Here is a 215,336-nt window from a genome sequence, read left to right as displayed (position 1 = left end):
TTCCCAGAGCCAAAGGTGTCCTCTTCATTTTTTCACAATTTTTGCTTAAAAAATTACTGAAACGATCAATCAGAATATCTAACCAATTATTTTTCTGTTAATCGACTTAACGATTAATTGTTTGAGCTGTATAGAATAAAATAACACCGTCAACCCTGCTGCTGCAATAACCAAATACTGTGGATGCCCCAGTAGATGTGTAGGTCCTTGTTGCCATCTGGTGGTAAAGTTGACACTCGCGACGCCGATATGCTGATATGCTGACGCGTTATGATGATTACATAATCAGCCACTTGAGCTGCATGACTGTGCCTTTACTTTGTCACAGAATTTACACAACCACTGAAATGACAATCACAACACACGTACTTTCTAAGCCAAAAGAGTTTTGAAACACCCAAGAATTGAAAAACAACGCTCAGGTGAATATGAATGTAAAGGGCTTTTATTCCCAGATGGAGTTGGAGGCCACAACAGGGAGAGGGCAAGAAGCTTTCCTGGCAGACACTGTTATATTGATTGAAAAGCTCCTTTTATGGATTGCTCCACCACGTCTGGAGATCAAATCACATTAGTTTAATGTTAAAAGAAAATGTCCCTCTGTCTTCCCTTTGAGGGATTTGTGTGGTCCATTCCAGTATAATGAGTGAAGCATCAGAGAACAGAGAGTTCTCTCTGTCTGTGCTTCGCAATGCACTCATACACTTACCCTGCTAATGAAATTACTTTAAGCGTTAAGATTCATCATTATCAGTGGTGGACAGTAACTAAGTACATTTACTGTACTGTACGTGAGTATTTCCATTTCCTGTTATTTCTATTCATTTACATTTTAGAGAAAAATATTGTACTTTTTACTCTTCTAAATTTATTCGACAGCTAGAGTAACAATTTCCTTTCAAGACTGGAATTTTACATTTAAAAAAACATGCCAGACTAATGAAATACAGTGCCCTGTTAATTAAGACAGTGGTTCCCAACTCTTTTGGCTTGTGACCCCATCACATTTCAGATCTCTACGAGTTGTTAACAATTCCACCGAAAGTGATTGAACCTCAGATGATTTCACTGAGGTTACACAGGTCAAATTGTCAATTATTTAGATTGGTGTTGCATGTGTGTGTTGCATTGCAGAAGTTTGTTGTTTTTTTTTTACCTCAGGAATCATCTCACAACCCCTCCGATTTATCTTATGATCCTATGGAGGGGTCTGACCCGGAGGTTTGGAACTGCTGGACTAAACTGCCGAACTGTATATAAGAGACAAAACAGCTCAACCTCGACCAGCTACAACAATAAACTGTTGCCTATGCATTGATGCATCGACAATATAACAATGTCATTTAAGACAATATATATCGCAGAGGCCATTTTTCTGCAGAACAAGTATGATTGACATTTTTAGTAAATTTTGCTGATGATACTTATGTACTTTTTGAATGTAGTACTTTTACTAGTCATGGAGTATTTTCACATTATTGCACTGCTACTTTTACATTAGTAAAGGATCTGAATTTTTCCTCACACCACCGATTATTATGCAGGTCTTCTGTGAAGCAGGCTGACACGCGTCATGAGGGAACACCCACTAGATGGAGCTAATGTAGGCAGGGGAAGTAGGACGACGCTCTGTTGATTTCATTTTGGCCGGCCTTTGTGGCTTGTCAGAACGCAGAAATAGAACAGATAAACACATAAGGCAAAACTGCTGTAAAAATAGACGACTAGTGGTCAGTCGATGGCTTTGCTCTTATTGTGTTGCCCCATTTTTGGTGACATCAGACCTATTTTATCCTGTGATGGGGCTTATTGAGACATGTGACTCAAATGAGATAAAGCACTCAAAAAGCTTCCATCGTGTTTCTTGGCATAGGCACAGTTCAAAAAGCCATAAAACAGAAAAATAAACACGATTTCCTTCATTTATATTTACAATAAAGTTGCACTTGGCACTAAACCAAGTCAAGTGGTCCTTCCCAGCAGGAACTACACGTTGGATGTTTACACTAAAACAAAATATAACTGTCCTCTCTCTTTCCACCGTGTCCCTCCCTTGCTGAATTATTGTTGTTCCACTTTGCTTAGCAGTGGCTATGCAGCGCACCGGGGCATCAGCCAAAGGTGGAATCCCCTGGTGGCGTGTCTTGGACTGGATCCCCTTCGGAGGTTACACCACGTTGCTACTGCTACAGCAAACATTACACCCTGCCACAAAGTCTTGCACATGTGTGGGATTGTACTATTAGTGAACAAGAAGAGAAGCAGTATAATCTGATGTCAACTGCCCATCTCACGTGCGTCCATTGCTGCATTTAAAATGAAGATCAAGTGATACACATTATCAATATAATATTCCTTGACTAATCAGTGTATTTCCTAAATAAATAAGAAAGGTGACCAATACAATCTTCTCTGGCAAAGAAATTTAACTTAATTTTATTAAAATATTGAATAGACAACTTTCTCACCAAGTTCACAATAAAAGGCTTAACCTCCTGAAAGAGACATGATAAACAAATACAAATTAGTTTCCAAATCATTTTAAATATTTAAGACAACCGCCAAATGTCCAGCTCATAACAACCTACCCATGGAAGGACTGATGAGAATGTGTAGGTATCTACAGATCAGTTTACTCAGAGCTATGAAACCATTGTGTAGACTGCTGAAACATAACCATTGCTTTTGCTAAAATGTGCAAAGTTTTCCATCATCACTCGTGCTCGCTGTCTGAAAGGCTATAATTCCTCCAAAAAGACCCAAAAAATAAAGACAATAAAAAGAAGTCAAAGACAACAACAACAACAACAACAAAAAAGACAACAATTTCCCATATCTACTTCATTATCATTTAAGACAATGTAAAATCAACTACTACTGTGCAACTAAATGGACTACATCCAACGGCATTGTTTGTGATAACAAGAGGAAATGAAGTTGTGCAAGATCTTAGTCCAGGCTTTGTTTCCTCTTAAGGCAGGTAAGCTTTAAAGGTCCTCTTCATCAGACACCAGGGCAACCAAATAGAAGGGTGTGCTTCACATCACAGAACCCAAATCAAGAGAGACACATCCGTCTTTCTCTTGAGCTTCCTTCAATGTCTGTTCATCGCTGTCTTAGGTAGGTGTGCGTGCATGTATTTACAAATTTTACCAAATGCATTGCCGCCATAGAGCCTCTGCATACTTCTTAATACGTGCAGTGATAAGCAAGGCACCACCTCCATGCATCTTTTGCCAACCTTTTCATGTGTACATCCCACTGCCATCCATCACCACTCACTCTTCCATAGTTACTGTCAGATGTACTTCTCTCTGCACTTCCCTCCCTCCTCTTTTCCCTACATATTTTATTGATTAACATGGGTTTATGTATGATTGCATGTACATTTTTAGGTACATATGTGCATTTGTATGTAGAGATTTTGGTTGTACTGAGCATTTGGACTATTTGGGATATTTCAGAGAGGGAGAGGATGGCAAGTGTAACAAGAGGAGGAGGAGGGGCAGTGCTGTCTGAGTCTCTAGAAAACAGGGAGTCTGGTGGAGGTCAGAGTACAGGCATTGATATCCTCAGTGTGAGAGGCTCTGTGCAGGGACGGTTCTGAGGCACTGCGGTTTATCTTAGGGAGGGCATGCTGGAGAAGTTCAATGGAGGACAAGATCTAAAAAAAATGCATAAATGAGAAGAAAATTAGAAGATTAGTTAAACAAAGCACTCCTCATTCAGCTTGATGTCTACAATCACCAAGAGAAGTAGTTCACCTGTGGGAAGAGCGGCCTTTCTTCCTTGGACTTCTTGATGCAGTCAGCCACCAGCCTTTTCATGGCTTTGGGGCAGTTCTTGTAGAGCTTACTGAGGTCTGGGGACAAATAGCCTCTTCCCACCATGAAGATAATCTGGGGGGGGGGGGGTCACAAAGAACAGATGAGACCGAGGGAGTGTGTCTAAAATATTTTAGAGTTGAACTATTGGTCCAAGTCAGTGTGACAGTAGGAGACACCTGATCAATCCAAAATCAGCAGTCCACCTCAGAGATACTTTATAAATATGGCCAGTGAGTCTAAGGTGACAGGCATCTAAAACACTGCAGCTATTGTGAAGGTATGAGTGCATGATGCTGCAGACAAAGGATGGTAGGAGTACTCTATGTGCTTGCCAGGTCAGCTGAGTACAAAGTCGTTCTACAGTATCAAGGAGACTAGGGGTACAACAGTTGATCAAACAGCACCTATGAGCACACTTTGTACAGCAGCTTTAGCCTGATTTGAATACAGATCGTAAACTGAAATGAACAAGGAGCCAGACACGATCTAGATAAGGTCTTGCAGCCTGTGCGAGGACGAAAAACCACAGACCACATATGCGCGCACCCATGCACCCCTTTTCTCACACACGTACAGGGTTGTGTTACGGGGTCTAAAATTAGGCCAGTGGCTCCAGGGCACCCGCCTCTGTTCCATGGTGGGCCTTAAGCCAGCTCCACAACCCCCTTCAGACAGCAACACAGTGTCTTTCCACCACCTTCTGGCCTGGGATTGCAGCCTTGCACTGGGATACAGGCGAGGACCAGAGCTTAGACATGTGCCTCATTTGTGGGGTTACAGCTCTGTCTGACATGACCAAATCTAAGAAGATAGCAAATTCTTGCAAGCCTCCAGTTTGTTATAAATTTATTTTGGAAGACAAAACAACTACAGAGTTTGTGGAGGACAAAAATCGGTGAGTCTCATTATATCCTCTTAATATCACTTGCATGAAATGCATTTCCACTGACCTGCCCGACATACAGTATGCCATGTGTAAATGATGAGACTTTACCTGATCTCTATTTGCTATCTGGGAGTATGGGAGCTCTCCCGTCATGAGCTCAAAGAGAACAATTCCATAGGAATAGACATCAGACTGGAAGCTGTAGGGATTGTTATCTTGCATCCGGATAACCTCAGGAGCCTGTGGACATACGAAAAAAGAAAAAGAAAAACATAAGCACAAGGGAGGACATATTCTAGTTTATTTTCTTTATTTTGTCTGTTTATGATGTTTCACATCTCAAGTCTCTCAATGTAGTTGTCTTATTTCTGTAGTGAAATTTAAGCTATGTTACTGACCATCCAGAGAATGGATCCAGAAGGCTGCTCTACCTGATGGGAGCCGCTCCACCTGGCCTTCACTGTAGCAAGACCAAAGTCCCCGATTTTTACTGTTAGCCCTTCATGCAAGAAGATGTCTACACCACTGTCAAGGAATTTACAGCTAAAACATGCTTAAGAAACTTATTATACATTGAGTGCTTTTAACTCCATCTTCCATGCAGTGCAAGTACACACTCTAGAACAGTTGATAAAAAGGATACTGTTGGACTTCATATCGCGATGAATGATGTTCTTTGCATGCAGATAGCTGAAAATGAGATAGAAATTAGATGAGCTATCATTTTGTTTTTTGTTTTTTTCATTTATTGGTAAAATTACATACTTTAGGACTTACTCCATGCCCTGAGCTGTCTGCCTGGCGATGTCTATGAGCTGGATCATCTTGAAGTTCGTCTCCAGGACGTGAATATGTTTGTAGAGGCTGCTGCCCTCACACCACTGGGTCACAATGGCCAGGTTGTCCTTCGTCATGTAGCCCATGAACAACAGGATGTTGACATGTCGTGTTTTCCTGCAACAGAGGCAGTGGGGAACAGGAAATCACTAAAACAAAGATAAGATAAAAGTTTATGTTGAAGATGATTCACCAAGCACTTTGCAAGTGTCAAAAAAGCTGAAAACGCCAGCTTTTAGATGGCTAAAACTGTATTTCTTACCTCAAGACAGCCACCTCATTTCTGAATGCCTGGAACTGCTCTGGTGTGGGGTCAGTCACCTTTAAAATCTTCACAGCTACATCGCCTACAACAAAAATGCTCTCCTCAGCTACACATAAAATCTACTGTAAGCTCATATGAAAAGCAATGCTGCACGCACACTTATCATCTGCAATTAACTTATTTCAAAGTCTTAAGTGTAGTTTGAGAATGTGAAAGTGTTGGTAGTTACACCTGAAAGTGCCCTGCCCCATGTGAAATGCATTCCTACCATGCCATTTCCCTTTGTATACAGTTCCAAAGGATCCTGAACCGATGCGGGAGTGCAGATAAACCTCGCTGGCCTCAATCTCCCAGTAGTAACTAGAGTCTCGCTTGTCCCGAGGCCTCTGTGTGAGCAGAAATCAAAAAGGCACAACTGATGTGAGAGACACAAATTAAATGGAAGCGGTTATCAAAAGCCAATATTCTCTAGGGTAGATTGCACAAAGTGGCCAGCAAATATTTAGAATTTCGATATACAATAAACAAGACATAGAACTTACAATTTTATTTTTCTCCTGTGTGTTGAAGGACGGGACCCTCTCTCGCTGGGCAGGTGCCGGGGCTTTGGACTGGGACTGAGACCACCCTGTAGGGCTCTGACTGGGAGAACTCCCCGCTTCAGGGATACAAAAAGGATGAGAAGCAAGGGATTCAGGATGGAAGACTTTGGCTGTGTCCACAATCATTTACTATACACTGTACTGGGAATTCTATGTAGAGGACTATACAGTGTGTCAGATGGCAAAACCAAAATATCGACACTACTCATGTCATCTAAATTTGCAACATTTTCATTGTCGGTGCAATGCATAATGGCAGTAAGTGCTCATTTAGTGACCATCAACTGTACATGACTTTTTAGGATACAACTAAGAGGGATATAATAATTCTAGACATTCGGGCATGCACTACAAAAAGGCAAACACACTATGCAATAGACTATATGGTGATTATGGAAAAATTAGGGTCACAACCTTTTACTTTGTCCCAGTTCTCCCCTTTCACGCTTTGCTTTGTATCATTCTCAACCTCTAAAATCAGAGCTATAATTGGCAACGGTAAAATAAATCTCCGACAGGGATGTCACATTTGATGATGCACAAGTGCAGAACTAACCATTGGAATGGAAAAAATGTATAAAGATTGTGAAAAAAGTCTCCGTAGAGCCTTTTTTCTTGTTTAATGGCCTATTACATCCAGCTTAATCTCACATTATTACCCTCTACTGTTTAGCTATTTTCTGATGACTATTAAATGTCATGGGTAGACCTCAGTGTCCAATGCTGTGATGAGAAATTTCTATTTTGGAGGGGGAGGAGAATAGCTACAATCAATTCACAAAGAGAAGTTTGAATTTGAAAACCACTCTATTTTAAATTCAATCACAATCAAAGGGGGAGATTTGTGTCAAGGATGAAAGGAGAAGGTGTGATGCAGCACAAAAGTGCATGACATGAAGCTAACGAAATACAGAGCAAGCACTTACCCGAGTCATGATCACGCATTGCATCCTAGAGAGACCAAAAAAAAAAAAAAAAAAAAAAAAAAAAAAGTTCTTTCAGCTTGTTCAGACAGTGAACAAAATGCTGTGCTGTCACTTGTGGTTTTACTTCAATACTAAGATGTGAATGCAGATAGCCCGTTTGCAAGGCATGCCATTCAGACTGCACACAGACACTCTGCTTTCTAACCTTTTCTGGACTCTCAGGTGAGGCCTCAACAAAAGACTGGGAGAAGTGCACAATACCTACTTTCCTCTTCAGCCAGAATCTATGGCACCAGGAGCTGGGGGAGGTATTCAGGCATTCTAGCTACTCCCCAACAGGGTACAATACAACAGGCCAGTGAGGACAGGAGGGAAAGGGACACAGTAAAGCAAAGTGAGGAAGGAACAATGACAAGAGTGATGCTCAGGTTTCTACCTGACCAGAATATACGGGAAATATTCTATAAAGCATGCAACAATGTGAGCTGATTATGCAAGAACACTGGCAGTGAAAAAGCAGAAACTAGAACTGAACAGGGGGAAGTCAAGTGTCACACATTTTAAAATCGCTAAAATAAGATGCCACAAAACAGGCTCAACCCTGCCCAGGTGGATTACTTAACAGAGAAGTAGATAAAGAGATAAAAAAAAAAAGCAAGGCGAGGATAGTTGGAATGCCTGAGATGTACGTTAGAGGGCAAGATCACTCTCAAGCAGGAGATATTTTAGGAGTGGCTGCCTGAACCTACAGGAGTACCCAAGGGGCCGGTATGGTGTGTAGTTACCTCAATCATGCTGCTGTCTACAGGCAGGGTAGTGCTAACCATGTGGACGTTGGGTGTGGAAGTGGAGCGCTGCCTCTGGGAGAGACCGCCGCCTGTGGGTGGGTAGGGCGTGGTGTAGTTGAAGGCATGAGGGGTGGAATATCGGTGGGCTGAGCTGTAGTGGCGATCAGGCATCACATATTAAGACTGAGCAGCTATCATTTGCTTAGATCTTGTGTCACTGCTTTAAAAGGGCACACACCACTGACATTTAACAAAAAACAGATGCTGTATTCTGTAACTTCTTTAAAACTGGGCTGCTGTGGGTGTGGTGGTGATGGTTGGTGCAGGGGCTTTCTGGTTTCATTTCTGTCATTTTTCTCTCACTTTTCCCATTCAAGAATCATTTATTTACATGGTGCCACCAACAAACTCTTACCACACATACAAACTTAATTTGAAGCATGCTATATGTTGAAAAAAAAAAAAAAAAAACCAACCATAAAGCAAAACTGAAAAATAGCACTAAGAGGAAGTCGTTATAGGTTAATTTTATTGTGGCCTTCCCCTTACCCCGTTTTTGGCTAACGTCACACTGCAGAGTTATTGTGCCCTAGATGTTTGCCAAGATCAGTATTGGCTCGACTGAAGAGTACAAAGCTCACCAGCCAAATATGTTAATCTCCAAACAATCCAAATATTGGTCTGACTTGAGATGTTCACTTTTACGAGCACAAAATCTAATTTTAACAAGTTAAAATATTCAAAATAACAAGAACTGTGCCTGGCGCCAATAAGTAAAACTTTCAGCTTTAAATTTAGTCAAAGGTCTTGGTACATGTCCTTTTAGTGGACTAGTACCTGCACTGTGCTGTAGCTGCTGGTTACAATGGGAACAGTGGAACTCCAGCTGAATGACGTATGTAAACAGAGATCATATGACATCACACTTATGACCATGGAGTGCACTCCTCGAGAACAATCCCCCTTTTGGCAACACAAAACTATGTTTCAAAACTTGAGATTGCTCTGCATGGAACAGCTTGATACTTTGTGAGTGCTGATTTGGCATCTCAGAGTGCTTTTTAACGATTTTAAGGGCTCCTGAAACAACAGGCTCTTTTTCACACCTCTCATTACATCCGCCCTTGAACTGGTAAGCCCCCATAAAGCTGAGGACCTCATTAAAAACAGGATTTAATTCAATTAAGATTAATGTACTCAGCCCAAGCCATTCTAGTTTGTGGTTCCCAGATGGTGGAACAAGCTACCAAATGCTATCAGAGCAAGGGCGACCCTCTCTATCTTAAAGAATCTCTTAAAGACTCATCTCTTCCGAGAGCACCTACTCTCCAAACACCTCTAACACCCTAACATGCCTAACTAGCACTTACCGTGCACTTCTTTACCTGATCTCCTTGCACTTTGTCTTATTGAACAGATTTAGTACTTAGTGCTTAATCCAAGGTCTGCTTCTGTACTGAAGCTTGAGTGTTATCCCTCACTTCTAAGCCACTTTGGATAAAAGCGTCAGCCAAATGAGTAAATGTATATGTAATGTATAACTACAGCTGTTATGCAGCCAAGCATGACGAAAAAAAGAAAATGACAATGGTCGTGAGTATCTAAAGCTGCAAATGCATCTCGAAATTCCTATGTACAATATGCTCATCCAACACCTAAAATTCATTAGCCAGCAATCCACAAAAACTAAAGACTTAAAAAAAGATACATTCAGCCAAAATATTTTACTTCCTGCTTTTACCATGGGTTGTTGGTCCAAGGAGCAACCTGATCATTAGGTCCCAATACCCAACCATAGATCGTGTAATTTATATTTTGTGGTCATTTTTATGCTATGTTGTCACAATGTTGTCTTATTTGTGCATGTATCCATCATTTGCATCTGAGGTGTGTGTGTGTGTGTGTGTGTGTGTGTGTGTGTGTGTGTGTGTGTGTGTGGGGGGTAATAATTAAAAAAATAAAATCATTAAAATAAAAGCAATAGGAGGGTATCTCATGGACAGATCATGGATAAAAACTTTGCTTCACCTTGGAAACCGTGTTAGGGATTCTCTCATTCGCCGGGATGTCAGCGGTGGCAGTGACGGGGCACCACTCTCACCAGGTGTTGGACACAGCCTGAAAACAAATAAAAAGTAGACAGTTTATAGCTGATAGTATATGGTGCATCAGAGTGTGTGGATGCTTAATCATATACCATCTGTAACGTTTAAAAAGTACTGTCATAGAATGTAGTGGCAAGTTATCGATGGCCTTTTGACATCAGGCTTTCATTTCAACCTGAACACACTTACAGGAGTTGTCTGATATTGCTCCAGTCCACACACATCGTGGGCACTTTGGTGCTACAATGCTCATGGAATTTGTAGCCGCATGTTTGGCAACGGAAGCCATTCAAAAGAAACTTCTGGCAAATATCGCAGAATGCCAGCTTCAGATATGTTTTCCGAACCTGAGAATGACAGAAAAAAAAAAAAAAAATGGCATTTACTTCTTTAGCAGTGACACGTTGAGCCTTGACGATATTGTAAATGCTTCAGGTACTCACAAAATTATGCGTCGTCAAAGGAACATGATCTAAAACCTCCACCAGCAGCTCTTCCCCAATCAGAGAGGTGGAGTCAGTATTCCAATCCATCCGTAATTTTTTACTGTTACAAAAACAGACAAAATATTTACATGAAGGGAAATTAAAGGAAACAATATAACTGAAGCAAGTAAGAATGTGATCTGTACAAACTCTTATCTTATTTCTCTGGTTTTAAACCCACAACAGTCCTGAGCTCACCTCCTCTGTCCTGGATGTAGTCTGAAGACGGCACAGCACTGAGGCTGCAGACCTCGCACCTTTAATGCTTTAATCAGGCAATTGTGCAGAGTCATACCTGGTCGCACGTTTACCTGAGGAACAACAAAAAAACCCCAACATGAATTCATCTCTTGCCTGCCAGGATGTAAGCAGCTCTATATGCCTTTAGATAACTGTGTACCAATGCGGTATTTCTGAGTATTTCTGAGGCCTTGTTGGAAGTCTGGAAATCTTCTACTTGCAGTGGAAATCAACTCACCACAGTGCGTTGCTGGTTTGGGAGGTAGACTCGGATAGTGCTGCTAGTCTTGGAGTCGGGCATCTTGCTGTCATCTGAGGAGCGACGCTGGCAGGGAAAGCCTTGCACCATGGTAGGTGAAAGGCACGGGCCCTCAAATGCAGAGTCCTTCATTCCGAAGCCGTTGCTCAGAGTCTTCCACGCTCCCTGGAGGTGCTCCATTAGTAAAGCCAAGTGCTCTCAATGGTCTGAAAAAAACAAAAAAAAACAAAAAACACACGCACGCATGCATGCACGAACGCACGCACACACACACTTATTAGTACTCAGAATGTTTGAAAGCAAACATCACCAACTGACTTAATGACTTCACTTAATTAATATTACATTAGCTCTCTTTCTTCTTTGTAAGGATATTGGTGGTGTGCAGACTCGGTGCCAAAGTGTAAGTGAAATACAATGTAAATGTTTTCCAACATTAAAAAAAGTCATTAAGTCCACTCAACCATTAAATTTTTGAGGGCATGTAAGTGTTTAAATTGATTCTCCGAAATCTATCTTTGGAGTATCAAACACTATGCCCTGAAGTGGCTTCAAATCTTTTTAACTGAGAAAGCAGCTGTGCTTGGGTTGAGTGCATGTCAGTTACAATAGATTCCAATAGTGTCAGGTTTTCACAGCAGAGAAGAATAAAGCGAAACAAAGATAGATTTGGGTTAATGGTATTGAGGATTTATTGGATGTGTTCTCCAAACATAATCTCACTACAACTACAACCCTCTTGGATGATTGCATGTTTAGGGCCATTTCCAGTGAAGAGAACATCTACATTCTGACCTGTTTAGCGATCTAATGTGCTTATTAAACTAGCTGTTTATAGAATGCCAAATGTGAAGGTTTTTGACATAAAAGTGGCATCTACTGTGACAACTTTCCTTTCTTTTCAATTTGAGAGGGAGCAGCAGAGCACTGTAGACAAATTAATTCACTCAAACAGAGAGAATCTAGGGCAAACATAGAGGTAAGTTGTTTTATTTACAGTATATTCTTTCATCAGACTCTGTCTTCTGCACAGTCAGACAGCGGACAGTTAAAACTTACCAGCTAATAACATACAGTAGAGGACAAAAAAAAAAAAAAAAAAAACCCCACAAAGTGTAATTAAATAAAAAAATAGAGGAAAAGAATAACTTAAAAATACCGGTAAACCAAACTAAATATAATATAAAAATTTTAAATATAATATAAATATAAAACATATATATAGACGGACAGACAGACACACACACAGAAGTTTCACTAATTCTCCTGCAAAAATTTTTAATTATCTCTGGTGTGTCTTGTTCAAATAGCTGCTGACACTAAAGAGATGATTACTGCATTTAGTGGTTAGCTGTCACAGCAGACATACCAGTATGTCACTACAACACAAAAGTAGGAACTTGGAGGACTGTGGGTCTTCCAACCGTCCCACCGGGCTGCAGAAATTGTGTTCAAAACAAAAGCTGTGATCCATCCAGAAAAGGGTATCAACAGAAAGAATGTCAAGTCCAGAATAATTAGACTTTTACTCCCATCTGCTTGGATCTGTTCTGCGTAAATGGTCAGTCTACATAACACGTTAAGCTTTGAAACCCCACGGGAAGTGCTGCATCCACATAAGAGTTTCTGTGACTTGACTGAAGTCTTCAAAGTCAGAAATGTAGGGGAGATCAATGTCAGCAGGTTAGCATATTTTGGCAGAGTTAGGTTAAGAGACTCATTGAGCTGACTTTGAACGCCTTCCCAATTAAATCAAACTAATTACCGAAATGACTACAAGACAGGACTACTACTGAAATGTGTGCACGATTGTGACAAGTACAGAAGCTATTGGTACCTACGTATGTTTTATGAAGGCCTGGCAGATCCAGATATAAAACTGTGGAATTGCCTGTAGGCCCTCAGAGGCCAGCTATATCGTTAAACTTCAATGCACAGCTCTATTCACCTTCCATTCAAATTTCACTTGCTCAAACGATACATTTTTTCGGTCGTGTGCCTTACGGAGAAGCGGCTGAACAGTTGTAGCTAGCATTTCAAACGTAATTCAAGGAGTAGCAATGCTAGGAGCCCGTAACCTGTATATGCTTACCAAGAGGAGTTAGAAAAGTTGTGCTCCGCCATAACTTCAGGAAAAACTGGCGTCGGTGACATCATCATATTTGCAACGCATTCAAAGAAAAGAGGAAAAAGTCGAATTCGCCAAAAAACCCCGAAACAGTATCAAAAAAGCTTGTAACCGGTAAATGCAGCAGTATTGTAAGACGTCGAGGTCATAGGCCGGTCTCTTTTACGAGCCACTTAAAATAATAGGAGGAAAAGTTTTATCTCCCAGTCGTGGTAAGTAGGAAAAAATCCGTCGGACCCTCAAAGTGACACGACGAGGGATACTCTTTAAGTCCCGTGAAGCACTTTCAAATTAAAACTCACATGAGATCCTCGGTAATGCCTCGCTTTTCAAATCAATATTTATGTTGTTCCTGAGAAGGCGAAGAGGTTTGAGCTGGTGTCGTTCGTGCGTCCGCCTGACGCCAGTGATTGAAACAGGACCTTGCAGTCATAACAAGAGTTGCAAGCATCACTCACACTGCGCAACTATAGCACAAATTTAAGCCCTCCCACCTCGGTGTTACTGTTGTTTTTTTCTCATAACAAAAAAAAAAATCCACAGTAGATTTGTAAAAATGTCAGGTTCTTAATATATGGTAACATTTTTACAAATATACTACATTTAGTCTATTTCTGTGGTTTATTGCACCCTTGAGACTGCAGTCCGAGGACCTCAAACTGCCAATGATTATCTTTTCGCAAAGGCTGATGCTTATGAAACATTATTATAGTTTTTAATTCGCCGTCGTTAAAGTAGTGATTGCTACAGTATTTTTTGAAAAGAAAAAGAAAAAACCAAAGGCCCACTACCGGTTTGGAGTAGAGGAGAAAACCATTATTAACTGTAAGTGCACCATCGTCTGGAGAAAAGGGAGCAGCACAACATGGAAGCCTTCGTAAATCATTTTGAAGCCTCCCCGATATTCATGACAGCAGTGTTACATTTTAGACAACTGGTCAAAAAGGCAATTAAGAGTCAACTCGTGGTATGGCATGTAGGCTATAGTCAGAAATAAAAAGTTTCACATGAAGTCGAGATGGTTTTTTTTTAATTGACAGAAATGCATCATCCTTTAGTTTAAATGGATTTGAAACGTTTCTAAACGTCGGAACGGGCTCAAACACCAGCTTCTTCTCTTCCAAACCGGCCCGGGAAGCAGTGCCGTCGTGAAACCGTACCCTCCACACTCACCATGTGTTCACCATCTCTGTAGCATCCCAGTCCGGGTCCCCCGAGGTAACCCCAATCACAGAGGGCTCACGAGGTCCCCTTTTCAACGAGCTGGGGTTGACACCATCCGAGAGTAAAACGGCCTCACAAAACACCCTGGTCAATATGTCTTGACGGGTTCAGCATGCATTGTTTCCATGAGGCAGCAGCAACAGCAGACGATTTCAGCCAGAAATCCGGTTCTCTAGCCCTGTTTAGCAGCAAGTCTCCCCGTGTAACTTTACGGCTTAGTCTCTAAATGGCCTCTGACAGATATCCCATCTAGCAAATAGCAGAAATACCAAATACTGTTTCTGTGAAGATGAGGGCAGGGCTTTGTCATTGTTGGGCGCTTTAAGGTGCTCCGGCCCTTCATGCAGCAGTGCCGCCGCGTATCAGTCAGCACGGGATATTACGGCGGTGGACGTCTCGACCGGTTCAAAGCTACGCGGCGGAGGCTGCTGTATTTCCCCCCTGGCTTTGCATTCAAGGCTGCGAGACAGAACATGGAGACCGCGGGAGAAATGAAATCGCCGTCCCAGGGCTTCAGAGCCCGAGCCACCTTAAGACTGTGACGAACGGTCCTTTCTCACTTATTGATCTGATTGGGCACTCAGGCCGGATAGCTGAGGTCCTCGCAGCTCCCGTGGACTCTTGCCCCTGTCGGTCCCGCTGTATTCAGAATGTGATGCAATACAGCCTCGTTAAAAAAGCAGGGTCTGCATCAGGGTTATACAGTGACATGTTTGTGAAGTCACTCGTTTTGAAAAAACATACACACCGCAGTTTGATTGTTTTGACCACTGATGATTTTAGGCCTCTTTACACTCTCAGTTCAATTCCAGATTCTTTCAGTGACTCTCAGGATTTAGATTAAAGTTTGCACATACATTTTCTGCAGGTCTGTTTTATTAGTCTAGCTTCTGGGGCAAAAGACTACATAGATTAAAACTGTCACTCCACGTGTGTTTAAGAAGTGCAAAATGGATTTTAAAAAAATACTCTACACTTTCTTAAGTATATCCTTTTTATTGATATATTTTTCCATCAGACTCCATCACCATTATCAATGACTATGACCCAATAGGTTAAAATATTTTTTTCATAATTTTAATGTTGCTCATTGCTCAAAAAATTCTGATGTATTTTAGTTTTTTTCACTCAGACTGCAAATATGCTTTTTACCTCAAATTAAGTGTAACAGTGACAGTAATGGAGGTGTAATTTGCTGAGAACCACATACACAAATCTCTATACAGATTATTCCACTAATCCTACTAACAAAGGTGCTTCTGAGACAATTTAATTAAATAAAACTGGCTGAAATTGGTTGTTAGAGAGATCAGAGAGGTTACTACACACATCATATTGCTCACAAAAACCTATACCTTTATACGCAAATTTTCTGAATCTCAATGAATTGCCATGAATAAATTGAGGTTACGCATCAATTAATAATGATCACATGGAAACATTCCATAATTCCTATTAAAATTTTAACATTAACATATTATGCACCGTATCTATCTTGTGGCTCATATATATCCCTTTTTTAATTTTTGGAAAGTATTTGTAGTAGTCTTTGTAGTAGTAGAAGAACTACCGGTTGTAATGTGAATATCTTGCTATTAATGCGGCAATAATAGTGGTTAAAAAGAAAGACGGTAAAATAAGGTCAGTCGCTTTAGGGAAAAAGGATCATTCCATAACCATGATTGGCTGATTCATAGAGGCGGTGTCCAGACATTCTCGTGTTTGATTGGCCATTTTCGGAGTATGTGGCCAATGACTACGCAGGTTTTTACTGAATGACAATTCAGGAACTCCTGGTCACACCGCATGTAGCGCAAAGAAGGAGGCGTAAACACTGACATAGCTAGGTAGCCAGCAAGGTAAGCAATAAAACGGGATTAAAATTTATTTAGTCTGTAGATATTGTATATCTGCAAACTTTGAGACTATGTCATGTTAAAATTAATTATAGCGGAAAATGGGACGTTTGGTCGGTTTTCTTTTGTGAAAACGCACTGGTTTTGTTTGGTCTCGCTATTGGAGCATCGGGTTCTCAGTCCGGCCTGGTAACGTTAGCTCGTCACAACGACTTTGGTGTGTGCGCCCTGCGCGGGAAATTTTGTTTTTACGGTATATTCACTTGAATACCCGTCAGAAACCATCTACGGTGAACCTTTATCGCTGTAAGTGTCGGATTCAAACTTTCTTTCTGGAGGAAGAAAATCGATCGTCGACTGAACCGTGCTTCTTGATCGCGATCGTGAGGTGGTGTGCTAGCATGTGCTAGCTAGCAGTACGAGTGTCTCGCGAGTACGCAGAAAATTCAACGTGACTAGGCCAACGTTAGCGTAGCTTCAACCTTTGGCATTTGATTCTATTTGGCAAGCGCAAAAACAGGTCGGAATCCTGTTTGGTTTATTTACGCAGCGTAGATGGCCCTTAAACGGTTTAAAACGAGCTGAGTTATCTTAATCTTGGTTAGATTTGGGGCTCGCTGTTTTAGCAGATGTTAAATCAACATAACACGAAGCGATGTGACTGCCCTCTGGAATTAGCTTTCCGAGTTAGCATAGAATCCACGGCATGCTTTCATGGCCATTTCTGGGGTAGTCAGCGGCGTGGAGCGCGATATTATAGAGTCATGGAAGATAAGCTAAGTCCAGCTGTCCGTAGTTTTAGGTGAAAGGCTCCGGTGGAAGCGAGTTCTCATGTGGCTACAGGAGAGACTTTTATTATTTCAGCAGCTAGTCAGCGATTCACTATTTTGTAAGCTGTAAATTGAGGCCCGGCGGACATTAGGATGACCATTACACGATTTAGAAGCAACAAGTTAGCCCTGGCAATCTTATACCAAATTCAGTTAAACCTAGCTGCCGCGTGTTGTCATCCTACGGCCTCTTTTGGGCACTCATTGCAAGGACCTTGATTTACTCATTAACTCACATTCTTCCTGACTTGATGTCTTTAGCACCTTCAGCAAACAGAAGTTTGGCCTATGGCGATCACAACATGATTCCATTGACGAAATCGTGTAAGTTAGATTAGTAAGTAGTCGTAGTCCAATGGGCGATTGTTATAGACTCCACAGCTGAAAAATGTCCCCCCCCCCCATTGTTTGATTGTAGATTAGATCCCCCGGTAGTCATTATGCTAGACTGACTCTTGCAGTGCTGATGTGTTAGTTGTGTATTGTAATTTGACTCAAACATGGAGAAAACTGTGCTAAAAATCATTGGAGACAGAATATTTTTCTAAAATGGTACACAAGTGACAAATTGAAAGCCCTGGACAAGCATGGTTATTTGATTACATCGGTGATCGGGTCATTCTCGATGACACCATGTGTACACTGGCTGCACCACAAAAACCTCGCGGCGCACCAGCTGTTCGTTTACCGGTTTGCGCTGGTGTAAACAGCTGCATCCATTAAAACGTCAGATTAGTTGATCAACAGGCTTTCACACCAAATATGACAAATACTATAATGTGTATGCGGCAGAGCCAAAGCGCATTATGTCAGTGTGTTTGTAACTAGTCTAAACAGATTTAGTTTTCCAACGAAAAGAACAGCGTGCCATGTTAATGTTTTTAGATTTTAACATCATGCTAAGCAGTTTAATTGTTCGAGAGGCCACTTGCCAAGCTTCATTTGAATCAGAATGCTGAATATGAAAACATAAACCACGATCCCTCAGTAATTGCTTGTGACAAGTATGATTAAGCAGTTAAATTTGCCATCAACAAAACACTTTTTGTCTGCCAGAATGCCCATGCATGCAGCTCATGTCTAGCGGAGGTTCAGAGCTCATTTAAGTCAGCACAAAACCTTTTGGGAAATGAAGATGGTGCATGCCAAGCTAATACCCACATTTCTCGTTGAAAAGGATTGACTTCCCTTTTGTCTTTGGTGTGAAATCCCGGTAAGATGGGCAGCTGGAAAACAGCTGAAATGTGTCCAGTGTACACGGTGTGTGAGTTCAGAAGAGAAAGGAGAGGCTTTATTTTAAACTGAATTTTGTTTACTGATATGTGTTAATGTTTTTCTTTAGGTAATGGAGATGAGCAGCAACAGCGAGTGCTTTGGATGTGGCCGCTCTGGGCATTGGATCAAGCATTGCCCTAATGCCAGCGGTGCACGTGGACGCGGCAGGGGTCGGGGACGAGGCAAGGGTACTATATACTATGCAGACCACACCCAGTACAAGATAATTGTTACAAAATACTTGGGCTGCACATTATTCTATTTTTAAGTGCACTTTATATATGTCGTGCGCTTGTACCTATGGTTTTGGGATAACAGATTGGTCTCAGCACAGCATGCCTACTGTAACATATTCGTTTTGAGGGGAGACACTTTGGGGAATTAAAGCCATAAATTTAAACCCTGTAGACTTCTTTGAATCTTTCACTACAATTTGTCTGTTTCATTACAGAGCTTTTCTGCTATCGTTGTGGAGACCAAGGACACATGGCCAGGGACTGTGACCAAACTGAGGATGGTGTGTATTCCAATTCTTCTTTTTCTAGTTCATTTCTACTTAGTTGGTGTGAAGTGGTATTTGATAACAACACAATTACAGAAGTAATTACAATATTTTAATTTCAGTGCTACACAGATCATCATATCAGTAATATTTAATGATTTAACAACCAAATGGTCTTTTCTTAAACTATCAGTAAAACATTTTTGATAGTGTTTTGCGTTTCATTTTTTTCCTTTATAGCATGCTACAACTGCCACAGGAGTGGCCACATTTCCCGGGACTGCAAGGAGCCCAAAAAGGAGAGGGAGCAGCTCTGCTACACCTGCGGCAAAGCTGGTCACATGGCCCGTGACTGTGACCATGCCAACGAGCAAAAGTGCTACTCCTGCGGTGGGTTTGGCCACATCCAGAAACTTTGCGATAAGGTGAAATGTTACAGGTGAGTGTGAACTTGTAGTCCTTTTTTTGCTATCGCAGTGTTGTAGCCATAGTAGTTTTCGAAAATGTCTTAAATTAGTGCCTTTTTAGACCCCTGTCCTTTGTTTATAATCCTAAAGTAGACTTACTGCGTTACTTATTGAGCTTTCACTTTTGAGTCAGTTAACCTTAATTGTCTCTCTCCGAGGAAACTAACATCTTTTGTCTCCCCTAGGTGTGGCGAGATTGGTCACGTTGCTGTGCATTGCAGTAAAGCCAGCGAGACTAACTGCTACAACTGCGGAAAGGCAGGCCACCTGGCAAAAGAGTGCACCATTGAAGCCACCGCATAATCAGTGCCCTCTGTTGCCCCTCCTTTTTTCAGATTGATGGTTGGTTGTATTATTTTCTCTGAATCCTCTTCACTGGCCAAAGGTTGGCTAACAGAGGCTAGTCCCAGGCCAGTGAGCCTCTCGACATGTAATACAATGAAAGGGGTGAAAAAAATATCTTTCTGCATTCAATACAAAAATGTTTTAGTTTGGTAGCGGTGTTATGTATAATGCTTTGTTAAAGAACCCCCCTTTCCAAGCCACTGGTGATCAGAGATGAGTAAATGGGACTTAACATGTGGGAATCTATAGGACCTCTGAGCTTGTGGAAGTGAGTCTCAGTAAAATGAGATAGAAGAAGGGAGTAAGTAGAAACCGAACTTCCATGTATGGTTATTTTGGTTTGTTTTAGTGGGATATGAGTTGGCCAAGAGAGTATGACATGGAAACAGTTCATAACATGATGCATTTCAGCCCTACAAGCAGCTACGAGGGCGATAACAAACTACATGTTATATTGCTAAGATATAAAAATTTTGGAGGTATTAAAAGAAACACGTTCTTTTATAGAAATCTGTTTACAACTTAAATATCACTTGGTAGTCCAAGGTAGACATTTCCTTTTAAAATGGCTTTGGATTTTTTTTTTTTTTATTATTATTTTTTTTACCTTGGCAAAATTTAACATCAATAACAGTTGTCAGAACAGCAGAATTAGGAGTTATTTGGGAATGAAAAATGTTTTCACAGAAATCAAAATGTTATTTTTCTACAATATCACTTAGACTACTGTATAAATACCATTTGCTTGTACTCAGTTTTTAAGTCGGAAGGAAAGTGCAACTGAAGTCCTAGAAAATAGAAATGTAATTTTAAACTATCAATAAAGCTGGAGGAGCACGGGGAGGACATTTTGTCTGATTTGAGTGAAATTTCCTTTTACAGGTTTTTTTTTTTTTTTTTTCTGCTCTCAAGTCCTCTGTCCATATTGTAAAGGTGTCAAGTCTGAGCTACGGCTTACCTAACACACACGCCTGTATAATAGGCCCTATGAGCCTTCAAGGAAGTCCAAATGCAAGAAATTCTGACAGATATATACACCTAGGTAGCCTGACTGTAAACAAAGTGGACCTTGCTTTTTTATTTTTTTTGGTCCACAACAATTTCGTTTTCTGGTGTTTGTGCTTTGTTGCGGTGTCGTGGCAGGACATCCGCAGAAATACATCCCTAAAAATCGAGCCAAATTTTCCCCGACGCGGGCGTCCGTTATCTTGGCGCAACCGCACTTTTCTGTGCGGGCTTTAGAGAGGAGGACTTTTAATTTACGGCGAGCTGGGTAAAACCGGAAAAGGCCGTTCTGCTGTCTCCTTGACAGAAAGGCTACGGCTTGCCTGTCACATTCCTTCTGGTTTCTCGCAGCAAATTTAGCCACCCTGAACTAGGACAAGATGGGCAGACCCAAAGCAGTTCAGTGTTCTAAAGATAAAAGTCGAGGAGTAGGACGGAGAGCTACGTCTGGAGGTCCGTCAGGATCCATGTTGTGCCTCGTGCTGCAAATGAGCGACCCATCGTGGAATGAATATATATATATAATCACAGAACACTGTAGTGATAAGAAACAGTGTGGATCAGGGTAATGGTGATCGATGGTCTCGTACAATGTCCGCTGCGCCGTCCTGGGATCCGCAGCGGTGCTTGTGCGTGCGGGGGAAACGGCAAGCTCCACCTCGGTGTCTAAAATGGCAGCGGGGGTTGCGGTGCAGATGCAGCTCCACGGCTCCATCCGGCAGCGACGCGGCAGGAGACCCTCCTACTCCTCATATTTCGTCATCGGGTCTCGCCCAGTCAAATTATAGTCGCGAAAATATCGGGGGGAGAGAAAAAAAAAGAAAAAAGGAAAAGAAAAATCAAGCCGAGCAGCCAGCACGGCCGGAGCGAGCCGGCTCATGCCTCATGCGGGGTTTTGATTCAAATTTAAAAAAAAAACAATCTTTTTAACCCGGTGATAAGTAAAGGAGATGAAGGGACTCCTGCCGTTTTACCGGGGCTTGTACACCCTGAGTAACCGTCAAGCCAGACGAAAAACTGGGATTGTCGGTTCTCGGTGCGGGTTTTGCGGAATTCAGTCTAACAGCAAGGTACGGTTCGAGCTGTTGCTGCGCCTCGGTTCGGGCAAACAATACATTGGCGACACGTCGATACTCTGTCGTCGTTTCGGACTTTTGTTACAATGTATCGCGTCGACGTTGCGTCCAATGTCGCATGCCACTTTGTCAGATGTGGATGCGCCGACGGGGGTGAAACAACAGGGGATCCGACATCAGGGACAAGAGCAGATGTAGCTTACTGTGTTTTCCCTCATGAGAAAAACAAAAAACAAAAAAAAACAATCGCCGATACACCGTGTTCCCAGTTTGTTGTGGGAGCCCCAGTTACAGGGAAAAAAGCATTGAGGAAAAAGCACTAAAAAAAGCTCTTTTACAATATCTGTTTGGATAGCTGCAAGATTATTTGTAATATACTAACATTGTAACCAAATGCCCCCATGTACTGCTGTGTCACCATAGCATTCCCACTATGGATTCTCTAATGTTATTAGAAATCCACGGTCATGTGTGGAAACAATGTTAACAGACATTACACATACTATAAAGTAAACTTAATTCATTGAACATGACAAATGATCATTTGGAATTCCTCGTCCGTGGGAATGAGTCATTCGATTGTGTGCATGGTCACAAATTCTGTTTGCTCCTCTTTCATCATCGTCCACATGAAAGCCCGTTAGTTATTTAGTGAATCATCATTTCGCCCTAATTGAGATCTTTTTGACCAGGCATGTTTCAAATCAGTCATCATCCTTTATCAACACTGCGCTGCGTATTTTTTCCACATGTAAAAAGAAAACTGTGCTCTTCGATTTTTTCTTGCATGCAGTTTAGCTGATTAACCCGTGCCCGTCCTTCCCTTCCACAGCCACAGCCACAGCCCAGCTTTGGGCTGTTGTTTGACATTGATGGCGTACTGGTCCGGGGAAGGATGCCAATCCCTGCTGCAAAAAAAGCATTTGAGAAGTTGGTTGACTCTCGGGGACAATTTGTGGTGCCGGTTGTTTTTGTCACGAATGCAGGGAACTGCCTCAGACAAACTAAAGCAGACCAGCTCTCTCACATCCTAGGAGTACCTGTGAGTAATCAAACTGTTGGGGGCACTATAGCAGATTTATGATTGTTCTATGTAGACTGAATAAAACATGCACTTCTTTCTGGGTTGATCTGGAGTACCCGGTCACCTCTGCTATTAACCTCTCCTAACACTTGATCTGTTTGCAGATTACACAAGATCAAGTCATTATGTCCCATAGTCCCCTGAGGATGTTCAAGAAGTTCCACGACAAGTGTGTGCTGGTGTCAGGACAAGGACCAGTCCTGGAAATTGCTAAAAAGTATCCTGGATTCTTGTTTCGTTAGGTTTTCCATGCACGATTTATTGAAAGTTGTCCTTAAATAATGCTCTCTATTTCACCTTAACACGCTGTCTCTAGTTTGGGCTTTAAGAATGTTGTCAGTATCGATATGTTGAGGGAATCATACCCTTTGCTGGACATGGTGGATCACAACAGGAGACCAAAACTGCCGGTGAGATATTGAAATTTGGGGTAGTAATTAGATGGCTTTAGTCATATTCAACGGCACATGTTTAGTTTGCTTTCTTTCATTTCAGTCCAATCCTGTTGGCAACCTTCCTAAGGTCGAAGGTAAGAACATGTACCTCTCATTTCGTAGCTGTCAGTCTCTTAGTTACTCACCAACATCTGTTCCGTTGATGATTAACCTTTTTCCTGCGTAATTCCACACGCAGCCGTGGTTCTGTTCGGGGAGCCAATTCGATGGGAGACCAACCTGCAGCTGATAATTGACATTCTGTTGACCAATGGTAACCTCGGCAGTGTTCACCAAACCCAAAGGATGCCTCACCTCCCTCTACTCGCCTGCAACATGGACCTCATGTGGATGGCTGAGGCGCATTCTCCACGGTAACCTTTAGAAATAAGTGCTGTCGCCGAAAAAATTTTGAAAGATTTTCTTTTATTGACATTAGCAACTAAAGCACAGTCTTGGAAGCTGCCAAGTGAACGAGCCGATAGATCTTTCTGTCTTCCACTATCTCATTTTGTCTCAGGTTTGGCCATGGGACATTTCTCGTGTGCCTAGAGAACATCTATAAGAAGATAACAGGTAAAGACCTGAAGTATGAGGCTCTCATGGGAAAACCCAGTGAGATGACCTACCACTTTGCAGAATACCTCATCAGAAGCCAGACCATGCAACGGCGATGGAAACTTCCCATCACTTCCCTTTATGCTATAGGGTAAGACACCAGGTTTCTCTCTGTCTTGCAAATGTGGTTGACAGCATGTGGGATACACTAAGGAAATGATAAGACTTGCATCATGATTACAATTCACTTTTGACGGAGTCTAATGACAGTGCACATATAAGTAATGAAAAGTGGCGGAGAGCACGAACAAGTGCTGCAGACTAAAATGGAGGTAACCTTATTGAGATGTTGCTCAATAATTTCGTGAGAAAATGCATGGGGAAAAAAAAAAAAGAACTCCTCCCTTTCAGCTGCCCAAAAGTGTGTCAGTAAAGATGTCACACTTTCCTTTCAGTACTAGCGTGTTTCACTTCAACTTTTTTATCCCAATTGTTGCTGTTGTGCTGGTACAGTTGTTTGCGTGGCGGCTCTGTGTAACTGCTTTAATTGCTCCCGCCGTGGGTGGGGCAGCATAGAGCAGCAGAAAATAAAAAACGTTCTTGCACTGAGTAATCTCTTCCCTTCTGCCTTCTCAGGGATAACCTCATGACTGACATCTATGGCGCCAATCTGTACAACCGCTACCTGGAGGAGAGAGTTGCCAGAAAGAACCCCAAAGCCATTGCTAAGATGGTGGCCGTCACAGGATCCACCACTGCAGTGCCCCAGGAGGAGGAGACTGACAACCTGTGGGAGAGCGAGCTAGCGCTCCCCTCTGCAACTTCCTGTAAGTCTATCCTAGTCTGCACAGGGGTCTACAGCCCCAACTCAGCGGTGCCGTCTGATGCAAACCACTGCATCAAGGAGACTGTGTTTCATGGGCACCGGGACTTCAGATTCGACCCCGCGCTGGTGGAACCAGGGCACATTGTGCAGGATGTGTCAGAGGCTGTTGATCTAATCTTTGAGCAGGAGAAGTTTGTGCCTCAATAGAGTTTTGAGCTAACAGGTTTTGTGTGATTATGGAGGTCCTAGTAGAGGAGGTATGGAACGTTAAACTGGGTGTACTATTTAATGCATAAACCTGTAGGAGCCTAACACTGTGGAAACTGTTTAACCTCCTGACAGGGCATTGACAAATTATGGGTCATCTTTCAACATTGAGACAAACCTTAGAAAAAAATAATCATGTAACTTACTGTCAACTCCTCTTTTATATTGTTTTTGTGACAGTCTTTAATTACCTGTTTTTCGTTAAGGAAAAGTGTAAGAACTGCCTTATTTGACCTTACTCAGTATTTTTTTAGATGATAGTAATGTTTTAGATTATTACAAATCCTGAAATCATCCTATATTTATTACAAGAATTTACCAGTGTTTTTAACAAGCATATACAGGTAACATTTTACCTTTATTCTCAAGGTGACGTTTTATTAATGCATTTTTAGTCATTTGTTTACCCATTTATCCTGGAAAATCTATGCATGAATATAAGAGTAATACTGTAAAATCAACTGTTTGATGTGCAATATTGTCCTCTAATAGTACCGTCCGTCTGCATTATGTCTAGTTCTGAGAGCCTTGACCAGTATTTGCACAGATCAGAGACTTTCATCTTTGTTAAATGTTACCATATTTTCCTGCCATAACCTGTTTATTATAATGTAGAAATTTTAATTCCAAAAGTAAAAGCTAACTAAACATTTATCTGGATACAAGTACAATGCCAATCAGTAGCTCATACCGCCCCATGTGTGACCATTTGTAGTAACTCAATCACTGTAAATACCTTAACTTAAGAAAATATAAGGAACAGTTACAAATCTTTTGCAAACTGTTTGTGCGTTTTTGTTTTTCTTTCAACCAGAAATTATCCACAACTTATCGGAAAAGACGAGATAGCTCAGTCTTTTTGTAAGAGCACGATTTAAGAGCCCCGTAGGTCTGACAGATGAGTTGTAAGAAAAGTATAATGCATAGACTGACGAATATCTAGACATTTCCAATTAGGTCTCAGTCATTTTTCCAACACCCAGTGTGCAGCCTCCTTCTGTGTTTGCGCTTCGGTGAGCGCAAAGAGTCAGCCTTGAATCCTGTATGTCTCTCAACTATGTACAGAGTAAAGGTGGACGTCTTGGCTAGTCTTACACTCCACAGAAGCAGAAAAAGGATGCAGCACAGCATCACTCCTATCACAGTGTCGTAAGTCCCGTCCGTACCGCTTGGCAGGGCACAGGAGGAAAAGTAGTCATTGCTGAGTTCAGTGATGGCTTTCTGAGCCACAGAGCTTGGACTGGCGCAGGCGGGCTCCTTTAAAACAATAGCTCTGTTTTTAAGCAACCAGTTCCTCAGGTATTGGATCCTGCAGTCACAGTGGAAAGGGTTCCCAGATAGTGAGACCTTTTTCAGACCAACCATTCTGTCAAACAGGCCTGAAGACACTGATGTGAGCCGATTATCCTGCACATGGAGCTCTGTGATGTCTGAGGGCAGAGGAGGCAGCTCCATGAGGTTTAAAGAGCTGCAGTTTGCTTGCAGACCAGCAAAAGGGACGGCCGAACATAGGCACAGTTGATCAGTATTATGTGCACTTGATGTGGCCAAGAGGAGGAAGACAGCTAACCTTAAACCAGGGAGCATCCTGCAGGATCAAGAAAAAGTTATTCCCTATTTGCCTTGTAATTTCCAGTTTACATAATAATGGGAAATTATTACAAAACATGGCGGATGATTCAGAGAATGCTTACAGTGCAGCACTCAGCAGCTCTTATATTGTATTCTAAAATTACAATACGATATTACGTAAATGTCCTAATACACAGCTTGTACATAAAGCTGTGTATTAGGACAAGATTAACATTAAGCAATAAACGAAAACACCCCATCTCTGGCGCTTGCCCTAAATGAAATGTTCCTGAGCAGCCTGAAGCTGTAATAAAGATAAGTGTTGAGTGAAAAGGCCAAAGTTAAATCCACATCAAATTGTTTAAAAAAAAAAAAAAAACCAACCTCCTGGAGTCAAGCCAATTTAGACGCTACTACTTGTGGTGCCAGTCATCCTTGAAATTTCATTATGCATTCACTGTTGTCCTGTTGTCTTGTCCAGTGTTGCTTAAGAGTATTTCCAAAGTTCTCCTGACCGCAATGTGCCCGTTTTGTAACGGATGTGTTAGAATAATCACACACCCAAATGCAGACCCACTTCAGTGTGAGGATCGCGCCAGTTACACTGCACAATGATGGCGCATTTCACACGAAGGAAATCCATCTGCTTACAGGAGATAAGAGTTTATCTATTAAAAACAGTGGCAGAGGCTATCTCAAGCTCTCCCACGCAGTGTTTATTAGTGACATCCACTGCAGTGCTGAGGGCACAGGGGGGTACAAAATACAGCTGAGAGCATGTACAGCTTTATGTGGATTTGAATGTACCTATGAGATATTTTGGCAGCCAAATACTGAATGAGCTTGAAAAGGTTTCTTAATGGAAATTTTGAGCTACAAAGCAGACTGGACAGATACTGAAGCTGAATATCAGCAAAAGGAAAAAAAAAGAAAAAAAGGCACACTTCCACAGCTTCAGAGAAGTGGTTTAAAGCTGAAAGGTAAGTGTATGAGCACATGGTGAGCCATGAAGGAACTGAGTAGCAGACACTGTTTTTACCCATAGGTGGTGTAAGGGCACAGATTTTCCTTTTCATTTTATAGCACACCCTCTAGTGGAAGTGCTGCAGCACTAGTGGAAAGTATTGTTGGAGCCCCGACATGGAAGATATGAGAACCTAAAGATAAGGCACTAATGTGAAATGCGTTATATTAAAAAAGGGATTAAAGCTATTTCACTTGCCTTTGAGTCACAGTGACAGGTGACTCAGTGCTCAATGAAATCAAATACTGTGCACTGAATAGTAAAATACTTAACACTGGAGAGCAAAAACAACACATGCGTACCATAAGTCATATATTTGTTTATTTTGCGTTCTCAACATTGTCACAGTTGAAGTTTTACAATAACTGGGGTCTTACTGACTCACTACTCACTGTACAAACAGAATGCACATATAAATGAGGCCATTCTTGTCTTTTCCTTTTTTAAAAATGTGTCTCACGCCACAGTGAACAGCTTGCAGCAGGATGTGTGTACGTTTGTCCATGTGTACAGTATGTGTGTGTGTGTGTGTGTGTGTGGGTTGCATGTATGAAAAGAGAGCTGGATTTAAATGGCAGCGAACTTTCTAACAGTCTTGTTTTTTTTTTTTATATTTCTACAGCAAATGTCAGTTAACGATAGCTGGAGGCTGAGACAATCGATATGTTCATATATTACCCCTCACATAGATCTATGAGGTGATGTATATACATCCTGATCTTGACTGCAGATATCAGAATAGAGTACTGATCATATACACATTATGTACAGCTCCTTTAACTCCCATCTTGGTCCCTTTACAGTTTCATAAAGTTAAACCCTCCTACCACATAGTTCATCAGTTTACACATCAAAATCCCATATTTACATGATGAAAGCCCTAAGCAACGGAAGTGCAATGTTCTTTTTGTTTGTAATTTACACACTGGCTTTGTTGATGAAATGCATGCTGAGCTTTAATTACTACCAGCCTAACGTGGAATTACAAGAACACATTAACATCAGGAAAATCCAAATTAGTCAAAACCAAAACAGAAGTCAAAATTTACAGGCTGATTTTTTTTTCTTTTTTTCTTTTTTCTTCCAATCAGCTCACAGTGAATAGGACACATGATGCATCAGATCCATGCAGTGCATTGTTGGGGTAATTTCTCACAAAGAATGACTGTAGACATTTTAAGCACTACAACACACACTAAAATAAACAGACTCCTCGGTTTTACAACATCCCAAGATTTCAGAATTATAGTAAAAATATGGAACCAATGGAAAGACACATTCAACTGATCATTAATGTCCCATACGTGATATGTCTGCCATCTGAACTTCGTTAGTTCACATGAGGAGAAATGTGTTAGAATAAACCTGACTTATGGCAATGGTTTTCTTTGTGAATGTTAAAATACATTTACAACCTGAATATTGGGACGAACAGATTACTGTCACTAATTTACACACTAGAATAGACTCTTATTTGTAGAATGTAGAAAGTTATACTTTACATATACCCAGTTCCTTTGTTCAGTTTGCATTTTGTATAACTGCATTTCCTGAAAAACATGAAAGTGTTCTTTCATATGTGCTTATCCAGCAAAATATTTCTGTTCAGCCCAAAGAGAAGCATATTCCATTTATTAAAATATATACACACATTCCTCTTTCCACTGTGAACTGTATAAGTATTTATATATTCTTAAATGAAAAAAGGTATTTTTTTTCACCTGAATCTCGTCCTGGACAACATGATAACAGACTTACTTCCACTCTCTGTACAAGTCTGCATTTTCTGAACATGATTGCACTTAAACTTGCCATGGTAACACTGATTTGTTATACAATGTGCAGAGGATAGCCTCACATCAATAACATTACATGCAAAAGAATCGCTTACTAGACATTCCACTGAAGTCCAAGTCTGTTCCTCACGTATGACCATGAGGACAGCCAAACTTTAATTTACTGAAAGACTCTGACAGGGGTCAAAAACAAAAATAAATAAATAATGACGCAACATGAAAAATGCACAAATTGGAGGGACACCTTGCTAGTTCTTAATGTACAAAATCAGTACAAAGATATTGCACACATGATAGAAAAAAGATGAAAAAAAATATGTCACTATGTAAGAACTGATTTAATTACTCACCAAACCTTTTTGATGAATAAAAAAAAAATACTAAACAAGGCAAAAGAAGATTTGAAAAGTATTTCTGTTTTTTTTTAAGGGTCAAGAGAGCAGCTGTTGTATATGCCAAAGGCAGAAGACTTAACATGTTCAACACGTTCTGTGTGTCCATCTGTAACAAGAGCTGAGCCTCCCAACGTGTATTCAGAATGTCTTTTCCCTCTTGATCTTCATTACTTATTACAGTTTAAGCAGCCACAGTATGAGAACTAAACTGAGATTAAAACAACCAATGAGCCCAATTTATCATTGGTGAGAGTTGACAGGAAGTCTGCTTTGACGCCTCAAGCTGTGACAGCACAGCATTTCGAGGCCCATATGCAACAGCTGCCATCCAGAGGCTCCCTCTAATCCATTTGAAAGGCAAAAATTCCAGAATAGATTATAGGCTGGACTGAATGGGAGTTCACTCCTTTCAGATCTACTTCCCGTTACCACAGAGTCAGTATAATACTGATAAATTCATTTTTGCTGATAATAATAATTGTAAGTATCATCTTACAAATAACTTTACGCACAATATACTGTACATGAAGTCTTGACTAAATAGATTATGCATTAATAATTGGCACATTTATTTATGAGAGCTAGGAGACAACACATATAGCTGTCATCTACACTAAATACAGCACTAGAACTACTATGACTGATATGGTCGACTCAATTGTTTACCTGTCCTTTGATTTCAGTTAGTGTGAAATGATTATAACTAGGTTCTTAACTACATGTAGGCTCTACGGGAGGCAACAACAAATAGCATTCATATGATGGTAGGATCTGCAAACCTAAGAGTTGAAAGTTGACTTCCGAGAGGCTGTGCACAAGAAAATATGCCATCACTGTGACAGAGAAAACAGTCAGCCAGGTTCTCATCTCAGGTCGTCTTTCCTCCTGATTATGTGAGGGTGAGACAGGCTATTGAGGGATTGAAGCAGTTGGGGAGCGACTTGAGGAGAAAATACATTTTCTCCTCAGCCGTCGCGGCCGGGCGTTGTATGTGGAAAACAAAGAGCATCTTCCTGTACAGACCCCCCCCCAAAAAAACCCTGACGGGGCCAAGCCCATGATCAGGCAAACTAGTAAAGGCCCCTAGTGGAAGATTTGAGTCAGGTTTCCATCCTGCATATTAGCTGGACCTGGAGGTGAAAAAGGTGACTGCGTGTGATTGGTTTCCATCACAGCAGCGGTAAAACACAGTGGACAGGCCATAGAGTTATGCTGTCAGTCCCTTTGGTGTAAGCAATTGTCCCTCCTTCATTAAGTTCTCTCCACGCTTCTCCTCTCTGTGTTAGGAGCATCACACTACGGTGCTGATACCACTGTGTTTGGGTTTGGGTCCGCCAGGTGCCGGACCCGCCTGCTGACTGTGGTGGTGAGTAGCATTCTGGGTGTGTGAGCTGTGATGGGAATGCTGGCTGTAATGGCTGTGCTGTGAATGGGGGTGTTGGTGTGCATGTGAGGCGTAGGCTGGGTGCTGGTGGTACTGCGTGTGGGGAGGGGGGTGGTAGTGATGGTGGTGGTGGTAAGGCGGTGGGTTCTGTGGGACTTGGCAGTACTGCGGATGGTGACCTTGGAGCTGGGCCTGCACTGCATGTGCCGCCTGTGCTGTGTGATGTAGGTTGGTTGGATGGGGCTTGTGGGATATGAGGGTGGGGTGACCGGCTTGAGGGTAAGGGGGGTGGCTCTGGGATGGCGGTTTGCCTCGCTTGCTGCCAAACAGCGATCCGAGGATGGAAGTCGATGCTGAGTTAGGGATGGAGGGATGGCTGCGGGGTGCGCCCTCACGTGGCGTGGTGGCTCTCCGGCGTGTGTGTGGACTGCTAATGATGGACCCCTGCAGGATGGAAAAAAGGTAACAGCATGTCCGTCAGACACTGTGCAAGTGCTACTGTACAACAGCTACTAAACTACAGCTGCAAGGCACCAGCATGGTGATTTCACAGTTGTCTTAGTTCAGATAAACAAGTAGCAAAATGTTATAGGGCATGCAAATGAGAAACTAAAAATGGTTTCATGATAGGCAGCAGCAACACTAAGAATATTTCAGCTTGGGCAAACACTTCATGATGAAGGGAGCCTATGTTCAAAGGAGCTGACTGTTCTGAAACAGTAAATCTGTAACAAAAGTAATTACAGAAATACCATAGAAATGTAAATAAGGACAATAACAAGGGCAGAAAAGACAACATTTCACCTTCATTGCAGTCAGTATGCCAAACCCTCCAAGAGTCACACATGCAACATGTTATAATCAATGGAGGAATTGTTTCCACATGCAGAGGATGTGACAGGCAAACTCATCATCCACAGATTAGCATTCAACTAGAAGTCAAAATGCAGGAGGAACTAAGCTCTGGTGTGCAGACTTCACAGCAGGCCTGGACTCTTTCCCCCATGTTCTGCTTCAACACTACTCACTATCCAGGAATGAATTCTCCTAAAAAGGCTTTTCCTTTGGCACATGCTTCATCTAAGACTGGAGAAAGACCATATAACGACTTTGAAAGCAGAATGAAATTTTCAGGGTCCCAGACTTCAACCCGGTACATGAACTCACGGACAAATGAAATGAGTGAAAGATGAATGAATGAAATCCACATCTTTGTAAGTTCTTGTGAAACCCATCAGTAGACCATTGACTATGAAGGCTACGTTCCTCCGTGAACCTGACAACATTTACCAGAAGTTGTGAATAAGAGGAAAAAAACAAAAGACCCGGACAGGGATAGGGGCTGCAGGAGATGTACTGTTTTCCAGTGTCTTACAGAGCTACCACCCTGCCACAGAGAAGAAGAACCAAATGAAAACTGCTTGGATGTGACTGAATGAAAGACAGAGACAGGCGACAAGGGGAGGGATCAGAGGAGGGATTAGCAGAGTCATGCTTGTTTGAAGATAAAGTGTATATCGGTCATATATAACATGACCAAAACAGGAGATCTCTGGCTTCCAAAAAAAGGGGAACGATCAGAGGCAGGCAACCCATGCATGCACACTAACTGAGGCAAGCAGGTTATAAGGCATCCCAGGAAGAAAAATAAATGATCCAAACAAATGGACTGAGTCTATGAAGCAAAGGTGTAAGACCAAAAATAAATGGTGTGTTTTCACAGTGCACATCATCACATAGAGAGTAGCTTGGATACCAGCTGCTTCAAACTTACTTCCATATTGCTGTCTAGTGATCCTGCACTGCTGCGACGCCCCCGCTTGCCTGCCCGAGACATGCAATACCACAGATTAGAGATCGACAGCACTCCTGGATCGACTACAGACGTTTAGGCCGCCCACCCGTCCAGCAGGGGGCAGTGCAATGGATCGTGACTGTGAGTAAGGTCCAAATATGGGTGGGAAGGGGAGAGGGCGTTCAGGTCTGGGAGTGTGGTGGGAGACAGGTGGTACTGTGGCTAACTGTAAAGTGAAGTCACATCTTCACTGAGGTTTAATCTAAAGCTGCATTGAAATTTCAGGGAGTTAATTTTTGAAACGCACTTCGAACTGGAGGCTCATTCAAGCAGTACTTAAAAATTTGCATTTTCTCAATTAACATGGTCTCCATGAGCATCGAGTTTGATAAACCAAGAAAATGTCCACAGTTACGTTTTACCAAGAGATTGCGGGATACTTCTAAAAACTTTGATCAGGGTTGATGCCTATACACAATTTTCCCAGATTTTTGTCTTGATAAAATACGACAGCTTGTTCCTAATGTTGCCACAAGATGGAGATTTTCATAAGGATCTAGGTTGGCAAAAAGCCAGTCTCAGTGACAGTCAAAAAGGAGGAGAAACATCAAAAGCAATACAGTGGTTGTTGCACATGGGATGTACAGGCATATACGGGTCTGAGGGCAAACAGAGCACTTTTGCCGTTGTTAGGCACACTCAGCCAATGATACATGACCAATAATCACACATAAACAGGAAAATACCTGATGTGTATGGAAAATAAAACACAGTAAATACACATGAAATGGAGTATGGCAGGAAAAACAAAAGGAAAACACTTAACAAAAATGACCCCACTAACATGCCACGTCCTGCGTCGAAAAAACACAGGAGACAGGAGGGCGGAGGGACGTCTACAGACTGCTTCACTGTCTAACCTATCATTTCCCATTGAAGGAGTGATCAGAAGAACAAAGCGTATCGTGTTGCCAACAGTGAGGGAGACCCCCGACTGGATTTCATTTTGTTATCAAGTTAATCACCCGATAACTTCACATAGCTGTTATCTGTAATGAATGAAATGTATTCTTGCTTCAGAGACACAGCGGCTGTGTTAAACACTGATATTCATGGAAGTGAAATGACTGTTAACGCCAAGACTGAAACTAAATCTTGATCTTGTTGCTGCTTAAGAATGGTAAACATCGGCGCTGATTTGTTTGGTTCACACATATACGTGAGAGGAAATGCCACATGGTTTCTGAATAAAACAGAAGATTAGCACGAAATGTCTTTGGATAAAACAAACCTGGAATGCAATGCAAAAGTGCTAAGTAAAAAAAAGTGACGATAAAAACGTGAATGGGAATGTAATGTAAACTCATCCAAATGATTAGGGGTGACGACTGCCTGTCAATTTCATTCATCACTGAGAAGACAGATCTAGAAAAATCGATCTTAACTTTCTCCACAATTAACCTCTTCTCAAGTAGGTCTGTATTCAGTCTTTGGATTGTGAAATGGTGGAGCACACCTTAAGTCTCTCTAAAACAAAGTACCTTGAGTAGAAAAGAAAGTACCCGTCTAGACCAAGCTATCCAGTCATGAGTAAGTTAGATAGTGGATTTAAAGGGGAGAACTCTGAAATCAATGTATGGTGCCGTGAAACAACATTTTGCTATTTTTATCCCCTTGGTGTCATCACAGAGAGGTGGATGACAGAAGGAGAATCCTTTCCGTGAAAGAACCGGCTGGTAAAAACAAAGACGTTTCGGCTGTACCTGCTTCGGAGAGGTCTCGCAGGGAGCTGCTGAGGGCGCTCCTCTTCAGGCCCTCTCCCATGGCGTAGGTGTCGTCCAGACTGGCGCGGTTCATGCTCCCGTTGCCAGCTTCCTTCTTCAGACCGGAGCTCTGCGACATGCTGGGCCTCACCACCCCCTTCTGCTTCTCCAGCTCAGCTGTGGAAAGGAGGCAAGGAAAGACTGAGGTAAGTGGCAGTGGTTTTACATCTCACGCCGGCCAGAGAATGACTTTAAAACTTCTCTGTCATGTATTCAGCCATCTTTTGTTGTCTGAAATTCATAAATGTCCACTACTGATCATAATTTCCAGCATCCTGTTCTTGTACGTCACAGTGGAATTGCCTTTCAAATGTCCCCCTCTGTTAGCCATCCTGTGAACTCTGTAAACATTCTCCCTTGTAAACTGCTGCAGTTGTGGAATGAGGACCAAGCCCTGTTTCTACTTTACACACCCTGAGGTAGACAGAGTTAGAGGGGGATGGGAGGGGGGAAAAAAAGCCAGCTCACACTCTATTCTGTATTTCTCCATTTCCTGGACCTCGGCAATGGACTCCCGTAGGTCATCTGTGAACTTCTTGCGGTCCTGGGGGTTGGGCGCGTTGAAGTTGATGAGGACTTTGATGTCCGCACCTGGTATTGCTGATGTGAGTCTGATTCCATTTGGGTAATCTGGGGCAACGGCAAGCAGAGGGAGAGAGAGAACTTTACACAAGGGCCATTGATCAAAACCAAGCTAAAACACATTGGGCGAATCTGTCTGAAGTCTGGAGAGTATAAACAATGTCACAGACCATCGGTCTGACTTCCCATTTCTGCTGGATGTGTTACTGTGCTAAATCAAACACCGTGATGTAAACACCGTCAGCGAACACGCTGCAGAAAGTGAATAAAAGAAAATGCCCTGTGCCACTTACACTGATTTTCAAACAGCATGACTTGCATCCCATACAGAGAGAAGGACTGTCTGAAACTGTACGTCACTGAGTTCTTCTTTTTCTGGAAAATCTTGGTTACCTGAAATAATGCAGAGAGAGGTTGGTCTAACGAGAGAAGAGAGGAGAGGATAGGAGAGGAAAGGAAAGGAGGACAAAGGAAAGGAAAGGGCTTTTACCACTAGGAGGTCATTGAACAGGAAGATCTCCCGCTGATGCAGGCCCAGCTTCTGGAGCTTGTTGGGATCTGGCACTTCAAACAGGCGGCAGTAACACACCAGCCGGCGATGGGGCAGCGACAGCACCTAAAAGGAAGAAAAAAAAGATCACAGAAACCAACACTTCAGAGGTCATTATGGCCTCAGTCCACAAGGTAATAAGAAACAAAAGTCAACCTTTTTTCCCCGAGGAGAATTTAAAGAAGCTTCATCCAAAGGATGACTTGTTTACTCTTCCAAATGTGTCCATATTTGCATTCATCACACTTCCATAGTGATGTATGAGGAGATTTGCTGACATTTGGATACTGCTGTTGAATTAGCGTGGGCCCATGACAGGATAAGTCTGGTACCTGTCTATATTTTTCTTTTTGTCAAAAAATCCAGTGACAAGACCAAAGGTAACAATGAGCTAACAATGAACTGATCGCACTAACAAGCATTGTCTGCATTGCCTCTGTGCCTCCATAGTTGTCCAGAAATGGTTAAAAAAAAAAAAAAAAAAAAAAAAAACCACAGCAGTGAACCACATCGTTGCACTGAGTGACATATCTCCATTAACATAAACACGGCCACTTTAGTTTATTTTGAGTTGAACTCACTTAATCCTACTGCTGTAAACACTAACATACATAATCCACAGCTGAAAATAGTCCTAAACAACTGCAATATGTACTTCTGACTAAGTAACGTTTGCTAAAAACTACAGTGCACAGCTGTCTTAAGAAATTGTCTGGTCGTTTTGAAAATGAGAGTGTATATTCAGCCCCCGTTTTCAAGTCCTCAATGGGAATTGGTAGGCTTGTGGTTGAGAGCCAGTAACAAGGTAGGGAAGTATTATGAATAAACTGACTAACGCACTGTTGTCTTTGGTCTCGGGATTTGCTGACAATAACAAAAATATTAAATATCGCAAACTGTATCCATTTAGACATGTTATTCATTTTCTTACAGTAATCATAACGAGACCACATGAATCCAGAGATTCACTGTTTTCCTTTTCCATTTTTAATCCTGAGTTTAAAACTGTTTACTTGTAATAGAAACAGGGAGTGACGGTACATGAGGGACAATGTGTTACCGCAAATGATTTAATATGTACAATGATACATGATCTCATGTATGTAAATGAACACTGAAACAAGAAGCAGAAAGATGTTTCCTCCAAATAGTCTTTTTTTTTTTTTTAAAGAAAATATCAGGACACCTTGTTAAATACCATGACAACTTACTGCAGGAACCCAGGAAAAGTAATTGTTTCTGAAGTGCAACTAATGGGAAACCAAATAAACAATATCCATGCTTTGTCTCGCATCATTTTAACACATATTAGGTATGTTTCACAGGTGACAGTTTAATTGTTAAGGGTATTGTTGCTACGGTTAGCTTCATTTTTATGTAGGTTACCCTATGCACTAATGTGAACTTTTACACTGTTAACACTGAACTTTGAGGCGCATAAGTCAAAAACGAGCATTTACCATGGCAAGTACTGGATAATTAGCATTAATGTGCTGCAAAGGAAGTGACCGCTAATAGGGCTAACTCAGTCTAAAAAGATTTGATAAGTAATTACTTCCACACAAACAGGACAAATACAGCATATTTTGTAAGAGAGAGGCATCGGCATGGCATGTGCCCGGCAGCGATGTACACCCTGCTGAGCACAGAATCTCTAAACACTGCAGCTCAGTGCCACCCAAGAATTTATGTCTGTTGATTCTGTCTCCAGGGTACAGCAACAACTGCTCATCTCTCGATAACAGATGTGACGCTTTGGGGGGCAAACATTCTTGCCTTTGTAGGTAATCCGACACTTAAACTAACTGCATGATGTGCATTAACTGAAATGTCCAGGGACGGAGGCAGAAAGCTGTGCACATACAGTGAAATGAAGATTGAAAAATGATCAAATATAGTACGATCTGTGGATGTTTAGCCTACTTACACATCCGAGGCCGTGATGGAGTGATCCAATCTAAAAACAGAAGACAAAGACAATGTTATATACATCTGTTATGTTAGGATTATTTAAACTACTGCCTCCAATAACATGACAAAACTTAATCTCTATTATTAATGAGCCCATATAAGGATTTCCCCTTGCAGACTATACACCTACAGCCTATTAAAGTGGCTATGAAGATGCATGCAAGTCATAAGTTCTGTATACGAGGTGGCGGTCTTTCGTTGCTGCCAGCTTCGAGGGAGTCTGTAATGACGTCGGAATGAAAACCATGGAAAGATCCTTTTTCTAGAAGACCACTCTGTGCAGCACTAGTGGGCCTGATTATTAATGGGAGGAATTCCAATGTTAAAGTGTTTTAACAGAGTGTCCTCCCGGGCTTTTAATTCTGCAGCTAAATTGTGACGAGGGATCATTTTTCAATAGATTCAATTATTACTGGCAGAGCAGAAGAGATTCCAGCCACGAGAAATGGACTGAAACAAAGTCCTCTGTGCAAGACAAGCCTATCCCTGAGGCTGCATAGGTTAATCGTGATTTTAACCTTCACACTTGAAAGAGACATCATTGCCTGCAGAATAATGCAGAAATGCTGTTTCCCTGCTCCTGACGTGCCGGAGCATAGTCAGAGCTAAATTTGATAATAGCTCTGGTTCAGTTTTAATACTCAGAAAATAAACTGACTCATAATTAGAGAATCAATGGATTACTGCAATAACATTTGCTGGTCGGTTAAACACTGGTGGCATTGCAGTGTTCAAGCATTACAACTACTTCTTCCTCTAAAACTCGGTGGGGACTACAATGAACTAAGCTGCAGACTGCAGCTCTGGGTGACATTGCTCACAGGCTTTGGGTGTGTTAAAATCACCAGCGTGAAGGTCTAAGCCCAGTCATGAATCCCTGTTTGCACAATAATACCCAAAGGTACAAAAGACTTTCTAAATGTCCTTATTCCTTACATGACTTGATTTCTAGACATTTGGGGTTAGAAAAATGTATAGAAAATCAGGAGAAAAAAAGTCGTATTGTTGTTTATATAAAGTGATCGCAGCTGTGTGAGCACACTGTCACATTTTATGAGGCAATATCTCAGAGACTGAAGTCATGCCTTGTGATAAAAATGACAAATAAGAAATCGAATGTTTTAGTGAATTTTGTAGAACAGATAATAAAGATTACTCACAGGTTTCTTTCCCACAATGAGCTTCTCAACCTTCTGCACCTGTGAGACGTGGTCTTCGTTGGTCTTGAGCTCTCGCTTACGGATCCTCTCATAGATACCAACCAGAGTCTCCCGGGGTATGTCCTCTCCATCGTCCACACCTGGAACAGAGGGAAGAGCCGGGTTATGATATAAAAGCCAAGGGTTGTATTGAAATGCGCCTGCTGTGTCAACAGATCAGAACTGGAAAATGGCCAATGGTTTCATCTGATATTAGGAAAGTGAAAGGAGGAACTAATGAAGCTCAGCATTTAAATTTCCAGTAAGCTACTAAAGTTTCCTGTAGTGCAAAGTGTATGCAAATATAATATTGATATGTCCTAGGATGAATTTCCCACATAGCACATTTTAAAATATCAGTAAACATATAATGTATTCACAGATAGTGTTTCATATTAGTCGTTGGTTTTATTACCTCTTAAATTCTTGATAAAGTCTTCCAGCTTCATCTTCCTCTCGGGCTTGACGTTGGGGCTGTACATGTCAGTGTTGAGGAGGATGATGGCAAAAGCCAGGATGAAGATGGTGTCAGGGTTCCTAAACTGTCGCACCACCGTGGGATTACAGATGCAGTAGCGCTGGCTAGAGAGACGAGAAGGGAGAACAACATGACCCATTTCAACTTACAACCAAGAGAGAGAGGAAATGTTTTAAGCATTGTCGGAAGAAAGCAGAAGAATCTCTAGAACCGGTTCGCTTTGTGTACCAGTAATTATCTAGACAACACAGCTGTGAGGAACAAGAGCAGCAATGACTTATAAAAAAAAATAAAAAAAATCAATAAAGGTTTACTTGAAAAAGCATTACACAGTGTGTTTCTGTGACACTTAAATGTTTGGGAAATATGGTATGTATTCAGGATCTGTGTGGTTTAATAATCACTGCAATTTATCAATTTTCCTCACAGGTTCTGGGTCAGCAACCTTCCTCCACCAACAGGCAGCATTTTATTTTATGGATGTGGAAGTGGAACACAGAATCTGGGTTTTCTCTCCTGTCTTTCCTAAAACATAATGCTGCTCTGTGATAAATGATACTTCATGACAGTTTCTTTTTTCTGCCTTTCTGTGTAATTATAGTGATCTTACCTGAAAGCTTCGATGAGCCGCTCCACCTTCTGGGCTTCACCCTGAACACGTATGTGGTTCTGAAATTTCCTGAGGGCCTCGTCCAGCTCCATGCCCTGGAAGTCCATTTCATCCACCACACAGCTGGTACACAAGGGGAGAGATGGAGAGAGAAAAATGAAACACAAACGTGGCAACAGTTTTTCTGCGCTCATGGCCAGTACTTTTATATCTTACAGGGCTTAGTTGGCGTAGATACCATTATGGGGGATATCTCAGTGTGTATACAACAGAATGTTACACAAGATTTCTGTTTTTCTTTTATTACATTCTCTACAGCAGTGGCCCCAATGTTTTGGTACATACTGTCTTTCTTTGTTGTTAATAACTTTGGTTTGTTTTGGAATGTGCACATGGACAAGGATCCTGGACTTCAGTATATTTACACAATTTTTTATTTTTATTAATTTGGATCTTTCCTCAGATTGCTTTTACCTAACTATAACGAAGTTAAGGGAATAGGTGGGGGGAAAAAATCTTACTCACTCCAAGACATCTCTGTTGAACTGTTTCTGTCGATTGCCAAGGAATTCTCCAATCATCTGCCTGCTCAGCCCCTTCCTCTGCAGCAGGAAGTGAGCCACACCGACGGGAGTGTCTGGGATGAATCCCCTCTCAGTCAGGTACTGGATGCCTTTCTCTGGCTTCCTGAAAAATTCAATGTGGACAGAGGGATATGTCTTTAATGTTCCGGTATTTAGATGCTTGTCTACTTTAAAACAGGAGAGAAATATTAATATTTTCAATAATGATCCCTTAACTGTCCATTAAGTTCTCATATTGAATAAGTGTTTGAGACCACATATCATAAGGAGTTTAAATCAGAGAGAGATTTTATGACACTCTACAACAAATCAAATTATGTTCCTCTTTCCTTCTTCCATGCAAATATCTTTCAAACTGATTACAGTTTATAGTGCAAATCCCAGTGTGTGAAAGATTTTCCAAAAGGCTGCTCTAACATCTTGTCCACTAACTGGGACATTAATCACTCCAAACACACCGGTTGAGTGCCTGCTCCATCAGAGCTGAGTACCTACTTGTTGAAGAGATTCAGGCCGATACGGTAGTGTCTCTTGCGTATAACATCATTACTGAAGATTGGCGAGTCCCAGCTGTTGCGAGTCTCTTTGTGGTAAGTCTGCTTGCTGAGTGTCTGCTCTCGTAGGCTGTCTCTCGACGAGGACTCGGAGCTGCAGTTGATGGTATCGTTAGAGTTGGATGTGCTGTTGATGCTGTCGTTGTCCCCATCAGAGAAGTCAGATTCTGACTTACTCTGTCTGTTAGCTGAGCCGTTGATAGCTAGATGACTTTCCAGCTGGCGGTGGCGGTGCCGCAGAGGTGCGTCATCATCACGGGAGGGAGCTCGTGGTGGGGGTCCGTGGGAAATGTGTTTAGGGCTCGCCTGAGATGACGTTACGATGTGACCGTGTGGTTCATACACAGGCGGCCTTTTGACAGAGCCTCGGTCAGACCGGTCACTGAGCTCTGCAGAGCTGTCACTAGGAGGTTCAATGGTCAACAAAGGAAGATGGTCCATTCTAAGACGCTGCTCTTGGCACTCCAGAGAAGGAGTGCTACGGCAGCTTGTGTCTGTGTCACGACCCTCATCTTTAGGGTCAATAGGCCAGTACTCCTGGGAGGAGTTGACTGACCGCAACCTCAAGTCTGATTCTGTGCTGGAAGGTTGGTCCCCTGATCTTGACAGAGCAATAGAGGGGGACATGTCCTCCTCGTCGATGAACAGAGTAACATCACTGTAAGATGCCATCGTTTCATCGTGCATACGTCCAGCTGCCCTGCGGTGGGACTTCACCTGATAGGGCACTTCCCTCTCCACCTCAGAGCAGCCCATGGCTTCTGGGTCAGGGCCCTCATCCCCCTGGAGGCTGCGACAGTTCAGTGCATCATCTATTGACTCAGCCAGAGATTTGACCTGCCTGGAAAAGGCGTCCTCCAGCTCTGTGATGGCATCTGTCAGGTCACTCTGCGGAGGTGGGTGAGAGGCCATGTTGGCCTGTTGGTGAACCTCTATATCTCCACATTCAGACTGCACCATGGACAGTGGCGTGCCATCCTCTGTCATGGACACCTGCCTCCCTTCGAAATAGGAGCTGTGCACTTTCTCAGGGCCCTCAAATGACAGCTGCATCCTCATGTTGGAGAGAACAATGCGTCTGGACATACGGTTCTCAGACATAGAGCTCCTGAGACGTTCAAAGTTCTTGTTCATCTGATACTGGCGGAAGGCTGTCTGGATGGTGCGGGCCGCATGCCGAGTTATGAATCGTCCACCATATTTACGCTCCAGCATCTCCACCTAGAGAGAACATGGAGTAAATTAACTTTGAAACTGTTCCACCCATGGAATATTTAATTGGTTTTCCTAACTGTAGATGGTCTATAAAGTCATCCTCCTGGATGTTACTGATAATTTGTCTCTAACAGTTATCAGTGGTACAGTGACAATCAAACAATAAAACTTCCTTGCTCAATAATCTCAAACAGCTGGGTTTCTGATAAGCAACCCACACACAATTCATAATTTTTGCATGTAACAATTTTAACCTATCTAGTGTTGTGAGAACGTGAGAAACTCTGACCAGCTCCAAAGCACACTATTAAGCAAGGCTACTTTGGAATACCTGCTTGTCCTGGAGGTCAGCAGAGAGCTCATAGCTCTCAGAGAGCGAGCGTGACCGCTTGATGGCCTCCTCCTCAGCTTGCTTACGGAGGATGGACTGTGAGTGCTGAAGCTTGGGCCGACGGGGCCTCTGAGGCCCAGGCTGGACCCCGTGGCTGTAAAGCGGGCTGTCAAATCGGTCGGGGCTGATGGCCGAGCCGTGAGTCACCGGGACCTGGCCATAGCTGGCTCCACCGTCCAGGGAAGGGCCGCTCTCACCGGACCGTCCATCCCCTTCCACGCTGCAGTGACAGAGCAAAGGGATGGTTACAGATTTAATTATTCAGCTAATAAAGGTACAGAATGAGAATTCAATTTTTGAGTCAGAATATGATTGAAGTATTATCATATTAATCACAGCTGTCTTTACCATCCATTTTATGAAATGTCATAGTGAAAGGTAGCTTAACTTCAGGAACTTATCGCCTAAGCTTTTATATAAAAAAAGTCTTAAAATCAGTCGTCGAGTCTCCATTATGGAATACACAAACAGGGTATGGCATTACAGAAGTGAACTGCAGTGTGTAAATGACTGAAGCTGGGTTGTGCTGATTCAACTTTATAATATACAGTATAACCCACAATTAATTCAACTGTAAGATGCCTAATACTGGTAGGTATCTCTGTAATAATTACAGTGTGCCATAGATTTTGCTGTGCTACAGTGAAGAAATACAAATGAACAATACTCTCCAAGTATTAAACACATCCAGTCATCTGTAGTCATCAGGAGATTAGCTCTTCCACAGTTAATTTGGAAAAAAAAAAAAAAAAAGGTTACTCACTCACTCTCACATTCTGCCGTTTCACGAGAGAACCGCTTATTGCGAAAAGACCGTCTATTTTCTATAAATTGCCAACTTTTCCTCCATATCTTGTCCACCATTCTTTCAGCCAAGTAAAGTCCAGAGTACACAGGCTCCTCCAGGAAACTAAAGTTTATGCCACCTTATGGGCCAATCAGTGACCAATGGAAGTTGCATCATGTTTGCCGGAGCGACGACACACTGTTCCAATACATGTTACAAAGTCCAGTTTAGAGTAGAATTACAGAGCAAATACAACTTTAGCGGTCCCTTAGAAATAGCAGTGATGTGGGTGTATGAGATGCCCACCTGCTAAATAACTGACATTATTCTAACATTTCTTCTCCTCCCTGGTACAGTGCACTGTACTTTCACTGTTCGCTGGCAGCCTAATGTGTTTGAACTGTGACTCGACACACCCATACAGTGTACACAATCCACTTCCTTCATTAGTCAGCATCCAATCAACATTCAGCAACAACAGCTTGTCAGCAAACAGCAACCAGTGCTGAGTGAAAAACTGGAACTGAATATGGTCAAAAGTTCAAACAGTAGATGTATTTGTAAACTCTTTTTTTTGTGGCTACATTAGTCATGTTTTGCTCTCAACTGAAAATTGACTTACTGATTAGCAACCCCACTTAGCACAGTATGCCTAAAAAATGTTTACAAAAGATGTCAATTCAAGGTTCTCTACAGCCTATGATAAAAGCCTTGCAGAAATTTAAGACTCAGGTATACAGCCTGCTTCAATCTGCTACTTTGCACACTTGTCACTTTCTCGACCCGAATCTAATTCTCAACCTACAACTTGACCCCCTTCTGTCTGCGGATTCCTATCTAACAGAAAAAGTGCAATGAAGAGTGTAAATGTAAAAGCTTATCGCAAGTGATTACAAGTGACTCATAGACATGTTTGTCGAATTTGGCTGCCAAACTACTACCGATTACTGTTAGGATCAACAGCATCGAGAAAATATTTAGTCTGATTCAGACAGCTAAGATGGTGATTGGAAGCAAATGTAAATATGATTATGTTCCAAAGCAACAATCGTATTTAATTACACCAAAAGCTGTAGCTTAGTGAATTCTTGTGCATCACATTAAGTGGCCTCCTTCCCCTAAGTCAAAGAAGAGATGACCCATTCAGGCTCAGCTAAGGCTATGGAGACACAGGGGAAGTTAATGGTAGGCAAATGCTAATGGACTCCTACCTATTAGCTACACACAGTGCTGACAGGTTGGACCCGCACGTAACAGCAAGGCAAAAAAGAGAAGGCCTTTATGCTGATGGACCAACATAAAACCTTGCACAAGACACTGAAAATCATACTTCATTGCATAATTGCCATTGGGATAAATCTCCCCTACCATCTGTCATGGCAAACTGTGAAGCTGCCATCCCTGGAGTTAAAAGTCACACCTTGCTTGCTGTCACAGCAACAGAATACAGCTGGTGATAATTTTTGGTTCTGTGATTTCTTCATTAGAAGTTTGATTACTGACCTGGATAAAGTGATGATGAAAGGAAGCATTTGGGTACAGAAGTATATTCATATTAAAATGAAAAAAGCCTATATGACATGAGAGGAATGGACATGTAAAAAAAAAAAAAAGAAAAAAAAATCATTATGTTTCAGTTTAAGGGTCAAATTTACTAAAACAGAGGAACTGAAAACATGTGCACACTTTGCAAATTTAAAAAATGCTAACGGAATTTAAGGAGCAAATATGAAAATGTATGATCAAAATGACATCATGGCATTTTTATATTAGAGTATAGTATAGTAACTTTTTGCTTGCTCTTTTTTTATGATGCCAAATAGGTTGTGTGTGTTCAGTCTGTAGAAACACTTTTTGCCATGCTGGCAGCAATGTCTGCTCAGAGCACTGCTGTCTAAATACAGCTCCACAGAGCAGCTAGCGTGGCTGCAGACTCTTAGTTTCATTACATTATGTTGTTTTGTTTTCTACTGTACTATTTTGTTGGATGTAATTGCCTGTCCATTGTTTTGCCTAATTGCTTGTAATTATTTACGAACCAAAATAAATTAACATTTCAATTTAAGCCATATGGCAATGTAACTGTGGCGAATGAGAATTGAGTCTACATTAAATAACTGAAAACACAATAAACTACAAGCTGCTTTTACTAGCTAATACGGTGCTCCTCTGGGGTTTGCTCTCTCACCCTATCCCCTCTGAAAACATTCAAGGCACAAAGACAAAACTATAGCTACAGTACTGACTTTGCCATTCCCCCTGAGTCCTGGAACCAGCCTCTTTCCCTCCATTTTGTTCTTTTTGCTTCACTTTTCTACCAACCAAGCATCGAGACTGTGCGTGATTGTGGGTCTTCAGTGGGAATACGTGCCGAAGTACTTTTTGCTCTGAGGTCACTAAATACTCCACAGAGTGAGGTCAGCTGCTCATGATGGCGGGGAATAAGGGGAAAAAAGGGAAGAGAGAGAAGCATTTTAAGAGCTGATGTTTTCAGCTGTAATGGATTTTGACGGGAAAGGAGGGAGTGAACTACAGCGGAGCAGAAAGTTACGTGACATTATTCCACAGAAGAGGCAGAAATGACTACACATGGCTCAGACAGAACTCTGGGTCATATCATTTATATCGACATGTTGTGGGAGGTAAAGGATGAAGCAATAATGGGTGTCCAAGGATCACTTCCTGGTAATGACAGTACAGCCCTTGAAGTATATGATCTCACTATATTAGCAACGTGCTACCCATTGGTGTCTGTCCCTCCGTCTGGTTCTTTATCCACCAGGAGCCCCTGTTAGTTCTGATGCAGGCATGGATAAGCATGTCAGCTCAGCTGGCAGTGATTTTCAGCCATGGGATCCAGGGATTTGCGGGGGGGGGGGCATCTCTCTTTCTTCCCCTCCTTTCCCCTCAACACATCCTGAACAAACAGGCCCAGCCCCCTGCCCAGGCCTCAACCCATTCCATCAGTCGGACCTGAGGGAGAAACATTCCTCCATCCCGGAAAAGAGGAGTCACATCTACAGGAGTTCTGGGAATAGAACAAGGCTAATGAAGTGCAGGCCGGAGCTACGGAGGAAGAGAAAGCTGCAGTGTGGAACTAACTTAACACCCAAACGAAGTCACAAAGTAGACACGGAACTTGTAATTCATGTTTTAAGATGTTTGGGCGTTGTTTTTTTTTTTTTTGTTCCTCTACATTAAATAAAGCATAATTGGATCCCCATTCAATTGTAAACCCCAAAAACAACTGCAATGAGAAATAAGCTGTATATTTATAGAAAAATCTTTCAACAACCAATGCACTTACATGCATGCAACAGTGACCTGGTTACTCCTTAATTATGGCAGTATTCAGATTCTGTAAACATTTATGTAACCCAAAATTAAATTGCCTTTTTCAGGTTAAAAGATGAAGAATTATCAAATCAATGTGGCTAGACTTCTTTAGAACCCAATTACTTACCCAACTCATGGAAGGGTTTCTTAAAGTCTGAGCATGTACACAGAAAAGACCCCAAGATGTTTAAGTCACCTCATGTATGTTTGAAAGTAATGTTGCTAGAGCAACACATTATACTCTCTTGTATTGGCAATATCGAATTAGAGGAACCAAAATGGCTGCTAAGTAAGTCAGATCTTCTCTATGAAGTTTATTTTTGTTCACAAAAGTTTTAATGAAAGGGGTAGGGTAGGAAGAGGTCTCTACTTCCTTGCTAAACTGTACGAGGGAGGATTTAAGATAAAGTATGTGCAATGACAGTTATGCAACACATGTAAATGCAGTATTAGATTTCCTGCCTTAACATGACTACTTACAATTATCTTTTTTGTGCGTGTAAGTAAACATAGCCAGTGAATTGACCCCTCCAATCAAATCAAATAGAACTTCCACAATCACTATTCTCATCCCCACATGCACTGACAACATGTGCTCCAAACACAACAAAAGCAGATGTTTGCTCTCTCTCAGAGAGCTCATAAATACAGATGTGTGCACCAGCCCCCACCACACAGACGTGAGGGAACACATTTTTCAGGTAAAAGTTTAGGAGACCACACAGTAACATGTTAATGAAGTCCAGCATTAAAGGATGAAACTGCCAGTAAACACTCAGATGTATCAGTCATTTCAGCACCAATAACAAAACTAATGGATGGTTTTGTAACAGCTATAAAAAGAGAGCAAGGAGCAGGCTGGGGATTCACTGACACAGCTGCAAACTGGAAAGTGACACTGGCCGACAGACTGAAAGAAGCACCCTTGAGAGTTTGCAGCAGACAGCAGACAGTCGACAGGAGCCAAGTAAGACTCGTGGCTGAGTCCGGGTAACTACTGTAAGTTGTATAGTTCAGGCTGAGAGCTGTAGGACTTGGGTGTCTCTACAAACCAGAAACTGACATCTTGCATCTAATTTGAACTGGCCAGAGACACGTCAGTTAACAAAGTAAAGCCGCCCAGTTGAAACCAACACTCACAGTACTTACATGTATCCGCATGTACAACAGTCTGTTGAATGGCTTCCATCTGCATATAAAACCTCTAACCTTTGCCCTTATTATTACATTTTAAATAGCAAAATAGTGTGCAAGCACGACAGCATTAAACTGATTTAGTTTACCTTTAGAGCACCAACTATCACAGCCAATTGAGGGTAATTAGTAGTCTTAACATTTTGATGGTTAAATGAAAGTCGCCAGATTTTTACAACATAAAGTCTGCTGATTACTGATTGCTATGCTTCTAAACAGTGTTCATAAGCCGATTCATAATCAAGTTGCACAGGTTTTCAGATTTTCCACTGAAAGTTTGATGAGTAGTTGATTGATGTTTCGTTGATGCCATCCACATACTTGTGACTTTAAAGTAATCGGAAATCAGTACTACGCCCTTGTTCACTGCCAGGCCTCGCTCTGTCTGAATCAAGGCATCCCTCCTTCTCCCTCCTGTCAAGACTCATACAACAACAGCAGCAATTACATCAGAGCTACTGTCATTATCTCTCAATAATGAATAATTAAACTCTCCTCCACGATACACTCAGCACCTGCCCTTGAAGGTCCAGCTATGAAAAAAACCAGACAGACACAGCCAGTAAGCAGGAGGGCCACGAAACACCACAGGAATGCCCTTCAACTGAGCAGGGGGAGGACAATCCAAGTCACAGATGGATTCTGTACAGTAAGACTAAACACACACCATGATAACACACGCATACGGCGACTCAGAGAGGGGACATGATCCGTTTCCATTGTAAGGGCGTCAAAAACAAAGTGGCAGACCCCACTTTAAAATTCCTGATTTTCATGATTTAACTTGAAGCTTCACATTAATCCTTTCATCTTCTAGTGTGGATTATGTGAAATCACAGAAGAAGCAATTTAATACAGTGTGTGAGCCGTGCTCTTTTCACAAACATGCATACACTGTCTCTCTGCTGTTTATTAAACAGTCTTTGGAGCCTGGTGTAACCTCAACCAATGACAAAACAAACACATGCACGCGCACACCCAGCCCCCCTACACACACGAATACAAACACACTCACATTTTACATTCTCCTATTACTCTTACCAGCCATTCAGCTCCAGTTCCAGCAGTGACTGGGTCTTCTCTGAATTACACTGCAAACACCACATACTGGCCGGCAATCACAAGACGATGTACTCCAAACATTAGTAATCCCACTTACCAGTCCCCATTACTGCCTAAATGGTTTCTCTAAGAGACATACAGATCTCAAAACCACCATCTACTATAGCTTGTAGCTCTCTAACCTTCACAGACATTCCCATTACTATGCCTTGTGAAAGCAGCTTCCTATGGATGGTAGGCGTACATGGTCAGTAAGTGGCAGTCTGTAATCTCTGACAGACAAGTGGAGCTCTTTCTTTTTCCTCTTTCTTCCTCTCTGTCCTCGGTGCGCGGGGCTAGTAGGAGTATAAGGGGGGCGGAGGCTGCGAGACGGGAGTGTGCGTTTCTGCCAGGCCCTGAGCAGTATGGAAGGGGGCGGGGTGCAGGGAAGAGGGTATGTGAGTATGGTGGCTCTGTGGCTGGGTAGAAAGAGAGAGAAAGGGGGATGAAATACCTCCTGCACAACACTAATCATTCAAGGAAGGGGCACAAAAGTGACCCTCGAATAGGTGACATAGAAAAGAAAGTCACTTTTTTCAGGCATTTTATCAGAGAATGTGAAAAACATATGAAAAGGAGAGCTTGAGAAAGCGAGGCCTAGGAATGAGAGGTAAAGCGAGGCGCTCAAAGCCCTGCTCCACAGAGAAGAGGCATGGGGGAAGAGAGTGACAGTTTCATCCAGTTAGGTGCATGCAGGTATAGCAGATAAATAGAAATGAGATGGAATGGAGGAACAGGTAAATGGACAAAGTATGAGGAGACTTAGCCATAAAGAAGAGAGTGTGTAGGAGGAAACAGGGTTTGGGAGTGTTTGAATGTCACAGGTAGCTTTTATTAGCCTTTTTTACACCGAAGAAGAAGGACTTAGAGGGTAGAGACGGCAAATACAAGAGAGCACCTCTATTAATAGAGCCTTTTAGGGCTGAGAAGGGACTGTCAAGATGGGCTCTAAGAAAAGAACCAGAGCATTCTACGCCGCTCTGCATCAGAAAATCACAGTAGTATAAGGGTTGTTCTCCTCCAGCCCTTTTATTTTCAAACTCCTTCAAATCAGCTTTGTTTAATTTCATGGATAAAGTTATACTGCTAAAATGCCACCCACATTGTACCATCACTGCTAAGCTCACCAGAACTTCCATCCACTGTCACACTTGCAGCAGACCCTGAATTGACGGTGCCGTGTCTCAGGACTTAACAGTGTTCGACAGGCCAGAGACTAATCACCCCTGTGAGAGGAGGGGGTCTGAGTAAACTGCTCCCAAGTCAAAGGTATTTTCTATCTAATGACAACAGGCACAGGAAATAGAGGAGAATGGCTGCCATATGGAGCCAGTTTACAGAGACACCAATTATCTACACCAGTGTGTGGAGGGAGATGTTGATGTCCTCTAATAACAGGCCTGAAGCCTAAAAATGGTCACAACTCTGAACTGTTGTCATCTAAGCCTTCAAATGAAAGATGCAGAAAGAAAGACAAGGCAAAAGACAGAGTCACTAAAAGGAAAATGTTTGCATTTCTTAACCTGTGCCATGAATCACAGCAGGGGATAAGCAAAGACTTACTTGCCATGTGTGACTCAGGCAGAATCACTGTGTGCAAAAAGGCAGGCAGACAGACAGTGACCGGCCAACTGATCTATTTCAGTTTAAGACCTTGGCCCTATACTCTGGTGACTACAGCTGCTACTGCGCCTTGTGGAGCTGCAGACACTTGACTCAACTAACAGAGCTTGACTACCATGTAATCTCTCCACTCTTACTGAAATCCATTTGTGTTTTATGAGTGCCGGTGAACAAAACAAACCAACAAGACACGGTCCAAACGTAGTCTGTGGCTGGACCGCCCTTTATTTGTTTGCTTCTCTCCTACTGTCTGTGCTCACATATACAGTATTTTAATACAGCCAAATACCCAATACAGCTGTTCTCATCTACGTGTTTTTCTGTTTAGACAACGAAACAAGTATGAAATAGTGGCTGAAACGTGGCCCATTAAGACTACTTGTTAACCAGCAGTCGCTTCCAAGCCATTTCCAAGCTGCTGCTCTGCTCTGCTAAAATCCTGATTGTATAACCGCGACGTCGTCTGACAAAATCACGGTACACATAAGTTGAAGACAACTGCTGTGATGTGATTATGGCTATATTTACTTGTATTTACTTGTTAGAAGCTCATTCATGTCCATGCAGCTGCTGTGTAGTCAACTGAATGATACGCATAGAGGGGTGTGCTTGTGGAGGGAAAGCCCGACCTGACGCTCACGGGGCAATACTGGCGTCTCTCTCTACGGAAAGTAGCTAAGGTTTGTTCAAAAGGTCGCTAGATCTGTTGCTATGTGATTTTGTGAAGAAAAGTCGCAAAAAGACTGTGAAAAGTTGGAGAATATAGAAGCAACGGTGCTAAGATGGCACCGCTGCCTGTAAACGACCCCTGATGACGCAAGAGAAACTATTTGCACCTATTCATTTTGAAAGAGCAAAAAAACATGTAGCTTCAGCACTTAATCACACAGCATTCAGCTGACCAGTGTTGTAACTTTGTCAGTCAGTCAGTCAGTCAGCCAGGGAGATTTGCATAGGGCTGGCCCCACTGCTGCGCTCCAGTCAAACAGGGAACAAAAGCATTTAAGACACCCCTTTAATAAAACTGGCATGCACATTATTCTATCATTTTGTTACACTTTGTCACCCTTGAGGCATAGATGGAGGCAGGCATTTAGATTTTGAAATGTGTGCATGATATTAGATATTAGCCCCAGTGCAGGCTTTGTTTTGCTGGCAGACCACGGGGAGTGTCTAACTAGAGTCTATTTGTTTGGGAATGAGATATGAAGTAATATCATGGCCTCATTTTGAAGGTAAGCATGTGATGCATATAAAACCCCAAGCCTGTCATGATTGTTTCCGTATGAGGCTCAAGGGCAGCATCAGTTTGGGCATCAAGGAGAGCTCTGCTGAAATGATCAAATTAGATGAATTCCAGGTAAAGCTGAGCAGTAGAAGTTTCCACAAACTTAAGGACACTTAATAAGCCTGTGTAATTACAGTATCTCTGTCTGCCTGTCTCAGTGTCTCTCTTGTCCTCCTCTAGTGCTACGATCCAGTCTAGTTGTTCTGGCTTAGTAGAGCCCCACTCCATCTCCTGGGTCCCGGCTGGACGGCAGTCTGCTCCAGAATGATGTCATTGAGAATTCCAAGCAGAGGCCCACTCTCTGCTCATAAAACGCCATTTCTTCAACTCAATACATATGGTCTCTCTGCATTTGAGCCCCCCCCCTCATAGTTTTGGTGCCTTCCCTTCTTTTCCTCTTCCTTCTTGTTTTAGAGTAAGGAAAGTCAGCTACGTTACGCTTGGGACAAGGCCAAAGAGACATGCGCAGGTCAGCTACACACAGACGCCTTTATCGGTACATTCCCACAGATGTAGTACCTGAAAATTATCAGAAGAACAGGAAAACTTGGATTTTCCCATTGCAAAGAGAACGAAAAAAGACAGACCTTAGGAAAAGACAGCAAAGGAAATGACAGCGAAAAGTGATAGCTTCCTGGAAAGTTGGTCACAAGGTTTTGGTGCCGCGTACTCTGTCTACATGACCTCATGCACCGTTTTTCATTATCTGCTTTTGCTGGATGCTGAGCAAATGAGACCTGTGCTAAGAAATGGAAAATAAAACGAAAACTCAGTCCTTGCCTGCTCTGGAAACAATTAGAGCGGGCTGATGTCATAGTTTGATACAACAGCATACTAAATGAGATGCAGTGGCCCGGGACAGCTTTGTGAACGCCGATGACTTTGTATAGGAAGAAGAAAAAGAAACCCTAAATTCTCAGGAACAAAGAATTTCTGTGCATATGAAGGATCTGGCAGCAGATGTATAAATAGAGCTGAGATGAGAGTAATTAAAGGATATGCTGCCTCTGCTCAACACATCCTGGCAACAAAGTTAGAGCAGATGTGTTGCCTGTGGGATCCTATGGGAATGATCAAAGTTCATCAGTGGCAAGTGATGGCTGAGAGGCTTTTCTCTTTTCTCCTGTTCATACATCACTAAGTAATTCCAATCCAGCTAGAAACAATCTGTTTGTCCAGACACACGGAAACTGAAGACTGAGGTGGAGGAGATGACTTCTGAGGTTTTTTTTTTTTTTTTTTTTTTTTTTGGATCAAAACACTATTTCAATCCAACTAAATGTTTTTTTGTTTTGTTTTTGTTTTTAAAAACACACACTGGGTATTAAACCCCATGACCTTTTTGGTCCTGACTGAAAAGTGTTTGCAGCAGGAAGAGTAAAAAATGTCAAATAACAAAAGTTGGTATTGAATGCCTGGTTAAGACTGAGGGCTTGTTATCTTAATTATTGAAAAGAATATTGACGTTTCGGGACTTACACTCATTTGCTTTCTTGTTAAGAGTTAGATGAGAAGACTGATACCACTCTCATGCCTATACAATGAATATGAATCTACAGCCAGGAGACAGTTAGCTAGGTTAGCATAAAAACTGGACAGCCAGCCAAGTCACTGTCTAAAACAGCCATACAAAAATAGTCCAACACATTCCTCCCCCTAAAACCACAGCTGGTCCATTTTTACACCTGAGTACTAATTTGTAAAATTCAGAGGTGTTGTTAGGAGATTTTTTTTAAACCTTTGGACTAGTGTTGCATGGTATACTGATACTAGAAAGTTATCGCATAAAAAGTGGTTTAATGAGAGCTGTACTTCCTATTGGTTGCGTTGTTTTGCGACTGCAGGGCAGCGTGCACTCCCTGTGCTCTGCTTCCACCGCCTGCAGGAATAGTGGGCGTGTCAACCGTTTTTAGCTTTCATGTTGACAGAAGAACGGCTGAACACAAGTGCCCTTGTCGACGACCCCTGGCTTGTTGACGAAGCAGATGCACAAAGCGAAATATGGAGTTATTTCTCTTACGTAGGCGAGAGCAAGAGCAAGCCCGCCTGTAAAAGTTGTCTAAATAACATAATTACATCATGCCCATGCCTTGAAATATACTTAGAACGGGTGTGATTTATTCTGTGACAAGGGCACTTTTTTCACCATCGGAGTTTGACGGAGTTAGCCATCGGCTAACTTACCAATGTGGCAAACATCTCTATATTCAAACGCACATTCACACTGGTAACATTAACTTTACCATAACTTGCGGGCTGCTAAAAATCAGGCATTCACAAGTGTGCAGATCAACAACACAGTTACGAAAGATCAGTTTATGCTCACTCAGTTTTGGTAATGGAAATAATGGCATGCACATTTTTGTCATTAATTATTTCTACTAGAATATGCCCTCAGTAGAGTGCAGACCTCCGCAAAGTAGTTGTATTGGATCTCATTAAATGCAGTTTAGTAAGTGATATCTGGTTGCAAATATAAAGTTAACTATCAAAGAAATCACATAAACTCAAGCAGAGGGGATATCAAATTACTGCATACAATGTAAAAGCTTTAATAACACTATGACCATGATCTAATTACTTATAATAATCTAATTATTAATGTAATTAATTATTCATTTGTACTAATTCATTGTCAAAAGTACACCTACCTGTATGAAAAAACAAGCAAACAAGAAAACACCTAACGGCACATAAACTACAATTTTATTGACCATGAAAATAATAAACATAAATGACGTGAGCTGTAAATCTGGCACTTGGTGGTGATTAAACTCAAACCTGGGATTATTTGCCTGCACACTACAGTAGTGCACTCAAGTAGACTGACCCATAACGACTCAGTACACCTCCTTGGTGGAGGCCCGCACTCTACTGAGCGGATTTGCTGGTTTTCTATATAGTCAAATTAGATTCTAAAAGGACATTTAACAAGAACAGGCTCTCTCAAAAGTAGTTTACAATCTGCATGGGCTATCAAAGAATTTTAAGTTCCATGTTCTGTCATCTATTACTACATTACTTTTCCTGATGTTTTAGGTTTTTAGTTAATTATCGTATTGAAGCCAAAATTTTGGTTTTGTGACAACAACACTTTGGACAGTGCTAGGCCATTTCCCCCAGCTTCCACTCGTATGCTAAACTAAGCTAACCGTCTCCTGGCTGTCGCATTGCACTTAACAGGCAGACATGAGAGTAGTTAAAGGGATTGGCTTTATACAAATATTCACTGATTTAAATCACAGTTTTGCCAGTTTTATTCAAGCGAAGTTTTTATTCAGCTGCTTGTGTTTAGAGAATATTTAACGTTGAGAAGTTTGGCTTCCTTTGTTCAATGAAAAAAAGACGTTTTTTTAAAACATGATAAATGTGTTTATACTCCTGAAAAGTATTTGTTTGTATTATATTGGCAGTAATATCAAAATATTTCAAATCATACCTAGCCCGACAAACAACCAGTATTAAAGTAGCACCAGCAAGAAGGATCCAGATTTGTTCCTCAGTCTTTTCTGGGTGGAGTTTGTGCTTTTTCTGTGTTTGCTTGGGTTTCCTCTGATTTCCTCTCACATTCCAAAGACATATTCAAGTCAGGTGGGATGCAGACACTAAACTGCCCCAAAATATGAATGCGGGCATCTAGTGACTTGCTCCTGCTCATTTCTCTCCCAATCTCAAAATGACTGCGTGGGCAGAGAAAATGCTTGAATAAAATGACACCCTTACAATGGAAAACAAACAAGCCTGTACGTCACAACTGAAACCACACATTTGTGTACTCCTTTCTGTATATGCAGGAAAAAACAAAACAAAAAAAAAACCAAAACATTTTGTGGAACCATAGCAAATACAGTACTTCAAAGCCGTACTTCTCCTGATTGCATACATATGCTATCTCTCTCTCTCTCTCAATATATATGTATATAAAAAGCAGATAGAGGTCGCGTATTTCCTGCTGTTACCACTATTTGAAGCGGGCCCTTGTCTGTCCATTTACAATATTTTCCTTTCAGTTCATTCCATTACCAGACACCATATGTCTCTTAAGCCCTTCACCATAGAACGTCCCCAGCACAGAAACACACCACAGCACAATTCTCCCCCGCTAAAAATAGACCCATGTGGGGTGACACACTCTGGTAAACACTCAGTGTGCGAGATGAACAATACTGTGAAGAACAAGAGGAACAATACACATTAACACGAAAAATGGCCACCGAAAGCCCTGCTGATTTCATCTCATTATCTCTTCCTTTGTGGCAAATCGATGTGCAGCATTTTTCAATGACACTGGGAAATTTTGAGGTCAGCTAGAAAACTGTGCAAGACTTAGGCAGTGTCTCCAGCGGTTAGTGCTCAAAGCAGCCCAGACTGTAAATGTGACAAGGGCCACAGTGGGTATAAATACTTGTGGTGGTCGTGATGGCCACAATAGCGTGACACCACTGCCAGGCCGATAAAACAGACCTGACAGATAGAGACCTTATATGATTAGACCCAGTCCACAGTGGGCTTTCAGAGTGAGAGTGCCACCCACTGGTTAGAAATGAGACTACCAGTTCCCTTGGAGATGCGCACTAGGCCTGGGGGGAGACATGTGGCACTGATGTAATTCGGGACGACTGAGGTCAGACGCGTTTGTCGTTGCTGCAAGTCTGGAGTGTGGCTGGGTTATTCAAACGCACCAGGATGTAACAGACCAGCTTTTTCTGGTTGGGAGATGCTGGCCGGGACGTGGGGGTGGGTTGGTGCAATGATCTATTTAAGGCAGCGGCAGACTCACACCTGTCTCCAGTCACAGAGAAAGTCCTGTGGTTTACATGCACTATGTGTCGGGAAAATGTGGCACAGGAAAGATGTGTTTAGCATGTCTTACATCACTCTACTTCATTACCAATTGTATAGATTAGTTTTTGTATGTTATGTATACTGTACAGTTTTTCCACATTTTAATTTCATTTCATTTAATGCAAAAATATATATGATATCGTAAGAATGCAAATAACTATGCAGTATCAACTTCTGCACTTCTGCAATAACTTTTTTCTTTTTTTTTTTTAAAAATCACTGGACCATATAAATATGCACATTTTATAATACAAATGTACTAGAACATATTCAGATGTCTCCATCAGTTTTCAATAATTTTTAAACCCAACAACCTTCCTAAAGCATCTGCCTCCCAACCTAACCGCACCATAGTGGACGTTCAATCATCAGACAGAGTCCCAATTTGTATAACATCAGCCAAGCACTTCAAAATCAAATCTCTCTGCTGCCCCGATTCCAGAGCTGATTTCCAGGAGCCATCCATCAGCGTAATCCCAGGGAACAATAATAATAAAAAAAACATTTCTGTCCTTCAGACATGGTCCTAAAATAATTTGTTTTTTGCGAGTAGATGTGTTTGTGTGCCTGGCAATGCAATCAATTTGGAGCCATGAGCTAAATGACATCATTGAACTGGGTAAATTGACTGGAAGGGCTTACAATGATAATAATTGCTGTTTCATCAGATTCCATTCATTGTCGACTGCATCAGATAAAATAGCTGATGATCTTGAACATGTTATGTTGCTCAATCATTCAAATAACTCACAAGATTTCATTAGCCGTCAAGCATGAAATGGTGTTGTGGTTTAGAGCTGACTGTAGTATAAATATGTTTTTCTAGAGGACAAACAGACATGTTAATTGCACAGAAGGTTTTGAAGGGATGTATGCTCTTAAATTAGTGATTCAGCATCATCTATAGATTTGTACTTGTCTATACAATAGAACCATATTCCACTACATAATATGCTGACAGAGGAAAGGGATTAAGGTTGAGAAGAAACAGATAAAGGGAGGAAACACAGATCAAAACCTTTACATTCCTACAATACTCAGACTGCGATGGCTTACATTCCACCACTACTCACCTCTGCACACACAGCTGTCTAATCACTTTAGCACAGTTTGCTTCGCATTGCTTTCCTTAAGTGCTGGACTGCACAGCCAGGACTCCAGTTACTTGCTGTGCTTTGTCGCCCTTCTCTGGCAAAGCCAATGGTGCCGCCGTGGCATCTGAAGCCCACAGCAGAAACACTACAGCTATTGAGCCCCGAAGAGCGCCTCCCGGCTCGGCCGGCTACACTGGCACAAGCCATTGTTTGTGTTGGCACTGTGTATAAAGGCAGCCTTTCTCACGTCTACTCCATGTCGCCTTTTTAGTCTTTGATTCGGGAAAAACACAGTCATCGAACAACAGGGTAGCCCCTGTTGTTATGTCAATGTGTCAGACTCTGCCAAATTATATTTGTTGTTTTCTTGTTGGGACCCACAAACCACAGTCATAATCCGGAGTCGGTCACAGTGTGATTTCAACGTCAAAGAATTTCAAGGTTTTCTTTCAGTTTCAGCTCCACTTTGAAGTGGAAGCACAAAACGTATTTCATTTTAATGGCCCTCATTAGGCTGACAGTGATAGAATCATTCAGGAAACATAATGTTATTTTAGGAGAAAGTGCCTAAAACTGGTGAACTGAATACAGATGTGGGGAAGTGGAGGCAGCTGTATGGGTATCATGATCTGCTATGCAAATACTGTTGAGTCACCTGAAGATACAATATGAACATCATAAATTTCAACATAAATTTCAGCCCTGACTATAAAGATAAACCTAATTTCAGGCTTGGTTCTGTTGTGATTCAAGTTATTTAATAAACCCAAACATATCAGTAATAATAAAAGAAATCAGACTACACAGGTTAAACAATTACAAATATTTCTTATACTACTGACAATCAAATCTACATGTTTTTGGTACTATATATTCATCAACTAAGAAGTTTTTCCATATTTCTAAGTTTGAACAATAATGAAAGTAGGGAACTGAGTGAAGTGAAACCGCTGCATCAGGATCCCATTTGTCAAAGGAAATATTTACTGTTAGCCCCCCTCTTTTTTTTTTTCTTCAAAAACTCATCCAAGCAGAAAACAGACTCCACTCTAGACCAAGTCATCAAAGAATGAACAACAGAAAACGCAGGATCCGTTTACATGTGATGACAACTTCGCCAAGCTGCAATGAAAACTTGATCAGCTGTATTTAAATATTAATTGAAAGCCACAGTTGAAAGCATTTAAACAATGACAGCAGAATTAAAAAGGAAGTAATCCATGATTCCCATCCCCGTTTTTTATGTCTTCACAAGACACGCATGTCAACGTTTTGAGAGGTTGACAATCAGCCTAAAGCGCTGTTTAGAAATTTTAAAAAGAAGAGAAATTACCAGTGAATAATTTTCGTTCAAAGTAACACAGACAACCAGGAAGCAATCAATCACAGAACAAAAGCACAGAGATAAAGCCGACAGTCCTCGATCTACATTCCTTTTCCTCGGGAATGTGAAAGGAAGCTGAGCGAACCTTTTGTGCAGGTCACGAGTGTGCTGAGAAATGGATTCATGTTGACATATTCCAGTGGCACAAGATATCCTGAGTGTGCAAGTTCCATTCATACCACATTTCCCCAAGACCTGGTGTGTGCAAGTCAGCAGATCTTATACTTTAACATACACCCCATTCAGGCAGGCGAGGCAGGACATGAAGCCTGGATTTACCGAGCGAAAGAGACATTCTGAGAATAACAAGCAGACTCAAATTCATGATAACAACCCCTTGAGGGAGGGTTAGACACCATGTTTATTGTTTCATTTCTCTCAATGCCTCCCATAACCTCCACTTGAGACAATGCCAAGGCATTTACAAGAAAAGAGGGTTACACAGGGGAATACGGATTCATTCACCATCTCTATGACAAACTACCTGACAGCAGCTAACGTTGTTTGGCTTCCATTTAATTCACACACACAATCAAAGCTTACTGGACGCTTTCTAGCACGAATCGGAACTCAATAACGACACAAGTCCTTCAGGGGCGAGCGAGAGAAGAGCCAGCCACCCGCATCATACATCACCATTAACACAAACCTTGCAACACACCAGAACTGATCAGAGACAAATTCCTGTCATTACAGAAGAATGGATTTCAAATGCGGAGTGAATCTGTCTGCTACCTCGGCTGTATCCTTGGAGGTTTGATGCATCCTCTCTAAAGCTTACTGTTTTATTGACTGAAAGCACAGCCAAGGTCTCTGCAGGCTGCATCGATCTATAGCCCCTCAGTTACTTATTAGAGTCCCCTGTCTCAGCCCTCGGATTCCACAGGATAATAAACTGGTCCTTTATGCAGATGGTTCTATGTATCACAAATTGTAATCATGTCAATATATGTCAGTTTTAACAAAAGTGATTAAGGTGCTGTCAGTGTGAGAAATACAAAATGCAGTGAACAACGATACTTATGTTTTTTTCACTGAAGCATGACTTATCCTTGGTTTTTCCTTGTACCCACATCCGAAATAAATGGGTTTGGACAAGAATTTGGAAATATCAGAGGGCAGAGAGGATGTTTCTCTACCTCCCATTTTCTGGGATCCTACAATTTTGCCTGAGAAGTCGAGGGTGCAGCCACTAACATGCTGGTTTGGGCTCTTTTGATTGAATGAATACCAGCCTAATTCTGTCATTTTAATCTACTGAACTTCCTAACAGCCTCAGGTGTCAGTCAAAAGCAGGAGGTTGTATCAGCAGAGAGTAATTCTCACACCCATATGGTAATCTATGACTGACGTAAAGATCAACACGGGCCATCTGAGAATGTTTTTTCTTTTGGTGGAGCCTATTTCCTCAAGCTGCTTCTACAATTCCAGGAGTTCACTTGGCCTTAATTTTTTTTGTTTTGTTTTGTTTTGTTTTTTCACATTTGATAAATTGGCTTGGCAAAACTTGGGTAAAGTAAGTAAGTATGTGGAAAAAGGAGTATTTAATCTCTGGGAAAGAGTAGTCTGACACTGTTTTACATCCAGTCTACCTCAGATAATGCATTGTAGACTTTATTCCCAAGTCTGCTGTCTGGTTTTACATCACATTCATGCTGAGCCCAGATATTAATAGTGTACAGGTAATAACAAACATTTCATGTCTAATAGTCTACATCAGCCTTTCAGATACTTTCCCACTCCAGTTGTTCAAAAAGTCCACTGAGTACATAGGGTCAACTGCCTCACTTAAACTTTTAGTAAACCGTACAACATGCTACAAAAATATTGCAGTGACAGCTGGGAGGAGCGGATTCACAGGGAGGGACAGGGTGAGTCAGCAACACAGTAACATCCTCAAACCAACCCCGATAACAGGATGAGATCCTTTTCCTTGTGTAATCTCTTGATTTGCTGGGAGTTGAGCACTTGTGAGTGCGACAGGTTCACTTTATTGTCTGTTGGACCTCCTGTTCAAGCACATAAAAGTTTGTTCAGCATAAGGTTCAGACGCTTTCGGGTGTTGCTTGCTCCTCTGCATCATGTTAAAGCCGCTCTGAGACCTTATTTTAACTGTTTCCCATGTGGACACAATACAAAATAATGAACAGCGCATCCAGAGAAGCCGTTGGATCACCGTTTACGCCATTACTTTGCATTTAATGATGAACCACCACGGAATTCTGTGCAATAAAAAGCTATTAAGATTCAGAGCTGCTGCACTGTAATGATCCCAGAGGGGAATTCTGCCTTTTATTTGCCGTACCACAGAACTTTACACAGCAACATCCTGCACTACAACAACAAGACAACATGTGAAGGACAGAGAAGAAAGGGTGAGTTGCACGTGATGTAAAGAGAGTGCAAACTGTGCATGCATTCAGTACAGTGCAGCTCTGTATTCTCTAACCGCCATTCTCACATACAGTTATGACTGATGGGAGAAGCTGCCTCACGCTCTGCGCATCTAATAGGCTATAATGATGACTAAGCCAGCCATTCTGTTAAGAGGTCTAATGAGAGCAGGTCCAAGTGGACTAAACACACAAGCTCTTCATGAACAAACGGGGAAAAAAGATAATCAGCAGTCCTGCTTATAGGTTTCATTGAAAAGATGTCAGCAGGATGCTTGGCATGAGCAGGACAATCAGCAGCAATGTGCTGTGAATCAGAAACATGTTGTGATTGGAAATGGGGGGCTTGGCCAGTTCAAAGGCACATAAAGCAGAGAGAAGCTGAGGGCTAAAAAACCCGGTGGAGTTCTGTGGTTTACGCAGCAGCTGGCAAATCACACACACTTGCCTAAATATACAGTGCATCTTGATAAAGATGTATTTTGACTCTAAATAAAAGACCATAATAAACACAAAAAACTTGTCCCCTCTGCTCTCCCTCCCTCCTGGCACTGTGCATCAGTGTGCCTGTGACATCGGACTAAAGAGCAGCGGTGTTGGCACCCCGGTGTACAAGCATCAATGGCTTTATGTTACACACTTTCCATACACATTCACTACTACCCTCCCCAGTCATCTATCCTTTAATTCTATTGATTTCTTGTGTAGGGCTGCTATTTTTCATCTTCGACTAATCTGTTGACTATATCTCAGATCAAATGGGTAATTTTTCAGTCTATAAAATGTCAGAAAATTGGGAAGAGTGCTCATCACAATTTCCCAGTGGCCAAAGAGACGTCTTTGCATAGCTTGTTACATCCAACCAAATGTCTAAAATCCATGAGGTATTCAATTTACAATTATATAAAAGAGAAAAGCAGAAAATTGTACATTTGAGAATGTTTGGCATTTTTGCTTGATAAATGACATAAGCAGTTATCGAAACTGCTGGTAATTACTTTTCTGTCTAATAATTCCAGCACTACTGTCACGCATGTACACCAGCTCAGTACACACCTGCAGTGTCTGACAGTGTAAGCAGCTGCTGTCCCCACCACAGAACCCTATACGAAACCTGCACTTCACTGCCAAAGTGATCTAACACACACACACACACACACACACACACACACACACACACACACACACACACACACACACACACACACACACACAACCTTCAGGGCAGAGCCCACCTACCTCCACACATCTGTCTCCGGGTTGGCCCATAAAGTATGAACCAAGATCTGGGCTCTGATCACAAATTGCACCTGCTCTTTACGGAAAGGTAAGGTGACCGTGGGTACTGAAATGCTACACTGGCTCTGTCAGGCACAAGAGACTGGGAACCTCCATCTGACTGATTTACTCTCCACTAATCAGCACATTCCCCTGAACGTCAATGAAAAGAGGAGGCTCTCCTCACACAGAGCACCCTCCCCCTGCCTCACTCAGCTGTGTACCTCACAGCCACACTCTCTTTCAATCTCTCTCTCTTTCGTTCATTAGTCTCTCTCTCTTTTCTTGAAACTATCAGCTGCCTTCTCACTCTCAGCCCCAACATGCCTCTACCCTAGTCTGTGGTCATTTTTTCAGCTGCTCTGTTGATGTCTGTGCTTCAGTGGGGACATGTCAGGAGCCTGCGTGTTGCAGCTCTGCAAGGTCACTTATTGCCCCCCCTCCCTCTTCAGGCCACATAGTGCTGCCGAAGGGGAAATCTGAGCTCTCAACCAGAACACATCCTCAAAAAGCCAGAGCATAATCCAAAATGTAGTTAGATAACAGGTCATCTAACAATCTCTTTAAATCTGAAGTGAAATGGAAATGCTATTCAAAATATTAAAACATGTTTGCCTTGTTAAACATGTTTTAGTGTCAATGGACAATCGTCAACAGGTGAAAAATCGCTTTCTGTTATCATATATCCTTATTCAGGAAAATAAAATTTTGTGTGGCATTTCATACTGAGGGAGCTGACACTGTATCTGTAAGTAACGCCAAGATTGCTGTCCTGTGCACATCCACCCCTCCGTGTTTCCTCTGCTTTCGTGTCCTGCTCAGGCCAGTTCTATCCAGTTGACCATAGTCTACAAAAACACGTCAATTAAAAAAGAGCAGAGCTTCTCAGAAATTAACACTCACTTGGTGGTTGTGGGTTCCTATGATGCAAAGAAAAATAAAACAGTGAGCCAGATACTTTTTTCTCTTTGTTGCTCCGTGTATTTTGCAAGAATAATTCAGGACAGAAATCTCAGATTTGCGACTCATTCCATTTTTGCTCCCAGTTAAAATCATTATTACATAGGAACTGTTAAAACCTTGGTGGTAAATGGCTATAGTTTCTATCCAGGAGAAAAGCCATGAGAAACAGACTACCAGGTCCTCCACGGGACCCTAGACAAGGCAAGAGCCTCCATCTGCCTTAATTTGTCTTCTCTCCACTCGCCAATGGATCGCAGTGGAAATCAGGACTGTTCATTTGAATTAAAATGTCTCCTATTGTTTAATTACTTAGCTCTCTGCCCTTGACTTACTCACAGCGGATTACCCAAATCATTGACTGAATGGCCTTTAGCAGGCTGACATCTTTGACGGGTAACTTTTTCAGTTTCTTTATGAAGAATGTAGCTAAAGCTATGAACTATCCGCACAGTGGGAGGGAGATTAACAGAAGACCTCTCTCAAATAGTCACAGGAGATTTTCTCATACCTTGAGACTGTTCTCTGTCCTGGAGGCTCCCTACCAACAGATGGTGCTGGTGTACAGTCAACAGGGTACTGAGACTTATGTAGGGATATATGACTGATCAAAAGACTCCCACTCGCCTTTATCGAGAGGGGGGCAAGTAAATAAGTGGATTTGAAGTGGAGAAGCAGTGGGAGGGTTACTGTTGTGAAAAAGGGTGAAAATGTGCAGAGAGAAAGGAGTAAGAGCGAGGGCTACAGATAGGGAAGGAGAGGAACTTCTGCTTCTGGTTCCCAAGGAAGCTCATTTAAGCTGCAGGTGGACATGTTTGGGTCTGTATGACGCGGCAGGTTTGATCTCTTCGTCTCATTTGTCAGCGATGACTCTTTAGTTCCTGTCTTGAATGGCTCTTATTTTGAAAGGCACTGTCTCTAGCCTGGGTAATAAGCCCTAACACCTACAGTAAGATGAGAACACATCTTTTCCTACCACAGTACTACTATTAGTAGTGATGATGTCACTGATAATTATAAGTAATTCAACTTGTGTGCACCACTGATTCATGTTCTGTAGTCAGATTAATCGCAGTCTAAAGGGAAAGAAATCAACAATATCTGTATTAAATGGATGAACCTTGGTGACTGATGTCACTGAGATATGAAAAAAAAGTCATGAGACTATGGGAACCTGAGGGACACAGGAGTTAGATGTGTCTCTGTGGACAGTGCCTCATAGACGGAAAGCAGGATTTAGCACAATTGCATGCACGTGCACAGATCTCTGAGGCCGGTTGTCAAGGCAACAGCTAAGGCTAACAGAAAAAAAAAAAATGTTATATATGTTTGTGTATGTGCAGAAAAGAAATGCCTCCATTTACATACATAGCCAAAAAAAACAAAATTAGTCCAATCAGGATAAACATTTAACTTTAATGACCGTTTACCAGCCACAGTCCCAGCCTCTCCGACAGCATGGTTATTTCACTGTCATGCAGGGACTTGTGCTAATTTCACAAGTGGTGCTCTCACACGATGTCTGCAAAACAAATCAGTTCATGACCAAATATTAATTGATGAGAAAATATTAACTTCTTCTGCTTTTACTCAGCCTTAAATAACAGAGCCACAGAGTATACAGATGGATGGATGTTCCTTCTCCAAGTTGTGCTACAAACGAGCCATGTGCTTATGACATTAGCATCAAGAATCTTGGACGACGACGTTCTAATGTTAAGTCGTCTTCGAAAGAGCAGTAATTTATCCATTTATTCACCTACTCGTTGCAGGCTGAGAGAGAGCTGAAAGCCCCCAAAGGGATCGCTCTGTTTTTATAGAGTAAATGCTCTGTTGTGCCATTACAAACTCCCCACATCCCTCGACCCTACCCCACCTCGCTCATTTCTGACATAAAACAAAACGCATTCTGGATAATGACGGGCAGCTTTGTCACAGAAAAGAATTTGTGGATTAGTAGTAATTACCAACCTGAGCTCTGGAGGCTCAGCTTGTTCACGGCTGAGCATCAGCTCTCTGTACCTACGGCAATGCACAAAAGGACAGTGTACACACACTAATTCCCCTGCACAGCAAAGCATTGAGAGAGATAAAAGATTTGAAGACACGCGTGCCAGCCTCCAGATTCTGCAGCAGAGTGCTAAATTGGGTTCTAATTATGCAGTGATGAGCTGCTCTCTTTTAGTCTGTGTCTGCAATGTGCATACGTATTTGTATGTGAATCAATCAATAAACTGATTGTTCCGAATAAACTGTATATATGCATCTATGCATGTGCAAGAGTGTGCACATGGCAGACCACAAGGTGCAGAGTGTGTATACAAGAGCTGCAGTGCAGCAGCATGAGCTCATCACTCTTCTCTTCTCCCCCTCCTCCCTCACAGCTCCCCCCCCATCCCCCACCCCACCCCTCCTCTTGCTCACCATTACATAAGTTAATGCAGCACACACCCTCATTATTCTCCAGGCAGGCGCTGTGAAGGGAAGCAAAGGAATATGTCATCAAAAGTAGAAAAACAGTGAAAAAGACTGAAAGAGACAGCGCCTGTGTTTCCCCTCACAGCTTTCACAGTCCCCGACTGATCACAAAGAGCAGAGCAGAGGCAACACATATTTTGGCCCTGCTTTAATCACACACATAACGTGTACAAAAAAGGAAGAAAGGGAGACAATACAGAAACATGACAATTTTTCTTAACTTATGCATTTTTATTTGTACTGCGAGCGTTTTCCTCATCCGACACCCTGAACATGAAAAGTACTCTCCCTACAGGGTGGCATTCTTGAGCATTAGAGCAAACAAACTGGCTTCCTCAGATGATTAGTATTTCAAAAGCTGTACAGTTTAAATTGAGCAGTGTAGATACTGCAGCAGAGGCTATGGTACCAAATACATTCTCCCATAATGTTGCAACCCTGCAGCCATGGGAGGTGAACAGACAGTGAGGCTGGAGTTTATTCTCAAGCTTTTCCCTTATGGCCACATTACTATAGCCCATTTATTAATGTCATGTTCAAATGTCCTGTCAGCCAAACTATTACAGAAAAAAAAGGTGATATAAAGAAGAAAAAAATATCTTCTCACACAACGCTTCTGTCCCTCTGGGAGAAACATGAGTGTAAATTATTCAGTGCTGTGTGGACACTGACTACAACTTAAGCATGGATCAGAAAAATCCTGCGCATATAAAGTGCTTTAGATGTCAGTTAAACCTCAGATAAACCAAAGCACAAAGACATACCAAGCTCTTTTTCTGGTCATGGACACGTATAACAAAAAATACATCCATAATGATCCATCCATCTGTGAAAGCCAGCCCATGGAAATAGCCTGAGGATACAGATTGTTGCAGCGTGAACCTATTTTCCACTGGTTAAGCATTTGGACAAACATGAATGCAAAAATAAAATTTACAAACTGGTGACCAGAAATATGGTGAATCCACAATGAACACCTACATTCGAGCTCAGCACTAATTTGTGTGACTTTGAAAAAATACTATAATTAGAAAAAGTAACATTATCATAAATTTTAATCTATTCAGCACCTCCTATGGAAGCCAGAAAACCAGATGACTTTTCTGTTATGGTCAACTGCAACTCAAGAGCTACCATAACAGCCTCGTCACATCTCCATCATCCTGACATTTCTGACCAGAATACGGCTTCCATCCTAGACACGTCTAAGCTTTTCCACCCTGGAGAGTATTTTTTCACTCGCCACAGTGGAACTGCAAGCTCGCTTTGGCAGGTTGCTACTTTTCCATTACAAGCAGTTCCTCCCAACTCCCCCCCAAAAAAGACCTCACTTGTCATATAGCCAGCGTACCAAAGCAGGGGACCAACAGAGGGGTTAGTGCCTGCTCCCATTTGATCTAGGAGCATTATGGTGAATCATCTACTCCCCAGCCCTACGTCCACTTCAGGCCAATAACGATTTGGGCTAATGTGCCCAGAATAAGTCCTGTTGGAACCATTTACCTATCATGAAGCAATGCAGGTCTGCCAGGTGGAGGTGGACGTGTTTAACATGCCTGTTCATTCCAATGAGACCCTACAGTGCTTCTTCCTGTACTCTGTCCCATGGATATCCACTGTGAGACAAGGAGGCACCAGTGACAAGCTCCAGATCCACACGTTAAATAAGTAATGATCTTGTCGACGCACTCTCTGACACAGAACCCGAGTCAGATCAAATGTTCCCTAATGTCTAAGGTGTCACTGCTACAGGATTCCTGCCGTAGTCAGACGTACATGCTTTGCCTGGTTGCTTTTATCTCTCAGATATTTAGCAGGTTAGCATTAACCCTTTTATCACAGAAAAGAGCTGGTGGATTAGTAGCATTCAGGAGGTTTTCACCTTATCCTGGCTGGCTTTCTTTCATCATTTGTTTGTTTGTTTTCATTCCCCATGTTCCATCAGGAAAGTGGGAAGGGAAGGGGGATATAAAAGGACACACAGCAGGGATTGGGGGGGGGGGGGGGGGTAGGGAACAAAGGACTGGATGAGTACCAAGGATTTCAGTTTGGGCAGCCACTGACTGCAGTAATGTATATAGGCTGCTAATGGTACGAATAGGTTTCGCTTGATATTAGCATCGCAGAGATTTCAGTAAGAAACGGCAGTACAGAGACATTTTTCAACTGTAAAATAGCTCACTCGGTACGAATATTAGTCACAACTCTAACACTAAAAGGATCGTTGGCAAAAATGTTTATTGACATTTAGGGATGCACCGATCCAGTCTGCCAGATTGGTATCACAGGCCCTTACTGACCTTATTAAAGAGATCGCGTATCTGCCAGATGTGACCGATCCACATTCAAATACAGTTTCTTTGTCAATGTTATTATAAAATTTGGTGTTTCCATGTTACCTCACAGTGAGATACTGTATACAGAGTTTAGATTTGGGAAAAAGAAGCACTGTTATGGGATCAATGGCGACATCGACAGACACTTTGAGCTGAGGTATCAGAATCTGCATTGGGAGAAAAATTGCCGGGTCGGTGATGATATGATTTGTTTACAATAAAAATTAACAGTTGCTAATTTATTGTGATCAGATTTTCAAAAGTTTAAATACCCATTTTGTTACAGGCCTCAAACACGTTTTCAATGTTTATGTACGAATATTGTCTGTTCAGTATATATGTTTGGGTTGGTGACTGACAGACATAGTGACTAAGAACTTCCCTTTATATTTGCTTTGACTGCCAGTGAGGAGAAATTATAATTGGGGGGAAAAAAACTGTAAAAGAAGCAGATTACAGACAAAAAGAGACAGATTACATAAAAAGCCTGTATGTTTGGAAAAGTCAACACTGTATGAGTTACAGAAGTACATATGAATGTCCTTGCAGGTTCCACAAGTTGAATTCACATGTAGCAGAAAGGTTCAATAAAGAAGACCAAAAGAACAGGTCTATGGACTTACATGAAATAATATAAGGAAGAAAGATCATCTTTTCTGCATAATGGTTATCTTTGTGATGTTTTCTGTGTTCATTCACAAAGGGATTTAAATACAGAATGTCAGAGGACATTCCTGCTGCAGTCGGCTATGGGAAGACAAAGATAAGAAGATAATCAGGCTTAAAGGAGTTGAAAAAAGAATGGGAAGATTATTGTTATAAGTCTTTGTTACCAAAGACATTGTCCTTGATAAAGTAGACTGCCCTGAAAGACCTTGAAAATGTCTTTATTGATGCCTGTCTGCCTTTTTCAGCTGTGTACTAGTGATAATATATTTCCATGGTTCAAGAAAGGAAACCACAGACTTGAGCATATAGACAGGAATGTTATTTGATCAGTCAGACGTCAGAAATATCTGCACAGACTGCTGCGGTCAGTCGGAAAGACAACCACCACTTATACTGCAGGCCACTGCCATCCAAACTGGTTTATGCCAGATGGTCTCCTACCTTATAGTTCGGCTGGAAATGCAGTACTTCCACATCGCATTCCACACGGCAGTGACATCACTGGAGGCATAAGACATGCCCGAAAAAAGTGTGCATGGCACCGAAAAGGAAGTTTCAAAAAAGTTTCAAAAACACAAAACTGCAGCAACTCCCCCTAAAAGAGCCAGAAGAAGTACAGTCTGTGCTCACTCCCTTCTCAACCACAAATTACACCCCACATCCTTCACTTTCCATAGAAAACCCACAAAGAAGTTCATTCTTTTGCTCCTAAAGTTACTTTGTCTGTGCCTTTTTTCGAAGTTCTCCCTGCCCAAGTTTATGTTGGGCTCAGAGTTGCTGCACTAGCAGGGTGCCTGATGACCAAGTAAGGTAAAGGCCCAGTACATATAGCAGAAGAAAATCATCCCTCTTCTTAACAAAAGCTCTCCACCCACAATGAAGCATACACCAGTCCTTTTTCTCCTCTCTGCAAACACCCCTTCCCTTTTGTTCCTTTTTGTGCCGTCCAACGCAATCTTTCACTCATCTGCTGCTCCCATCATGCATGCTCCCCAGTGCTGATGGGCAGGGCCTAGGGTTGCATGTTTCATGTGTGCTTATTTATGTGAAAGTGACTTCAAAAAGAGAGAGAGAGAGAGAGAGAAAGAGAGAGAGAGAGAGAGAGAGAGAGAGCGAGCAACAGAATGATAGAGCATGACAGCACTTTCAGTCCCTGTGTGTATGGTAATACTTGGACCCATGTCCAACAATCACACTACTCTCAATGGGAAGGCCATGCAGGAGGGAGGGTGCACCCCAGTTCAGCAGCTGGGAGAGGCTTGTTTTGAGTTGCTACACTGACCTTGCCTTAACAACGCATTCTCAGTCCTGGGATACAATCTGACTATGTTACAGTGAACCCAGAGCAATGTAATGAGTTACGCCCAATGACAAGGATATTCCAGTAACTCGGTGAGATTAGACACATAATGAGTTGTTCACAGTGTGTGTGGGGGGAAAAAAAAAAAAAAAAAAAAAAAAAATCAACAATTGTCCTACCTCATTCCAAAGACCACTGAGTCATAGAATGAGATCAGCTGTTAGCTGCAGTTAGAAAAAGATTTGTTAAATATTTAGAACTAAGTAGACAACACACCTTTTGAAATACCAATTAGTCTGTGCTATGAAATACTAAAAAACTACAAAAAAAAAAACCAAAACAATCAAATATCTGACTTAAAGGATGGTTATAATACCATAGTCATCAGGTACTGAGGTAGCACCTACAGCTGGAGTTGATTCTCTGAAGCCTACGTATCAAAGAAGACCTGTCAGCTAAATCGGTGATGTATTATTAATGAATCATGGACATTCTGCATCCTCACCTTCAGAATGCTAATGCTTATGACAAACTGTGTTTATACATGTGTGAACACATTAGCATGTAGAGCTGTGACAGAAGGCGGGTGGCCTCTGATTTTCACAGGTCCTCGCTTCTGATTCGGACATCAAATATCTGCATGACGGTGTGCGCATGGGGGAAAGTTCTGCAAACCCGACCAGTTAGATCTTTCTGGTGTGGCAGGAAGATGGCGGGCTCTTGTCCGTACAACTCCAAAACCTGGTGTGTTGTATAAGAGGAAAGTAAAAATTCTGAAGAAGAAGAGTCCTCTGAAGCTGAAAATTGCAGCTTGAAATACACGTGAGATTACAGAGCATCAGACACATGGCAAATTAAGCTAAAACAGAAGACCAGCCAAACATTAAAGCACCTTTAACATTCATCTCTGTGCTTTTCTGTACATCTTCAACAGATAATGCTTTTTTTTGTACTAACCAGCTCAATGCGCAACTCAGTTTGGTGAGTTGGAGTGTGTGTATGGAACGGGAGCATCAGATATCTGTGTTGTGATAGGCAGTAAAACACCCGAGAGTTTTTTTTATGGTCTCAACACAGCAGCAGTGGGATGGGGTGAATAATTAACACAGAGTGTGAGAGAGGAGTGTGCACCTCTTTAACATACCTAAAGGCTGCAAAAAACATAAATCAGTGTTGAAACCTGTAATATGTTGCATTCAAAGAAAATGAAAGCAGTGATCTTCCAGCTGTCACACAATATATTTTGCATCCTCTGATTTAATGCGTGATTTATAGTTTGAAGTTTCACCAAAAGTCAGTAAATCAAATTTGTTTATATGATTGGCACGTTGCAGTGAAAGAACACAAATCCCAAAACACATTACAGATTCATAAACTATAGAATCCACGTGCAAAACTTGATGTGAGCAACGGAGCTAGATTTAGTAATCAGGCATAGATTATGCAGTAGGTGAAAGGTGAATGAGGAAAGGTCCCATTGGGACAGATGAATGAATTCAGTCCGAGCCAGCTCATCTCATTCTTTTCAGCAGTGCCAACGCTAAACAGACAACCAACACAAACAAGATCATTCTAAGTGCCAAGCTACTCAACCAAGTGCTTCTACAAAATACAGCTGAAACCTGGTTCGCTCTGAGAAATCGATAATGGCTCAGCCAGCTCACACACCCCTGAGTAATGTCTCTCTCAGCCAGCCAGTGTGTCAGCGTGCCGAGCTGAGCACCACAAGAGTTTCTCTATCAATCAGCCATGGGTGAGGAAGTAGTTCCAGAGTCTGTTTTAAAACATACTGATTGCTTGATGTTTCGGAGCACTTCAACATACGAGGCAACATCAACAAGCTGAAAGCACTCTGCGATCATTATGAGTTGTTCAAAACACATAGTAAAGAAGTAGAGTAAATTATATAAGCCAAACATGACTGCACAACGCAACTATTTTTAAACATACCTCTTATAAAAGTTGTTGTGTGGGTGCAAACACAGCACATGCCAATAATCTAGGCAAAATGCTTTGAACTTCCACATCCTCAGCTCAAACAATCACCAGGGCAAAATAGCAGTGGGATCCAACAACATTAAAAGGCAGCATGGCACCAGAAGCGCAGGACACTGCTCATTTCTTCAGCCAGTAAATCCCTGTGCATGGACGTCGGATCTGTCCTCCGGATCTTTCTCCTCTGGAGCTCCAGCTTTGCCACTACCGCTGGATGACAGCCTGAGTGGTTTTAACCCACCCAGAACAACCACATCACTCCTGGCCCTGTCTCAGTCATCATCAGCCCAAAAAACCCGGCCTACCAGGAACCCTCTATAGGATTGTTTTGGACCCAAAATAAGCTCTATATTGCCTGCTTCGGCTCTGTTTTAGCTCCTATCCAGGTCAGTCAGTCTGTCCTCTGTGCCAGTCCCTTCGCACAGTGCGTCAGCCCAGGATCCTCTGAGACATCATGGCTGCGTCCGAAGCTCAGCGCCGTTCCAGCAGGCACAGGTACTGGAATGTGTAGAAGCGCAGAGATGAGGAGGAATCCTCCAAAACTCGCTCATCTCTGTTTGGACAGGCGCAGACGCAACAGGGATCATTAATGCCTTCCTCTTCTGCCTCCGCTTCTGTAAGAACAAACTTTCTAATGAGTCTTTTCTCTCACTCTCAACGTCGTTCTGCTTCAGCCTAACCCCATCCTTCTCCTTCTTTTCTCCTTCCTCCAGTGAAATCCTGAACCTTCTCTCCTCCAATGTCCCCCTTTCCTGGTCCTCTCCCTTTTGCTCTCTCCGTTTCCCTCTTACAGCTGCTGCCATCCACACAGGACCTCCCAGAAATGTGCCGATTCTGGTTGCCGGGCAACACTACCATACTACTGAAGCTTCAAATGGAAGCCTAGCAGAGCTGCCTGTGATTGGTCGGCTTTTCAGCGGGGAGGGGTTTGCTTCAATGTTGTATGACCACATGAGTTTATACACATGCTTTGTTCAACCAAAATGAGGTTGAAGTGCTCTTGTGTTTGTCAGTGTTTCGTAAAGGGAAGGAACTGTTGCTTTATTTGCCAATTCAAGGTCATGGAAGCATTACAGAAAATACTACTGCACCTAGATTGCTTGAGCAAATGCCCAGTTAAGGTCAACAGAGTGATTCATGAACTGAATTAAATGGTGAGGCTGAGATATGAATGGCAGAGGTATGAAGAAAGAATGTGGTGAAATCCTGTTTCTGTGCAAATATGTTAAACCTGGATCAAAGAAACGTGTTCGAATAAGCTGCATTGTTTAGTAAAGCTGTAAGACTTACACACAAACTGCTGCCGTCTTTTCTTGCAAAAGTGGGTTTTGCATTTGAACACAAGCACAGTGCTGCTCTTTCTCTGACTGAGATGCAGTGCCACGCTGCAGTGCCACCCAGTCCCAGCAGTCATGGGAAAGGGGTGTGGAGGGGCCTCTCATCAATATTCAGCCACTGTCAGTGACCAAACACACACACAGAAATTGCTGCATATTTACACAAACAAGTAGACTCTCATATGCAAACACAATGACACAAATAAACAAACACGCATTAATGTGTTTGCATATTTACACATTAACACACTAATTGGTACAGTTAGATCTGTTTCATCTGACAAGTCATCTCCACATGACTCTCTTCACACACCTCCTGGCACAATATGGACTTCCTCTGTTTTCCCAAGCGGAGCTATAGAAAGGCCAGAGCAGCACAAAGGCTATACTGAGCCCTTGTGAACAGCAGGGAAACGGAGGAATTAATGAATCTACACACCATTCATCAACCTTTTGTCACCCCTCAGACCTCCTGATTTACACACATCTCACAGAAAAATGACCACACACTGACAGAGTCTTATCTATGCACTTCATCTCAATTTGCCTTGATGAAAAATTTACTTTCCACGAGTTAACATTTCACATTCTCCCCACATAACAAGTGTGATCATCGTTGTTTAACTCTCTGCACTCACAATTTCAGTGAAGTCGCACATCATTTGTTGGTAGTAAAGACACATTTAGCGCAGATTATCAGATAATATTTCGAGATAGGGGCTAATGCTGGAGATAAAATCCACCAGCCGCAATTAAGGCCACAGTTAAATTTATTTTTCTCACTGTTTCCAAACTGACATTATGCCTGTTGTTCATGCACATTATGACTGACGTTCCTCATGTGGGTCACACCAGATGGAGAACCCTTTTAGTTCCCTCTTTGTAATTCACGCAAAGTTGCCTTCAGTGGTGAGTGACTGTTTCCGTGAGCAGAACATACTAGAGTCCGTCAAAAGGCAAAGAAGAGCAATTATTGCATCACTAACTGGCATAAAACGCAGAAGGCTGTGATTCAAGCTCACATGACAGGCTATAATTTGTTTTTGTGGGATAAAGAGCTGTATGTACACAAGCACAACAGGATATGATTTAACGAGTAGATAGAGCGATTTTTTTTCTACAGGGCATGCATTGGCATGTCCATATGTGTGGTGAACTGGTGTGTGTGAGCAGAGAATTGCCTGCTTAATGAACAATCTGTGTTTGCTGTGTTTACAGCAACGGAATCTTCACTACCATTTCTTTTATTTGTGTTTGCCGTGTTTGCAGCAACGGATTCCTCACTACCAGTTCTTTTATTTGTGTTTGCTGTGTTTACAGCAACGGATTCCTCACTACCAGTTCTTTTATTTCACCTTTTTTTAAATAGGTAAGAGTGGGGAGAAAAAGAAAACTTGGGAGGAAGGGGCCGACATGCGACAAAGATGCTTGACGGATTCAAATCTGAGACATTGCAGCGACATGGTTACATGGTAAGTGCCTCAGACCAACAGGCCACCAGGAGTCACCCAGTCACCAATATTTTTGATGCGCTCCTCCACCTTTGTGATGTCAGCATAAACCCTGAAAACCAATGCCATTGCATTTCTGCAGAGGTCAGAGCCAAGGTCAGTAGTCAAATGGGTCGCATAAAGCTACCAAGCATGTGTTTGTAAGTAAAATTAGTGCAAAATGTACAGTAAGGATATAATAATATGACATATTTCCTTTCTTCCTGCCAAAAATCCCCATTGCACTGCGGGTCAATATGAATCTACACTCTCTCAGTGATCAAAGGCTGTAAAACACAGACAATCATATCTGCCTAGCCATCAATCTGAAGAAATGACCTCATGTGAAGAGCCTCGTGACAAGCTCTTATTGTCTTCATGTTGCTGCTGCATCATACCGTGGTACACTGATACTGGCAGATATTGCGCATTACAGTGCAGGGAGCCCACTTCTCCCTGCGACTGACCCAGTCAATCACTGATAAGCTGCCCTAAGGATTTCACCATGACCTGCTCGGAGTGGGAGATGTGCAGTCAATAAACACTTAAACAGAAAATGGCCTGCTTCAGACAATCTCCTGGTCAACAGAACGACATTATGAATTGGAGAGGAGTGGACAGGGAGTCCGATTCAGGTTGTGAGATACACTGGAGACACAACGCATGGATAAGAACCCGGAGCAAGGATATAATACATTGTACAGACAGGCAAGAGGATGACAAGTTACGGGTGGACCTTAAAATCGACTAGTTTGCAGGGTTGCCATCCTGCCCACACAGACAATAACCTTAATAACCTTAACCCTAGCCCCGGGCCTTTGTCTGTCCTGGTAGGTTATCCTGAAAAACTGAAAACTGATCCATTCAAAAGGAGACCAAAGAAGATATTTGGAGATAACACAGGATATAATAACCTTCATAGATCACAGAGAAAAAGCTAAAAGGTAAAAGGTATATTCTACTAAAAATCCATGATAAAGACATCATGATAACTAGGATTTCATTAAGTATACAAAAGAACATGAGCTCATAATAATGCCTGTGTGAAGGACAGCCTTTCTGAAACCATGTGTTAGAAAAGTTCACCCCCTGGTGGTAGATTTGAGTAGCTTCCATGCTTTCAAAAACTTATCAGCCAACGAGCTGATGTGATCGTGGGAATGAGGAGTCCGACAGGCATGCCGATTCACTCAGAGTACATCAACACAATACATGATGGAAATTCATTTATTTCTTATTCATTCCGCATCAGAGAAGCTTTCAGTAAATGGCAGACCTCAGACCTCTAGTGGATAACTGGAACATGTCTATACAAAAACCTTTCAGATCATTAAACACAGATTATTGCTGCAAAATGGAAAATGCAGTTGAAAGTGGATGACTTTTGAGATTGATTTATACCCTCAAACTTCAACTCTTTGCGTATGTTCCTCTCTGATGTGACACACAGCAATGCTGCGTCTTCTGTTTGAGATTAAAACCAAATCCCTGCAGTAAGCGGAGAGATACAAATACTGGTAAAGAGGGAGGCACAGAAGCTCAAGGGGATCTGACTAGCATGCTAGTTTATACTACAGGGCAGATAATATCATTTTACAGAGGAGTTCTGGTGTAGATCATCTTACATGAAAGGTAGCACAGTTTGAATGAGCAGAAGCTCTGGTATCAAACAGACTGTACAGTACAGCTGTTTAGCCGCCAGCCTGAAAGCAATCATGAAGAAGATAGGTGGAGGGGAAAGAGGATGAAACAGAAGAGAAGGAGAAGGAGGGTGAGGAGACAAAATCAAGAAGAGAGAAAGAGAGAGACAGGGAGGACAAGGAGGAGAGAGATCCATTATAACAGCAGACTCACTCCTCCACCTTTGCCTTTGTATTAAAGGAGAAAGCACAAGCAGAGACAAACAGCAAGGTGAAGAAAAAGAGAACAGGGGACAAAAAATCCTCTGTGGTTGGTTGGAGGTGGAGCCCATAGTCCTGAGTCTCTGCCGGCTACTTGAAGGCCTTTCATAACCTGAGGGCAGAACTGATGGAGAGCGCTGTCTTCCCTGTCAAAGAGGGTACATTTAGATGCAGGACCGCCAGCACACTGCACGTTTCCAACAGAGCAGGAAGTATTTGTCAGAAGTGCACCGCTCAAGTCTCCAATGAAATAGAGAGGTAGATTGTATCTTCTTTACTAGTCACATGAATGATATGGCTTGTTGAATGATAGGTACAGGCTTATAACTGAGCCACTGTTAACACATTACTATGATTCTCCGTTTACAATCCGATAGGATTAGCACGTCTTGTACAAAGTGAGCAAATGCTGCACAGACAGAAAGTCCAGAGTCATGCAAGCGAAAAACATGTATAGAAAGAATATACTGTATAAGCATGACTCGATCGTTACGCATTCTGTAGAAACAGCCTATTTCAATTATGAAACAGTAAACCTAAAACTGTGGAAACCAGAATAAATATGAGAGATAACATGCTCAGTTATATCTTGGTATGGTTGTTATTATGTAACACTGTTCCTGATAAACATATCCTCATATCTGTTTTTATTTTTGCCAAAGGAACAAAATGTTCTGGAGATGCATCCTTTTCTGATGCACCCAACTCTCCTCTGAGCTGTCGCTTCTGATGCTGCTATTGGCAAAGGCAGGGGCTTATTATGGGCTGTTTCAAACCACGGGTGCATCAGCACTAGCTACTCCCCTGAGGAAACTTTAACTCACTGAGATGTGCCCCTGAGAGCCCAACAGCTCCCACTGGTTTGATAATCCTTACACATCGCTGACACGGCTCCAGATGTAGACTGAGCCACTGAAAACTCAGTGCCAACCTACAGATGTCCAGCTGCTGACGTTTTAGTGTGCAAACGACAGCCTTTGAGCTGGCCGAGCTCTGTCTTAGCCATGTTTGTGCTATTTTGACAAAAGCCAAAATGCAAGGATAGCATTTGTGGGGAAAACGGTACAGCAGGCTCCTTTACTATTGGAGCTCTTTTTACACCTGCACTGTCAAAACACCCCAGTAAGGTGATTCTTGACCCCTGTGTAATCCATTCTCATCTATTCGTGATCTATTAATCTAAATTCTGTTTTCGACTGGGACGTCTTCTGTTTGTCTGTCTGTGAACGTCACTGATGGAGCAGGAGAGGAAATCTCAGGGTGTATCTTGCAAAAAGGGATTAAGCAGTTGATTCATAAATACACTACAGTCTTTGGCACTAAAACCGAACTAAGAATCATGGTGCTCTAATGACTGTAATTACGTCAATTTTACAGAATGACAGTAGTCATTTATGGTAGTGGACAGCTAGACAGCTGTAGCTAGACAAGTGAAAAATCCAAGGGCTATTATGATTACAGGCCTGTACATACATACGGCATGTATCCCAGCTTTAACAAGTGACTCACTTCCTGCCCTGCAGAATTATGCCCCCGTCCACTGATGCTATATGAACTGTCAGCATGTTCTATGCCAACTCATGTGCTGGCAATGCCGCGTATTGTGTGCAGTTGTTGTGTAACAGTGGCACGCATCCTGCAGTTGCTGTCTCAAGTGAAGCCATATTCAGAGCTATGGTATCAGTTGTCTTTGTCCTAGCACACTCTGCTGTCAAAAGGCTCGGGCTCAAAGTGGAGGAATGTGCTGTCACTGCCTTACAGCTCTGGTGACGCACTCTCTTTTTCATCAGTGCTGGCGTCACTTGAACAGGGGCATCGCATTAAGAACCTCTCAGCCAATAATGGGAAATGGGCATTCCTGCTGAGGTGGCTTTACGGCATGAATGCCCTCTAAGAATGCGTGACATTATCTAAATGAAGGATAAAACCCACTGATGTTTGTGCGTTTTATGTTTAAAAATTTGCATATTATTAGAAGGCAGTTATTCCTTTTGCATGAACCAACCAAGGATAACAACTACTGAAAAACAAAGCTGGGCAGAAATAATGGCGCTAAGTATCTACAGATCCATGACTCAAGGAGAAACACACAGTCATAACCCCTCAGACAAAACTAACTCATGGGCTGTGGAATGTGCATCACCATCATTTTTCTCATCAAATATATTTCGGTTAAAATCCTGATTTTTGCAATGAATACCATCATTGTGTTTTATGCAGTGTTTACACAGAGTACGTCGCTCTGCTGTGTGGTGCAGCTGTACAGTGCTCTGCACCAGTAAACTGTATGACAACCAATTACCCAAACTCTCTGTCAAATGGCTTAACACACGACAGCACATTAAGAGACATGGTTTGATTACTTGTAGTAAATGCCTCAGTTGCTCCATCTTCAGCTTGCCCTGGATGCAACTTATGCATTTTCAGAGCAACAAATGACAAAAGCGTTCCATGGTGCTAAACTGAACAAAATACACCTCACATACAGTGTCTTGTCGTATTCAAGTATGTCGAGTATTCAGCCCAAGGGAACTTCAGCATCCCTTCAGGCCTCAGTAGAGAACTGTAGTATCTTTAAAGGCCAAGGGAGCCTTTGGTGAAACCTAGGATGTCCTGCGCTTCGCCTTCCAGTGTTTTGGGCACGGCATTAGGATTCCTGAGGGACTCCGGGCTGCCAGTGATGATGAAATGACATTTAAAACAGAACAGACTCATCCCACTCCAGATGCTAATCAAAGGAGTATTGACCAAACACTGGGAGCATCAGTCTGTTTGACAGACAGAAAAGTCAACATATTAGTGTCAATCTGCCGCACATCTCCTCTGTTCCCTAACCATAACAGCCAATGTTTCACAAAGTCACTGATTTGCACCACACCTTCACCTTCCTGAGCTCTGCCCCGGTCGTGTGACTTTCTGTGGTTAAAGCTTTCCTTGGACTAAAGCTCTGACGAAAGCAGGGTGGAAATAAATCAGCCACTATCTCAGAACCGCGGACAGACAGAAATGTTCAGTTGCCTATTACGTAGCAACAAAAACAGAATCAGTCCTGTAACACAATTATAATTACTGGTCAGAAAGGAACTCAAGGATCTGAGGAATGTATTCATGCATTTGTGTGTTTTGTATGCATGGAAACAAGGCAGAGATTTAAGCCAGTGAATAGCAGCAGCAGATTGCCTGTGAAGGACTCAGTGGAGACCTGTGAAGGTCTCATATTCATTAAGATGACTGATCCTCATGTATGGTATTAGATCATGACATGACAGGTTAATTCAGCTCAACGTTATGCACCAGCTGGTAAGTACATGTGTGAAAAATGCAAATGTTCATGTACATGGTTACACTTAAAAGGGTGTAAAGGAATCAGGGGGTCCAATGTGATACAGACTACACACTACAATAAGAAAAATTAACTTAAATGTGCCTCTGCGGAGAACTAAGGTAGCTCAATGCTTATTCAGCCCAACACTGAGGGTGTTGTGTCCTAGGGAAGGGTATATTGTTTCCAGAAAATTCGTGTACAACACTGTACCAAAAATTCAAAGCCTGACATTAATCCGAAGAAACAACACAATATAATTTTGTCCACCTTTCATCCCATCAGAACTGGATCATGTTTTACTGAAGGAGAGATGCAAGCTTTCCACACACAGACTGTAGGACTCATCCCTATCCCAAAAATAACAGCTGAGACCCAGCCGCATTTTACACACACACACACACACACACACACACACACACACACACACACACACACACACACACACACACACACACACATTGTACCAATCACACAAGAACACAGTCACACACCCACAAATATACAGCAGCAGCTGTGAGGAACTCGTGCCCAGTAAGAGCTGTCACAGCATCATCCAGAAATGAGTGTTTTTTTTTCCCAGCCACCCGAGGCTCTAACACCAAGCGCTCACATGACTCTGTTGTGATTGCAGTCACCATGTAAGGCTCACAAATACAAAAAAACACATGGAATCAACTGATCTTGTTGAAATTTGAAAATCCCATTTACACAAACAAGCCTATGTTCCACCTCGCCGCCCCTCCCCAGGAAAGAGACGTTGTTTACTAAGAGCAAAGGAAGGGAACATGAGAGCACAGAGCAAGGTCTGGATGCCATAGGTGACTCAGCATAGACACTGGGGAGGTAGACACAGTGTTTTCCCACCACCTCCCACTCGACTGTTGTCTCCATGAATGGGAGCTAAGCCAGTGCTGCCCAGGCAGGCGAGCCCGCCTGTCTGCCTGCCCAACAGCGTTCCCGCTATATATGCAACTCACATGTCATAGAGCCGGTAACCCATGGCAGAGCCCGGTCTGCTGGAGTGAGAGCCGGGATCTCGCGTTCGCCTGGGGTCCGTGCTGCTCACCACGGCACGCCACACGCTTGGTTTGTCCATCCTGTATGCTGGTCAATGGGACTCGACGGTGGGACGGCGTGCGCACAGAGGCTCACTCACATTCACTCTCCCTCTCTCTCCCAGTCACAAACACGGGCTGCCAGAGAGCAGTGCATGTGATGTAACAAGGAGCATCCAAGAGGCTGGCAGTTTGGGGGGGGGTGGGGTTTGCTGGTGATGGTGATGGAGGAGGAGGTGGTAGTGTGGGGAGTGTCATAGAGCCATAGAGCCCAGAAGCTAGAGGAGTTGTCTGTTAAACACTGGTGAGAAGCCTCTGCTTTAAAGCATGGGTGATGATGGGTAGTTCTTTACTGGTGTCAGTGCCCGGGGGGGAGCTGCCACTCCAAAATAAAAGCAAGAGGACACAACCTGCAGGAGAGCTGCTGGGAGATTTTGCTCCCTCTCATTCACACAGAGAAGCATCTGCGTACGTCTCTCTCCACCCTCTTATCTGCCCTCAGTAGTACAGTCCTCAGCTGGGCCACATGATTGGCTCCCTGGTCTCCATAGAAACAGGAGGATGTGTCAGAGGTAGGGCTCATTATCATGCCTTGTCTCTCCCCTCCCTCCCATTTTGTTTTCACTCCCTCTCTCCTCTCTCTCTCTCTTTCCATTTCTCTTCTTCTCACAGACTCACCCCCCAAACCATATCTCTCTCCACCTCTCTCTTCTGGAATCAATGCACTTTTCTCTGTAGTGTCTTTCAAAACACATTACGCTTTTCCAGTCAAATGAAGAACGGTGCAAACAGCTAAAGCTGCTGCGTTGCTCTGGTTAATTACGTCTGCAGAAAAAAAAGAAACACTGCAGCACTAAGACAGAGATGAGATAACGGATGCAAATAAAAATTTCACAAATAATCAGCTGGAAATAGTCATTTGGTAAAAGCTGTGCTTCTATAGATCTGCTCTTTATATCACCAGACACACAAAGCTGGTGAAATAGACACTATGTAGCTTGCACACACATTGCATCATACAAGTGATGCCAAAACCAGATAGAAAGTGTGAAATATTAAAGTTGAAATAAAGCAACATACCTAAAGATTCTATCTAAATTCAAGGGGGAAATTTTAAGTTTGGGCTGCAAAACAGGTCAACATGAACACAAACTGTAGATGGTATCCAGTATATTGTGGCTCCTTACAGCTACAATGTAGGAAATAGTTGGTACTATGGTTGATACCTTCACCATGTAATAGCATCCGAAGCAGGACGGTAGGCAGACAGGAGAGTGTCTATGGAGACAAGCTCTCATCAAGACTTTACAAAGCCCCACACACACACACACACACACACACACACACACAGACACCCACACACAGCGCTAGAGACAGAGACAGAAACCCTGGGCTGATATCTCACAGTCTCCAGGGGAGGATACGTTTCATCCCATGCAGACTTGACGGCACACAGCGCTGTCGATATATCGAACGTTAATGCCCAGGTGACTCGTACTGTCAGACCTTTGTCTTTTTGTTAATGAACTTGTGTAGTGGCTAATTGCATATGTGCATCATCTCCCTGCAATTACAATGGCTATGTAGCCTCTAATTATCAAGCATGAGTGCCGATCCCTCCAGCTCTGACACGTACCTGTCTTCACTGTGCAGTGTTTGTGTGTGTTTGTATGTGCGGGTGTGTGTGTGCGTGCCTGTGTTCGGAGACCCCGTTAAATTTTTTATTCGCCGTCACCATTCGTCAATTCATGTCAACATATCCCAAAAAAGAAAAAAAAAAATCTCAACAACTACTGGCCAGTGTACTGGCCGACGATTGCTGATCCATGTTTTTGGTGTTTTCAGAGACAAACCCTTTCCATTTTGGATATTCCATGAGCTTTCCTCCCTGCACCACCCTCAGGCAATGATATCCAATTTACACACAATACATCTCCACATATGCAGATTGCCATGAAATTTACCGAGACTGTTCATGTTTGCAGGAAGATAAACCCCACACATACTGATGGCTATTTGGGGTTCAGTATCTTGTCCAAGGACTCCTCGACATGCGGACTGGAGGAGCCAGGGATCGAACCACCGACCTTCCAGTTAGTAGTCGACCTGCTTTACCTCCTGAGGCAAACCGTCCCAAAGACACAAAGACAGTTAATTAGTGAGGTGGTCCAGTAAAAGCCAAGGACAATTCTACGAGAGTTGGCATGTGATTTAACCTCCAGGTTGTCTGTTGACCAATCTGTGTGCTCCCTCTAAAAATGTTCACCAGTTCATGAGCTCCATTCTGTGCATACACGCTGAGTGTGTGTTGGCAAACCCCAAGCAAGAGTGTTAGCGATCGGGGCACACACAGGACAGAGGAGCAGAGTAGTGAGCCAGATACTCTTTCAAATTGACAAATAACCTTAAATTCATGGTTTCAGCAATATGCTTTTCACCAGAAAAGTGCAGGGTTTGATGCCTCTACACGGGTATACACATACAGAACACACACAATTACATGGGCTGAGGTTAATATTTAAGACACCATTTTATTTTCTGGCGTAGTTTGGCCCTGCACACATCGGGATATGTGCCTCTGCGGCCTTTTAGATGTACAAATATTGCATACTTTGGCCTTTCTGTGCCAAGCATACTGCTCTCCTCTGTCACCATATGGCCCCTTTTAATCCAGCTGGCCCTGGTGTATGATGTGGGCTGTTGGACTATAGCAGTAGGATTTGATGCAGGGCTGCATGCAAAAGGCTTTCCAGCCTGGCAGCACATGAGGAGGCACACGAAGCGCACACACAGACACACACACACACACACACACGCACATACAGTACAGTATATGCGCACACAAAAAACACACATGAGCACACACTGTAGAAGGCTTTCTCTCTCACAGGACCTGCATACTGATGTGTTCCAACCTGACTGCCTCAAGTCTGCAGTCTTGAAGACGGAGCCAACTACAGTACTGATATAGTGAGGCCCCATTTTCTCAATGTAAGGGATCCAGGCTGATAGGATAGTGGATATGCAGCGGAATGCCAAGAGTCATTGGGGAAAGATTGGACATCAATTTGAATCTTAACCAGCTGAGAAAAAAAAAAAAAAAAAAAAAAAAAAAATCAAAAATGATTACTCGATTGACAGAAAATAAAAATTTCACTGCTTCCATCTTGTTAAATGTGAATATTTGCTGGTTTTCTTAGTCTTCCATGATAATAAAGTGATTATATTTGGATTTTGGATTGTTGGTCGGACAAGACAAGACATTTACAGATGTCCCTACATTTACTTAGTACATTTCATAGACTAGGCAACTAATTGATTCATAGTAAAAATGGATTGGTACATTAATCGATGATGATTTTCTTTTTGATTATTAAAAAAAATATAACATTACAATGGAATCTTTACTTCCCAGGGGCCTTAGTAACATGATTGTTTTTTTCAGAAGGACAATTTAAAAGCTTAAGATACTAAATTTAATTTATTTATTTATTTATTTATTTTTTAAAAAAAAGCAAATTATCACATTTGCAAACCAGCTCGAACAAGAGAGAGTTTGAAAATCTTGTTTGAAAAATGAGTGAAAGGTAAAATGAGTGAAATGAAAATTATAAAAATAATTGCCAATTAATTTTCTGTCTATTGACTACTTAGTTAACTGACTACTGCACTATCTTACACTTAACATTTTTTCCCTGGTTTGCTTGTTGTTGTATAAACTTGTAAAAATGAAATGAAAAAAAAAAAAACAAAACAAAAAAAAACAAGAGACTCAGAGTTGCTCAGCTGGAATTGACAATCACACACTTCAGAATTTCCAGATATAGCAATGTTTCACAGCACTGTTTCTTTGCTGAACTGGCTGTCAGTCTCTGCTGAGTTGCCTCAGCTGATATACAGACAGATAACAGATGTACAACTGCTAGAGGTCACAAAACACTAGGTTCTGTACACTTGAAATTCTCAAAACTGATGCAGCACTTTATTCCCATAAAAGTACGTTCTGCTTTTCCTGTTCCTAGGGTGGCTAGCTTCCATTGATGTTATCAAGCTTGAACTTGATTAATAATAATAAAAACAAAAAAACTGTGTGTTCAGAGTGGAGTGTTTTGTGTGTATATCTGCACAATATGTAGGAACAGTGCTGGTGGAAGTGTCTGTGCCAAATAGTAGGAAGCATTATCACCTCTGCCGAGGACGTTATGTTTTCACCAGTGTCTGTTTGTTGGTTGGATTTTTTTGTTTGTTTGTTGATTTGTTTATCTTTTTATTCAAACTTGGTGGGTGGATGGGGCATGGGCCAGGGAAGAACCCATAAAATTTTGTTGTGGATCCAGTTAAAGGGTCAGACCCGGGATTTTTTTTTTTTTTTTTTTTTTTTAGCAATTTCCTTAAAATCGGAGATAGGACATGTTTGGTCTTGACGGAGGTATGCGCTCTGCGGAGTGCCATACTAGTTTTGTCCTCAGCTGGGCTGCTCTGCGGGGGTCCCCGTCTCCTGTCATGAGACTTCAGCCCATTTCAAACACATCAGAAAGAGAGAGAGAGTGAGCAAGAGAGACACCGGTGGGAGGGAACTGACATTCACTACAGCACAAGAAGCTATACACCACAAGATGGCAGTACACCACCTCTTCTGAGTGAGCAAACACCACCCTGATATAATCGATACCATTACTGATAATTACTGAAAACATTTCCCTCAGGAGGGTTAGTATTTGGCCACATGCGTCGGACCTAGTGAGAAAAAAAACACATGTTACGCGCTTAATTTAGCAACATTAATCACACATTAGTGCAGTGTCAATAGACACTGCACTAATTCCCGTAAACTAACCTAAAAAAGGTACTGTTCATAGGCTTTATCCCAACAAATTACAGTTTAAATGAAAAACCTCACACCCCATGCTACCTACAGTTATTTCAGCCTTGTTATGTTCCGTTTTCACTAACCTGCTCCGATTAAAAATACACCGATAAAGTTTTTGTTCCACAAAAATATTTTTCTAAGCACTCCAATTAGTGTCAACAGCTGGAAAAACTGAACTCCCCTGAGATAGTGACCTCTACACACCGCTCTGGAGAGGAGAGGCGAGAGGTTTAGTTTCCCTGCTGTTTTTCCATGTAACGATGCAGCAGAGCCTCTCTGTAGCTCTCTGGCAGAGGGCACAGTGCTGTGCAAAGGCTCCTTCTGTCACTGACTTGGCCTGAAGCCTGTGAACATCAGAGGCAGAAGACAAAGTAGCTTTTCATAGCAGGCCAAACAAAGAGCTGCCTCTCTGCCTCCAACTGTGAAGTACAGACAGAGCCATTTCTTGACCCCTCAGGCCTCCGCTGGTGCTCTTCGCTGCCATTGCACAAGTTTAGACTTCTTGATAAGCTGATGTCAGTAATACTGATGTGAGGCCATAGCAGCCCCAGCACCCCTCACACACAAAGAGGCACTCAGATCCTTTACTTAAGTAAACGTACCAGTACAACAATGCAAAAAGTAAAAAGTCCTTAATTTAAATCTTATTTAGTGCATCTGTATTTTCAGCAAAATAGTTATAAAGTAAAAGTACTCATTCTGCCGGAAAAAAAGGTCCCTGCAACTAATATATTATTATACATTATAATAAAAAACCATATTCGATTGTTAATACTGATGCACCAATGTCTAAGTAGAGGTTTCCTGTTGTAGCTAGTCAATGTGGAGCAAGTTTGATCCATTTTATATACAGTTCACTAGTTCAGGCCAGTAGTTCCCGACTGCCGACTCAGGCCCCTTCAAAAGGGTCACAAAATAAATCTGAGGGGTAACAATAAGGTTCACGCTACACAAATTTGTCTCTCTCTCTCTCTCTCTCTCTCTGGGGATTAACTGGATAATTTTAACTTTTTGGGCCTAAAACATGACAAGGGGCCAATGTGTTATCTTTTATTTTTATTTAAAAGATTAATCTGCAAAGTAAATAGTACTGTGGGATAATGTCGTGTAGTAAAATGTACAATACTTCCTTCTGAAATGCAGTTAAGTATAACATAGCATAAAATGGAAATTCTCAATTAAAGAACAAATACCTCAAAGACCTCTATCATAAGTGGTGTACTTGAGTAAAGGTATTCAGTCACCTTCCACCACTGGATATTTCTTATTTATAAATCCACTCCTAAACCAAACATAAAGCCCCTGTCAACCTATATGTTTATTTCTATTGTAGCCAGCATCCAGGACCTTGAAGGACTGTGTCAGGGGTCACAGACTATTGTCTGGTCTGTCATCTCATTTTCATCTACTTGCATTGTCAATGCCTATCTCTTTCTATCTCTCCATTTTGTGCTCCGAATAAAAATAAGTAATAATAATATCTATCTTTATTTCCTTAATCTACTCTCGACTCATACAGTGTAGAGAGAGAGAGTAAATGAATGTGTATTTTCCAAGATATTGCTTGTGAATTTTAAGTCAAAGGCCAATAAGATGGTGATTAAGTATTTATTATGCCGTCAATATGCAATAATGAAATAATGAAAAGCAAGTCCAGAGCTCCTTTATCAGGTTGTGCTGCTTTTGCATGTTTCATTTATGCTTATTATGGCCCATGAAGAAACAAAATTCTATTCAAACAATCTAATCCCTCTATCATCTTCACTACACTCACAAACAGATCATTCATTCATTCAGCAGCAGCAGCATTGGCATCAGCCCATTGCACATACACAGATAAATCCCTCCTCTTGAGTACTGGAGCTGAAAAATCAGCTGAGAACAAGCGATCATGCTCTCCAGTCTTATTTCCTGGGGAAAAGCGTGCTACTCCTTGCTACCTCGCCACATCCCTGTGAGCCCTCCCTCTGCTCGATCTGAGCAGCGATACAGAGCTATGGAATTGCAAATGCCTGCTATCAGACCAGGAGATAGATCTGAAGCGCTCGGAGGCCCCTTCGCCTCATATTATTGTGGCATGGAGCTGATGAAAGGATAAGCTATGTGAGAACGTCGCACAGTATCATCCATCGCTCGCGATATCTAATTTAACAGGAGAAGCGGCAGTAAGTAATAGACTGAAGGCAAAGCACTATTTGAGAAAAGGGATGCTCCGACATGCTTTCACTGGGCTGGAGGTGCAACGGTTGCGCTTGCATCACCTAAAGGCCTTCAAAACCACACTGATGTTGTACATGGTTTTCTCTCGAAATGTAACACCTGTGCACTTTTCTAGGAACCTGGGTATCTTTTCATTACTGCTGAAGGAATACATTTACCACAGGCACATTACACCTGTTCAAGCTTGACTGAAATACAAACCCCCACCTTGTTGAAGAGGAGCATGTATAATTATGTATGTATAATTAAGCTGTTTTTTCATGCATAAAGATTCCAGATTGACTTTTTTTTTTTTTTTTATTGGCTGTAAAAGAAAGAAAGAAAGAAAGAAAAAAACAAAACATATTAATATTTCACAAGTGTGCATTGTCCTTAGCAGTGACCATATCATAGATAATGTCCAGGACAATAACTGGGAGGGTTTGCATGCTGATGTGTGATTTAAGGTTGCAGCTGCTAGTATGATGTGTGTTTGTGCAATGATAATAGTGTGTCAAAGGACATCTTGGTTATTATGACTTCATACCGACTCAAGGTAATCTTGTGCTTCCACACTTATTCTTATTATAAATGAGCTGATTCTTTCAAATAAATCAATTAACTTTTTAAGCTACAAAATGCCCAAAATAAAAATAAAAATGTACATCACAGTTTTGACAAACAGTTTGAAACCCAAAAATATATGATATACAGTGTTATGTATCAGACAAAAGAAGTACGTACATTTGACAAGATGGTCCCAATGTTTAGTGTTTTTGCTTGATAAATGATTGTAATGATTAATCAATAGTCAGAATTGTTGGGAGTTCATTTTCTGTCAAGCAATTAATTAACTGACAACTTGTTTCAAGCATGTGTTTTGCATTTTTAGCTGTTTTCAATTGAAAAAATTAATCATTATGATAATAACATTTTGACTAAAAAGTAATACATTTAATTACCAATTAAATGTGAATGAAAGAGGAAAAAGTTTAATTTTATATTTGGGAGCATTCATTTTGCAGTGGTAATATGACAGTGTATATTATATAATCAGTGATACATTTTGGTACAGCATCAATTTAAATGTATCTAGAGTCCTTAAATAGCACAGGGAGTCAAAATACATAGAGTGCATTCAGAAAGTATTCAGACCCCTTCGCTTTCTTCACATTTTGTTATGTTGCAGCATAAGGCTGCACTGTATGAAACATAATCCAATACCCTAAAAACTGAATGCTGGCCAGTCTTTATTGTATTGTGTCATGAGCCTTCAAAACGTGGGCTATGTGCGCAGTGGCTGTCTGAATGAAAACAATGAAGGCACACGCACAGAACATCCACACATGCAGATACACACATTCATGCATATCTCCCTTGGCCAAAAGGATCAACGGTAAAACTGAGCGAAGTGAAAGGCACATGGTACAAAGAGCCTCACATTCTCCTCCGTTAAGTCAAAGCAACTTATCATAAGCCACGTGGCCTGCATGCACTCCAGAATCAAGACTGTGCGTTTCCAGAGATCCGGCTCCATAGCGTAGCGAGGAGCCTGTAATTAACTCTTGGAGAATGTGATGACGAAACAGAAGCTGGGAACTTCAAAGACAACCGAGAGCTTTCCCAAGAGTTCAAACACATTATGGAAGTGGGCCCTCTGTTTCATAGGCCTATTAAATCATTGTGCAGTTGCGATTTCCCATCTGGTGAAATCAAAACTTTACAATACTAACAGCAGTACATAAAAAGTGCCAATAAAGAAGGAATTCATACAACTGGCTGGATTTATGGGAGGTGGAAGGCGCTTCTTTTTTAAAGGCTTTTTTTAAACTAACACTAACTCTTCCACACAGCAGCTGCTCCTTCATTTACCAAGGACTGTTTGCTGCCATATACAATAAACGTTTACTCCGTCGTTAAGCCCCTTTCCAAATGTCGTCAGATATTGTCAAGACCTTGTGTGTATTCCACTTAATGCTGCAGTGGAAATCACACAACAGCCACGATTCGGGGCTAAGAACTTATATATGGCAATACTTCTCCATTTCTGCTGCATGTGTCACTTGCCCCGCATATTCACCCCTGCGGCTAGATCACAGCCTCATGCGCTGCCCCCCCGCCTCCAACCTTTGGCAAATAACACACAGGCTGTTAGCGTAGGCAGGCTGGGGGTCTGTGATCCTGGGAAGGCAGGCCATTACCACGAATCAATGGGCTCTGCAGTGGCATTATTAGAGGGCCTGGAGATAATCACAGGTTCTGTTCTGAAATAGTCATTCACCGTAATGAAGATCATAAAGCATCTGAATTATTTATACACGAAATGGAGCTCCTGGTTTAGATCTGTTCTAATGGTCTGACGCCACATCAGAACCCAGAACAACAATAAATACGGCAGTGTTTTATCTGGAGCTTTACGACCTTTTAGTAATACCGTAAGGATTTTAAAAGAGGGGGGTAAACACTTGCAGCAAGATATACACTTCACTATGACCGCCAAGCCTCACCTTTACCTCCACTAAAGCCTCAGCCTGTATTTATCAGGTCGGATGTGTTCTCTCAGTTGAGGAGGCAGAAAGACAGAGGCACAGGCAGACAAACAAAGTCTGAACAAAGGTGAAAGAATACAGAGCAGCGGATGTGTTTAGATTCAGTGGAAGAAAAAAAGAGGATATCTGGGGGAAAAAAAGGAATCGGAAGACAGGTGTGAAGAGAGGAAAAAGGAGAGGGAGAGCATCTTGGGTATTTAAAAGCATTCATTCATTCTTGAGCTGGGCTTGATCAGCGCAGAGGGGTCTTAACTCTGGACAGGACTGAACTAGAAGGTAGCTGCAGGCAATGATTACAGCAGCTACTACACAGGCAATACCCCATCATTTAGAACATGCTTTTTGTTCATGTGGTTGTTATTACTGAGGAACTTCCGCGGATAGAGTCAGTCAGTTTTCCTCTATTTATTACTGATTAGGTCATCTATGTTCCTACGTCAGAGCTGGTCATAGAATAGAAAACTACTTTTTCCTTTCGAGGCTGCTGCCACATGCCTTCAGATAAATTCAGATTCTTTACCCATCAGTAAACCGTACAGAGCAATTATCCTTTCTCCCAATAAGCTGCAGTTCTGCATCCCTCTTGGTCCTGGCTGACTGCTCCACTTTCACTTTCTCAACCTGACATAAACACCCTTCCTGCTTTCACCTCTCACTGCGGCAGAGCACTCTACAAAAAACAGTCATGTGAAGATAATAAGCAGGAGAGCAGTTGAAACAAAAGCGCCAAAAGACATTACAATAGTAACAGCAGCCACAAAACAAGGTATATTTTTCACAGTCGGTTTCCTTTCATAATAGATCCCTACACAGCAGCTTGGGAGAAGATGTAAGAGGAGGACTTTGGAAAATAACTGACTGAAAGAGAAGGGTGGAATATAAAAGGAAAAAGAACATTTAAAAAACTCGGAGAATTTGGGAATATTATCCTGCCCCATTTGTTAAGTTTTATTTTTCATTTTGTAGTAATATTTTAAAGCTGAAACAATTAATCTATTATATAGCCAAGCAATAAGAAATGATACTGAGATTGACATTTAGATCGCCAATAGTAACATAAACCTCAATCTTGATATGGTTCCATTAGATTTGTGGGGTTTTTTCGTTTGTTTGTTTGTTTTCTTAAGAATTGTGACCAGGACAAATTTTACAGTTAAAAAAAAAAAAATCAATTTGATAGTGCCCGCTGGTGAACACAATATGTAATGTATGTTTCTAAATGACCTCATATCTAAGTTTGTCATTTCTGTACTGCAATATCCTTATCATTTGACATAAATGCCCACACTGATATATTCGCAATAAGCTTAACCTGTGCGAAATGCCAAAAGTCCTCTTATTTCAGCCTCTCCAATTTGCTTGTTTTGTGTTTTATAGTATATATCTGTAAATTAAATATACTTCAATTCTGGAGTGTTAGTTGGACAACAAGCAGTCTGGGAAATTGTAATGAGCCTTTTTCCAGTATTTTATGACATTTCATAGACCGAACGCTAATTGATTTATCAAGAAAACGGTCTGCAGATTAATCGATAATGAAGAAAATTTGTTAGTTGCAGCCCTAGCATTCAAGCACGCAAACATGCGAGGACATAAACAACGTAAAAAAGCAAGCTGCTCATGCACATAAACACACTCAGTTGCATCCACACAACCACACCAGACAAAACTCCTGTGGTGTATAATGGTAACATCCATCTTGTCTGGTGTTAAATCCCCATAATTTAACTGGGTTGGAGATGAACAGTGTTTACTCACGGGTGAAGCCTCCGAGTCACATTAACAGAAACATTTCGCTGTCCAAGGTGCTGAATCCCACAGCCAATGGAATTTCATCCCTAATTTGTTTCCATTACCACGTGGAGCAGTGTTAGAATCCAAGTTTGGGCAAATCCTGGGACGTCTTTTATTTTATTTTTTTTATTTTTTTTAAATAAAACATATGCAGTTTGGTCAGTTCAATTAAGCTAGCAGAAACAATCAGTCAACAAATAAATTAGTCAATGGGCAAAAAAAATTCATCAGCAACGATTCTGACAATTGTCGCAGTTGTTTAATCAAAGAAAAATGGTGAATATTCTCTGACTCCACAGCAAATATTCTCTGGATTTTCATATGTGAAGATTTTCTGCTTTTTTGTGTATTATAATTCAAATATCATTTTCGACTGTTGGTTGAACAAAAATATGATATTTGAAGACCTTGGGCTCTCAGAACTTGTGATGGGCATTTTTCACTATGTTTGACATTTCATTAACTAAACAATTAATGGAGGATAAAAAACTATTTGGTGGATAAAAAACTATCACAAAAATGATCAACTCATCTGTGCATTAGAGGTTGTCTCCTCTGAAAAGCTTGCTAAAACAAAAACTTTGCTAAAAAGATGAAACTTCCCTTTGATTTTAGTAATCTTTTTTTCTGCAATTACTGCATTGTATGTGTTTGAAGGGGTTTTGTACAAAACTATAACAAGAAGTAATTTTGAAAAACGTTTGTGGTCAGTTATCTTTAATAAAAAAAAAATAAATTAATTTAAAAAAAATCATGCAGTGGCAAAATCCAGTGAGACAAGTTTTCCTTTGTGTTCCAAACATCTGGATGAGCTGGCTATTCCCCTCTAATGGTAGTGAACAGTTTTTGGGCATATTGTTTTAGTTCTAAGCGCATTTACTCTACACTCCCTCTGCTTAGCAGGCTTAGAGGCAGAATCATCTTAACCAGCAATACCAACAACTGTATCATTAGTTAACTACATTGACTCAAATATGCACATTCAGGCACGCTATAAAAGCTAAGCTATCACAGTGTCTGTGGAGCAATATAGCTGATAAAATGCTACTTGATATTGTTTTGTTGCTAGGGTAGGAGGCAGAGGAAAAAGGCAGACTGCAAGAAAGAGCATATCTATCTATCTATCTATACATATACATATCTATATATTTCTATATCTATATCAATATATCTATATCTATATATATAGACACACACACACACACACACACACACACACACACACACACACACACACACACACACACACACACACACACACACACACACACACACACACACACACACACACACACACACACAGATAGATAGATAGATAGATAGATAGATAGATAGATATGTGAGCAGTCACACCGTGCCAGGTGTCAGTCATCACTCCTGTGGAGCTGGTCGCCAGACCCCAGCAGCCAAATAAACAGGAAAGTGGTCTTTAGGCTCGGGGCCGTCACAATGAAAGAGGGGTTAAGAAAAATATAAGAGAGAAGTTCCTATTCAAGTCGGTCCCTGGGGTATATTTCTGCTATTACAGCCTAGCAGCGGCTCTGCTTGCTCTGAATGTGACTGGTCGTCCCCTGAGATCGCCCCAACCCTGGCATTAAGCATAGTAGTAGCACAGTCTCTGTGAACAACACGGCTGCACCAAAGCTACCTCATTAATTTCTAATGCCGTCTTTAAATCAGTTTACAAAGTCTGCAGGAATTACTGAAACTTTTAGACAATGACAGCATCTAACCAATGTCTGAGAATAACACAGGCTTAAAATAACTGGTCTGCAATAACTGAATGCAAGTCACATTTTCTTTTTGCAACAGATGTTTCTCCGGAATAATGCTATAGCTACAAACACTTTCTATAGTCAAAGCTTTATTTCAAATCTTCCAATATGCTCATTCTAAACATCTAAAACAAGTGGAGCGGTTCAGCATACTGCAGGGTATGGCACAGCACCTCACAAATGGCATAATAATTAATATTTCACTTCCTCCCTTCCTTTTAGTGCCACACAAACAAAAATACAGCCACAGAGATCAATCACTCGCCGAGAGCGTCACACAGCCACATTGTTTCAGTGGAGAATAATTACCCAACATTTTTTGGCATTTCTCTTCAGATACAATGTGAAAAATGTTATTTTCTAGCGACTCAGTGGTGTACACTGCATACCACATAACTTCAACATCCTTGGTTAAAACCTGGCCCAGGACCTTTGTCCTGTCATGTCAAGAGAGCTTCCTGTCTTGCTAAAGGAAATAACGTCCAAAAACAAGTCATGCATCGCAAAAAAAACAGCTGGAACCAAGAACCTTTACGATAACTGTTTGCTTTCAGTTTGAGTTATGTAGCGATGCACTGCATAACTCAAAAAAAATTGAATATTACCAATCATTTAACATTTTTTATGTGCGAGTACAGGTGTGAGTGTGTGTGCGCATGTGACCCTTGCGTTGAGGGCCTGCATTCAATGTTTCAATGTTTGCGCTGCCCACTCACATCCATTGTCATCCTGCAAACTGGCCAGATATGTAGAAGAAGCAAGACCAAGATAAGGACTAAAGTGCCACTAGTGTTTGACACTGGTAATATTCTCGAAACAGTGGGAAAGCTCAGCAGAAATAAACTTGTGTAATTTAATGATTACCTCTGGAGCCCAGTAATAAAGCAATCGTCTGAAATAAATCTGCAAAGTCAAAATGATGAGGTATGTGATGGGGGGGCATGTTCACTTGCACTGTCATCATTTGTTCATTAGTTGATTGCAACAGTGTGTCTGTGTGAGAGGGGTAAGCCTAAACGGAAGCAAACAGCTTAGCTGGAGAGGAAAATAATCAACCTCTGATCACTGCCATCATCTTGTTTACAGTCATGATCCATTTAACCCATTAGCTTTCAGCTGTGCTTGAAAATTACTTACAGAGGAGCAATCAGACACACACACACACAAATAGAGAGAGCACAAATGAGTGAGGTATTAATCAGCGAGAAATAGCCAATTCCACATTTCTGCAATTTTACCAAAGTCTAAAAACAACCCACAGATGTTCTTACTCATCAAAAACTTCTGAGCACTGCTCTTTAAAAATAGAACACACAGTATTCCCACTGTGCACTGGGATTTTATTTTTGGGCTGCACATGAGCCAAAAGTGGGCTATGGATTAGGCGCACATTGCTTTTTGATGATGAAGCACACAGCACTACGAGGCGTCTTTGAAACTCTCCCCAGCCCTTTGAAGCCCCCCAAGTCTGTCCCACCGATGCGACTGCGCGCTCATCTCTCCTCATTTGTTGAGAGGCTCTCTCAAGCTCCAAACTCAGCACAGGCTGATGGGTGAGCAGCGATGAAGGGTCATATTTGCAGGGATCATATTTCTTTAAGGCTAAGCTTAATGATCTCCTCTTACACTGCATTTGGCTGCTGGAGTTCATTGTATACATCAGGAAAACAACACTGCAGTACCAGAAGTGCTGTGTCATAAAAAGCCGATGATTGGAGACCAGCTGCTGAGGCTCAAAGTATTAGGATACAGCAAAGTTTGCAACTGTCAAGCTGTTACAAACAATACATCTGCCACAGAAATGCTAATGAGCAGGGCACTGACATGAGCTGTGATGACTTTGAAGCATTAACAAGGCAGGAGCAAGACAAGGAAAGCATTCTCTGCCCTGGCGATGGAAATGCTGCGGTGCGCGTGGAACAAACTAAACATTAAGGATGTAATCATAAAAATAACATCTTACTGTACCCAAATGAAGCCGACTTCCACTTGCGGCAGGGGACGACTCTTCTGCAGCCTGCAGACACTGACCTCCCAGGATTCTCTGTGACTTCGACAGGTAGGGAGGCATGTCTCCTACAGAGGGGCAAACTGTATTACAACAGGATACGATTCCCAGACTGTTGACATAGAAGGGCAGATAATAAAGAAACCTTTCAATGTGAAGTGACACACATAGTCCACATAAATATCATCCATTTTCCCTCACAGGGTTCCCAATGGGGGTTTGTGACTTTGGTGTTTTTACCTCTGTGTACTTTGTTTTTCACTATTTTAGAATAGTACTGTATCGTATTTCTGTCATATCATACATGTTGCTAATCAGCTAATATGAAATTCTGAGTTGCAACTTCTTCTTAGTAACAGAGCAGTCTTTACAAGAAAGATCATATCAAAGGGTCCTAAACATGATAGGATTTCAACCACTAACGACAGAGTATTACCAAAGTGCACACCACAAAACACAATACTACTAATGTCACATGAAAGCAAAGCTGAGTTGAGCTTGTAAATAGGTAAAATATACGACTTAAAAGATCTGACCAGATCAGTGTTTGTGTATTTGCTGCTGGTTTCCATGGCTTTAAGCACAGCCTGACTTGCAGACTTGTTAAGACTTAAATCTTGCTTGAGATGCATACCAGTAACTTATTACAGTAAATATCAGGCTTAGTAAACTTTTGTTACATTATTAATAGACAGCCTGCAGATGAAACCAACAGAATGATTTAAGAACCTTCCTGCATTTGTGTGACATCAGAAAAAAAACTTTGGAAAAGTTAACATATTTTTACTGCCTAAGTTTTTAGTACTTAATAGTATACTAAGTATACTTCCATGTGCACTCATGATTATTGCACTTGATATATTGATATATCAATGTATTGTACTTGTTATTGTACTTAATCATTTATTTTTGATGTACTAACATGATAGATAATAATTTGTACAACTTTACATAAACTGGAATACGCTTAAGTGCACATGACTGTGCTATTTTGAGACACCATTAGGTTGTAATTAGCAGTAAAGTACACTTTTTGTACTAACGGTGACTTTTTTACCACGTACTTTGCGTATATTTGAATTATATAACCTAATATATTTCGGACAACTTTAAATATTCATCAAATATGTTATAAGAGTCTCTTAGTTAGATTTTGTTATCAAAAATAATTGTTCATGTTTTTTGAATCTGTGACCTTTGGCAGGCACAAAGAAAAACAAAACAAAGAAACAGACCACTTGTAAAAGTAGCTCAAGAGATGCAAACAATTTAGGGAGAAAAGTAGACAATCTGGATGATCGAAGAAAAGAAAGGGTAACACATGGGGTAAGTTTCTTTATAGTGTCTGTGCGACTTCATACTTTGCCCTCAATGTAATGCAGTTAAAGCTGTTTTGTCCTTCTCTGATCATTGTTCAGAAATTACTCATCTCCTTCCCCTGGATACCATTTCTGTAGAGACATTTCTTTCTCATCTCTGTTGTTTGTTAAGGTTTCCACTGAGCCACGCCACCTTTGCTTGTCCCACGACAGGACAGGCACAGTTTTCAGGCTGTCGACTTGCAGTCAAACACCAACAACGTACCTTGCTCTCTCATGGGGATGAGGTCTTCATCAAAAAACATAAAGCTACACCTGGGTCGATGCCGAGCGCCATCAAACGTATAATGATAGTCCAACAGGTAAACTCTAAATGTAGATATATTAAAAAGGAATAACTGCTGATTGTCCAGTCAAATAAAACCATATTCCAAATATTGCATAAGATTCGAGTTCCAGGCACCGTTTTGTAGAAGCATTTGTACCAAAAAGAATTTTCATTATCCTTAATTCTGTAACACAGCTTGTACTCAGCCTCTGTATTAAAAAAAGTCATTCACTGAGGCCCTGTGTAATATCAGTGGCTAATTGTGTCATGGCTGCTGCTATTTGCTGCTGTTTCGGCATAATGAATTATTAATTTCCAAAATGCTAATGTCTATGCTCTGACTGAGTTGGGAGCTGTGAACCTTGAATTAGTCAGAATTTTCTTCATGTCTGCCATTAGTTACTCTGATAGTGCTGCAGAGTTTAAGACCTTGTTTCAGACCCGTCAGTGCAATGACTCATGCAAAAATATCCACAGTTGATTAAAAAAAATGGCAGTTCTTTTCCAGCAGGGAGAGATGCTCTACGACTAAACCATGTCCATTTGAACCATTGTCTTTGCTTTCTTTCACCAAACACTGCACACACCCTGTGTTTTGCTTATTCCCTATAGAGGGAAGGTGTTTTCTGAACAATGACCTCAAATTCAGTTTGCTCAGTCAAAAGGGGACCCGCACAAGGACAAAGATGGCAGGTTCGGTGTCCTACTCATCTAAGTTAAGCATCGCTCTCCATAGCAACAAGAGATGGCGAAGGACACAAGAGAAGATGATAGGGGCTGGCTGAGGGTGAGATACAGCACTAGACCAGTTCTGAAACACAGCACTGTCACCTCTTGTCCCTGCGGGAAAAAAAATATCAATTCAACTGTCCTGACACATACTGTCACTGCATTTGGGGGACCGGCCAGCTTTTTAAGAGACATATCTGTGTGAATTAAACACAGTTCAGTCCACACATTGTGCTGTTTTAGAAAAATGTCCTGCCTGCAGGTAGAAAACTGCAGTTATATAGTGATTCCAGCATACCTCATCTGTTAGAAGCAAAAGATGTCGCTTGAGTGCAATCCCATTTAAAAGTGTATAGTAATTCCTCTAGTGTGTCATTGTGCTTTATAAATGATCCCACAATTCTTTTGCATTAAATACAACTATGATATGGCCTGAATTAATGTTTAAATTGATTGGAAACACTTTGCTTATTAGCGTTCTTTCGGGAGGTTTTACCCTCCAAACCAACAGCACAGCAAAGCTTTATTCTCTTCATTGTCATCTCTACAATGGGGGGGGGGCTTTAGTATCCCTGCCTCTCTTTTCCTCAACTATCTGTGGATTATCATAGGGAAATAAAAGCTGCAGTCAGTCTACTTCCAGTCAGTCACTATACCGTACTGCAGTTCTTTGACCAGCTACACTGGCCTTCGTATGTCTGGGACCAAACATTTTCAATTTAAAAAAAAAAAAAAAAAGACAGAAAATGCTCTGATCAGACGGCCCACAGTCGATATATCATCTCAAATCACATGATATTTCAACTGGCCCCTCGGCTCTCAGACACTCCAAATAAAACACGTGCCATCCATCACAATACACTAGCTATTAAACAGGTACAAATAACAAGAGCACAAATGGACTTTTAAAAACTGTTCAGCAGCAGACAAAAGCACTTTCGTCCCCCCCTTGCATTGCAATTGGTGTGATAAAGTGTGATATTGGTGTGATAAAAATACTCCTCAACTGTGGGCTTTTGTCACGTGCTGGTGTGGGTTTATGAATGAGCGCTGTACAAAAGTGCACCAGGGAGTGGGAGAACATCCTTATCATCAGATATTCACTGAAGAACAATCCAATAAGCGCAGGTCACTGGGGCTGCTGAGTGCCTGCCTGCCTGCCTATCTCACCCAGGTTCTAATCACATCTGAATGAAGCCCTCCATTCTGATTAGAGAACAGCAGACCAATTAAACACCGCCATGTTGTTATTCCTCTCTCATTAGCCACAGAGTGTGTATGAGAATAATCCTCCCATTACCAACAGGGCCAATCTCTCTCTCCATACACACAGACACAGACACACACAGACACAGTCACACACAGACACACACAGACACAGTCACACACACACACACACACAAACCTCTATCAAACCAGTGCAAACCAATCCTTCGGGAGCAGGGCTTATTTATTTATAGCGCCTATGCCAAGTTCAGTGGCTTTTTCATTATTAATGATAATGAAACCTACCAAGCCATGTAACACAAAATTTAAAAAAAAAACAGCCCGGCTCAGTTGTGTCATATTAACAGGGTGAGAGAGGTAAGTGACTGTAAGTCTGCTGTGTGTTGTCAGCAGAATGCTGTGCTGGCAGTTGTAGTGATTTTAAACAGCTTTCAGCTCCGATACAAAAACAGAACTTGGTGCCAAGATAAACTCTGTGACTGATTCACAGTAAATTCAGAGAGAAGAGTATTCAAAAAAACATACACCAGACTTCAGACAGAAAAAAAAAAATCAAATTCATAGTAAATGACCCAGCTCTGCCCCAAAATTTAATGGGTTCTTCTCTGGACCATGTTCCCTCCCTCCACCAAGTTCAGCGCAAATTGTTTCCGTACTTTCTGTGTAACCCTGCTGACAAGTAAACCAACAAACAGACACGGGTGAAAACATGACCCCACTGGCGAAGGTGAAAATTCACAGTAACGGTCACAGCAAACTGAAACTGGCTTCTGCTTCATTTTAAAGAGACGCTACTGAATATTTACAGAGATATTTATACTATATCCATATCACAGGGAAAGCATTAGAGGCATTAGCATCCAGTAAGTTTTCACTGTGGCTAACTGCTCCATGCAGTGTAATGAAGCTTAGTATGGAAGCAAGGAAAGGCCATAATAATTTGAATTTTATAAGCAACTGAATACCAAATTGTGAAATTTAACCACTACTGAATACTTAACATTGAAATTAGAAACCATAGCCTTGAAATATTTTACTTTGAAACCTTTATATCTCTTTATGAGGTTTGAAAGTTCCAGGTCATTTCAAGTTTTGCAATTGCACAATTGAAGTGTGCGGGATTTCAACTCGGTAATCTGAACTTCTTTTCCTTGGATCATATGACTGACAGAACGTAACCTGACAGCACAAAAGTCTGACTGGTTCCACTCAGGCCCAATGGCTTATTGTTGGCAGCCCAGCTATTCAAGATTGAATATTTCATATTGAGTTTTCTGTATTTCACTAATCCAATGTGAGCAACTTGTTGTTTTTTTTTGTTTGTTTTTTACTACTTACTTTTTTATTGCTTGTCCTGAATTTTTAGATCTGAAAATTACTGACTAAATCTGAACTGATTATACTATATTTAATAGTTGATACCTGTATTTTCTATCCGAATTTATGAAGAAAAAAAATGCTTAATATCAGCTTTTGAAATTGCACAACTTGAAATTACCTACTGGCAATTTCAAAGAGGAATTCAAACCACATAAATCAAGTGAAGTATTTCAATGCTAAAAATTCAGCGATATTTTCATTTCAACATCAAGTAGTGTTTACATTTCACAATTAGGTATCCAGTTCCTCATAAGCTTAAAATCTTATGACCTTTCTTTGCTTCCATAAGTAGCCACAAGATATAGTGTGGGAGCAGGAGCAGAATTCATCCATGTACACAGGACAAGCTAAACTTACCTGGTTATTAGTGTATTTCCTAAAAATATGGGCCTGTTCTTTTTTTAATAGTATGTTTTTATTGAATGCAGCTTTGTTGTGGAACCACTTTGCTGATAAAATCTAACAAGAGCTCTCACTGCTGTGCTACCTGCTCTTGTGGTGGACTGTGAAGTGCAATAATCACTGAGAGCTCTTGGTGCATCCCCAGCTGATCAGCCAGTTTCAGATGAAACAAAGCCCCAGACTTCCATATAAATAATAATTTGGCAAATTGAAAAGTAGATGGGGAGACAACTTTTTAATTAAAATAATTTACAAAAAAGGCCGATTTATTTTCACCTATAAAATGCATTTGTCAGAATAGTTTTAAAAGCCACCATTTATTTAAGTATTTCCTGATTTTTAATTAAAAAAAAAAAAATTTATAACTCACCCTTTTATTATCCAATTACATATAATTTAATAAATTTGCATATAGAAATTTTTATGTGCAGCCTTTCTAATTTGATAGAGTTGTGTCAGATTACTACAGTATCACCAACTGCACCTGACATAATGGGAGATGATCCACTCTTGTCTGATGTCTTGAAGCTTTTTGCTGAATTGCAGGATCCGCGCCATCATGTCTGTCTGCAATCAGCAATTCAATTTAAAAATGTCACAGCTTTTGCATCAAACCCATGTATGAAGCTGCCAACAAGTCACATGACCCAAACTGAGCTGGTAGAGATGTGCACTTGAAGACTGAACCTTAGCTCATACTGAAACAATCACAGAAACCATGTTGGCACGCCAGCTTCATATTAATTAGGGGAAGATTCTAGGAACTGTGGCCAAATTCACAACAAAAAACGGCATGCAGAGGGCTGCTGCCGTTTGGGAGGTTTCCAACCACATCAAAGCATCATTTTGGTGAGATGGGACTGTTTGCCCCCGAAGCCCTGCCCTGCATTTCTAACCGCTACGCTTGTACATCCTACCATCAGCAGCACTAGCTAGGGCCGAGAGAGCTATGGAAAACAATAACCATCATGATGATAAAAAGATTTTCTGATGATATCAATATACTCAGAAATAATAATATATCTGTTAATGAAGGGAAAAGAAAATAACCCAGATAATGTTCTTTGCATTGGACTTAACGCTAATAGAAATTTCTTTTGCAGCTGGCATGCTAAACTATTTTAGAAATCTGACACTTGTCATGGACACATGAATCATCACAAAAATCATTACAACCATTAACTCATGTCATACCAATTTTAACCACAACAGGTGTCAGCCACATCATGGTGCCCCACTTGAGTCAATCTTCAAGGGTGAAAAAAGGACAAGAAACTAACACTTTTGTTTGTCCATCATGTTCTCCAATAAATATTTTTTGGCAGTTTTCAACTATCAACAGTGGGAGACTGAATGCCAGTGACAGCAGGGGAACTGATTGTGCAAGCGTAATGTTTAAAATTTGCCAGTGTGAAAAAACACTTACATTATTGAAAGCTCAGTTGTTTAGTATTTTAGAAAATCTCTCTATTGTCCACAAGTAATTTCACCGGAAGCAAAGTTTTGTAACTAAAAACACGTTGACTTTTAAATCTTCACATTACATTCGTTACAGCATTCAAATGTCTTGAGTGAAATGAATATTTGGCAGCCATACCTACACTATTACAGAAAATGTTAAAAATTGATTAGATCTTTTTATTCAACTGATTGTATATAGTAGATATTAAATTTTGATATAACCTATTTTCTGCGCCAGTGTTTTTTCTTGGCACACTACTGTTGGTGGAGACAGACAAACTTCAAATCTCATAATCTTGCGTGCATACACACACGCATGCACGCATGCACATTTACTTGAATGGTACAAAGACAAATACTGCCACACATCTCCAGGCTGTGACCCTTTGGATTTGCTTCAAATTTGTAATGGGACATTTAAATTAGAAGAGAAACAGCCTGGGGAGCAGCACAGACAGTAGAGCACCTAAGGAGAAGAACTGACATGGCCTTGAAGATTTTCACTAAAACACGGGACAGGCTTTGCTTCGCTCTCTTCAACTTGTCTAGACACTGTCGGGTCCTTAATACACAGTGCTACAGAGGGAGAGGAAGAGGCTGTTTGGATCCCATGGCGAGGCATCCCTAAAGAGAGAAACTGCAGATAAGGAGTGTGTTTACCAGTGAGAGAAGCACATCTACTCTCTACATGCCAGCCATATTTCTTAGCTCAGCAAGGATGGATTCACATTACAGTTTTAAATCAGCCCACATCTTAACTCTGCCAGCAGAGACACTCCAGCCACTCGAGTTCAAACAGCCAACGAGCTAACAACAGCGGAATCTGACCTTGGACTCAACATAAAATCTCTTCTTTTCCTCCAGATTGAATTATCCCCAACCCCCACAAGAGGCACAACATCAGGCCTAATCCCACAGACAGAGGAAAACCTCACTCTGAATAGCACCATGATCCTTGGTTATTCGTCATTACACACTCAGATCAAAAGACTTTCATAACACCGTGTCTGCACCAAAGCATCCTCTAAAGCAATATGACCTTTCCCCCAAAAGGCACGGGATTTAGAAAGTGTTTTAGGAGAGAATATTCACGGGCAGATGTACAATCCTGAGTAAATGAAGACAGAGTACATTATTCGAGCTGGACATACCTGACCATTCTGGAGGTGTCACAATCAGACCTGAAAGACAGAAAAACACTGGTTCAATGATTTTGTTGACCACATAGAAATATGGATGCTGCAGTACGGCAGTAACATAAAACGCCTAGTGTAGCACCCCTTAAAACTTAAGGGGATCTAACTGGTCTCCTAAAAAATATACTGATACTGAATATTGATATTCCACTGAGTGTGTCAAAATGTGTCCTGTGCCAATGCAGTGCGTATTATAAATACAAAGCATCTTGTCCTTGCAGATACAAAACACTTTCTTTATTATCTGCTGCTACAGCATTGCTGGTATTGTTTTCACCCTGTGAGTCTGTGAGTCTGTGTGTGTGTGTGTGTGTGTGTGTGTGTGTGACTCCCGTGTTTATACTGTATGTTATGTAACACAGGATTTCATTAAAAGAAAAGTGGAAATGGAAATTCAGACTGGGGAAATACACTTTTTGAACCCGTGGCTCCTTCCACATCATAACCTTATTTTTTCATGCTGATTCACTGTCACGCTATCAGGACTTATATAGTTAAGGTTACTTAAGGTCACTATTACATTGCAGTGGTACAATAAAGTGCAATAAAGTGGCTCACTTTACTTGGATATATAGGGATTTTTTGGGGATATATTTTACAATAAACCTTTTTTTTTTCTGAAAACACGATACATCGTGTACCACATGTAAAACACATCAAAGCATCGGTCTGATGCATCTTAGGCTCTGTGTATGTATTCACATATTTGCTGTTATACGCTCCGTGCTCTCCATTTCGGTCATGAAATTTCACAGGCACTTTTAGAAACACACTGCAGTAAATGGCTTTGCGACAGCTAGGGAAGCACTATTTACACCACTGAAATAAAATGTACCCTGCTCTGTGAACCATAGCACTTTGGAGCAGTAAAACGACTGCATGGCTGCATCAGGTCAAATTTATAAACTCCCTTGTTGCCTCTTTTCAGATGAAGAAAGCAATGAGGTATTCACGGTGAAAAGACAATACAGTGACTGACTATACCATAAGGTACTGTTGCTGCAAAGGTTCTTCTGAAAAAGGGGTGTACTGTTCAGATTTTTTGTTGAGTTGGCTTGAGGAAATAATGATCCCCTCCATTGCATAATGCTTTTCCCAGTTCTCTGTTGGCTGGGTGATCTCTCTCTCTCTCTCTCTCATATCAGTCTTAGTTACTTTACTTGTTTGTTTTCTTTTCTGTTAGCTGTGCAGCTTTCTCTTTAATCCAGAATCTCCTGCATTACTTAAACATCTGCTTGAGATTATCTGGTTTATCAGCAAAGATGTTCAAGCACCCTTTAATTATTCCGTAAAGCACGGAACAAACTTGAAACCACTGGTGCTCTCATTAGAGCATGCCCCTTTATGACTGAGGTGAAAACTAAAGCCGGGTCAATATAATGCCGTGGTAGGATGAGATTCATTGACAAACATGCTGCAGTCCGGATCCAATGGCAATTACTGAAGCTATCGATTGCTGTGTATATAATGCATCACTGAAAAATATGATCACACCAAAACCATATTTCACAAATTGTTTGCTGAATGATATATCCACCTTTGAAGGTGTTACCCACCCAGCATGGCCGGCCAGACATCCTCAGAGCAAACCACAGCTAAGAAGAAGTGGTTGGAACCCTGGACAGCTCCTCTGTCCCGCAGAAAGGCAACTACTGTCTGGGTCATGCCTAGATTATTTTTAGTACCTTCTGCAAGAGTGTCACACCTGTACAGAAGACAGCTCAAAACTCTGTCATCAGTCACTGCTATTCAAGTAGAACTTCATCACTTTATTCCCTCCATTTCAGAGCCACTGGCTTGTTAAGTTGAGGCTAGAGGTGACCACAGAGGCATACTTCACTTTTACTTATCCTCTTTTCCTCATGAAATTTGTAACACCCATAGTACCGCAATTTGCGTGAGTTGCTGCTTTGAGTGAAACAGAATCAATAGACCTCTAGGAGTTGTACTTATTAGATTTGAGTTAAATTGCTACACATTTGGTTGAACTTTAGAACATAGTAAGTTAAGGCAAAATTAAAAACATCTCTTTCAGAATGTATGATTATTTTTGACATGCACATTTGATGAAGTACTAATTAATTCTGCTCGCAGTCTAGACGAGGCTCATTTGTCTAGTCATGAAATGAATGAGTTCCACATCTTATTGCTTTATCTAAGCAGAATATATCATCCTTATAATGATGGCAATGTGATTGGAAATAGGATTGCAAGTTAAACTGTTTATCTTGTGCATTGCGCATAAAACACTGGCTAGTGAGGTTCACTCAGGTGCATTCCCACAGCCTTTTAAATAATGCATGAAACACCAAATCCCATTGGAGGTATCATTCCACAGGAAGGCCTTGACAAGCTGTGAGATTGGTTTCTCCCATGGTGGCCGACAGAGAAGCCAAAAAACCAGTGGCAGAATTAAAACTTCAACCCAGCCGCTTCCTTAAACCAAATCTTGCCCTTCTGTCTTTATTGTCATGTCTGTATCTTCAGTCTGCCCTTTACCTTAGTGCAGGCGTGGGTGTGTGTGTGTGTGTGTGTGTGTGTGTGTGTGTGTATGTGTATGTGTCTGTGTGTGTGTGTGTCTGCGTGTGTGTCTGTGTGTGTGTGTCTGTGTGTGTGTGTGGTATATATTTGTGCTTTTTTTCCCCCCCTGTGCCTCAAATTTACAGTTGGTTGCAATGAGTTCTGCCTGTTTCCTGTTGTGAGAGAGGAAACAGACAGAGGGCACACCCGGGCAGAAAATGCTGAATCAGAGTTTATCAATCTGCCTTTTTGCAAGAGTAAGTGCAACTGGACACGACTGCAGAAATGCACCAGTCTGCTCATTTAATCATAGCTCCATGCCTCGCTTCAAATGAACTGGAACATCATATACTGTAGGCCGCACAGCTGCAGTGATTCACACATCACCAGCTTGCTGCCCATGCATCCCTGTTCTGAATGTGTTTGAAACCTATTTTTGGTATAACAATTTCTATAATTTCAAATACAGTACCGTGTATCATAAAGGCTTGGACATTTTCCCTTATGATGTTTTACTTTCCTCGCCTACCTCAGGAAAGACCTGCTCCAATGTAATTATAAACCCATTATTTGTTTTTCTCTGTAAAATATTGAGTATTGTTAAGCCACAAAGAAATGGCTTCTAGCACTTCAACACATTACTGCCGTTATTATGGTAATAAGAAAATAAGCAGAATGCTAAAGCAATAAAGGAAATACATGTGTGGGTATTTCCTTTCCTTAATTCAGACTGTGACTGATGACACATTTTTAAGTAAGAAGGTTTTTCAAGTGTGTGTGTCTGTGTGTGTATTGCAGATTATACTATACTGCATGCAAAACAGTGCTATGCTAACTACATGTTGGGATTATTATTATTATTATTACTACCTTCCTTTCTCCTAATATTTTTTTCCATCTTTCAAGTTTAAAATCAGGACACACAGCCCTAACGCCATCTTTGACTATGCTTGAAGAAGCTAACTAATTACTTTACAGAGTCCTTAACTGAACTGCTTAGACTGGAGTTATTTTCAAAGTTACCCAAACAGTTATTGGGTTTACTGAATATGCTGTGTCATGCGGTGGCAACCGTGACAGCCATGAAACGCTTCAAGCTTTAGCGAACAAACCCCTTCAAGCTGTGATGAAAAGGAATAAATCACATCTGAAGTAACACTGAATTCACAAAAACTTTCTATCAAAAAAAGCACAGCATTTCTGGCAATTTTGTGGCTCTTGCCTCCGTTCAAAACAATGCCACCAAATGATCAATGACTTGAACCTGCGGTCTGCTATAATAGCTCACTAACACTGACAGGTTCCTCAGAGGAACACTGTGAAGCTCGACGTTTTTGTACAGTATTTCATATTTATTGTCAGTCTTTTAGGAGATACATTTTTCTAAAAAAGAATACTGCAGTCAAGATAAAGCACACACTTTCTCAACATTGGATGTAAATTTTGTTCTTGCCTCTCTGGTGACACGCATGTGTGCCTTTATGTCTTCTTCCCTTGGTTTAAAGGCTTTTTCTCAGTTCAGTGCATAAATGAGAGGAATTCATCATGTGTTAAGCTCCTCAGTTCACTCCATACTTCTGGTGTCCATATTACTGAGACCTAAATGATCTGTATTAATCAGATACTAATTACAGACAGAAATGTGTCTGGCTAAGCAGATCTAATGAGTCAGTCCAGTGCTCTGTAGTGACTTGATTCTCATGGTGCTGTCAAATTATGTATCTCTAAGGAGTTACTGGTGCGTGACCCCCACTAGTTGTCTGCCCCTGCTTAAAGGGAGGGTGGCAGTCCTTCACAAACACACACTTTCACACACATACACGCTTGTACCTATTACTGAAAACTGCTCAAAACAATCCACCTGCTTCCTTCCTCTGCTTTCATTTCTCATCACCTATTCAATCTGACATTGCCCGACAACACAGTATAGTATATCATTAAGACAAATGCCAAAGAGCAGAGAATGCACCAGCAGGGGAACTGGACCTTTAAGAACTGACATACTGACTGTCATTCATCACTATTGTTGTCAAGCTGGGAGCAATGCCATTATTGATGAGCTTTTGGAAGACATTTCATCTGTCTTGGCCACATTTAGGTTATACATGCCAAGGTGAAATCTGACATCTAAATCTGCAGTTTGGACTGTAATCTGCAAACATTATTCTGTTATTTCTGACCCAAAGGGAATACATTAACCAACTTCTACTCTCTCAGTATTTCAAAACACAATTATAAATTTTAGTCTGATCTTAATAAGATCTGACTTTTATATCTCAGATCCTTAAAATTTCTGTTCATTTAACCATAAATGGAGGAAAATGCGTCTGTCTGTCTTTCTCTCTGTCTTTCTCTCTGTCTTTCTCTCTGTCCTTCAATTTTCTCGACAACTGCTCATCCGGTCGACTTCAAACCTTACGTGTGTATTGTTGAGGAACCAATGAAGTGCTGTGTCGACTGTGAAGTTTTTTGGATGAGCCGTTCTTGAGAAAAAATAAAAAGAGAACCATTACAAAACAGTCAGTTACGGCTGAGGCGACGCATCCACATAACCGACATCATCGATTACTACAAGTCAGAAAGACTGCTGCGCCCGGTCAAAGTATGGACTCCCCAGAAAACAAGCTGCTGCTACAAAACCTTGCAAAGGATCATCTATAGTGTGGGAGTATTTTAGAAAGACACTCAAGCCCTGCAAATTGGAAATGGCTCAACGCAGAAGTACAACAGCTATGCACGGTCACTTGAAACGAAAGCATCCCGGAGCACTTTGATCAAGACCAGACCAAGTGACAGCAACACAGCACAATTTTGTTTACTTTTTATCCCCACCAGAGCATGACATATTAGGATTATTAACAGGCGGAACAAGTAATTTAACTTTGTTCTGATTCCTTTAATGGCCTTGTATTAGTGAGAAAATGGCTTAAATTAACGTTACAGACTGTTGTTATAGTCTGGAAATGGTTTCAAATATTTTCCTTGCTGATGCAAAAATACATTTGTCAGTGATTTTCTTAATTAATCCAGTGATGAAATAAATCCATGTCATACCAATTTTAAGCTTTCAGTCAGGTTATTCAGGCCTGCAATAAATCTTCTCTTCAAGAGGATTATAATATTCAGTTTTTATTGAATTTGTTTAAGAGGATGTTGATTTATTTTAATGGTCATTTTGGAGGCTGTAACTTGTGGTGCTGTTGAACTGTACTGGGTTGTACCAGGCGGCGTTCCTAATATTTTGTCCATCCCATTTATATGAATTAAGGTTGACAAAACATTAGGAACGCCTCTTGGTACAACCCAGTACAGTTCAACAGCACCCAAAGTTAAGGCTTCCAAAATGACCAGTAAAATAAATCAACATCCTCTTCAACAGATTCGATAAAAACTGAATATTATAATCCTTATGTAGGGAGGATTTATTGCAGGCCCGTAGTATTATACTGCATTCGTTTTTTCTAGGTGTACTTAATAAATTGGCATGTTAGTGTATGTGCCATGCAATCCCTTTGAATTTGTGGTCTGCATTTTCTGATCAGCTATCTGACAAATTGGGTCTATTATTATTATTAATAACATAACAAAGCAGTGATGTGGAAATTAGATGATGATGATACAATGATTGAATAAAATATTGAACTATTAATGATAAGCATGTTTTGAATGGGCACTGCACTAGTGCTGAAAAGGCAGACTGCCCTATTCTCCAACACTGACTGCAGCAAGCACCTACACTAACACAGAGAGTTGGATACAAGAAAAGCTCATGGTCACTCTGGCCGCATTCCTGAGCATATTGCTTGGATTTAGATTAGTTCTAAGAGTCTCTTATAAAGTCAGGGTTACACAAGCAATGAAGCAACAAAGTTGAACTAGTAAGTCATTATCTGCCCAATGAAGTTACAAATGCCAGCTATGTTAAAACCACGCAAACGAGACATAAGAATCTGCACAAGAACTGCAGAGGAGACTGTGAGCCACTAAAGCATATTGTTTATGACTCCAAACTACTTCCCACAGAGATTTCGGCCCAAATACTGCCTGTCAAAGGCCCCATCCAACTGTGAGGAAGTCCGTGTTTGATATCTAACTGTGATAACTACGAAGATGTGTGAGCAGTAGTTCCTCATCTGTGTTTAGCTGTTGACTCAGCCTCCACCTCATCAGCGATCCACACACACACACACACACACACACACACACACACACACACACACACACACACACACACACACACACCGCACTCCCACTTGGCAGAAAACTAGTGGCAGCCTTTCAAACAGCTCTCCACAGGTACTATGCTACAAATTGCCTTCGATTCAGCTGCTGCATCAGCTGCTTTTGACAGCTGCGAGGCAGATAATTGGTTCAACTGTGAAGAAATAAAGAATGAACAGGCAACCGTACTCTGCCCTCATAGACCAACCAAATGCGCTATTTTAGTGTTGATGAAAATTTGTAATGATAAAAGATGGAGGATAGAAAAGACTTAGCTAGCTTAAAGCTAAAAAGGGGGTAATGACTTCATCAGCTTCTTTAATGATAAAATTAAGAGACAAAATTCATCACCTCCTGCCCTCAACTGGCACCAATTTACCTTCAAACACAGGAATCTTAGAAAAAGCTGTAAACTTGATATATATTTAGACTGTTTTCCTCTCATCAACCTTCACCAACTAACTTCAACGATTTCTTCATCTAAACCATCAACTGGGCTGCTTAAGGAAGTTTTACCCTTAGATAGCACTTCCTTACTAGATATAAATCAATATGTCTCTATTAACAGGCTATGTATTAAAGTCCTTCAAAGTATCTGTAACTAAAAACTTCTTCTTACAAAGCCTATTCTTGATCCAGGTGTTTAAGCCAACTGTAGACCTATATCTAACCTTCCTTTTCTCTCTAAGATCCTTTAGAAAGCAGTCACTTATCAGTTGTGTGACTTTCTACAGAACAATAGTTCTTCTAATTGCATCAGACAAAAGGACTTGTGTCTGTACTTGTCTTGTTAAAATCATAGTGCTGCATTTGATACTATTGACCATCACATCCTATTACAGAGAATGGAACATTTAATTGGCACCTCATTACAACATTGGGAAACGCAAGGGAACCGCACTAAGGTGGTATAAGTCCTATTTATCAGATCGACTTCAGTTTGTGCACATTAACGATGAATCCTCCATGCACGCAAAAGTTAGTCACGGAGTTCCACAAGGTTCTGTATTTGGACCAATTCCTTTCACCTTATATATGGTTCTTTTAGGCAATATTATTAGGAAACACTCCATAAACTTCCATTGTTATGTGGATGATACCAAATTATATTTATCAATGAAGCCAGATAAAACCAATCAGTTAGCTAAAATTCAAGCTTGCCTTAAGGACATAAGGACCTGGATAGCCTTAACTCAGACAAAACTGAAGTTATTGTACTTGGCCTCAAACACCCAGCAACACATTATCTAATGATATATTTACTCTAGATGGCCTTGCCCTGGCCCCCAGCACCACTGTAAGGAATCCCAGAGTTCTCTTTGATCAGGATATGTCCTTTAACTCCCACATAAAATCAAACTCCAAGGACTGCCTTTTTTCATCCACACAACATTGCAAAAATCAGACACATGCTGTTTCAAAAAGATGTAGAAAAACTAATCCATGTTTTTTTTACTTCCAAGCTAGATTAATCCAATTCCTTATTATCAGACTGCTCTAAAGACTCTCCAGCTGATCCAGAATGCTGCTGTACATGTACTGACAAGAACTAGGAAAACAGATCATATCTCTCCCATATCAGCTTCGCTGCACTGTTTCCCTTTAAAATCCAGAATGTAATTTAAAATCCCTCTCCTCACCTACAAAGCTCTTAATGGTCAGGCACCATCAAACTTAAAAAGCTCATAGTACCCTATTACCCCACTAGAATACTACGCTCCCAGAATGCAGGCTTACTTGTGGTTCCTAGAGTCTCCAAACTTAGAATGGGAGGCAGAGTCCTCAGTTATCAGGCTGTGGAACCATCTTCCAGTTTGGGTTCAGGAGGCAGACACCCTCTCCATGTTTAATAGTAGGCTTAAAACCTTACTTTTTGATAAAGTTTATCGTTAGGGCCGGCTTAAGCTTGCATTGAACCATCCCCTAGTTATGCTGCTATAGGCCTAGACTGCCAGGAGACTTCCCATGATGCGCTGAGCTCCTCTATCCTCCTCTTCCTCTCTCTCTGTACGCATTCATATCCCATTAATGCATGTTGCTAACTTGGCTTCTTCTCTCACGTGTAGTTTTGTTCTTTCTTGTCTCTCTCCTCTCTTCTCCTGCCTTTTCTGCAGGTAGTTCTGCCTCCGGAGCCGTAGAGTCTGGATCTGTGATTGCAAACCACCTACTGCCCCCATGATGCTGCTTAGCACCCATTATCCATTAATCATTAACCATCATTATTATCATTTTTATTGTTAGTAGTAGTAGTAGTAGTAGTATTATACATCTCTAAGTGGAATTCGTATTGAGCTATGTTCTCTTTCCTCCTCATATTTAGCGTACAGCCACGAGAGTGGTATCAATCCTTTCATCTAACTCTCAGCAAGACAGCCCAAAATGTCTTTTGTTTGTCTATCAAACCCACTTTGATAAGAATAAAATACTGATCCACTATCAATGTATCTATCAAGACCCCTTCACTCCAACTTTAACACCATTAAGGTTTCTGTTGACATTCAGTATTACTCATCAAAATGTGCTGTCTCTTTGAGGTCTAACAAACATGTTGAATTTTTTCCCCTCAGAAAACAATCACAAAGCTATTTTTTACATCCATGTTTACTAGCTAATAGTCTTCTTTTCTCTGCCTTAGCTATTATGTCACTGACATGTTTGTGTGCATGCTTTTCAGTCCTTACAAGGACAAACAAACTGAGGGACCCACTCATACAAACATGGTTACTAGTGCAACTAGTGATCGAAAACTCCACGGGGTTTAAGTCTCATGTCAATACAAAGCAGACTCAACAATATTGATTTACAGTGACACTGAACTGAAACCATGTTGATTCAAATTAATCTATGATGGCTTAACAGTGATATCAGATTGGGGCTTTAATTAAAGCCATACATGTCTAGCAACACACCTTAGTTACACACATATGCGGCCGTTTGTCCATCAAGTTCCTGTTTTGCAGGTCATACAGGCAGAATGGCAATGAGGCACAGGGCTGCACTTTCACACCGTCTTGATTTCTTCTTAGCTGAGAAATAGGTATCTGAAAGTGATCAAAATCCAAAGATCACTGTTTTTTTTTTAAATACATGCCTGAAATGAAGCCACATTATCATACAAATGTTACATAATTTGAAACCAGTATTATCAAATGTCACAGGAAGTAATAGCAGGAGTTTTTCTTGCTCTCTTGCTCGTTAAAAGTAACGTCAGAGTTTTAGTTTGGTGATTTAAGCGTAATATGGCTGTCTGACTCATACTAAGATGTACCTTCCGACCCCCCTGGTGTGGCCTTTACCAGTAACACCATCAGATAGAGGTAACAGTGCTCATTAAAGCCATCATTATCCTCTCTCGTGGGACAACCAGCTACATCAAAGGACAAAAAAACAACTTTAACTCCATCCTAATAGGCCTGATTGAGGGAACTATAGGTCAGCAGTGCCTGGCTTCTTTCCAGCAAGACTGCAGCCACACTGAGATGCAAGGAGAGACCGTCCATTACAGATGAAGGCAGCCTGCAGTTGATTTTGAGTGCAAGTTGCAAACTGTCTTTGGCCACTGCTTGAGATTTATAGGTGGGTCTGAATGCAAATCATCCCTGTGTAGGCATTAATCTAGCAGGGGTATTTCATTAGAGGGGGCTTTGCTGGAGAGAGGGAGGTCGTGTGCTCGTAAATTTAGTTTGGCACACTGATTGTTCAGCAGATCGTTGGGTAAATGAGTAGATGCCGCCAGCCACAAGAAGCAGCTTTCTCCATCATGCTATTATTTCCTGCCCAGGGGTCCAAAAACACATGCTAAAGCTGTTACGCCGGCTTGGGGTGAACTATTTATGAACTTGCCAACCTCCACTCAACAGGCTCCATCCGGGGGACTCAGTAAGGTCAGTTGAGGTTTACTTAAGCAGCAAATTACAGCAGAGAAGTTAAGACTACCACTCACTGTAACCAGTACAGAAGGCCATATAAAACCACCAGTGACTTTAGAGCAATAATTCACTATAGGCCTAAATTGAAAAACTAAAAGAAGCTTTATCAAATACTTCAATATCTATTAATTTCAGAGAACTATTAACTCATCTGGCTTGGTTCCAGATTCATGAGAGATGCACTGTGTAATAGACAAGGTCAATGTCTTAATGAGATGAATGAAATATACTGAAATACCTGAGTATATCATATTAACATGAGTACAAAAACATGAAATTAGTGACATCTTGCAAAACACCTTTTAACATCACATTTTTAGTTCTAGCCATTCTAAAAACATGAACCTACAAAGTAAATGCAACAATTTAGAAGAATAAATTACATTTTTTTAGGGTTATGTTTATTCATCTCTTTGTTCAACCAATCAACCTATCTGATATGTACCTTTATTTGTTTTTTCGTCCAAGTTTTTCCATATGTTAACATTAAACTCCATCTGTATTTTGAAATTATAAAGTAGGGCTGCAACTTATTTTCATTATTGATTAATCTGCCAATTTGTTTGGTCTATCAAATGAAAATAGTAACAGGTCCAGAAACATTCCCATTCACATCTTCAAATTTATTGCTAAGTCCGACCGACAGACCAAAACCCAAAGATATTCAGTTATTAAATGTTTGGCACTTGTTTCTTGAAAACTATCGTTGTGAAACTTTTAAACAAAATCAGGATCCCTCCAGAACAATTTCTTCTGATTTTTCTGAAGATGAAAGTGAAAACAAAGCCCCAAAGCAGCAGCTGAACAGGCATAAATAACAGTAAAATACATTAACAGATCCCTGTTTAGAATACAACTAAACACATATTTCTAACATTCATCTTCCATCAAAAACTGCTGCTTTAACTCGTCAAATATTTTCAACTCCAAGTTGAGCATCAAAGCAATTACAGTTTAGTAGCAGCTGAACAAGTGCAATGAATGTAAACCAATTCTACAAAATACAGATAGACTCTTGCTTGAAGACAATCTTAAAATTTTTTTCTTACAACTTCTTAGAAATGGTAACCAGGCCTTGTTCTGACACACATCCTGGCTGAGATCTGGCACAAAATCAACAGCTCGAAAGCTTTGCTGCTCATTCATCAGCTTTGAAACATTCATAATTTTTCCATTAGAGCATTACCAGGGAGAATGTTTGCGTTAGCAATGATTTGTCACATTATGCATAAATATTGGATCATTCAAGACTACCCATGCTTCTTTAGTGACAGACATTCATACTGAATTTAAATGACTGCGTGAAAAAACTAGAATGACTGCTTCACGGTTGCAACCAACTGAATACCCCTCCCCTCACCCATCCGTTTCCAAGCGCGTTGGAGAACCTACTGTGGCCTTCAAGTAACGTAAAAACGCTAAAGGCCCTCTCTAGAGTCAGTGTTTGGTTTTTCCATTCTGGGCTAACTGTAGAAACATGGTGGTGCAACATGGAGAGCTCTGTGGAAGAGGACCCACTCCATTTATAGATATGAAGGGCTTGTTCTAAGCTAATGAAAAACACAACAGTTCTTAGTCTCAGGTGATTATACACTAATGAAAACATAATTATTAATATTGTATTCAATTTCTGCCAATAGATGACCCTAAATCCTACACTCTGGTCCTTTAAGTGTATTTTTCTCATAATTAGCGTATGAATAATTGAGTAACAAAATCTTTTGTGAGGTCACAGTGATCTTGACCTTTGACCGCAGTTTATTAACAGTTTATTCTTGAGTCCAACTAAATGTTTGTGCAAAATTTTAAGATATTCCCTCAAGGCATTCCTCAGTTATCACATTCACGAGAAAGAGACGGAGGGACAGAAAGACGAACAGACGGATATAAGGATGGACAACCTGAAAACATAGTGCCTCCACAAACACTGCAGCAGCAGCCATCACACTCAGATCTAACACCACGTACAGTATAACAGTCCTGTTTTCTATTTGAAGCTCTACTTTTAAATACACCTTTAGTACAAGTCTGAAAACTTACAACAAAACTATGCACACATGACACATCAGCTCTTTTTCATCTGCAGCTGAAACATCCACCAGCATCGAGATAAGAAATGAAAGCATTTGCAGACACTATTCCACTCCAAACCCCAGAGGACAGTTTCAGATCCATTGTGATTAAACCACCAGCCTCTACTGCATCATGTGAGAAAAACATTTATCACGACTACACATTCTAGTTTCATTCAAAGACAGATTTGTGACTTTTTGTTTTACTTTACAACAGATTATATTCACTGACCAGATAGACTAGGCATTTGTCCTGAAAGTCTGCTAAAACATTTAAGTCAGTGAAAAGTAATTTATCACTACTATGTGCTGCAAAAAATGTGCATCTCTATCTTGTATTACCTGCCATTTAATTCCAAAGTGAGCACAGGGGATACAAGTAATTGTAGAGCTGTTAAAAACAAACACCATTAGGAAAGAAAACTGCATGTGGTCAGCATAAATACTGCTGGACTAAAGAGCTGACAGGGCAGGCAACACAGGAGCCATGAGCAGAAGAAACCCGATATCTGTGTGATTGCTAATTCTTGCCTGAGTACTAAATCAACCATCTTTTTACACAGACTTTAACTTAAATTTAAGAAACCATGAACACAAGAGTGGACATTTTAGCTTTAGATTTACGGAAAAACATTCCACTGACAAGCTAAGAGTGACCCCCACTCTGCTTATCCTGCTCAACCAGCTCCTAGGGGTTACAAGCATCTGGATGGATGAGTTATGGATCCACACTGGGGTCAGTGCAAACCAAGATGGTTTCCAGTGACTGACATGTTACCCAGGTGCCAGTTCTGCAGAATTCTTAGAAAATGTTGACTTTGCACTACAGGTTTCACTATGTGCATCACATTTCCTGCTCTCTGCACTCTCTTTCTAAAACAGACAGAAAGTGCAGAGGGAAAAAACGTACAAACTACATAAATGGAAAAGCCTTCCATTTGCATCCAACCCAAGATAGCACCATACAATCTAATGTATCCTTCAGTATCTGCTGTCCCTTGTTTTGGAATAGAATATGACTGTTTTACACAATTAATCCTTTGTCTTTCTTTCCATTATTATGTCACTAAATGATGACTTGTTCAACAAGTACCAAATGAGAGCGGACAGCGCAGCTCACATATAACCATATACAGTATGAACAAACAACATACACTGTATTCAAAGCGATTATCTAGCACAAGGAAATCATACTTTTCCTGCATGCATGCATGTGCAACCAGCTGACAAACAAGAACTGAAAAGAAAAGGGAAGCAAAGAACAATAAAAGCTTTAAACTGACGCAAATATCTGAACTCTATTAAGATCCCTATTGAGAGTAAACATAATATGATTATAAATTCAGGCTACATGACAACCTGCATGCACTGACAAGAGTGTACAATTAGTGGACTTGTAGGGAATAGGGAAAACAGATAAGCAAAAGACTATAACACCAGCCAAAGTAAAAGAAATTCTAAAAAAGCAGTAGTGATGTCACCTGAGGCTGTCAATACATATGCCAAGAAAAAGAGAAAAGAAAATAAAAAACATCATTTAACCTTATAAAGGGTCCTCTACCCACAACTCCAACCCAAGCTTATTTTTACCCCTGATAAAACGTTTAAAACTTAGGAATGAGCTCAGCTACAGATGCACATTGCATTGCAAAAGAAAAAAAATTTGGAGACCTTTTCTTGTATGACCTCCGTATCTCACGAATATCTCTTACTATCTCATAATTATGAAAGATCTTATAATTACGTGATCCAATTTCATACATTCAAGAAAAGATCTCATACTAATTTTGAGATTAAAAAAAAAACCTCATAATTAGGAGATTATGTAGACTAATGGTACATGAATTGGACCGTTTCAGAACATGCCTGAGAATCATCAAGTTTTTACGATTTCTTGTATCAAAGTAATTCAGTGATAGTTGTCAGAACATCCAATGGTACATAGAAAAAGAAACTGTTAATAGCTACTTCGGCAAACTTAATTTTCCAAAATGTAAAAAAATATAGGCTGAAAAAAACTGGCTTCCATACTCAGCAGCTACCAATCTTGTCTCACAGAAATATGGTCCAAAGTTCTGTAAGAGCTATGCGAAGGCAGCTGGACTTGCTTGAAGTTCTTGATGACGTTTCATCTCTCATCCAAAAGGCTTCTTCAGTTCTAACTGACTAGTGGGAAGTTTAAGGTATTTATCCTGTCGTGAAATCAGCTGGCTGATTGGATTGGCCTTTCGGATGAGAGGCGAAATGTCTTCAAGAACTTCAAGCAATTCGAGGTGCCTTCGCATAGCACTTACAGAATACCATGGCCTGGATGACTGAAAAGCGAAAAAGCATATTTCCAAAAATGTCTTTAGAGAAGAGGTCTGACTTTCCCTGAGGGCTCAAGGGAACTTTGCTACTACCTGTCTACTTGTGTTTTGTGGATGGGACATGATACAGCAGAAGAATAGGGTAATTGATGGTCTACTGGTTTTCCATCATTTCAGCTTAATGGCACTTACTTTATGTAACTGGTGCTGGATTCACCTACTACCTTACTCTGGATGCAAGTCAGGTCCTGATTACATAGCTAGTGAGTCAACCACCATGGCAAGTGAGACAAAGGACAGGCTTGACGGCAAAAAGAGAGCTGTGTCTACATTTGAAAAAAAACTCAAGATTGTCAAGTCACTGGAAGCCGGATGTGCCTCGTCTCCACTATTGTGCTGGATATTCATATGCAAAGGTCTGAAGTGTGTCTGTTTAAACAACATTAGCATCTGCTGTTTGCAGATAATGTTGATATTCAGGCATGTGATCTCTGATTTGCATTAGAGTGTTCTTCAGCAGTTTCATTTTGTGCCATGGTTCCCTGAAGAGAGAGATCCCCATCTTTGGTTCAATTTGGACACAGAGCTGAAACTTGGCTAACGTGTTAACAATCTTTTTTATTATTAAGAAGACAGAATATTATTTTCATCCAGATGGGTAGAAGGGTTTTTGGGGATTCGGAGAACATCTTCAGAACATCTGTGTTTTTAAACAACCGCCTTGTTTGTTGTTTTTCAAACATCGGCAGTTAATTATCTTTTAGAGGAACTGATGGATAGCGATGTGACTTGAATGTACACTGATACATGCGAGGCAAAAACTGCAACCACGTGAACTACTGCTTCTCTATATTGAGAGGTGTGACTGCAGGTGACTGAAGCTACCAAAACTAGCGATATTTTCAGTATCAACTGTGTTGAGAATTTGTTTTCGATTAATAATTTAGTCTATCAAATATCAATAAGACTAAGAATCTATAGTCAGGCTAGCTGCTTTGAGAGGCTGTACTTACGCTTAGTATGCTTTGAGCTAAATGGTAACACCGGCATGCTAACATGCTTAAAACGACAATGCTAACATGCTGCTGCTTAGACGGTTGGCTAATGTTTAGCATGTTCACCATCACAGTTTAGCATGTTAGCATGCTGCCATTTGCTAATTAGCAATAAACATAAAGTACAGTTGAGGCCTGAAAGGAATGTCATTAGTTTTTCAAGTTTTTTAGTCCTAAACCAAAGTATCGGACAAATTAAAATATTTGTTTAGGTATTTCATTCTGGACCTAAGTGGACTGACTACCAACCAACCAACCAACCAACCGACACTGTCATCACCAGAGAAATCACTAAAAATAATGAATGACCAACCTTCCAGCAGCTGCTCAGACCTTCCTTTGGAAGAAAGCGGAGAAAGGCAGATTACGAGATGACCCCTAAGCTTGGGAATTCATGGGAATCCCTCAGGAAAATCAGAAGTAAAGCTCCAAAGGAAGGGAAGTATGGGCTGCTCTGTTAGGCTCTTGCCACTGTGCCCCTGACATGATAATGGGCAAAAAAATGGGTGGCCAGACAGTTTAATATCCAGTACGCTATTTAAATCCCTTTTTGCTATGCTAAAATGACCCTTGCAGATCTTAGAATCAGTCTTGCTTAAGACCACTGCATTCTTTAAATCGCTCACAGCACTTTAAATTCTGTATCCTCCATAAATCACACTTTACATTATTAACAGCTGTCATATTTCATCAGGTTCACTGGGATAATCACAGGCTCCTCAGTAACCTCTCCGCCAGTCTACCAGAGCTGGAGTGAAATAGTATTCAGACACGGCGAGCGTACAAAATGAGAGATGGTGATAAACTGAATTTTCCAGGTAAATGAGACAGAATACTCCAAAGTGCCCGGGTGAAATTTATAAAGGGAGTGAACTAAAGGTCAGTGTTACAGTATGTCCTAATCTCATGAGTCTGGTTCTATCAGTAAGCAAAGACATACGGTCTGTGAGTCATCAGTATTGATTTGCTGCCACTGATCTTCATGACATTAACACGCCCCCAGAGACAGAGGTCAAGCACAATCACGTGATCTTGCAGACCGTCAAAAGCTGAGTTACATGCCTGCCTGCTGGGGCATGTCTGAGACTCAGCCGCCGGCGTGTGAACCTCAACAGGGAGCCGGTGCAGGACGGGTATCCTGACACTGTGTGCGACTACCGAGGTCTTTGCCAGCACCACTGATAAAAATGCCCCGCCACATCTGCCCTGCCTGCTCTGCTCTGTTGTGAGCTTAACCCACTGCCGGCAGATAGGGCCAACCCCCTAAACATAATTAGACTTCAATCTGCCCAAGTTACAGAACCTGACAAATATCAAACTAATACAAACAAAGATGACAAAGCAGAATTCATCGGAGACAATTTAAAACTCTACATTTTATAAGACTTAGTGCTTGCCCATGGACAATTTTGTTCCAGTGTGTAACTCACAGTATATCTCAGTTTGAACTGGATCTCATACATATTTCAATCTGGCACACTGACAGTTACAGTCACTCAAAGGCAAAATGAAAATTTTAAAACTTGGCTGAAAATGTATCTGTTGGGAAAACTGCGGGTTTTGTCATCGTCGGGGACGCTGGGAGCTTTGGTCAAACTCCCAGTTGCGTGTTTCCAGCTATGATCAGAAAAAGCTCTGTGGCGTTAAGCATCATCCCATTTTCTGTAATCGACCCATTTTCCATCAGCAAACATCAGTCAAAGGGAAGATGCAAAAGTGGTCTAGCCGCAACTGCGCATCACAGTGTCGGTCCTGCACTAGTTTGGGTTCGGATTTAGCAGTTCTACTTTAAATACAATTTTAAACTTCGCCAAAGACTCGTGTGGGGGGGGGGCACAGTTAAATAGAGGTGATTTGACTTTGATCTAACACGGTTAGACGTCTTACTTTTCTTGCGTGATATGTTCCTGTATGGCTCCCAGCGCGACCAGGCTGTTGCCGCTGCCCTGCAGCAGCCTGCAGGTTGCCAGGTGCCGCTGGTACTGCTCCTTCAAACAGGCGTTCTCCGCGCACAAGTCGGACACTTGCTGCTCCAGCTCCTCTATCCTTCCCCGCTGCCTCTCCAGCAACTCCTGCTGGGTCTCGATGATCTTGTTAAGCTCCTTCAAATATTCCGCAGCCCTGGTAGGGTTCTCGGTCGGGCTTTCCATGTCGCTCCGACTGTCTTTCTTTCTTTTTTTTTTTTTTTTTGTGTGTTTTTATTCCCCCCCCCCCCTTTTTTTTTTGCGCTGTGGTTCCCTGTCGTATCGCAGAAGCCGGGGCAATGAGCTCCGTGCAGTCCAGGGGTTGGGTTCAAGCGCAACAAACCAGTAGATTGCGCCTTTTACGCCTCGCCATTGTTTTTAAGTCGGTGTGCGTGATAATTCAGTCGGAAATATTTCCGGTACACGCGTTTATAAGTCCCACGGCACGAAACCGGAGGCTCCCGAGCACGTACCACGCTGCAGATGTCAGCGGGCTTCTAAATATCAATCAGCCAAACGTGACGGACGACACTGCGAGGACCGTAGTTGGCTCGCCGCGAAGTCTGGCTGTTTCCCCCTGTTGGCGGCACGGTATCACATTTTCTGCTGGGTGCCTTTTCGCTCCACGCTGTTCCCGTGACTTTTCGTAAACAGACGCTGGCTGTCAAGTGGGCGGGGTTTTCAAGTTTTATGAATCTGCAGCTCGCATTTGGGCGCCGTCGCGGCTTTGCGGCTGCCGTGGGAAGAGCGAGGAATGTTTGGGATAGACTGCACACGCTTTTCCAATTTTTTTTTTTTCTCGCGGCAGGGTCGGAATATCTTCATTCATTTTTTTTCTGTGCATGTATTCTGCGGGCGCGCGCACGAGCGTGCTCCCTCTTCCCCCCCACTCACGCATACACGCGCTCCTGTGGCAAACAGCGCATTTTTTTTTTTTTTTTTTTTGGAAAACAACTTTGTTGCATTGTTGTCCGTGTTCTGTCGAAAGCTGGGTGACACAAAGCGGTGCTGCGTCTTACCTGCAGACTTGTTTTCTATGCTGTCTGTGTGTAGCCATCTCTCCAGCCGGCTGTACCCCCCCCCTCTAGTGAAATGATCATGACAGATAGGAGCAGTGTGTGTGTGTTTGTGTGTGTGTGTGTGTGTGTGTGTGTTAGCGTTTGAATTAAAAAAAGAAAAAAAAAAATGACCGAACTGTTCAACTGATCTGTATGTGTGGCGGGAGGCTGCAGATTTGCACAGGCGGTGTCCCGTGGGTGTATGAGAGCAAACTGCAGCGCTTCTCTGTGGTATTAAAAGGCTGATGCTTAAGTTTCATGGGAGGCCATCTCGTTTCCATGCGCCCTGCACTGACAATAAGGCTTTAACATGTTTGACAACTGATAATGAGAACTGATAATTGTCGTATTTGCTGGGTGTGAGTGTAAAAGTGGTACTAATAAAAAATAAAATTCTAAAGCTATAGCCCGCATAGGAGAAAGAAAACCAATCCAGCATTTAAAAAGACCCCCCCCCCCTCCAGAATGTGGTGTTAGGCTACATACAATTGTATAAAAACTGACAGGTGAATCTGTAACTGAGACCGAGCAATGGCTGTTTGCATTATTTGCCCCAGTCCCTGTATTTTGTGTTTGCCCCATTTGAGATTCTGCATTCTCGGATTCTGTTACAGTGCAAATCGAGAGGATGAATGCTTTGTCCGTGAAACTGAGGGCTTTACACTCATATTGTGCCACCTGAAGGTTGCACTTGGAAGATCTGAGATAACTTTGTTTTAATGCGGAGGCAGAGCTAGAGCACACCAGAGACAGTGGGAAGCAGTTTAAGGACAGAGAGTACAGACGGAGTAAATTAGGTTTTTCTCTGTGGCCCCCTAATCCACATGGCCGTAGGCCAAGCAGGGCTGATAGAGGCTCGACATGCCACCCAGAAGGATATACAGTACACAGCCATTCACAGCCAAGAGTCACAGGGCGGTGTGGCATGTCGGCACTGCCAAATGCCGTTCTGATGCAGTTCTTTTCCTGCGGGAGATTCTCACCAGAAGCAGCGCATACCAACATCACTCCTACTGTGGGCCCCTCACCAACAAAACTGCCACGTTCTACAAGCAGCGTTAGAAGGAAAGGAGACCACCCTTCAGCTGGAAGGGCCCGCGTTCGAATCCATGCGTCGCAGCACATATTAGACCAATTAAAGTGTCCTTCAGTGAGCCGCTGAATCCCCTCCCTCTCTGGCGCTGCTGATCCTCCAATGACGCCGTGTTTGAAAGACAAGTGGAACAGCAAAAGGGGATGAACAGAATACCACAAAAAAATTACAGCATAAAATCATATTCCCTAAAACCTAAATCTGGTATTTTCATGTTTTCTAGTCCACATGCAGCTCCATCAGTCATACATATCTTCAAACTCATACTAACTCTTGGGAAGACTCATCACTTGTTGATGAGGAATGGAAGCAAACACGCATTAACCACTTAAGAACATGCGACTTGTTGTTGTTATGCTCATGGGCGCTCTCCTTTCTTTCTTTGGCTGACCAGTCATATGCTGGTGCCAGGCAGGGAGATTTATTTAGTGAAATCGCTCATATATTTGCAGTGATGCAAAACTACTCGGAAGCGTCTGCAAAAAAACATTTGCCAGCTGTATTGGAAGAAGGGCTCCGATCATTTAACCAGCAGAGTGTAAAGCTTTTTTTTTTTTTTAATGCCAAATAGTCTCTGCTGAGCAAAGCAGCCCCCTCATATAGTTGTGCATTTGTGTGATGAATCTGAACTGACACACAAGAGGGAATACGGTAGGCAATAAAGTAATTTACTCCATTTTATATATATATATATATATATATGTGTGTGTGTGTGTGTGTATGTGTGTGTGTGTGTGTGTAAAACATAATTAAAGTCGTCATTACCACAACCAAATAGGTTTGGAAGTTTCCACAGTGGTGCTGCTGTAACAAATCACAGCAGGAATATAGAGGAAGCTTGATTAGGTTTGCACATCTTTCTTTTCTGAGGAAACACTCAACCTTACATAAACCAAGGAACCCCCCCCCCGAAGCTACTGTATTTGAATTCATTACGGCTGTGGTATAAATGAACAAAACTTTTAAATGAGTATAGCTTCCATTAGGCCCAATACAATAACCTCTGAGACTGCTTTCCAGGCAGACCTCACGCCGTGCTGGAGATTCTGTGGGAGCGGGCTTACTTTTCCTGTCAGGTCTCATTCACTGCCCACCTCATTGATCCCCTCCACTGACAGCACAGTAAGCTCTCTGGAACCGTGGCCGTTTCCCCTCACCCAGGACGCAGCACGATGCCTCTCAGCTCGACAGGCTGACAGGTGGGGTTTACGCAACCCGTGTGCCTTAATGGAGAGAATAAATTGAGTGTCATTTTAGCTTAACGTGGATGACTGCCTTAATGAGCTATAGATACACTGTACAGTCACGTTTAAAACCCACATGCCTCTGTCTTTTTATGGAGGTAATTTAAAAACAGTCATTTCCATTTTTGAATTTCATCACATTTTAACTGAAGCCGACAGTAAATCAGACGTAGTGTGCTACTGCTGACGCGGATGCTGCTGCCATAATGATTTTAGTCTCTTAGAAAGCAGCTGTTGAAGTAGATAGCCAGTCAGCTGGTGTGTTTCCTTACACAGCAGTTGAAATGTTTTCTTTTCCTTGGCCAGCCAAAGTCTTAAGAATACCCTCGAGCCCCTGTTGTTGCCATAGCCTGACTTTTCAAACAAAAATGTAAAATATTCTTTAGTTTCAACTTCTTAAGATTCTTCTGCTTTTCTTTGCAATACAACATTGTAAACTGAATATCTATAGATTTTAGTCAGACAAAACAAGCAATTCGAATATGTCCGTACAGGCCCTGAGAAACTGTAGTGGGCAGTTTATTTTTGACATTTCACAGACTCGGGATTTAATGAAGAAAAAGAAATATCTGCAGATTAATCGACAATAAAGTTAATCATTAATTGCAGCCGAAAACAAGACAGACCTTAGAATTACTAACAAGTGTAAATGTTTTAATGATAAAATATTTTATGCAAATGCACTCAAAATCAATGTAAGCGAGTCAGACGGCTGCAGCCCTGAAGTGAACCACAACTGATGTTTTACAAAACATTCTGTGGTGCACATTCTAGTCTGCTCACCTACTAGAGGTTGTGTGGCAGTTGCTGACATGCGGGCAGCCGCTGAGGGCATACAAATGAGCTAGGTGACTGGGACACACCACAGCAGCCCAGAGAAGTGTCACAGACAGATGGGAGATTTTTGATCAGTGGTCGCAGACCTTTACACATCCTCAGGGAGCTAGAGAGAAAGACGCCCTCCCTAATCCCCGCTGTTTGTGTGTAACGCACAGGAGTGTGCTGAGTGTGCTCTCTTCTGGATATATGGGAGTTCAGCCAGTGACACTACACAGAATCGCCAATTTCTATAAAGAGGAGCTTTATATTTACAAACGGTGCTTCCCTTACATTACTAATTTTGTTTCTTGTGCTGCAATCAATGTGTTTGCTAAAATAATCTTGTTAAACTGTTATCCCCGCCCGGCTACCTCAGTTTTATTCCGACATTACACAATAAATGAAGGAAAGAATGTATACAGAAATAGTGCAGGTAAGACGATGAAACAATAAAACTGTGACCAAAAAATGCAGGCTAACATTAACAATATTGAGCAGAATAAAAGTGATTAGATGTCAACAGTACGTCGCAACGAGGAAAACAAAATTTGTATTAAAAATCAGATAAATGAAACACCACTGATGCAGAAGATCTATTCATAGGGATTTTAGTGTAGAAAATTGCAGGTTGAGTGGGTGTGAATCACTGAATCAGTGTTTCTAGTGGAGGAAAACCTCCAGTTTTTAGTTCAGGCTCCATCTACACGTGTATTTCAAATTATTCAGAGAAGAAAGAGTGCTTTCTGTAGAACTGTTCATGTCAAAATTCTCTGTTAAATGGCCAGTGTGTTGGGAAGCAGCTTATTTGTCCGTTATGTAAATAAAGCTTTTCAGTGCAAGAAAAATGAACATAAAAAGTAAAAACTTTAATTAGCAAAGGCAAGAGCATATTCACACAAGCAAACAAACCCACGTCTGTATTATGTGCTGAAAGCTGTTCAGATATGATTGTAAGGCATGACCATGAATCTTAAACACAAAAACAACACTGAATCCATTGATCGTCACACACATTCCCCTCTCAGCAAAACTGAGTTTCACTAGCTAACATAAATACCATTCCTCATCAACATTTTTTCTTCCAAAGCAAACATATCTAATTTAAAACTAAGTCACACTCTTATGTCCCAGCAATTGAACAGTGCTACAGTAACCTCTTTCTGGATAGCCTGGCAGGTAAGAACAAACAGAAGGAGAATCATCACATTTTCAGAAATGAGACCAGGTCATGTTTGACCATTTTTGCAATGAAGCAACACTGGGATAAGGCTGAATGATGTTTCACATTTCTTAACTGTTTCACATTAATGAATTAGACAGGAGCTGCATGTATTGTGGCTCAAAAACTCAGTTATGTTAAATAATCAGGAAGTTAAACTCCTCTCAAAATGCCCAAAACAGAAATAAACCAACCTTTTTCCGGTTAGGATTATGCACATATGAAGGGTTCAGCAACTGTGAGGAGGACGGCTTCAGTGGACATTTTCACAAAATGTTTAAGCTACAACATAACAGATGGTTTCTGCTCGAAAAATAAACATTTTCGAGTTGATGTTTGCTTTCTGTCATACAAGACGGTGGTTCATCCTGAGTTATTAAATTTCACATCAAAATATGATAAGTAGCACACAGGTAAATGTCAAACAAAAACAAAAAGTGTCACTTTTTAAGCACAAACTAGTGATTTGGTTTTTAAGCTCTCTTCAAAACTCTTCAAAAGATCTCAGTTTATAACAGAGTGGTCTTGTATAAAAACTATTTCCATGGCAAACCACAAAAGACATATATACTGTATATATAAACTTGTTTCCACACACAAAAAAGTACACACAAAGAAAATAGCCCTGTTATCTTCTTGCAGTCCTTAACTGATCTGCTATTCTGAAAATGAAGTTTTTTTTTAAGCATTTGTATCAACATGAAGACAATGGAGCAGAGATTTTGCAGTCACATCCCACAGCATTCATCCAGAGGGACAGAGGCACATTCAATATGCATTAAGGGCCTGTGGTGTTCTACTTTTGAAGAATAAAGACCAGACGGAGGGCTTTATCAGGACATGTAGTCTGGAGAATAGAGACGTGACCTGGGGCTGCTGTTTGGGTCAGTCCTGTGTATTGTGCGGTTGAAGGAATTCACTACTGGAGAGTCTAAACCTGAAAAGGAGCAAAATATAGCATTGGGTAAATAAAGCATCTACAGCAGACTAAAGCTCACTTTATGAAGAAAAAACATTATGAACAAAAGACAAGTGGAGCAAATCCGCTGTTAACAAATATGGTAGAATTTAAAATTGAATAACACTTGGTTTAAAACTCACAATCAAACAGTCTAATTGGGGTATGTAATGCTTATGAATCTCTACCAAACATACTATAGCAGCCAGAGCACAGGCTTTAAATTGTGACAACACTGCAGCAGATTCTTTTGCAATAAATTGGAGACTTGAGAACTGATACAATGCTTTTTGCTTGGTTTACACACAAATGATCTTTAATTTACGATGGGCGAGGTAACGTTTCTTCAAAAAAATCTATTCTGACTGCCATAAAATTGTCCCGGATGCTATCAGACACCTCCTCTATCTTTTCTAATTAATTCTCAGTGGAGCTTTACAGCCTAGTGGCATCATCGATTTAGGGGTTACACAAACTTCTCTTTACTCATTAAAAATCAAGTGAACTCTACAGCTCAGGAATAAAAAATGGACTGACATTTAGGGGTTTATCTGTGTATGACTTAATGTATGCTTTAGTCTTTATTTACTTAATAGCTGTGGTGGGAAAGTGTCACAGTTGCAGTGTCCTACCTGAGATGGGTGGTGGTGGTGTCCTCTGGATGAAAGCAGGGTGATAGGTTTGTTCTCTTGGAGAGAACACTGTGTGGAGGACTGCAGAGAATAAAAAATAAATTTAAAACACATCATCACACTAGAGAGCTCAATATCAAAAAACCTCACAACTTTAAGGGCTTCAAATTCTGACTGTGTTCATTTTCAAACAATTTGGAAAAGAAATTAAATCATTTGTTTTAGTAGCTTTATTACATTAAGAGTGAAAACTATTAAAAAATATAAATAAAAACTGAAAATAAAACCCCAACTGCCTTGTACACTCCAGTCGCACAAAATTAATTCCATTTAACAAAGAGTGATATGATGAAACTGAAAACAATTACTGTGAAACCAAACATTTACCAGTGCATAAATGTTACTCATTATCATACAAAATAATCGAGGTATTCTAACCCTTTATTAGTATTGCAGTTCTACCAACTACCTCGTACAAGCATAGTGTTTCCAACAGAAATGAGGTGACCCACCGATGATGACGATAGCCGTACCGGCCAGCAGAGCAAACAGGGTGAAGAACATCATCTGGTAGCAGTTTATGAAGCTGTGCAGGGAGTGGCCCCCCTCCATGCTAACAACTGGAGGAGCAGCTGCTGAGACAGTGTGTTGGTTAAGATAACAGGCTGTCAAAACCTCTCTGAAGAGCTGAGAACATACGACACACTAACTAATATTATCTATGCTGCAGAGGGATAATAATGCTCGTTACAATGGTACTGAAATCTGAATGGAATGATGGTTATCAAAAACCAGCCTTGTCACTGTGCTTATTTCCAGATTATTGAGCAAAACTGCAAGTTTTGCTTGTTAAGGTGTCTAAAAACTAAACCCTTATAAGATATCATTCTTAAGCTGTGACAATTCCCAAGTTCTCTTTTTATACTTCAAGACTACCTTTAGGCCTGTCAGATGTTTGATATTCAAACTATTATTCAAATGTGGGCAACATTTAAATATTCGATCTGTGATCTGGAATCATCCGTTCAAATTCAGTCTCAGTATAAACTCAACAGGCTGTCACTTGTACTTCAGCAGATGCTCAGTGCATATCCTGTTGTCCTCAGTTAATCGGCCAACGGTTATCTTTCCTAAAGCATAATGATAACAATCATTACAACAAACTATCTGAGAAGTAATGTGTGGGCAAATTGTGGATAAATGTATGGCAGTTTTGCTGACACTGTACAATGCAAACGCCTTACAGTAAGGATAGCCAGTCAAGCAGCGAGGCAGTGGAGGCACAGGAAATGAACAGAACAATGTTAAATCTACAAAGTATTTTTAGGATTAGGCTATGTGGGTTGCAAATTAATTACAATGAATTACATTTCAGTTCAAATTTGTTCAAACTTGATTTTTTTTGAAAAGGTGAGAGCCCTACTATCGTTCCTGTGATCTCACACATAAAATACACATAAAGCAAAAATGACTGTGCGGCTTGAGGCACAGTGACTCGTCATTTGCGCTGAAAGGGTATCTGACCTTGCATTGCAGCGCTGGGATCAGCTACGTGAATCAAGGTGACTGGGATGAGGAGACTCTGGCTGGAGGAAGTGCTGCTTATGGAAATAGAAGCAGTTACTGCTGCCTGAGGGTCCACAGCACTGATGGTGTACTTTGAGAAACTGGGAAAGCCATGATGTACCTCCTTCTCTTGGACAGCGATGTTGGGAGAAGTAGACACCACCTAAAGACACAGAAAAGTGTGTGCAAACTTTTTCATAAAAGGGAAGTTTACTTAAACGAGGGTCATACTAACTGTAAAAATGTAACCACTGCAAATTTTTATTATCAGTCCTTTTGAAATAATGTTTTGTCTGACCTCCATGTTGGACAGGGCGGCAGTGGGGCCATAGACTGTGAGCTCAGCTGATGGATGCAGGTTTGAGAGCAGCAGCTCAGTCTGGTCAGAGTAGAGGCCTGGCTCTATGGGCAGCCTGGCACTGACTTGTTCCCCAGAGAAAGCACTGCCCTCCAGGCCTGCTTTCACCAGCAGGTTGGTCATGGACATGCTGAGCACACGGGTCTGTTGGTCAGACATCGACTCCAAGGTCACGGAACATGTGTAGAGGCCTGGGGCGAGAAATGAAAGAGGTAAAAGTGATGTTTCAACATAAATTATTGATTTGTGCATTTGGGGCAAGAAATGACTATGAATGTCACAGTGTGCACGATTCTAGTGTCAATGTGGTCTCAAAAATGTGCAAGCTACATACAAGATATATTTTCTCCCACTCAATAATAATCTCTGAATTTGTCAGGGAGGGTCATTTAACAATCACATGCTCCCCCCCTTAGGACTTCAGTGGGATTTAGCTGAGAGGTTATAGCCTTGTACACACACACTTTGGATCCCCTCAGAGATGAGCCAACAACTGGAGTGAAGTCCCAAACCGCAAACACAATTAGCCCAGTGCTTTCAAGCGATAGGGACTCTCCTCAGTTCAATACGTCACCCGGACACCTTTTATAGTCCCTGCTAAATTCGTTCCGTGGGCAATGCAGGTATTGATTATGCCCTTATAAACAGAATTTTCCTGCCCCTTGTGCAGAACATACACATAAACACTGTGCCTAGGTTAGGTTTGAAAGTAATTTTATTTTCGAACACAGAATGCTTCTAAAAAAAAGGTAGAAAATGATATGAGTGTCAAACTATGAACAGGTAAGAGAGGAAAAGGCAAAGGAGCATTCAGTTAATGTTTTCAACCACTATCATTTAAATAAAAAATAAAAAAAAGTACAATCCATGGTCTGAAAGTGAAGAGAAGGATAGCCCCACCACCATAACCATTGTGAATGACAATGTATGGGATCTCTTGTCTGAATTGAGATCAGGCTTACCAATGCTGGAGTCAAAGCCTGTGTGCGTTGTGAAGACATCACTAGCAGGGAAATCAATAGCATCACTCGTGAAGCTAAGTTGGCAACTGAATGAGGTTTCTGGATGCAGTTGAGGAATAGCTTCAGTCTGGGCAGAAGAACAGGTTCCTGCAGGGTAGAGTGCACACACATAAAACATCCCAAAACTTTGTGCTCCATTATACACATTAGTCATTGAATAAAGAAAAGGTTATATCAATATTAATGACTTTGATTTTTATTTATATATTTATTTATGAGTTTTCAAAGAAAAAGTTTGACATTTCTGGGAATACGATTGTTTAGATAGATGAGAGGATTGATACCGCTCTGTCTGTTAAATATACAGCTACAGTCAGCTGATGGATAGTTTAGCTTATCACAAAGACTGTACACAGGGGAAACAGCTATCCTGGCTTTGTCCTAAAGGTAACAAAATATTCTTACAACACCTCCCTAATTAATACCTTATACCTCATTTGTTTAATCTGGACAAAGATCGAGGTGTAAAAAAGACAATTTGGTGGATTATGTGCCAGACTATTTCTTGGCTCTGTGCAGTTGCCAGGAAACCAGTGGACACTCCAGTAATTTACAGGTCATGCCTGAGAAATAATCCTGCATATATTAACCAAACCATTAAAACCAGCAGAATATTGATATTACACTTTGGTTTTGGACAGATTAAATAAAACAAGATATAATGTGTTAATTAGTGAGTTTTAGAGGTGTGGTAGGCTAAGCTAAGATAAAAGGCTGCTGGCTCCAGCTTCATATTTACCATACAGACATGATAAGTATCAATCTTCTTACCTAATTCTCGGCAAGAAAGCGAATAAGAGTATTTCCCAAAATGTTGAACTATTCCTTTAATTACTGCTTAACTATAACTGAGTCAGTTCAGTACCGATGAGGTTGGTTCCGCTTTCTCTGGTAGTGAGTAGGACCTTTGTCTCCTTGCCATTCCTGACAGGTGCAGCCTGTGCCATAGCTGCCGTTCTAGTAGCTGCTTCCACTATTACCTACAGAACCATACAGAGACGGGGAAATGCAAATAAGTCCTAAGAAGTTCCAGGATTTATGGAATACTCACATTATAATTTACAACCACAACAAATTGCTGACATCAATCACATCAAACTGTCATTGAAACAAACTAATTAAAAGACAGTTGAATGTTTAATATAACATTACTGCCACCTCTCACGTCTCACACTGATTAAAAAAAAAAAAAAAAAACTTATCTTCATTTGGTTCATTTTCTTACAATGCTTATTGGCACCTTTCTTTGTAAGATAAAATACCCTACATCAAATCTCATCAATTCAAATTCTGAAGATAGCAAATATTCATATAAAACGGTGGGTTGTATTCAGTTCAAGAGCCAGAAAGAGCATGATGGATAGAGTACGGTGACACTCCACGCACCATCTTGTATGAGACTCTCAACGTTGGTAATGTCAGGCACACACATTAGGCAGAAACAATGTTGCTGAAAGTTCATGATGGATACAATAAACATCTGTTGTACTTTCAATATCGATATGATATGTTGCCGAAGGATTGATACAGTATGATGCACTTGAAGAGAATATTAAATTCTCTGGAGAGTAGAAATTAAAAAAAAGCAGGAGGTGTGTTGTTTGCGTAATTACAACACTCAGAACTTGCTTCTTGCAGCTCATTCATCACAGCCATGACTAAAAGAAATATAGCAGCATATATACAGCTCTGGAAAAAATTAAGAGACAACTGCAAATTTTTCTGAAATCAGCATCTGTACATGTATGACATGCAATTCTATTCCAGTGTCTGTTGAATTCTAACGCTAGCACACCTCATTCTACTTAATGAGGTACTGATTAGGTTATCACCTGACCCAAATCTTATTTAACAAGTATAAAAACCACTGCTGTGGTCATCACTATCCTCTTGCAACAGGACCAGCTGGATGGCAAAAACAGAGCTAGTAGCACCTCAAAAGTAAATGGAATCAAAAAATAACTATTGACCATGCCAAAAGAAAAGTTGAAAACAAAAGTTTTGAGTGAGGAAAAGAAGGGTTCAATTCTGGCTTTACTGGCAGTGAGCGTCAGGTTGCTTGCGTCCTTAAAATTTCGAAGACTGACATCAAGTGACCTACAAAAAGAATGGCAAATGGCAGCTGGGGTGAAGTGAATGGCGAGAACGGTTCGAAACAGACTCCTAGTGGCAGGGCTCAAGTCGTGTAAGGCTAGAAAAAAGCCCTTCATCAATGAGAAGCAAAGAAGAGCCAGGATGAAGTTTGCAAAACACCATACGGATTGGACCATAGAGGACTGGAGTCAGGTCATCTTCTCTGATGAGTCCAATTTTCAGCTTTGCCCAACACCTGGTTGTGTAATGGTTAGACGGAGACCTGGAGAGGCCTACAAACGACAGTGTCTCGCACCCACTGTGAAATTTGGTGGAGGATCGGTGATGATCTGGGGGTGCTTCAGTAAGGCTTCAGTAAGCGTCTTTGCGAAGGACGCATGCATCAAGCCACATACAAGGTTATCCTGGAAGAAAACTTGCTTCCTTCCGCTCTGAAAATGTTCCCCAACTCTGAGGATTGTTTTTTTTCCAGCAGGACAATGCTCCATAAAACACACACATTTTACTCAAACACATACCTATAAATAGTAAAATCAGAGAAACAGATAATTTTGCAGTGGTCTTAATTTTTTCCAGAGCTGTATATGTATACACACACACACACACACACACACACACACACACACACACACACACACACACACACACACACACACACACACACACACACACACACACACACACACACACACACACACACACACCAGGCTACAGCTTATGCTTTATTACACAGTCTATCAGTTAGTTAAGATAGTAGTTACTACCTACAAATGGCCTACCTCTCTGTAGGTTTTCAAAACACCAGGTATTTCGTAGTACACAGTAACTGTCCCAGAGTCTCTGGCTACAGCTGCACCACTTTTAGGATCCACCTGAAGGACACCATTAGCTGAGGAACTCCAAGTACCATGAACACCTGCAGAGAAGGAAAGATAACGTCCAGCTTTAAAATAAATAAATAAATAAAAAATGCCAGACTAGAACTGCTTATAAAATGGGGCCAAGAGGAGTAATAGAATTCCAATGGACTTAGGATTGAAAGGTACTTCATCTTTCAAAGGAAATTAAATAAAAAGCAGAGCAAGAAAGATGCTGTTGTGGAAGAACACAAAAGCAGATAATACATAACTAGGCTGTCATCATTGGAGTGCCGAATCAAAAGCAAACATTTTGTTGAATTCAAAATGTTTTTTTCTTCTTTATGTTCAAAATAGTTATTTTCTGATGACATGACACACATGTACAATACAGCAGATCTGTTGCTTAAATAACATGTAGACCTCTCACCGTCTGGGCTGGTTAATTGGGCAGAGAAGCAAACTACATCTCCCACCACCAGTCTGTGGCTCTCATGTGGATAAATAGCATGCGTGACAGGAAGTGGAACGTAGTCCGCGACACCCATATTTTCACTGTCCCACACTGCGAGAAGGGTGAGGCCTACGTTGACCGTCCGCACAGTCAGAGTGTGATTACCAGGCCCAACCCCCATCTGCACCAGGTCATCTCTGCAGGACACAAAAGAGGTATAGGTTTTATGTTATGGAATTATTATCTATCAATTATATAACTAATCATAATTGATGTGTAAGTGATACTACCAAACAGAACTTTAAAATTTAAACCTCTGATAACTAATATATTAACCAATGTACTGTTTTTTAAATTTTATTTACTACTTGTTAATCTTACAAAAATGCATGAAACTATTACAAAAAATACATGATCAATTCATGTATTTCATTTCACACAATGTTGGAAACATTCCTTTGAGATTCTGGTGCATGTTGACATGATTGCATCACATCATTTCTGCAGATTTGTCACATTCATGCTGCGGATCTCCCATTCTACCACATCCCAAAGGTGTTCTGTTAAATTCAGATCCGATTACTTGTGAGGCCACTGAAGTACACTGAACTCACTGTCATGTTCATGAAACCAGTTTGAGACGACTTTTGCTTCGTGAAATGGTGCATTATCATGCTGGAAGTGGCCATCAGAAGATGCCAATTTGTGGCAATAAAGGGATGCACATGGACAGCAATAATACTCAGATAGGCTGTGACATTCAAACCATGAATGATTGGTATTAAGGGGCCCAAGTTGTGCCAAGAAAACTTTCCCCACACCATTACACCACCACCATTAGCCTGGACTGTTGACACAATAAAAGGTTGGGTCCCCCCTGACCTCTTTCATCAACAAGCTGTTTGCGTGAGCAAAACAGCCACTCATTGGATGTTTTTTGGCTTTCACGGCATTCTGACTAGAGACTGTCGTATGTGAAAATCCCGAGATCAGAAGTTTCAGAAACACTCAAACCAGCCCGTCCTGCACCAACAATCATGCCACGGTCAAAGTCACTGAGATTACATTTTTCCCCATTCTGATGTTCGATGTGAACATTAACTGGAGCTCCTGACCTGTGTCTGCATCATTTTATGCACTGCACTACTGCCACATGATTAGCCAATTGGATAATTGCATAGCAGATGTGTAGGTGTTCCTAATTGAGTTTTCAGTAAGTGTAAACATCAACACAAATATCAAAAAACACATGGTAGCTATGGATCAGCTACATTCATTTAGGGATTAGCAGGTGATTCATTAATATGATCATTCATTAACAGAGGCCAAACATGGGCGCTATGAATTTATAGTAACAAACTTTAACTTGCTTTAGTGTTTTATTTCCCGCTGCAATTGTTCAACGACCCCCGCCTTGCTTTTCACCTCCATCTCCAAACCACACCTGTTCTGAACCAATGGGACCAAAGTGCTCCCTCCACAGATACCAGTAAAATCCAACTGGCTCCTTGGAGACTCAATAGGCTCTAATCACAGGCTAGCCCTCTTAGTCCCAAGACTATCTGGGTTTTACTACTCAGATTGTGAAACTTTTCCCCTAAAATTGTCTGTCAGCACCTGGAGAACAAGGTAAGAGAATCAATTTATTGTGCAGACAGATGAGGGAGTCCCTAATTAGGAGTGCAGCAATGCTCCTCCCTGCCCAACACTCCCATTAATTTAGCTGATTCGCTCAGGAGGAAACTACTTCATCTGAAATGAGGAACGGGGTAAATCAATGTTGTCAACTCCACGTAGAAGCTGCCACTAAACCCTGCCCTGACCTCAACTACTCTGTCTGTACTGTACAGATATTAATGCACACAATTTAAACAAAGGTTATATAAAAGTATATAAAATATTCTTGTTTTTCAGTGTTATAGATATATCTTGTGTGAATCAATATCATAAAAATAGACCATGTGAAATACATGCTAATTAAATTCCAAAAATCAATATTGTGTCAAGAATCCATGCTTGCCATTTTTACATAGAGAACAATTTTGGACTCCAACTGAAATACATTTACTATTCAGCTGGTAGAGGGTGAGTAGTGTGTGGGTTGACACAACTTGTCCGGCAGAATTTGAAATAGTCGAAGACATTAGGTCATGCAAGGCCGAGTGAGGTTTCACAAATGAACCACTTAAAAGAAAGGCTTCAGCACTCTCTCTCTATATATATATATAGCCCAGAACAGCAGGATAATAGCTCTTCAACCTTGGGTTACTAAACAAACTACAAAACATATCCTCCTCCCTCCTTTGCCTATTTAGAAGTCATGTTTCACTCATGGTGTCACCCAGAATGCATGAATGAATGCTTGAAGTATATCAATAGATGACAACAATTCGTGAAACATAATGAAGTGTTAAAGAACCTATAGGTTGTGTAACTGACCTGTTTGTGGAAAATGTAAGATGAGAGTTGGAACTGTGTAGGGACTCTCCAGTGCTGGCATGAAAGTGGACAGAGAAGGTGAGTACTATGCCCAGGGGGAAGACTTTCAGGCTCTCTCTGGTGTGTGTGTAGAGCACTGGGCTGGTACTGAACCGCACGTAGGACACAGGCACCACCTGGGAAATGAGAAGAGGGACCAGTGTCGCACTCAGTAACTGCAGGGACAAGGTGAGCTGCTATTTGATATACTGTGACAGCAGATATATTCCTTATGTATTCTTGTTTGGGGCTAACAGATGGAAAAACAGTGCTTTCATATTCATTTAACCCCCTTTTTTGAAATTAAAAAAATGTACTGTAGATTTGGGGGCAAAATGCATACAGAGAGTTTTTTTTTGTTTTTTTTTTAACATACATTATATCGTGCCTTTTCTATTCAAAAATTTAAAAATGCCTAGATGTAAAGTAGATGAGAATGTTCTCATATTAAGACAAGTTGCTTGAATTAACATTCTCTGAACATCTTCCCTTTGGGAGTCTCAATTTTTTTTTTTTTTTTTTTAGCTCTGCAGTGCATATTGTCATATTTTATAACTGAATTATAATGAATTGAGATGGATTTCACTGTCAATTTCCAAAGGATACTGCTTTTAAAACAAAAAACCTGAAATATGTTTCATGCAGCAGCTGTTAAACTGACCTTCACAGCAAGGATGAGAGTTTGATTGACACCAAAAGTCTCTTGCGAGGTGATCAGCAGAGAGGAGATGCCAGTGAGAGAGCCAGAGAGGAGAAAGCCCTTATCATCCACTTGAGCGGTAACAACCTGGTCAGGGCAATCCAGCATCCGATATGAGAGTGCACCTACACCATCCCTATTAGACAAAGAAGAACACAGTCACATCAGGTTTCTCCAAGTGATGTACATGTTTCTGTCATTTTACATTGCACAATTAAGGTTGGTGAAGAAATCCACTTATTTTTCTGTGCAAATGCTGTTAGAAGAGACAAAAACCACTGTGCAGGCACTTGTAACTCACCTGTTAGTTTGGAGTTTGAGGGCTGAGTTCGGAGCCATCAGTAACTCCCCAGCCTCTACTTCAGGGTTAAGCATGTGTAGCTTGTCATAGACCTTGATCAAAGAGAAATGTTGAAACTCCAATTATTAGAGGGCTTTAATCATTCTTTGATGTTTCGGCACTAGTGACATGTCATAGTTTAATGCAGTTTGAAGCTGGATGCATTCAGCTCCAGCTAATCTGCAGTCTTATCTCTTCACAAAGTTAAGAACTCCAGATATTCCAAAGCTCAGCAACTTGAACACTCTGCTGCCTTAAATGCCAGCTGTCTCTATTATGAAGAAGCTGCAGGGGGACATCGTCATGAAAAGCAAAGTAGTCCATAAAAGGCGTCTAATAAAATATTTGCATGTACAGTATTTATAATACTGGTGCTCAGGACACAAAGATACAATGCCACAGTGCTGTACCTGGATCTGGATTTCATCTCTGAGCTCCTGAAGGTTCCCCACTAGCTGCCCAGCCTCGGGGCTAGTAACTCTGAGCACCACCGTCAGCCCTGTCCGCCCTCTAGTTCTTCCAGTTACCGTCATGCCAAAGTTATGCTCTGACTGGAGCTCCACGTTAGCCTGATGGAGACAGGAACCATTACGAGAATGGCAAAAATAGCAGCAGCAAATCAAATAAGAAGCCAAGAGTGATGAGAAAGCAGGGACAAGGCAGAGGCTGACAAGGAAGAAGAGACAAGGCAGATGCTGGTTTTTAAATCATACTGTAATGCAGGGACAGCACATGTTGCATCAGTCTGATAAAAGGAATTGAAGGGACAACAGGACCCAAAAATAGGAATGGTTTAGTGGCAGAAACTGCATGAGATATCAAATAACAGAGCAAAAACACTGAGTACAGGGTACCTCAATGTGTCTTGATTGGACATCCAGGATATCTCTCTTGGTGGTGGACCAGTGGAAGGTTAGCCCAGGTAGAACATTGCCAAAGGAGAAGGGTGTTTGACTATTGGTCAGACCCATCACATATACAGGCATCTAAAAAAAGGACACAAACTTAAATCAAGGAAATCAGTGAGTACAATATCACCAAAGAGAGGAGTGAATTTTTTTTTCCCAGTTAACTGAAGTAATACTTTAATCAGTAGTACTTAGATGTTGGGTCATTTCTTATACTGTAATTCTTCTCAAAAAAAAAAAAATCGTACCTGTGCTCCTGTCTTCATTCTTGTAATAGGTGCTCTGATTCGAATGGCTGTCAAAAGCACAACCTCAACTTCTACTCGATCCTGAGAAAACAAGAGAATAAGCTTCTAATCTGCACAATCTAAGCGAACCATACACTTGTCCGAATCATCTATATATACTTACCTGAGATACAACAACTAGCTTCCCAGTTTCGGCATCTACGGCTTGGACCAGTCCAGTAACAGTGACATTACCAATGGCAATACCCCTGACATGGCCCATGCCATTAACAGACGCTATTTCCTCATCGGAAATAGAGAAAAGGATATTGGACTGAGGCTGAGGGCCACCCTCAGATGTGATCTATAATGACAGGAGGAAGGAAAAGGGGAGGGACAGTTTTGAAAAAAAAAAAAAAGGGAGAAACAGGAAAAAAATGAAAAAAAAAAACGAGTATCACACAGTGACAGTTTGGTCAATTTCATTCAGCAGTGCAGGGTCTGATAATAAGCTATTATGCTTTGTGTATTAAACTACCCAGGATTAGGAAAATGGAGATCCAGCAAAAATAATGTGCAATGCATGTGTATTACAGAGTTTAATGTTCGGCAATTAGGATGCTTCATGGATAGACGGTAAATACTTTCAGAGCATGAGATGAAGCAAATGAAAGACAAGCTGGATATTTAAACCAGGAGCAATTAGGCTAACATCAACTTCCAGAAAAGTCCTGGCAGAGGGTTCTTTTGGAAGATAAACTGAGAACTAGATGAACTCTTCTGGCAAGATGAACAGAGGCCAGCTATTTCCAGACAGATCCAGACAAGCGTCAGTATTTAACATACCTGCATCATTGCTCCAATTAAAAGAGTAATTTTCCTTGGGATGAGTTTGAATGGTGGAAATACCTAGAAGTAAAAAAAAAAAAAAAGTTACAATATGTGCATCATATGCAATAGTCAAAATTTGAACTGACATTATAAAAATTAGCACACAATTATACCTCAATTTGCTGAGGTGGGGATGCAATTTTTCTCCCATTTTTATCCACAACAACAGCTGACAGAGTGGTCTGACCAATCAAAACACCTTTCACCAGAAAAACAGCTGTATCATTTTCTGTGAACTCTCCTAGTGGTCTGCAAAAAAAAAAAGACATTCAGAAACTTAAATGAATCCTTGCAAGTTCTTAAATCTTTACCAAATTTCTCATTACTTACTTTAGAGAGACTATTGCAGAAGCTGCCTTGAGTTTTAGATTCATGAAATGGAAATAGCTAGCTGGGAAGGGCTTCTTGTTATCATCCAAGACTCTGACATAAGCCTTCACAGATTTGCCAATCTCCACCTGTAATCAAGACGAATGACATCCATTCATGAGGGAAATAATTATTTTGGGTAACAGGCAGGTCAAACCTAATGATACTAATTCAAGAAAGGCTAGCTTTCATGAAAATCGGGAAGGAAAGTGCAAGAAGAGGACAACCATATTTAGTGCTTAGATGACATTGAGGCATTTCAGAAATGTGTGGTACTGAAAATAGGGATCACCTAGTCAAGCAGTGCCTGGACCCTCCAAGATGAGGGATTATGGGGATGAAAACTGACCTTGTCAACCACTCTCACATAAACCTCCAGGATGTCAGAAACATGTACTGTGGCTTTGGCAGGTGCTGGAAATGCCAGACAAAGGTCATGAACCATCACCTTCACCACTCCTGGGTGGACGGGAGAGACCTGGGCACACACGGCAACACAGCAACACAGCATTTTCATTAGAAAAAATTCAATTCTCTGCATTCAACGGAGAAATTTAAAGCACCGGTGTACTTTAATCCATTATCCAACAAACAATCATAAGGTTTCTCTGAAATTATAAAGCATGTTTTTCAATATTTTAATTGTGGATTCCCCAGAACTAATCCCTCACAAATCACAGCCCAAATGTTCCTTCTTACCTGAGCTGTTCCATGGGCCTCCTGGAATACCACGTCCGCTATCCCTTTAACACTGGTATTGACAAAAAAGTGTCCTGAACCCTCTCGCAGGGCCAGGTTCGCCTACAAGATATAATACATTAATGCCTTGTGAAAGTGCGGAAAAACATTATATAACCAAAGTAATTCCATGTTGCAAGGCGATCCAGAAAAATTGTCCCAGTTCATTGTCATGTTTTTGTGATAGCCACTTGGCCCTGCATGTGACATCAAAGGGGACCTCTGCCCACACTCACTCTTTCAAATCCTATTACACAGGTCACTAGCTGTTATTCAACCCCCCACACCTGCCAAACACTGCTTCTGCATCACATAGAATTAAGTAAGGGAGGTCCACTGAGCAAAGTTTCCACTGTGTCTAGTGCAATGACTATTAACATTTACATTCATTCAGTTGTTTCCAGTGTGATGACGTTAATCTCCATTGTTTGTTCTGCAGCAGAGAAAAGACTAAATAATATTATCTATAATTAAAATCAATGCAATTATACTTTATAGTAAAACAAGCCATGAAAAGCCAGTGTGTCTGTCTGTGCTTACACTTGCTAGGGTAAAGAGATAACCTAGTTATATGTATGTAAGATCACAACACTGATAAATCGGTCTCTTACCCGCACATCTGGGTGGTTGTATATGGTCACTGTGTCAGGAGAAACTTTCACATCCTCAACCAACAGGAGCTCCAGAGTGGCTGAGACCGGGGTCAAGGGATCATACTGTCCAGAAGAGGAAGAAGAGATGAAACAGTATTAGTGCTATGGTTACATATGTAAATATTATACCAGCATATACTATAATATGCTGGTAATGCCTCCTTACCAATGAAAAACTTTGTGTATAAATGAAAATGGAAAGTAAGTTGAAGCTGGGACAGATCAAATGAAAAGAAGAGGATCAATTATATGCACATGACATGTAGTTACAAGTTAAAAGTCTAGGGAAAAACTTCCATCAATGTTGGATCTTCATCCTGTCAAAAAAATCTGACAAAGATTTGCCTGGGAGCAAAACATTTGCAGATCAAAATACATATATAACCTTTATTTAACCAAGTAATGTCATTGAGCCCAGGATTTCTTTTGCAAGAGATCCCCTATTGCAAGAACAAATTTGGTAATTTGAATAATGTTTCATTCAGCTGCTCATGCTTTTTAAGAGGAAGTGAAAAAAATCTTTTGACGTCTGTTAGTGGTTCAGCCATTGTTTTCACTTACCGGACTGGGAACATTGGCTGCTGCTAGATGTGAAACTTGGTAACCCAGCGCTTTCACAGTAATGGCAGCAATGCCTGTCTGATGATGGACAAGAACTGTCTGACGTCCTGCCACAGATGACAAAAAAAAGAAATATATATATATTTTTTAAAATCAATAATTACACAAACACCAATCATACAGGAAACACAATAAAATTCCAAGTGATTGGTGAATGGATAACTCCCCATCTGCCGCCACTGTTTTTTAAAGCCTCTCAGAGCTTTTTTCTCCTGTTTATACCTCATTACTTTCCAGATGTCTAAACAAAAGAGTAAAGTTAAGTCGACAACCCACTCTTTCTTAAAAACAAAACAAATTCAAACCAAATAGGTTAAAGCCAAATGGCAATGTTTTACCGTAGAGTTTCATCTGTTTGTTGCCATCCTCGAACAGCTGAAGCTCCATAGGCATAGTGGGTTCAATACTGGCCAGCGACACCTTTGTCGATTCCCACAACATGCTCAGAGAGCTAAAGTTGTCAAACTTCCTTCCTTGTTGATCAAAAGCAGCCAAGTCCAAAACGGGGTTACGGTAATTTGAAACAGGTACCTAGAAAAACATATTGTTTATATGATGAATTCATTTTACAAACATGTTACTTCTCTTATGGAAAGACATCATTAATCATTATCATCATTAAGCTAAGGCTACTTTTTAATAACTGTAATTTGTTGATACTTTCTCTTTTGATGGGTAGCTGTCGTTTTCTTCAAATGGCAAGAGCCAGTGCTCTTTTTAAAACTGAACTGGCTGTCTCCTTTAAAAACAAAATAATTTCTATCATAAAAGCATTTTACAAACACAAAAATTATATTTCTTAAGGGATTTCAGTGTTGACAGCAATGGACAAAGTTAAGTAATCAATGTACAACAAATACCAGTATAAAAAAAACATAAATGTACACAGTTAAACACAGCTTGTTGACTCTTGTCACATCAGGTCACATACATACCACCTGTTTGTTCTGCTGCAGCAGCGGGCAGGTCAGGTCCAGCTGTGGGCTGGTATATACCGGCACCAAGGTGAGGCGAGATGGAGGAGCACATACAAACTTGACTACTGCGGGCTCCACAGCAGGATAAGGATTGGTTACACTGGCCTTGTTCCCCACCATCACCCCTAGCACCTGGAGAATAGCATAATGGCAACTCACTTAAAAGCAGATGACAAAAATAGCCATTACACTAATACATCTAGTAGACTCCCATATGCACACTGGAAATTTTAATAACTATAGGTACATTATAAAACTTGGATTTTGAACTATGAATTTATTATAAAGGTACAAGAAAAAAGTTATGAAATCTAACCATACAACTCTTTATTTTGTGGCATGACTGGTAAATAGAAACAATATGATTTCACTAGATCCCACCTGCTCTCCCAGTGCCCTGCAGGTTGCTCTGACCCAGTGCTGGTTATAATTGTGAGATGAGGGACTAGTCAGAGTAAGGCTCACGCTGGCATCATCCTCAGCACTCAAGTTGCAGAAGAACCTTGAAGGCTCTAAAACCCAAGGCCGTGGCCCGCCCTCAAACAGCATGTCTTTAGATGATCCAAGAGTCACCACAGCCACAGATACAGGGTCAATCGCCTGCCAAATAACATGTGTTTTTTTAGGAAATGTACTAGTTCATACACTTATAACAGGACACTTCAGGAAGAAATGCTTTTACATATATCAACAGATTTGGGAGACCAAAATGTAATAACAGGGAAAGTAGGTCTGCAAAATGTCGTGGAGAGCCATTTTGAAAGTAAAAGAGTAAGATATGTCAATTAATTCATATAATCTTGGTTATTCTATTGTTAAGAGGAATTTAGCTGGGGAAATGTTAAGCTGAAATACACAGTATTACACAGCAAAGAAACAAAATTGGGTCAACCGTTAGCCGCCAGGGCACAACAAGTGAAGAAACATCACAAAAATGTCTGCAATATTTTGAAAAATACTACTCAATCCCAGAAAATAGAAAATACAAAACCCAAAACGTGTCATCAAAGAGCATGTTACTGTACTGATAACCCGAATGTAATATGCAGGAAAACCACGGCTACTGTAATCTGTGGTTCAGGAAAGACAAAATGTTTCAGGATGGGAGATTTGGTCACATCATCATAATACATGTCATACTGTTAAATTCAGTACTCTACCACAACAGTTGAGGTCAATTTCCACCCTGTGCAGTACTATCGCCCAGGCATAGAAACAAATCACTGTAGCAAGTGTATAATGCATAATTAAAATGCATAGAGTGCAGAGGAAACCCAGGAGGAGAAAAGTTTAACACTTGCTGATCATCGCATTTCTGCCTTGACTGTAAGGAGAGACTGTGTGTATGAATTATGAGACTGTGTGCAAATTTGACTTTGTTTCCTTAGAAGACAAAAGCTAAATGGTGCTTTGAGATGATTTGAAATAAAAGCAAATCACAATAAAGACTTCAGGTAAAATTCAAGATTATTACACCTTGCAGCTGCCCCATGGCTTAAAAAATATGTGAGGTAGACTATTAAATTAAACACAAAAAATTACCCAAAAGGAAATTAGCAGATGGACATGACATGTGGAGACTTTGAGAAATATCCACTATGTGCAAAAGAGGGTAGAATGATATGCCTCAAAGATCATGATGAGCAAGATCCTGGAAGTACAAGACCTTTGGACTCACTCTGAGAGGAAGATAGGCAGCAATAGTGATCTTGGCACTGAGGTGAACGTTGCCGTGGGTGTAGCTGACAGTAAGCATGGTATACCCAGGGGCCAGGGCCTTGGCTCTCACCCCACTGCAGTGGTCCTGGCCTGCAGCCAGCCTCCCTGGATCAGGAGAAAGAGGGTTACGGGAAGCCAAAGACTAAGAGAGAAAGACAATGTATATATAACCACAGAAACATACTAATTTCACTGGAGTACAGAGAGGTCTTATTATTTGTCCCAGCCCACTCTTCTGATAAATAATAAAAGATTTCAAAATGAAAAACTGTAGATCTTGCTTACAGTGGAACTTTCAAAGAGAAACTTTGTACAGACAATCTGAAAACCATAAATAATTAAAAATGCTTCAGTGTTAGAGAAGGCTGTGCCCATGCTGTTTGTCAAGCACAGTCAACTCAGTGTTTCCCATTGAGTTTATTTGGGTGGCCAACTAATACAGATTGCAGTATTTATTATTTCTTTGATTCTTGCCACTGGGATGTGAAACTGCAATAGAAAGTGTACAGCTTGGAAAAATGACTAATAAAAGTTTAACTTATTACACCGTTATGACTGCAACAACCAACATTGAACACAAGGGGTGCCCATCCCACACACTGGACTGAACTAAGGTGTACGCCTATAAGTAGACTAGACATATTCATGAAAGAAAGTGAGCTTCATAACTGGCCTCCTCATATAAACCATACCCACAAAATATTTTCATGCCAATCTCTAGTTCAACCAACCATTCATTTTCTTGAAAGTTTGTTACATTACAAGCTGACCCCTGCAGATCACCCAGGCTTACCGTCGAGTAGTTGGAAGACACCATGGCTCTCCTCCTCAACCTGCAGGTCAAAGTGGGAGCAGTCACTCAACATAACCCGCTCTTTCTCCACCTCCTCCAGCAGGCCGAAAATCCTGAGAGGCAGATCCAGAACCAGACCCACCCTAGCCTCTACTGGGCAAGGTGCAAAGTCCATGGCCACGGGTTCAACAACGTATACCTGAGGAAAAAGAGGATCAAAAGGGCATTAAAGAGTGTAAGATTGAGAGCTGTGAATGATGGTAAAATGGGTAGATTGGAGCTATTACACTGTAATCTTGCTTTGATAAATAGTTACTTTTATAGCTGCACGGTTAAGTTAGATAATAAGATAATTATATGTCGGACTTTTATTTTTCATTATTCATAATAATGAACTTTGGAAATACTTTATCTCTTATTTTTTCAATTCTCTTGAATTACCTCTTCAAGTAAATTAACTGCGAGCATTATGTATGACAGATAACCTTTAATTAAAATTAACTGTGGAAGAAGCAGGACAAAATCTAACTTAGATCTATCTTTGAAAAATAATAATAAATTTGCTTTCGTTTCTCAGTGGATAAATATCTATTGATTTGAAATACTTTTGTGTAAAACCCCATGATGCCAAACACGCAAGTACATTTTGTGTAAAATCTGGGGTGAGTGAAGGCTTACTCACGCTCACTCTGACATTGCTAAGCAGTGGCTAATTTGGGAACAAAAAATGATGGGGACCACCTCTCGAGTTTCCATAGTAATGTTCCCCACCGGGCTGTTCTTTGGTGACAGGCACACCAGACTTTTAATGAATATGCATGAAAATTTTCTTTACAATCTTAAGTATTTCTCTATACCACTAACTCAGCTAAAAATAGCTATATTACTTCTTTAGAACTGTGTGGGTGAGGTTTCATCGGATTTGATCGATAGTGTCCTGCAAATCCCACAACTGTTATTGTAACTGCTGTGTTTGTTAAACAGCACAGGTGGAAATAGCTCATGCGAAATAAGCAAATCTGTTCGAAGGTCAGCAGAATTGTGTATTCATGGGGGATCCCATCGCTGGAGTAAGAAGCCAACTGAGAATATTGATTTTCCAGGACTTTTAAAATAAAGAAACAAGGTCCACAATAGCTGATGAATGTCTAAGTTCCCACAATATACCTGTTAAGATATATACACTGGTAGCATATTATGTTTTAGCCTAAAAAAATAAACTAAAGTCTTTTTCTACTTGCATTCCTTGATTTTATAATCACTATTTTAAAACTGATAAAACCAATAACAGTAAAGGATAACCACTTGTAACTTCCATAATAATATTTAACAGGTGTGTTGTTTCATAATGTGACATAACATCTTCTATGTCAACCTACCTTCATTTGGCCAAAGTGTAGTGGGTTGCGTAGATCATGAGCATAAACTACACTGACGCCAATGTCACTGACTGTTGTCATCACTCCTTTTACGGTCACTGTGGCGACAGCTGTATTAGAGGAAGACCAGCTAAAATTTCCACTCCCTCCTGTGGCCTGTCGCAAGCATCAGAGAATTGGAGTCATTATCTGCACCAGAATGGCACCTCTCATTTTTGATCTCACATTCAGACTCGGTGTTAAAATGACAAAAACCTTAATTTAGACTTTTATGGGAAAGTACGAATAGGATTTACTGCTTAAAAACACAGTTTCATACAGAAGGTCTCATATGCTCGACACTACTGCCCTATGACAGATTAAAAGCCATTCAAGCACCAAGTTTGTCATAAGTTCTGAAAAAGAATAATTACCTTTATTGTGTACTGATAAGCGCCAACCTTGGGCTGCCATGGAAATGTGAGAATACTGGGGCTAAGAACTATAGGGTTATAGATTTCCACATCCTGTTCATTGTGGACCGGGTTGGCGAGTGCATGGACCTTTCCACTCTGAAACAGAACAGAGGCCACAGGAAATGATCAAGCTCCCTCTACTGAAGTAGAAGAAATAGGCAGAAGGTTAATGTAATAATATTGCACCAAATGAAATCCCGACTGATGGGTTAAAGTTGTAATTAAACCCACTTCATCCACAACAGCTCTTAGGGTAGCATCAATGAGAGTTAGGCCTTCTTTGAGCGCTTTGACACGATGATATGATCCATTCAGAGAAGACTCCAGGAGTTCAAAGTACTCCGCAGGAAAACCAGTGTCAATACGGACATTCTGCAAAATCAAAATAAACCACACACAGATTTTCAAACTAATGCCTTTGTATCACTGCAGATAGAAAACTGGTTTCAAACCTTTATAGACTATAAAGGCTTATTTTTATGTGTGTCAAGATTTTGATCTCATACTTTCAAACTGGTGACAAATCACTGGTTTGAAATATTGGCTAATAAAACTCTTAGCGCAGTGCAAGAAGGCTCAACGTGCACTAAATCTTGCTTCTCTAATATTTCTTGGGTGTGTTTCGGGCCTGATAAAAGATGTCCACAATCTTATTTTTTTTATGTTATCCTTTTCAAATCAATGGAATGCAGGCCCAATGTCTTAGCAATGCTACTAATAACACCGAGTAACAAAACTGAGCAAATGGGAAAAAAAAAATAAATTAAAAAGCTTATATAAACTATAGCAGAGGCTTGTTTCTGTTGCCTGCATTTCACTACTTATTAAATGTGAAATATTTGATTTAATCGAAAGCTTGAACAACACAGTGCTGGTCACAGGATGCGTCCAGTCACATTCTCTGGTGATAGACACAGCATTCACACAAACACACAATGAACTTTTTTTTAAAATTAACTTAGTGATTTTACTGAAGCATACTTACATCAGACAGGTAAATTTTGTTGCCAGATTTATCAAATACTTCAATGAAGATATCATATAATCTGCCTGTTTCGAGAACCCAGCTGTCTCCGGGATTAATTTTAAAACCTAAACAAAATTAAAGAGAAAAAAGTTAGCTGACTCTTTTATGTACTGACACCATGAAATGCTTCTCATTATGTTTTCTGTGGTAGAGCAAGAAACATACCTAGGTAGCCTGGTTCAACCACATACAGAGTGCTGTTGGGTAGGCGAGACACTCCTTGCATTCGAAGGCCTAAATAGATGCTACTAAGGAAAATTAAGTCAGGCACATTCATTGACAATGACAGCTCCGCATTTACTTGCCTAATTTTTGCCAGATTCACAATACTACTCCTAGTATTTTAATCATATTCTATGCTCACAGATAAAAACCAAGAGTTAGTGCAAAAACACCTTCATTGCTACAGTTAATACACACAAATTACCAGATATATATTATCAGCTGAAGATGTCATGGCAAAGTGCGGTACATTATGTTATTATAATGACCGCTAGACCAGAAGACAAGTGTGATTTGTCAGAAGGATACTTTTATGATCCAGCACCACATTGATATGTCCCAGCTGAACTGCTGTAACCGTGGAGATGCTTTGATCCAGACTGGCCACAGCAACGTCTGGGTTTCCGTTCTGGCCAGCCACACTGTTCTGAAGGTGCAGCTCATACTGATCACAAGGCATAGAGAGCTCTGGACAAACACAACACAAACACAAAGTAACTTAAGAGGTGGCATTTCTGCACTAGACAGAGCTTTGAAACTGAAACGGAAACAGCTGCTCCGATCAACTGCTTAAGGTGAGTGACATCAATTCACGTTATCTTTAATGTAGTCAACTGATATTTGAGCCGTGAGCTTGCTAAATATAGCTTCATAAACAGTACGATAGCTAAGTATAAGTAAAATGATGGACTTTTTTCCTCACTAAACAGAGTCATACCTGTGATTGTGCCCTGTCTTATCTTCAGGACTTTGTATCGGATAGACGTTCCCACTAACAAGTAGACATCATGCGCGGGACTCAGCAGGATGTTCTCTAAAATCAGCAGTCTCACCTCTGCAGCACCCACATCCTGTGGCACCGATATCATAGATACAGAAAAACCAAGCTTCAGCTTCCCGCCTTAACAAACCTAAATAGACTGTTTGGCATTTTCAAAACAACAATATAAATCAAACCAACAAATTTAAACTGCATATAGCTGTTGGGTTTTTTTTTTTTTTTTAAATATATATATTTTTTTATATGCTTTATATATTATTACTTAAAATAACTTTTCTTTCTTCTTAGTTTCATACTAGCTTCTTTGGATGATAAATAATGTAAAAGGTTTGCCTGATGAAAAGAAATGTGAGCTACAAATTCCTTGACAAGACAGATATAAAACTTAACTGTCATTACTGTTGTGAAATCATATATAAGGCAGGAAGGAGCCATTACTATTATGCAGTCTTTTGCCATTTTTGGTATGCATCTCAGGACATGAGCTATCACAAAAAAGGGCGCAGTTTAAGCAGAACTTCAACTTTGCGGTAGTGTCAGCAGCCAAAAAAATGCATGTTTTGTACCACTTAAGAGCTTACCTTATATAATGACTCTTGTATTTTGGCCTTCAACTTTGCATGTCCTGTTTTCAGTCCTGACACCAAAATAATATCGCCCTGCTTCCCAACACGCTCCATTTCTGATATGTACCCAGGGGGCGTGTATGTGGACTCAGAGAATTTAAGTACCCTTGAAGAGAAAAAAGAAACATTAGAAAATACATTAGAAACGCAATTCAGTATGGGCCCTTGCATCTGACCTCAATGATTCATTTTAAGAGGAAGAGGAAACAAGAAGTATAATACAAACATCACACTACTTTGGCAAAACAACAGGATTCATGGTTAGGTTAGCATATCAGTGGTGGTTGATAAAATTCTTGTCAACTTTTGGTTTGCTATCAAATTTTTTTAATAAACCAGACTGCTCAGTAGAGTTTGAGTGAAGTACTGACACAGGGAAACCTACCGTAATGAATTGTAAGAGTCAGAGAATCCATTCACATCTACATCTTTCACTAAGGTCCAGTCAAACACTAGACCTGCAAGGGTGCTGAAGGTGTTTCCTACAACATAAAAAAGAAAAAGAGTTAGTCTTGCTATTTCCTTACGCCGGAAACCTTTACTCTAGGACTAAAAATGGGGATGTGTGACATAATTAAGAACAGATAATATCTGCATAAACATTTCTACTTGTGTTATGAAGCTGCGGCCACTACTTTATTCTTGAGTGTATAATGAATGGTGAGCAGAATGTCTGAAAGCTCCTCTTAGTCAAATTATCTAAAGCAAAACATATAATAAGAGTTTTCATTGCAGGATGCATGATGTCCTTTTGCAATCTATTCCATCTAAGGAATCTAAAATGCACTTTTAGGCCAAAGTAAACAAAAACAAAACACCAGGCCCTGGAGCCATAATCAGAAAGAATCAGGCTGCAGCTACAGTTCATTAAACTAAGTGTGTCTGCCCTAAATGGAACCAGCAGAACAGAACAAACACAGCCACCTCACAGTTGCAGCCTGAAGGGAAACAAAATGCTGCCTAGAGCCAGCTCAGTCATTACGCTGAGAGGTCTTTAGAGAAGCAAATAAACAATACAATGTGGACTACTTACAATAGGAGAATGGAGTAATATTACAAGTATTGATGTAAATTATTCTTAGAGTCTTAAGGGATTTTTTAACACCAGCAGCCTATAATAAGAATCATTTTATCCTGTGATTAACCAGTGTATGACACCTTCAGAGTCTAGTGCATGAATTTTCAGTGCCAGGGGTGAGTCCTCAAGATGTAGCTCTCTGGTGGTCGACACTATCTGGATCTCACTGATGATGTCGACAATAGCGTCACAGCGAAGTACCTGTCCTGTAACTGCAAACGGAAGAGGGGGACAAAACATTTTATAAACAATAAATACTGTACTACAACACTGCACTTTCACCAAGCAAGGAAAAATGTGGAAAAATGGCCTGGTATTCTAAAGGAACAGAAATTTAAAAAGGCAGAACAGTAATGCTTGTTGTGGCACAAAGCACAGAAAGCACTATTGCATGGCTAAAGCACTTTATTATGTTCATTTGTATGGAAATGGCAATGGAGGTTGAAAGCTCTAATGCTTCCTCTCCTCCTGGCAGAGTGTACTGTTATCAAGCAAGTCAAATGTTGTGGCTTTGCTGGTCTGCTAAGCGGACTGTTGCATGAGTGCCAGATTATATCAGATTATGTTTTGGTAAACCTAAAACAGCTGTAGTGAGTTAGGTCACATTCAAAGTCAGTGACTGTGGTTTGAACAGACCTGACACTGATATATTTTTTTTTAAATTTGAAAGAGACATTTGAGATTTCTGTGGAAGCTCCAATCCGTCTGATTTTCCTGATTACAAAGCAAATGCTCAAAATTGCCAGTTATCCATGACAGGCCGACAGTGCCTCAGGCAGCAGATGACAGAGCATTCTGTCGCACAAATGTGTAATGGTACATACACAATTTGTATGGTCCTGTCAATTAGATCTGCTACACTGAAGGGAACAGAACATACCTTTACATTCTGAGCATATCTTTATGTCACCTGAATTTTGAATAGCTTACAGTGCACATTTCAGGGTTTCCATTCTTTCAGGCGATCGTTTCCCAGGAGATTTTGATGACATACAGTTGGTATAACATGACATTTATCACACCGGATACTACTATACTCATACGGTATACCCGACATACTTATACCTTGTTATGTGGCTGTACCTACTACTAGCTTTTAAAACTCCTAGGTTACGTTTTCTTAGTTGATTTTCATGATAGTATCCTGCAATAAATCTATGTAAAACCAGAACGATGAGTTATAAAAAAAAGAACACTTAACAAGCCAGGGCTATGTGACCCTGCTGAAAACGCTTCCTAATTCTGTAATGGCAAGTATTAATATATAGTTTATATTAAATATATTCTTAATTCTTCATATTTTAAAACATAAAAAATGTGATCTTAAAACAATTCACTGAATCTGTCACTGCACTCCTGGCAACTGCAAGATGAACATTTGGTCAGAAAAAATAAACCACAGCAGTTTGTGGTAATGACCGCCAGCCTGTAAAATTATGATAAAGTATCTTGTATTAATACTGATAAGAGCACATGCACGAGGGCTGCTGTGAAAACCAAACCAGCAGCAGCGTCCTCTACCTACCAACAGCTGCTGAGCAAAAATGATTAATAATATAATACAAATATCCAAGAACAAAACAGTTTTCAGGTCAATGAACTTCCTCTCATTTTCAAGGTGTTTTTCCATCATTTAAAAAACTAGTCCACAATATGTAAAGTTTCATTTCCCTTATCTACATGTAGGAACAATTCTTGAATGAGCTACGTGTGTTTATTAATTGTTGATTAACGTAGCATCACAGTATTTACCAACATCTTCAGCCAGAATGATGCTGGTCAGTCTGGAGGGCTGGGTGGAGAGAGCCTGGAGAACAGCTCTCCTGGAGCAGCCTCTGCCGCTCACTTCATCCACAGCCTGGATGCTTGCCACCTCTGGTCTGGTGGAAGACCTGGAAGAATATGACCAGAAAATACAGTAAGTGGGGTAGCCATAAATCTCTTCATCTGACACAATAACAATGTGGTTTGACCTTATGTTCATCATAGAAAGATTTTACGGGGAATAACATTTTCATACTTGGGGTAGATTGCAGCTTTACTGCACACTTTAAATATAAATAGCAAGATAAACATACACAAATTAAAACATGTATGATTAACAAATAACAAAACAAAAAAAAAAAACAGTAAAACTCAATAATAACAGAAAAGAAAGAGCCATATACCTATGAATGAAAAATCAAATAAAGAATAATAATAACGTTACTTATTTGTGGAAACAATACGGTACACAAGTCCAGCAGGTGTACGGATGGTTCATTTTTTTATGCAATGTAACAGAGGTGAGTAAGGAGTCCTTTTTCTGCTAAGAAATTAGGAGTATGTTGCACATCTTTCGGTGCTCTTTGCTTGGTTAGAGAGAATTTGGCCATTAAAATAAAGAAGCTTACTAAGTATTCGTGTTTGATGCCGTGTGTCAAAATAACTGAAAATGCCTCTGATCTCTGAGATTAAGACCATCCAGATCATCCTAAAAGTTTCAAGGTTTTCCTCACAGGTAAAGAACAGTTGAAAAGGGGGTTTTCTTTGCATTTTCCACAGAAGGTACAGGATCTGTCAATATCTGTAAAATTTAACTAGAAATACGTTGGAGGGATTAATCTTGAGTAAGAGTTTAAAGTGGGTTTCCTTTACTTGGCTGCAAATGCAGTACACAGCTTCTTCCAGCGAATACAATCAATGTATAACCTGCAAAATCATTCAGCCCTCGGGTCTAACTTTGCTCTTTAGCAGTTTTTATGGCCCCCACGCCTTGCCATTAACTGACTAAGGCGTATACAGTATCTGTAAGACGGGTGCCCCGACAAGACCCATGCAGCGAGACACTCCTTCACAGAGCACGCAGCCCCTTCAGTCTCACGAGGCAGACTTACCATCGGTAGCAGCCTTCCGTAGTTTCCAGTGTGAAGTTAATTCTCGTGCTTCTGGCAAGCGGTAGCAACACCTTGGGGATATTTAGCTTCGAGCTGGCGTTAATTCGAGCAACAGTCATTAATAATAGCAACACCGAGACCGATAATTTTACCGAAATCATTTCCGTTTCATGGGACTGCTGAGATTTATTGGCAGAGAAACTAACGGTCGGATGAATGAATGAACACTGGGTCTCCGTGCTAGCTTAACTCCCTCCGTCCCATTAAGTTCGCTAATCGTGCAGTAGTTTTGGAGTTGCGGCTCTGTCACACACGTTTCAGGGAGCTAACATCGCAACTGAAGCTATTTCTCTATTCAAACACGTTGTCTTCCTGCCCAGTTGCAGTTCTTGTCAGTAGTTGACGGGGAGCAGCCACATGATGGTAACAGTTACAATGTCCCCTGCGCCTCTTACTCCAGTCCTTCACTTTGTTTGTCCTCGGAGATGCTTTGAAGCACACAGCGGCAGTTGGTTCGAGATCAGTAAAAGTTTTATATTACTATATACAGTTAGCAAGCGATAGCTTAACATAAGCATGTTTGGTACAAATACCCGCCATTAGCAATAATTGTACTTCCAGTGTGCATGCCGGGAGCGAGGGAACGTCATAGACGAGGCTGCAACGCGGGGATGACGCTCTTTCTTAAAGGTACAACTTGATTTTTTTTGATTTTTTTTTTTTTCCAACTTTCGAATTGAATTGAGTTGAGTTGAGGTGAATTGAGCGACACGGTGGTTCTGTTGTTACCGCTGTCGCCTCACAGCAAGAAGGTCCTGGGTCCCTGGGCATGTTCTCCCCCGTGCCTGCCTGCCTGCCTGCCTGCCTGCGCCGGTTTCCTCCGTGTACTCCGGCTTCCTCCCACAGTCCACCGACACGCAGGTTAGGTCAATTGGCGGCTCTAAATTGGCCGTAGATGTTGGTGTGAGCCCGAGGGGTTGTTTGTCTCTGTACGTGGGCCCTCTGGTAGACTGGCGACCAGTCCAGGCGGTATCCCGCGCACCTCTAAAAGAGTAAGGTGTATCAGATCGTGCACAGGCGGATTATTGAATCCCCTATTGACCCCCCCCCACCACGATAAGGCTTAAATTCAGGCCGAAGTGAGCAGTTGCCTTAGACTCAGAGGGAGCCCAGAAACCGCAACGCACAGTGTGTTTTGTTTGTGGCAATTCAAATAATTGCAAATTTGTTTACGAAAAAGCGCCACTAAAATACAAAATCAACTGAAATTGTTTTGCATTTTCGTGAATTACTGATTTAGTAATACTAACTGGTCATAGCTTAATTATTTAAAAGGTCTTTTCGCAGTTTTTATTGCCTGTCTTAAAACAAAAGTCGGGTGCCCACAGGTAGTGAAGTCAATTTTTTTTTTTTTTTAAAGCAGATTTAAAAACAACAAACGTCGAAAAAGGGTACTTTACAGAGAGATTAAATTATTTGATTGAGGGTTACAATCAAATAAAAACACAGGAATAATCAAATAAGAGCACAAAAAGAGGAAATAAGTAAATAAATAAAAACACAGAACATCTGGATAAAATCATAACACAAACACCATTGCACAAACAACAAATCAAATAAAATTAAATAAAAGCCAGAGTGTGGTCAGGTATGTCTTCATGATGACAATTAAGAGGCTAAAGAAAATAAAATGGGTCTTAAGATGGGTTTTAAGCATATCAATGGTGAGGGAAGATCTGTTAATTGAAACACGTATTGGTTGCTGTAATGATCCCTCCTGATCGGACTGGTCAGTGAGAGATCCCTTCCTAATGTGCTTAGTGATGGAGGACAAAATTCATAGTCCTCGGTGCATGCAAAAATGTATTTCCAAAATTGATTTGAAGCCAATATGAGGTTTCAGCATTCTGATCCAGACAAGTTAAGAATTTCTCTACTCTTTTCATGTTTCCCTGGACAGCGTTTCATTGTTGATCTGCAATGACAGCAACACAAAGAGGGAATTTCGTAATAAAAAGATTGTAACTTTGGAAGATGTGAACTTGATTTGCCTAAATCAGACTGCTGAAGCCTTATCTGAGCTTCAGTTAACTTTGCAACAAAGTTTTTGCGCAGAACGGGGACAGTGGATTTTATGATTTTTATTTTGTGAACAGGAGAACAATAGCAAAACCTGTCTCAGTGTTCATATTGGCACCTAAGTGTTTTTTTAAAGACAGATTTGCAGACCCATCTTTTAAGTTTGTTGCACTCACACAGTGCATTTTCCTACATGAAGCTCTCAGGGTATGTGCTCATTCTGATGGTAGGTTGTCATCCCCTAGATATTGTCAAGCAGCATCCATATCCTCTTTTGGCACACCTAGTTTAGCAATATTAAATTCAACTTAGAGCCCTGGTGAAGCAATGCCACTGAGTTACCAGTTTATAGGTTCACATTTACAATCTAATCCAACTCAAAAGTCCTTAAATTCATCCTATCTGAAGTTTTTATTGACACTGTGTCAAAGAGGTGTACATTCATCTCTAGTGTAGATTTTAAGGCTCTAGTAGTGATGGTTTGTTGTATATTGAGAGTTCTTTCTAATAGTTGTCCCTCCCATGTGTGTAGTGGTGGACAAAACACCATAATGCAATGTAATACAACACTATCCCTAAATTAGGCCTCAAAAATCAAAGTTGAACCAACACTGCTCTGGCACTGTGTCAACAAAAACTCTTTTTGCTTATTGACAAAGACATGACTCATTGTAGAGCTATGTCAGTAGACTATAATAGTTTGCACTGATAATTTTGTATATTCTTGCTGTAGTGGTAACCTGTAAGTGTCTGACTAATTCTTGACACCTGTAGCCAATAGATCGACCTGTCCGACCATGTATGATGAATGAAAAAAAAACATTAGCCTGCCCTACCACTCAAGAAATTTCTACTCTCTCAGACAAGTGACTGAATATAATATGCAGGACATTTAGAAGCTGGCTGACATAAGTAACCGGAGAATACAATTACAGTATAATACATTTAGATTTTTTTAATAGTAAACTATTAATTAACCCTAATAACTAGACAAGGGAGACAATCACGGACACCTGGCTGCCAGGCATTGCATCTTTTGAATGCATCCATAGTTTGGCCGTCTGGGTCCTCGGCATTCAGTGCAATGGACAGCTTTTCACCCCTAGGTGTCACTGAGAGCTGCCTATGCATAACCCTCATCCAGGCATTGATGGCAGCAATAAGTAGGAGGCATGTTTATTTTTGACTGGGTAAAGAAGGGAAATGTCATCAGAGCCCTTTAAACAATATGGTGTTTAAGAAAAGAGAAGTGGTTGGAAGACCATGGCTGCAATTGAGCAAAATGGCAACATGTTTGAAGGTTTAATGCCGAGTTAAACGAGCAAAACCCTAAAGACATCTAAGATCTAATTTCTTTCTGTGTGAGAACATTTTCTAGCATTAAAATTGGCCCTGAGATAAAACATGAATTGTGAACAGAATGTTAATTATACATTCTGGGTTCAATTGGCTGCAGTATTTCCGATCCATCCCCTCAACCACTTTGAAGTTGTTACAGCAATGCTTCTCCAGGATTGTGCCTCTAGTTTTCTAGACACAGAGAGATGCACATCTTGATTGGCAGATACACTGCGGTTCTGAAGTTTTTTTTTTTTACACAAAGCTGCTATGTGCCAAAGGTGACATATTGTTTGAGTCAGAGTGCATTAGCAATAAAAGCCCATCACTGACTGGTGCTGTGTTTCAGTAGGCTGGCTTTAATCACAACCATTGCAACTACAGCAATGTGCACATGTGATATACTGTACATTCTCACCATCAAAGCCTGTTCTAACTTGTTTTTACTTTTTCAAGCTACTTTGAGTTGAAATAAAATGAAATATTTGAAACCTGAGAAGACAGCACAACTTTAATTTATTTTGACAAGGCCGTTCTGTGTATGCTTCAGCCACACATTTAGTTTCATCTTTGTACCCTATCCATGGCCAGTGCATGTACAATTGATGTTAGGAGTGAATGATGTAATGTCTGAGAACATGGTATTGGAAAACAATACCTGAATGTCACGCTCTATGTCTGTAGCACTTCACAAGGAGGCTCACATCTAGACAGCACAGAGTTCAGTACCAGACTGAACTCATTCAAAGGGATAAGTGCTTGTAATGTAGAGTTGTTTCTGGGCCTCGGATAGAACTTTATGTGACTTCCTCAGTCCAAATCAGACACTGTTGGAGCTCAGCATCCACTATCAATTAATGTCCAAGGAAAAAAGGACAAGATCTCAAATGGTTGGAAATATTTACTGATTGCAGTGCATTTAATCAGCTATTTTTTCTTCAAGGTTGACTTTTCAGATTCCGATCTGCTGTATCTGCTGTACCTGAAACCATTAGAGCATTTCACCTCTGCTGTTAGACGAAAAACACATGCGACAACGCCACATATGTTGCACATCAAACACTTTCCTATATCACAAAAGGCTGCAGCCGCTTTGCCGTTTCACCTAGTGTGTCCTCATCTGGCATGCATCAGCAGTCACATCCTTCCTGGTGTGAAGTCGGGAACTTTCCTTGGCCACCATGCTTGGCTTGGTCCAAACAAGTGGGTGCAGAAGGCCATAGCACTTACTTAAACGCTTACTCAATGGCAGTGTTCTCAACTGGTAGGTCACCTTTCACCAGAAATGTAATTGGCTTGGGAAGGGTCACAGCTTCAAATAGTTTGGGAAGTACACAGCTTGAGGTTCCCCTAGGTGTGAGGCACAGTAAAAACTGCTGTAGGTAGGCATAATAAAAGGTGTTACTATCCAGTGAAATCAGCCTCTGCCTCAGGGAGCTATCTTATGTGCTCCAAGAAATGACTACCTCAAATGATTGCCATGGTACAACTCTGACTGCAAATGTCCAGAGGGTCTTGACTCGCAATTTTCTCTGCAATCTGGTGAACTTCATGTTGGAGGATGTTTGGGGTTTTTTTTATTAATTATAATGAAAGGGAAAAAAAGAATCTCCTTCAAATATAAACCTTTCCCTTGAGAAGTAATATACCTTTGCACTCACAGATTAACCTGGTCTGCATAAAGTAAAACGGAGCGATAATAGGAGCGGCACAGTAAGTATCTTATCCCTTTTAAACAATCTACTACATGCTTTAAATTCCCTTGCCATTTCCATGGCATAGGCCTTAAGTGGATAGAGCTGAGTGGGATTGGATTTGCAGCTCTATGCATTCATGCTCATGGACAAAAGTGTAATCTTGCCAAAGGGCTTCCATGTACACCACATTTAATGTATACTAACTACTCTTTATTCACAACTCAAAGACATTTATTTCTCATTTAAATTCACATCACGTAAAACTCTATTAATAATGGCATATTTTAGAATAGTTTGTGACATTAGATTTTAACTACCACTGACTCTTTTTATTGATATCACAACATATTTAAATGTATTGAATATTCAATGCACAAGTGAGGCAGAACTGAACATTCTGCTAATCCTAAAGCTGTTGCACCTTGGAGCTGCAGCCCTCAGCAGACATGCCATTTAACTACAGCCTGGAAAGTCTTTACAAGGCACAGGTGGGGAGTCACTTTGACCACATACATTTGGGTCTCAATTCCACATGGCGTAGCCCCCCCACAGAGGCACAGTGCCTTGTCTTTGCTGGTTTACTTTAAAGACTTCCTCTCTTTACTTTATTTTACAGACATGCAGCAGCACAATGTCAGAAAACATATTGATGTGAGTATACAAGAAAAAAAGTGGCTATAGAAAAGGTCTACAACAGTTATTGGTCATTAGCCATATGTGAGGTTCGTTACTGCTGAACACTATTATTAGAGGATAAAAAAGAATCATCTGGCACTTGTTGCTGGGATTCTTGCTCATATTGCACAATGCTGTAATGGGATGATGTGTAAGGGTGATTCCACATTCAAATTCTTGTGAAATTACTCATGACACGAACAGATAAAGGACTGAGGTATACAATATATCAATTTAGATCACCCCACAGACTACCTCTGTGATCTCACAAAGGTTGCAACAAACACTATGAGGCTGCATCCACCTGTTTAAACAAAGACTGTGAGGAGCAGGACAGTGTATCACACAATGGACAGATAAGATTAACACCTGCTGCATTAGGAGGCCCAAGTAGACAATGATGTCACAATCACAATCAATTTTAATGAAAAGTCTGAAGAATATTAAGGCTATGCTATCGTCAGAAAAACTGAGGCAAGAATGACTTCACTCTGCTTGGAGAACAAATAATAAACATGGCGTATTAAACTTTAAACTTTAATTCAATATTCCTAGTGTGAAATAGAGAAAGTGCCCATTAGGTAGATTATTAAGAGGCAGGGTTGCAGTCAGTGGGCTTGGGCAATTAGTAGTGACATAAGTCACCGTTCAAACATGCATGAATGAGAAATTACAACAGTGTGGGTTGCAATTACCTCTCCCAAATCAGTGCGTGTCAGATGACATTATCTGGCAGGCTGAAAGCCATTACTGCACTAAGGGTTCCTAGCCCCAGAGGAGTAAGAAGAGGTCAACTACTGTGGGGGGAACAGGCCATTTGGTCTCTGCCTGCAACATGAGGACATCTCTCTGGAGTCACAGGGCCTCAAATGTTCTAAACCTACGAGGCATGAAGCATTTTAAAGGGTTCATTTCTGAGATTTGTTACGGAGAGGATTTATTTTTATGTAGAGATTGTTGAAAGTACGCAATTCAAAACTGAAAGCTTTACATTTTTGTTGTTGAAATGTTACAAGGGATAAAATTCTTCTGAAGTGGTATTTGACAAAATAGTCAAGTCTATTGCGATAGACATGTTAATGCAGGTGGTCATGGGTAATGTGTGTTTTGTAATCTTTGTCATTTTTACAACATCTGTGGAGGAAAAGGCTCATGTCATACTTTAATTCCTTGGTGATTTTACTTGCTTACCACTCTGAGGGTCTGCAGCTGACGGATTTGGCTTTGTTGCATGTCAGGCTCCATAGCAGGGCAGGGCTGCACAGAAGAGTGACAACAGCTTCCCTGGGGTTTTAGCCAGCTCCGGCTAAAACCCCAGGCAACTTAACTCCCGTGTCCAGGATATTAATGATCGTATGATTCTGTCAACTGCAAGTTGAGCTTGCCATCAGTGGGCTAGTGTCATACCAGGTCTCATTAGTATGAATTCTGCTAAGTTATGCAGGTCCTATTGTAGCACATGTAGTAAATGCTTAGAGGATAATTGGTCTGTTATCAAAGAGGGTTGTTAGGTACCGCGTGAATCTGCATTTCCTTTTTTTGGACATATTTAAAACAGAGAATATTTCTGCGCTGAATATTGAAATAGATGAGTTTATCAGCGTGGCTTGTTGGCATCTCTAGTAGTAAACAGCATGTCAGTCAATCATTTGGCACCTATTTGAAAGCTGTGAAGCTGTAAGTACACTGAGGCTAAACAGTAATAATGCAATCTGTACAAATGCAAAGAACCAGAAAGTGAAAATTCTGCGATTTTCATGCTATTGGAATATTCTTACAGGCATTACTATTTTTTGGTAAGATCGTATAGTCTTATAGAGACTTTTAGTCAGTGTTCTTGGGATCATCGCACTTTTTTTTTCTTAGACAGGCTACTGACAACACCTATTTTCCACTGACGTAGCTGCATGTTAAGCCATTTCTCGTATTTTATTTTATTTTTATTTTTTGCAGAAAAAGGAACCGAAATCATTTCGAAAGAGTTGGAAATAAATTTATGGAAGTTTGTCCCGCCCCCGCCCCCCCCCCAAAAAAAAAAAAAGCCAGTGAGGGCGCTCCCAGCCTCCCAAGTCGGAGTCAGGGCATAAACTTTACGCACAAGTTTTCCTCAGGAGCACACCCGCACTGAAAGATCAGAGACGCGAGGTAGGCGACACGACTTTTATGAAGAAAAACTATCGATGCCATTGCACAATTTAATACGCTGAGCATTTTGATTTCCACTTGACGGGTCTCACGACAGAGACAAATATTTAGATTTATACTACGCTCTGTGATCTGGATTATCGTACCGTTTCACCTCTGGATGTTGTTTTTTTTTTTTTTTACTTGAGAACTACTGTGGTTCTGCTGTTTCTGGCTGTAACGCGACAACCGGGTTGGATCTAATGAGCGCTTTATTTCCCAGCTATATATACGTCTGATACGCGCCCATACGACTATGAAGTTCAAATGTTGAAGTCACATCTACCCTGAGAAATAATTCAGTGGTCCGATGACCCCAGATGATGAAAAGCTGAAGCGCGCAGGTCACATGTTTGTACTTTACTCCCAAACATTCTTCCATAAAGAGGCGACTCTTGCTTTAATTCATTGCCCGACGCTGAAATATTTAGGGATTGACGTTTCAGCGTGTTTGCTCGCGCGCTGGGTTATTGGCGGGTCCGGGGGAGCGGTGTTTGCGCGCGTGCACGTGCATTTGCGCGCGCGAGCGTGTCACGGTGTGTAAAGGGGCAAAGGTCCATTTCTGTCCACTGGGGTGGCAAGGCACACAGTCGCTGTTTGAAATACTCCGGGACACATTCCCCGGACCGATAGCTGAAAAAACAACCCGACGGGCTACTTTAAATTTCACAGAAAACAGCCCCATCCAGGTCTTAAAAGGTCCGACCAGGTGCGTTTCATGTTGATTCCATCAGATTTCCTTATCACCTAGAGGCCTTTTTTTTTCCTGTGTTAAATTTTTGCTCTCATTTACTGTGAATCTTATAGGCAAAGACAGAGAGTTTGGATTTTGGTGCTTTAGGGCTGAGTTCAACCCTGTTAAAGCACCATAGCAGAAAGACTGCAAGATCTGGTAAAATGATTTTGTACCCACAGCATACAAAGACATCATTGATTCTCTAAATGGAGCTGCAGTGCACTTTGTGTTGTTCTGTGGCTTCGCCTGAGTCACGAGGGAAGATAGAGCTGCAGATGCTACATTTATTTTGGTGACCTCTTGATTTTATTTTTATTACTTTTAAATAGATGCATGCAAGTTTTGCTCAGCAAATAGGCTGTGGAATTTTCTCAATTTCAGTGCACAGTTAGGCGGATTCACTTGAAATAAATGACCTTGTAACTAGAGGTTTAAGTCCTACCTAGTTACCTGTAAATACTGTATGTTGTAGGATCTCCATACTTCAGAGAACAGTATAGTACCAGTATATAGTATAAGTATAGACTGTTTCTACTGAAGAAAAAGTCATCTGTAAGCAGCTGCTCCTCTTTTGGTAAAAATCTGCTCCAAGGACATGGAGTTTAGGGCATTTAGGGAAATATGTGATAACAAAAGAGGCTGTGGAAAGAGCACCATTGAAATGGTTAAAAACATTTCAGCAGGAAATGTCTACAGACAAGTTTGTCGTGCAGAACGTTTTTGAGTTAATCTCTAGTTTTTAACCAGACGTTTTAGCATGAAATATCACATAAGTCTCTTGCAATTGGCACAAATGCAAGCAGTGAGGAAAAACAGGAAAAATAAAATAGAAAACATCTGGTTTTCAATATGCTCTCTGATTTGAAGTCACATCACTTACTCACAGGAGCAAGCATGTCACATTCTGACTTTATAGTGCCACACTGTCTCTGTACAGTATGACATGTAAAGGAAAGCTCCAGAAATCTCATCAAATGCATTCATAGCTATACTTTACTTTATACATTATAATATATCAAATTAACTTATAGCAGTACTTCTGCTAGTTTATAGAGTTTTAGTTTGATGTTATCTCGGTTTACATAAATAGTTTATGCTCCACCAGCTATTAAAGGCAGATATGAAAGATCGACTCAGATGACTGTACAGTATTTGCATAACATCCCTCACCCATATTTTGGGGAAGCAGACAATTTTATGATAATGCACATGCTGCAAATTGATAACCTATATAAGCAGATCTCTGCACAACACAATTAACACACTGTTTTTGTATGGCAAAGTATAACATTGTCATATATGGGACGGTTTGTTATTTCATCACTGTTTTTTCAACAATTGACCATTTTTGTTGGGTTATTATTGTACATATTTCCTGAAGACAGCCTTACTTTTGGCCAAATTTCCATGCGCAATCAAATATAAATCACGGTTTTCATCCCTTCCCTTGCGGTGCCAAAAGGGTAGGCATGGAAAAATGTACATTTGGCAGGTGATCAAATTAAAGCAGACAGGTTATTAAATTAAAACATGTGTTTTTGATAATAACTGTGAAAACAAGCCAGAAATAATAAAAAAATGATTTTTATCAAGCTGAATGTCAGACAACCTTTATACTGTAAGTATATCATTAACCCATGTTTACCTTCACAGGCTAAAAGACACAAATTTTTTTCTCATCTGGAATAAAATCTAGCCTGAAGAGAAGCTTACTAAGGAAATAACTCGGAATACTTCATTTTTTTGTACTTTTTTATGCAAAATGAACGTTCAGGAGGCAACATTGTTTTCATGTTGGATGATTCTGTGTATGAACATCTGTCTAAGCCAGAAGGACTGCACAGGTGTGGACTGTCCTGTTCTTCAAAACTGCATTGAAACGGTTTTAAAGAAGGGTGCCTGCTGCCCCACCTGTACACAGAGGGGCTGCACCTGTGAGGGTTACCAGTACTACGACTGCATCCAAGCAGGCTTCCAGAAAGGGAAAGTCCCAGAGGGGGAATCTTACTTTGTGGATTTCGGAAGCACTGAATGCTCCTGTCCCCAGGGAGGAGGGAAGATAAGCTGTCATTTTATTCCGTGCCCTGAAATTCCCCCAAACTGCATTGAAATTATACAACCTGCAGATGGATGCACACAGTGCGAGCGAATTGGTTGTACCCATGGCAGCAGGAAATATGAGGCAGGACACTCCTTTCAGATAGACCAGTGCCAGGTTTGCCACTGTCCAAATGACGGTGGAAGTTTAATGTGTTCACCTATCCCTGGCTGTGACCTTCACAGTGTTAATGACAGCCAACAAACAATTCCTGTAGAACCATTCTCCAAGCTGGCAATGGAAAACACTCTACCACTGTATAAGCAGGACCCACCCAGTTTTGGCACAGAGGATGATGACTACACAATGGCAGAGCCCACGTCTTCCACAAACCAAGATCTGGCCCAACCACTGGAATCTACTATAGTGCCATTACCTTACCCAGAGTCAAGCTCCACTTCCTTCAGCTCCCATGATGACAAGAGATATGAGCTGAGAGAAACACAAAAAAGTCCAAATCCAGTTAGGAGCGGCGAGGATGAGGTCAAATATAACATCAGTCCAACCGCTACAGGGGCTCAGAGCGAAAATTCAACATTTCTAACAACTACTACCACACAAAGAGTGACCACAGAGAACCACAGGCCGCAACAGGAAATTGTAGAAAGGACCACTGGCCATAACAGGGGCAGAAACAGAGTGGTGCAGGACACTCTAAAAGATACAGCATACACTATCCATGCCAACAAGGCGGGCAAGCACTCCGGCCATCACAAACATAGTCAAGGCAGTCGCACTGCCAACCATGGCAGCTCCCTTTCTGTCAGTCATGAGGGACAAGAAAAAGGCTCAGTGGAACCCAGGCAGACGCTCAGTAAAGAGGAACAGCGCTCGTACCCCACAGTCCAATTCAGTCCCACCAACAGAGCACCACTCAGGATGAGACAGGATGGTGAGCAGCCTCAAAGACAACCCCAGACCCTCGCAAACTACCAATCTCAGGATATGGAGGGAGACACAGAAGGTAAGTTTGCATAATTAAAAGAGTTTTACATAATCCCCACCTTTTATGACCAGCAGTATCTGAGCCCTTCTCGTTGAATAAAATGGCTGAAAACGGTTGAATTTCAAAGAAATCTGAAACAAAATGTTTTGATTCATTCAATGCCTACATCAAAATACATCACAATGTGATGATTTGTTGCTAGTAATGGCAATGTTAGGCTTTTCCTCCTCTCCCATCCTGTCTTTTGAGAAGGAATTCATAATCACTCTATTCAAGCTGGCAGTGGTCCAGGAAAAACAATTGTCTATGGAAAGTCTGTTTTCCCTAGATAGCATTTATCTACCTTACTGAGAAGAGAAAATAACTATACTTAGTGTGTTTTCATTTTCATGCATTCAAGTTGAGAGAATGTTATATTTATGTCTCTAGAGGTATATAAATAGCAAGTGATACTTAACCTGGTGCCATATTTACATTATTACGCTTCTAATTTAACCTGAGAGAGCAGCTTTAATTGGAATTTCTCTCCCTGCTTTGCACCAGTGAGAGCACTGGGGTTGTGCCCCCTGCCTATATCATTCAAACAGATCCACCCATGTCATGGCGTAACGGCTAATCTACGGCAGGCACTGGGATAGAAAGCAGATGATGAAGTGATCACGAGGATGTCTAGAAGACGAGTTACACTGCACAAGGAAAATATGAGACATACATCACATCTTATTCCAAAATATGATGTCACATACTGTATATACAATAAATTTAATGAATCTGCCCCATAATCTTAATCTCATACAATAATATATATGATAATACAAATTTGCGTTGCGTTAGCTTTAATGAATAATGTGATTTTTATTCCAGTTCCGTAAGTATCAATGATTAATTAACTTCCTGCCAAGGAAAACCTGATTACATCATAATTTCCCCATACGTTATAGCACTAAGGCACAAGGTAGTCTCGTTTTATTTCCCACGATGTAAGTGAACTAAATTATGGATGAGTTAAATGTATTTTCATTGTCATTTCATCCTCATGACAGCCTCAGTGAGTGAATTACTAAAAAAATAGTTTCAGGATTCTGAGAACTCTTTCTTATTAGTTGCGTTTTGTCCAGCAAACCACAATCTGTGAGTGTATACTGTAGTTAACCTACTTTACAACACTATGATTTTTGTTGAGACCTGTCAGGACTTTTCTTTCCTTTCAGCACCTGGCCTCCATAGGTATGTATAGTATATGCTGAGTGCATATATGAGGTGTCTCTTTGGGAGTGAACTTCAGAGGTACCTGTCAAGGTAATTTAACAGCCTAAATTTGGAGAGTATAGGTTAGAAACTGTTTGTTGCTGTTTGCCATGACACATTTTGTTAAGGAAGACTACAGACTTACTCTAGGTCAAGTCTGGGCAAAATGTGGCTGTGTGTGAGCTGGTATAGAAACTCTTTTTATTTAGGGGAAGAAAACAGATATTTGCTTTGACAGACATCCTCAAAGGTTTTCCAAACCATCCATAAATGTATTAGGATGAAGTGCAGCTATTCAATTGTAAATTATAGCTTCATGGTAGAGAGTTTAAGTGGGATGGGTTTTTTTTTTTTGTCCAGGGATAAGGAGCTTGAACTAACTGGTCTGACTACTCAATTTATAGGATGGAGTGACACTGTGAGGGTTCATCGGTGTGGTTCATTGGACAAGGTGAAGATCTCCAAAGCGAAGACATCTCATAGCACAGACAGGAAAATCCCAGCTGATAAGGGCCTTGATTAATGCCCGTTATCAGTGCCATTATCTGAGCATGCCAAAGTTATGTGGAGAGGAAAAGAGAAAGCATCAATAACAAGCACTCAACAATTTTTCACAAAATATAAATTGGTTGCCTATGCTGAGGAACACAGCCCAAAATAAATGTTTTTTCTTTCAATGAATAACCCCCTCTAGTTTGCCCTCTCTCTTTCCAAGTAGATGCAGTGTGTGCTCAGAAGGGGGGTGGGATTGTTTAAGCTCTCTGATGCTTGGCAGGACCTGGTATAGGATATCTTGGGGGTTGTACCTGTGAGCGGCAAAATACCAATGTGATGAATGAGACCACTGTTGTGGCTTGATTGCCAGACACTACTCACTGGTCCCCCATGAGCCGGCGTGATTACCCATCTCCCATGAGGCTGCTTCCTCGTAATCACCTCATCTGAAGCAAACCTCCACATATGCTCCTCTCAGTAACTTCCCTTCCTTCATTACCAGACATCAACCATAATGTTTAACTAAACTAGAAGAAGACGGGGATAAGTTGATATAACACGTGGCTGAATCATAATTACCATCGCAAGTACTTGTTTTTACCGACAGCACTGTCACAACATGCTGCATATGGGAGGGGGCTGAACAGATGTGTAATTTTCCTTAGGATGAAAAGGAGGGTGAATTCCAAAGCTAGGGCCATGTGAGAGCTCACTCCTACTGTACCACTACTGTGAGGATCAGTTTGAAGAACATAGCTCACTCTGGTTAATCTAGGGTGCGCTCCAGGTCATTTCCAGGAAATCTGGCATAACTCCCATCCGCAACACGTCCTTACTTAAAAACGGCCTGATACGCATGTCACTTGCGCTTACAAGTAATCAAACATTCACTTCAGATGCAGGAAACCACTCATAAAAGAGACCCACTGTATAAGTAGAGAGAGATTGGTGATAAATTGTAACACAATAAGAGCTTTGCCTCTTGCACTCTGTCATTAGCATAGAGGCAAAGTGCTACTGTATACAGATGTTTTCAGACTTACAATACAAGCAGTCACCCATGTTTGGTCCTCCAAATATGAAATACAGTAAATCTTGTCTTATGAAATATTATGCTCATATTTATGCTTCATTGATATAATGATTTGTAATTCAGAAAATACATACTTCTAATGGGACTTCTGAAATGTGAAAACTGCCAATTAGGTAATATTATTCCTCAGTGGTATTTTCATTCATCATGTCCAAAATCAGGATTTGGATGGATTTCCTCTGGCAAGCAATGAGCAAATTTCCTGTGTTCTGGTGTGTGAACAAACCTTGGAATATACAAGGACAAATAAAGCAATGGAAAAAAGGCTCAAATTACAGGACTGTCTAAAATAATTGGTAGGAGGCGTGCAAAAATAGTCTCTAACGCAGATATTGTGTAGCAGAAACTTTATAAAACTTTGTGAGGGTGGTGCACGCTTGAGTGTGTCAAGGACATTTGCAGCATCTTTAGAAAACAAAAGCTTTAACTCGCAATAATTCAAAGAACCGTTAGTGACAAGTCCAGACAGTGTGTGTTTTAGTGCTTCTTTCAGGTTATCTAACCACAAAGAGGTGTAATTGGATTGGAGGTTACTGTTTAAAACCATCAAAGACTGAGGTAAGCCTTCGAGGCTTGCATCAACTAACTACTATAACCCCAGTTAAGACAACAAAAATGTGGATCACACGATTGTTGGCTTACAATCCTCAGGGAGATTAAGACAAAAGATGTCAGTAATTGAAACCTGAATTGGCCGTTCTGAAAATGAAGTCATGGTGATAGCAGGAGAGCCCTCCCTGTTATGTCACAGCCAGCTGTTCTTGGAGAGTGATTACGTGTTTCAGAAGACACAATATCTCTGCACATACTAAAGGTGAGAAGGACATTGTGTCACGCCCTCCCGCACTAAACACTGGCAAACACACATACAAACACAACCACACACATACGCACGAATACAAAAATACACAAACACACACATTCTTTTAAGCTTTCAGCATCAATCATCTCACACGTTCGACCACATGAGCTTGTACGGGACCCTTGGCCTGTGCTGTTATTCACACTGTTGGTCCACAAAAGAAAAGAACATGAGCCTTGATGAGTGGCAGTGCACTGTTTTACAACACATCTAGACATGTTGAGAGTTGCCCTTTTTGGTTGTTATTCCAGCTCCATATTTTCAGAGGGTGCGATGTCACCAGTTTTGGATTTGGACAAGAGTAAAGCATCTAACACTAATGCCAGTCTAATGGACAGATCTAATGACAGGTCTGGAACAGAGAGATGCTTCTCAGCCACCTTTCAACTGTATATTTTAGATCCCCGTTGTGCAAGCACTATCAATCAACTTAGCTAATTGTTGCACAGCTGAGTCGCTATATAGGCTTAATTAGAAGGTCTGTCAGAGAGACAGGAAGAGACCTGGTTAGACTCAGATATAACTTGGCCAAAATGGTTCATCATTATTTTCCTACCCAGTAGCTATGTCGGTGAGATATAGTCTCCCTCTAAAGTAATTTCATCCACTAAATTCTTTGTAAACATGGTCATGAACTTTATATACTTGAACTCTGTATACATGCCATGGAGCAAATTTGTGTATTCTTCACGAAGAGTGACCAGATATCCCCTGAGGAAAAGGAATAGGAAGCAAAAGAAGGAGAATGAATAATGAGGCTCTCTGTCTTTTAATATACAGGCAGTCAGATTCATAGGGTCTTGTTTAAAAGCATGGCTGGCACAGATTCTGTAGTTATGTATCAAAGAGTGATTCTGCCTTTCAAGCACACTGCAGCTGTCACTCACTCTGTTCTGATTAATTGCATTGATCTCAGTAGGTATAGGTAAGTCAAGGAGAGGTATTTCCACAAAAATAACTTGAATGTGGAAGTTAAAATGCAAGGATGATCTTGGGCACTCTCAGTCACTCTCTGTACTGAGCTTAATCTGTTTAGTATTTCAATAAGATTTTTGCTTGGTGTTGCCGCTGTGTGACTTCCACCCTCATTTAAAGCTCACACGGGAACAGCCCATGCTATAAGAGACCAATTAAAGCTTTTAGAAGTTTTTTCGTTTCATTAACAGCATGGCTCTAGGGACGGCAGTGTAAGTCAGTCCATTGGTTGGTCCTATACTTTGCTCCGGACTGAAATATCTTGAAAACTATGGGATGAATTGATATGAAATTTGGTAGAGGCATTCATGGTCCCCAGAAGATGAAGCCTAGTGACTTTGGTGATCTTTTCTACTAGTGCCACCATGAGGTTGACATTTGTGGTTTTGAGTGGAATGCATCCACAACTACTGAGTGGATGTGGTAAACGCATCCATGTACCCCTCAGGATGAATTCTCATAACTTCGGTGATCCCTTAACTTTTTATCTAGTGCTATTATCAGGTTAAAATTTCAGTGCACCAAATACTTTGGTTTAGGACCAAATAATTGCAAAAGCTAATCACATTCCCATGAGTCTCAGTTGTCCTTTGTGCTTAGTGCTAATTAGCATATGTTAGCATCCTAACACATTAAACTTGGTTGGTCAACATTACCTGCTAAACATAAGCATGATAAGATTATCATTGGGAACATGTAAGTATTCTGACTTTAGCATTTAGCTCAAAGCACCACTGTGCAAAAGTCCATAGCTCTCAGCGTGGCTTGTTATTATTTTTTTTCCTCTCTGTCTCCTTTTTCTATCTTTTCTGTCACTTTGCATCCCAACTACAGCTAGAAACACCATATAAGAACAGCAAACTTTATTATTTTAAGGTCATGAATAATCAAAAATCCAGTGGTGGCCAGTGTCGTCACATAAAAGATACAGTAATAACACATTTAACTAAATATTCTCCATTAAATTTAAGAGGGTTAAATCTGGTTCCGGTTAATCTAATTTTTAAACGCTCAACACACAGTGAACACTCTCAGTGGAAAAAAACAAATTGTGCTTTGTGTAGATCCAAATTGAAGAATTTTTTTGTCCCGTGTGGTGTGACTTACTGGGAAGTCGTGGATGTCATGAGTTGTGTCTTCTAGGAGAAGGAGCCACAAATCAAAGCTGGAATGCACTGCCCTGTTATTGAAGGAACAAGTATATATTTTCCCTGTAAACTGGATAATGTGTTTTTGCTCTGTCTGCTCCCTGACCCAGTTTGAAATGAAGTGCTAATGTGTGACTCTTTCGATCCGCTCCAGCTCTGATTAGTCAGGATGTAACAGAAAAAGGACAATTTTACTCTGAAGGTAATTTTTTAGCTTCTTGGGTTTCATACTTCTCCCTGCCAGTGAAAGTGAGATCAGAGTCAAGCAGTCTGGAAAGAAAAACACAGATTGTTCTTGCTATTCTCTGCATGTAGTCCCCAGCTCTAAGTCTATTTCTATGAGAAAAGTGTTCCACAAAAGATGAGATTCAGTTGCACTTCAAATATCCTGTAACCAGATTTTACAGCATCTCACTGATGGGATTTTCTGATGATATGTGTAAACCATCCTGTTCCAGCTGAATTCACATTGTAACCATTTCGTGTGATTCCTCTGAAACACTGGCTGCACTTAGTGAGATAAATCTATGTGTTTGTGTTTCATTACAGTGTCTGCCAAGGAGCTGGTGAAGACCTGCTGTGAGAAAGGGGAGAACTGGGCTTCAGTTAATGGTCATTGCAACCACATGGAGCCACCCACAAAAGATAGGCACTCCATCTGCTGGTAAGGCCATTATTAAATGCCCATTCATATTATTTAAATCTCAATTTTTATAATTTAATCCGACACACTGTAAATCATCTTCAGTAGTTTTCTGTAGAAAGGTGGTCGACTGTTTATCTAGTTACTGTAACTGGACTTAACAACAAGGGGAATTTGAAGATACATTAGTATCATTATTAAAATGTGGAAAAGACATAGTGACAAACTAATGTTTATATTTTGTTATTATGAGGTCTTTATTTGCAAGATCAGTCACTCTTAAGTTCACTTTTCTTTGGAAACACTGAATGGTCCTCAGAGATTTGACTGGTAAATTATTAACATTTCAATCTCAATATTTCCTTCTAATTAAATTCATAGAAACAAAAAAAAAGACAGTTCCATCAGTTCCGTAGCGGCACTCATGGGAAGAACAGTTAGCCCACTCGTTGTTGTAGGGACACGGTTGCAGTCCAAACACTTCTGCACTCCTTTCTAACGTATCCCTTTCTCTGCCAGGACTGCCCAACAACAGTGCTGCCTCGGTTCCCTGAGAGAAAGCCGGTGTTTGGCTGGAGTTAACGCAGCCAAGGCAGGAAGTATGTGTGAAGAGGATACCAGCAATAAATGTGGGATCGATTCCTACAAGGCAAGTAACTGTGACAAGATACCATGGCAGAGGGCAAACAGAGTTCACTGGGTTCACAGTCAAACTTAATGACACTCTAAATTTCTAATTAAGTCTGAATTAGTAGTTAAAAATTATACTACTCACCGTAGAATGGAAAACACGTGTAGATGATATTAGTCTGTAGCCAGTAAGAGTCTCTCTGTAGGGTTTGAGCAACTTTATTCTAGATATCTCAACTGATGATTACTGCTGTAGTGCCAATTACCTTTTATTTAATTACCTTATTTAATTTGGACACAATCAATGAAGCCCAATTACAACTGAAGAATCCCACATTCCTAAAGTTTTACTATCTTCAAAGCAGGCCTCAGCAGCTGGAATTGTCAGATGTCAGTTGTTCGGTCTCTCTGTAATTGTGGAAACACGAACTGATAGCTGATCTGGTAGTAGTGGCAGAGTGGAATTTTTTTTTTTTTACTGCAGTCAATGAGAGTCAAGTCATGGCGACTGCGTAGCTCTACTGTGTTCGTCCTGATTCCCAAAGCTCATTCTCCATCTGACCTGTGTGTTGAAGGATACTTACTCACCTGCTCAGAGGCCCTTGAGTAGCATGGGGCCATTATTGACTCTGTGCCGAAGCACAGCTGTTAAACATTGGCTTTCACCACCTTTCTGTGGGACCCCATAGATTTAGTAACATTATGCCGTCTACAACCACACTACATCACAGCGGCCATTACTTCAGTTTTATGTTTCACCATGCCCCATGCACTCTCAGTGGTGATCTTGCTGAGAGCTACAGGGAAACAGAGCAAGAGGCTGTGAGCAAGGGGACAGTTGCCCTGTATTAAGACTTGTAACAATCAAAGCTGAATCCAGAAGAATCTACAGCTACGCCAGCAGCTTTGGACTATTGCACAGCGGTGCTTTGAGCTAAATTCTCACATGCTCACAATGACAATGATAACAAGTGGTTGTTTAGCAAAGTAATGTTTACCATATTCTCCTTCTTAGTTTAGTGCGTTAGCATGCTAACATTTGCTAATAAACAGTAAATACAAAGTATAACTTGGAATGATACCAAATTATTGGAGAAATAAATATTTGGCCTAATGATGACATTGGATGAAAAGTCATGGGATCCCCAAAGTTTTTACTGTTCATCCTGAGGTGAACATGAGTGGAACATGAATTTCATTGCAAATTCATACAATAGTTGCTGAGATAACTAAAAAAAAAAACCCTCCAAAAGTCAACCTCATGGTGGTGCTATGGGAAAACCAGGGGATCACCAAAGTCATTTCGATTCATCATGACGGAACCATATGTCTGCACAGAATTTTTGCCAAGCTGTTTAGTAGATATTATTTCACTGCATGAGTTAAATGAAAGTTCACAGCAATTCATCCAATATTGAGACATTTCACTAGAAGACAATGTCAACCTCATGGTGGCACAAGGGGAAAACCAGGGGATCACCAAAGTCAGCGAGCTTCACCTTCTGCAGACCATGATGTCGGTGCAAAATTTCATAGCAATCCAGCTATTAGTTGCTGAGATATTTCAGTCTGGACCAAAGTGAGGGACCAACTGAAAACGACTTTGTGTGGTGTTTTTCAAAAACTTATTTTGAAATGTTTTGCGAAGTATAGCAGCCACTCTATAGACGTACATGATCCATGACTACATTTGTTAAGGCTGACTGTGTGACCTGCAGGAGTGCTGTGGCTGCTGTTCACTGGGGCTGCAGTTTCGCAGTGAGGGGCATCACTGCGAAGCCTACCAGGACCTGGGCTACCACTGCAGTCACGTCTTTCTGAACTGCTGCAAGGGGGAGGAGGAGATGGCCGGGAATCAAGACGGCTGGCACACTGTCAGAGAGAGGCCCGCCCTCGAACCCAGTCTGCCACCAAAAAAAGGTATTGTCAACAAATATTTGCACGCACAAATACACAATCTTGAAATGTGTGTTTCATGCCAAGGGAGGGAAAAATGTTGGGTGGGGGAAAGTAGTGCACTCTGGTGCACTGCCAGGGAAAAGTACTGATGTAAACCAAAGGCAATCATTTTTCTTTATACTATCTTGCTAAAAGGAAGCATTGTATTAAGATCCCTGAAAAACAGTGCACCTCATGGGTCTCACAGCAAGTATAATAGCCCAGTTCACCCCTCTACTGTAATTCTAAGGAATCTAATGCCTGTCTGAAAGCCTCGAGTTGCATTCACTTCTGTTTCAGTAAACCAGTCTGTTTTTAGAAGTACTCTTGTACCGATTCCATCAGGCTGCTATAAGGTGAAAAACTGGGATCATTTTAAATTCAAAGTGCGACAGTTTTGGAAGAGTGATCAGCCATGTAGTCATGGGTGTTCTGGTACCTTGCGTTAGGATTTTTTTCTACTTCTATGCTTACTTAGTCAAACCCTTCCCATCCCATCCCGCATGGGATTAAACACCGCTGTATATGAAACATCAGAAATACAGCGAGACATCGTTCAGTAACACAAGTACAAAGCAAAAAGAAAGGCATCAATCATAGCATTAGTTTTATTTGTATTTACTTGTATTAATGCACTTTCTGCATCTTATCATGCCGCATGTGTATTTTTTTTAAGAGCCCGTCAAGGGAACGGCATTGCAACCTTGTTTGGGATATGAATGATGTGGTATGTGGCAGTGGTTGTTGCTATATACTTATCTCTGTAAACATAAACATTACAATAAAAACAAATGAGAAAAGAAATCCTCCTTATTATTGTGGCCATTGTGTCTTCTCTGTAATTATTTTATGTAAAAGTTGTTTTCCTTAGGGAAACTGATACCAACTATTTTAGGCTTTTTATGCAGTTATTCATATCATTATACAGTTTTATTGCCTGTGAAAACATCAGCCACTCTCTGCATGTGCTGTAGTATCTGACAGGGCGTACCCTAAAGAGGCCTTCTCCATTGGCGAAGAGAGGGATGGGGAGAACGCAGTGGAGGGTCCTGTTGAGGTGGAGGACATGGATGAGTGCCTGATATATCAGGGCAACGTCTGTCACCACAGATGTGTCAACACGCCTGGCTCTTTCCGATGCGAGTGCTTCCCTGGATACGTGCTGCAACAGGACGCTGTCACTTGCACACAAGGTACAGTGAAGACCACCAATCTTATTTTGTTTCGCAGTGCTAGCAGATATTTCCAGAGATGCCAGTATGCAGGAAAGCAATTCTCGGTGCCATTTGTTCTTTGAAAAATGATTTACAGTCTGCATTCCTTTCAGGAAGACCCCATTTGTTGTAATTTGTCTACACATTCACAGTGTATTATTTTGCTGGTCTCTTTGAGTTCCTTCCTGTCTGCAAGGCCTGATACTGTCTAATAATAGTTATTCTAATCACACACTAACATCCCTTTCCTGGACTGACAGCAGAGTTCAACCAACCACATCTCTGTCGAAAACCTTTTCATCCCAAGAAAAAAAAACTCACTTTCACTCTGTTTGGAAGTCATACTCTCCACTAACCAAAAACTGTAGGCTGGCTCAGATGCACAGTTCAGATGTTTCTTCAGGTAATGCTGTATGACTTTTCTGCAGTGTACCAGACTTTAATCAACAGTGGCTTTCACCAACACAAGCCTGTCTCAACAGGATACTAATGTCAGAGCTCTCAGCAAATTACAGTGATGGGATGGGGCTCACTAATAAAACCCAATGTTTGTCTGCAGGCAATGTTTTTTCCTGTCTCACCTCTTCTGCTATCTCGACTTTCATCTGGAGCTACGAGGCTTATATCATTGGATGAAAATGCAGGAATTGCACAAGGTTTAAGTCTCTAAGACGGCAGTAGATGGAGAGGTGGGATTCTGGATTACACTGTAATTCATAGCTCCTGTGATGAGATTATTCATGTCTCTGCAGAGACGTTGGACGAGGAGAACAGACTGAGGGAGGATGACAGAGCAGCGGTGGAGCCCACCTCACCCCTTCCACCACCCTCCCAGCCCACTGTCCCAGTCAACCCCTGTGAAGGTTAGAAACATTGAGCTTAATGAGGGGAGAGAGAGCTGCAGGGCTGACAGCTCCCAATGAGCACTTTCATTCACCATTACAATTTACTCAGACGGGAGCATGTATCGTGATATAGTCGAATATGTTTAGAGGAGAAGCCAGCACAGGCTGCTACAGTTGGACATGTTGTTTCCAAGTCCCCCTCTCCAATAAACGTGATTGTGCTGCCAATGTCAAACACAAGCACTGAGATTGTATCGAAGGTTAGTTTGTTCCTCAGCATCAGCCACTCATTCTCACAGGTTCTCCATATCATAATCTGTGCATGGTCACATTTTGTTTCTCTTGTTTGGTTTCCATGACACCAGGGTGGAGGTCCACCACACTGTGGGCCAAAAGTAGGAAATACAATATGAACAGGTCAGGGACCAACCTGGAAAAAGGGACTGAGCAAACGGCAATACAGTAAATAGCGTTCTGTCGCCCACGCAGAACCACAAAGCTCTCCTCTGTCTCACCCTATATACTGTTATGTGGAATAGTAGTACAGAATATTTCATGTATCCTCACTATGCAGTGTTATTTTCAGGAAACAGTCCCTGTGAGCAACAGTGCACCCCAGTGGGGGAAAGGCCACAGTGCTCCTGCTCCCCTGGATTCTTACTCAGGGCTGATGGACGCTCCTGTGAAGGTAAGGAACCAAAACCTAGTTATAATGCAGAAAAAAAAAAATCTTAAATCACACCAGGGTAGCATGTGGAAATTTTGTGCAATGATATATGATGTGAAAAAAGGCTTGCAATTTGAGTCCTCATTTCAGTATTCTTTTTCAGCCAAGGAGTTTGGTTCCAGTTGAGGAGAGTTTCTTGGCATGACTGTCTGCTACTGCTTTGTCTCTTTCGCTCATCAGCGCCTCCAGATTTGCAGGGGAGATACAGCCCTAATCCCCTTCACTCTCAGCAGCACATTGTGGTGCAGACAAAAAGAACTTCATCTCGCTCCTAAACGGAGTTTTTACCAGAGGGATTATCCCAACTATCCATGCATGATCACAATATATCTCACCGACTGCATACAATATATAGCCTTTATTTTCACGCCACTCAGAATGGCGGTGGGCTGTGTGTTTTATCATGAAGCTGATCAGCTATTGCTCTATGCGTCTAAGCTATCTCCCTGGGGATACATCTTTAAGTTAAGCCATAACCACTGGTCTGTCTCCTTCTTGACAGTTGCAAACTGTGATAGTGACACAGAGAGCAGCTCAGTATGGTGACAAATTTCTCATTGTGTAGATGTTACACCCAGTGGCCTTGCCCCTAATCTCTCACCCAGAGGAGGGTCTGACATTTCTCTTTAATCTTCTTCTAACTGCTGACTGTTATACACACACTATGGCTCAGCTGACGGTATGTTCTGTACATCTCCTTGTCTGCTTTTTCTAAACCTATTCATCCGGCGTCCTCTACTGCGCACTTTTCCCTATTTATTCTCTTTCTTCCCACTGACTCGTTTGTCTTTTCTTCTTTTTTTAAACATCCAGACATAAATGAGTGTATGTCCGCGCACACCTGCCAGTTGAATGAACACTGCGTGAATACTGCGGGGAGTTATATCTGTCAGAGACTGATCCCCTGCCCCCCAGGATACCAGATCGACAACGACATTTGTGAAGGTACACCAAACCTTATCAGCATTAAGCAGGATCAAAGTATTCACTTCCACCCTCAGTGAATATGTTGTCAATACCAGCAGGAGAGCACTTGTATTACTGCATGTTCACAATATAAGGAAATCACATTGTTCAGGCAAACAAGCACTTTTACCACCTTTGAGACTAAGTATTGAAAATTAGATTTTTATTTTTTATTTTTCACATCCAGCGATTATGTAATGTCACATGTTAGCACACAGACAAGAGGGAGTAATAAGAAATATGACCCCAGAGAGCTATTTCCATGGTATTTGCTTGGTGTTAACTCTTAGTATAAAGAACTGCCTGACTTGTCTCTGTTGGTGGTGCCCAGCTTTCAGATGCAATAGTAAACCTCCCAATACGTCTCATTATTTCCACGCACCATAAATTGTTCCTGTGCAGAGGTCTCATTCATAAAGCAGCAGCGGTGTTCAGGAAGAAACACCCCTAAGAGGAGTTTTAGATGTGCTGTTTGCCACTGTAGATGGGTTTCTATGGGCTCAGCCAAGGAGCCTCAGCTAATCTGCAGCTCCTTGTGAGCTCAACGAATGTTCAATCAGGCAAAATGAGCATTTAACAAGAAAGTATGTTTAGCGGTAAGCCTCCAAACAGCTGCCACTTCAGGCCGTTGGCATAAGTGGTGAGAGAAAAAAACATCTTTATGCTGTGCTACCGATTCCCTGCTCATGGCTTACTAAGAGACTGCAATGATTTCTCCTTTTTGCCTCCTCACACAAATGAAACAGAGTCAATACACAGGGAAAAACTGAATTGTGTTTCTCATCCTTGTCTAAACAGAACGAGTCAGTTAAGACCAGGAATTTATTGTGCAATCTTACATCAATACTTCACTGTCTTCCTAACCTAGGGTGTTAGAGAATCTTTAAAAATCAAATCACTTCTTCTGTCACAATTCATTCAAACCAGAATGCACAGAAGTCACACATATACTTCCAAAATCAGCTGTTTGTACATTCAAAGTTACAGTACAAACAAGAATTGTTAGTAGTAAATAAAGCATGATTTTCCTTCCTGCAAAATGTAAATAATATTAGGTGAAAAAGAAGCTCAGGTATAGCCTATAGCTAATTCAGTAACTCATGGCAACATTACACTTCCTGTTTGCATCACCCAAAGCGTGATGGGAAACAAAAACAAATATCAATCAAAAAAAACAAAAACAAAAAACAGTAGGGACAGAATCAATATCAGTGTGCTTTTTTATGATTTATACAATCAGTGGAATCCATGGAACACATACATTATAATGGATTTAACTATTTAATTCACAGGCATATATATATTTTTTGGATAAAAAGGCGAAGCCATAAGCCTGTAAATAAGGGGAGTGAAATCAGGGAAAAAACCAGCCACAAGTTCAAGGGGTTAAATTCTCACATACAGTAAGTCAACTCTTTGCCTTCACTGGGAGGTCACTGCCAATCACCCGCACGTTTAGCCTGCTTCATGGCTTTTCTCTCTCTGTCTCCCTCAGTGTCAGGCTTACCCGGCTCTTGGCGACTCTGCCAGGCTTGTGTGAGGAGCAAGATGCTCAATCACTATCTGCTGCTTAGGGACCCACCTTATATCTGCAGGGCTCACTGCCAGAGCCAGTTTAGGCCTCTATACAACAATTACGGTGGTGAAATCCTGAAAACATAAGACACTCTTGCATTATGCACACACACACACACACACACACACACACACACACACACACACACACACACACACACACACACACACACACACACACATATGCACCGAGTTTTGTGTTCCTTGGAGTCTTTGATTTTCCTCCAACCTTGGATCATACTATGACTATAGATGTGGAAAGAGGATTGACAAGAGGTAGATGAAAAGGTGAAAAAGTGAGTACCTGTACAATCTGCCGTTTAACCACAGTGCCATCCAGTGGTGAAATGTGGCATTACATGTATGCATCTTGCCGCATGGGCTGAGTCCACTCATGCAGTAAGTTATTAGACTGACACTAATAATGTTTGATTTGTGCTTAATTGCAGTTAATCACCTCTTCGGTCCTCATCAGTTCATTTATTTTCCTTCTCTAACAGATATTGATGAGTGTGTGCAGAGGAGCCATAACTGTGGGCTTGGCTTTGAGTGTGTGAATACCGAGGGCTCGTTCAGGTGCAACCCCAAACCTCGCTGTCCTGTGGGATTTAACCAGGATGCACAGGGCAACTGTATAGGTAAAGGGAATTACTTTCTCACTGAGATGATTATACAGTACTGTTTGCAGTGTTTCTCAGTCTTAGGCAATGGACTGAGAACCAAATGTATTGATGTGTCCACTCAATGATTACATCTTGTTTTCTCACTGAAATTGCGCTGATAGAGGAAATAAACTCATTATGTGTTTGTTTGGAGGGAAAAAAATTATATACAAAAAGAAAACACAGGTCTTTAATTCAATTCAATTCAATTCAATTCAATTATTTATTGCTGTAAGGGCAACTGTATGCAGCAGCTCGCCACCTACATCAAAAGGTACACACACAACAGATAGGAAAGAAAGAAAACACTGCTAAATACAAAATTAAAAACATTCAAAGGCTATAAACTTAAGTAATACTATATGTGGAGTTGGTAATAAAAATATGAATATATAAAGAACAATCTAAAAGGTCTGGAACAAGGATACACAATCTAAAAAGATACAGTGGTGATGAAGACAGCTGTGTTTTGCATTACAGTCAGTATTATTGTTGTTTTTAGAGATTCCCTATCTCGTTCCCAAACACAGATGAGTGAACCAGGACAGGCACACGAAGAATAAAATTTCCCCACAGGTGAATCATAGTCTGTGTAGGCGCACGGTTGCACACCATGAAGGTGAATCAGCAGGGCTGCAGTGACAGAGGGGTTAAATGCCACACAGACAGGAGATCAGAGAGGTTGCTGTTAGGGGCTGCAGAGGGGTGGATAAAAGCCAATCCTCTGTCCTCCTCCAGTACAAACTGATGCTTTGGAATTAGCCCTCAGGGGCAGGAACTGGGGCATGTCGAGGCAGCCGACGCCACTGTACAAGAAATGCTCTGAGAAATGAGAAAATGGAGAAAATGTCAGACACACACTCACACAACAAGGTTTTCCAGGGGAATGCAACTGTGTGATGTGTGTTTGCTTTGATATGTGTGGCAAAAGAGCTGCCCTCTGGTCTCTCATGCCTCGCCTTTGTGCCATTGGGGCTTCCCTCTTCTCCTATCTTTCTTCACCTTTATCTCACTTTCTCTCTCTCTGTACCAGACATTGATGAGTGTGGTGCTTTGGCCCAGCCATGTAGCCCAGGCTTTAACTGCATCAACACAGCGGGATCCTACATGTGCCAGAGGAAGATAATATGCAGCCGTGGCTATCGTGCCAGTCCTGATGGCTCCCGATGTATTGGTGAGATTTGTAGTTACTACACTTGAAGAATGTGTAATCAGATTTGATATACAGCCCTGAGGACATTGTCAGCAGCAGATGTGACGCAGGCAAGAGAGCTTTGAGTTTATTTTGCTCATACACTTACATATAATACAACAAGAAATTTAAATACTCAAAGAATGGCATTATTTTTGTTGGTTTTTTCTTAAGGATAAATAATATAATATCATATAGTAAATTTAAAAAAAACTGAGAACTGATAACAACAATTTACATCCATGGCTGATGCTATTCGAGTTTGCAAACACCAAAAGTGGTGGCAGCTGAATGTTGTCCTTGTCATTTTATAGTTTTTTTCCCTCTCTTCACCCTTCATGTGTGTCCTGTAGATGTGGATGAGTGTCAGAGCAGTCTGCATCGATGTGGTGAGGGCCAGCTGTGCCACAATCTGCCCGGTTCCTATCGTTGCGAATGTCAGACAGGCTATCAGTATGACTCATTCGGGAGGATGTGTGTAGGTATGTTGGCCATCGTACACATCATCAGAGGAAGTACACTGGCTAAGTTTTAAAAGAGGGAAATTGGAGCTTGCATGTTTTTTCTTCTTCCCTACTCGGCTTTGCAGTTTCCTGCTCACTCTGTTCTCTCCTTCCCTTCCTTTGGCCCTTCATCATTTTTCTCTCTTACTGTACAGCTACCCTTCTTCATTGTCTGCCTGCTTTGCTGTTTATTACTTTGCGTTGGGAGAGCTTCTGCTGTTCTCAGCCTCTGCTGCCGGCTCCTGCAGGAGCCACTGCGCTACCGATCACGTCTCCTGCTGCAGAGAACTCTGTTCTGCCCCTGCCTACTGCTACTGCTGCTCCCTCTGTTTGTGATTCACTGTGTTGTGACTCTCATAATAATGGACTCTGCTCAAGTGTTTAGACTATCAGCAGGCAGCTGGTCCCCTCACATGACACTCTCATTGACATGCACACAAACATGCACAGGCATGCACACGTACACAGTCGTGTACAAGCTTGGCTACACATGTGCACTTGCACACGTGGGTGCAAACACACAAATGCAATACACACTTACAGAGGTATGATGACACTGCTTCTTCTTCTTCTTCTCAGATATAAACGAGTGTTGGCGCTACCCAAGCCGTTTGTGTGCTCATACCTGTGAGAACACCCCAGGCTCCTATGAATGCTCATGTACCTCTGGCTTCCGCTTATCCGGCGATGGCAAGAACTGTGAAGGTGTGTGTGTCTGTGTGTGTGTTAATGTCTACCTGCGTGTGTGTGTGTATCCATGTGAGCGTGTTGATGCATGTCGTATGTTTTTGTGAATTTGCGCGTGAAAATATGCCCCTGTGTGTATGTGTTTGTTGGTGAACCAGGTTTGTGTGTGTGTATGTGTGTGTGTGTTGTGTGTGCATGAACAGTGCAGATTCCTAGACTGAGCTGATATTAAAGCCACTGTACAGCACATTGTTGAAGAGGCATGGTTGGTAGAGGTATTACTGTATTGTACTGTATATCGGGCCTCGCCTTCAAGCACGAACCAGTAAAAACATAATTGGCTTAATGACAACATCTTGTTTATATGTAAGGTTAAAGCCATGGAAAATCCTTTGATCCAAGTGTATGGTGACAGTTATGAGCTCTAACCTCTAATTTCCAGATGTGAATGAGTGTTTGGCCAGCCCATGCAGCCAGGAGTGCGCCAACATCTATGGTTCTTACCAGTGCTACTGCAGACAGGGCTACTACCTCAGGGAGGATGGGCACACCTGTGAAGGTGGGGGACGCTCTACTACACATCACAAACGCCATGTTTATACGACGGTTATGGTTGGACACGTTTATGAATCAGTTTCACATAATTTTGCTTGCTCCTTGTCGCCCAGACATCAATGAGTGTTCCCAGAGCATTGGCAACCTCTGCACCTATAAGTGTGTGAACGTTCCTGGCAGTTACCAGTGTGCTTGTCCTGAATATGGCTACACCATGTCTCCAAATGGACGCTCTTGCAGAGGTGAATGGTTGTGCTCAGATAATTATAATTGGTCCTTTCACAGTGGCTCAGTAATTACACAGTCTGTAAAACTTTATTGGCCTAAAAATCTTGTTTCACTAATTAGAATTTTTTACTTAAGCATTTTTGTTCCCCACAGGGCCTAGTTTCTGTCTTACACGTTTCAGCAGCGAGGCTTTTGCTCAAAGGTCGGTTTTCCTTTGACTCGCATACGTTTCCTTCCAACGCTTGTGCATTATCTGTGTCTTTTAGATATCGATGAGTGTGCCACAGGGGCCCATAACTGCTCTCTAGCGGATACCTGCTATAACATCCAAGGAGGGTACCGCTGCCTTTCCCTCAGCTGTCCACCGAACTACCGCAAAGTGTCTGACACGTAAGTTAGGACGTCAGTTTAAAGCCCCACGCCAATGTTCAATATGATACCTCATTGAGTTTTCCAAGGGGTTGTCCTTCTGTTATGCTTTTGTGATTCATATGAGGTTGGATTATTCTATTGAGGACAATTTTCTTTCGAGATTTTGCTTTAAAAGCAAAAAAAAAAAAAAATTTAAAGTAGATCAGGAAAGCTTGTAAATCATTCACGCATTTTTTTTTTTTTTTGCAATAATCAGTTTAACTGTTGAGGAATCTGATAAATATAGCCTGTATTTGCTTTATCAGCGTTTCTGGAGATATTTTATTCTTAAATGTTTCAGATAATGTAGAGGCAACTGTCGTAATGGCATTCTATTATGTCTTTTTTTTTTTTTTTTTTTCTTTAAATCTATAAAATGTAGGCGCTGCGAGCGGATCAGCTGTCCCAACTATCTGGAGTGTCAAAACTCTCCTCTGAGAATCACCTACTACTACCTCAGCTTCCAGTCCAACATTGTCATCCCTGCTCAGATCTTCCGCATCGGACCCTCCCCTGCCTACTCCGGAGACAACGTTATTGTCAGCATCACACAGGGTAATGAGGAAAACTACTTCAGCACCAGGAAGCTGAACGCCTACACAGGTGCTGTGTACTTGCACCGGCAGGTTGAGGGTCCAAGGGATTTCCTAATTAATGTAGAGATGAAGCTTTGGAGACAGGGGACGTTTACCACTTTCCAGGCCAGGATCTATGTCTTCATAACAGCCAATTCACTCTAACAGCTGGAGCTGATCAGTGGCCACTATGGACCTTAATATAGCTCATGAGGACTTTTCATATCACTATTTAACAATGTCATAAGATATACCACTGTCTTTCATGATTGGTTTGAGTAGTTAATCTTACTTATGTCCAGTTGAAATGAATATTGCTGTAAGAGTAGTAGAATGAAACTGTCTGCTATGTGTCAGTTTCTGTTTTCACTGCAATTGCATGAAAACCTTGTAATTCCTTTTTTTTTTTTTTTTTTCATTTTGCACTTGAATTGCAAATAATCATGTCATTAATTTCCTTGGCTGAGAAACCTAATTCAAAACAAATTCCTTATTTTCAATAATCCATTGAAATTTGAATGTAACATAGTACATATGGAGATACAAAGATATTTTTGATACTACGAGAATGAAATTTGTTGCCATTGCATTGATTATCTCAACCAGATGTAAGTAAAACGTAAAAATGATAACAGACAACTTCTAGCTTCTGCTAGTTTTTTTTATGTATTTATCTCAGTTTTCTTCTCATACCATTCTGTTATCAGATGATGTGTAATTTGAACTATTGTGAAAGCAAGAGAAATTGTTTTGTAAGAGTTTCCATTATAGTGCCTAAACACCTTTGTGTTTTTTTTCTTTTACCCTGCGCTGCTGTTTTTGTTTTGTCTTTGAAGAATTTTAAAACCTAATTTAATATTACTCTATATGGTGTATTTTTATATCCCTGTAATCAGACACAATATAGATGGATGTATCATATTTTTTATGCTAGATTCATAAGCTGCAAAGTATTTTAGTAAAATATATTTTAAAAAAAAAAATACCACTGTGGTTTTGTGAGTATTTATTAAGAGGGATACTGTTTGTTGACGAGGAGTGTGTGATGTGTGCTTTTGTTTAATAATCATTCCTCAACAATTTTCTCTTGACAAACTTGTTTTTTTTGCTAATGCACTGTATATGGCGAACATTATTCCTCAGTGAAGTTGTTTAAGTATATAATCCAAATATCCATTCTTGTCAGGACACGTCACACAGTAAATATCCATGCCTATTTACATACCTCTTCACACCTTGCTCTTGAACTGAACATGAGCGTCATCCATCAGCACACGCCAGTTTGACACATATGCATTTTATAACGGCTAATAAAAGCAATGATCATATTGTGTTTGTTATCTAAAATGAAATTATTATAGTCTTATTATATTTATGTGTAAAGTCTTGTAGACTACACAGTTGAACAGCATTTACTGCACTTTGTAACATTGACAGAGTTACACTCCCACCTACAGGGTGAATGCAGCCCTGCACCCTAAACTTTTGGCTTTCCTCCAGGCGACAGTAGTGTCTTATACAACAGAGCACATAAAAAAAAATAAAAAAAATAAGGGAGGGTGCACTGAGTTCTTATCAATTGCACAGAACTTTGAACCGATTAACGTGTAAAAATTTGACAAATGAGTTAAGATGATTTTCTTTTTAATCAGCTCTACTTTAAGCTAAAACGTAACCTGCTGCCCCTGCTCAGAGTTCAGTGAACCTCCTGGACCTGCTGTAATCATCGGAAAGGGTGTGCGCGTCTCTGTGACAGCTGTATTAATGCGTGTTGCGCATCCAAACAGAGCTGCCTGCCAGTCTTCTGTTCTCTCAGATGAGTTATACTGTCGAAGGTCATTTCGACAAAAGATACTAATTTCTATGATTCCTGCCCTAATTTTAGTCCCCTACTCCTTGCCTGCTGAAAATGATAATTGCTGGTTAGTCCCAGAACTATCAAGGAAGCAATCAATACAGCTCTCCACTGAGATGCTCCTCCTGACATAACTCACAATAATAGCTATGCGCGTACGACTGGCTCGAGCTTTCAAACACACCCAGTGACTGTGATGCCACTCTTGGTATGTACAATACCTAACGAGCCCTACAGCTTTGATTGATGTCTCTTTCCCCTAATAAGGTTTATCTGCTCTTCAAGATTAGGTGGTGCTGTGTTTCAGGGACAGTGAATCACACATCCCAGACAGGGGAAGATACACACATCTATTATGGGTTTTACGGATGCTGACAGGAAGTTTTGAACTGTCTAAGGACTAAGGAAGAGGGACTGTAAGAGAATTATAGGACTGGACAGTTATGGGAGAGACAGATAGAGTGTTGCAAAGTCGCTGGATTGAAGATCATTAGGCCTGCCGTGTTATCCCACATATGTTTGAATGTGTGACTTATTTATCCACTGACAGCGACAAGTAAATAATATATATAATATATCTTTAAGAATCTGTGACATCTTTTCAATCACTTTTTAAAAAGCCTTTTGCTAATGTGAACGGTATGTTTTACTTTTTAAATTCTAAAATTCTTGATCCGTTCAGTTTGTTTAACTTCTTGTATCTAATTATATTGTTTGTTTTTTTAATTCAATTTCAATCTCTATACTGTAAGTGGCCCTACGTTTATTTAATTATGGTGCTGAACTGTTTTCTCTTCACTTTGAAAACATTATTGTTAATGCGGCAGAATTTAGACGTTAAATTCCTTCATCTTTAGCTGCAGGGGATCTGAGAAACGGTCTGGGAAAATCTGGGTTGGGGAAATGAACGGGGAATGCTCTTCCTTCAATCAGTAGTAAATGGTGACATGCCCCTGAGCAAGGCACTCAGTTCACATTTCTCCAGCGGAGGTCCTTTGTAGCTGAAAACATAAGATTGTACACAACAAAAATCACTAGGTCATTATTGGATTAACTTTTGCCCAGTACCAACAGAAAATCACCCAAGACTATGAGATGTTTTGACCCATTGTTAGTGTTATTGTTAATACTACCGTTAAGATATTTCCCCAAACTTCGCAAACTGTTATATTCTATTCTAGCTCTTTTTAAACGCGCATGTCAGTATTTGTTACTGATTGTTAATAGTTTTGAAAATCATTAGCACATCGTTTTGTACATCTAGCAATATGCATTTGCACTATTTTTTTTTGTAAAACCTGACTTGGTCAAAACAACCCATTGGTACTGGTTAAATTTAAGCTTTGACGCAAACTTGATCAGTTTAGAATTTGTGTAAAAAGCTACGCACCAGGGCACCGACCCTGAACTGCAGCGTCACGGGTTTTAGTCTGGCTGTGGACCTCTGCAGCATGTCATTCCCCATCTCTTTTTCTCCTTGCTGCCTTTCATCTTTCATCTTTACGCTATTTCATAAAAGCAGAAAAAAAGAAAGTCAAGTCAGTTTTATTTACATAGCCCAATATTACAGTCTGTAAAAAAAAAATACAACACCCTTTGTCCCTTGTCCTTTTATCCTTAAACCCTCAGTTTGGATGAGGAAAAACTCATTTCATGGGGAGGAAAAATCAAAGAAACGTCAAGAAGAGCGACAGAAGAGGGATCTCTCTTCCGGGATGGACAGACATGCAGTAGATGTGAAGAAAGAAGTTTTGTGAAAACTGTTCACATTAAGGTCTTCATGTTATGCAATTTCTGGAAAGAGAGTTGGCTGTTTTGTTTTTTTGTTGTTGTTGTTGTTGTTTTTTTGTGTATTGTATTAGAGGCGTGGCAGATTTCTCATTCTCACAAAACCCTGGCCCTGAGAAAACATTTTCCATTGTAATTTGAATGAACTGACCCTTTAAAGCTAAAGGCCCCATGACATACATTGGACTGTATTGTGTAGTATTTGTGTAATTGTGGGACTGGTGTCAATCTGTGCTGGATAAAAAGAGTTGTTTGAAAAGATGATTATGATTATGATGATGGTGATGATGATGTTATACAAAAATTTTAATTACTCTTAAAATGCCACTTTTGGAAGGAAAAAAACAACTGCAACTGCACAACATGTGTCTGGGTGGAGGTCGAAACAAAGGCGGGATGGGGATGGAGTGTGATTGGGGTAGGGTGTTACAGACACGCTTGTCTTTGATAGCTCAGGTGGTCAGCACCTGAGGGGGAAAAGAGCGTTAATGGGCATTCTCAGCAGCAGACAAGCACAGGCTAGCACTCCCTCTTCCCTGGCTGCCATAAACAAGGGGAAGTATGCATCATTAAATTAGGCTGAAGCTAACTACCTGCAGTCGAGCCCACTTCATACAGTAGCTTGCAGTGTGCAGGGTGCACAGACTCAACCTCCGGCCTCCCACTGCTCAGTATGATTGGGGGTGTCAGATGTGGGTCTTGAGGAGCTGCAGTGTGATTGGTCAATTTGTCGAGTGATTACCTGCATAACGGGAAGTGTTATTATTGTAGGTTATGTTATTTGTCCACATCTTTTTTTATAAGCAGTTATACTGACTATAGGATATGATGACTGATCACTTACAGAACACCTCAATTACACTGGGAGACAATAGAGATGCCTATGAAAGCTCAGTCTATGAAAAACCTACGAGCCTCAAGAAAGTTTATTATAAGGTAAAACAACCCTGCAGCAAATATGATTTCCATGGGTGGGTCGCAATTATTTGGCTAGCAGATTGAGCATGAAAAGACACCTGGTGAGCACAGAGAGCATATCAGTAAGGTTAAACCTCAATAAAACTAAAAACCTCAGGAAAGAGAAGTACAGAGCGAGATGTTATGTTTGTCTTAACGTAAATGGAAAAGGAAAATGAACAAAAAAGACAGAAGAAGAGTTGAGAAACCCAGGAAGAAAGACAGAGAGAGAGAGGAATTTGCCTGAGAGGATAATGAAGGAAGGTATGTAAGGTTGCCTGTCACTTTGAGGCGCCTGATAGCTCAACCTAGGTGTCATCTTATCGCACCTGAGCAGATATTGCACCATATCCCTAATATTCCAGCTCTTTGAATGGACTTGGCATTGGCATAAAAATAAAAACCAAGCCCTAAAAGAATGACAATTTGCCTCCGGTCTGAGCTGTGAGACAGCCAGAGGGAAGAGATCCAGGTTAGAGTATGAGATTTAGCCCTCAGGGCAGATCGAGAGGAAAACAAGGTTCATCCCTGCGGGAGTGGATTGACCTGAGGGGAAACTCGTCTCAGAGGCTCCCTGGGTGGGAAGATTTACTGGAGTCTTAATCACAGGTCGACACCTTGGCAACAGGGTCTCTGGCCAATGGGAGAGGAAGCAAAGATGATGCGTTGCCTTGTTAACTACCATTTTGACAGAATGTAATGCCAGACATCTTTGGCATGTGTGACTTTTGACATCACAAACCGTGTTTTCTACTTTCTGGATATACCGTATTGACTCACTCATAATTGAAGTTAAATTTGTGGGACTGTTTAACATGAAATATGGCACTGAAGGGTCAGTTCCTCCAAATAACGGAAACATATTTTCTCACTTACCGCCCATGGCATATAACCATTCAGATAGTTTTGGTTTTATTTTCATCCAGGTTTTTCAGATATCGTTTTCTGAGACTTCTACCTCCACACTGATGAAATAGAGGTGAACGGAATTTAGTTTGTGGTGCTCACGTCCTTGTCAACAGTTTTCACTGGAACTACTTTATATCTGAGAAAGTCTAGATCACATTGTCAAACTGCTGATAGTGTTATCTGTTATCCAGAGAAACGCATGTTGACAACTGAATTATACTATATATATATATATATATATATATATATATCTAAACCATAAAAAAATTCATCCATTGAGGAAGACTGTGAGATGCGGTTGAAAGCTCAGCACATAGCTTGTAAATGGGTCTGTGAGTTAAGATTGGTATTTCCAAACTCAACTTAATTTTTAAATCTCTCAGTTAAACATATCTCATAAGCTGGGTAAACAAAAGAGAAATATCTGCACAGATGAACCTCAATTGATGTTGGTGAGAGGTACATTTTTTAGCCATGCTAGTGGCATGGCTCCGGCCATTATCTACAAATGTTGGATGGCCTGTCATGAAATTTGGTATAGACATTCATGGTGCCCAGAGAATAATTCTTGAGTACTTTGGTGATCCCCTGACTTCTGCTCTCGCTCCACCATGAGCGGGACATTTTTGGTTTTGAGTGTTGAGTGAAATGTCTCAAACACAATTGTGGATGGATTGCCATGAAATTTGGTACAAACGTTTGTAAAAATGTTAACTCTGATGATCCTCCGCTCTTCAGCTAGCATCATCATCATCAACAACATTTGAATATGTTAAAGACTTTGGTTTATGTACTTGAAAAAAATATGTACTAAAAGGTGAACATGGTAAACATTACCCTCTAAATGTCAGCATCTTAGCATTGTCAATGTTAGCATGTTGGCACGCTGAGATTAGCAATTATACCTTGAAGCATCGCTGTGCCCATGAACGGTCTCACAGGACCGCTGGCATGGCTGTAGACTCTTTGGGTGAACTCTTTTACGACTGGCTGTGTGCTTGTTAATTTGCTCATATGGTACCAGGCTTAAATTTATGGAGGCCAGTTGAATAATACAATCCAGTTTTAAAGTCTGAAAACAATGTATTGATAATATTAGAAAAAGAAAGTAAGCACTGTAAAGTTTATGCAGTGTTTGCACTTTTGTTCAAACTGATGTTACCAAATTCCAGTATTGCTGCCATTTTACAGATCAAACAAAATCTATTATAATTAATTACCTATTTTGCACCTTTGATTGACGATGACACTGTAACGAGGATGATGATGACTCAATAAACCAGTGTATATCAGTAGATCATCTGTTGGATCTGTAACCCAAGTCATTTGCATTTATCTAATCGTACCACCAGTCCCTTTAGATGTGATTAAAAAAAAAGGGCCTCCCCAATTTAAGTGGTGAAATTTCACAATATTCAGCAAATGAATTTGCAAGATGCAACAGGTACTGCACTGCTTTCATGACTGTCTGCATACCAATGTGACCGCAGTCTAACTATTACTCTCTTTATCTCTGCCCCCTCCGGCACCAGGGTAAAAAACCCTGTGTTCTCTTTCCAAGAAAAACCCTTCTTTAAAACTTCTGTGGGATATGTACAATTGTTTGTTTACCCCTACAGCAAAGTCTTTCTGTGACAGGTCTTTCGTTTATAGGAAGCAAAGAGAATACAGGATTCTGAAAAATAGTATTACGACAATTCTGACTGTTTTTGAATGATTAGATATCAAAGTGTGTATCTGCTGTTGTAGTAAAGACAACATTCTCACCAAGGTGCGGGGTTTTGTTAGAAAGATTGATGCACTACTGTATATCTACTGCTTGTTTATTTGCTGTAAATGTTGTTGTATGTGGCAGTGAGCAGTTTAATTGTGACTGACAGAGGCTCAATATTCTTATTCATAAAAACAAGCAGCAATCAGCATAAATCATGTCATTCATCACACCTCATTCGCTTCAAGAAATATCTTTTTAACGACAGGTTGATTTGTTGTTATTTCTGTCTAATTGTATAACTTATCACCGTTGCACACGCTTATGACTCACAAGCAACACGCCCAGATAATGGTCTTGTTGCAGTGGGAAATTTCCCCAACTTGTCACAATAACTTGCAGATAACAAACAACTGGAAATCAACTTCACCTGACATATAGCCATTTTTCTGGCCGACAGAAAAAAATAAGTCACGGAGCACCAGTGGAAACTCTAATCATGTTGACACAGTGTCACTGCAAAGGTATGAAAGGGAGTGAGTTCTGAGTCCTTCCAGATCTGTTTTCCTCTCTGATGCAGAGTGGACAGTAGCATCAAATGTTATGTGTGTGTGCGCGCGCCATGGAAAATAGGTCATGGCTAATGTTGACTAAATTCAAGCCTTGGTTCAGCCAAATTACAACACATTGTCCCGACCTACTCCTACAGTAGTTATCTGGTTAGCTTTGGTTTAATTTCGCCGGGTTTTCTGAGATATCTGACCATATGCGTTGGTAGATATGCCGAGTAACAGCAGTTGATGTTCTGGAGACAGATGTTGCTTTGGCACCGCAAACAAAATCTTGTTTCGTTCCACTGTATTGCGGAGGCAGCGGCAATCTTGCTGATTGATATCTCAAAACCTTATCTGCATGGCTGGATACAAATTTAGGTAAGTGAGAAAATACACCCCCTGTCCACTTTATAAGGTACACCTATACGATTTAAAGCAGTCCAACACAAGAGCTCCCACACAAGTTCTACATTTAGGAAGTTTATAATACTGAGTTTTTGGTGACACTCTCGTAGAGGTGTTAATTCAACTATATGTTTATTACTGAGTTTGTAGTTAGCGGTAGTGTTGTACTGACCCTGCATTACAGTTCCGAAATGTCTTTCTCATATTGTTCTCCCCTCATGTTTGTAAAATGGGTGGGGAAAACATTAGAAACACCTATCAATATTATGCAGTCCAGTTCAATACCACTGAAAACTACAACCTCAGTAACAAACATAGAGTTAAATTAATACCTCTCTGACAGTGTCAAAACTCAACATTACTCTCTATGTAAAGGTAGAATTTCTGGCTGAGCTGTTGCACTGGATTCATTAGATTCTACAGGTTTACCCAATAACGTGGCCACTCGGTGTATGTTTCTTGGTAATTAGAGCGAGCACATTTGCATATGCTTACAAAGACACATTTTTTTCTTTCAGTTTTACCCTGTATAATAATCAAACAACAAGCTAAAGCAGTTTGGCAAAATAAAAATTTGAGATGGACCTGAGGAGAGATGGCATGAGTCCACCATCCTCTCATCTCATCTGTGTTTAAAACCAATGAGTCACTGTTACTGCTCTTTCTGTTTGCGGCCTCATGCTCCTTCTATTTCCACCCCCTGCCACATTAACTCTAAGTTGCACTCTAAGCACAGGTGTGCGTTCTCACAACCTTGGCAAATCACTATGCACCTGACACATCTGACGCTGATATCACCCATGATACATGGCTGATCAAGTGCTCAACTGCTTCACTGACAGAGGGCAAACAGGGCACCGATCATTTCCAAATGAAGATGAAGACTTTCTTGGTCTTCTTACTGGTACTGCTGCTATACTGTCTTTGCAGGGAACAAAAAATACAGAAGTAATAATGTCATCTTCCTTCAAGCTACTTACGTTGAGAGTGGGGAGGAGACGGCAGAGACACAGAGGCCCAGGACTGAGACTGAGGGAGGTGAAGAGGAGCTGGTGTTTCAGTCAGATATCTGGTCTGAGTCGAGGAATCTGAGAGTCATGGTGGGGCAGCAAAAACTAGAGCTTAGGCACCAGAGTAACAGCTGCTGAGAACATGGTGGAGGCCTAAGAGAATGAAAATACATGTACAGTGTAATGACGAACTCATTTTATAACAAAACTGATTTACCTGAGCTTACATGAGCACTCCTGCTACACCCAGGGAGGCAGCATGACCGGCTGCTGTGAGCTTGGTAGAGGAACTGCAGATGGAGAACGATGGTAAACACTGTCCCGTGCCTTAACGTTGCACTCGAGTATTTTTGTGTTGACTCTCTGACTTGAAAACCTTTACATTTTTATGTCACCTTAGGTCAAACTACAGGAATTGCATTCGCTCAACAGGAGATCGGCACTTTACAGCTAAGGATGACAGTTGTCAGTGAACGGCACGTAGAGGGGCTGGAGAAAAAGCAGGAAGGTAAGGTTTATGATTTGTGTAACAGTGCGAAAGTGCAGAAGCTTTCAAAATACCAACAGAGGAAAACCCCTGTCGCCTCTTTGTGTTTGTGTTTTGAGCATTTGAGTTTATTATTTCAGATTTACTGGTATAATTAGGATGAGACTTGTCAAGAATGGACGTGTCATGGTTTTCATGGGGGGCCGTCCCACAACACGCACAGATGCTGAAGAAAACGCATCCAATGGTGTAGTGTTGCATATAGAATCTGGAGATGTTGTTTCAGTACAAATTTGTTTGAGAGTGTTTGGGATGACCAGCAGCACAAAACAACCTTTAGTGGCTTTCTGCTGTTTCCTCTGTGAGATATTACAATTGGTAACACGAGAGCTACATTTAGGCCCAATTTGTGTCAGGTTCACCAATGACTGTAACATATAACATGATTTATGAAAATAATAATAACAAAATAAAAGTATTTATTCATCTCCACACCGCTCTCCCCCCATTTTGATAATGCCTAGACATCCAAAATGGTACAAAAATTACATGATTACACTATATGGAGGAAACATACAAATTAAGTAGAATATGGGACTGTAAGAGCATCAAACTCCCCTGTCTGTGAAAGCAGAAAGCATGCCCAGGTTTAGACTGAAGTAATAAGCCTCAGTGCAGAGCTGATTTTACCTTGGACGTAATCAATAAGATAAGAATTGAAAATCAGTTCTAAATCAGCTGGTAGCCAGTAAACAGAGGCTACAGTAGGATGATGTGGTCACATTTCCTTACCCTACCTGCCTTGCTGCTGCATTTTCTCCTTTTTTGACTTTAGTAATACTCTCTGATTTGCAACTGCATACATAGACTTTCACTGAAAAAGGCAAAATAAATGAGGATAAAATCATTTTACATGTAAAGATACTATAGTATATTTTTATTTTTTAAAACATTTTTCTGTTGTATTTGTGTGTATAAATAGTGAAACAATATTTTTTTACAACATTGAACTGTTCAATAGTAATCCTCTGAGTGATTATAACTAAAGATGTGTCACTTTTCTTGAATTTTGGGCTCCTGGCAGATGTGTACTTTGTTAAAACGATAAGCCAGACTCGCAGCTGAGTTTGTGCAGAAAAAAAGGATACCACCCATGTGGGGTAAGGAAAGTTTAAAAATGCTGAGGAAAGACAAATAATAAATGCATAGAAAGTCTGCGAAAATTTATTTGACCAGAGCGTACTCCAAACTCGGGCCTATCACTTTACCTTACAGGATTAAAAGTAACCTTGAACCTGACAGTGTAACCAAAGTTGTTGCATAAATGATCTGAGAAAAATATTTTTTGAGGTTCACAGTGTTTGGACACAATGGAAAAAAGGGGACGCAGTATTCACTGGAATAACTGCACACAGGGTTTATCTACAGTGCATCCCAGCAACTTCCAAAAAATGTTAAAGGAAACAACCAATGCTGTTGTTTCTCTGGAGAGGACCAGTCACCTCTACACCTCTATATATGCTGCAATATACAGGACAACTCTACTCCATCCAAACTGCTTATGGGATGGTTAATTAGCTTCAGAAACAGCCCCTCCCCACATCTTTCCACAGTTGCATTAGGGAGGTCTGTGCCTGACCCTTTTATTAACTTTTCAAAACCAATGAACCAGCAAATAAAGCAAGGGTTTCAATTTCTCTCTCTAGCTCTCTCTCTTTTTTTTTTTTTTTTTTAATTTTTTACACAAGTATTTTTGTCAGGTTTAATGTGAACAACCGGGTATAACATTGTGAATGTCTTCCAAGAGAGACTGTCTGAAAATGTAAACACTGTTGCAATCCCATATTCAAACAGTATGGCATCTCCTCCCTCTCTCTGACGGCCAGCTTTTCACTCCACCTTCCCCTGTGGCCGTTTGAAACAACACTTTTTAATTTACGACGTGGTTGGACATCACATCGTGCGAACCGGGTCTTTTCTGGTATAAACCCAGCCCAGAGAGCAATAATACAGCTGAATTTCCCAATACAGCTGTTCTTATTTCCATGTTTTTTTATGTTTCCGTTGTCACACAACAGAGGAAGTATTAAATAGTAACTAAAACGCGGCCCATTAAGACTACGTGTTAACCAGCAGTCAGTTCCAAGTCATTTCCAATCCGCTGCTCTGCTCTGCTAAAATCCTGATTTTAAAACTGTGACGTCTTCCGGCAAAATCACCAGAAACATAAGTTAAGGACAACGACTGCGCTGTGATTTTGGCTTTGTTTACTTATCACTCAGAGAGAAAATTAGCTCATTCACATCTGTGTCAGCTGCCGTGCAGTCAATTGAATGAGACGCAAAGATACATTTTCAAGTAGAGGGGAACTTTAACCAAACATACAGTACATGTACAGTATATGTTAGGATGGATGGCAGAGGTAACTGGCCTGCACCTTATTAGTGAGAATGAGGTCAAGCTTTCAAACAAACCCTTCTAACAAAGGCCCACTTTGGATAAGGTGGACACATCACGTTATGAAAAAGAAGAAGAAAAAAAAAACTCCAAAATTCCTCAGATAAAAGTGGAAGAAAATGACATCTCATGAATGTGATCATTGTTTCCTTTCCTTTGGTGATTCACATCATAAACCTCCCGGAATGCAGCTGCATCAGCGTTTGAGCTTTGACTAAATCCATTCAGACTCTTTGTTGTGCAGTCATTCAGATCGCACAGGAGTACACGCGCATACATCCTACACACACACACACACACACACACACACACACTTACACAACACCACACCTCAGTTATCAGTCATCTACTATGGCTCTGATAACCATGATCAACACATAACACAGAGCCATGCAAGCTACAGCTCCTTTCACTGTCAATGCCTGTGGTGAATTCTTTCTCTCGTTCTCTTTTGCTGCTCTCTACCTTCCCTGTTATTTCCCACAATGCACAGAGAAGACTATCAGTTACAATCGATCTACAAGCTATCAGATGCCCTCACAGTGCAATTTCACACCATTGCTGGAAGATATAGCAGGGCCACTGAAAAAAAAAACACTGTGGGCAACATTATTCCATATCTTTTGTCTTCAGAAAAAAAAATGGAGGCCATTACCGGGCAAGTGTGCTCAAAGGAGTAATTCAGCTGTGTGTATGGAAAGAGCCTGGAGACGCAGTGCCTCCTTTGAATCTGATGAGGTGTTTAGATCAGACCTGCAGCTATGGTATGGCTAAAGAACGCTGTTTGTCTGATCAAAAAGCTGCCAATATGAAAAGGACTGCCATATCCTCTCAGCACCCGGGGCTATATGAAATGAATACAGCTTCTCTGTTTTCCCTTTCACAGACACCTCTTGGGTTGGAAACATTTTTTCATAATTGCATTTAATTCTATGTTAGGTGTCCCCACAGTATCACTATTAAGGTTAAGGCTAAGCTGAAGAAGCTTTTCAACCTTTGTCATCAGGGCTTTTGCTCATTTAGAGGTTGTATCATTGATCTGACTCCAAGAACACAAGAAAACACAAGATATCAAGTTGTATCCCTGTTATTTTCAATATTCCAATCATTCCCATGAAGACAGTGTTATTTTAATTGACTATGGTTGTGATATTGTGAAATACCCCTTTGTTTTGGCATCATTTAGTATCTGATGAATCGGGTGGCTTGGGAAATGGATCTTGGTTGAGAGTCTTTAATGAGAGAGGGAATTCTTAATCTGAAAACCGTAATCTTTGTTTCATTAAGGTAGTCTTTCAATTGATGTTTCTTTCTTCCTCTCTGGGAAGCTTAAGGAGTGAAGGCTCATTAAAGCTGCGTGCCTCCTCCATCTCACTTACAGCTTTTACAAGCGGATCTATTGAACTGCGAATGATTTGGTTAGGGCTGAGTTCACCAGAAAAAGGCCGTGTTAAGTATAATTTGTGGGCATCTTCTCGGTAGGTCAGGATTTCCCATAGAAAAACAGTCAAAGCACAGCAGCAGGCAGACATGTTAGAAAAGTTAGCAAAAGTGCAGACACACTCATGCCTCCACTTGTATGTATGTATTCCCACACACACAACAAGAGAATGACAGTACTTCTTTTGACTTTAAAATTAAAGGACAGATTCATTATAGGATTATAAAGTCAGCTCTGGAAAAAAGAATCAGCATTTTGTGAGATTAGTATCAAATCTTCGTAGAGAATAACTAATGATGGGGTAATTTGTGGCAATAACATTACAGCGATTGCAAAGTAAATTAAAATAAAATACTTTAAAGGCAAATGACAACAATCTGATTACAGTACATTTTTCTCTGTCTACCCTTTTATTAGCACATTTCCAGTGTTAATATTTGCAGTTTGTTAATCATTTTTATAATATACCATAAAAATATAAATTCATTCTCATGAGAGTACTTGGAGGTGTGCTATAATTGCAGTTTATGATACAGTGATATGCATGTGGGAGCCCCCAATAGGTGCTATTAGTCTTCTTTTCTGCACTCCGAAAACATGTTTGGTGCAAGCTAAGGCCCCAAGGCGAGATGAGAGTACATGTGCATTCCTTTCTGCCTGATTTAAAAGAGAAGTCTCATCTTTTTTTATGCACTTAGTTGATCAGATATGAGCACGAGGCATTCCTTGATCAAAATCCTGACTATAAAATGGTAGAAGTCATGCGACCATTCTGGAAATTTACCTCTCATGCTGATTTCATACATTTTCTGTTGCTCAAGGGAAGATGTAAAACTGTTGAGAGACACAGCTCAACGTAGAAGACTACAACACATCTATTTCTATTAACAGCAAATTACCCTTTCCTTTATGTCTTATGCATGTCATGTTTCCATACAGCAGAACATTGTGCAGTAACACAAAAGATCCTGGCACCAAATCTACACGTCTACCTCTGCTTCCCTGTTTGCACAATGTACCTCTCAATTTCCATGATTGAGAAGTTTCGGTGCAGGCAACGGTGTAAGCAAAACACACACATACAAACACACACACACACACACACACACACACACACACACACACACACACACACACACACACACACACACACACACACACACACACACACACACACACAGAGAACCAAACACACATGCAGAAACCCATGCACAAGTACAAGTATGCACACAGAGGGCAGCTCGGAGCCAGCAATTCAGTGGAAATGAAGCCCTGCACCCTGGCCAGAGCCTACAGATGCATATCTACCCAGAACCCTGAAAACACCTGACTGTGCTCAGGTTCATATGCTGAACGTTGTAATTGACCAGACAACAGATGGCTTGAACAAGCAGAAACACACAGGAATCTTTTTACTTTCTTATTCAAGATCCTGAAGTAAGCTGCACTACTGAATTTTATAATTCATGTACTTCATGGTCACTTTGGTCCGCCCGTAAAATATATTATGAAGGCACGGCTACATGAAAGGTTGTTGACAAAGCCCAGTATTATGGTGGCTTAGGGTTACAAACTCCTTGGCAATCACCACAGTTATTATAGTCTGTTGTGTCCGTTTGTGCTGCTGTTTTGGCTTACCAAGGAGATTAAAAATAGGACATCGTCTCATTGATGCAAAACACATGAAACAGCTATGGTAAACCAGTATCATCCAGCTGCAGAGCTGCACTCCCAGCAGTTTCAGACCTGCAGTTCTGGACCTGCAGTTCCACTCACGCCTGACTCAACTTAGATAAGGAAAGTTTACACCTGCAGATGCAGACGTGCCAGTGTCCACCCTCCCGGGGTAAGGAGAGTAACAGCTTCAGACTTCTGCCACTAGCAGGCAAAGTGTGTTACAGCTTAAATTTCCCTATTTATTAAATGTACACTCTGTGTGTGTTTTGAATTTATATTTTACATTTCAAATCTGAAAAATGTAAATCTTAATTGACTGGAAAATATTTTCAGCCTATTACTAGGAATAGTTCCCACTGCTCTGAGTTTAGTGGTGGGTCTTTTGTCCTGGTTGTATGTGAACTATACACTAGGATATTACTGAAAAAAAAACTGTTTAAAAATGTGTCTGTTGTTAACGTTTAGAGTAGCTGCACAGGTGACAATTTCAACAAGATCATTAACACTTGCAGTCACTTGTCTGATGTTCACATACCTGGGAAAAAAGCTTAATGTTCTGACTAATTTGAAGTTTATAAAAGAAAATGATGTATAATTTTTTTAAATTTACAGTATATGGTAGATTATTTAAGATTACAGTACATTAGATTACATTAGATTAGATTAGATTAGATTGTAATATCTACTCGAGTTGAGTTTGACAGTGTTATTCCGTTTTTATCACAGCAATGATTCTATTCTTATTTTCGGTAACGTATAGAACAATTGTTAAATGTAAAACATCATACAGAAACGCATAAAGAGAACAGAACGACACAAAGAAAAAAAGCTCTTGCTGTAACATTCATTGTCTGCAGATGGTGCTAGTGTTGAAATTACAACAGCAATTAAAGGAATAGTTAATAAGATGGGCTTCCTAAATGGGTTATCATTAGACTTGTTCCCACAGGAGCTGATGACTCAAATCGATTTGAAGGATGACTGATGAGAATGCAGATCCTTGTGATCTGTAACAACTGGATTGGTTGGAAACATGCTTATTTGCTTTCTTGTGGACAGTTACATGAGAAGACTTGGCCTGATACAGTCACTTCCTGTAACTGGCCAAGAATTGGTCAGGCACCCCCCCATTAAACCACAACATGTCACTTTTACACTTTTACATGTTTAGTTTGCATTAAACATAAACAAGATATAAGATGTTAATAAGTGAGCTTTATATGTGCTGATAGGTGGATTTTGTTGCCTTTGGACAGAGCCAGGCTAGCTGTTCCCCACTGTTTCAAGTCTTTTGTGCTAAGCCAAGCTAAGTCAACCAGCTGTTGGCAGTAACTCTAAGCCAGAAAAATCGAATTTTCCAAAATGCGGAACTATAACTTTAACTTCTTTGCGTTTGGGTGGAGGCATCACACATCTACATTTGCAGTTCTAAACCGCTGCTGCTATTAATTTCCTTTCCTGTAGGTGGCAGTGACTCCCGTTTGTATGACTGATCTAATGATGACCAATGAGCTCCCTTTAGTAAAAAATTAGCAGACTGCTTAATGGGAATGAATGAATGAATGAATTCGCTTCATTGATATGATTCAAGACAACGAAATTATAGTGCAGTTCCTGACACATAGCTTTGATGAAAGGTAAGAGAGGCTGAGAGGTTTTGTGAGATTGTGAGCGAGTTACAACCATTTTCTGTGAAGTGCTTTGTACCGAAAAAAGAAACAAGAAAAGGAAAAAAAAACAAAGTGAGGCAGTCTTATTTACTTTGGCTTGGTGCTTATCTACCTTGATGACATTTGTTTGGTGAAACACACAGTTCTGGGTGGCCCCAAAAGGTTCCTGAGAAGTAAAACCTGGATATACAACTGTGACTATCTACTGTATGTCAATCTCAGTCAAGCTTTGGAGTTTCATCTCCAGAAGCATTTTGTTTGTTATCTTATGTTAGTCCTTGCTTTTCAAATCAAGTGACCTTGTTGTGTGTGAGGTAATAGATCTTTCACCCCCCCCAACAGCTCACTCAGATATATCACTCCTGACACTGGAAGTTCTGTTTGGTCTCAATGATGATGTATCTATGTCTATATCTCATCTCAGAAAGCTCAGGCCTAACCTGGTGGCTCAGTTGTGTTCCTGGTGCAGTGACATAATGTTATGTATGAGCATTTTCTTCTTGTTTCGCCGACATTTAACGGCAGTGCCTTTTCCCGTTTTGCACGGCAATCTATTCAACCAGTTTCAAGCTTCCTCTTTACATGAGTACTTTTACCTGCAGGGCTGTGTTTTCTGTGTTTTTGTTCTACTCTGCCTCATTGACTCTAATATGGGCTTCCTGAATGGGATATCTTCAGACTTGTTCCCACAGGAGCTGTTGACTCAAAATGATTTCATAGATGCATGATGAGAATGCAGATCTCTGGGTTCAGAAACAACTGGATTTGTTGTGATTTATCCTGCAGACCCTAATCAAAACTTCAAAGACAGCACAATGTAGCAAACATGGAACACAGAGGCCCACAAAGGATGGCAGGACAGCTGTGTTTCTCTCTTCTTTGCTTTGTACAGATTAGAAGCCCTGGGGTCCTGAGGCAAGTGCGTTCCCCTCTCCACACCCAGTCATGTTCCCTCCCTATCAAATTATGCAAACAAGGCAAGCGTCTTAAGATAACCGAATTAGTATGCAAGTCAAAATGAGAGTGATTCCAGAGCAAAAATGTCAATATCAATAAAATATGGGTTGTTCACACTGTGAACAGCAGAGACATGAATTTAGGATTCTACAGATGGCAATGCTAGTTTGTTCACCACTTTGATCCAAATATCTCAACAAATTGAATTTTTTTTCATGGAGGCGGTGAAATTAGGTACAGATGTTCATGGCCACCAGAGGATAAAGCCTACAGACTTTGGTGATCTCCTGACTTTTCCTCTTGGGTCGCCATGACATTACCATTTTTGTTTCAGACTGAAACATCTCATCTATTAAATGGATTGCCATGAAATCTGAAACGGATTCATGTTGCCCACAGGATGAGCTGCGATAACCATGGTGATTAATTAACTTTTGCTATAGGGTCGATCAGGTCAAAACTTTTGTCTGTTCAATACTTTGTGACCAAATACCCGCAATACCTGTAACACTCAACTAACATTCCCATCAGCCTCAGCTGTGCTTTGTGTTTAGAGCTAATTAGCAGCTGTTAGCATGCTAAAATGTTAAACTAAGGTGGTGAGCATTTTAAACATTTTACCCACTAAACATCAGCATGTTAGCGTTGTCATTGGCACGGACTTAGCTTGCTGACACTAGCTTTTAACTCAAAGCACTGCTGCACCTAGGTATTCTTTGGAAGACTGCACAAATTAATCTGCATCATCTATTTGTGGTCAAAAGCGCTACAGGTGTGGCTTCATACCACGCATTTCCTCAGCTGGCACAAGGCATTCCTCGCAACTGCTTGATTCTCACAGCCAGCCAACTATGGAATGCATACGATCAACTCTAAGTGGATTTCAGTGAGGGAAATAAATTTCCTGCGGGTGAGCAATGGGCAAAGTTGTATAATGATGAAGAGTTGAGGCTTGCCTTGGAAGGAACAGTGTCACCCAAGTAATGAGCTTGCTTCAAGTGTTTGTTATTTCAAAAGACATTTTTCCTCTTCAAGGTGCAATCGTCATACAGTTGTGGACTGTGCTGTGGCATGTTGCACTCAAAAGCAAACGTGTAGAGGCTTTTGTTTGTGGTGTTCCCACAAATATTATCCATAAAAAAGGAAAAAAAAAAGGATCCAAAAATAGTATGACTGAATAGGAAGTTGGAACATGGTATGATTTGAGAGATTTAATTCAGATTTATCACAAATCTATTAGAAAAGGAAAAAACAGTAAATTTACTGATTTGGTGCTTTGTATAAAAATCTCACCTCGCCTGGATGAAATTGACAGTTTCAGCAATATTGTTCAAATTCTTCCAACATGCTCAATGATAGATTTACCCCTGCAAACACCATGAAGGTATAGGTGGAAAAGTCCATTTAGTGTAGTTTTCTAGCCAACATCTAGCACAAGAGACTACATTTGGCTCAATGGGCCTTTAAAATGCCTTTCTCTGATTGATTTACATTTGCTATAGAATTCACCTTAATACAAACATCACCGGTCTGTTTCTAGGATTGAATCAGATGCATTTCTTGTTTCAAATCATCAAGCCTCAGGAAAATGAAGATTTTCCAGAACACAAGAACAGACAGGAATCACCGAATGTGGTGAAGTTATGACATGCACATGACAGCAGATGTGCTTTAAACACACTTGTAAACCCTGCTGATTTCACGAGTGAGAAGAGGATAAACAACGATAAATAAATAAAAGTGCTCACTACATTGTAATTAGCAGTTGTGAATGTTATGAACAGCTGCCAAATCCATCCATGGTGTGCAGGGGCATTTATCCTTCCACAAAACACAGTCAACAAGTCAACTTACCGAAACACCTGGGGCTATTAAAAGCACACTGCTGCATTTTGGCACGTTCCCTGCACTATATGCCTTTTGAGTGTTGCAACATGATTGGTTGATTGTAGCATGAGACACACATCGTGACTGTTTGCGTAATCCCACAAGTGTAAAACAACATGAGTTTTTCTTACCATAAGCCACTCTGTTTACCTAAGCCAGAAAGCCATCCGCCAGTGTGCTGACTGTTTCATTTTCTTTTACCAGTAGCATGCATCAGGAGTTATGATTTTAAATCACTGTGTTCCTGGGTGTTAATGTGGGAGGATTAACCTGCCATCACGGCAGCCCATTTACTGCCGTTCTCCTACACATGAAACAAAGCTTCCATGTGCAAAATACAGTTATACACAGAACTCTGAAGGAATGTGCTGCTCTCCTTTTCATTGAATGCATAAACTCAGGAAGTCCAAACATTGGCCGACAGTGCTTACTACCCAGGAGAATTCTGAGAAAGCATTTTACAAAATGTAGATGTGCGCACTCAGTCAATCGGCTCATCCATGGATGAGGCCTCTGTCAGTGATGGAATTACCGTCATAGTTGGCAGGATGACTCTCTTCAGGTGATAAAAGAGGTGTTGATACAGAAGCATCTGGCAGGCTTCTGAGCACCAGACAGATTCTGCTCTCACCCATACTCACCCAAATCTATCAAACCACAGACAACATCTGTTTGGGCCCTAGATTAGCCTACTTAGCCTGTATTTTGATTTTCAGTGAGCTTGTTGCTTGTGCAGAACAAAATATTGATTTTGTTGATACAACTTAGGTTAATCATAAATTCATCCAGGAGAGGAGGGTTCACAGTCATCTTAAACATCTCCTCCAAAGCTCTAAAACAGCAGGGTTTTTCCTGACTATGCTGCCCAAGGCTTGTTTTTGAAAGGTTTTGATTGATTACCAGGATTTAGGGGGGAATCTCACACAATTTAACAAGAATCACGAAAGACTCTGAGAATAAACCACAAGGATGCTCAATGCCAGTGGCATTTAGAGTTTTACACAGTTTGAGGCAGACTGTAACAGTAGAGCTGGTCTTATTCATGATGACGACAGATCTATTAACTGATATTTGACTGATGTCGGTTTATAAACTTTACTGAGTGTTGCGCACAAAGAAAGACGGAGAAACGCTGACAGCCAATTGGACTGCTATGTCAGCTTAAACTTATTAAGAACTTTCCAGCATTGGAATCAAACAGTCAGGTAACAAAATGAGAGCTATATATATATATATATATATATATATATATATATTAACTGTCCTTGCATGCTTTATATATATATAAAGCATGCAAGGACAGTTCTTCTGTCTCTCAGATCTGGCCAAAACCCTGGAAGGACCAAATCCATTTTTCATGTAATTAGAGAAAACCGGCCTGACTGGCTTTGAGGCACCTTGTAAAAGGAGGGACCAAGTTTTTCTTACATTGTACAGGACATCTAAATAGTTACTATAAGCAAAAGGTAATTTCACTTCCAGTCGTTGGTCCATCTCTGTTGGCACATCTAAGAGTTCTTATAGCTGTGCCACATTAAATTGGCTGGTTGAACGGTGTGAAGGGTGACATGTGGACTGCCAGTATCCATCACCTCCTGATACTGCTCTCTCCCTCTCTCTCTCTCTCTAAAGCATAATTTAGTACCTTTTTATTTGGCTTGATGTTTAATTTGGCTTTAACGAGCCACCATGTAGTTTTGTCTTTCTAGACTTCACCTAAGCTACACCTTGTCTGGTCCCCATCTTAATCCTGCACGTGTCTTCAGTTTGACCTTTAAGCCTTGCTGTTCAAGCATGTGTTCACAATAGTGGAATTTTTCCATTATTGAAACACACAAATATATCATCATATGACCCAACTCTGACAACTACAGTCTGCTCAGAGAGGGACAGTAGGTGAAAGGAATTTCCCCCAGGACAGACTCGATGAACTGACGCTGTCTTTGGGGTGTACGGCAACTCTGCAGCAGCCACAGAGGAGGCAGCTCTGAGGTAATGTTTGTCTCTGTGGCTCTTCAAGATAAACCTGTCATTAGAGCACTGATGAACTTGTCACAATCTGTCTCTCTTTTCCTGTTTATTTCTTCCCGGAGAAATAGTGCCTAACTTTATGAGAACACAGAAAGTTCTGATCCAATGTTACACTCATCAGGAGCAGCAGAGGATACTCTTTGTGACTCTGGTCCCTGACTGCAGGGGGCGACTGTTGCTTTGGATTCTCTCTCATTCTCTCTCTTTGACCATTATTCTCTTCCCTGATTATGTATAATAGTCGCATCGGTTATATGGAAAATAAGAACAGACAGAAGTGGCCTTTTATCTGCTACAACTCACCAAATATCATATAGCCAGGGGCCTGGATTTGAGTAGAGATAAGTCTCTCTAGGCACCCTATCTTACTTTCATGTGAAAAATCAGTCAAGAAACATTCTTATCTGCCTTGCTAAATAATTGAGTCATAGCTGTTTTAGCATGTTTGTGCCCCTAGGTTGTCTGCACTTTACCTTTGAGAGCTATAAAACTCCTCAGATTCATATATATATAACTATGACATTATTATTCTACTGTTCATCTGTCTGAACCTTACTGATCTTATGGGTGGTCATGACTTTATAATATGGCAGCATGCAGCCTCCCTATCTACTGCAGCACAGTTGTTTGATGTCTTAACATGTCTGCCACTGCGGCTTATGAAGGCCTGCCACCTGCAGCAAGCTTCCACCTGTTATAGGTTGCTGTCGTGTGGATGTCTCCAGCAATCACCTGTCAAGCTTCGTCACGTAAAAGTCGTAACTCTCTTTCCCAATATGTTTGTCATCAGCATTTGCATCGGTCATGTTTGATTAAGGTTTTCTTTAAGGCAGATATAATCAATATTTTAATATTAACAATGGATAAAATGATTACTTGCATGTGAAAGGGTGATGTATCTACAGAGAATCATCACCCGACTGCAGTTCTGCGGAGCTTTTCTTTGTCTTTTAGTTCACTGTTTTGGTTTTACAGCTTGCAACTTTAAGGTTTTGTTTCACTCAAACCGCTCTCACAGCTGATTCAGCGAAAAAAGCTCTAAAAATCCACAATATGCAACATACTTAGCACCAAACAGCAGACACAGTTAGCTGGTGAACATAGTGGAATATTTAGGAACTAGACTATGCAATATCTTATGAATTTGCAGGCGGACTGCTTGCCTATGGAAAAGCTGATGTCAAACTGTGTTGCTGGCTGCTGAAAAAAAGGCTGAAGTTGAGCTTCAATGTTGGAAATGTTGGAAACTAAGCTGCATCGTTGGCATAAATTCATATGAAGGAGTAGATGAAGGCGTTCAGGGACACTCTGCAATTCCAGCGTTAAAAACAGAAAGCTCGAAAATTGCTGCCAAATGTGATTTTTTTTTTTTAATCGACATATTACATATCTTCACAACTACCATCATTTATTTTGGTTTACATTGAGAAACTCTGTGGAACTGGATTTTAAATTGCAGAGAAATGGCATTTTGTGTGTGTGTGTGTGTGTGTGTGTGTGTGTGTGTGTGTGTGTGTGTGTGTGTGTGTCTGGAGCTACCAACTGAAATTGACTTTCAAATGTCTCCTGGATAACAATGTACCAAAAAAGTATTTCCAGTGAAATCTGTTGTGCCCAACTGCACCCAGGGGTTGCCATGGTGATTTTAAGTGCTTAGTTTCTTCTGAGGGAGACTTCAGTAAGTTTTGGCTTGGCGAACCTCTCAAACTCTTGCTATTCAGCCAAAAACCGTAACTCCTATTGCCAAAGTTTTCACACCGCCAACGCTACAAGACTTTGTTGCACACATCTGTGCAGTTTTGTGTTTCCAGTGTCAAACAAGTGGAAAATGCAGTGAGTAAAAACAAAAAAGGGTCATTTCTATTTTTCTCTGAAAATCTTAATTTGTATTGCAGTCTATGGGGCATTTGGGTGGTACTCCTGTCACTCAGAGGCTTGTAGTTCAAATTCTGCAAGTCACTGTGCTTTGGTTGTCACATCGTGTAAAAGAAGATAAATTTGCCTATGTTCTGGCAAAAAATTATGTGTGAAGGTTGAAATTTGTGGCCGTAAAGAGGAGTTAAAACAGAAATTTTTCAGAGCAGTTTAACACCTTCTCCCACTCTGTTTGTAATGTTGCCCTCTCTAGCCTCTGAACATTCCGCCCTTTCGTTTCTATGGGAAAAACTGCTGACAAAACGTTGAATATTTTGGAAATTACGAGACTTATCGCTGAGATTATGATGCCCGGCATCTCCCGATTGAGCTGCACGTTTTGACATTTGTTTTGAGTTTCTAAAAAAAAACAGTGTGAGTGGCAAAAAGGTGAGTAGAAAATAGAGAGAAAATATTTCGGGCTTAGAGGAACATAATCTGGAATTTAAGAACCAGATATTTCCCTCAGGAGTTGGTAGAGACCAAAAGTAGAGCTATAGGGTGATAATATGTCAATGTACTGCACAGCTTGTTTTCCACTGTCCAAAAGAAATTTTTTTTTGCAGGTTTAAGATAATTTATTTTGGCATTTTGCCTTATTTGATAACTGACAATCAAGACAGACAGGAAACACTGGGAGAGAGAGTCAGCGGTAAAACATGTAACAGCCTCCCTTTTTGTTGAACATCTGGGAAAAAATGGGATGAATGAAGAAATTAAGAATGGAAAAAATGAATAAAATCCAGTAATAAAACCAGTCTCCTTGATGCTCACTAAATACCTTTGACCTCCTAGCAAGCTAGATCAACATTCATAAATATCATACCTGCAAAAATAATAATACTGGATTTAGTGGTCTAAGATATCACAGATCAACTTTAACTGGAAGCCTATTAGCGGTATAGTATACAGATCAGAGTCTAATCTTAAAATGTCTTTTTCGGTCACTGATAATATCAGACTGCTTCCAGATGAGGAAAACTCGTCTGACACCGTTTTTCAAAGAAAGTCCTTATTCGAATGCATCCTCATTCCCCCAGTCTGCTCTGCAGGTGTCCTCTCAGCAGAAACCATCGGCTCAGGCGCAATGAAGAACCACTTCCATTTCATGTGAGTTTCTGTCACAGCAGACGCCACTTTGTTCAGCCTACTCATTCTGTCGCTAGACACCTATCCTTTTGAAGTTCGGTTATTTATGATGGAAGCCATCACTTTGTGACCGTGCCAGCTGACAACGCTCCAGCTGCTTTTGTTCTCTCTTCAGGAATCGCAGGTGACATCAGATCGTGGCCCGGATCATGTTTACTCTCTTCTCCTTGTGACAACTGTAGGAGATACACTTCTACTTTACAGCTATGATACTTAAAGAGTGTTTTTCTCTCTACGTGTCCTACTTATATTACTGTCAGTGCATGGCAGGGTCATTTATTTAGCTGCAAAAGAGCAAAGAATTCTAAAGACTTTCTGCCTGAAACCTTTTAGGGTGTTTGTCACTGTCTGGCACAGTATCACGAGTCACTGCCCATCGGGCTTTCTTTCTGGGTTTAACTAGGCCAAGAGTAGACACTCGCTAATGAATGGCCAGCCAAAAAAAAAAAAAACCATGTGATTTGTATTGCCTGTGTTCACTATTGTAAGGACAACAACAGCATTATAACATTACAATAACCATAAATCAACATACTGTAGGTATAAAGCCTCTGTAAAATCATTAAAGGCATGTGAAAGTGAGATTCTCTCCCCTTCATCACTCTCTTTATCCCGTTTCCCTTTTGTCCTATTCTTTATCTCATTACCATCACTGAAGCTGAGCGTCCAGCTGTGTTCCCCTGCCCTACAGACAAACCTCTGACCCTGCACTGAACTGCAGGATCATCTACCACTGTCGCAGCCTCATCTACCACTGTCACGGAATGACCTCCGCGACTCGGAGGTCATTCGGTGCACAATACCTACGCGTTTCGATTCAGTTGTTTGGTGGATGAGGGACTTAATATTGATTGTGCATGCATTGTAGGGGAAGAAGCGACAAATGGAAAAAAATGAAAATTGTTCAGAGGAACGAACAGAATGACCTGAGATACCACCTGTCAGACATCTCTACACAGGCCTTCACCTTGTTTACAGCCAACACTAGCTATTATTTACAGGGAGCCACAGACATAAAACTTCATACAAGTGGTTATTAAAGTTCATGACATCAGTGTCATGAACTGTGGACAATATTAACCCCATGCAAAGGCCCGTTTGTTACCAATACACGCAAATAGTAAATTGTGTAGAACACATTTACTGCACGTTGTTACAGAAAAAGCTTTTTCTTTTAAAATCTTTTCTGGAATATGCATTTCAGTCCGGCAGCAGGAAATGTAATGAAGATAACATGATTGAAAAGGTCTGTGGCACTGACTTCAAAACACTTTGTCACCGGCATTGTGGGATACATATCAAAAGAAGTACTTTCAGGTATCTCTTTACCTCTTTCGGTTGAAGGTGAGGGTGTTTCCATATCTTGTCAACGCATGAGTGGAGAGCGGGAGAAGATTAATGATATAATAGCTCTGACCACACGGTTTAGTTATTTAAACTGGCAGCATCAGCTCAAATTGTTTCATGGCTTTCTGCAATGATACATTTAGGAGCGTGTCTGGACAGGTTACAAGATGCTAGAGGAGAGAATTCATTGCAACTCCCTCTGAACTGTTCAGCCAAGAGACAGGAGCTTGGAAGCTATGACACCATCAGTAAGGTACACGCAGAATGTTTACTTCCCAGCAACTTGTTTGTGCACCTTTCCTGTTAACGGACTAAGAAATCAAAAAAATTGAGACACGACTGATGGATGGTAAAAAATGGTTTTGCAATCAGGAAGGGAGCAAAGTAAAAGGAGTCAAGCAGTGAAGCTTCATAAATGAGACTCTGTGGTTTATAATGAACCTTCCGTCTTGTCAAACCAACAGTGAACAGTCAAATCAGGGAGAGAAGATGGCAGCTTTTTCTTTGTAGGGGCAGGGAAAAGCTGTCAGGTTTAGAATCTGGCTGGCTGACTGTCATGACGCTGGATGAAGATCAGTGATATTGCCTAAGCGTCTCTGAGTCTTATGGGGTTGTAGTGAGTTTGGTGTTTTTGTTCAAAACATCCCGTGTCAGGACGCCCGAGACGTCGGAGGATTACTGTAAGCTTAGCTCAGGTGACGTCTTCTGTGGGGAGGAGGGGGGTGGGGGTGGTGGTGGTGGGGGGGTTGGTGGAAGGTATGAGGGCCCTCCATAGCCCTGTTCCAAACCACTCCAAAAACAAGGAAAAGTATCATATGGGGTGCTCAGATCATTGAAAGATACGACACTATACACCATCAAAGGCAGCTTACTCACTCAAAGTTCTTATTACCCCATTTCTCGGATGCATTACTGTTCCATGATTACATATTTCAAGAGCTTTCAACGGCAGGTTAAGTGGGCTGGTATGCTCATTCAAATCACTGTAAATGGCTCCTTCAAAATCCCCCCAGAGAGCGTATCCAGCCTGTGTTCTTACCTTAATGCCCCTGATAATGCCTTGAAGCTATTTGACCACTGTGTTTACCTGTAAAATCAGATAGACCATGGGAAGTCAGATAGACCCTGTGAGGGCCAAACAGTGGTGGATCTCTCTTGTGGGGAGTGGATATTGTCGGCTATCTCTGGCTTCTATCGCTGCCGTCTCAAACGGCACACGGTTAAGAGAGTGCACCCATACAGTATCTCTGGAATCACATAAAGACAACCTTGTGCTCTGCAATTTACTGTGCAGTGCTCAGGTGCTTGTGCATGTCTCAACCAGAGGAAAAACAAAAGTATGACTGACATAATCATGTGTCAGAAGATTTATGGTCAGAGAGAGCGAAGGGTAGAGAAAAACTGGAGAGCACATTTTCTCACTCCTCCTCCTCCTTCAAATTATTGTCTTTAGGGCTGTCCACTTGTTTGAGTGAAA

General features: G+C 40.9%; 7 protein-coding genes across 28 annotated transcripts; 3 read left to right on the top strand and 4 right to left on the bottom strand.

Moving 5' to 3' along the window:
- Positions 1-2,411: 2,411 nt before the first annotated feature.
- raf1a (Raf-1 proto-oncogene, serine/threonine kinase a) lies at positions 2,412-17,613 on the bottom strand. 6 transcript variants are annotated; one of them, XM_040151770.1, is made up of 19 exons: positions 17,495-17,613; positions 14,522-15,211; positions 11,200-11,426; positions 10,920-11,032; positions 10,680-10,782; positions 10,426-10,583; positions 10,160-10,249; positions 8,129-8,282; positions 7,609-7,668; positions 7,344-7,368; positions 6,358-6,473; positions 6,084-6,201; positions 5,813-5,897; positions 5,491-5,667; positions 5,357-5,403; positions 5,112-5,230; positions 4,822-4,953; positions 3,765-3,899; positions 2,412-3,664 (listed from the first exon to the last, which is right to left on the bottom strand). In XM_040151770.1, the coding sequence occupies exons 3-19, from the start codon at positions 11,398-11,400 to the stop codon at positions 3,524-3,526; spliced, it is 1,974 nt and encodes a 657-aa protein (XP_040007704.1). In that variant the 5' UTR covers positions 11,401-11,426; positions 14,522-15,211; positions 17,495-17,613; the 3' UTR covers positions 2,412-3,523. The 6 variants fall into 6 exon arrangements, with proteins under 6 accessions (XP_040007704.1, XP_040007703.1, XP_040007705.1 ...); XM_040151769.1 differs by having other exon boundaries at positions 14,522-15,258; positions 17,495-17,593; XM_040151771.1 differs by lacking the exon at positions 14,522-15,211 and having other exon boundaries at positions 17,495-17,596.
- On the top strand, positions 16,303-20,705 carry cnbpa (CCHC-type zinc finger, nucleic acid binding protein a). 5 transcript variants are annotated; one of them, XM_040151778.1, is made up of 5 exons: positions 16,303-16,431; positions 18,601-18,715; positions 18,985-19,050; positions 19,276-19,474; positions 19,688-20,705. In XM_040151778.1, exons 2-5 carry the CDS (start codon positions 18,604-18,606, stop codon positions 19,803-19,805), a joined length of 495 nt encoding a protein of 164 aa, XP_040007712.1. In that variant the 5' UTR covers positions 16,303-16,431; positions 18,601-18,603; the 3' UTR covers positions 19,806-20,705. The 5 variants fall into 5 exon arrangements, with proteins under 5 accessions (XP_040007712.1, XP_040007708.1, XP_040007711.1 ...); XM_040151774.1 differs by having other exon boundaries at positions 18,601-18,721; XM_040151777.1 differs by lacking the exon at positions 16,303-16,431 and adding an exon at positions 16,459-16,645 and having other exon boundaries at positions 18,601-18,721.
- Positions 20,706-21,568: 863 nt separating this feature from the next.
- Positions 21,569-25,872, top strand: LOC120804539 (haloacid dehalogenase-like hydrolase domain-containing 5). 2 transcript variants are annotated; one of them, XM_040154046.1, is made up of 8 exons: positions 21,569-21,922; positions 22,761-22,970; positions 23,117-23,229; positions 23,329-23,422; positions 23,508-23,541; positions 23,646-23,820; positions 23,967-24,155; positions 24,641-25,872. In XM_040154046.1, the coding sequence occupies exons 1-8, from the start codon at positions 21,803-21,805 to the stop codon at positions 25,035-25,037; spliced, it is 1,332 nt and encodes a 443-aa protein (XP_040009980.1). In that variant the 5' UTR covers positions 21,569-21,802; the 3' UTR covers positions 25,038-25,872. The 2 variants fall into 2 exon arrangements, with proteins under 2 accessions (XP_040009980.1, XP_040009979.1); XM_040154045.1 differs by having other exon boundaries at positions 22,755-22,970.
- Positions 25,820-27,242, bottom strand: gp9 (glycoprotein IX (platelet)). The gene is made up of 2 exons (XM_040154047.1): positions 27,054-27,242; positions 25,820-26,685 (listed from the first exon to the last, which is right to left on the bottom strand). Exon 2 carries the CDS (start codon positions 26,682-26,684, stop codon positions 26,058-26,060), a length of 627 nt encoding a protein of 208 aa, XP_040009981.1. The 5' UTR covers position 26,685; positions 27,054-27,242; the 3' UTR covers positions 25,820-26,057.
- A 2,067-nt stretch (positions 27,243-29,309) lies between these two features.
- LOC120803431 (IQ motif and SEC7 domain-containing protein 1-like) lies at positions 29,310-123,726 on the bottom strand. 8 transcript variants are annotated; one of them, XM_040151869.1, is made up of 16 exons: positions 123,420-123,726; positions 105,382-105,411; positions 97,345-97,452; positions 42,961-43,240; positions 41,356-42,635; positions 40,802-40,963; positions 40,277-40,399; positions 39,604-39,770; positions 39,150-39,289; positions 37,946-37,975; positions 35,959-36,084; positions 35,762-35,861; positions 35,355-35,516; positions 34,827-35,003; positions 33,043-33,092; positions 29,310-31,712 (listed from the first exon to the last, which is right to left on the bottom strand). In XM_040151869.1, the coding sequence occupies exons 1-16, from the start codon at positions 123,680-123,682 to the stop codon at positions 31,176-31,178; spliced, it is 3,735 nt and encodes a 1,244-aa protein (XP_040007803.1). In that variant the 5' UTR covers positions 123,683-123,726; the 3' UTR covers positions 29,310-31,175. The 8 variants fall into 8 exon arrangements, with proteins under 8 accessions (XP_040007803.1, XP_040007804.1, XP_040007806.1 ...); XM_040151870.1 differs by lacking the exon at positions 97,345-97,452; XM_040151875.1 differs by lacking the exon at positions 33,043-33,092 and having other exon boundaries at positions 31,577-31,712.
- A 4,829-nt stretch (positions 123,727-128,555) lies between these two features.
- nup210 (nucleoporin 210) lies at positions 128,556-157,773 on the bottom strand. Its single transcript, XM_040152054.1, has 40 exons — positions 156,729-157,773; positions 155,605-155,744; positions 153,933-154,064; positions 153,160-153,256; positions 152,730-152,880; positions 152,086-152,218; positions 151,677-151,835; positions 151,311-151,379; positions 151,104-151,210; positions 150,350-150,490; positions 150,077-150,214; positions 149,664-149,819; positions 148,285-148,483; positions 147,451-147,596; positions 146,154-146,372; positions 145,731-145,904; positions 145,134-145,326; positions 144,736-144,842; positions 144,133-144,237; positions 143,483-143,584; positions 143,133-143,261; positions 142,745-142,872; positions 142,528-142,663; positions 142,370-142,432; positions 141,708-141,887; positions 141,545-141,625; positions 141,243-141,374; positions 140,799-140,957; positions 140,350-140,441; positions 140,010-140,184; positions 139,310-139,485; positions 136,847-137,067; positions 136,339-136,475; positions 134,331-134,445; positions 133,406-133,552; positions 132,384-132,634; positions 132,044-132,248; positions 131,032-131,151; positions 130,520-130,600; positions 128,556-129,866 (listed from the first exon to the last, which is right to left on the bottom strand). The coding sequence occupies exons 1-40, from the start codon at positions 156,887-156,889 to the stop codon at positions 129,763-129,765; spliced, it is 5,661 nt and encodes a 1,886-aa protein (XP_040007988.1). The 5' UTR covers positions 156,890-157,773; the 3' UTR covers positions 128,556-129,762.
- Positions 157,341-188,936, top strand: LOC120803536 (fibulin-2-like). 5 transcript variants are annotated; one of them, XM_040152058.1, is made up of 17 exons: positions 157,341-157,418; positions 167,091-168,499; positions 174,852-174,966; positions 175,465-175,594; positions 177,294-177,495; positions 178,488-178,706; positions 179,480-179,590; positions 180,159-180,260; positions 181,113-181,244; positions 183,341-183,478; positions 184,536-184,676; positions 185,048-185,176; positions 185,777-185,902; positions 186,327-186,443; positions 186,553-186,681; positions 186,934-187,057; positions 187,461-188,936. In XM_040152058.1, exons 2-17 carry the CDS (start codon positions 167,200-167,202, stop codon positions 187,816-187,818), a joined length of 3,573 nt encoding a protein of 1,190 aa, XP_040007992.1. In that variant the 5' UTR covers positions 157,341-157,418; positions 167,091-167,199; the 3' UTR covers positions 187,819-188,936. The 5 variants fall into 5 exon arrangements, with proteins under 5 accessions (XP_040007992.1, XP_040007993.1, XP_040007990.1 ...); XM_040152059.1 differs by lacking the exon at positions 157,341-157,418 and adding an exon at positions 157,586-157,649; XM_040152056.1 differs by lacking the exon at positions 157,341-157,418 and adding an exon at positions 164,596-164,662.
- The last annotated feature ends 26,400 nt before the right edge of the window (positions 188,937-215,336 follow it).

The sequence above is a fragment of the Xiphias gladius genome, chromosome 18 (assembly GCF_016859285.1).
Source record: "Xiphias gladius isolate SHS-SW01 ecotype Sanya breed wild chromosome 18, ASM1685928v1, whole genome shotgun sequence".
Classification (NCBI taxonomy): Eukaryota; Metazoa; Chordata; class Actinopteri; order Istiophoriformes; family Xiphiidae; genus Xiphias; species Xiphias gladius.
The sequence above is the reverse complement of the archived record's forward strand: the minus strand, read 5'-3'. Positions and strand labels throughout refer to the sequence as shown.

Excerpts from the sequence above, each read along its gene's own strand:
- gp9 (XM_040154047.1), bottom strand. The coding sequence starts at position 26,684 with ATGCTCCCTGGTTTAAGGTTAGCTGTCTTCCTCCTCTTGGCCACATCA.
- raf1a (XM_040151770.1), bottom strand. The coding sequence starts at position 11,400 with ATGGAGCACCTCCAGGGAGCGTGGAAGACTCTGAGCAACGGCTTCGGA. Across the intron at positions 7,669-8,128 it reads TAGACAGCAGCATGATTGAG|CTAGAATGCCTGAATACCTC; the intron begins GTAACTACACAC and ends GTTGGGGAGTAG. Across the intron at positions 3,665-3,764 it reads AAAGGCCGCTCTTCCCACAG|ATCTTGTCCTCCATTGAACT; the intron begins GTGAACTACTTC and ends CATTTTTTTTAG.
- LOC120804539 (XM_040154045.1), top strand. The coding sequence starts at position 21,803 with ATGAAGGGACTCCTGCCGTTTTACCGGGGCTTGTACACCCTGAGTAAC. Across the intron at positions 23,821-23,966 it reads GCTGAGGCGCATTCTCCACG|GTTTGGCCATGGGACATTTC; the intron begins GTAACCTTTAGA and ends ATTTTGTCTCAG. Across the intron at positions 24,156-24,640 it reads ACTTCCCTTTATGCTATAGG|GGATAACCTCATGACTGACA; the intron begins GTAAGACACCAG and ends CTGCCTTCTCAG.
- LOC120803431 (XM_040151869.1), bottom strand. The coding sequence starts at position 123,682 with ATGGAAAGCCCGACCGAGAACCCTACCAGGGCTGCGGAATATTTGAAG. Across the intron at positions 105,412-123,419 it reads GAACATATCACGCAAGAAAA|GTCTGATTGTGACACCTCCA; the intron begins GTAAGACGTCTA and ends TCTGTCTTTCAG. Across the intron at positions 36,085-37,945 it reads TCCATCACGGCCTCGGATGT|GTGCTGTCGCTGCCCCATCG; the intron begins GTAAGTAGGCTA and ends TCTTCCTTTTAG.
- nup210 (XM_040152054.1), bottom strand. The coding sequence starts at position 156,889 with ATGATTTCGGTAAAATTATCGGTCTCGGTGTTGCTATTATTAATGACT. Across the intron at positions 145,905-146,153 it reads GCAGGGCACTGGGAGAGCAG|GTGCTAGGGGTGATGGTGGG; the intron begins GTGGGATCTAGT and ends GCTATTCTCCAG. Across the intron at positions 142,873-143,132 it reads ATGTGAGAGTGGTTGACAAG|GTGGAGATTGGCAAATCTGT; the intron begins GTCAGTTTTCAT and ends TCTTGATTACAG.
- LOC120803536 (XM_040152058.1), top strand. The coding sequence starts at position 167,200 with ATGAACGTTCAGGAGGCAACATTGTTTTCATGTTGGATGATTCTGTGT. Across the intron at positions 175,595-177,293 it reads GTGGGATCGATTCCTACAAG|GAGTGCTGTGGCTGCTGTTC; the intron begins GCAAGTAACTGT and ends TGTGACCTGCAG. Across the intron at positions 185,903-186,326 it reads CGATGGCAAGAACTGTGAAG|ATGTGAATGAGTGTTTGGCC; the intron begins GTGTGTGTGTCT and ends TCTAATTTCCAG.
- cnbpa (XM_040151774.1), top strand. The coding sequence starts at position 18,604 with ATGGAGATGAGCAGCAACAGCGAGTGCTTTGGATGTGGCCGCTCTGGG. Across the intron at positions 18,722-18,984 it reads GGGTCGGGGACGAGGCAAGG|AGCTTTTCTGCTATCGTTGT; the intron begins GTACTATATACT and ends GTTTCATTACAG. Across the intron at positions 19,475-19,687 it reads GATAAGGTGAAATGTTACAG|GTGTGGCGAGATTGGTCACG; the intron begins GTGAGTGTGAAC and ends TGTCTCCCCTAG.